The sequence below is a fragment of the Chaetodon auriga genome, chromosome 14 (assembly GCF_051107435.1).
Source record: "Chaetodon auriga isolate fChaAug3 chromosome 14, fChaAug3.hap1, whole genome shotgun sequence".
Classification (NCBI taxonomy): domain Eukaryota; kingdom Metazoa; phylum Chordata; class Actinopteri; order Chaetodontiformes; family Chaetodontidae; genus Chaetodon; species Chaetodon auriga.
In genome coordinates, this window is record NC_135087.1 from 11,978,448 (window position 1) to 12,199,373 (window position 220,926).

At 43.7% G+C, this 220,926-nt stretch overlaps 4 protein-coding genes across 4 annotated transcripts; 2 read left to right on the forward strand and 2 right to left on the reverse strand.

Moving 5' to 3' along the window:
* Positions 1 to 10,990: 10,990 nt before the first annotated feature.
* Positions 10,991 to 15,190, reverse strand: cmpk2 (cytidine monophosphate (UMP-CMP) kinase 2, mitochondrial). Its single transcript, XM_076749587.1, has 5 exons — positions 14,510 to 15,190; positions 14,118 to 14,232; positions 13,520 to 13,721; positions 13,084 to 13,317; positions 10,991 to 11,670 (listed from the first exon to the last, which is right to left on the reverse strand). Exons 1-5 carry the CDS (start codon positions 15,098 to 15,100, stop codon positions 11,550 to 11,552), a joined length of 1,263 nt encoding a protein of 420 aa, XP_076605702.1. The 5' UTR covers positions 15,101 to 15,190; the 3' UTR covers positions 10,991 to 11,549.
* Positions 15,191 to 15,961: 771 nt separating this feature from the next.
* On the forward strand, positions 15,962 to 19,855 carry rsad2 (radical S-adenosyl methionine domain containing 2). Its single transcript, XM_076749589.1, has 6 exons — positions 15,962 to 16,311; positions 16,717 to 16,878; positions 16,990 to 17,219; positions 17,325 to 17,474; positions 18,147 to 18,179; positions 18,306 to 19,855. The coding sequence occupies exons 1-6, from the start codon at positions 16,002 to 16,004 to the stop codon at positions 18,468 to 18,470; spliced, it is 1,050 nt and encodes a 349-aa protein (XP_076605704.1). The 5' UTR covers positions 15,962 to 16,001; the 3' UTR covers positions 18,471 to 19,855.
* A 392-nt stretch (positions 19,856 to 20,247) lies between these two features.
* rnf144aa (ring finger protein 144aa) lies at positions 20,248 to 50,142 on the forward strand. The gene is made up of 8 exons (XM_076749588.1): positions 20,248 to 20,812; positions 36,416 to 36,566; positions 38,246 to 38,350; positions 39,370 to 39,430; positions 41,241 to 41,457; positions 43,440 to 43,587; positions 44,018 to 44,107; positions 46,110 to 50,142. The coding sequence occupies exons 2-8, from the start codon at positions 36,432 to 36,434 to the stop codon at positions 46,239 to 46,241; spliced, it is 888 nt and encodes a 295-aa protein (XP_076605703.1). The 5' UTR covers positions 20,248 to 20,812; positions 36,416 to 36,431; the 3' UTR covers positions 46,242 to 50,142.
* Positions 50,143 to 50,152: 10 nt separating this feature from the next.
* On the reverse strand, positions 50,153 to 145,509 carry LOC143332251 (uncharacterized). Its single transcript, XM_076749590.1, has 4 exons — positions 145,400 to 145,509; positions 104,142 to 104,244; positions 51,908 to 51,982; positions 50,153 to 50,299 (listed from the first exon to the last, which is right to left on the reverse strand). The coding sequence occupies exons 1-4, from the start codon at positions 145,484 to 145,486 to the stop codon at positions 50,223 to 50,225; spliced, it is 342 nt and encodes a 113-aa protein (XP_076605705.1). The 5' UTR covers positions 145,487 to 145,509; the 3' UTR covers positions 50,153 to 50,222.
* Positions 145,510 to 220,926: the final 75,417 nt, after the last annotated feature.

Here is a 220,926-nt window from a genome sequence, read left to right on the forward strand (position 1 = left end):
AAGGAAAGGGGGGGGTGCAGAGGGCATAGTGGATGTATTATATTTGATGCAAAAGAAAACCTCATCCATGTCTAGTGGAAGTTAGAACAACACAGTGAAAGAATCTGACTGAGGAGAGACAAAGAGAGGAAGGGAGACCCAGACAGGGGTCTATTAGTGCGAAATGTGCAGTCTGTTTGCTACAGGTGGGAGTGTGGCTCAGAGGCCGGAGCAGCCTGAGCAGCCTTTTTTCACACGCCGCAGCAGCAGCAACCTGTTTTTATTGCTCTGCCTATTGCTATATGATTGCACAAGCATGAAATAGTGTTGTGAGTGCCCTATTCTAGATTCCAGGAGTGTCTGTTAGCTATGGTTAGCACGTGCTGTACCTTTTGTGGCCCACAGTCAAACCACCGTTGTCACCGTCGCTGACAAAAGCAATAAGCAGGTATGTTAAAGAGAACATTCATATGTTATCTTAAGATACATTTTAGCAGCTATCCATGTCACAACAAGGGCTGTAATAGGAGGAAAAAGCCACTTCATGATTTCTCTCTTGTTTTGGTGTTTAACTGCAGACAGAGCCATGTTCACAGTTCACGTTCCCGGCAGTGTTTGGGATGCAAGCAGTGTATTAAATATATCTCCGTCGTGCGAGAATGGCTGGAGGGTCTAAAATTCCTGTGAGGACTTTGACTGGAGGAAAGCATCATCATCACCTTCCACAAGCTGCAGGGAGCCGAGACAACACAAGGTCTGTTATGCAAAGGAGGCTATTATCAATTCATAGTAATCAAATCAAATCAGTCAGTGTTGTTCAAAATGGAATATGATAAACATGAAACGTGTTCTAATGAACACGCCATTATAAACCTGTGCTGTTCCTCTCCTCAGGTGATGATAAAATATTGTATTCTCTCTATTTTTAGCAGCAGAGTACGACTGAGAAAGTTTAAAGCTTCGCACGCTGAAAATATACATCATTGAGTTCACTTTTTCAAAAGATGCGTTTTTGTTATATTTATTTTTTTTCAGCTATTGAAAAGCAGTTTATCATCCTATTTGTTGCCAGAGAGCCAAAGAGTGCAGTGGAGAGTTTGATGAAGTGGGTGCATTTTAGCCATATTATAAATATAGTGTTAAACACTTCAGCTACAACAGACTAAGATGTGAAACACTAACATCCATAGTATAAAATGCTGTTGTGTGAGTTAGCTCTGTGGGTCATGTTTGTGCTGAGGGTGGAACTTTCCAACTCTACAATAAAGAACACCGATTAAAGTTTGTTAACTAAGAAAGTAACACGATTAAAAAGAGATTGACTCACTCATTTTCTTGATGGTGAAAAGCACTTAGACCACTGAAGTGCTTACAGTGCAAGGAATTTAAAGGTTTGAGTGTGTGTGTGTGTGTGTGTGTGTGTGTGTGTGCGTGTGTGTGTGTGTGTGTGTGTGTGTGTGTGTGTTGTGGTCCACGTGTATTTTGGCACAGTACATCTGTTAGAGTGTGAACATGTGTGACTTTGGTGCCAGGTGTGTATATCGCTGCATTATAAAGTGAACTTTCACTCAGGGAATCTGCATGTGCGCAGGTATATTCACTCATACGCATGTACATGTGCACATGCTTCCTTCTATGTGTGTGTGTGTGTGTGTGTGTGTGTGTATAATAGCGACAGACAGACTGACCCTCTGAGCACTCTGGGCGCACTGAAATACGAGCTGCTGAGATGCTATGAGACTGCTAGCCTCTGGTTGAACCTCCGATGAGGCCCACCTCTGCCTCCACCACCAATTAGATAGCACCCATAATGCAACCTGAAAGATGCACTGAGCCTGGTGGCTTTATAAACATCCTCCCTGTCCACGATGAACGCTCACAGCCTTGTGTTTTCAGCACACAACTTTGTGTGTGGGTGTAGGTTTAAGTGTGTGCGTCAGGCATGACTGTGTATGTGAGTTTGAGTGTTGAGAGTGATAGATCCTCCCTTCCAGGGATGCACTCCCATCCTGACAGTGAGTATTATAGTCATTGCTCTCTCTCTCTCTCTCTCTCTCTCTCTCTCTCTCTCTCTCTCTCTCCTGACTACATTATCTTATCTGATTACTCTCTCAGCCAGGATGCGCAGACATACTGGAGACTGCAGTGTAATATAACATGCCTATATGACTTGTGGTTGCTACATGAGATATGCCACCACACACATCATACCACCGGTAACATCAGACCTGTCTGCTTGCCTCTGAGACCTGACAGCTTCATTGTTATTAACCATACACAAGAACCCAGGCACAGACACCCAGGCATATCAATGCTGCAGCAAAACTCTGTAATTACGCCGTAAATCAAAGCAATCTCCGGCCAAGCTCCGACCAATTTATCTGCAGACCTAGATTTAATGTGCACGGGGAGGTTGTCTTGCCCCGTGACTTGTGTACACCTCAGGATGGAAAAAGGAACCAGCCTGCAAAGCACACTGTACAGCAATGAATGATAACCCCGCCTCACACATTCTCCATCTTTTCAGCTGAAAGATAGCTTTCCCAGCTTTGGATCATAAAGTGGCAGTGAAACTGTAGCCTACCATCAGTATACAGCACTATTAAATAATCCACAGTGTTTTCAGTGGCCTGTGGGGACGGCGCGGAGGATGGTATAAACATTAGAGTCAGGAACAGCCCTCCAGTAAGCCTTTTTATGCCATGTGAACAGGTGTGAACTCTGCCTCCCTGCTTTCAAACAATTGTTAGAAGTAATAAGAGACATCAAGCTTAGGATTCTGCTACAGGCTGCAACAACACATTCTCCTTGAAGTATATCCAAATGATGGTTCTTCTTAAAGCTGTATAATAACAGCTTGTGAGTATCATCCCATAAATACTGTCTGAATTCTAAATAAACTCGACAGCTTCGAGTCTTGGTTACATGCATATAGCTGACACACTTGCATACTGCAAGGCGTGCCGCTTCGTTGCATCAGACGTACTGTAAAGTAGAGGACTTAACTTTAAATGGGCCACCGTGTTGCACCGATCCATCATTCACAGAGCGGTCTGACTAGTTTGAGGTCAGGGGAAAGGATCAGTCGCTTAGGAGGGCAGAAAATTGAGGTCAGAGAAAGAGAGGAAAGGGAGTGTGGGAGGAGAGGAGTGAAAGTGATAGAAAGACGCGTACCTAGCACTCACATAAGCCGTACACACACACCTATGGTGGTCATGGTGGCCATAACTTAGTGACACAGAGAGACAAGAACACCTTCTTTTGTGTAATATAGATTATATTTCTATCTTATTTACCCCCATTTGCTCTCACGTCTCTTCATCTCGGCTCGCCTCTCCCTCCGACAGTGCACTAAATCTATTGCTTTTCAGCCGCTTCTCCCTGTTGATACTTTCATGAGGTCTTGTACAACAAGTCAGGGAAGAAAGAAAGATGAGATGGGCTAAAAGAGACACAGAGAGGGGTTAGAAACAGTGAGAGATGAAAGACAAACATCTGAAGAGTCAGAGGGACCGACAGTGAGGGTTTTTTGGCCAAATAACACGGTGTCAGATTCTCCTGGAGAGTGGTGTGGGTGTCTCTGGGCTGACAGGGCTCTAACAGAAAAATCCAATGGACCAGTGACTTTTCCAATTAAAATGTTGCAATGCGCATATTAATCACACCAAGATAGAGGACTATTACACCCTCAGGGTGTTTCAGTTACTTGCCTATTGGCGGAAGTCCATTAACTACCTCAGTGTAGGAGTGTTGATCTGGAATTGGTTTTGCTTACATATTAAACACAGTTTGATGGCGACTGGTCTTACAGTAGATTATTACTCCTCGTTTATTTTACGCTGTTTTCAGTTTTCGCTCCTCTGCTTCGCAGTGGAATGGTTGTCAGGAGCGTTTCCTCCCCTGTTATGAATGTGTGCATGTGTTTGTGTGCTGTAGGTGTGTCTGTGTGAGTGGAGGGGTAGGGGTGCATGCATCTGTAAGACAGGCCTAACCTTGTAATAGTATCTCTGCCTTTTGTTGCAAGACTTCCTTCAGGGTAACCCAGAGGTCAGTCGTTGTCAGATGGTTTTGAGATTTACCAGTTACCTTTAACGCTTTTGTGAAAGATAGCTCGGTTGCTTTTAAACTAATACTATTGGTTTAGTGCTCTTGTGATGGAGTGCTATACAGTAGCTTCAACTGCTCTGCAAGTTCACGTTAAAGTTGTCTTTAAAACTGTTGCCACTCTGTAGGTATTAAATACAAGCAAAGTTCTAGACCAAACAGAAGTAACTTTCTTGCTAAACAGCAAAACCAAGAGTGCAGTAATTACAGTACAAATGCCTCTGAGACCCCAAAATTTGGAAAAGAAATCCCAACTCTCTCACCTAAACATTTCACTTGTTTCTATATGTGCATACGGAGTAGAATATGCTGAAAAAAATGCATGCAAATACATAAGATTTCTGTCTTCAGGCAAGACCTACACTATTTTAAATTAGCTGACTCCTCCACAGATCCCCTGAAAACATTTCAGAAAATGATTTTTTAAAGACAACAACAAGTCATTAAAATGAAACATCATTTTAAATTCACTGTTTATTCTTCTCCATTGCTTTGCTTTGAGAGCTCTTTAAATTAGGTGGAGCGGTGGATACCTTCAGGGGCGCTGCTGTGTGTGTATGTGCGAGTTCATATGACCGTCTGTCTGTCTGTCTGTCTGTCCCTCACTCAAATTAGTGTTAATGATGCATCAATCAAAACTCCTACACAACATGACAGCATAGTGAATATTTAATAAGGGTATACCATTGTCACTATATAACACCATTAATACTAATGGCTCTATACATTATATAGGCAGGATATGATTAAAACAAATTTAAGTGCATGCACAAACTTAAAACACATTTTTATCCTGTAACTTGAACTTTAGAATAAAATCCATTGCATCTATCACTGGAAGAAGAACTTGACCCGATAATGAGTATATTTTAGGTTTATGTATATCGTTCAGTTTTAGGTGTTTTTTAGGTGAGGATAATATCAGTGTTACCATATGAATGATTTTATTTTTTTTTTGCAGCTAAATCACTTTCACTGCATATGTGTTAAGTTTGAATGTTCTTTCAGGCACTAAGTGACAGTTGTTTCTTCCATTTAGTATTTGTAACAACACAACTGTGTGCAGCAGCACAGTAGCTGCCTCAGTCTGATAAAAACAGTCTACCTTAACTCAAACATGATGGTGCATCCAATAGGCAGGATTAATCATCTCCCTGCTACAGAGCTGTAGTGGGCTGCTCCATCTTGGCCCGGAGGAGACATCAAATGCACTCTCCCTTCCCGCCTGCCTACTGTTTCCCCTGGAGAGACAGAGATGGGTTAGAGAGTGGAGACTGGCCTCTGGTAGTGCAACTCTCTGTGGAGTCCATATTGATTACACCTGCCACTGGCGGCTAGCTGGAGCTGTGTACTCTGACAGCTGGCAGCACAGGGCGAGATGGATAACTGCTCCAGCTAGACTCTGGCCAGCTACATCATCACTTGGCTTTGTAGAGGGTGTTTGGAAGGCAAGATGTTTTTGTTTTGGTTTTTTTTTTGTCACTGGTGCAGTTGTACTTTACCGCTTTACAGCATGGTTTACCTGTGTGGAACTGCTCCTGTCTCAAGTCTTCTTTTGTGAAAGGGAAGTTTCTCAGATTTTCTTTCATGGCACTCAAAGATTTGACTTTATCTTGTATGTTCTCATGGCTGCAAATTATCAAAAACACTCAACACTGAAAGGATCAGATTGTAGCCCCTTTACAATATATCCATTTCCATATCGTATTCTACACATGGCTGACCACGGGCTTGACTATTAAAGTTTCTTATCGGCGATGGACAGCATTGGAAGTGCTTCAAAGTGAGAAAGTCAGAGACTTGTGAAATTATTTCTGCTCTTATGTCAGCCCCTGAGGACTGCTTGCTAAACTCTGTTTAGAAGGCAGGAGGAGTGACTTGTGGGAAGAGTTGGGAGGTAAAGCCAGTGTGAATTCTTTTCCCCTGTTAGCTCGCAGTCCCTCCTCGAGGCTGCTGGGTATATGGTGTTTATTATGGAGATGAGCGGCTATAAACTCAATATTTTCCAAGGTGCAGTGAGAAGACTGTAAAGTAGGCAATGCTGCAGCTCTCACACAGGAGAGCCATAGAGTGAGCAAGCTAAATGGGTGTAGAGGGATTCAGATGGCTTAGTCAGGATAAGGGACTGGGATCTAGTGGTATGTTTCTCTCATTTGTGTCTCTCTGCCTCTCTCCCTCCTTCTCTTGCTCTCTCTATCACTATCTGTTTTCACACCCCAAAGGCCTTATTTACAGTCCTTTACTTCTCACACCGCAGGCTGTGACAACGGCAGCGGGTAACAGAAATTGAAACGTAAGCCACGCCAAATCATCTGGTTTCGGAAAACGCACTTGTGAATTCACGCTATGCACACAACATAAGCAAGCACTGAGTTAATAGCTTTATAATTAAATAATAATTTGATATATGACAGTATGTGGTGCACTTTTTCAGAGTTGTCCCACTGAAGTTGAGCAAACATTTGCTCTGCTTAATGATTCATAGTCCTCAGTATTATTCTCACTTTCTTTGTCAGTCTGTGCATTGTAATGTCTTCTCTCCCTGCGAGCGCAGCTTCCCCCCAGCCGCCATGCATCTGTCTTTGGTAGTGTTCATCAAAGACCAGTGGCTCCCCTGACACCGCAACAAGAATCCAGGATCAAGTTGCTCTACTTTTATTTATGTGTAGTGCTGTGTGTTTAAATATCTTCCTGCAATCTGAGAGATTAGTCTGTTTTGACCCAGCCATTACTTCTGCGGTAGGGACCACAAAGAGGAAAAAAAAAAAAAAAAAAGTGAGAGACCTCTGCGTCTCATGAGAGATTAAAATTAAAGAGTAAGACCAGAGATAAGGAGAGAGAGAGAGAGACAGTCAGTTTATGTATTTTGAGAGTCAGTCAGCTACTCGCCTGTCAAGCAAGTAGCTTCTCAGCTGTCTGCTGATGCCTGATGAAGTAGGAGACATGCCTAAGCATTAATGGAACTGAAACAAAAATAAACCATTTTCAAGTATAAAAAGAGATGCACATACACAGCTGCGTAGAACTTGGCAGTGTTGCCTTTGATTTATTCCTCTGGGGGAAGAAGGACTGTATTTGTGTGTTTGGAAGGGGGGAAAAAAAAAAAAAAACATGGCACACAAGGAACATTCCAAGTTCGCCACAGGAAATCAATTTATTTGAGAGGGCAGCCAGGCTAAAAATAGGGAAGCCCCAAACAATAGAGTTGGAATTAATTGCCCAGATTTTGTGAGAAGGCAAGAAGACTCCAGAGAGCCAAAGTTTGTTCTCTGTCTTGTTTTCATATGTGTGTTATGGAAATATTAGTCTGGTCTAGTTGTCATGTTATTTTGGCATATTTCTGCTTGCTTGCAGCTGTCAAAACAGAACTGAATCTCAATCATTTTCTTCCCCGATATGACGACTTACCACTTGTCAACACTACTGCCAGCTGCCTTATTTGACAGGATATGATGATTTATCACAAGTTCTCCACAGTAAATAGACAATAACTGTTTTGTCACACTCCACTGAGTTCTAACTGGGTTTTCGGGAGTGTGTGAGGGAGTGCTGTAGGGGCCTTATGGGGGCTGATGTGCCGTTTTTAATGAGATCTCACAGCAGTGTTTAAATATTTAACCGTTCCTGGTGAAGCCTCCCCAACAGCCGCCAGGCAAAACTGGCGAGGTTTCATGCAATCATCACAGACTATACAGCACCTATCCCCTGAAAACATCAGAAAATAAGCACAACCTGAATATATAATGGCATCCTGAATACACAGCCTGCTGTGCCTAATGCCCGCACCTATCCACAGAGATGCTGTCTTTGCCCCTGCAAATAAGCATTCAGACACCATGACAAAGGGTGAGCATGATGATGAAAAGCTGCTGAATTATACATCTGTTTTTTGATGGGATATTTTCAAAACTTTTTCCCCTCCCCAACAAAGTAATTCCCCCATCTCTGCCTCGCTCTTTGCCTTTTCCACCTCATTTTGAGCTTTGCTGTATATTTTTGACAAACATTTCACCGCCGATCAGCTCGACTCCTGCACCCTTCATGTTTTTACATCCCGCCGCCCGTCATTCGCTGAGAATGGCAATGGGGTGTCTGCCACCACCTGCTGTGTTCAGGGGGAAGGTGTATGGATGTGGTGAGTTTATGCGTGGAACTATGGAAGTGTAGAGAGATATTGGGCTGGATGAATGAAATTTTGGAAGGAGTTGTGGGTCAAAGAGGCAAGAGAAGGCTCAGAAATTATAGTTATGATCAGTGATTAATTTAGTCTTCTGGGTAACTCAAACAGTGATATAATCTCATTATTTGCCCTCAGTCTTGTTTAAAAGTCTTTAAAATGAGGTTACTTGAGTAGGCTGTTTTAATCTTAGCTTTTAAATACTTTGGAATTTTCTTGTTGCACTCGCTCTGTTTTAATCAGATTTTTCTAATCCACGTTGGTGTAATTGCCTTTACGCAGCAAACCTGGCAGTTGTTCAGGATGTTTAGGAGGTTGAGGATGGAGAATATTTCGGAAAGCATGGTATTGGGCGATGCCACATACAGTATTTGTGGGTGAGGATACTATCTGGGAAATATGCACTACCTGCCAGCTGGAGGGATCTGGTGGGACTTGAGCGCACAGATGACAACATCCGCAGAGTCTCCATTCACTCTCGCCTGCCTCCCCCCATCCACAGCTCCTCTTCCAGTCTTCCCCTCGGCTCTTCTTCCCTCTTTTATCCCCCCTCCCCCATCGCAGAGAGCCCATCCCCGCATGTCTGCCAAACTCCAGCTCAGCTCACCCAAAATCCACCAGCATATCCAGTCACTGCTCCGAGGGCCCACTGATTGAAAGGGGCATTATTAGCTCCTGCTAACCTGCCCATTCACCGTGTATAATGTTGTTTATTTGACAAGGGACATACAGTATATAGACATTGCTGTAGGGTCTTTAGAGGTTGGCAGACACTTGGTGCCAAATCATATGCATGACTCCTCTTGCCATGCCGCTTCATGTGGCTGCCAAGTGAGGCCCACTGGGGTCTTTGCCAGGGGACCCAGACTACTATTCAAACCGCCCCCACCTCCACCCCACCACACTCCTAACACACACATAAAAACACCTTGTGCCTCCCCTATGCCCTCTCTCCCTCCCCCAACCTGTACCAGCCCTATGCCCTCCCATTCGCTCCCACCCCTACCCCCTCAGTCTCCATACCACACTCATTATTAATGATCTGAGGGACAGCTTTCATTTGATCTATTACTTAGGATGGGACGGCGGCTGCTGTGCTGCTGCATCCCTGCTGGATCTTTAATTATTTCATGGAGGGCTTTCCTCCTCTCCGCTGCTCCTTCTCTGTTGTGCAGATGAAATATTGAAGTTGAGGAGTGTAGTGCAAAGTGGCCCCATGCAGGGCGTGTGTGTGTGTGTGTGTGTGTGTGTGTGTGGTGCTCGGATGGTACTTTGTGTAAGCGTACTGTATATTTGTGTGCACGGACATGCGTGTGTGTGAGGCTGAGCTCGTCATGCGGTGCTCAGACGGGATCTTAGTCTTTCCATAAAATGTGGTTTGGACTTTTATCTTGTAACTTCAGTAGTGAGGTCACAGATTGGAAGCAGATTGCATTAGTTATTAACTTTTTCCCTCAAACCACAGTTCAACTTCGAAACACAGGTCCTCAATGTGTGAATGTGAGAGTTGTTGTTATTGTTAAGACCTCTGAGTGTATCCTGGCTACCTGACAAAAACAACAGCACAAATCCCTCATGTTTCAACCAGGAAAAACACTATTAACAAATGTAAAGAGAATTATTTCAGTGTATGTTTAATGTACTGTGATTATGGGCCATTAATGTCATATTAGTTGTGTTGAGGGGCAGTAATGGCATGATATCACTGCTTACTCTTTGTTGCCAAGAATAACAAAAGCATAACAACTGACGTGGAAATATGGCTGACTCCACAGACACACACAACTTTGCATTCAGGTATGATGTATGGCATAATGTCTAATTGCTTTGCTCTGCCCCTCCATAAATTGTGGACTCTCTTGAGACAGAGGCTATAGTGTTAATGGCAATCAAAATTCCACATCGGTCTGAGAATACATTCATTTTGTGTCATACTGCACATCCACGGCGTTACCAGGCAGCTGAGGGCTTATGAGTTCAATAAAATGTCCTGAGATGCCTACCACATGTAGGAATCCATAGGCCATAAACATAATGACACCTTATTTTAGCTTATTTGATTACATGTGGTGGTAGGATTTGCATCCACAGCACCTCTCCACTCAGTAAAACATTGGATTGCCGTAATTGGTAGTAGGAGTAATCCATGCACTTATGTGGGGGAGCACAGGAATGACATTGATATACAGCGCTCCATTAATTGCCATATGAATAGGGTCTGCAGTGGTTGGCGCTCTGCTGATGCATCACAGTAAAAGAGATGGGTCACTCTGTCTTCTCCAGCCCGCAGCTTTGCGAGCTCATAATTACTAAAACCTCCAATTAATCTTCCCATCACATAGGCCAAATATACACTTCCTCCATATATAAATGAGTTACAGTATATGCTCTTAGTAAATGTGCAGGCCTGTGTGTGGTGTGTTTACACAACTAGGTGTGCATGTGCACATTTATGTGTGCTCACTTGTGAGGGCCTGCGACCATGAGGACATCAAGTACAAACAGCACTACATGTTCTCAGTGTGCTCTGCAGCTCCACTGTGAGACACACAGGTTATCAATACAAGCAGCATCAGTTGTGTCAATATCAACAGTCGAACCAAAGGGAACTGCCACCCACGGTGCGCTGCAAAAAGTGTACGTACCAGATGAACTGGTGTATATGGCTTGTATGACAAACTTATTTGGTAGGCTTATGTAAGACAAAATCAGTCACCCAAACAGATATTTACTGTAACTTTCTTTTAATTTGAAACACATTTCTAACAAATGAACAGTATTTCATCTGAATGAAAATTGGATCCTGTCATTTCTTTCAGTGTTTTCATTCCTGTGGGTCAACTGTATAGTTTGAGATTTGGATGTTTGTGTGCTTAAACGAAATCTAAGTGACTGGTGCTTGTATAAGTGTCGGTCCAAATGCGAGTGGCTGTCAATAAGTGCAGCTACACTGTGTCTGAAGGGCTACACTGCGTCTGATTTCTGAGAGGTCACAACAGCAGTTAAATGCACACTTCTTCTTGACAATACTTGTGTGTGTGTGTGTGTGTCAGAATCTGTATGTGCATGTGTGTGTCTACATGAATATGTATATCTGATTGTAGCATGCAGTTCTGGCCCCAAGCCATTCAACCTTTACTCATTCTGAAGAGAATCTCTTCTCTACACTCCAATCTGGCCACCATCCCTGTTACGACTGCATTCACAACACCTTACTGGCACCCAGTGGTGCAACATGGTACTGCGTCCACTTGATGCTTGGCCGACAGTAGGGGAGATGGAGAACTGCTTACAAGTGGCATTTGCCCCTAATTAAAAGCTGCACTTGTTGGAGCACTTGGTCTGCAGAAGGACTAGCATCCACCGTGACGCAAGCTGGGCCGCTGATCCTCCGGTAAGCCTCCTCCACTCTGCAGAGATACACATGAGCAAGTGAGGGAAATAAGCATATAAACACAGCAACTGGCACTTTACATTACAGCGACAGTTTTCAGGGCAACTTTGAGTATTTTGACCTCTCATTGTTTTGGTGAAACTGCATTTAGCAAAAGCAAAATTTAGCAAGAGAAACAACACGGATGGCTCAGAACGCCGCCGTTTCCTGAGACAAATGAAGAATAGTCCTCGTGATAGTGATTGACCAAGTCTCCAGAAGCGCTCACTCTCTCAGCGGCAGACCGTCAACTCACTCCATTTTCTAATTCTGCTGGCCCAACATCTGGCTGTCCCATGTGGAAAGGCCATTATGTGAGGATGGAGGATGAATGAAAGTAGCCATCGACCTGTCTGCGTAGCGACTAACTGGGCCGGCAGTTCCTGCGAGTTTTGACCAGCTTAATGGAGCACAACAGCTCAGCAACTAATCACCTGTTCTTTCTCATCAGCTGCTTCCCCTGTGGGACAGTAATTGATTGTTAAGTGTTTGATGGATCAGACTCAGACTGAGCTGACCTGGCTCAGTGAAACGTGCAGTACAGTTTTTATCCTATTTGTGATTTCATGTCAACTTTTTTTTTTTTCCGTCACAGACTGTAGAACATTTGTGTTTTTTTTTTTCTCCTCTTATTCTGCCATTAGCCACTCTGGGCACCATGCAGGTGTACTGTCATGCTACGCCTCAGTCAGATGAATAGAAGAGTGCATATAAGACAACTATGTTATGAGAATTATATTTATGCCACGATGTACATCTAAGAAAAAAGATGTTCGTCTTATTACTTAGACAGAAAATTACTTAACCATATAAACTGACTGTTTTTGATGAAATTGTTGTTTACAGTGCAAATTCCCTCGTTTCAGGAATAGATAACTCTGGCGGTATGATCAATACAATTTCAGGAATTCCATGAAACTAGTTTATTTGCATCAGAAAAGAACTAAAATAAACTCATCCACTGCCAGTTTTTTCACCTCTTCAGGAAAAATTATCCCAGTATCAATGAGTCAGTCTTCAGAAAATTAAATTCCAGCTATTAACTGTTAAAGACATCAAGTAAAAGTGTTTTCTTCCATCTCAAATCTGAGCATTTATTGCCATTTCTCTGATTACTATGACTGTAAATTGATCTGGGTTTTGTACTGCTGGATAACAGGTAATCTAAAGACATCACCTAGGGTTTCTGGATTGTTGTGGTTATTGGCATGTTGGGCATTTTTCACAATTTTCTCATATATTATAGAGTAATGATAAATAATGTAATTAAAGAAAATGTCAACACATTAATTGCGAATCGAATGAATTAGCCCTTCCCAGTATTTTGGATGCCTGGGTGTAAGCTTGCATCCTACACATATATTATGTACATGTAATCCAAATATCTCACTTGAGTCTGAAAAGCTGGTTGTGGTCCAGCTCTTGCTCCTCTTCAGTCTTTCCTTGACCTCTGTCCCTCAGCCGCCTCTTCCTCTCCTCAGGGTCCAGAGTGAGTAAGACCACCAGGCTGGGCTGGAGCAGGTCACTGGGCCAACGGTAAACCTCTGAACCCTCTGCTGGAAGGTTGCATAGCGGGCCGCTAACTGCTGTGGCGATGGCATAAGCTGCGGTGCTGTGCCAGAACCTGGGGACAGATAATGGATGGTGGATGATGGACAGGTGGGTGGATGGATGATCAGGTAACTGTCCTCGCAGAAGAAGGTGATGCTAAACTTTGCATTGCAGGTCTAGATCCCTGCGGAATCTCTCTGTTGTCCCCTCTATCACAAAACAAGTCACAAAACAGGCAAACTTCACAACACCAGCGACATCTCAGCCGCCTTTACCTGTCAACGATGACAGGTGTCTTCGAGCCCTCCTGGCCTACTTGCTCTGCTGTGATGTAGTTCCCCAGAGCGTAGAAGGCCCTGCGGATGAGAGGCGGCTCCTGATCAAAGCGGGCCCTCAAGGGGGACAGACACTGGGGAGGGGACCGCAGAAGAGTGGCCCCCAGAGTATCCTTCAGTGACTCGGTCAGAGTGGTTTTACCTGCAATGGGAAGAGGAAGGGAAGAAAGAGTTGCCTCACAAAGAAGGAACAGAAAGTCTGGGTGCGTTTTCAGCAAGGAAAACATAGAACTCATCCTGTTTCTTAAATGAAATCAAAGACTGAAGTGACTCTCGCACAGTCGACTGAGCCAAAACTCCCATCCTACCTACATGGTCCAGCTTTCGTGAGGTTTGCAAAGAGTAATAGAAGAGCGAGCTCTTCAATAAACCACTTTCACAGTGATGTAACTTTTCTGAGGTCATGATATGTGATATTCCATTAGGCCAAGCTCGCTGGCAGATAATGGCTTTAGCAGAGAACAACTGGCCATCACTTCAGCGAGGCATCTATACATCAGACTGATCCCATATTTATTAATGAGGTAATGGCATTAACCTGTGGCATCCAGGCCCTCTACGACAATAACAGGGAAGTCTGGCTTCCTTCTGGCCGCCGCTCTGCTGGGCAGCAGCTCCATAACAGACGTCGCCTCTGGGATGATGTCACCGCACTGCAGAACAGACAAAATCAGTTTGCTGCTGTGAGAGGAGGCAGGAGGGAGTCATAGGCTGCGGTGCACATGAACACACACACCACTGTGGGCCCACCTGGCACTGATAGATAAATGGCATAATCATGTGCCTCTTTTGGGCCACTTGGTGCACGCTGCTGTACCTTTCTATACCACATGATGGCGCCATTTCGCCATATCTTGCATATAAAGCAATATACTACTCGTTTTTGTAATTGTAAAACAGGTTTGTGCATCATAATGAGACAGTAAGAACCTTTTTCAGGACTTCATAAGCCTCCTCAAAACTGTAGAAAACATCAGAGTTGACGATGTTGAGCGCAGATGGGTGATAATGTGGCGCTTCTGAGGGCACCACATAGTACTCCTTTGACGTTTCCACCGTTTGGCTGTCTGCATGAGGCCAAAGATGCTGAGTCCACAGCTGGCCGTCCTCACCTCTCAGGTATGAACACACAAGCACCGGATCATGCCTCATTAAATCTCGCAGAAGTCCTTCTGACTGGGACGGACTGTCTGAATTATCTTTTAAAAAGTAGCCCTTGATGAGAGAGCCCCTGACATCGGGCAGAAACGACGACATGGGAGACACATCACACTCCGGAGGCAAGTCTCTGGACAACTTTTCTTTCAGCTCCGCGTAAAACTTGGCTCGTCGGATTCTGTCGCTGCCGCAGATGAGCAGAGAGAAACACCTGTCGCGCTTTTGGATCGTTCTAAACACCCGCGGCACCTCTGCTCCCCGGTGCTTCTCCTCAACGGAGAAGTAGCAGGGTGCCCCATCCTGCTCCACTGAAAACACACGAGAGGACCACTGGGTAAGGAGAGGCATTACGCGCCGTGCCATCTGTTCCCCGACGCGTTTTGATCAGTTTCCAGTCTGCTTCAGCCTTACGGGCCGTTACATAAGCCAGCCGCTGCAGGGAAAACGAAAGCAACTGCGAGCTGTGCAGGCGAAAACGAAACTTACCACTGTCCCATCGGCCGTGCAAGTTGGATCCACCCCCCCACTGCTGATTCCGACGAATGTTTTCATGACTCAAAGTTGTTATGCAGTGTTTTTTGTAGGACAAATACTTTGGTCGTACCGCTGGCATCATGTGGTTGGTGAATCATACTGTGGCATCGAGGAAGCTAGAGCTGATAAACTGGTTGTAGGACTGAAAAAGAATCTAGGGGGGAAAAGAGTCATTATTAGGGAAGCGGGAGTGGAACAAGGGTGGGACGTCTGCAGAAAAAAAACGTCAAAAACAAATTCCTCTGCATGGGTCTGAAAACTGCACTGCTGCGCTGACAGCAATTAATATACTGTTGAGGACGTGCAGAAAACAAGCCGATGATGCACATTAAAACGAGAAACCATCATAAGGATGTCAGCAGGAGCCACTTTACAAACATGTATTTGCTTCTATGCATGTTTTAAAAGTCATTAAAAGACGTGTTGCATAAGCATTGTGCCTATTATATTTAATGGCAGATCAGTAATATCCAGATAATCCCTTATAAATTCCCATAAAGTTCCCAAATCTTCATACTGTCGCATCTGTGTAATGGCTTATCATTTCGCCTGCAGCGTCATATGTGGCCAAGTCATCTGCCAGCCTCTCACACCCACATGGGTTTCGTTTTCGATGTTTGTAAACAGAAACTCAGCTGGTCGGTTGGCGTCTCCCCCCTCCCCCCTTCTATTTAAGATGCATCGGCGTCCACAGTCCGAGCAAAGCAGGTGTGATTCGGTCGATTTGAAGATGCAGATCTCCTCTGTGTTCGCGTCTCCGAAGCTGCTGCTGCAGCTCTGCATCAGCACCCTGCACTGCATTTTGGGGGTCTTTTCAAAGGTTTGTTCCTGGAGACAGGGGACTATCTCACCTGTTTCACCCGCTGACAGCAAACAGGACCAAAGCAAAGCCCAACAAGCGACGACCCCGACAAGCGTCAATTACCATTTTACGCGCAAGTGTAATTACAAATGTGGATTTTGTTTCCACACTGCGAAAACTTCCTTCGTCCTGCCTCTAGACGAAGCCAAGAGGGGGCTCAGACTTCTGCAGGAAGCAGGTAGATGTCTCAGATCAATATATTCTGGTGTTTTGCTGTAGTTTAAGAAGTATTCACATCCTTAACTCCATAAAAAGTACTAATACAGCGCAGTATTCCTACAAGTCCTACATTCAAAACTTTACTAAAGTAAAAGAATGTTAGTATGTTAGTCAACAAAATGTACTTAAAGTAGGTCTGAGTAGTAGATTCTGTCAGTGTTTTATTATATCTGATGTTTTTGGATTAATATGTATGTTGCATTTTGGTTGAGCTAATATTCACTAGTTCATATACTGTTTAAAGTTCTATAAAATGGAAATACTGAAGTAAAGTAAAAATACCTTGAATTTGCACCTAAGTACAGTACTTGAGTAAAAGTACTAACCTCCAGCATGCTGTTAAATTCATCTCTGTGTTCGTTAGGCATGGAAAAGATCAACTTCTCTGGGGGAGAGCCTTTCTTGCACGATAGAGGAGAGTTTCTGGGGAAGTTAGTTCAGTTCTGTAAACAGGACCTCCAGCTCCCAAGCGTCAGCATCGTCAGCAATGGAAGCATGATCAAAGAAAAATGGTTCCAGAAATATGGTAAGACTGCAAATTAATGTCAGGTTTGTAGGACAAATTCATTCTTATTCTTTCATATTTTGAGTGTAAGAAGAGGAAAAACGCCCTCATTTGGCACTCTCTCTCCATCAGGGGACTATCTGGACATCCTGGCCATCTCTTGTGACAGTTTTGATGAAGCAACCAACCAGCTGATTGGCAGAGCTCAGGGACGGAAGAGCCACCTTGACAACCTCTACAAGATTCGGGACTGGTGCCGGCAGTACAAAGTGGCGTTCAAAATCAACTCGGTCATCAACACCTTCAATGTGGACGAAGACATGGCGGACAACATCGTCCAGCTTGACCCTGTCCGCTGGAAGGTAAAGACAGAGAGGAAGAGTGTGTGTGTGTGTGTGTGTGTGTGTGTGTCAGTGAGTGTCTTGAAACACGTGCTCACCTTCTCTGTCTGCGCTTCCTGTGCTCAGGTATTCCAGTGTCTGCTGATTGATGGGGAAAATGCTGGAGAGAAAGCTCTGAGAGAGGCAGAGAGGTTCGTCATCAGTGAGAAACAGTTTCAGGAGTTTCTGGATAGACACAGCAGCGTCTCCTGCCTTGTCCCTGAGTCCAATGAGAAGGTATGATTGTTAACAGTGGCAACAAATAGGACTGTGCTTACATTTTGGTGAAGAATTTACACCTTGGACACCCTGTGCAGCACGGTTAAAGTATGTAACAGACCCACTGACCCACTGTAGGACAGTGTCAGTCATGTTTTGGTGAAGTACCAGCAGGGGGCGATAAGGAGGGCGAACTAGTGTAAAGATCAACAAAGTCATCTTACGGAGGAAGTCTGGATGGATGGATGGGTCATACAAGAGACCGGGGTTCATATCCTGTGTGAAAGCAAAAGTCATTGTTGGCTTTTTTTAAACTTATGCACATAAGTTAACATCATGTAGGCATACTTAAATTATTTAAATAACTGCTATAAAATGAATATCCCTCATGTCATCCATTCCTACATAATATGTCCATTCAACTGCAGCGTCCTGCCCAATCTGAGCACTCTGCCACCTGTCGCTCTGGTTTTATATGGCAGTGTATAAATGGGAAAGGCCCGACTAAAAAGTACCATGGCAGAGACCAATTCATCCTGCAGCTTGTCAATAATAATATTGATTTGTGGGACATTTTCTATCGGGAGTGGAGCAACATCAGCAGTGCTGCATGTTAGCATGTCAACAGCATGACAGTGTTATGAATCAGATGCCAGAACTGAGGCTGGTGGTCTTGGTTTGTCTTCACAGATGAGGAATTCTTACCTGATCCTGGATGAATACGTAAGTACCGGATATTGCTGATATCTGATCTTTTAAATGTGCAGGTTTTCCAGTTATTTGCCTTCTCACCATTCAACACACAGGTGACATGGACGTGTGCAACTGATTTCCTCTTCTTTTTTCCAGATGCGTTTTCTGGACTGTCGAGAGGGACGGAAGGACCCGTCCAAGTCCATCCTTGACGTTGGCGTGAAGGAGGCCATTTGCTTCAGTGGCTTCGACGAGAAGATGTTCCTGAAGAGAGGAGGGAAATATGTGTGGAGCAAAGCCGACATGAAGCTGGAGTGGTGAAAATCTGCAACTCCATTAGTGATAATTTGTCTTTGTTTGTCTGTTACTTTTCTAACTTAATGTACTCCTTATTGTTGTTGGAAAAAAGTATTAAAACATGTTTAACTCAGTTTTTCATAGATCGAAGGATAGAAAGGAAGAAAGAAAGAAAAAAAGAAGCACATTATTGTTTCCTTGCACTGCAGATGCTTGTTTGAGCAAATATATTTTAATAAAAATATTTTTCATTAAAAAAAAAGTTGAGGGCATTTAATTTTACTTTGTTTTTTCCTGCGTGTAACAATCTAAATTCAGATTTCATTTATTTATGTATTTTTTACTATTTCGTTACTGGACAATTTGTTTCCTGAAATTTCATCCCACTGTAGTAATAAATAATATATGATAATAAATGTTATTTATACAGCACTTTTCAATACAAATGCGTAAAAAAAGGTAAAGGTACAAAAAAATGCTAATAATTATAGTTGAATAAAATACCCAACAGTAACATAAGATAAAAACAATAATAGTTATTACAAAGATAAGACATGTTGGAAATAAAACAGCGTGCTAGCATTAATAAAAGCACATGACTTCCTCACAGTAGAATAGAAACTGGCTCGTGTGATTCCAGTAAAATAATCTTAGCAGATGCCATTCATGACTATGACAACTGAAAGGAATTCCCACCATGTCATCCTCACGTTGAGCAGCAGCGACTCTCATGAGCCCATCGCGTGCATTGTTTTCATGCAGCAGGTGCCACGACGCGCCATTATCCTCGCTAAACTGAGGACACAGGACTGTCCTGTTCCTTGTTTGTTTTAGCAACCTGATAAACAGCAGCTGTCGTCTATAAATGGACATTTTTTTATGTTGGTTCAAATCATAAGGGCTGTAGCTGTATTCTGATGGACTGTGAATGCCACTGGAAACTTGTTTTAATTATTAGGACTTTATCGTTTTGTCCCTCACAATGTCTGACAAGTTGATCTGTTGCCTATAAATATATTAGAACATTGACAATAAACCAAAACAACAAATCTTGCTCCAAACATTTTCACGTCAGGCTTTATGTTACATTTAGCAAAGGTTTCACTTCAGCTGAGAGCTTATTTGCATGAAATAGTGAAACTGAAGTGAGCCTCATTTTGCAGGGGACTCCACAGACTCAAGGACCCCTAAATTCACCAAAAAACACCATTTAACTGGGATCTAGCCATCCTTCTCAAGGCAACTCTTTCGTATATGATGTACATTTATTTTAATCTATATCCTTTTTATTGTCTTTTTTGTGTGTGTCTCCTTTTTATTCTTGCTGTCTGTAAGAACTTTATTTCCCAGTGGGATCAATGATATTTTATCTTATTATTTTCTTGATTAAAATTATTATCAAAACAGTTGCCAGTTGCCAATGTTTCAGCTGTGCTTGTATGTATTGTTTTTACACAAGATGACAGATTTTTTTGAAGCTCTGCTTATGTTTTGTGCAAAAATCTAAATCTGTACAGTTGCTTGGAGTAAAAAGTTGAATATTTTCTCTGAGGATTGTAGAGAAGAAGGACGATGTGCCACCAAAGGAAAAGACTCAAACAGAGTACGTCAAATGTGTGCTTTAGTGCAGTACTTCAGTAAATGTACACAGTTTCATTTCACCACTGGAGGGAAGTAAGAAAACACAACTCGACTCTTCCAAAGAAAAGGGCGATTGCGGTGCTCCACCAGCAGGGGGCGCTGTCGTTTGTGACAAGCCGGCGGGCGCTGAGCTCTCCTTAAAGCGGCAGCGCAGCACAGCAGACTGGAAGACTCTCGCGAACAAATGGCGTCTCTCCAGCGCGGAGCAGCTGATTTCCTACCGAGGACGGCAGCAGGGACGGCGGAGAGGTAAACACACCGCCCCCGGATTCCTCCGTAGCGAGACAGCCTCTTGTTCTTCGCGGGATTGGTGAGGCAGGCTGGCGGCTGGACGTTGCGCAGTCGTCCGTAATCCAGGGTAGAGACGCGGTTCCGGTGCACAAACAAACCCCGCTGGGAAGCCAAACAGACAGCAGAGTGTCCGCCGCAGCTCCCCTCGGCTTTGCTTCTTTATCTGCGCCGCTCTCGCCGATGGTTGTTGGTGTTTCAGCAGGGCCTGATCTGAGGCGCTGGAGGCGACAGTAGCAGGTCAAATGTTTCCACCCCGCTGCTGGAGGGACACATAACGAACATGGGCATCACCCCTTCAGAGATCTCCTCCTCCTCCTCTTCCTCCTCCTCCGCCTGACTGGTTGGCCGCCTCTTCGTTAATCCAATTCAGGAGATCATCTTCTCAACCTTTCCTGAGGTTACACCATCAAGACGGCGTTATCTCAGAAAGCCAGGTAAGGTTTCCTGCGTCTTTTTTTGCTTCAATTCGCTGTAACGCAGAAGGAGCTGGAGCAGCGTATGATCTCCAGTCTCACTCAGAAACTGCTGTCGCATTTTATTTTCGCCATTTCCTCGTTTTTACAGCAAGATGTGTTGGTCTCGGCTCACAGTCCGGACTGTCAGTGATGTGTGTGCTGACCCGAGGAGCCTGTTTAGCTCTTATTGTGATGTAAACAGCTGTAGCGAATAGATGACAAAGCACAGGCTGCAGGTAGCTGCTTCAGAATGACATCAGTATGGTTTCCTGTATGTGTGTGTGTGTGTGTGTGTGTGTGTTGCTGACACTTGATCAGACTTGCTCTAATTGTTCACCATGGCCTTGAATCCCATTTGTTTCCCCCATGCAGCAGCTGCAGAGTGTTGCATCTGAACTCGAAGCGCAGCCCGCTCAGAGAGGATGGCTCCACTGAGCTCTGAAAGGTCACTCTGTGCCCTGCTAGTTCCATTTTAAGCAGCAGGTCCCCCTCAGGGTACAGTCAGATTATAGGCATTGCTGTGAAACCAGGCTACCAGACAAACGGAGCATTCCTTGCAGCCGGCGCTGGCGAAGGCTGTGAGGTGTGTCTGTGTGTGATACGTTCATTTCTAATGTGTGTCCTACCTGCACACACTGTTCTCATGTCTCACCCGAGATGCACTGACTGCCAAGACAGCCAGGATACCTTTTAAGACAGCATGTGCATCAAATGTTGGATGACAGTGGCTCACTTCCACATGGTGCGTTTGAGTGCCTGTGTCAGCGCCATGGATTCAACATACAGTGGCGCCTACACGAGGTCCATCCTGTTCTAATCCCTACCTTTTAAGATCCCTCTCATTGTGCGCTATTGATTCTTTCTCGGGTGTCATGCTTCTAGCCATATTGCAGTGTTAATGCACACTCTTTCACACACACACACACACACACGCATAAACACTCCTTTAGGGAGAGTTGTATATTCCACACGGAGTTAAACAGGCGATGTTGTGATGCACTTTTTATGCTGTTATCCTGAGAAAGAGCCCATCGAGCCACTGCAGGTTTGTTCAAAACAAGAGAAAGACGGTGTGTACAAAACAGCTACACATTCCTCAGAGTGAGCGGCAGCAGTCAGCCCGTTCCCAGAGGAGAGCCGAGACGAGTGAGAAGGACTGAGGTCATGAGGCCACACCAGTCACACACATGCACATGAATGCACAGTCCATGGAAACACATACATACACAGACTTGCACCTACGAAGGCAATGAGGGGGCTGTGTTAGCCTCACACAGCTCAGGCCGTCTACCGGTGAAGACTTCATGTTTATCTGAGCCTGTCACGGGTCTGCCTGACCTTGGCTTTGCCGTGCACTGAAAAATATTACTGCTGCACTTTGAAAAGGATCTCTGCTGAATGTGTGATTGAGATGGTGATGATGGGGCGCAAACAGATATTCTGATTGAAGGGAAAGTCTCTCGCTGGGTTTGCTTTACATTGTCTCAGCGATGGGTCGGACCTTGGAGCAGTCTTTAAAACATGGTCTGCAGGCAAGGAGCCTGGCAGATTTGTCTTTCTGTGTCTTGATGGTGGATTTTTCCCTTGATATGTAGGCCGTCGCGTCACACGCTTTGGCTTTCCAGGCCTGAATCAGTCAAATTTCCAGGTCCTCTTAAAAATCCAGGTGAGCTCTACTTAAGATCACACAGCGGCACCTAATGTTAAGGAGATTAGCCGAGCTGAGACGGAGCTGATCTAGAAATGTGACACCCGTTTTGTTTAAATACCCTTCACCAGCCTTTAAAACTCAATTACCCTCAGTTCCTCGTTACTGAACTCTTGTTAGAGGTCTCACTGAGAAGAGGGTGTTGCATGCGAACTGTGGTTAGTTCGCTGCCTTCTCTGGAAACACTTCTCAGTTATACAGAACATTAAGGCAGTGCACCTTTGGTGAATCACTCCTTTATTCTGGTAACGTCCAGAGAAGTGATTTTGCTGTAATGTGACTCCAGGGGATGTACGTAGTCTGCCTTTGCGCATTCAGGTTGCCAAGTATTATGCAACAGCTTAAATACCTTTTCCGTGGGGTGTTGTGAGTGAGTGTTCAGGGTGGTGCCGGTTTCCAGGTGTACTGTCGGTGGGGGTGAGGGGAGGGCCGTGTTCACACCAGACAGTCAACAATGCAATGGCGTGAGTTGTAAACAGCTCCTGAAAATGATGCCTGTTTCTCAGAGAGCTCTCTGTGTGTTATGGCTTGTATCCAGCCCATTAGGATCGCGTCGGAATGAGATGGGGATGGTTATGAGAGCATTAGGGGATGCTCGTGTGTGTGTGTCTGTGCCTTCCAGACGGCAGCTTGGCGTTTTGAACCGTCCTCTCGGGCTCCATTTCCTCAGACAGGTAAAGTGAGACACTGTTACGTAACAGACGCACCACAGATTCTGCTGACCATCTGACTCTCTCCAAGATTTTAGCATTCCAGGAATGTGTCGGTTGCAGCACAAGTAGTGAACTCAAGTCATTTTAGACACAAAGAGGCTTCAGCTGAACATCCTGCAAGCTCGCAGTTACGTGTTCATCAAGCAAAAAGCAATTTCCACTGAAACACGACCTCTGTGTGCATCGTACTGACCCTGCAGTCGCTCTCGAGCTGTGCTGCTTAAGCACCATCCACCCGTACATACATACTCCCAAATGAGGACCACAGCCAGCGTGGTTTTAGAAACAGATGTCACTGCAACTCTGGCGTTTTATTTGGAGGTAGATTGCACTGGCTCCTGCAGAAAATGCCCTCGTTATAAATGATGTAACATCATTATATCCGGTGCAGCTAGTATAATGGAGTTTGAAACCTCTGCAGGTCTGATTTTCAGTGTCTCATTCACACTAGATGGGCTTCTTTCAAAAGGTACTAATTTGGATACAAGTCAGGAAGAAATACGTTGTCAGAGGAGACGGTAGTTTTTTCACCCACTGTGGCCTCAGTAGACTACATTCCAACAACAAATGATGTTTCATGTTCCTTAAAGGGGTACAACTCACACTTCAGCTCGACTGGGAACGAGCCAATCGTTTCCTCTTACTATGTCTGCCTCTACCGCTGATGCTCTCCACCTACACATGAAGCCAGCACAGAACAACACGTTCGGGCCCGTACTCTGCAGTAAGTCATTCTCTGAAAGATTGGAAACCACTGACTGAAGTAGACGTGGGTGAGTCAGGAGGTAGGCCACGATCTGGGAGTGCCAGTGATGAGCCAAAAGCTGGTGCAACCTGGCCTGGCATAAATCACGAGCTGATTCCACGGTGGGAGACAGCAGATGAGCGGCACAGTGTGTTCAGGAGAGAGCTGTTTACTTTATGACTTAGCATGCAGTCATTGTCCTAGAATCCAAACTTATTGTTTGGACTTTGTCTCCCTTTGGAAAGGCCTGACTAATACTTGGAACACATGAATGGTCTGAGCACTGGGGACGCTTCTACTCCCCGGTGAACCTGCAGCCTGCCAAGACTTATTTACTGAAACTAAACAAAAGATTGAAAGTTGTAATCCTTTAGATTTTAGGCCTGCTTGACACCACTGGAGCAGCTCCTGTTCCTGTTTACAGGGCAGCCAAATAAACTCTATTGCCCTAATAAAGAAGTCGGTCAACAATAAGCGCTACTTTGCTTAGATTTGTAGTTGGAACAGCTCTCAGTGATCACTCCATCTTGTTCCATTGGTCCTTTGGAAAATGATCTGGTCTCAAAACTCATTGTTTTGTAGACACATTGTGCTTCTTGTGGCTCCTCCACAATAAAAGCAGTTCCATGATTTGTCAGCTGCAGACCTTTTATTATGAAGCAGCACGCGTAGGAAGCGATCTGTTTGCATTAACTGTAACTTAGCACAGCTCTGCTACGGTGCAAAGAGACTGAACAATGGACAGTCAAGCTGTTATCATTGAAATGCAGTGGTGCTTGATTACATACATCATTTTGAATGGCTCCTGTGTTGGTAGGCAGCCTAAATCCAACAGTCGGGGTTGTAGTTGAAGCAGCAGGTGTTTTGAGAAGGCATGAGGCAGTAAAGTATTTGATGAGTTTGCCTTTATCGCTGCTGGTTGTTTGAGTTTGCAGTGCAGTGTCAGGGCCTCAGAAGGAATTATGAGACTGCAGCTTTGTCAGGTTATCAGAAAATGATAGTTTCATCAGTGGTTCTGATAACAGTTTCCTCCCATGCTTTTTACTGTGCGATGTCGCTGCAGTATAACCCATTACATCCCAGGTGAGCGCCTCATTTGTGGCAGCTCTGCCTGCACTGTGACCAGCTGGCGGTCTACTATAACATGTCTGTGAACGGGCTGCAGAGGTTTTAATATAAGTCCAAGCAACAAGCAAATTAAATGCAGCATAATTTCAACAGTGAAAAAGATGAATAGATGAATGCAAGCGCCGCTCACAGCACTCCCTTTAAATGTGTCGCCATGGTGTTGTAATTTCTCTTCTTCTCACTCTTTTGCTCTGCTAAGTCTCATGGAGACATCTGCCTGTGGAGTGCTTCCTTTTCGTGGGTTTGCATCCTTTGTGTATCTGCACCAAACCCAACAACAGGATGTCGGCGCATTTCCTAATGTAGTTTTTGGCTTCCTCCTCCTCCTCCTCGTTCTCCTGCAGTGGGACTCAGAGACTGGTTTCGCTTTACAAGGCAGCAGCTCACCAGCAGCAGGGATGAGGGCCGGGGGGCAGAGTGAGCCAGTGTGCTGCTGTGGTGAGGTGTGTAAGATGTGAGGAAGCCATCTGGGGTATGATATGTTGGGAGTGTCTCGACCGTCCAGGCGTTGAAGGAACAAGGAGGCAGAAGTGGGAGCACGAGATCCCGGGATGACTCGAAACTTTCAAATTCTTGAGTCTATCCCCTTTTGTTTGGTCTGCATTGCACTAACTCAGCGATTACTCAAATGGCTTGTGAATTGTTTCACTCACTGCTGGTGAGAGCATCACCGCACCCTGCAGATTAGGCTCTGAGTGCCTCTCTGTTGGAGTGGCCCTCTCCTCCTGCGACCGTGAAAACTCTATTGTCCAGTGGAGTAACAGCGGTCCTCTCCGGGCAGCGGTCACGCTCGTTAGTTTAGCGCTGGCAGTGTAGTGCTCTCATTAAAGTCGTTTCAGTGGAAGGATAAAACGGCTGATATGATAGAAGTGTCTCCATCAGCGCTATGCAGTCGCCTTTAAAGTGAGGTGAATTGGCACAAATAGTTTTTTATTCCTTTCCTTGTTATGTGTGAGCTTTATTGCGGACGACCTGCTCGGTTCTCTCTGTCCCCAGGGGTGTGTGAGCGTGATAATGCTGATGTAATCTCAAAGGATCTGTGAGAGTCTGTACATTAAAAGTGAAGATATGGCCTCACACGCTGAATGTTTAACCCCCTCATGGCCTGTTACGGAAGTCAGCTCCGTCCTGTGAGTTTTAACCTACAACACAGTGTAAACCAGAATGGCATCACCTGCACGTTTTGATAGGTTACTACAAAAACCAGAAGGCAGTCCAAATATGAGAACCCTAAACCTAACCCTAACCCTACCACGAGGTCATCAAACACAAACATCACGTGTGGGGCCTCACCTGCGTAATGTATTAGCAACAGCTAATCAGAGGCGACCACATGACCCAGATCATAACAGGTGAAAGAAATGGAGAATAATGAAGCAGTGAAACACGAGATGAGGTGATGCAGAAGAATATACATGCACACAACATGCAAAATATACAGACTGTATATGATACCATGAAAAGCATTTTATGTTTAGCCTTTTTTAAGATTTAGCCACTGCAATTAGGGCTTTTTTATTTCCATGTTTGAAACATTTTTTTATATGTTTGGAGCTCCTGGATTGACTTCTGGCTTTTGCAGGTCTCTTTTTTTCCAGTTTTCCACGAGCAGCAGAGACAATGTTTTATCTATATTGTATTACGTAGGTTAACAGGTTACATACATACATTAGTCATGACCATCAGCATAGCCAGTGATGGAAATGCAGATTACATGAGTTCAAATTCACCTAATACCTCATTTATCCTCTTTTTAATGGCTGTGATAAGAGGTTTTCTGTGGGCAGCCATATATTCTGCTTGACTTTAATCAAATATTCTCAACTGTCAACAGTGTCTCTCTGTAGCTGTTTGGCTTGCAGCCACACGGCGTCTTTTTTTTTTTTTTTGAAACGCTGCCAGAAATGTGCTAAAGTGTCCACCAGTTACGTCACTTTCAGCCAGCCTGCGAATACAGCCCTCATTGTTTGCTTTTCGACTGCTGCCCTCGGTGGGTGTGACCTTGTTTGTTTGCCGTGTTGATGGAGATTGAGATCTCTTTTGGGAGAGAAGATCTGGCCCTTTAGTCAATCTATTCATCCATTATTAATAAACAACCAACTGGGCTTCACTGCAGTATTTTTCTCACATTTGGTTTGGATGGAAATTCACAAGGAATTCTAGTGAGGCTCACTTCAAAGATGAAACCAAAAGTTTAAGAAAAAAAACTGGCACCAAAAAGAAAAAAATAATCGAAATGGAGCCAACGGCATTAACCAACAAAACTGAGTGAGTTTGGAAATAGTGCTTTCTGCCAGTTTATATTTGTGGGATTCTTTTTTGGACATGAACACAAAGGGAATTCTGGATGGGTGGATAGAAATGTCTTTAATGACAAACTGAAAATAACTTCCCATGATAGCACAAAGAAGAGATCGGTTGAGTCCAAACATGTTTGTAGCCAGCTGAGCTGAGCGGTGTGAGGCCGTTAGGAAGTGGGTTTTTTTTTTTTTTTGCCTCTATGTGTGCAGTACAGGTAACGTTCGAGAGCATCAGAACATCCGCAAGAAATGACCCGAGAGCTTCGTCTGACACGTAAACACAACGAGTGAAGCTGCGGAGGACCGAGGAAGAGCAGCTTGCCAGCAAAGTCGACCCTTTGCTCGGGCACTCTGTCAGTCTGTCAGTCGAAACCGGCTCGATGTGGCACGCCTGTCGTCTTCACTCAGCTGTTGATGCACTAATTTGAGCCTCAACGGCTTTTTGGAGGGCACAGCAAGCCTATTGTGGCTGCTTGGGGCCTTGATTTAAGCACTTCTGCAGTTTCTGTGATGCACATGTCTCAGAAAAGGCCGTTCTTCTGGCCTCTTGTTGTTTACGTTCGTCATTATTCTTTGTGCCGTTGAGAACTGTATGCTGTCGCTCTCGTTCAGTAAAGTCTGGCTGCGTCAGCCCGGACAATAAGACGTTGTGCTGCTTCTTGTTTCAGTTGCTGGACTGAATGTTTTGCTCTGTGCATGCTGCTCAGCAACGTGTCATCGAGTCTGATGGGGCTTTCTTTCATGTGAAGTCAGGACAGCAGGGTGTGTCTGATGTGAGCTGTGTGGAACAAAACTCATACAAGTGAAGGGGAACAAAGCGAATCTTACCTCCGACTGGAAGACGACTTAAAAGTCAACGAGTGTCGGCCAACTCGGGGAGTCCTGTTAGGCAAGCATTGACTTTTTCTGCAGTGTAGACTCTTAAAAACGTCAGGGAACCAACACAGAATAACTGTTTACTTCAGAGGCTTAAATTGGTGAGGAACAGTCCTTTTTTTATTACAATTTCACATGATTTCTTGTTTCTTCCATACTTTCTGTTTTATCCCATTTCAGTCTTCCTTCCTTCCGTCCTTCCTTCCTCTTTCTTTTTTTGTCCCAACTCACTGGCCTGTTTTGTTCCGCTTTATTTCTGCCTTTTGTCTCAGGGTGGCCGTATGGTTTCTCTGGCTGGGTGGCGTTAGTGCTGTCAGACTGTTATCTCTGCTGACAGACAGACATTTCTGGTGCATGTGGTCTAGCATCGCTGTGTTCTCAGAGCTCAGTTTCCTCTACCTGCTGGCACTGTTGCAAACATAATTACCATGAAGCCTTCGCAACCTCTGAATTGCAGATTTTTGGTCATTTCTGGCTTTCCAGAGGGAAGCTGCTGCAGCACTAGAAAGCAGCATCATGCATTCACCACACTGTGCACATTAAGTAATCATGTTTATTCCTCTTTCACTTGCTGGCGGAGAGTAGTGGGAATGGTCGTGGAGTGAAGGATGAGAGCAGGTTTTCTAGATCAGAAGAAACAAATTTAGCTTTGCTGAGACAAAAAAAGATTACTTAGCCCTTCTTCAGCTTGTCCAGACCCATCTCAGTCCTTGCAGTAGCTGTGCACTCTGCTTAGAGAGAGGATATTTAGCTTGCTTTGCAGCAGAAAAATGGCAAGAGACCAAGCAGACATGACACTACAGCTTTTTTTTGCCCTACATGCCAAGGCATGACCACTGTCTGGCCCCAACTGTAAAATGGACTTTGACTTGCTTGTTACCACCGCGCACACACACACTCACGATGCCAGAATACATCTGGGTGATTGTGTAACTCCTCAGGGCATGGAAAAAGTAGGCCTATCACCACTCTTAGCTGCCCTCTTAGCACTCCCTCTCCATGTCAAGGACAGACGGAGGCTGTCCCCTGCCGCTGTTCCTCCACAAAGGCACGTCACCTTTCACATTCAGCGATTGAGCCATCCAAAAATAAAGTCCCTGTGCGTGTGCTTTAGGTTATGAATGTGGGTTAGTTTATATTTGATCAGGGGAGTAATGCACTCGGGCATCCTGAGTGTGTGGGTGATGGCTGGACAGTGTTGCTCAACCTATGGCCACCATGCATTCATGACCTACATTCTGCCTGTCATAAAAGCGCTCTAAATAGACGCTGGCACGATTTACAAATGTTATTATTTCATCAGGTGATGTTAGCAGTGACATGTCCCACATTGATTTTATTTATTAGTGCACAGATGTTATAATTCAGTGGGAGGAACGGTGTGTAAATCTGAGGGCTGTAAATGTACTGACGTTATTTAGTGTGGCTTTGAATGGGCTGCTTGCTTTTGCATTTGCCCCACTGTTTGAGAGGAATCATTTATTACCGCATGAATAATGCAGAAGATGTCGATTACTATCCAGGGGAGGGCAGAATTTGCGTATCAAACGCTGCTGTGTGTTTGACCATAGGCGATGGGCTGCCGTGTTAGGGGTGCATGACCTATCGTTTCAGCGTCCACAACGCAGGACATGCGATGTCAAGTGAGGCAAATTAACTCAGGCACGTCATGCTACACCCTTTTGGATGCATGATGCTCAAGGAAAACTTGCACCAATCTCATCTTCAGGACTACAAGAGAAGTCTGTATAAGCATAATTTACCCCGAACAGCGAACTGTTGGTGTGTCTCAGAGTGTTTTTCGGTTGTACTCCAGCTTTACCCTCTGTATCAGATCATGTTGTAAAGTCGGTGTCACTGTAGCCAGCTCACGGTAAAGCATAAGCCTTGTCTGGAGTCTGTCAGGAGGAGGAATAATCCGGTGCATGTTTGTTTTTCCCGGTCGGAGTTTCTCCAGGAGTTGCCGTTCTTGGCGGAGCTGTTTCGTGGGGATCCGCGGTAAAACCCCCGAGCAGAGTTTTGAGTTGTCTTTTCCTCTTGTGGTTGTTATTGGATTGGAACTGAGTGGTTTTGGGGTTGTTGGGAAAACAAAACAGACTCTTTACCAAGTGGATTGAACTCTGGGAGCGTGCGCACACACACACACTAATATGGTTTCCCTTGCTTGATTTAATATTGTAGTATTGAAAACTTCATTGAGTTGTGGTCTGTTTGTTTTTGCAGTGCTGAGTTTCAGTATTGTTTTGTGTGGTTTGATGGAGCTGTTTTAATTCTGAACCGTCGTCATTTAAAGAAGTCAAACCTGCAACAAAAAAGTTGAAGAATGATGAGTTCTTCATGATGATCCACTTTCACCAAAGTCACTGTTATATCCTGTAACTCATCGTTGTTGGACTCAGACACAATGTAAACGATCTCCTTTCGCAGACTGCAGCTTTGCTCTTGACTCCTCACTGCTAGTTTGTGCAGTGCTCTGCAATATTTGCGTTGGCCCTTCATGTAATCGTGTTCACCAACGACATTCGCTCCCACTCCCAGTACAGCAAACTCCTCAGCATAGCAAAACATGTGTGTTTAGTCTAAGCATCACACAGAGCTGGCCGTTGTTCCTCATTCGACTTGTTTAGCAAGTGGGCGACTGGACTTCTCAGCCTGACTAGATAGTTTGTTTGCAATAGCTTGTGCCACATTCATGTGCTCCTTGCTCTTTTAGTGTTTAGCAAATAATGGATGATTGAGGCTGTATAAAATGCATTTGTTTTGTCTGCTGGTAGTGGAAGCAGACGACATGTTGCAACACTTTCCAGTGTACTCATTGTTAGCTTCAAGCCACGGCACTCCCTGGAACCTGGACATCTCTCACAGTAGGTTACTTCATTGAGTGGAATGTGTTGACCAGAAGTTGCTGCATGCTGCACAAAGAGGCGTTGGCTGCTGATATGCATTTGATTTTTGCCATGCATGCGTACCTGTGTGCAAGCAGGTGAACATGCGTACATGCATACATGCATATGCGAGTCCAGTGAGACAGTAATTGTTGTAGTGTACACGACAGAAACGTTGACGAGTAAAGCTTCAGGTTAGATTTGGTGTCGCTGATGAGGCCAGTCAGAGCAAAGTTTGCTCCAGTCAGCTCGTATCGTATCACGCTTCTCCCCACATTAATTCTGCTGCAGCAAATAATGACACAAGTGAACATCTACTGTACTGGCTCGTCCCCAGACTTCAGGTAGAATATCATCAGCGTGGTCCTCGGTCCTCGCTCCAGCCGCGCCTCCGTCTCGAGCCGAACACAGTTCCCGTCCTTCACCGTGCTCTCCCGCCTCGTTTAATTGGTTGACAGCACATTGCTGCGAATCAGCTGAAGGACAGCTTTGTGTGTTGACAGACCGTTCATCAGTGTGTGCCAGAGGAGGCGAAAAAGGTGTGGGCTGCTCCCCACGTCCACATCTGCTCGCAATTGTTCACAGCTTTCTTTCACATCAGCCATAGGTGAGATATATAAATAGAGTCTTATGCAATGCTTTGATGTGACATTATATAATTACGCACAGTAAAAGCTGTCAACTTAGGTGAAAATGGAGAGCTGAAAGATTGTTTCCTGCCTTTTTCCCCCCTTTTTGTCACATTTTTTTCAGCATTCTCTCCTCTATAGGAGCAAATGACAGGGTGGATTGCACACTCCGCTGCACTGAGAGCACTTAGTTTAGTTCCTCATGAATGTAAAGCCTGCATCACTATGCAGTGTGAGGCTTCGTGCTGTCGCGTATGAAAATTGTGCTCTCACTTTCCATCTCTGTCTCGGTCTATTCAGGTGAGAATTTGCATTTTATTGTGTTCTTTATATGCAAGGAAGCAGCAGTTATTTGAATGCAGAGCAGTGCAGGCCGCAGAGCAGCAGCAAAAACTCTACGGATGCTGCGTCAGTCTCATCCGAATTAAATATCATTTTTAAAAGGTAAAGGCTTCAACTCTTTCTATTGTCTGTTCATCTGTTAATTTTCAGAGTAATTCTGTTGTCCTTAAAAGGTGGGAAGGGCCCATTACAGTTTCCCAGAGCCTCACATCTTCAAATTGCTTGTTTGAGCACCAAAAGCCTAAAATTCAATGTACAATGATATTAAAAAAGAAAAAAAAAATAGCAGAACAAAGCAAGTTTTCACAATTGGAAAAACCACTCATTTTTTTTATCAGCCTCTCGATGAATTGGCTAAATATTCTCCATTACAAAAGGTCACAGTCAAGAATTGAACAGAATTTCAAGTCGCTGTGGTAACAAAGCAGGACTTGACAGTTGCTGCCTTACACAATCATTACCATGAAATGAACCTGCGGCATTATGCAATATGTGCACTTAACCCGTCCAAGGCGTGTGTTTACAAGCAGTGTTTTAATTAAAGACCTATTTGGACATTTCATCAGCCCTACCATGGAAATGAGGAAATATTGACATACACACACAATGTAATAAGACAAGTTTAAGACCAGTTTGTTTTTAAAAGTAGAATTAGCTTTGTGCTTATGGCTGCAGCTGTGTGCCTGTGTGTGTGTGTGTGTGGGTGGGTGGCTGACAGTGGTTGGTATAATATCTCTCTGTTTTGTGTGCTGTAAGTGACCTTTACACAACATGCGATGCAGATGTAGAAAAGGCTTTAATGGATGGTATCATGTATACTGCAGCAAGAAATCCCATTTGCTCCGATCTCCCCCGAGATGTTCTCCTCAATCGCTCCTCCGTGGCCATCTCCGCCCAGGTTATGCAACCGATTCTTAGTGCGTGTCTGTGTGTGAGTGTGAGTGTGTGTGCGTGCTTTGTTTCTTGGCTGTGGAGTCATTATCGCATGAGTGCTGCTGTAGCCAGTTAAGCTATGAGCGGAGCCCCGTCAGACGGATGACTGACACACGGCGACCGCTGGATGCTTGACTGACACGACCTTTTCAGACACACGGAGCATGAGAGGCCTGCATGCACCCGCCCATAATATACTGTGTATGTATATACATATATATATGCTTGTGTTTCTCAGTGATAATGGAGCCATGTAGTTAATAATGCAGCAGAGGGATGGCGCTGCACCACCTTTTCTCATGAAAACTCATTTTCTCTTTGTTGCTCTGTCTCTCTCCCTCCCTCTCCTCTCCTCAGGCCATCCTTACAAAACAATTTCATTTGTCCCCATTGACCCAGTGTGTCAGCATTTGCACAGCCAATATAAGTCTGGGAGGAGAGATTCTGATTCAAACGTATTAGAGAGCACTGCTCTGTGCAGTGTGAATTACTTTTTACCATTTTTTTTTTTTTGCCACAGAGTTAATGGAGTTCAGCAGCTTAGACCAGGAGACAGATAAAGAAACAGAGTAATTTCAGTCCTCCTGGAAGTGTCGCCATTCAAGTCGTCAGCTGTGCAGTTTTGAGACTCCACCACAGAGGTGTTGATGTGCTTTTTAATGTTTAGCACCTGTCCTGTGAAGCGTCCTAGAACTGAACTTTAACTTGCCTCTTTGCCTGTGGGGTTTGTCCACGTTGTCAGAGTAATTTTGTTTGAACATGTAACATTAAATCTTTTTCAGTATTTTATGACAGAAGCTGCTGTAACCTGTGTGGTGGAATGTAAGGAAGTACACTTACTCAAGCACCACACTTCAGTATGATTTCTAGGTATTTGTCTTATACCCTTTTATGCTACTTTATAATTTAGTTACAGCTTAAGTTAATTTTTGGATTAGCTGGAAACCACATAAATACATACTAAAACACTGACAATGAGCATTTTCCTGCAGAATGAGTACTTTAACTTTTAACACTTTAAGGTCATTTTACTGATAAACCTCACAAACTTTTAATTCACTAAAAGAATGCAGGACTTTTACTTGTACTGAAGTATGTTGACAGTGTGGTGTTAGTAGTCTTACTGAAGTAAAGGATCTGAATACTTCACACCCGACTCCATAAATAAGGCTGATCCACGCAGCTGGGTTTCCAAGTGTGCTTTCATTTCTTTGGTGGTCAGGCCCCCTTTCTCCTTATTTTGGACCACCAAAGCGCACACCCTCCCACACACTCCCCTGAGGGTCATGTTTGTAAGTCCTTGGCTCCATCCCGATAAGAAATTGCCATTTAAGCTTTTGTGTGTGCGTCCAGCACCTACACGGTGGAGCTCGCTCACGCTCGGCGCTCTCCGGTCAGCGTGATGGATGGTGGATGAACGCCAGGTGATTTGAGTGAGTCAGACATGAGATGGGTCTCATTTTTTCTTATTTGTGCTCTCAGTTTTGTCTCACTTTGCAATTTCCTCCTCGGTCCTCCTACTCACAGTAAGACACGATGAAGAGATGCGGAGGAGGAAGAACTGAGGCAATCAAATGACACATTTTTCCTACTCGAGCATCATTGGAATGGACATCACTTCCTGAGAGCAGGTGCACAGCTGGATCACCTGAGCACGGGCTTGTAGCTGCTCTATGTACTGCTGTCTTGTAATGAAATATTTAGCATATTTTCACTTAAATCCGCACTTTTGACAAGAATTTTCCTTCCTATTAATTTTGCTTGATGGTGTTTCTGCCTGATGTGATAAATTAGTCCACTGTGGCAAGAAATTGTGTTTATAGCTGAAAGAAGCGACCAGGTACAAGTCGGCAGTTAGATCTCAGAGATGTTCTAAATAAAAGCATTTGCCCATGTGGGAGAAAATAAATCAGTGGACTCACTTTATCTCCTTGACTGTGCTAAGATGCACGTTGAAGTTGTGAAAAGAAGACACCATCTGGCTTCAGAAACCCTCACTTAACACATATCCAGTAAATTTGTCTAAATGATGAACAAGGGAAAAACAAAACAAACTGAAGCCTCGTACCGCTGAGCAGCAGCTGAGACATCCTGACTGATGGCTGACCCCGCACTTTTCCGCCTTACGTGGGAACAAAGAATGAGGACACATGAAATACAAGAAAGAAAAGAAATGAGATGGAGACGTGTGTCCTTCTTGACGCATCACCTTGCACTCTCTCCTTGCATCACAACTCCTTGGTTTTGCCTCATTACTGTGACAGATTGGTGCCATTTCTTTTTAGCGCTCTAGCATGTTATCATCTGCCGTCACCTGGCACCCCGATGCAGTCGACCTATGGAGGATCCATGCGCTATCCCTCCTCCTTTAAGACATAAAATGTGTTAAGAGGGCCGGTGTGAAGCGTTATGATATCTCCTAAACCAGAGCACGCCGCCTGTCTCCCTTTCCCTCCGCTCCCCTCTCTGGGTGACACATGTAGACGGCACACGAGTCGGCGATCATGTGAACTCTTCAACCCGCCTCCTCCCACTCGCCGTCCTCTTCTTGGGCGTCTGTGAACAGGCAGCTGCACGCTGAGGAAGGCTGTAGCATGACCGGTGACAGCAAACCGCAATCCCCCCCCCCCCCCCCATCTCCTCTCCCTCCCATCCATGCCCCCCTCCACCTCCAAAATCCTCCTTCAGCTGGTTGCTAAGCAGCGCAGGGAGAGCTTGACAGTGCTGACGTTGTGTGCGCGGGATCACTTCCTGTAAACAGGCGAGTGGGTGCTCTCTGCTCTCAGCTACAGAGGGAAGGAGAGAGCGAGAGACGAGACGGCCTAAAATAACCCTCTCTGACTCTCACAAAAGAGCTGCGATGACGCGCAAGTGAGGAGAAGGGAGGAAAAAAAAAAAGTGTTATTTCATCCCGAGTGAAAATCTCACAAGGAGCTGAGATAGCTGATAGCTACAGGAGTTTCAGGAGCTTTTGAACTGTATTTTTTTTTCTTTCTTACTGCCAGGAAAGATGATGCCTGGAATAAAAATGAACGTGGCTGACAAGGGCCATTTATGCAGAGAGCTGGTGCCATTCTGCATAGAGCAGGCCCGTGTGTGTGTGTGTGTGCACGCGCTCATACTGTCATGGTGATTGTGCCACAACAGATAAAGCACATCCTGTACTGTGCATTTTTTATGTAGACGGACACAAACAAAACCCGGCCGCAGATATTCCCACTTCCAGGGTTACCTTTGCTTAAGAGCGTTTCCGCTTCTGTTGGCTTTATTTCAGGATGCGCCTCATTAACCGTAACACCCCTCTCTTCTCGTCTGTGTTCCAGCTCGGTGGCGGTGAAGATGACCACGGCACGGTACCGGCCCACCTGGGAGCTGGCCGTGGACCCCCTGGTCTCGTGTAAGCTGTGCCTTGGAGAGTTCCCTCTGGAGCAGATGACCACCATCACACAGTGCCAATGTGTCTTCTGTACACTGGTGAGCAGGACACTCAGCAGCAGGTTTCCTGTCGACAGACCAGTAAAAATAACTGATCCATAGACCGAGTTTATAGAATATATGAGCAGCATTCTAAGCTGATACACAGGAAAAAAGTTAAGGTTCATTATCAATACATTTTCAGAAGATCTGTCTCTACATCACAGAAAATTCAGCAGGACTTTCACAGTATTAAAACCAGTAATGACCTCAGGATCCATTACAAGTCTCACATCCCTGCCGTGTAACGCTGGACCTGTGTGAAAAGGCTCGGACAGAGGAGCAGCTACAGCCACTGGTTGTCAGATCATAACCAAAATAGTAGAGAGATTAGGAAACAATACCCAAGAATGAGCACTAAAAATAGAAGCTGCTTCCTATAGCTCGGTCTGGGTGGCGGCAGTAGTTACCAAAGTTCAGTTAGGAGGCTTTATTCCACGGAGATCAGCCACGCAAACACAATACAGAGTGATATCTCACTTAAGCTGTTTTAAAGAAAGAGAAAACAAACAACACAGAAGGGCAAAATAAATGAGCGTGGAAGAGAAGTTAATTACAAACCCCATCTCCAAAAAGTCGGACGCTAATGAAACAGAATGAGAAAATATGCTAATCCTTTTCGACATAAACTCAACCGAAAACAGCACAAAGACAATATTTGGAATGTTTGACCTCATCAGTTTCATTATTATTCTGAATTTATGCAGCAACACGTCTCAAACAAGTTGGGACAGGAGCAACAACAGACTCTAAAAACACCTGTAGTATAACCCATCATACCCCAGGTGAGTGTCCCACTTGTGGCAGCTCTGCCTGCACCTTAAAACACCTGAAGCCCCTGAAAAGAATATAACATTAGCAGCATGAGCAGCACGGTTATTAATGTAAGGCCAAGCAAGAAGCAAATTGAATGCAGTGTAGTTTCATCAGTGAACACAGATGAACAGACGAATGCAAGCGCCGCTCGCAGCGCTCCCTTTAAATGTGTCGCCGTGGTGTTGTAATTTCTCTTCTTCTCACTCTTTCGCTCCGTAAAGTCACACTGAGACATCTGCCTTTGGAGTGCTTCCTTTTTAGTGGTTTGCATCCTTATTAAACCTCATGTGATCTTTTGGCTTTTTTTCAGCTTTGTAAAGGATCAGTCATTGGTTGTGTCATGAATGTAAATGTTGCAGCCAAAGACGTGTCGCCAGCAGTTTCCTCGATGGAAACACAGTGGCTTCCCTGAAAGAGCCACAGTTACAGTATATACTTCAGTATGCAAACATAAAGCAGCACTCAGTCGTACATAAATCATACTCGTATGTAAATAACATGTGTCAGTTCTATAGTTGTGTGCCAACCAAAACAATGAGCTTAAAGAAGCTAAAAGGCTCTGAAGAGCAGAGGTCAGGTGGTGATTGTGGTGGGTTTGTTAGTGCCCGCGAACCCTTTTCTATTACAGTCATTTGATCCATTGTTAGTATGAGCAAATGAATCAGAGCAGCCTTTATTTTTAAGCTTTTCAGCAAATACCGTCACTCCGCAGATGGAGATAGCGATCAAGACCGGCTGATAGAGCAGTGTTTGTTTTCTGTTGCGTGGTCTGTTTGATTCTCTTTTTTCATCTAACTGGCTGACTGATATTTAACAAGGTCAAATGCTGTGTTTGTCTGTCTGTCTGTCTGTTTTCTTCTCAGTGCCTGAAGCAGTATGTGGAACTCCTGATTAAAGAAGGCCTTGAAACTGCAATCAGCTGTCCAGACTCTGCCTGCCCTAAAAGAGGACACTTGCAGGAAAATGAGGTATTGACAAAAGGTCAAAGTCAAGTCAGACTTTTACTTTGATTGTCATTGGATGAATGTGTGCTTTAGGTGGTGACTGGCTGCCAGTATCAGAAACACCCACTGCTGCTCCTCAGGCTCATGGACATTTAAATGGTCTGAGCTCCGACTTGGACAGACTGGACTTTTATCACTGCAGCCAGTTTTTATACCCACACAGTGGTGAACAGAAAATAAGCGACTGTATGTGCCTTTCAAATGTAGCCTGTGCGTCACCAGTTGTAATGCGTTTGTGAGAGCAAAACCACGGAGACAGTTATCTCAAAAGATCCGTCTTTTCGATGTCCTGTCAAGACGTTCTTTTTCCTCCCACGTAAGAAAGGACGAGTTGGTCAAACTAACGTGTTCTGTTAGTTTAACACCTCTACGCCCCCTCAGAGCTCCAGCTTTGCTCAAGATGACCACTGCGCTCCACCTGCCAGCGTGTTTATTCCGCTATAATTAGCATGCGCACGTGCCTGCCTCTGAAACAGAGGTCAGTCTGAGGGCAAATGCTCCTCATCCTCAGGGCAGTTTGGTTGATGGACTCACTCTCTCACTTGGTATGGAGGCCATTAGGCACAACACGGTTCAGCACACTGCAGCCTTATGTTTTTAATCCATCAGTGTCACTGGCCTTTGATAAGACCCCAGCAACTCCTGCCAGTCATGCAGGACATGCCTCATCCCTGTCTGCTCTGACAGCCTTCACCGTGTAATCGACTGCTCTTTTACAAATGCTCATTTCGTTGCCCAATAAATGAGTACGTTTAACTTTGAGTGGGTGTGCGTTTGCACCTTGAATACACCCGTGACATCGGCACGAAAGGCCTTATTGGTAAGCAAGTGGCAAATTCAGATTTTGTAGAAATTAGAATTTGACATTGTTCTGGAAATGATATTCACACACTGAATGCGTAATGGCTCCTCGCTGCTTCTGTCTATAAATATGCACAATGACCTGCTTATTTCTTCTCTTCTCCTCTCCTCTCTCTCTGTAGATTGAGTGCATGGTGGCCACGGAGATGATGCAGAGATACAAGAAGCTCCAGTTTGAGCGGGGTGAGTCAGCGCAGAAGCAGCCGCAGCACATCGGTGTTATTTCTCAGTGGGTGATGTGTGGGCAGTGACTGTGTGTCACAGACACACGTGGACCCTCCTGTCCTCCAGGGGTACTGTGCTTTTTACTGTGACACACAAAAGGACAGTGACAGTCCCGTTGTGCGAGTTTAGCCAAACTGCTTCTCACGCTGTCTGGAATCAATCATTCACCCCCCCTGTCGACATCTCTGCTATTGAATTAAACCATGGGGTATCTGCGGAAAGCTAATGGAAAAGATTTGAGCAATGTGTGCTCAGTAACTTTCATTCTTCAGCACTGACGGCTGTCTGCAGGTTGTCTGTTTTCTGTTGCACTGAGCGGCAGTTATCTTATTCTGAATTAATTGTTTCAGTTTTGACTTCTGACTCCAAATATTCTGGATTCAGCGTCATTCGCGACCTGCAAACAATCATGCACGCAAGGAAGATTCTTGTGACAGGTACTCAGGCCGAACATTTGTCTGATTTGCACTGTAGTATTCTGACTCAACCCTGTCATCCTCATCAAAGTGTAACACCAGCTCCCATCAAATATGCATGAAAGGGAAAGCCTCCCAGACTTTGTTTAAAGAGACTCTAATTGGATTGGTTCGGCTCTAGACTCGTAAACTGTCTGAGTGACTCTGATGGAGGCAGGTCTCTTAGCATAGCAAGATATTTGAGTTAAATCCCTTTTATCTCCGCTTCAGTGTGCAGTCTGCGGTTTACACTGTTTGTAGAATAAATGTTAACCTACTGCTAACAGGCTTGAATATCATTGCTGGAAAGATAATGGCAGGTCTGTGGCGCTTTACTCCCTGCTGTCAGTGCAGACGTACTAATCAGTAATATTAGAGTTTCTCCGCTACCAGGGAAAACAGTAACCAAGCAGTGCAACGACTCTTTGATGGTACTCCCCCTGCAGGTTCTCCTCCTACACAGAGGCAGAGAATACACAGAGCATACAGATCTGATGTGCACAAATACAGAGAAAGACAAACACATGTATGGAAGCGCAGAGGGGGGTCCTGTAAATGAATAAAAATGCGGAGAAGTAGCTCTTGATGCCGCCTGGATAAGGGCAATCAGCCGTCTCATCAATGTCCCAGTCCAGTCAGGCAGAACGGTTGCTGTAACCGTTCCATATTTCTCAGGCTGAGCCAAGAGTGCATGTGGAATGTGTGCTCTGAGTTCTTGGCAGAGAGGCAAGAGGAAGGAAGGAGGGGATACAAGGGCAAGCGCATCACGCCATGGGTTTCAAACAGAACTGGCAAAACACACAAAGAATGGCCGCTCTACCTTCGGAAAAAATAATCCGAACGAGCACATATTCAGAAAGAGTTTGGAGAAGTCGTGAGAATTAGTCAGACAGTCACAGACACCGAGAGACGGAAATTAACGACGACACAAAAGCAAGTTAAGCAGGTGCTAAAAAGAACCTTGAAAATTGAACATTGCATAAAATATGTCTGTGTAGGAAGCTTTTCACCACTTTGCAAGGTTATCCCTTCCTCAGAATGTCTGCTCATACGAACCACAAAGAGATGGATTTTCTCACTCACCCCTGGTGGCATGTAGCCTCGCACATTGTTCCGATTTTACGGGCTGAGATGTGCAGATTTTTCTGAAACATCAGAAGCCCAAAATGTTAAGAATCATCTGAGACATTTGAAAAATTCCGCACCAACATGACAACTACCTTCTACAAAAGCGATTTTCGTTGTGGTTTGGCTTGACTGACCCTCTAAAAGAGCTGCGGGCCACGACACTGACACTCACTTTGTTCCATCAGAGGTGCTGCTGGACCCCTGCCGGACGTGGTGCCCTTCCTCGACCTGCCAGGCCGTGTGCCAACTAAAGGAAGCAGACTCTCCAGCGCTGCCCCAGCTGGTCCAGTGCGCCGTCTGCGCCCTCGAGTTCTGCTCGGCCTGCAAGGCCAACTGGCACCCCGGGCAGGCCTGCCAGGAGAACAACCTGCCCATTACCTCCTTCCTACCAGGAGAAAACAGGTACGGCCTTTCACCCGTTCATCCCTTTATCCCTTTCTACGTACCTTTATCATCGGATTAGCACATTCATACATGCTTCTCGTCTGGTGAATTCAGGCTTTCAGTACCTGCTATGTGTTAGCTAGTAGTCAAACAATAAATCAGTTCATGTGTCAGAAAGCAGAGAAGTAGTCAGCAAGTATTTTGATAATTGACTCTTTAAGATAAAATGCCAAAAATTCTCTGGGGTTGACCTTCTCAAATGTGAATATTTGAATTCTTTCATATTAAACTGAATAACTTTGGGTTTTGAACTTGGTCATATGTCAACCTGTCTTTGAGAAATTCTGATGGGCATTTTATACTTTGTTCTCTAACATTTTATGGCCTCGTATCAGCTACTAGCAGTGGTGGAGGAAGTATTCAGATCCTTGAAATAGGTCAAAGTACTAATATCAGACTGAAGAAATACTCTGTTATAAGTCCTGCATTGAAAATGTTACATAAACTTTGTATAATAATAAGCGCAATCAGGAAAATGAACTTAAAGTATTACAAGTAAAAGTACTTGTATGACTGTTATGTCATTATTACAGTTTGGAAAACACTCAGAAGTGTTATATCATTCATTTATTATTACTCATGCATTCATATAAAAGCAGGATATTACTGTTAAACTGTCTTCTATAGGACTGCAGCTAAAGATCATTATGGATTAATTTGACAGTTATTTTCTCATTAATCGATTGATTTGGTTTGTAAAATGTCTAGAAATACTGAGATATGCCTTCACATTTACCCAGAGCCCACCAGTTTGTTTTTTTAATTTATATCAAAACATGATATGCTCTAAGCTCTTCTTATGTTAACCATGTTAGCCTATTTAAACAGGGTATTTCTTAACCGTTACATAACGTTAATGATAATGATTTAATCAGTTAAACCCAGTCCAGTGATTATCTGATCGTTGTAACCACCTCCTCAACCTCCAAAAAGAGATTTTATCCAGCTTCGACACGCTTTTATGTTGTGACCGTATCGGCTGCTGTGAAGCCTCTACGGAGGAAATCCCTGGAAGTGATGTTCATTTTCTCCGAAGCAGAGTAGCGATCCACACATCATGCTCAGCTCACCTGACTGAACTTCAGAACAACTTGTCAATACACGGCAGGATTCATCCGGTGCCTCCTTAAATACAGACTGACAGCCAGTCTGGCTGGCTGTTTTGCAGCCACTGCTCAGTTGAACATCAGCCAGGGCTCAAGCACAAAGTAATAGACTGCAGTAAAGCAGTCTGGGATGGGCCCATTATTCATTTTAAGGATACTGGATCTTAGAAGAGGGCTGCCCGGAGACATGTGCAGCTGACCCGCTTCTTTGCGATATCCTCTTACTCTGGAAACGTCATTAGCTCTGCAGAGCTTTCCTCTATCTGCACAGGTTCAGGACCAAGCTCAGAGGCCACAGTGGAGGGAGGGAGGGAGGGAGGATTAACAGGTCGACTCTCAGTCCAGAACGAGCCTCGACGTTTGAACTACACTTGTCCACTATGAGGGTGTCTCTAAAAGCTGGAGTCTGATTCTCCTTCATACCCGTTTTCTTATTGCTTTGAGGAGGATGACAGGAGAAACTCTGGCTCTCCTCATTTGAATGCCTCCTCCGGTAGAAATGGCTTGTTAGCCGTCCTAGCACAACGGCCAGAGTGACAGCTACCTGCTCGCCGCCAGATTCCAGGAGTCAGCGCTCGTACAGATAAAGTGACACCAACAGGAGGGAAGAATAAGAGCGCGAGAGGGAGAGAGTTCAGTGCCATTTAGTGACAGGTGGTTCTTAGATATCTGCCATCTCACACAATCCTGCTACGCCAAAGATTGTAAATATTGATTGCTGCATCAAAGCAATCTCGTCCCTGGCATTTCTTGTAAAGGGAATGTTGAGTGATTTTGGATTTATGTCACATTTGGAACAGAAAGAAGACAAACTCTCGTCTCTCTTCTCCCCAGCTCCTTCTATAAGAACGAAGAGGATGACGCACCGATCAAGCGCTGTCCTAAATGTAAAGTTTACATCGAGAGGGACGAGGGCTGCGCACAGATGATGTGCAAGAACTGCAAACATGCCTTCTGCTGGTACTGTCTGGAGTCCCTGGATGTGAGTTTGATTTATTATGATAAATTTATTGCATATGTATATGCATTTCCCCCCCCCAGCTCTGAAAATCTCTGCAGGTTAACATTATAATACTGTGTTTGCACACTGTGATAATCCTGGATGTTGTCATCATTTGTCTCCCTGCGACAGCAATAGCTTTCATTATCCGGAAATTGTAGCTTAACCTTGGTCGCGATAAGAAAGGAGTAAGATGCATTTGTTTTTTGGGTTTTTTTAAGAGCCGCGGCGCCTTATGTAATCTTAATTGTTCGAGCGGAGACGACCGCGCTACACAGTTCATTTAAAAGGCAATTTTCTCAGAGCAGCTAGCAGTGTCTTTCAGGCTGCTAATGGTCAATCTTTATCTGTGTGTGTGTGTGTGTGTGTGTGTGTGTGTGTGTTTGTGTGCGTGTGTGTGTGTGTGAGACAGGATGACTTTCTCCTGATCCACTATGACAAAGGGCCCTGTCGAAACAAACTGGGCCACTCCAGGGCGTCTGTTATCTGGCACAGAACACAGGTGAGAAACCCATCTCCCCCTCTCCTTTCTCCCCCCACCGATTCCTCACACTTACTCAGCCCCCTCCCCCTTTTAACCACACTGCAGCATGTGGACATACACGTGCTCCCTGCCTCTTTCTTTGGCTCTCAGTCAGTGACGGCCTTGTATTATCTTGACAGCATAATAGGAAAAGGACATCTTGATCCACGTGCTTCCACAAATGTTCAGTGTCCTGCTGTCTCAAACTAAGCGTATTATGTACACCTTTCACCTAAAAAAAAAAAAATGGTTTACATAACCAAGGTTCTTCTTTGTCAATAGGTAACCACACGAAATGAGGGATTACATATAAAGGATTGGATATGCAGTGCAATTTCCCACATGTGAAACGGTGGATTACACATGAAGGATTAGATGTGACATGAAATTTCCCATGTGTGACAGCGTGTTTTAAGTCTATGACCCAATCCGACGCTGTTGTTCAGTTCCCAGATTTCTCCTCAGTATTTTAGCCAAATAATCTATGCACGGGGTAGTGCGCCCCTTTGTCCAACATACTTGTTATTCTGTCAAGATTAGCATACACACTGGCATCTGTTGCTCAGTGGGGCAGGCTGAGTCATATGATTACAGTTCAACTGGTGGAAAGCAGCTATAGCTTCACTGCTCTGTGAGTCTTTGTCTCACTATTGCTCTCCTCATTTCACCCCCTTTGTTCCTTCGCGTCTCGAAAGCCTCCTCCCTCATAAATACAAGATGCACCAAGGCAAACCTGTTCCGCGACAAACATCTCCTCTTCCTGTGTGTATCTGACTCCGTGGGGTCTGTGTTTCCACGTGAGTCGTACCGTCAGTTATGAGGAAGGTCATGTCCTAAACATGTAAGCACCACTGGGGTTTGTTAATTAGAGCAAATTGTGCTCATTGCACTGTACTTTCCTCTGCAGCACAGCCTGTAATACCAGCTGGAAGAAGGATAGTAATGTGTTGTTAAATAACAGGCAGAAACCTGCTGGCAAGTGGAATCCAAAACTGTCTCTTTGCCCTCAAAACATGAGGAAAAGCATTGTGCTATTCTAAGTCACTGTTGCATGTGACTGCATGTTATGTATTCCATTTTGCGGCTCTGAATATGCTGGTGTCTGGCGCCCCCGTGTGGTGAACAACTCGCTTGTCGTAATCATAGCAGGAAAGAGAGGATCAGATGGAAACATTATGTTAGTTATCTCTGTTTTTCTTTTTTTAATCTGTGATTAGTTGAGATATGTTACTGGCTGTTCAGACCATCACATAATCAGCAACCGCAGTAGATTTCAAGCTCCAACAGCAAGTAAGCAAACATCAGTAGACACTTGTGAAACTTACTGCAGTGAATCAAGAAAGCCAATTTTTTTTTTCCTTTCTTTGTAGTCCAACATTTTGTTTCGTTTCCTGTGATTTGCTGTCCACTACACTCGATCATGTGGGTTTGTCCACCGCTTGCCATATTTTTGTGTACACCTGAGTTCTCTCTTGCAATGACAGAAAGGTACCTGTCCATCCATGCAGCATGAATGAGTACAGGAGGTAGGAAAAGAAGGCCTAATACGCTGTTAGTATTTATTTCTGTATAAAATTTGCTATGTTCCTGGGAAAACGAAGCTTTTTGAAGCAGCTGTTCTAAAAAGGGTCTGCTTTCTTGTGGCATTGTGCCATCTGGAGGCCAACATGTGGTATTGCAGGTGGATGGAGGAATTCAAGGCTATTTGGTTCGCCCCCGTTAGCTTTGATAGTTTGTTCAGTACAACTTGCACAATAATAGTAATTACAAAATAGGTGAAACGTAGCCTTTTCTTCACTTATATGTGTGACATAACAATGTTTTTTTTGTGCTAACTGACAGTGTTTGGTGCCTGAATTCTATAGGATGATGCTGTCAAGCAGAAACTTTAAGTGCAACATCCCTGCACCGACCCCCACATGTACCTGCTTTTGTGTGTGTAAGAGTGTTGTATTTAATTTTTGCTGGTGTCTCCCTGCAGGTTGTGGGGATCTTCGCTGGCTTTGGCCTGCTCCTGCTGGTTGCCTCCCCCTTCCTCCTTCTGGCCACTCCCATCGTGCTCTGCTGCAAGTGCAAGTGCAGCAAAGGCGATGACGACCCGTTGCCAACCTAAGCACGCCATCAGAGCTGGAGCGGAGAGCCGCTTCAAGGATGGGCCATCTTTTTTTCCTTTTCACCCCTTTACGTTCTCTTCCTCCCACCAGCTTTGAGCGCTTCATATTTTTTGGGCTGAGCCTGCACCAGCCCCAGCCGCTTCGGGATCCATCGCTCTGCATGAGAGAGGCATGGTAGAAAAGCGATCCTACACCTCGGCCTGGAGAGAGGTGCAGGGTCAAAGGTCAGAGGAGGTCAGACTTGTCTATGGGCCGCTGTGTCCGTGTGTGTGAGACGTTGGTGGTTTGGGGACGTGGAGGAGGTCTGGGCCACGTCAAGTGGTCCTCAGTGGCGGGTTACTGTGGTGTGCTATTTTGGCAGGTCATTACAAACAAAGGAAAAAATCCAAGTTAAAGATGCTTTTCTCTTGTGTGGACACTATCATGCGAGAGCCACTTTTAGAAAGAACTTTTACTTTGTCGCTCTGTTTTGTCGATTTGTCGTACGCAACAAAAGCTTTTTCCCCACCACCACCACACTCGATGTAGCTCTACAGAGTCAGTCCGTAGCATTAGAGTCGCACCACGCATGTTTGGTGTTCACTCGATTTGCACACAGGGCGTGATTTCTGCGTCACGCTCGCGACTGAGGTAGAGACGGGAGGCTGTTGTCACTCTCAACTCGATGTACAGCACGTCCTCTTGATGATGTCAATGTTTTATAATCTGTTGCTTTTAAATAGAACTGTGCTCAGAGTAGTGTCTATGTGTTGTACTTTTGAGTGTTTTCCAAGCTGTAAGGTACACTTATTAAAGGGGATTGCCACTCAAATCTAGATTTACACTTATTTTCTAAAGGTGACCAGTTTTTGTTTTTGTTTTTTTCAACTTTCCGCTTATGTTTTAAACCTCCAGACACTGGAGTCATCTATGTGTGAGAGAGAGAGAGAGAGAGGGTGTGTTTCCCGAAGATGCGACAGATTTTTTTATGATCCCAGATCCAAAATGTCCCAAACTGAGTGGTACTCCCCTTTAAGTTCAGCGTTAATGTAAAGTCTATCAGAGGACTTTGTATCCACGTGTTGTGGAACCATTTTAATACTACGCTAAAAGAGATGTCACTCCTGAAATTCTCAGTCCCCAGGTGGTGGTGTAGCCAAAAAGAAATGAATAGCCTTAAATTGAGAATAGCCAAAATCAGGCATTTCCCCCCCCCCCCCGTGCATTAAAAAGAGTTAAAAGTTGAATCCAAATAATCCCAGGGAAAGCATGTTTAACAGCATTTCAAAACATTACAGACAGTCAGTGAAGCCCTTTATATTCAGATGATTCTATGATGTCATCCATATGCCACACTGTTAATAGCCATACTGTTTAAAAAAAAAAAAAAAAAAAAAAAAAAAAGGAAAACAAACTGTCCTAAACTGATGTTTTGTGTGACCTGGGGCGTGTATTTCTTAAGCCTTTCAGAGCAAGAGAGCTGATCAGCATTCACCCAACCATCACAAACGACCTGAAGCTGAACTCGGATCAGATCTCCCACTCTTTGAGACTTAACAGATGCCCGCTGGCCCAAATTGCAAACTTGCATACGTTAGTGTCTTGTTTTGTTTTTGTTGGTAGTTAGACCTCCAACAACAAGCAGCTACTCCTTGCAGGGACGTCAGAAAAGCCTACAGAGTAAATATAAAAGAATGTTCCATATTTTGGGCAAATTATTATGAAGCTGCTCTCTACTATATCACTTTATCTATGCAAGTTTGTACATTCTTAACAGGCTATCGATTGGTCATAATCAACCGTGTGTGGCGAGGAGGCTCGTGTCGTGAAAGCTGCAGAATGTCATCATGCGTGTGCATATCATGGTTTTTTTTATTTAATCAGGGAATTATTCAGAAACTTTCCATTTTATCGTCATCATCTGTGTTGCTCCTGTGTGTTTTTTAGTTATAAAGTTTCAAGGTTTGTGACAACCAGGATGGAATTTGGCCATTTTTTTCATCTCAACTTGTTTGTAGAATCTCAATTTTTTTTTTAATCGTTGAACAGCCTCATAAAAACCGTTTAGTTCATTCATTTCAGCACGTCTACCTGTGTAAAGTCTGTCCAATCATTTTCTGTTGCCATGCTAATGTTTTGAATAAGCCATTTTTTCCTGCTTACTTTCCCCTTCATTCTGGTGGAATTTACCAGTTTTAATGTAGCATTTCATGAGACGTGTGGCTACAGTTACCAAAAAAAAGGTGATCAATCATTTACAACAGTAGCTAATCTAAGCTAAACAGTAGCTAATCATCCGCAACTCCTGTCCTCATAAATTTAGCTCTGATATTCAGTATAATAAACCTTATTATTAGCAGCCTTAAATTTAGTACCTAACCTGTAGCCTGTGTTGCTTTCACTGACCTCATCTCCTGTATGAGCATGATGATTTGATTTCAAAGCCAGACCAATTTCTACCTTTTTGAAGTTTGGTGCTTCCCCCCCCCCCCCAAAAAAAACGTTAAACTCCACAAGCTTTTGTTGTTTTTATGACAATCGTGCCAAGCAGATTTCCTGGAAGGGATGAGGAAACAGAGCTGTCTACTGTATGTGCATTTTGACCATGTATTTGTAATGTATTAACAGTTTTTACAGGGTGGACAATATTTTAATGCTTCTTTATGTAAACGCTGCACTGTATATGGGTTCCATTGTTTTACTTCTTGATATGATCTGTGACGTGTGTTGGTATGGTGCCTGCTGTGTTTAATGGAGGGGTTTTAGCAGCTGAAGTCAGCGTCAACTCGATAGAAAAGTCCATACAGGCGAGAGATTGCAACTACTTTTTAAGGGGTTTCACAATTGAATGCATCAGGGCTCAGACATCACCAAGGTAAAGATGCATTTCTGTCAAAATATTCGTTTAGCAAAGTCTTGAACTGGCACAAACTAACTGAAGCCAAACAAGCTCATGGCCACTTCCGTTCTTTTTCTTTCCTCATGTTTGCTGGCTCCACTGAACAGGTAGATACTGTATTATGCAACAAACATAAAAGGGCCAAACAGCAAACATTACAATCACTGCAGTGTCACATTGCGTAACTGTTTTCTGCCTGTTTAACCACATCAGCAGGTGAATCATCAGCACAGGTGTTGGGATAGGACAGTGAAGGGCTTGCTTCTGAGGTTTGGCCCTTGAACGGGAAGCAAGGCGACGTTTATTTTACAAAAGGCTCGAGATCCACTCTGCAACTATCCTAAGATCAAGTTTGGTTACGAGCAGCAATTTATATTTTGTAACCTGTTGTGTCAAGAGATGAAGCTGCATGATTTTTCTCTGACTTCTACATGTTAAATATTACAATATTGTAGCTTCTAAAGATCTGTGGAATGGTAGCGTTGTCACTCTTATCACCCAGCTGTCTGGTTTAGATTTTTTTTTTTTTTTTTTTTTTTTTTTAACGGTCGTTTTTCTCCCTTTTTTTTAAGAAAATATGTTTTGATGTTCAGCCATATGATATTGAACATTGATCAGCCTTCCTCAGTTCAGCAGGTTGGCTTCATGTGTCTTTTTTTTGTTTATTTAGTTTTCTCTAATACGCCTGTGTTACATCATAGTCTGTTGTATTTACATTATATGTTTCCAGAGTGGAATTCTTTCGGCCTGATTGGTCAATTAAATTCCAATCAATCACCTCAGAAAGTGGATTATTGTCAGAATGCCGTCTGTACACAAGACTCGTGTATGTAGAGATAGTAAACAATGTCTCTAGTTTAGGCAGTAAATGAAAGTTATTTGACTCGGGTGATACAAAAATATCAACATTGTAAAATGGCATATTTGGATCAGTTCTGTACAACTTGGACTCGGCATCTCAGTATATCTACAGTTCCACTAACACTGTGACACCAGGTATTAAAGGTTGTTGTTTTTTGTGATTCGGCTCTCTTCATTCATTCACACCAATCTATGGAAATATTAAATACTTGCATCTCAGTCCTACCATGCAGCAGTCTTGTCACAAGAAGTCTTGTGGCCCATTGGCTCCCTCTGGTGTTGAAAGAGTAAAGTTCTCCTTTCCGTTAACATGGAGCCCTGTAGTTCAAGAACGCAGGCACGCATTGTCTCATCAGGCAAACGGATGGTTAGATGTGAAAAATAATAACTTAACATCTTTCTCCAAGAACAACTAAAAGCCATAATTGCAGTTTTGAGTTATCCATCCTTCATGCTGCAAAGATGACAAATTATTTTCCCTCGCAAGTCTTCATTTTTGCTATTTCATGGGGATTCTAAACAGAGGCGAGTTAAACAATGCACCATCACAAGATTAAAAATGAAAAGCCTTTTGTCACAATCGCAAGAGTATGTTATTTGTAATCATCTTAAAATTGTTCTCACCTTCCTACATCGGCAGATTCCTAGCTTGAGTCATGAAACAACTTTTTCCCAATGCTGTTTTTTTTTTTTTTTTTTTATCCTCAGGAGGCGTATTTATTATTGTATTCTCTTAAAGAGTCCTTGTGAAACATCCTCTTTCTAGCCTTTGTTCTACTTGCGTCAGGCATCTTTTTTTCACATTCACAGCTCTGTCTGTTCTAATGCAGCTCTGTCTGTTCATCAGACATGTGTCAGCCTTTTGTTAAGGTCTGCCAAAGAACAGGTTGTTCTCTCCCTCTCTCTGCCTTTGTGTCTATTTCCTGCCAGATGCTGGATTGGGAGCATTAACAAGACAACCCTGAAAATGAAAGTGCAAACGCTCGGTGATACATCATCCCTCACCAGCTGTTCTCTGTTTAGAAGTCTCTCCACCAATCACTGGGCAGGACCACAGGAAGTTACCATCTGTGGGCATCATGGTGACAGAGTTTGCGGACGGGCGTTGAAGCTGATGTGTTATCTGGAGCAAATGAAGTATGATACAGGGAGAGAGAGGAGGAGGATGAGGAGGGTGGGGGGGGGGGAGGTGTGGGGACGGAAATGGAGAGATGGACAGAGAGACAGGGAGGAGTGTATCACCTGGAGGACAAAGAGCTGAACCTCAGAGAAACAGAGAGCCAAGCTCCCTTGCTGAGAGGGGGAAGGATGAAAAGAGAAGAGACAAGGCCTTTGCACCTGCTCTGTATAGAACACAAGGTTCTGCTATCACACGTGTGCTGGCTGCAGGCCGATCAGGCAGCTCTGCTCTGGCTTTACCTTCCAACACCCTGCTGCCAAGTCCTCCCCCTGCTCCCCATCAGCATCCTCTCCTCTGCCGCGCTGCATTTCCAGACCAGCCGACAAACTCTTAACCTTTTAGCCCTCATGCTATAGCATTACCGCAGGAGAGTACGGAAAGTCAGAATGCATGTTAAAACTACGCCTCGTAGAGCTACGCATGGGATGTTTGTCTAGTCCATGCAGCAGAAAACTTGAAATAGTGGTATATTTAGATGAAAAGTGGCAAAGCAGGAGCTAAGCAAACATACTCTGGATATAATCCAGAGGTTCCCAACACTTTTTTGCTTGTAACCCCTCAATATGAAACAATATCTCTGACTTGCGGCCTCTCATCACAGGTCAGACAGCTGACAGATGTTTTCTTATTCCTTATTCCTTTTTTGTACTTTTTTGAGGCCTGAACAGATAAAACAATTTGGTATTTCACATGATGTCTAAAGCACACACATAGTACTGTGCAGCAGAATTTTAGACACAACTCACCACCCTGTATCTCATGAGTCCTTGTAGGGGCCACAGCACCTATTTTGGGAACCACTGGTTTAGTCCTGGTGAGACCTGAAAGTGACAGTTGATACCTTTAAAAAAAGAGCACGTGGAGTTAAATATACCATTGTTGTCTGCGTCATGAGTGTTGATTAATGGCTCCGTAGGACTCACTAGTATCTACACATTAGAGCTAATATTTCCTGTCCTGCTCAGGCTATGACAGACTCAACTTTTGCCTCATTATCTGCGACATATAGTCTGCTTCATGTTACTGAACAAAGCTTGTTAGAATAGTGATGATCATTACATGACCAGAATCCAGTAGTGAAGACATCTTAGCACCCACAGGAATTCTGAATTCCCATGAGGGCTATGGTAAAGCAGAAGGTCATTAAGCAGTTGTGTTGTAAGTAATATTATGATTTCCTTAATGCCTATGGTGACTCTGCTTGCCAGAAGAGGGAACTAGAGTGCTGTAAAAACAGCACAGTCTGTTTGTCAATAATTACACGCACACACTGACTTCTGATGGATCATATAGAGGTGAAATGTACAAAAACTAAAATGCAGGTCCATTCAGAGCCAGAGAATAGCCTTCAGCGCGGGACAATATAGCAACCATATACTGTTTTCTGATCCACTGAGCACTGATGCCCATTCTCGAGGCTTTTTCCAGTCCTGACATGTCACGCTGACTGGCAGCATTTGCCCCTGCCGGGGAAAGAACCGAGTAAACACACGTTGACATCAAAAGCTATGAGCTCCCTGCCAGCTCTCGATGGGGGTTAAGGGTTAATAATATGCATGTGCATTCGCTCATACTTGCACACACAGTACACAGGACTCTAATTGTGACCAGGGGCCATTGCACATCAGCCAGTGACTGACGTAAGATGACAGGGTCCCGCCTCTGATCTATTCTATCCCAGCATGTAGTTGTACTGCTCATTGTCCCTTCAGCCTATGACACCTATTAGCTCTCATTAGCTTCCTGCGGTTCAGCTCGACGAGGCTCTGGCCTGTCAGATCAACAACAAAGGATGTACACTATTTGTTGATGTTGACATAATAATCAGTTGCTCAGATTGTGAGTTGAAAAGTTCAGTTTCTAGCCAATGGTTTTTAGCTGTGATACAGGAAACATACATGTGTGCTTTGTGTATATTTATTTGAACAGAGACAGTGCACAAACTTTAGCCTTATATAAAACAAGGATAGATATACTGAATTTTAGCAAATTTCTATTTTCGGCCTATACTGTGTAGGCAGGTAAGGAAAATAATAAAATTAATGTATGAATGAGGTGATAAGAGAGTACAAAACTAAGATAGTCGGTATATTTACTCAAAATACATGAGAAATATTTTATCGAATTAAAGGAATAGTTTAACTTTTTGGAAAACATTTGCTTCTTGCTGACAGTTAGATGAGAAGATTGATACCACTAACATCAGCCTGTTAAATATGATGCTACAGCAGGGTGGCGGTTAGCTTAGCTTAGCACAAACTGGAATCAGCAGAAAGCAGCTAGCCTGGCTCAGCTTTTGGTTGGCTAGCTATTTCCCTGTTTCCAGTCTTTTTGCTAAGCTAAGCTAAATGGCATATTAAATGGACAGATATGATCAGCAAGACAGCAAAAATGCATATTTTCCAAAATGTAAAAATGTCTTTCAATTTTCAAAACAAATGGTTATAAATAAATCTAAAATGAAAACATGTGCAGTCACGCTTAATATTAAGGTACACACCAAAACATCACCACTAACTAGTTGCTTATTAGCATGTATAGAAGTTAATTAATATCCATAAGCAGTAATTTAGAAGTTTACAGTTACTAAGTTAATGGCCTAGTAGTTGTAGAATATGGTCATGCAGAATAAGGCAGAAATAAGTGTTTAATAATGACCAATAAAGAGCCATTATGATGCTAAAACTCATGCTAGTAAGAGACTAGTCATATTAGTTGGTGAGTGTGTGCCTTAATATAAAGTGTTACCTCATGCTTACATCAAACTGGCTTTTACAATTAGCACTGTATAAACTGGAGCAGGCCTCATCCAGCCTGTGAAAATGTTAAATAAAACAGTCTCTGTATTGATTTATGCGAGGCTCCTGCATAACAACCTGTCAGTGTCAATGACTGATTGAATTGCATCTTCACTCCTCTCTCTCTCTCAACCCCCTCTTCATGTGTCACCCTCTCCCTTTTACATTCAGTTTTTTCCGACTTACCACACTTAAATAAAACTCATCCCACTTCTTCTACAGCCCCCTGTGTTTGCTCTCCTGCTCCACTTGGCTCCTGTCTCATTCCAAACTCTCCCTCCTTTCTCTGGATTTTATCTGGGAGAAGTTTGCCTGGGGTCATTCACCTGAGCCTCCTCACCTGGCCTCTGACAGGCCTGTTGGGACGGCAGGCCTGCCTGGTGAGGATAACGGTTGTTGAGGGCCGCGGGGAAAGAAATAAACTCTGTTTTCTGTCATGGTGACATACCTGAGAACAGCAAAGACCTTAGGGATTTGGTTTGAGTTGATTACAATATTGCCAGGTGTAAAGAGAACTGCAGGGAAATCATCGAAAGAAATGTTTTCAAATTCTATTTACATTAGTTTCAGCAAGAAACCTTTTCTTTTTATACAGCTAACAAATTGATTTTTTTTTTTTAAATACCTGAGGCTACAGTAGAAAAAAATATTTTCGTCTGTGGATTTAACACGAAGTTTGTGAAATGGAGCTGGATCAATTTCTAGCCCACTGCTCTTTATGTAATGTCAGTCGTGCGTTTTAGTCACTGGCAGTTGATGTGTGTTTGATTAGTGGGACTGGAACCGTCAGCTAGCAGAGATGACGTACTGTACTGAGCCCCTGCTGCACCTACCACCACCACAGCTTCCAGCCATGCACCTGTTCCCTCAGCCTGCTCTCTCTCTCTCAATCTCACACACACACACACACACACACACACACACACACACACACACACATGTCTGTGCCTGTGGTTTCAACTTGGCTTTTTCTCATTAAAGACTCAGTGAAATTTGACAGCTTTTGACAGCGAAGGTTTCCACACAGATACTGCCTTAGTGACAGATATCCGACAGCTTGATGATAACTGCTGCCTTATGGCAGAAACACAGGTGTCCCTCATGGCTGATGACAATAGGCAGCTCTGAGTGATGGACGGGTTTGATGAAAAGTTACAGAGCTGGAACAAGTGTGCATGCTGGGACAAAAACAAGACGAGGATGGTGAACTTGCGTGAGGTCTCTGTGAAACTGACTCAACAACGAGAATACTCACTTCAATCTGCTGCAAATGTTTTAACTTACATCCCACATAGATGCAAGTTTTCAGGATTATTCCGCTTGATATAAGTGTATTAATGAGTGAACCCAACCTCAGCCATTCCTCAATGCCACCCTCCACGTCTTTGCATCAGCTCCTTGCCCCCCGCCTCCTCCTTTGCCTCCTCCTCCACCTCCCGCCTGTAAATCAGCTCCTTAGCGCTGCTTTTGATATTGCTTGAGTGTGCAGTCTTTTTAACGCACTCTGGCGTTCACTCCTCTCGCGTGCCCTCTGTCAACAGTAAACTTTCTGAAAAGCGAGCTTAACAGGCCGTGAAAGGGCGGCACAGATGGCTACATCCTAGGTGGTAATTATCAACCACTTCCTCCCAACACACACACAAAAAAAGAAACAAGCGAAGGTGTTGCCGTCAGGTCAACTGATGCCGCTGACATGTTCGTAAGCTCTCTGGCAGTGAACTCAAACCGACGTACAGGAAGGGCCCTTCTGGAGCCCAGACAGCACGTTGACAGTGTCACAGGTCAAGTACAGCCATAAGAGGATGATTTTTGGCTTCAGTGCACATCAGCCAGACGGAGATCTATATTAAAACACAATTCTAGTTGGCAAGAAAATAACAGTTTTTCTAATATACTGTACTGCAGGCACTGGTTTAGCTTGATGTCACATCTTGTTTAACTGAAGTTCTTGCAGTATTTTAATTGCATTCTAATGGGTTAGCTCTGATGTTGTGTAATGTACAGTAGACAGGCAATAAAAGCCAATTAGTCTGAAAGTGTTTCAGTCGGCACTAGCTGTTGGTAATGCCTGAGCTTATGCACGCTCTCAACAAGCAAGAGGATGTTTTTTGAAGAGCTTAACCATTTATTTTGCTGTAGATCTATTAAAATTGAAGGTGACAGCTAATTTGAATCCTCTTTAATTTGGGGGAAATTTAATACACTACAAGGTGATAGGCGAGGCTCCCCCTACCTCCGTACAAGTCGCCCGCCGCATGCAAAAATATGTAAATGCCGCCCGTATTAGAATCTTTGTCTGGTTGTCATTCTCACATGGGGCACATCAAAGCCATATGACCTGATTTTGCACCTGCTGTTTAATTAAATTTACAAGACAGACACAGTCTCCACTCCCGGTGATATACAAATCTGGCTTTATTACCCGGGCACTGTAATTTACAAGGCAATTTACTGCTGGGCGGTAATGGTGCCTGCCAAAGTGCTCCCTCTGAAAAGATACACAAACATGCACAACAACAAGTTATCCCATTTCCCTTCCTGAAGATGGGCCCAAGAATGCCAAGACCACTCTATAAAATGTAACCACAGGACAGGTGATTGTGTTGTTGAGGCCCACGAGGCATTCACTGTATGTTTGAGGTGCTTGCCTCAATCAGCCCTCACAGGAAAGTCCAATACCAAAAAATCAAACTGAAAAACTGAAAAAGCTGAATGACTGCTGAGGAGTAGCATCTTTTTTCTATATATCTATAGAAATCGCAGTGAAACCAAAAGAGTGAGTCCACCACAAACATGTACATGAGCTGCACTGAATTAAACCAGAAAGTTCTCCATTCCTCATCAAAAAGGACGATTTCTCACAGTGAAAACCTTCAACTCCACACAAGCATACACCAAGCTCAGGGTTTGAGGACGGGCAGTGATAAACTCGCTGAGACTCAGGGTTGGTTTATGCTAAAGAGCTAGTTTGTAAGACGTGTGGAGTGATTGACCTGCTGTGATGAGTGATGATGGTTGGAGATAATGGCGCACATTTTCAGACACTCTCCAGAAGGCGATCACAGGGTTGCACTATAAACACAAAAACTGACACACAAAAGTTGTGAACAAAACAAAAATGCGAGGTTGAAAGAGAAGCTGCTTACTTTCTCACTTCTCACCTTGCCAGTCACCGCATGAAAAGGGCGTGAATGTCAGATTGTCGGCTGCTGAATGTTACAGAAATTGTCATATGCAGTTCCCCATTTCTGACTTCAGAACAGTGTGCAGGGAGGGAAGGGGTTTCGAAAGCGGTTTGACCATCCAGCAAGCACTTCTGATGAATTCTGGTGCCTTCAAAGCCGACAGGTGGATTCTGAGGTGGGAGTCGGGCTTATGAAACTCTACATATATACAGCGAGTAGCTATAATAAGCTCAGCACAGCACAAAACCAGCTGCAAGAGCAAGTGTAAATGAGCAATGCAGCAGCAGCATACAGCTAAGTCAAAGAGTGAGTGGAGCATAGACAGCTTAGATATCTCAAAGGGTGCGCTGGATATACTTGAAATGTCTGCTTTAACCAGCCTGCAGGCTTTACTCCATTTCAGCTAGCCGGCTCACGTACAACAGATGTATCATGTAAATACAGAGCAGGTACAAAGTTGATGTTTGCTGTTTAGGCTCTGACTTCATCACTCACAGCAAGCATGCACCAAGCACAGCACAACAAAACACATTAGATAGCAAGGCTGAGAAACAGCTGGTACATAGAGTCTACTATATGTGGACTGGGCCTGGAGCTGCCATGTGGCCGTCCAGTGGCAGGCACCTTTGCCCGTGAAGTGAATGTTATCTAGTGAGCACTTTCTATGAGAGGGCTGGGCACCAGCCGCTCTGCTGCCATTCCCCAACAAAGCACCTCCAATCACTGTGGAGAATAGAAAATCAAGTGAATGGGCTCAACCAAGCAATCCACTTGATATTCAGCAGGAGACTAAGACGCATCATTTTTATCTAATTATGATGTGAAGAATAGCAAACAGGCCGTCATATAAGTCTGCAGCTTTGAGCTAAAAATGAGCAAAAATCAGACACCGTCAGACGAAATAACTTCGCCCACAAGCAGCATCTGTGGAGGACATTTTAAGTACAGTCTGCTGTTGACATTTCCCTCGTGTCTCTTGTCTCTATAGGATACTGGTCTTTCATGTGTCTTAAGTTCCCACCCACTGTACTGTAGGCTTCATATATCCTCCCATTGGCATGCTGTCATAGCATTAATGTATTTCAGGTTTTATGTTCTTATCTTATCACTATTTTCTTCCCTAACATCTGGCATCAACGCTACTGTTTTATTTTCTTTTTCTTTTGTCTTTTTTTTTTTTGGAAGTGGCTTTTTTTAGAAGAAACAGATAATGGAGAATTTGAACATTTCTGACTTTAGTGACTCCTAGTGGTAGTGAGAAGAAGACGCTTTAGCAATGCAAGCCACATAACAATAATTGTTTTGCTAATAGAAAGCAACTCCGCTTTTGCTCTTGAACCCAAGTTCATAAAGGACTTTAATAGAGAGATCTAACTACAAAAGAAGGAATCTCACTGTGTCTGTCCTCGCATTTTCTTGACAACCATTCGTCCGATGGCCTTCACACTCTGCAGGTGTACTGCTGAGGATCCACGAACGTACACTGTCGAGTGTAGTTTTAATGTTAACTTCTGAATAACCCTGCACAGTGGTTAATTTAATCTTATTAAGCTAACGTTAGCAATTCAATGGTTCAATGAATAATGTCAGCCTACCCTTTGTAATGCCCTGGGAACCAGGTATAGCTTGGAGTAGCTTGGCTTGCTTTAGCATGAATTCATGAATTTTATCAGTATTAATGATACAGTAGTATGGATTTCATGAATTCATTTTTACGTCTGGATGAAAAACTTCTTAGTTATATTTCAGTGGCAGGGCTTTTCGTGAAATGCATATTTGGACAGTTTTAAAATGTAAAACTATTATACATTTTGGTTTTCATGTGCGCAGCGTGTCTTTAGTCACATTCAGTCAGTTAATAGTCATTTAACAAAGAAGCAGAAATAACAATAATTATTGTTATTTTAATTTATTTGGGGTGTGGCTAATGTTTCAGGAAAACCCCCATAAACTGGCTAAAACTTGTATAACTAAGTTGTTAATAAAGAATTCAAAAAAAAAAAAAAAAAAATGCTGGCGCATGTGCTTGTCTAAAACTGTGGGTCTGGAACTGCTGCATCTAGAACTGCGGGGGTGTTCCGGCTCTGCAGGTTGATGATATTGAGAAAGCTGCAGGCAGCAACACCAGAGACCAAACAGCCCGTTCCAAACAGGCACTTTGAGGTGACACCCTGTAACGCATCGTGTGTGTGTGTGTGTGTGTGTGTGTGCGTGTGTGTGTGTGTGTGTGCGTGTGTGTGTGTGTGTGTGTGCGTGTGTGTGTGCGTGTGTGTGTGTGTGTGCGTGTCGATGTAACATTGAAGCTTCAGTTTGGCCTTGTAGGCACTGGTTCAGTAGGGTGCAGTGGTTTGAAATGCTGTGGGTTCTGATTGTAGAGGTGTGTGCGCATATGTGTGTGTGCACGCAGATTTGCAATTGCATGCGAATCTGAGACATGCCCCTGGTTGCAGGAGAGTGTGCATCTCAGGCAATCCATAATAGATGATGAAATTTGGCAAGCCGTCCAGCCTTATGGTCCTTTCCTCCTCCTGCAGCTGCTTGTTTTCCCAGAACTCATCTGTGCTGCTGACCAAGAGTTGTGTGCGTATGTGTGCGTATCTGAGAGAGAGAGAGAGAGAGAGAGAGAGAGAGAGAGAGAGAGAGAGAGAGAGAGAGAGAGAGAGAGAGACTGTGTCCGTATGTCACTGTCTTTGCCCACAAGCACTCCACGAGCATCTTTCCATTCCTCAATATGTCAGACTTGAATATGAAAACGGGCAACTTTTTCATCACTCAACCACCATGTGCACATATGGCCACAAAGCTGATGGTGAATGTCAAAGTTGAGTGGAAAGGCCAAGGAGCAGTCACAAAGCGACAAAGCACCGCGGACTGTAAATCGAAGCCACACTGTGGTAACAGAAGAAGGGTCCAGTCCAGTTTTACGGTTATCAGTCAAGTTTCAAATGTGATCATTTTACAGATGTATTTTTGCCAAAAATCTCCATGGACTACTGAACAAATGAATAATCTTAGAGATCTTTCTGCTTAGAAGGAATTTAATAAGGCAAGACTGACATCATCAATAGTGACCTGCATTTACTGATGAAGTTCAATTCAAGTTAATTGCAGTCTTGGGTTTTAGTTTCAAAGTTTTGTCATCCTCAATTGTACCCTGTCAAAAGTACAGTTCAGTATTTTCGGAAATACGGGAAGATTGATACCACTTTCATGACTGTACAGTAAAAATGTGGCTATCAACAGCAGCTGGCTATCTTAGCTTAGCATTAAGACTGTGAACAGGGGGAAAACAGCTGGCTTTGCTTTACTGTTAAATTAATCATCCCAAAATAAAAAAAAAAGGCACATTCTTGTGTGGTTATGGGCAAAACAATTTCATACCCAGGCACAATAACTTCCTGACCTTCCAGGAAGTTAGAACACATGGAAAGACTTCCAAAATAAGACTAAAGTTGTAATTTACTGGAACTGTCCTTTAAGTGGTATTAATGATGTGACCCGTGGACTCGTGGAGCGGGTAAACCTTTGCCTGCTCCCAAGTGGCAAAGTTTGATCAAGAGTTGTTGAGGATTGTCATTGATGCATTGTTGTAATTTATGAAACACTATCAGCTGGTACTGTGGCCTCAGGCCTTCTGGACAAATTGTTTCAAAGTCATTGACCCACAAAGTTCTAAGTTTCTCCCTGTCTAGCGCACTTGGATGCATACAAACAGTGGTGAGTAGTGTGCCATGATTGATGGGATAGGTTGGGCCGGTAAGGTGGGATGCCTGCACGCAGGCTGTACAGCAGCTGTTTTCTCCAAGCTCGAGGAGAGCGGAGACGGAGAGAGAGTGTGTGAAAGTGAGAGAGAGAAAGAAAAAGAGAGAGGTCGAATAGAAAACGAAGGGAGGGCAGAAGGAGGACGAGGAGAAAAAGCAAGTCTACCTTCCTCTTGCCCTTCAGGCAGACCAGGTGTCTGTAGCTCCACGCTGAGTCGTACTACAGAAGCTGGCACGGCTGCTCTCAAACAGGTCCTCCTCATCGTTCTCCCCTTCCCCAAGGATGGCCACAATTAACACACACGCACACACACACACACACACACACACACACACACACACACACACACACACACACACAGAGTGCATAGTGTTTAGAAAACATGCTGAAAATGACAACGCCCCAAGCCACAGCACATGGAAAGGAAAGAGAGAGAGGGAGGGAGAAAGAGAAAGAAATGAGCGAAACAAAAGGAGAGAGAGGGAGCCAGAGAGGCACACCGGAGAGCTTGTTTTATAAAGGTGCAGGTGCAGGATTTGAGTGACTGCCAGGCTGCACTCTCCTTTTGGTTCCATATTAACGTTGTCAGCTTTTTACCTCCTCACCTGCGCTGCTCCATTCCTCACCATGTTCTGCTGTTCGCTCATTTTCAAGTGCTCCCCTCACACTTGGACTCTACAGGAAACACAGAGTAAAGTTTGGCAGAAACTTTCTGCCTTTCAGCCACATTTTTTCACTCTTAGAAATATTTTTGATGTTCTGGATGGAAACAACAAACAAGGCACCATCATATCAAAGCTAACAACAGCAAACATCTCAGAGCACCTCTGCTGGCAAAGGTCAGAGATGCACAAACTTTTTGACACATGTCAGTCATGGATGTGAGTCGGATGGAGGGGGTGCTCTGACATTGTCAATAATTAGGCCCCTGTGTGATAAAGAAAACTGCAGAGACACCACAGTACATCATGACTTTTACCATGTGGGTTTGAGTCAGATGTTACAAGTCATGGGGATGATATGATCAACAGGACTGTGACTTGATACGATCTGAGTCAACTCCATCATCATAGCAGATATCTTTCTAATCCTGGCAAAATAAAAAATAAAAAGTTTTATACTGCTACGACACACATTTGATTAATGTACAACAAATACAACCAAGTGATTTAAAGGGGACTTGGGGAACTCTCAAGCTGTGAACACAACACTGACATATTTTAAGTTGATACAGTGAAAAATGTTAATATGTTAAGTAAATGCTTGCTTATTCACACATCCGCTGCATACAGCGCAAGATTATCATTCATTTGTAGTCATGTTTCTGGCCATGTGGAGAATTTGATATTCAAAATCAAGGTCAAATTTCTTTATAGAGCACTTTAAAATTAGTTTTGTGCACAAATGTTTTACAAAAAGCATAACTGAGCATAACAGATTATCAAAACAGAGACATTTTCACAAAACATGTGTACTTAAAGTAGAAGCATTATACACAGTATACATATACAGACGCATACATGTATGTGTCTGTATTCCACATTGATGCTGAATGCAGTTCAGGTATTGTTCCAGCAGTAGGCGAGAGAGTGAAAGTGGGTCTTAAAATGTCTTTTAAAGGAGCCAAGAGACTCTGCTATTCTGATATTTTCAGGGAGACTAATCCAGAGTCTCGGTGCAGCTACTGAGAAGCTGTTCATCTGTAGATCTGAGGGGCCAGGCTGTACCGTATGGGGATAGAACCTCTGTAACATAGCTCGGGGCGAGACCATGTAGGGTTTTAAACACAAGAAGAAGAATCTTGTCAGGAATGTGGTACCAAGCAGGGAGCCAGTGCAAAGATGCTAGTGTAGTTGTAACATGCTCCCTTTTATTACATCTGCATTGAGGTCTAGCTGCAGCACTCTGCACCATGGTGAGTACATGCCTGGCTGATACCAAAATAAAGGGAGTTGCAATAATCAAGTCTTGAGGATATTGGAGCATGGATGACTTTTTCTAAATCTTAAGGCAATAAGAATGCCCTGATTTTGGCTATAATTCTCAGATGAATGAAATTAGATTTGACAGCTGTGTTGACTTGCTTATCAAATTTCAGGGTCCTTGAATATAAGTTTTTTTTTTTTTAATTGGGTCTGATGTGATTAGATAACTGGTTGAGGGACTGAGGGGTAACGCTGGAGGAGTCTGGGGCGGCGGAACAGTATGAACTCATTTAATTGGAGAAAATTATTAGCCATCCATCCTTAAATATCATCTACACATTTAGCAAGGGTAGGAGGTCCAGTCTGGTCTGAAAAGAGATATTGTGGTTCTGGATAAATTCTGTGCAGTGGAAGCATATAGATGGAAAATAGGAGCGGACCAAGGACAGAGCCTTGAGGGACTCAACATGAGAGATATACAGAGGTAGAGGATGAATTATTAACAGTGACAGAGAGACAGAGAGAATCCTGTGCTGTGGTGTGCCTGAAAACTTGACTGAAACTTAGATATTATTTGCGTTCAGGAAATGGCAGCTTTGAAATAGGTCTGAAGATATTTGGTGTTGGTGGATTTTTTTTTTTTTTTCCAGAGGGGATTAAACAGCAGCATGTTTTATTCCAAGGTGGGACATTGCTGAATACTAAAGCCAATTTCCCCAAAAACCTCTTTCAGCAACTTAGCTGGAACAATATCAAGGCAGCTGGCAGTGGGCTTCATGCCGGAAATGATTTTATTCAGTTGGGGCAGAGAAATGGGCAGAAAAATATGAAATTCTGGTGGACTCTTGTTCTGAATGACAACAGCAAGAGATATGCAGTCTGATATTTGTCTGAAGAGAATCTTCACAGCTGATTGATGAGGGGGTCAAGGCTAGGTCTAACAGGGGGGTTTATAACAGAATTAAAGGTGCTGACTAAGATTGTTTGGTGATGGCAGCTGTTCTCAATAATCCTAGAAAAGCATTTTGCTCTTGCATCCTTAACAGATAGTTGGTGTTTTGCCAAAAGATGCTTAGAAATATCATAGTAGATCTGAGACCTTTCTGCCACATGTGCTCTGCTCTCCCGAATACACACAAGACAATTCCTTCACAGACTGAGATAGTAGACAACTCTAATGTGAAAAAAGCAGGGTTACCAAGCTAAAAACACAACTGTTTATATTAAAAGATTACGTACACAGCACCTGTTTGCACCTGCACAGAAGAATCACCAGCAGTAAGACACAACTGAACTAGAGCCCTTGAAAATATCCCAGCATTGGCAAAATCACATTGAAAAGGCCTGCGAGTGCCAGTGTGTGTGTTACATCTCCAATCCCCTGATTCTACACCTCTGCACAAGCTGCACAACCTCAGTACTTATCTGCGTAATTAAGCTTTCATGTCATCACTTTATCACGTCATTTATTTATTTTTGTCCCTACAGATGTTTGACTTTATGCTGAAAGTGATTTTTAATCAGGGAGACAGATGTCCTTGTGACAAAAGCAAACTTTTAAATTCACTGAAAGGCGCCCACGCACTGTACATACGCACAGATGCAAACAATTCTCATAACTGTTTTTGTTATTTGGATTATTTCTATGGATGGTATGGTTTGTGATGGTGGATGAATCCTTATCTAGAGTAACTGTTTGTACAAGGTTTGAGAAACAGAGAGTGGAATTTGAGCTGTTGGGATGATTATCACCATCTACTGAGAAAATCAAGCTATGCAGTGTGCAAGTTCATGTGTAAAGAGTTTATGTAGTCAATGTTGCCTTAATATAATTACATAATTCACAATTTCTATTAATTTCATTTACCTTATTCTGAGATAACTAGTTATTGGTATCAAATCTTGTTAAATGCGTCAGATCTCTCCTCAATCGGCACAGATGTAGTGGTAGAAATAGCTTTTTGTCATTGATGTAAAACATTCAGATTTTTCATACTGATGAAAAGTATTCCAGGCTTCCATGAGTTACGAGGCCATGCTTGACAGAAGCCGAGCTTGGAGAGGGGAAAAGTTTCACAAATGGCCAAATGTCACTAATTAGTTTGAACTCTGCATTTTTGATGAAGCCAGTTGGTGTGGTGGGGTGGTGGTGTTGGCAGGGGGCAGCGGCAAGAGGGGGAATTGATGGGCTGTGCCTCAAAATGTAAATTAAACAAAAGGCGGGAGTTCACATGACAGCTTTGGAGGGGCAGGGCTGGAGCCTTCTGATTTTCTGTGTGAGAAGGAGAACAAGTGGAGCACAGTGCACCAAACATTGGCACATGGCAAACAGCTCGGAGGCAGTGGAAGCAAAATAACTTCTGTTCTAGGGAACAACAAAGGAGGAACAAACAGCGTGGCCCACAACTTTTTGGTCCTTATTATTCTGTGATTTCGTAATCAAGAGGATGGGATCTGATCTACAAACCATGGACAGCTGGTTCATTTCCACCGCCGGGCCTTGTGGGAGATGTAGTTTCTTCTCTCAACGACATATGCAAATCCCAACTGTCCCTCCCCTCTCTCTCCATAATTGCCGACTTTTCAGTAACAGAAGGAGGCCCATTTGTGTGTGTATATGTCTGTGTGAGACAGTGTCTGTGTGTGCAGCCTATGCTCTCGTCAGGGTCCAACCTTATTTCAAGGGATAAATAAAAGATGCAGAGTTCTTCTAAAAGAGCCCGGCAGAAGGTAGACACAGACAGGCAGGATACAGAGGGATTCTTCAGAGAATCTGGGCCATACATGGCGTTGCATCGATTCTCCATTCGGATTTCACAAGGTTCAAACACACTGCATTGTGGGCTGCAGATTGTGTTGCCTGGGCGTCCCTCAAGTGACATGTAAAAAGCCGGCCCCCCATCTGCCTGACAGATTTGTGCGGGCAGCCCCTGAAAGCTTTGGCAGAGGGAGACAGGTGGGGATGGACAGACAGACAGACTGAAGGACGAGTGCCACTCATCACCCCTCAGCTGTCACCAGAGAGGAGGAAGTGAAACTAACTTTACTGGTGACGAGCTGCGGCAGACAACAAACAAAAGTTTGCCAAACTAAGGAACAATCTGAACCTGCGCAGAGCTTCACAGAGTGACTGTGGAGCGCTACACCTGTCTATAAGCTCCTGGAAGCTCCATAGGGCAGGAAACAGACCTGCTGATGATACACCCTGACAGCCTGCATCAGGGTAAATTATGGTAATGGAATGCAGTCATCTGCCTGGTGCCATTTGACTCGACAAAAACACTTAAACACTCCATCTATTTCTCTAAGTGGGAAGCAGAGAGGCCATCTTGGATGGGTGGGCCTGTGGGTTTTTTGACAGGAACAGAGCAGAAGAAACCTAGTGACGCTACAGAGACATCCCACAGTCTGTTCAACACTGAGGCAGGCGGACATGCCTCCTCAAAACCTGCCAGGATAGATGGGTGTGTTGCCATATATTTAATACGAGAGCACTGACATGACAGAATGCTCACTTGGAGCATGACTAAAACTGAAAATGTAGGTATTTCAAAAGTAATTTGTAGCATCAGTGCAGATGTTGGATTTTTCTGTCAGTCACATTTTATTTGATATATCTGTTGAAAAAATGTTTTGGTGTGTAAATTTAATTGTTATTGATTCTAAATATTGTTATTATTCGTATTATTATTATTCTAAGTATTGGTCAACAGAGATTGTTAACGAAGCGCTGCCCGTCAAAAATCTCAGTCTACCTGGGTACGAGTATATTAAAGGAATAGTTTAACATTTTGTGAAATTTGCTTTATTAATTGTAAAGCTACATCATGTGCTAATTAATGAGCTTTAGAGGCACTGGTAGACATATTTTTGAAGTATGAACAAAGCCAGACTTTCTGTTTCCCCTTGACTCCAGTATTTATGCTAAGCTAAGCTAACCACCTCGCTGCTCTGATGCCACACTTGATGCAGAGATATGAAAGCAAACTCTCGGCAAGAAAGTGTGTGAGCGTATCTCCCAAAATGTCGACATATACAGTATCTCTAAGCATTTTTCAGTATTCACATTCAAAAAAAACCCTCCCTGGGTAGATAACATTAGGCATGCTCTTAGTCTGATCACATTAGGGTTGTTAAGGGCCACGATGTAATGACTGTTCAATCAAATCAATGCTCCCATTCAAACTTGGAATCAATAGCAATATGTTCTCATTATGAAATGTATCTTCTTGCACTGCAGAGCAGCTGCTCTCCCTCTGGGAGCTTTCTCTTCTCTCTATATTTGTCCTTCCATCTCGTTCTCTCTCTCTCTGCTGAAACTCTAGACAGGGCTATCTGAAATGTCAGACAGACAGAATCGATACAAAACATGTCAGTGGCAGGTCTCTACTCTCTGAGTGTGCTGTCAGACTCTATATAAAGAATCTGATTCAGTGGAATGATGGGCAGAGTCAGACTGCTGTATCTCAAATGCCATACAGTATGCACCACTTGACAATGAAGCACAATGAGAATCATGTTCCAGGACATTTCTCCAGGTTAGTGCCACATAAGAATGCTTAGATTAAACAGAAAATAGTACATATTTGAAAAATAGCCATAAAAAGGACTTCATCAAACACCAATCAAGACTCATATTTAAATGTATTCACGTATGTTATTGGATTTCTGGTGGTCCCATTGCAACAAAAGCAACAAGCTTTATGGGATGTTGTGACTGGTTTGGAACAATCAAATCTTTCCCAGTTGCTGCGGTGAGGTCATGGTGTTGGCAGTTGCCAGATCCCCGAAGAACCTCTGACCATTACCCATTATTGAAAATGAGTCTCATTAACGCTGAATTTTCACACCAAACAACGTAGTGACACACGTGTTCACCACTGCAACAAGGTGGGTTGAGTTACATCACCAGATGTCAGCAAACACTAGATTTTCAGCTACTGTTAAGTAGATCTTCAAACACTATTACCAAAACGAGAAAATAGAACATAAATAAACACTGTTAATTCAGTTTGCATGCTCCAATATATACCTCTATGTGAGCTGGGAATGTTTTACGATGGCATTATGTTAATCACTCACTCATAAATTGCATGAAACTTGATGCAGAAGTTTTTCATTCTGGTGCTGTATGCTAAATCATACTGTATTTACCATCAACAACATCTCCAGGAGACATTTAAATGAAAACTGAGGATGACGGAGGACTTCATTCGTGCGGTGAACTGGGCTGTGTACTGTGTTTCTGTAAAACAGCAGAGCCTCATTTGGTAGCTGACATTTGTTTAGAACAAATGGACTCGTACCATATATTCATTTTAAAAAAGACAGATGGACAGGGCAAATAGCACCAGGCAATCAGAAGCAACATGTGAGAATAACACTGCAGAGAAACCACCTGCCTCTCCTTTCCATATACAGTGCATTTATGCTTTTCCTTCTACATTACCCTGAATACTGAGAGTAGAGCCACTGGGCTTAATTAAAGACACTATCTTTCTTGTGCAGGGTGGCTGGTTGAGGTCTAGAGATGGTATGTGCCGACTATTCACGTGCCCACGCACACACACATGCACAACAGTTAATAAAAAGAAATGAAACTACAAAAAGTCTACAGAAGGTAAATTGAGACAGAATTTGAGTGAGAATGTGCAGGAGAGGGAGGCAGAGAGAGTACATCAGGCCATGACTGGGTCTGAGGCTCAATGTGGAGATAAATGTCACTTCTAACCCTCAGTTGGCCTATACAGCACAAATGGAGCGACCACTCTCCTCTTATCATCAGCTGCACACACACACACACACACACACACACACACACACACACACACACACACACACACACACACACACACACACACACACACACACACACACACACGCAGCTCTCTCTCCCTCTCGCTCTAGAACAATTAGCTTTATGGTGGCTCAGAGCCTGTGAAATGTCATTCTGCCAGGTAAACTAGCTATTATATCACAAAGGCTGCAGCTGAGTCAATTATACAGCATAGGGAAGAGGGGTAAAGAGCAGGAGAGGAAGAGAAGGGCCCGAGAAGCAGGGCAATGAATTCATGAGTTCATCAAAGGAGAGGGCAGAGGGGTCAGCGGGGAGAGAGGCCAGGAGGCAGGGAGGAAACGAGAGAAACAGGGACTGAGATGGAGAGTGGTCCCGTAGGTTGTCAATGGTATGCTAATATGACATTTACATCAGAGGAGACTATATCACCAAATCAAATAAGACACAGATTTGGTTAAAAGGCTCCATTTAAGTGTTTGCTTTTTGATTCATTATCAGTGACTGTTCTGGAAATTAGCTCAGTTGGCTAAAAGTTAAAGTCAATAACATTTTTTTTCTTTTTTTTGGCCTTTGGTTATTTTTCACAGGAGCGCACTGCATAAATATTTTCTCATTATTTTACAGGTAATAAACATGCAAACAAACAGCAGTCATGAAATGTTTTGCATGCAGTTATGCTTCTCTAACTCACTGTCACTTGTCTCATAGGATCCTCCCCTGTTGTTGTTCTTTTCTTTCTGTTTGTCCCCATGAAAGGTTTTGTTTTTGTAGTTCTCGTGAAAATTGCTGTTTTCCAAAACTAAGGGTGTTGCATTGGTACAGACAAATGTGTGATTTTGACTTAAGGCAAAAGAAATGTCCCTTAAGGTCTAGTGTGGAGAATTTAGTGGCATCTAGTTGTGAGGTTGCAGATTACAACCAACTCAACACCCCTGTCTCCCCCTCCCCTGCAGTGGCCATGGAAACGTAAGTAGCCACTGCTGGGTTTGTCCATTCTGAGCCACTGTAGAAATACGTCTGTGCAACATAGCAGACTCTTGAATAGACTGTAAATATACAGAAGCTTATTTAAAGGTAACAAAAACGCAACTGTTTTTATTTTCAGGTGATTTTTATACTAATTAAAGCATAATCATTTGTATTATATTACATTTCGACCAATAGATCCCCCTTACATCCTGCACACTGGTCCTTTAAGTTACATTATGAGGGAGACGTGGGCAGAGAAGACCAAAAACTATGAGGCAACTCTGTTTTCTAAAAGCAGGCTTGTCACAAACACTGTCCTCTTTGCAGTGAGACCAGATGGAGCTTGATGCTTAGGGCACACAAAGGTGGCCCCCGGGGGCCTCCCGTCCTCACCCCCTCACCCCTCCTCACCCCTGAACTGGAGCTCTGACTGGGCAGAGGGACCAGTTCTCTGCCTCTTGCCTGCTGTGGAGGCCATTCCCTCCTCACACACCCCCCTCCCGTCTACCCCTTCCCTCCTGCAGTGGACAGTGCCCAAATGCCAGCACGTCCCACCTGGGCCTAGCCAAGCCTGTCCCTACTGTCGGGGGGCAGGCGTGACACACAGCGTTGAGAGCACTCACCCCTGACGGGAACACAATGGCCCAAGGACTGGCTGGCTGACTGGGCTAGGTACAGATAATACTGTTAATCGTGCAGAGTGGCAAACAGCTTCCCAGAACAATGAGAAACCGGCAGAGCGGTGATTGGAAAATATCTCTTACCACTACCCACACAGACATACAGTACATGAAAACACACACATATAACCACTCACACGGATGTGTGCAAGACCATGCACACGCATGCGTGCACACACACTTTAACATGGAAAATTTCATTTTAAGCTTGTAGCTACCTCTGAGCTTCTATCAGCCCAAGGTGTTCCAGCCTGATAGAGATGAGAAGAAAAGGAGATTCCTACCTTTTTCACACACAGAGGAGTGTAAATCGCCAGAAATCCTCCAGCCTTTTCTTTCTTATAATCTAAGTTGTGGAACAATGAACGCACATTGCTCTGAAATCCTGACTTTGTTTTCTTTGCCTTTTTTTTTCTCTGTCTGGTTGTTGAAAGATATTATACACAAATTTGTTGTAAAAGAAAATAAACTTCTTTAAACATTTCAAACCATAATTAATATGCGATAGGTCCTCCACTGAGGAAATGTAGCACATCCTCTGCTATGCTTAATGTGCTAGACCAGTGAGAATAAACTGTACCACTCTACACAGAGCGGTGATGTACAGAAACTATGTGGTGCCAAAGCTTAAGTAAAATAAATGAAGACAGAAAATTGATAAAATATAATTAAATAAAATTCAAGTGCTTATTAGTACTCTGTTCATTTCTCTTTTCTACCATTTCATGCTGTCTGAACCCATTTGACCAAACTACATGCAACTACAGCAATTTGGGGTTCAGCATCTTGCCCAAGGACACTTTGATTACACAGACTGGAGGAGTCAGGGATCAAACTACCAACCCTCTGATTAGGGGACAACTAGCTGTCCCTCCTGAGCCACAACAACGTATCAGACTGCCTTCCATTTCCCTTTTCTAACTACCGTCAATGTTTTTTTTTAAAGCATGACCACATTCATCCCTGAACCTCAAAGGTATGTTATGCAGGATTCCTAAAAAACAGTGTTTATGCTCATACAAGTGAATCGCTCTCAGTCATCATTTATGACCCACTTTTAGTGGTTTGCGGTAAAGTGCTTATTTTACCACAAACTTCTTTCGCTAAACCTAACCAAGTTGTTTTAGTGCCAAAACCTAACCAGAACTTAACCTCAGCATTGTTCATTTTGGATAAACTTTGCTGCAATGCAGTTATCACTCTTACAGTCCGTGGCTTTGAATAGTATTATGTGTCTTTTTCAAGCAATGTGAGCAAAACAGAAAGTCTTTTGCTTGTCTGTAGCATTCAAACTGACATATCTGCAGAAAATCATGATATTGTGCACTGTGAAGACACAAAGCATGACATTTCTCCTTAATTCTTCCATGACTGATAATGGAAATATGAGGATGACTACTGTCTGTAAATGGTCACTGTGGATTGCATTATATGTTACAGGCCATTCACAAAAAGGATGTGGGGCTGATTATCCTGAGAGTTCCTGATCCCAGACTGACCTGTACTCAAGTAGGTGGTAGTTAATTAGAAGGTTTTCTGCCTCCTAGATTTCTTAATAGTCTGTTGCATTTCAAAAGTACACTCGAGTCCTCTCCTATCCTAAATTCACCCACTTCCAAAAATGCAAAAGTTATGGAGAAGATTAAAATTCAAGTATCCGTAATGTGATTAAACTGAACCGGAGTGATATTCCATTTAGGCAGTTTCACACTCGTGTTACCAACCACACACTCTATGACAAATTTAGCATTTATCTGCAGTAAGTTTTCCATTCAAGTAAACAACACTTGCGTTTGCAGAAACCTGATATACAGTAATTGTCTGCACTGTATATCTAATTTATGTATTTCTAAAGTTTTCTATGCGACGCTACCATACAGTCAGGCTGTTGTAGCCAATTACTGCTGCTAGCTGCTCAGATGTCGTCAAATTGAGTGGCAGCCTCCCCATCTCGCTTACATCTGGGGTGTGAGGGGTACGTGTCGCAAACAGTCACACGTCCCAGAAATCCACTCTGTTTATCACCTGCTGACATTCATATTCATGTCACGATGCCTCACTGGCCTGAGACAGGATTCAGTTAGTTCACTGACCAGCAAGGCTTTATTCTGCCTAAAAGCATCCAACAGCTTTTACCAGAGAGGTTCTTAGAGCGATCTTCGTCTTCAGAGCAGTGCTAATCAAAATGCTTCAAGAGACTTTTGCACTGCAGAGGTATTAACATATCTAACATCAGGGTGGAAGCACATCAGGGACGATGTTTCTTTTCATGAATATAAAAACAAACCAGAATTTTACATCAAAAATAAACAAGTGTTCTTAAAGAAAACAAAACAAAACAGAGAGCCAGTCATGCATTTGACTTAACCTGGAATCTGTGCAATGCAGAGATCACAGGCAGGAAAATGCCTAAAATTATATTATGCACAACATAATTGCTCTGTACTGCATGTAAAAAAAAAAATCTTGGTGATTGTCCTCAAAGTGAGTCTTATTTTTTAATCCATTTTAAATGATATGAAGCTACTTATTGAGTTCCCATTTCCATGCAAGTTAACCTTCGTGATGGGATTTGGCCCACGTCTGTGTGTGTGTTTACTCATGTGTCTGTGTGTTTGGTGTGTGTCTCTCTTCCCTGTTTGGCTCTGATTTTGGCAGCCCTCTGTACTCTGCCATGCATACGGAAACATGCAGGAGTGGGCCTGGAATCAAGGTCAGGCCTGGAAAACAATGTAGGAACACTCCTAAGACTGGACTTTCTGCTGAGTTTGGCATTGTGCTACCTGTCCCCGAAGGCCACAGCCAGGAGTCACCCATCATGCTTATCCAGACCAACCTGTAATGAGCTGCTGGAACACAGTCCTACTTAGGGACACATGCTTGGAGACTCTTGGCATGCTGTAGTTGTTGAAGAGACTACATGGTCTTTTGGCACAAACGTAAGGCCTACCTCAACCTCCCATAGAATAAATGTTACTTAGCAGAAGCTTCATCCTTGAAAGAACTCACGGAAATCCTGCGGATACACGGTAGGACAAAAACCAAACAAGAAATGTTTCCCCTGTGGAAAAGATCCAGAGACATATTATAAGAGTTATTCAATAAAAAGAAAAAAAAAATGACATGAAGTAAAACGCATCAATCACTGCAATGCCACAATCAATCCAGTCCACATTCAAAAACCTCCATTTTACTTCCTCAAAGTGTCAAGAGACAAGAGGGCACAGGCTGAAAGTACAAAGAGAAGGAGATCAGAGAGCCCCCATACCATTTTTGTGCTGACCTTAAAAGGAGCGGCGCACTGTGCAAACATCTGGTCCATCAGCTGGATCCTATGCATCAGCGGGCACAGGGACACACTGGGACAGGTTGGCGGCTGCCTTTGACAGCAACAGTTAATTTCCAACATAATCAATTTATGTGCAGCTCCATAATAACCATCTGTGTTCTGCACGAGGAGGACAGTCCTGAGGAACAGAACAGCGCTGGCTGCTCCTCCTCTCCATGAGCTACGCCAGGAGCAAAAGGGAGGAGAAGGAAGTGGAGAAGGCGGAAGAAAGGGAGATGCCACGTTAAGGAGATGGATGAGGGGGAAAGGGAGGAGGAAGAGGATGAAGATGTGGAGGAGGGATGATGATGGGGAGAAGAGGAGAAGGGCAGCTGTAGTGATGATCCATAGAAGTGAGGACTGAGGGGAGAGGAGGAGAAGTTAAGAAAAGGGAGCCGAAAGTAGTGATGATGAGGAAGAAAAGGAAGGGAGAGGACAGATGATGAAATTAGAAGTCAACAAGGTGCAGGGGATAAGAAAAGAGTTCTCTATTCATTGTATTTTTTTCTTTATATGATGCAAATACACTGAATGAAGTGGGTCTCTTCCACATTTCCCTTCTGTAAATTTGGTTGTCCTACAAGGTTAGCTCCCCTTGGCACTTGAAGCCCACCGCATCCTCATCCACCTCCAATGTCAAAATTTGCCAGGGAAGGTGTCACTCAGGCGATTACTGAATCACCTTAGTGAGCCAATTACACTGTGCGCTGTCAAGGCCAATAGCAAACAGTGCCTCACACACAGACACCCACAGCTTGGCTAGTGTGAAACAAAACATGAAAATGGAATTAAGCTCCAGTGACCCCTCACCCCACTACATGCAATTTTCATAAGAGTAATCAGCATAATGTGCTAGCTTCTGCACATAACTTCTGAGTTGCTTTGACCTTAAAAGCAATGTTTAGTTTTTTTTTTTGCGAGGGGGCAAAACTTCACATTGCATTTGAACAAAAATACTGGTAGACAATGGTAGCATAAAGGCTTATTATTATATTTGTTGTCATCCTGATGTTAAAATGGTCATTTTTGGTATGGAAGTTTGTCATTATTGATGGCTAATTTGCCTCTCTTGTTGGGTTGGATGAGAGTTATTTCTCTGCTGAGTGAAGATCTTTTATCATGCAGTATTCTGCTGCAGACTGAACACTAAACCATGGAAATTGTTTTGGTTCAGGTGAGCATGTAAATGAGGGTAGATTCTGGGGAATTAATGGCTGTCACAACAATTTCACTTCCTTTTTTTCTCAGGCAACCTCCCCGAGCCATGCACTTCTTTCCCTATTTCATTTTGTGTACAGTGGAAGCTTGACTTACAGTATGCAGCATACACTCGCGGAAAAATACATACAAGCACACTCACGCACGTCCTTACACACAACCTGTGCTCAAATATCACAAGCCAACTGACATCAAATTCACCTGCCAGTGAGAACCTCAGGTGTGTGATCCTGTCTGAAATATATTTTTTATGCATCACTACTGCTGGATCCAATCTACTGGTAGACCTCAATACAGTCCATCCAACCTGTCATGCATTATACATGTGCTGTGTGAATGTCCATGTGTCCCTGTACATCCTCTGCCGTCCTAATTGACATGCAGCGGGCCCTAGCAGCTGTGAAGCTTTCTGTGCATGCATTTACGTGCATGTGCGTGCATGTGTGTGTGTGCGTGTGTGTGTGTGTGTGTAGCTCTCAGTAAAGCCCCTGCATCCTCTGGGCCACCTGGACATAATGGCCTTCAGCTGCCACCATTGCCACCAATACAAGCAGCAGCAAGAGCTGAGTTAGAGACACATGCACCCTTTTCTTTTTGTCATGCACAGACCTATTGTTCATATAGTGCTGTGTATAGCAAAAAAGACAATGCATGCAAACACACAATCGCAAAAAGACACATTCTGGGCACACACATAGACACACACGTACACGCACACTATACATAAATATCTTCAGAAACAATGATACTGTGTGTATAAAAAGGCATCGTGACCGCAGAGCTCAATGTGGAACATGCCTCTGTAAGACATACTGTGTAATATCTACAGTAAAGGTTAGCTGTTTGATGTTAACACTGTGTGTGCGTGTGTTGCAGGGTTAGATGTTACTGTGCTTTATAAAGCTGCAGAGACATCATTTTTCTTCAAATTGTGGGTTTCATGTGAAGGCCTCAGTGGCAAAGAGATACAGAAGTTTTCTTTGCAACTTCAGATATGTCCTTTGTTCGCAGAGTATGTGATCTAGTATGTGTGTGTGTGTGTGTGTGTGTGTGTGTGTGTGTGTGTGTGTATGAGGGGGCTTTTTTTTCGATCTTCTCTTTTTCCCTCATCACCAAGTCTTGATTCTATATTTTTTTTCTTCCTTTCCTATATCAGAAGCCTTTGATTCTGTCCTGCTTCTCAATTCTTCATGGAACTCCAGCATTTCAAAGAGTTCTTCTTCTCTCCCCTCCTCCTTCCCAGGCGGAGTGCTGGCCAAGTCTGGGAGAGGGACTGCCCATCAGAGGTTGGCTGCTATCAGCAGGGGGCTGCATGTCTCCAATTCAGGTCAGCCTTGGCTACAGACGGGGACTTTAAAGCAAGCCACAACGCGTCCTGTGATCCCAGTAAGCACGCTTGTTAGTGGAATTGATAACGGACCCATACACCTGGGTCCTCTGAAGTTGGCATGGCATTTTAAAGGGGAAGACAGGGAGCCAGGGCAGCCAGATACCGCATGCAAACGTGTCGAACCGAAGAAGGGAGGGATGAGGGGGGAGAAAGGTCTTTTTGGCATGTGACGAAACAGAATATGTTTGGGGGAGCGACCTAGAACATTGTGGAATTATGTTCAAATACAGGGCATATGGCATGGAATCACTCTGAGAATCTTAAATATGTTTTGGCTCTATCATGTTACCCCCTGTAATTTTTTTTTTTTTTGCACAAACTTTGAGTAACATGTAAATAAATACAAAAAAAACATGCACACACACTTGGTTTCTATATGTTGCATTTTTACATTAACGTGAAGAATCAAACCTGTCTGCCTGTCTGTGTGTGTGTGTGTGTGTTTTTTCGAGGCAGCGGTGCAGATGATACAGTATGTCCCAACATTTCCCTTCCAAACAACACTAACACAAGTGCTGTGCTCAGATGCCACATTTATGATAATCAGAGTATAATTCATTTATTGGGTCTACCTTTGCCATGTGTTGACCCCACGGCCATGTTGCCAGCTCACATCTGGCTGCATGGTGCGGAGCTCAGTCCTGGATGGGATTTGCCCCTGGTGATGGGGCATCTGGGAGGCCAGATGAAGCTGAGGCTTGATGAGTGCTTTGTCTATTATGGATATGGGGCTTTATGGAGACATTGACAGCTGCACATTGACAGTCTCCTGAGCAGGAGGCCTACTTCAGCAGTTGTGCTCTCTCTGTTGTCTCAAACACAGAGAACAAACACAATGCTCTGAATATTAGCTGGATTCTCTGTTAACTGCTGCGGATTTTAAGCAAAACTAGAATTTGAAAGGAAGAAGAATTGTTCTTAAATTGATTCAGCTGAGTCAGAAACCTTTTAACGCACATTATTGGATTGATAAAAAATGTTAAACCAAGCAGCAAGCAGAAGTCTTCAGAGCACATGCATGTTTTTCAGTGATTACAACCAACTTAACATGAGGCAATATGCACATATTTACTGCTGCTCCCCAAAGTCTGCATGGATAAGCTGCAGCCACCAGTATTTTTCTAAGAATTATACCAAAATGATGCTGTAACACTGAATGAACCTATCAGCGCATCTGTCGAATGCCCCCGACTCGTAAGGTTCTGGGTTGGAGCAGTGGATGGAGACAGCTTGACGACGAACGCGAATGAAAGATCATCCACCGACAAGAGACATGTAGCTACAGACCAGGCGAGCCGAGCTGACGTTCTCCAACCTTCCCTCCTGCCCGCCATTTGTGAAGGATTTGGGGATTTCATAATTTCCTGTTCTTTCTGAAAGGGGGATGGCAGCACCTGGTCCACACAGCTGTACTTCATTTAGAGAGCAATTTGAAAAGAGCGAGGGGGAGAGGAGAGGAGCGGAGCAGCCTTGTCATTAAGGGCTCCAGAATGGCCTGCGTTTGTTAGACACATGGCACAGAGTTAATGCTGCTGAATAGGGAATAGGCGCTGTTGATGCTGTCACAAATTTCTCATAAGTGCTACGACATCTGAAAAAGCCACTCCAAGTGCAGGGAGGGGGGAAATTCAAATTTTCCTTATCAAAGAGGGTTTTTTTGTAGGTAATTGACAGCTGCGGCTGGGATGTAAGCGTGTGTTTCTGTCTGTTAAGATTCTATTTGTGTACCATTTCATCTTTTACACACCTTGAAGTTTGTTGTGCATGCAGGTGACGGCGGCGCTGGAGTTTGTATCAATGAGTTGACAATGAGAATAATAACCAGATTGTTGGTAAACTAAGGTGATGCAAAGGTTTGTTGTGCGGATGCGCAGCTGCCTCGCCTCTTCAGAGTTGATCTAATTGATTTTGACGTGCACATGTGCAGGGGAGAAAAAATTGTGAGGCGGGATCAAAGGCAAACGCTTTATTGCCACATCACAGGCCCCTGCTGCATTTTGAATTCTACCAATCTGTCCAAACAGTCAGATAAAATCCTGCGATGAAGAGATGCGCTATGCTCACTCCCTCGCCCCTCCCTTCCTACCTCTCTCTCTCATGCTCTCTACCCCTCCTGCCTCCTTTGCTCTTTCTCTCCTTTAGAGTAACTCTCAAGTGGCAATAAGCGATGCAAGAGCCACGAGGGCAGTATGAAAACACTGATCCACAAAGGTAAAACAACTTCCACAACAACTTGTCAGAGCCTTGACAGATGCTGAAGAGGAGGAGGTAAAATTAAAATTAGCAAGTTACAGAAACTGCCGCAGATACACGGCTTTACTCTGCATTGCCTCTTTTAGTCTTAACATCGAGAGCACTTCTAGGCCTCGAAGACATTTGGGGCATTTGGGTATTTCTTTTATACACAAGCTGTATTTTGATGCTGTTTCAAGCACTCTGGCACCTTATTTATATTAAAAGTACATATATTAATCATTTAAAAACTGAAATTTGCGTCTCAAAAACTGTTCTTTCCAGATTATATTAGTATTTGTTAGTTATTAATATTAGTAGGTTATTCAGTAGAAACAGAATACTTTCCAAATGCTGTCAGTAAACCTTTATTGGCTAACATTAGTTTTTGTAATATTACATTTTCTTTTACTCACACACAGTTTTCAGATAGAGTTCATGCAGTGTGTTCTCCTCTCCGTCATCTGCTGACTGCCGCTGTCTCTGTCTTCTCTCTGTCCCTCCATCATCGGCTAACAGAAAACCAGCTAAATTTCTGTTAATATTAGTTTACTGGATTATTACATGCACACACGCATATACGCTACTGCAAGTTATCCCTTTGTTTGTGTAAAAAGTACGGTCTCTTATTTGTCTTGGCATGTTGCTGTGACGGCTCCTCTGTGTCTAAAGTGTGTTTTGCCAAGCTGCAGATATGAAACACACTGTTTCAACTGATTTCATCATTGACACTATTTTTTTTTTTTTTTTGAAAGACTCAAAAACGAAACAACAAAATTATCATTTTTTTAAGTTCTTAATTACCTGTCCCCTCATGTAAACTTGACAATCTTTGCATAAAAAAAACCCCACTGTGTCGGTTTGTCCCAGTGTGTTGCAGTACCGGCTAGTCGGCTAATGCTACTCTGTGTCCAGAAGCTGCATTGATCATGAAACCTGCCTCGCCTGTTATCACCATTTGAGGGAATACCAGACTGACAAAACCTAAAACTTTGTGACTATCTAACACAAGACTATTTGGTGTCTCTAGTCCAGGGGAAGCCGAAGTAAGTTATCTTTGCTAATGGTTTAGCTTAGTTTAGCTTTTTAACTAATGCTGCACTCATATCATGTTCACATGTCTTGAAAATCATACAGATATTTACACACCTTGTGTTCCTGGCTCAACAAGGAGAGGATGTTTGTGCCACTACTTCCCTTCATTTCATTTGATATTCACTGATTTTGATCATAAAAGCATCTGTTATAAATGCTGGTGTGACTGCACCCTAAACTCGAACAATCAACATAAATCTACATATTTCAGACCTCTTTAAAATAAGGTCACATTTAAGCAGAACATGAATAGCAGAGACAACAGAAACTCTCTTGCTTTCACACCTCACAAACACACAGTAATGCACACAGCTGTCTTTTTCAGTAGTTAGCCATCTTGACTGCTCAGTGAGCAGTGGGCCTGCGCTCTGTGCTCATTGTTAATGGGATGTTAGTGTGTGGCTCTGAGAGTGTGTGCCTATGTCTGTGGGCAGAGTGTAATAACGGAACCACAGTTGGACTAACCATGCTGAGCGCAAAATGAGAGCTACAATGACAAAATGAGGATAACATACACACAGGGATATGAGCGCGCACACACACACAGACATGCACACACACACAGTCACACACCTGCCAGGTGTGTGAGGAGGCTGTGTGATATGGTGCTGGGCTCCCACAACCACCCAGTCTCAGAGAGCTGTGCTTCACAAATGAGTCAGAAGCAAATCCTGGTAACAAGCAGACCAGTGGAGAATATTTCATCTGAGCCCAGCCATCAAATTCAGATTGTATAATACATTTGTTCACTCAGTCTCACCTCATACTGTCTGCCTGTTCCAACATTCACTGACACTGATATAACCATGATGGATTCCTCAGCAAGAACTGGAACTAAGTGGCATCCTTTACAACCAACCAACAACTTGATGAGATCTGTATGGAAACTTGTGAGTGGGCTCTGCTGTTTGTCAAGTGTGCCTTTGGCAGGGCAGTGGTGGTAGTGATGGCGGTGGGTGGTGGTGGGGGTGGAGGGGGTCAGGGGGGCTCTTGGCTGCTCTCCTCCCTCCTGTCAGCCCCCTCTCTCGGCCAGGCAAGCAGGCTGTGTTGGGCAGCCCGGCTCCTCGGTAGCAGATGCGAGCCCTCATGTCAGAGGCAGGCAGTGGCCCGACGGAGTGCCGCTCGTGCTCATACCTCATTGAGCCATCTCCCCTAGCAGATGGCGCGCTGCTGCGGGCGCTCCTCTCCCCGATAATTACCAGGCCTCGCCACAGATGGAAATGTCAGTCAGCCTCACAGGTCCTGGTTCCTGCCACTGCCTCCGTCCGCGGCCCCTCTACCTAGGCCGGGCGCTGCCAACACTCACCATGTGTTCTGTGACTGCTGACTAGGCAGGCAACAAAAGAGAAATCCGCCCACATGAATATTCATGCAGGGATGTTAGGTGGCTAGCTGTAGACCAGACTGGGTACCAGCAAATAGTTGGCCAGGTGCAGGTTGTGACACTGATTTCCAACCTCTCCTCGTCTTCCACTTCTATACTGTGTCACTGTTCACGTGTCATGACACGGTGCAGTGAAGTGTGCCTTGATCAATCTTGTGCTCATTGAAGAAGGAAAGGTGAAAATTATACCTACTGCTTTGTACAGTTGTGGAATGACATATTTAGGAGATTAGGATAACTGTGTTTGCAAAATGGATTAATTCTAGCAGATGCCAGGACTAACCCCCACTTATCTGTGATAAGGTGACCAGATGTCTCAGCTTGGCAAAGGCAACACTCTCCGAGTTTTATTACTCGGCGCCAAAGCATCCCCCGAGAAATTTCTCTGTGCATTCACAGATAATCTACCTTCACAGAGAACAAGGCGACAGGGTTTTGCTTCTTTGTGTATTTGTCCATGTAAGAATTTATGTGGACGTGTTGCCTGGTTGTAGAAAGCTCAAGAAGATTAAACTAAAGTAAATACCTTTGGGCCTAAGTGCCAGCGAGGCAGGGGAAAAAAGATAGCGAACGCAAGTAGCGGCTTATTGGAAATATCACTTTGGCGTGCGTTTGTTACAATGATGTTTCCCAATAGAGAACAGCAAAGAAATCATTTTCAGACATCTGAAATGAGCTCTGGTCCATTTGTTTCTCAATGGGAATCACTGACTCATATTTTGTATGTATGTGAAAGAGTGAGAGACAGCGAGAGTGAGAGAGGTGCACTCCTCACTTATTTAATATCATATCAAGATAAACTGCATCATTGTCAAAAGACAGGAAATGCAGCTCATAATATAGTTCCACTGGGAGTACTTGAAATCCAAAATTGCTGATGACAGGTGATGGCTTTAATAGCACGTCATACTCAAACAGTAACATTTTATTACCCATATGTTTTTTAAGCACTATGATATGTGTCACTCAACAGTGTTGCTGCTGCACCTCATCCTAGGGTGCGCTGTCTCACCACAATGGTGTCACAGAAGCCCACATGACAATAAAAACTGGTAGTGGTTAACTGAAGAGGAGAAATGAGTCATCGTGAGGATGCATATAAGTTGATGCGGGCAGTGATGTCTTGCTATTTGCAGTGCACCACTGCTGACAGTTTGGAGTCTCAGCCACAGAGCCCACTGTGCAGGTGGGGAGGAGGCCATGCTGTTGCAGAGCAATGCATGTAACAGCCTCGAACTTAAAACCCGTCTCCGCTGTGGTTTTTGTTATTGAATACAATACGGGGGTAAAAATAGTGTAAAAGGCAGCTTGGTGGCCAAGAGAGTATCGAGAAAAACACAGTAAATACATATTTGGTCAAAACTTAGTTAAGATGAGAATTTATCTTTCCAAATAAAAACGACTACACTGTTAAAATATGTGACGACGAAACAGAGGTAAAAACCAAACAGCACTGACTGAACTCCAGCTAGCTTTAACTAGCATCTCATCGACATAAATTCAAATGTCTCTATCTGATGCAAAGATAAAGTGCTGATAGTCAGAGTGGTGCAGAAGAATCAGTTTCATCATGGGGATTAATTCCAGCCCAACTGCCAAGTCCTCACTCACTGATCTCTTGTTAGGCAGACTGAGAGATGAAACTTGAAAACATATGATGTAACAACAGCGCAACGCAGTCAGCATACAATAAGCAGAAGAATCCAGCCCTCTGCAGGATTGAAAGCTGGGGGCATCTCATTACATCGTGCTTTGTGTCATACAGTAGCCCGAAAAGTGAAAAAGATACGCTTGTAATTAAAAAACAGTCTAAATCCTATTAGCAGCTAACAAAAGAGAAGGATGTATAGACAGGCGTGTGCGCTTACGTCATCTGCCCGTATGTCGTTTGATTATTCACCATTCAGCAGCTACTTATTAGGCCTTTGTCAAACCATGAGAGTGGCAGTGCTCAATATAACCTCTGATCATAATTAAAAGTGGTCAAATGAGACTCAAGATATCACACCTTTGTGTTGTACAGATGCAGTTGAGCAGAATGGCATCAGTCTGCCTCCCTTTTTTCTTTCTTCTTTTTGTCTTGGACTGACAAAGCTGGCCCCTCATTTCCATTCTGCCCATTATGCAAATGAGGACGGATCACATATTGGTTCAGATGAGTAAAGCAAGTGCAGAGGCCAGGTCTCCTTTAGGACCAAGTGGAAATTTGCACTTAAAAGCTATTTTGTGCGATAAAACAATGGCCCAGGTGCTGTGCCCTTGACCAAGGGCTTTATCGTCTCCTGTGAGGCAGAAAGTTGGTGTCACACCTGTTTCGGGCCCTATCTGTCAGCTCCTGGCCTGGTTCATTCACTACGGCTGACAATTGAGTACAGATGATGCTGTCAAAATGAATTAAGGGTTTCACTGCTTCCTCACCCTTCCACTCCACTGATTGATAGCAAATGTGTTGCTTGTTCGAAGTTACGTACACATATTTGCTGTAATAAGTGTGAAAAATGATTTGCTGTTAAATACATACTTGCTAAATATTCTACATTTTCATTAACTACTTATTGTTGTCAAGGGGGCACTCTGTTTGATAGATTAACAACAGAGGCCATATGTTATTTGTTCCTTGGTAAGATTTTCTCTCATCATACAATTTTGTTGTTAGTCTACGGACAAAGCTAGATCAGAGAGATTAGCACTCATCACCTAATGCATTCAATCAGCAAATTACCTCAAACCCTATCAAACAATACTGATGTCTGGCACCCAACCAAAGAAGAAATCACCCCTCTGAGGATTTCCTCACATAATCTGGTGGGAAGCTGATAGTTTGAGCACAAACAGCAGACCCTCTCTGTCCTGAGTTTTAAAAGCACACTCTCTGAATGTCACATTGTTGTGGCCAATTAGCTTGTTCACAGCTACTTCAGAATATTTTAGCATATAGCTTTCCTTTAAATTCAAAATATCACCACATGGTGGTAATAAAATCTGCAAGCAACTGTGAAATAAAAAGTCCTGCACAGAAATGTTTAACATTTTTGTACTGATTAAACAAATAATATATGTGTTAATTAGTGATGGATTTTTTTTGTTAAATTTAGACAGAGCCATGCTAGCTGCTATCCACTGTTACGCTAAGCTAACGGGTAACTATTCCTTTAATAACCCAAAACCCCCTTTATTTTAGCTGTTTATTATAGCTTTCATGAGACAATTCAGTGTGTCTTATTTCAGTTCCAAGCAAAAATAAAGAAATACAAACTATAATCAAATGAAACATAATTTAAATACATGTTGGTTTCAGACAGTTCAACATGGAGGCTCCTCAGGCACTCTCATAAGGTCTGAGTCTTCAACTAGAAGTTAAGGGATGTCAGTTCTGTGGTGAATACACATACTGCTACAAGTTCCCCTTTGGGCTTTGAGCATAATTATAATTTTGAACTAGTTTGATAAGATAAGGAGGAACAATGGTTGTAAGAAATATTTTTAAAAAAATTGTTCTCAAGTTGCTGGAGCCAATTCTTTCCTTATGATGAAAGTGTCCCTTTATCAACAGGGATCAAACTATGCAATTAACATTGGGCGCAGATAACGAATAAACAGTCTCAACAGTTTGAAAAGAAAAAGCTGCTCTGTGGTGCGATGCGGATTGGCATTGCACTCACATAAAATTCATTTCAGTCCAAATATCACATGCACTCGTTTTCTGCAATCTGCACTGACTAAGGGCCTGCTGCTTTCACAACCTGTCCTGAAGAGAGAGCGAGTGAGAGGAGCCGTCTGCAAAGGAGGGAGTGAGCGAAACAGGAAAAGAAGTGCAGAGTAGTTCAGAGTGGGTGTGCGTGAGTGAGTGAGTGAGAGAAAGTAAGAGTTGGGTGACCTTGTTACCAGTTGGGTTGAGTTGGACAGGCTGGTAGGAGGTTGCTGTCTACGGGGAGGGACAGACAGATGCTCGCTCTTCTCCCTGGGCAAAACATCTCGCCTGGTGCAGGCAGCACACAATCTGGCCCGGGCAGCTGTAACCCTAATGATCACTGGTGGCGCTGCACCTGACCGACCGACCAGCTCCACACTCACTCAGCCCCCCCTCCCCTTCTTTTGCCTCCACTCCCCGGCCCTCAGTCTCCTCTTTGACCTCCAACGCCTCCCAACTCTGAGTCGAAACTACTTGTGTTTGCAAAGCATAGAGAGGGGCTCACACAAGAAGGTGTTTTTTTGGGGGAAGACAGAATAGGTGGAGGATGCACCGAGCAAGACTGACGCATGTGGCAAGCAGAAAAAAAAGTGATCGAGGTGAGCTTGTGTGTATGCATGTAAGGGAAAAAAACATGTGAAATATACGTTAATTCATAAAAGAAATATATCAAGGAGTAGGGGTATAAACACATGTAAAGGGTGAAGGAATGGAGGATACTGAGGAAGGGGGGTTGTAAGGAGCTCCCAAGCTCCCCTCCTGCTACCACTGATCCAGTCTGAGCTGCTTATCGGGTCTCTCCCACACCGCTCTCTGGTGTAAGAGCTCAAACTCCTGGGGCTCTGACTAGCTGCCTGGAAATGTGTCTGGCTGAACGTTCAGTACAGTATGTATCTATGGACGGATGGACAGAGATGAATGACTACATGGATGTATATGTGTATTGTGATGGCGAAACAATGACTGGCATGTTAGAAGCAGCATGTGTGTGGCTGGGAGATTCATCGACTGGGGTCCAGTGCATTCAGCGCAACTGAACAATAAAGTCCTGGATTTATTTCCGTCGTTGTACCCTGTCATCACACAGTTGACCAACTTTTAACAAGACAGACACAGACATTTGAAAACGGGGATAAAGAACTATAAAACTAACTCATATGAACCAATAAAGTCTTTTCAAAACCATCATAAAAGACGATTTGAGATAATTCCAGTCAGCATGTATATCACATAGAGTGCCTGGAGATTTAGGAGAAAAATGGTCGCATTAAACTCCTTAATGAGTTGCAGTTACTTTCCAGATCTGCAGTTTTAATCACATACTACTGCTCGTGGCAACTATAGTAGGCAGCTTTAATACCGACTCCTCTGCATAGTGAGGATTAACTAACAAACTTCTCAGGAAGCTAATTTATACTTTTTATGTGATATTAAGTGATAATCGTCAAAGTCAGGGCCTACTTCAGCTACAAGAAAAAAAAAAAGCCTGAACACATTTAGACAGTAATTATTTTTCTATAGTAGTTTTCCACATTTGAGAGGAATTATGGTTTTACCAAACATGTTTTTGTTCCGTGTGTGAATTATGAGTTGTAAGACTCCTAATCCATATTAATCAAAGCTGAGCTGTTGTTTTCTCTCGCTCACATCCCCATACACACACACACACACACACACACACACACACACACACACACACACACACACATACACAAGTTGTACATAAAAGGTCATCCAAAACAGCCTCCTGTGGTAAACATTTTAATCCCAATTAATCACTAATTCAGCTCATCACTCTATCCGTTCGTTTTCACGGAGACAGTCCAATCTAGGTTTGCAAGGGTGACACAAAGCTCAACTGCTTCCTGAGCCCCAAACATGATAGAGAAGGGGATGACAGAAGAACGTTTTTCTGGTCAAGTGTGCACTTTCAAAAGGGGGTGCTAGTTGTCTTCATTTGGCTCCTCTGCCTGCTCTGCACTGAATGGGTTACAAGCTTGTTAGACTGAATTACAGAGTGTAACAATAGAGAATAGACGGTGCAAATAATTCAGAGCTGATCACCTTTAGATTAAGACTTTGCCTTGTTTTTTTAATAAAAAAACAACATTTTAAAAATAATTACAGAAAACAAATGTTTCTGGGTGATTTTGCAACATCTGGGAGTCCTCAAGCTGAATCTTTCCCCCCTGTTAATCGGTGTATCTTAAAATTTCCGTCTTCGCCGGGCTTTCCAGAAAAACAGCCACGTGAACGTGTGTGTGTTTGTTGACCGAGGCAGAAAGAGCAAGACGGCTGTAGATTGTGCAGAGAAAGAGACAGAGAGCATCTGTGAGTGAGAAAGAGGAAGCGGAGTGAGAGCTTGAAAGTGCGAGGAGGGGGATCGTGTTAGCGAGTGTGTTTGGAGATCGTCCTGGGCCAAGAATGTGTCCGTGACTGCTGCTCTGTGTATCTGCCTTGCCTGGGTGACACCAGTGACACAGACATTTCCCAGCAGCCTCCTCGCAGTCCTGGGCCACTGCTGCTCTTCCGGGAGCCAATCTACACGTGCACACACGCGCACACACACACACGGCCACCGCCACCACACACTATCTCTCTGTCTTTTCCCTCTCTAGGCCAGGCAGCAGGCTCTGTGTTAGCCTAAGCAGACCAGGACTGTCAGAACCATATGACCCCGGCAGGGCTTCTCAAACTGTGCCGCTGCCCTGTAATCATACTCCGTCGGCCAAGACTGCTCATGTTCACAGTATGTTTCCAGCACAACAGTTATCCATCCATCAGCCTGGTTCGGTGATTTGTGGGGCTCTATATGCTTGTTCCTTGCTGAGATGTCAGTCAGCCCCGTGGTCAAATGGAGAGTTAATCTGATGTATGCATCCATGTCGAGAGACCATGGTGCCGTCTCAAATTCCCAAGTCAAAATATCAAAAGCATGAGCAATTCTACTGGTAAAGAAATGTCTGTCATATAATCTATGAATGATTTCAGTTGACAGATGAATGGACGGACAGGCAGGCTCAGGACACTTCAGATCCTCCAGCTAGGATCTGGAGAGAGTTCACATCCTCCTCCAGCAGCCCAGCTGTCTATCTGCCATGTTTTCTTTATCAGCCCCTCGTCATCCGGCAGCCCTGCACATGACCAAATTAGTCCCAGTATCAGCCGTTATCTGGCCGCGGATGGCCTGCCTGCCTGACCAGAATCACTTTCTTCCCAGCCCTCTGCTGCACTGGCTGCTCCGGACTGAGGAAACCCAGGCTACGGATCCTGGGTTTGAGCCTCAACAGACTCCGCAGAGCTCCGGCACAAGGAAAAAGGCCTCGCTTCCTTTTAAGGTGGCTGGCCTTTCTTTGGTTTATAAATATATGAGATATAAATTATATATTTATATTCCAAGTGAGGGTCAGTCTGTTCCCTGAGGTAAAATGAAAAGCAGAAGATGGAGGAAAAATAATAAATGAGATTGTTGGGGTATAGACCTGAGTATATTTGCTTACTTTAGGTTCTGCCGGCAGCAGATGTACACCGACCTTGTAACTTTGAATTTCTGGAATGGCTGTGCTCAGTGGACGCCCTGGCAGAGTGCTCTCTCCTGCATAAGCAGAGCTGAGGGAAGATTAGAATTTGCACTTGGCTGGCATTACTACATGAGTCACTCATGCCCTGCATGTGACGTCTTAAGTAAGTTTCAAGTAGCAAAGTCTCAAAGTAGAAGATTAGCCACTGGCATATGTATTCATCTTAATTCATGTAGTATTTTTCTTCTTGGAACTTTGAGCTTTGCAGTCCCATGACCTTAGGTGCACTGGAGATTAGTTTCAATTTCAAAACCACTTTCTGAAGAAACTTCTCATGTTTAATTAGAAGAGCTAGTCCTTTCTGAAAAAGTAAAGATAAAAGGGTCTATGAAAAATTGATATAAAGCATTGCCACTGCCTGCCTCTTTTATGTGATATTCAGGGTAGAAAAATATCTTAACTGTAGTTCAAAGAACATACAAACAGGAGCACACGGCATACATGCATAGTTCCAGACACTTGCAAATGCATACATACACACTCATACGCAAGATGCTACAGAGGCCCAATAGAGATGGGGAGAGTGTATGTCAGGGGGACAGGAGGGATGCAAAGAGGTGCCAAAGACCACAGCACACTCTCTGTGCCAAGCAGAACTGAGCGCCCGCTGCCATCCAAACATAAATAAAGTGCTTTTGGCTCCCTGCAGCCACCAGTGTGTGCCGTGCATCCGCCAAGCATGTTTTTTTCTAACAAAGTTAAAAACAGGACAAATTTGATGCAATCACTTGCTGGAAATAAATATGTGCCACGTCTTGGACAGATAGGGTGTGAATCAGATGGTCGGTCAGTTATTAAGTTTCGTAACATAACTTCAGGATAGATTTCCTCTTCAGACTTTTAGAGCCTTGGAGGGAAAAAGACTCAAATTGGGCACAGTACACAAGTTTCTCCTTATTTACTTCTTTGCAGCTACTCAGGATGCCAACAGGAGTTGCACATATTGAACCATATGAGCAACATACTGATCCTCTTCATTGGGGAAATTAAATGAAATGTTAATGCATTGAGCTATTATTGCCGGGATCTCCTCTTTAAATTCCCTTCCTCGTAACGAAGAATGATGCTGAAGTTCAGCTAATCGCGCAAGACAAAAAGCACTACGTCTGCTTAATTTTTATCTAATTTGTGCGTGCATTACTCAGTGTGTTTGTAAGGATCTGCGTGTGTGTGTGTGTTTGTGTGTGTGTACTGATGTTCCTGTTCCAAATAGCCCCAGGCTCTATTCCCACTCATCACCCTTGTATCAGTGCTGACTGATTAAGGCCCTGATCTCCACTGCTTCTTGAACAACGCTCACACCACTGATGCTGCCCTGGCCCATGACTCCTGGGTGGGTAAAAAGGCATGCTGCCATATCAACACAGCACTTTCTCTGCCAAGGAGTTGACCTGCTACTCACATGATCAGCCAGATAATCTCTGTCTCCGCTTTGTCTCACTCTCTCTCTCTCTCTCTCTCTCTTTCTTACTCTCACCGTCTCCTCACCTCCATCCATGCTGCCTCTGGTCTCAGATAGCTCCCTGCATGCAGAGTAGGGTATAAAGCCCCATAAGCCCCTGCTCTACTCCACACCCTGTTTGGTTGCTATTGACTTTAATACCTTGAGATCAAAGTTGTGCACAGTGTGTAAATCTGAGAGTGGAGGAATAAGCTGGAGGAATTCATGATGGCAACAGTCACCACTGCTAACACTCAGATGCCACATAGCAATAACACTTGTAAGACATTTGTAAGCCAACGTCATGTTGCTTCACAAAATCAGCCAAAAGTGTACCATATTATATCAGGCACATATTTGCATATCCTTAAAAATGTTAAAATGTGAAATTTATGATAAATTATACAGGATTGCCTGTATTTATAGCTGCAGTTCTACATAGGCTTGTGTTATGTTTGTGAACTCATTGGTATCAAACCCTCTGTGTGAACTAATTTCAACCACCAGGTTCCTTTGAGTGGTTTCAGGTTACACAGACTGCTTTAATGAAATCCATCTCCTCCATCACAGGTCATGGAAGCTGGCTAGCTGGCTGGCTAAGTGAAACCCTTGCCGGCTTGTGATCACTCTGATGTAGGGATTTCTTCCGGCGCTGACCACTCGGCTCCATTCCGGAGCAGTGACTCTAACAGGAAGTAACACATTAACAGAACAATCAGGTTCCTTGTTAGGGAGCTTTACACCGTCAGAGCCTGCCATTAACACCGCTGGGGGATCTGGTCAGCTGATAAGGCCTGACAGAAGAAAGCCACAGTAGGCTTTGTAAGTTGCAAACCTACGTAGATGCTCAAACTGAGGCCGGAGACGGCTGTATTTATTTGCATTTGTTTCATTGAATTTGCCAAAAAGAATCAGTATCTTGAATCAAAAAGGTTACTGTTAAGCAGCCAACACTTAAATGTGATATGTCAGTGCATCTATGCGGGCTCCATCTGGGAGAGTTTTCAAAATGGTCCCTGCTTGCAACTGCACAACCACACAATGCTAATGTGGCTTGGCATGTCTCAAATCCCTGCATGATGAATTTAAAGAACAAATCTGGTGATGTTCTATATCTCTCTTATTGTCAACAAATCCCACAGAAAGATCAGGAACAATGAACTAGTTCTATGAAAAAGTACTGTCTGTTACAGCATGTGCCATAGACCTCCACCGTCACCCAGTACCTGTTTCACTGAGTGATGTGTTCCTTCATTTCCATGAACATGGGCGTTCAGGTTTATTTTAAATCAATCTCGCACACACCTTCTGTCTGCCATGAATACTCACCGCTGCACCAAATCTACAGCTGAAAAACATCCCCAAAAAACGCAATATTTACTCCTGTTTGAGTAACGTAAACTATATACGCTAGTAAAAACTGCAGTTTATAGTATACAGTACACAAAGGGGGGTTGCCAAAGTCAAAAAGTAATGCATTGTTGATTGTGATCTTGTTATGGAGTATGGACAGCCTTATCCTTTAATGACATTATGAAATAAATGGAAACCACCTTCTGACTGACATGCACTGTAGAAAATGATTCTATGAACTTATGATATCATTTGAAAAATGGCTGGCAGTAATTTAAAATATACAAACGTGAACCACTGGAATGACCCGTTAACTCTATTTTCTCTTGACCCATTATTCCTGCACAGTAATATCACCCACAGACAAAGTAAAAGCAGACAGAAAGTCTGCTATTCAGATGTGACTTAATAGGTAAAACTCTACAAATCCAAGTCGTGCAGCCAAATGCTGTAAACATGACACTAGCAGCAGAGCCAACACAAAGTAAGAACAAGACCAATAGCATGTAACCATACTCTGTGGTTTTCATTCACCACTTGTGTCCTTGGGTTACTAAAACCTCCCCATGATGATGTCATTTATTAAATGGGAACTCCGGCATCATGTTAAAACTATACAAATTTTCTGTAGCAAGCTGTTATGGCTAACACCAGCCCCAAACTCCTGAGACTAACATACAATGAGATGCAAATCTTCCCACGTCGCCAACCAAGACTTACACATCAAGGCTGATTCAGTGTTTGGCATAGCTGTAATGGCACTGCTGAGATAATACTGTGATGTTCTTGTCAGATAACATTCATTTTGGCATTCGAAAGACTCCCAGAGCTCCTTTAAATTCTTATCTAATGGGCTATTTGCTTTTCAAATATTTATTGTTGAGGCAGTTATTTAAAATATTCAGTTTGGAATCAGCTGTGAGGGTACTGTATATTCTGTCTTGTAACACACAGAAGGACACAAGATAAAAAAAAAAGGGGTGGGGGGGGATCATGCAAGCTCTTTCTCTCTCCCTTCTCACCCCTCCCCCCTCTCTTCTGACTCCCTTGGAGGGGAGGAGAAACACAGCCGTATGTGTGGCAGGTGGACTTCCTGTCTTTGTAATTAGAACCAAATTAGGTTAAACTGCAGTTCTTCCCCTAGCCCACAGTCCATGGAGAGTCTCTGACCCTGCACCTCCAGGCACACAGAATTAGCCTGGCCACACACTGGGAGCCTAATGGACAACCGTGTACACCATGGCTGCCGCTCACGAGCTAGATAACACCCTGCACCTGCACATATCACACGTCCCGTGCTCTCTCATCATTAAACATTGCATTATATAGCTCCTGAGTGTTTACACAGTAGGGCTGCCGCTGCTGCTGCTGCTGCTGCCGCTGCCGTTGTGGTTGTGCAGGTGGGGTTGGGATGTGAATAAAGCTGGGGTCCTATTGGTCTGAGATGGAGTCTTTATTTTGGGTGTGAGCAGAGCTCTAATTGAAGTCTGATGGATTTACATTAATTTCCTCCTCACACCTGCCTCCTTTATCTGCTCTCAGATAGCACAGGAGCGATGGGTCTGCTGGCAGGACCGCCAGCCTTTCTATTATGAATAATGGGCAGACCAGAGCACATGCCTCTCTTCAACGTACACAACCACACAGAACACCATTATTCAGTGCAGTTGGTAGCACAGTAGCAAATGTACCTGAGAAACTGTGAAATCCAGCGTGTTTGGGCTGCCAATAAAAAAGAACAAAACAGGGAAGAGGACAGGTGCAGCTCCTCTCCTGCTGTTGTCTGTGTATATTCCATACAGCTCTGACTGGTCAACAAAATGAGCAGCTTTTTCGAGCAACAACAACTGAGAACAATAGTAACTGAAATAAGTTTGTGCATATTTGGCAGCTATCCAGCACAAATATGTGACAATGAACCACATATCACCCTGTCAATGCTGGCAGTTTGAAGTTTCAACGTTCAACTGAGCAGAACATTAAACCCATCCCTCATTTGTCTGTTTGGTGTTGGGGAGGGGGGGGGCTGTGGTATCTGACCTAACATGGAGTCTGAAGGCTGGGAGGCCAGGGGCTAATGGTGAAGAGCCCCAAGCTGTCAGATGTGACTGACAGAGCTAAATGCTCCACAGAGGAGGAGAAGAAGAAGCAGGGGAGGACAAAGCAAACTGCTCTGTATGGGAAGTCAGGGAAGGGAGGGTGAGAAAGACATGGAGGAGGAGGAGGAGGAGGAGCAATGGTGGAGGTGGTAGGAAAATGAAATGATGGAAAAAGAGGAGTATAATGTCTCCTCCATTGGTTCGGGGCAGACCCCACCAGCTGGAGAATAATTGCTGAGTTGGGGAAGGGAGAGGAGAACAGGCTCACATGATTGACTTGTCATTGATCATAATCTTAATTGCATGCATCCAAATCCCCTGGGTGTGATTTGTCCACTTGGCATGTGTGTGTGTGTGTGTGTGTGTGTGTGTGTGTGTGTGTATGCATGCATATGTGTGTTTATGTACAGTACATATGTGTGTTTGCATGTGAACGTAATGTCAGCATATGGTGTTGAACTACAATACACCTTCAGACAAAGAGCAGAGGAGTTTGTGTTTGTGTTTGTGAAACAGTTCTCGCAGTAACACATTTTTTGACAATAGACTGAATGTACAACCACATAATGATTAAATATAAAAATATAAATAAATAGGAGTTTGACATTTTATTGCTTCTAACTGAAACCCTTCCTGAAAAAATCTAAATATTTTATTTATGTTATTTACGTCACTTCTGTGCATTCATCTCATTCCAGCTCAGTGTGTGAGTCTTTACTGCATTTTGCTGTCACGCTACTTTCTCTCCTGTGTTTCACCGAGGGCGGGGCTCCTCCACACACCCGCAGCGGAGCAGCAGAGGAGAGACAGGTGAAGTGACGATAAGGTTGCCAGGCGTGGTAGAGAACAGCACACTCACGTGCTGACGGATTCTGTGTTTTTGTGTCTTCAGCTGAGCTTGACCGGAGAATATTCAGCTAAAGCAGATCGATGGTGCTGTTTTGTCCTCATTGTTCACCATGAAGTTTGCTGGAAGTGTTAAATGTGGAGTGAGCACTGCTTCATTAAAAAAATAAAAAAAAAAAAGCCTTTTAAATGCAAATTTAAATGCAAACGCTCATACTGTATCTTAAGAGGCAATTGTGTGTCCTGATTAATCTGGCATGCAGTTAAAACACTATTCATAATTTGGTTTAAATGAAAACTCAGATCCTGGTATCTGCTCCTAATGTCCTTCACCTCTGTTTTAGATGAAGGAAGTAACAGGAGTAACAGGGGAACCAACGTGTTTTCCTTTTTGAATAAGTGTGTGATGGATATAATTTATGCCGATGTGAAGAGCAACTCGTGGATTTTGAAGAGTAACTGATAAATATTTGGAAAAGTAAGAGGTAGATATTTAAGGAAACTTTAGAAACTAAATGTTAAATTTGAGAACAGAATGTGGTTCTGCTTCTGTGTTTGAAATTTTAGTGGTGAACTGAACTGTGCCTTTAAAAGTCTATAAAGAAAAACCTCTGATTTGTTAGAAATAAAACCTCAAGTTACAGTAAAGACACTGTGCTGCAATAGCAATTACATTTTCTTTGCAATACACAATATTTACTTGAACTATAAAGAAACTTTTTTTTTTTCGAGAAGTCCAAATCAGAATAATAATTCACAGATGTTGCACAACACAAACCTTTAGTTACATTACTATTCTTTTAGAGTGGCGTGGTAGAGAAAACAAAGGAAGTGAAGCGTCAGTGGAAATGTCAGGCAATTCTTACATCTAGCTTGATGAGTCAGTGAACCCATTGATTCATCCCTCTTTCCAAATACGGTATGTGTGTTTCTTATTAGTGACTTGACAGAAAATGATCAGAAAAATGATCTCACACACTCAGTCACTCACACGCACAAAAGTGTCAGCTTTCTCCCCATGTGTTTTCTCGTTTTATGGAGGGATTGGTGTGTTGTTAAATAGCAATCCTACAGTGAGAAAGTGACCTTTCTTTAATGCCTTCTTTTAGCATTTGCACAAATGGGATTTTCATGTACAGGCCCTGGTGAGCATTAACACAAAGGCCAACAACTGGAACAGTATTGTCAATGCCAATGGAATTAATGCGTGACTAGCAGGAAAAAATACACACCACCCTGTTCTGTTGTACTCACAGGCAAAAAACCATTGGCAGAAACTGGGGTAACATCTGTAGATCTTGATATGCAGGCTTGTTTGAAGTACTATGTATACGTATGTACTTTTATCAAGTTTGGACAAAAACAGACAAAGTGCTGTCTTGTGGAGGACGTTAGGTGCATGTGTGTATGCATGTGGATGTGTCAGCACATGTGGCGTTTGTTCGTAGCGGGCGATGTTTCTGTGTCTAAGTAACCTCGGGGAACTCAGCTGTGGGACAGCAGGAGGGTCTACAAACTACTGGCCAGCCATGTGACCTTTGACCTTGAACAAACATATGTTGTGCAATACGGGGAAAGGCAGATACTGCAAAAAGATAATGTTTGATAAGATTGAAGATAAAAAAAAAAAGTTTTCACCCTGCGGTGTTTCTAATGACATGATTTTTTTTAAAATGTCATTTTTCAATACTGTAACCAAAAGAAACAAAAAATGTTTTCACCTCCTTTTATTGAGCTGGAGGTTTGGTCAAATTAAAGCAAGACTGATGGGCTTTCTTTCTTGGTTTTTTTTTTTTTTTTTTTGGTAATTTGGGTGAACTGACCCCTTAAACAGATAAGCAGATAGTGAGCTCAATGGAGAGTGCTCCTGTGTGCAGAAATGCGTGCGCACATGTGTGCAGGTTATTGGGGGGAGAGAGAGTCAGAGAGAGCGAGTATATGCGTCAGCTGCCCGCGCAAAGCAGGAAACAGGACAAGGTTAATGTTCTATGACAGACAGAAGCCAGCAACTCTCTTTAATGTTGCTCCCATTAGGGCGCTCCCGGTGCTTGCATCCCACTCTAGCATCCTTTAGAAGACGCCTCTGCCAACAACTGGTGGGAGAGCAGCAGCGTGCCAGCTGCCAAACATGACATTTGCTGGCTAGGCCACTGAACCCCAGCGGGTGACATCTGCAGAGCAGCCTTTCATCCCCTCGTTGGGTACCTGTGTGGCCCCCGGCCCCTGAGAGCCAGGATGAATGCACTCACTCTTCCTCCCAGCTGGGTTCCTCATAGCCACAGGGCCATAGCACTGACACACATGCACACAGACAGATATACAGTATATGCACACACACACAGGCACGCACGCACACACACACACACGACTGTGCAAGTACACGTGTACATACACCCACACACAATCAAACTCATGCTCACACAAAAGCACACCACCTCTACCTCACAAAAACCTCCACACAACAAACAGCTCCCAGCGTCAACATCTGCAGCTCTGGGGGCTGCTTTTGTTTCCCCCTGTCGTTTCATCATCAGGGGCTGGCAGTCAAGTTGTGGTGCTATTGTTGTTATTTCAACCACAGACTCTGCTGCAACTGGCAACCAGCAACGCTATCAAATCCTCACCAGAGTTTGATCAAATATGCAAAAGCTGGGGCCGGAGTGGGTGAACACAGAAAACAAACAAGCTGAGATGCACAACTCGAGAGAGAGCAGGTATGTGAGCTTTAGGGAAACGGTGGAAGGCTGGTGATGGAGGGAGAACAACGGTAATAGTAGCAGCATATCATTCAGATCAGTTGAAAATATGACTCAGACATCTGTCTACAATTGTTTTTATCTTGTGGTTCGTCTTAATGATGTATAAATCTGCTGATTTGCAACTCGCTGATGTTTGAGTTGCGCCTATAAAAAGCTGGTAGTAAAATAACATGTTTGTGGAGACATATCAAAGCATTTCCAAGCTGTGGGTTCATAAAATAAAATGCTAGCATTGTTTCTCACATCCCAATCATGTATCTAATTTCAAAACCCTAATGTCCCACTTCTCCTCTTCCCATTCCTGAATGTTGTGATAATATAGCTGATAGTCAGGTTTCATAACTCCCAGAAGTGTCTACTTCTTCAGTGGCAATGTGTTCCTGTTCCTCTTCTCTATCTCTTTAATCAGGCATGATCTTTGACCACTTGTTGTTATGAGTGGTTCTGTGTAGGGGTTCTGCTCCCGGCTGACATCCCATTAGCCCCACATTAGGAAATTCTAATCACTGTGCCACCGGGACTCTGGGACTCACAGCTCCTATTTCACTTAACCTCCAGCAGGAGAGATCAGACTCTGCGTCTCAATGTTTGTCCCTAATTACCTCCCTACAGTGAGCTGCCACACACAATTTAATCCAATTTTCATCCCCTCTCATCTTTAACATCTCACAAAGCATGTGTGCTATGGTTTATATCTACAATCCTGGTGCTGTAATCACATGTTGGATTTACATAATTCCATCAACACTTGAGTTGACACCTGCCATTTTTGGTTTGTTTTGTTATCAGGTTGCTCACAGTTTTAATGTGATGTTAAAACACCTGAGTTTGCATCGCAACAAGACTCACAGAAGCAACCACCCCTGTTTTCTTTGGATGCTGTAAAAAAGATGGGTAATTAAATATATGCACATGTTGAACAAAGCAAGAGTAAAGTTTTTTGGATCATTTGCGTTTGTGATAAATTTATTGAAATTACTAACAAACATATATTAATTCAATCAAATTGTTTATTCATGGCATAATAATGCTAAATTTAACCTCTAAATGACTACAATCTTTTACTCGCCTTATTGGGGACTCTGCTTAGCAGTTAGCACTGAGAGCATTTACAGTAAAAAAGTTCCAGGTTTGAAAGAGCAAGCTGGTGTTCATCTGTGTAGAATCTGCATGTTCTCCTCATGTTTAATGCAGATTTTTGATCAAAAGACGTTCAGGTTAGTGATGTGGCAATTATAAATTATCTGTAGGTTGTCTTGCTAAATACAGTTCAGCACATACCGCACATAAACCTATGATAAAGTTTCAGCCAGTCCAGGATGTGGACTGACTCCAGCCACCCACAAACCTGCAAAGGATGAGCATAAAAGAAGTTACCTAACCTTGTATGACTTAGGGAAGCAAGATATCATTGTCATTGAACTTGCACTGAATTTGCTAATTTGTGCACACAGATTATTAATTCAAGATTCAGAGCCTGCACGCAGATTATCAAAAGTTCTACCCTCTAAAGCGGGGACTGTAGAAAAGATCTACTTGACAGATGTGCTCTGATCATAGGAATAAATGAACTGTGAACATGTGTCCAAGACAACATGCGCAAAACAAACACACACGATTTTGTTGACCAGTTGCAGGTGTTACAGCCCTGCAGGCACTGAACGAGGCTGTGCAGTCTGCATCTGCACATCCTGTGGCAACTGAAGCTAAACTTGATGCTCTGTTTTGGTCTTGAACTTGCACATGCAGCACAGATTAGATGTGTATTAGACCATGGCAGTATAACTTACTGAGTATCAGATAGGTCTTTCACATGCAGGTGAAATCTGGCAGCAGCAGTGATTAGCTTGGAATCAAATTACTATCCTCAGTTAGAGCATTATTAATGACATCTACCTGACTGTTACCTACTCAAACCAAATCCGCATCAAAACAAAATCCAAGAAAAACAATGTCACAGCACTGGCCATGCTGACTGAATGCCAAATGATCTCCGGCAGTGCAAAGAAAACATGATTCTCAAACATCACCACGAACAAAGAGACATGACAACACAATGTAAAATGACAAATTTTTACCAATGTCTTCTCCTGAACTAGACTGTGAGTTTGTGTGTGTTTGTTCAATCATTTGCATCCCTGCCAGCCTGATTATGAGCAGGCGTGCTTGTGTGCATATGTTTCTATATTTGCATGTTTACATCTTGGTGTGTGTGTGTGTGCGTGTGTGGTTTAAAACCTGTGATGGCGTCCCTACGTGTTATCCTGTGTAACACAGTCTTGGTCCTCATTATCATTTCTCCCTGGGCCTGTTCTGGTGTTCAGAGCCCCACCAGAGGGGCCTTTGGCTCGGTGGGAGAGGTGTTGGAGGCGGCCTGGCCCCGCTGTGCTCCTTCCTTCCCCCTCCGCAGGGTGCCAGGCACAGCGTGTACCAGTGGCAAGCCAAGCCTGACGACGAGGCTGCCTGCACAGCCAACGCCGTGTTTGAACGGGGCAGGGGGTTGCCACGTCATGCCGAACACACACATGCAAGAAAGGCCTACTTGCACACAAGAATACACGCGCGCACACACGTCTCCATAAGGCTGACTCCCGGTGAGTCCGACACATGTTTGGAAGATGCTGCAGAGGTGAATGTGTGGAGCCTAATTCAACTGAGTCTCTGTTGTAGTTCTCAGAATCTGCAGTTCTCAGAGTTGGACTGAGATTGGTGACACTGAGTGCATTTGTGCTGTGCTGTTTGAGTAATGGTACGTTCACAAACAAAATGGGACATGCCGTGCACACATTAATTATGTTATTTATACAGTGAAGGATTAGATCCTTTAGAAAGTTTAAAATAAAAACTGACTGCAGTTCAGTGTTTTACTATCCAACTCTGTCATCCTCTATGCAGTAATTCAGCCTCCTCCTCCCCCTGACTTCAACATTTCAGCATATTGCGTGTTCCACATTAAGTTTTGATTCAGTCATATGTTCAGCTCTCAGGTGTGCCTCCGAACCATGAAATATTAAACCTATGAATTCAAGGAGATGTCACATTCTGTGTTTCATTCATTATGCACACCTACACTACATTGTTGACTCTTTGAATTCTAATAGGTATGGTTAGGAAGAAGCAGAGCAGTCTTCATGTTGGCTTTACAACTTCTTCCCAGCATCTGTTTTGTTTTAGAAAGCCTCAACTTTTTCGCAGTTTCTTTCAGTCGTCTTCTGGATGAAAATGAAAATCTGGTGAATGTTAAAATGTTAAAAGAGCACCAGGAAGGCATCCTAAAAATGCAACTGTGTGAATGCTGGCTTGAAACGTGTTAAAACGTGCGCGTGTGTGTCTATGTGTGAATGTGTTTACGGGACCTCCTCCTTTTTGCTATCTCTATGTGTCACATCTCTTCTCATAGCCATCCGTGGGAGTCAATCCCACTCAGTACCAAATAAAGTATTGCCACTGGTATTGGATATCAAACATTAATGCACACACACACACACACACGCATATGCAGACACACAGGCACTATGAGGACACACACAAATCACTGCAGCCCTCGTGTATCTGATTGAAACAACAGAAAGAGAGCATTGTGTCTGTCTCACTCCACCTCTGTTCTGCAAAAACATCAGCAGCCCTCACACTCTTCCTCCACTCCTAAGCTCTCCCTCGCTCTCACAGGCAGTCAGGGGAGACGGGGAGTTCAGTAGGGGAAGAGATTGGGTTACCATGACATAAATCTCCTCGTCTCCCTTCTCCTGTGTGTGCAGGAGGTGGGCAGCAGGGCGACCAGGCTCTTAGCACCAGTGTCTTTGGGAATGCCGGCATGTTCCCCCAGAGGAGATAGAGAAGATAGGTCTGGCGCCTCCAGAGGAGTCTCTCACCCCCTCTCTCTCTCTTTCTCTCTCACCCTCTCTGCTTATCTCAGGGAAACCACAATAGGGTTTTGTACACTGGAGCAAAGCGAGGAGGCTTCAGATGGCAGCCGAGTATGATATGCAGGAGGACAGAGGGCTCAAGGATCACTCCCTCTGTTCCACACAATGATACGGTACAATGCAACACACCACACATCTGTAATAATGAAGCACAGCTCCATGTTCACACAGCGTACATACACACTGCCTTTGCTGTTTGCACAGGCCAGTCACGGCCAAGATACAGTGCTTGTTGAGTCCATGTCAAATGTTTAAATAAAACCATGAGTGATTCTACTTTTAGTTTAAACTCGAGCTATTTTACAGGCAATGTTTTCAATTTTGAGGCAGTTAATGGTGTCTGGCAGTCTTCAACGGGACTTTGAAATGCTTCCAAATAACTTTTTGCCCACCATGTCTGGTTCAGCCTGTGTACATCACTGGCTCCAGTGCCATGCTATTATTTCAGATAAATGGCTGCTGTTATTGTTAGGTGGATGGTACAAAGGGGACGGGATCCGCCACAGGACCAGGTACTGCTAAGCTGTGGGGAATTAGATCTGGCTCAGTAAAGATCTGTCAACTAATAACAGTGCTTACAAATGGCCTGTTTGCTGCTGCATGGAGGAGCACAGGAGATGAAAGCAGTGATGACACGTAATGACGGGCTGCTGTCAGCAACACGAGCGAGTTTGAGTCAGTATCTGTCACATTAACACGAGGAGTGATGGTTGTCACATTTCTGCAAAGACGGTCCATTTAGCCTGCATGGCACCGCACAACCTCAACCTGCAACATAAATACGTTCAGCATGGTTTCTGAAAGACAATAAAAGCTGAACGTGTCATTTATGTTTCAGGCTTTGTGTCGTAAAGGTCAAACATTATCAATCTACAGAATAGCGTGGGCCAATCACACTGAATTCACCATAAATCTTCTCTGCTAGAAGCTTCACAACCTTGATGATTGTGGAGGCCAAAGGCTGTGCCCTTTCATGTATTTTCTCAGGGCAGGTAAATTGGAGAGCCGGCAGCTGTAATAGGAAAAAGCCTTGGAGACACTTGAGTCTCCCTGACGAAGAGAATAGCAATTATTCTGGAAAATCAATTTTCAACCCAATCTTTCTCCCTTATCGACCAAGAGGCTCCTTGGAGGTAGAGAAGGTGACAGGAAAATTTATAACCCAGATTCTATTAATGGATCTCTATTTGCAACGTGTATTGAAGAGAGCCCCCTTGTTTTCGCCGACATTTTGACTGAGCATAAACACTGAAGCTGGGCACATTCAGCCCCGCTCGGTAGATGAAAATTGATTTTTTTTTTCTTTCTAGAAGCTCAATCATTTTCATTGCTTTCATGCTTATACTGACTCGGTTTTCCATTAGATATTCCAGTTATTGGATAGTTAAGAGTAGAAAAGATTCACGTGAAAATGAACAAGCTATCGCTACCGCTGCTATCTACTGTCCTCCGTCCTCTCCCGAGTACTCTGTATTAAATGAAATCTAAGAAGCTGTAATGTAGGTGCTGTTGTTGCCTCTCCATGTTTATTCTGAGTGTGTGTGTATGTGTCCGTGCACGCACAAACACATGCACCTAGTGTCATACCTCTTCACGAATATTCCCACAGTCTTATCAGTGTTTATTTTCCTACTGTGAAAAGCCTATTGCTCCCGCATTCTTTGCATGTCCTTCTCTGACCAAGATTTATCGTTGTGTTTATCCCATTAATACGTCAAGCCATTATGAAAACTGGCTGCAGAGTATTGCAGTGATCATTTTGACTGCCTCTCCATCACTTTGGCTTGTTTTATGCATCTTTTACTCTTTTGTCTCTGCACATTTGTCTTCCTTGTTGTTCTTACTTTGACCCTCTGCAGTGTTTCTGTCCGACTCACTTATGTTATGTGTGTGCACATTAAGCTGTGTATCTGGATAGGTGCGCATGCATTATGTCTGTGTGTGTGGGTGTGTGTGTGTGTTTTGACATCTCATTGACATAAATCACAAGTGGCAGCGTTTTGATACAGGCTAATAAAACTCTGTGATCTGGAAGCGCTAAAGGCTCCTTCACCATACACCCTGCAATGCAGCCCACTAGCAATCTCTCTCTCTCACACACAGACCCCCACACACACTCACAAACTTGCCCCCAAAACAACTGTGGAGCCATTTTTATGATTAACTTTACCTCCTTAAGAGGAAATTCATAGGGGGGGGTGGCACAAAAACACACACATAAACAGTGTCCTGCCCTCCATGTCTCTGTATCCTGATGCAACAATGAACAAGAGGGATTGGAGAAATTACAGTGCTGATTCTGAGAAGTTGTATTTGCCTTTGGTTACCAGGGACCTCTGCAGGTCTTCTGCACATCCCCCCTGCCCACCTCACCCCTCCACTTTGTCTTCCTTCTCCATCCCCTCCTCCTCCCATCCATCCTCCCATGGAGGATAAAAGTGTCCAGCAGTGTGTGCGTGTGTGCGTGTGTGTGTAAAAGGGGGGTACTTGGTGATATACTGTAGAGTACTGACTGTTGAAACAGATGCCGGTATGCATGTGCCACCTATGTCAACATGGCCGGTCTCCGGACCTGATGCTGCTTGTAGATAGGACCCTGCCCACAGAGCCACAGAGTCTAGACTCCAGATGTGTTCGTACACACACACACACACACACACACACACACACACACGCGCACACACACGCACACACACACACACTAGGACCAATGCCAGTCCAAAGCAATAATTCTACCAGATGACAACCGTTTACTTACACAAAGTTAGGTATGGATAATAATCCTTCACTCCCCATTCTTGGAAGAGATACAACTTACAAAACTGCAGATTTTCTTGTTTATGACCAACAAAGGACATCTTCACTGTACAGTAAGTGGGAGTGGAGTGCAGAAACACCCTATCACAATGACATTTGGATGTAGTTAGGCGGTGAAATACCATCAGCCACCATGCTCACTTTCAAACAAACACTCTGAATCAGTTCTCCGGCATGAATTTTCCAAAAAAAAAAACACGCGCGCACACACAGCACAGCAATGCCAGGTAATGCTTTTGCTGTAAGGAACTTTATAAGATTGTTTGTAACTTTTGCTTAACATTTAAGTGGATATCAAATGTGTTGTTTCATTGTATTGTTCAGTTAAATTACCCACAGCGTCTCTCAAAACTGCACTGAAATAAACAGAAACATATGCTAGCTGCATATGCTCAACACTGCTTTATTTAGACTGTTCTATAGCGACACGACAGCAAGAGTGTTTTTGTGAAAAAGACACATGGGTAAATTGCAACTGTTATACAAAACAAGACTCGGGAAGAGGAAAAGTAAAGAGTGAAAGTGTTCAGAGCACAGATGCACCCGCTCTCTTGCTATCTCCTGTGCTTGTGGGTATACTGCCGATCCAGCTATTCTTGTTGGTTTGTTAATTGTTTGTCACCCACCAGGTGCCATCTGTCTGTAGTCCCACAGTCCCCGAGCCATGTGGGCCGGCCTGCCTGGCGCCTGCCAACGTCACTGACCTGCAGCAACCGTCCACACCTCCGTCACACACCTCCTGATCCGTCTGGGATAAATAGCTTCTCCCTCAACTTCTGTGCCGCCATCACGGCTTCCCAATCTGTCCTGTGTTAGAGGGGGGGAGGTGGAAGAGAGGGGGTGACAGGAAGAGACAAGGAGGGAGGGAGAGAGACAAATGAGAGGAAGGAATGAGTAGATGGATGGATGGATGGAGTGAGAATGAACAAGAGAGGGATGGATGTCTGGAGAGATAAAAGGGTGAGATATACAGTTACAGTCTGTTGTTGCAAAGCAGAGAGGCTCAAACACTGTACAGACTGCTGCAATGACTCAACAACTGTCAGATCTGTGTCTGTGCAAATCCGGCATACTGCAGATGTTAAAGCAACACTTTAATGGTGATTTTAATACCCCTCACACTGACACAAACAGACCTAAATTCAAAACAATAAACCGTTACATCACCAGAAGTTAGGGTCTTTTGGATTTGGCAAAGCATCGTCTACACCTCCCCACTTTAAGAGGCACTCCAACAGGCGAGGGAGGTCACCTTCACATGGGCCTGATGTTGGGGCAGCTGTGTGTTGAAAAATGAGATCAGCTGCTTGCTCACCGGGACGCATGCGGCAGTCTGGAACTATCCAGGGCCCAGTGCACCAGCTAGCATACGGTGGCCCCGGCACAATAAAGACAGAGCGAAACAGCCCCCTCTCTCCCAGCCTGTCTGCCTGCCCGCCATCCTGGGGCATGTTGGGTCACCTTGACGACTGGGCCCAGCGAGGGGAGCCGCACCCCACTTCGGGGCAAAGAAGGAGGCAGTATGGGTAATGAGGCGTTGCCATGCAAGTGGAACAGCTTTTGGATAACCCCATCCGCACACAGATGCACACACACACTCTCTCTCACACACACACACAGTATTCTACAGTACTTGTGTTTACAGAAGGGACAACAGCTTGTTGGAGAAACCTCTCTGGAGTTCAAGAAGGAGGAGATTCATGGGCATCATGGTAGAGGTCTGCAAGTCATGTGGTGAAGTGTTCATGCACAGATAGCTTCAAAAAAAAAAAAAGAAGACGAAGAAGAAATGTGATCTAAGGTTATATCTGAAGCAAAAGGTATGATGTCATACTTCAACAAGTGAGTTTTTCTATTATGTGGCAACATTGACCCGCCTGGTTCCTATTATTCATGTGTGATTCTCAAGTTTTCTGAATAAACTTTCCATTTTTCCATGTCTTGTATGAAATACGTGTAAGGGTTAAAGGTGCTGCTGATCTTTCCAAGACCAAAAACCCAGTGGACATTGATATTTAGAGGAGCCAACACATCTAGCTGTGAAAATAGTGTAAATCAGTCACCCATGAAACCTTCATTTGAAAAGAAGAAGGAGATGAAGAAGAAAAAAAAAAAACGATTTTCCAGTCCAAGCACGCCTAGTTATAATGATTGTCCGAGATGAGGTTTAATCATTCCGCATCTTAGTCTCATAAAGAGAGGGAAGGTACAGTATTTTCTGCGTGTTGACTCAATGTTAAACATTCACTAATGGCCTACGAAACTGTGTGGTATCCCATGAAGCCACTGGAATCCTGGGACTGGTTGAACGAGACCCAATGGGAAAATTCTGCCCACCTCGACTCACACAGGCAAAAAGTTACAAGTAATGTACATTCACAAGAGTGAGACAGAGACGGGCCTTAAACCGGTTCATGAAAAGAGCAACAACTAGAAAAATATCCCCTTAAGTAAAAAATGAAAAACCGAAGGTTGCTGACCACATAGAGACCGAAATGCTCGAGTTTGTTTTTCATTAGCTTGGCTTGTTTGAAAGGAATAAACCTCCACACAGAGTTCTGCCAGGAATCCATGTCTTCTGGTAACATAATCCAAAGTGGCTGCAGTACATAGGCTTCTTTCCAACTTCTGAACACTGCATACGGGTCATCAAACGTGTTTTTATTTATCCAGCAGTGTTCTTCAGTGTATAAGTTTACAGTGCTTAAGTGGCAAATGCATCAAACATGAAACGACTTGTGAACTTTAGTGCCTTATCTCCTGTAGAAAGCCTAAAAGGTTCCACTTCATTATTCAGCTGTTCCCTCTGTTTGCAATTGGAAACAGCCCTTTACAAATATAAATTGCTCAAAATCTTGGAAACCACACTGAAATTCCGCAAAAGCATGCACCATATCAGTATTAAGCCATAAAGCCATATTGTAGAAAAACGGACCGCAGGAAAAGTTCTTTTTTTTATTTTTTGAAGATGATGTATGATTCCAGTACGTGGACTCATTTTTTTATTACTCTTTTTTTTTTTTCTTCACGTCTGTCTTCTCTGAATACTAATAGCTCATCTCCTGCAAGCTTTGCTACAGATGCTGGCAGGTCTAGCCTGAAATGATTATCAGAGCCAGATCCCACTGGCCAGCTTTCCAGTAACACTCCTACATGGAGATGGAACCAGAGCTGGGGCTGAGGCTGAGACTGGGGCTGGAGCTGGCGCTGGGCTGCCAGGGGACGGACGCCAACAGGCCCAAGAAATTAATACCAGCACTGGGGCCTCACCAAGGTCCAACATCCAGCTCCAGCTGGAGCAGGGGAGACGAAATGGATGACTGGCAATGATGTCACAGGACAAGGTGGCTCGAGGGCCCTGCGACACCGCTAGCGATGCCTTACCTGGAGCTAACAGCGAGAAATCATTGGCTCCCCTTGATGATGAAAACCGAGAGATGGAAGTATAACTTTGCTTTGCTGAGAGAGATTGGATTTTAAAAACGTGTTAAAAAAGAAACTTGCATAAAGGATAATCGGTCCATGTCATGTAATTATCAATCAGCCTCTTCTCCTGTTCATCAGATTTCACTCAAACTAAGACTATTACCTTGCCGTGCAGCAGAACAACACTACATCCTCAAGCCACCGCGAAAGAGAAGTATGACAATGATGAAGAGTTTAAGCTGAACCACAGCTTCCAAACCAAACCACAGCTTCCTGACATTTGTTGTACTGATCATATTAAGCTAAAGTTGCCAAACATTTGATTCATTTTGACACAACATATTAATCACCCCCAATGGGACATTACAGTATTATGACTTGTTGGAGAAAACTTGATGAGAAAATTACTTGATAAGATACAGATGACTGTTATTTACATTAGGCTTGTCATGCATTTGATGCGTTTCGTCCTCCGCCATCCAGTCTGAGGACAGAGCTGTTGTGCTTGTACTGTAAAAACAATAAAATCACATCACAGTCACTCTCTGTCATTGCACATTTGCGAAGAGTTAAGTGTTACCATCGTCTGTGTGTTTTGTAATGAGCTCTGGGGACAGTCCAAGCAGTTTATACGCTGAAATCTCGATCCTGTGAGTCTAATCACAGCAATGATGGTTTAAACATCGGGAAATCATTTACATTGCTTTGGCTCATGGGGAGTTTCAAAGTATCTCAGCAAAGTTATGACAACACAAGACTGCTCACACATGCACACACATACACACAAGCCTAACCCATGTCCGTATGATATGACTGAAAATGTGGTTTCTTAATACTATAGAGCCTTGGACTCAATATATTAATGGATTTAGAAAACAAAAGTATTTCATTTCAGAGCTTCTGCAGAAAAAAAAAACAATCAACAGCTTCATTTTAATCTATTGACTTCATAATTCAAAACAACAGAATGTATGCCTGCCTTCTAATTAATTCTGTAACTCCATAATTGACTTGTAATGAATCAGTTCTGAAACATTTTTTCAGTGATAAAAACTTCAAGTGGAAAGAAACAATCAATCAGCTCAGTATTTGTTATAACACTAATAAACCAAGACAGATTCCTCTCAAAGAAACGAAGGCCAACATGTTTCAGTGAGGACGCTTGCTTCTTGTTCCCATAAATATGTTATCCTCAGTTATGCCAAACCTGGAAGGCGTCCAACTCGAGCCATGAGACAACATATTTTGTGTGGGCTAGCTAATAATGTTTGCCCCCACTGCATCTCTCTGTTCCTGCCCTGGAAAAAAAAAAAAAATGAAGAGTAGGTGGAATTCACGTACAGTAGAGGGAAACATTCATTTTGTCATGGAAGAATGGAGTCACGGTGTAAAGTAAAATACGACTACGAAAAGAAAAGACCTTAAGCCGGCCTAGTTTACAGTGGGATAAAGACCGAATTTCGCTCACCCACACTTTTAATGGAAACAGACGTCGAACATTCAGCCGGGGAACAAATACACAAAACAGCAGAGCTTCTGTTTTCTTTTTCCACTCCACTTTGCTTTTTTTTTTTTTTGAACCGTCTAACACTCCCTGATGGCATATATCGTCCTAAAACTGACCAGGCTTGAAATATGACAAGCTTAATACACCCTACATCAGCGTTGAGCATGACTGAGTTACTGGAGCAACAACTGGCCTGTCCCGGCCTGCAGCAGAGCCTGTGGAGCAGCGGTGTGAACATAACCCCTCATCAAAGGGGTTCAAACCAAGAAGGAGACAGAGGTCTGAGGAAAGCGTGAAAATAAAAGAGCAAAGTAAGGAGGCTTCTCGGGTTTGCGCTGGACAGCCATTCAGGGCAGCAACTCTGATGACAGGTAAGGAGAAGAGGACCGGTTGCTTGCTGCTGCAGTTGCAGTGTGGGCGGGTGGGCCACCAGGGGAGCTTGAGAAAGTGGAAGGCGGGCAAGAGGGAGGGCAGGCCTACCGGCGCTGTCACCAGCCCCGGCGTGTTTGGATAAGACCCATGGAACATGTGGGGGAATCAGCATGAGGCATCACACCTGGAGGAAAAGACAACTAAATCCAGCCCCCAGTACGGCGGGCCCCGGCTCCACCAAGTCTAGCCAGCATCTGGAATGGATATCTGGGGATGCAGCTGACTTCACAGCCCCTTCATGGGTGCTTCTCACTCTACCTTTGTTTTAAAAAATGCACAGTGAAAGGTTGCGATAAAAATAAAACCGGAGCCACACTTGTGGATTTGTGTTTGTGAAGGATCTTTTTTTCGAAGTTTTTCTTTTTGCACCGCATCCCATCTGCTTGGCATAATGTTATTGTGCTGTTGATATAATAATACTCTTTTTTTTTCTTATAATTGCTCAACTCCCTTCACCCCAATATGCTTCCGCTTGACTCGTCTTGGCTTTAACAAGTGTACAGATGCCAACAGTTTTTGGTTACAGTAGCTTCAGTCTGGTTTGCCATCTTTCAGCATGTTGCACTTTCAAAAAGGGACGATACTATACATCCGCTCACACAACCCCCGATTCAAAGGAAGTTGGGAAACAAATAAAACAGAATGTGATAATTGCAAATCCAATAATCTAATAAACAGTACAAAGACAATATATTTAATGTTTGACCTCAGCTTCATTGATTTTTGTAAAGATATGCTTATTCTGAGTTTCAAGAAGTTGGGACAGGAGCAACTAAAGACTGGGAAAGATGTGCAACGCTCCAAAAACACCTGTTTGGAACATCCCACAGGTAAACAGGTTCATTGGTAACAGGCGATAGTATCATGTTTGGGTATGAAAGGGGCATCCTGGAAAGGCTCAGTCGTTCACAAGCACGTATGGAGCGAGGTTCACCACTTTGTGAACACATGATTGTATGAAGGACATTACTACATGGGCACTGGAACACTTTGTAAAATTGCTTTTGGTGTAAAGACTGTTCATTTACATTTTACACAGCATCCCAACTTTTCTGGATGGGCTGTAGTCAAAATATGATCTTCATATCCTGCCGTAAATTCCTGATGTTTCAGGTTGAAAAGGGGCTGCCATCCATCTCTTTCCCAAGCTTGAATTTTAAATAGAGATTCTCAGACTATCAATGAGAAATCATGACTGCTATCCCTAAAAGGTGAATAAAACAGCAACCCAAATCCATCAGGACAAACCGGGAGGAGCATGATGCACCACAGTGTGTGCACTCTCCCACATGCTTGTCTGTGTGTGTGCGTATGGCGTTTGTCAGGGGCCAACCAGCCGTGTTGTGACTGGAACAATCCCGGCCACATTGTTTGTTTACACAGAACCGCTCACTCACCCAAATAATCAGAAGCTGTGGGCCTTTCTAATCCCCACACAAAGTCAATGGAGCCAGGTTGAGCTGGCGACAGCCACGATAAGATACTCAAACACAGCCTAGTGATCTGCGAGCCGTGGCCTCTCCTTCCCACACCCTCTGTCCCCTTTGTTTCCTCCATTGCAATTCCCAATGTGACAAAGATTTGAAGTTCACGGGTCGCACTGAGACGCAGACAGCTACATTTTTTGCCTCCCTTTACCTACTTGGTCAGTCAAATTGCATTTTTTCATTCTTTTCCACATTCTTGCAGCTCAGCATACAAGTCAAAGCACGCTGCCGTGGTCTAAAAAAACACCCACTCGCTCGCTAAGGAATGCATATTTGAAATAGTGTATTGTTATGGTTTTGGCTAGGTTGGTACTCGCTCGACAAATCCTGGTGTGCGATTCTGTATGTGCGCGCGTGCACATCCACTGATAGAGCTACGTGGTAAAGCATTCATTAACATTCCATTCATGACCTCAGTATTATGTCCACAGTGAAGGAGAGCATATATTTGCCTTTCACACCTCTCGCAAGGGATGAGGGAAATGATAGAGCATTATGTGTGTCAGTGTGTATGTGTGTGTGAATGAGATAGAGAGACAGAAAGAGGGAGAGAGCGAGCAGGAGAGAGCAGTGGGGAGAGGGATAAAACACAGCTCACTGATACAACATAATCTATCTGGAACCATGTCTCAATATCACAATATTTCACACATTTACGTATCACAAATTTGGCAGTGGCAGCCTTCTCCTCAGATCAGTGGAGTTATTTCTGCCTTGTGTACTGGATGCTGCAGGACCGAGATACAGTTTGCAACGGCACAGATGGGAGAGGCTATAGCTTCTGTACCACAGTATCGCATGCAAAAATGTTTGGTATGTTTTAACACAGATAAAGCTGACATATTCCGAGGCGTTTCACAGACAATACCCATGAAGGAACAATCTCCCATCTGGCAGTGCAGTCTCTCTGAAATCCTCTCTGTCATGCTCAGTGAGAACTGGAGAGACAAAACATTCTCTGTCTGTATATCAGTCCTTATCAAGGCTGTACCTTGGGCACTGCATATCAACAAAACATCACCCCGCAGGCTAGGACTTCTCAAAGAAAAAAAAAAAGCACTTTATGTTATATAGTTTGAATTTATAAACATCTCTTCATGGTTTGATGCTATGCAGAAACATATTATGTATTCATCCTCAGGGTAGAAGTATGGGATTGGTTGGCAGCATAGCGGACAAACTTCTTAGCTCTTGAACCACATGTACAATTTCCTGGTTAGGATCAAATCGATCAGCTTTACACTGTGTCCTCTTCCTTCCCACGTCTCAGTAGAGAAGGATTACTTTCTGAGGCCCGGTTAGCCGGTGCCTTTATGAGAGGAATGTCAATGAAGTCACTGCTGTACTGCTTCTCTCCACAGGATGGTGCAGAGGACAAGTCTCCCCTCTGACGGCATAAAAGATGACATTTACATTTAGATATGCATGTCCACTGCAGACACACATGCTCAAGTGCCGCTGCTTTAGACAGGGGGGTGAAGGAGGGTTTCTGATCATTTTCAGCTGCACCAACAAAGGATCCAACATGTAAAACATACAAACACATATAAAACACTAATTTGCCAATATGACAGTGACATGTACGCAAGTGATTTGGATTTCACAGGAAGTAAACACAACATCCAAATAGCTACTGTTAATTATGTTCGCATTGTTTGCGTTGAACGGATGCATATTTGTATAAAGGCTTACATTGAGTGGGCAACACAGGGTAGAACACATCCGTGTCTTTGCTAGTTTTATTTTTCACTTGATTTTATTAATTCACAGCTGTATGCACATTGTATCCAAACGTGAAAATAACCCCCTGCTGTATGACTTTACTGTCTTTTGGTCGGTGAACAAAGAGCTGTGCCATCCAATATGACACACAATACGTGTCTGTGTGTGTTTGTGTGTCTCCTTTCTGTCTGTATGTAGTCACACCTGTACTCTCTGTCATGATGTTATCAGACCCTAAACACCTGCTCCACACTCTAAGGTCACCAACTACATAAAACTGCCTCCTAGGACAGCCAGACGGGCATCTGAAAACACACTCTGTGTGTGTGTGTGTGCGTGTGTGTGTGTGTGTGTGTGTGTGTGTGTGTGTGTGTGTGTGTAAATAAAAAGGGACATGTTTTTTCCTCTACGGTCATTTATATGCAGCTCATGTCAGCCAGCACATCGCTCACAGGTGTCATACAACCCTGAATATCACCTAAAGGGAAGGAGAGGTGGAAGGAGAGAAAGAGTGGGTCAAGGAGAGAGATGGTGAGAGAGAAGAAAGAGAGCGAGGAATACATGACCGGTAATAGTTCATGGATGTCCATCACACCCAATGCACCCAGGTGATATAAAGCCTCCATCTTCACAATGACAAAAGAAGTTGACATAATGGCAGTATGCATAAATGAAGTAGACATAGGCACTGTGCTGCAAATAATATGTAGTTAATATTAAAATATATCTGAATGTCTTGATGCCTGTGTAATAACAATAAAGGGAAGCACTCACTGGACAGACGGGAAAAAATATCCTTGAATCTAAGCAGCAGGAGAATATGACTGGATTCTGAAAACAAATGAAGGAAAAATATCCCAACAAATGTGACTGAAATCCTAATTTGAATTAATGTGTGCATTTACAGCCCCTTATTCAATTCTGCGTACACTGGTGAAGTGGCACAGTAGAGCTGTAGTCCTATTCTCCTGCATGTTCTCTAGGCCAGTCTGGAGTTGGTGAGGAAAAAGCACGAGATGTCCTGGTGACATGCTGCCATGATTAGATGTCTGAACCACCTCAAGGAAAGGGGGCATTGGTTTCTACTCTAAGGTCATCCCACATATCTGAGATCCTCACCCTATCCATGAAGATGAGCCAAGAAATTCTGCAACAACTTCACCTGCACTTCTATATCAACAATTTTGTTTTTGTTTGCTTTATGGTGTAAATTCACTGACAATTCAAGAGCATTGCCTCTTTCAGAAAAAACCCAGCACAGTCATTGAGTCGATCCACCTGCCAATTTTGTGCCCGACTTTAAGAATCAATGCACGTTTTCAAAAAGGAGAACCATGGTCTCAGATTTGGATGCACTGATCTTTATCTGAACCTCTTAAACCAGCAAACAGTTCACATTCACAGCGGAGGTCGCACCCTGATGAAAGAAGATGATGTCATCTGCAAAAAAAGCAGAGGCCACCAAGCTGGATGCTTTCCATTCCCAGTTTTCAGTCAAAAGCCCATCCGTGAAAACCAGTCATAATAGGTGACAAAGTACAACCTTGGCAGGGTCCAGCACTCACAGAGAAGAAGCTTGACAGACAGTGCAGACACAGCTCAGTCTGATCAGGAATCATTCACTCCAACAACGGCCCTGAGACACTCAAGTCATACAGCAACCCAGCAATGTTTTCATTTTTTACCTACCTTTCTTTAATGAGAAGCAGGCGTACATGAATATTCTGACCAATAATATATTTGAAACTTAAAAAACTGATGCGTTTTGGGGTGTTTTGTGTTTCATTTCAAGAATGTCAGGTTTGCTAAGTCTTTGTGGCGGGAGCTTACTCATTTTGAAGATTACTCCTCTCCAACTAAATACAGGCTACAATCCAGTTCTTCTGAGTCACTTTCTGTGTTTGCTATAGTCCAAGCCGCCTACTTTTGACAAGAACCTTCCCTTATTATGTTTCACTCATTTCAACTACAAATGTCGAATCACCCCACACGACACCACGTACGTATTTACATATTGAAAGCTACTGTTTTGGGCTTAAATGAGGCTTAAATCTAGTTTAACATACAAATCAAATTAGTTTTAAGTACAGATTGCCTTCATATGAATCTCCTCCTAATCTAGTGTTAAACATACTGTACCTACAAATTAAATGAAAGTTGTTTTGTGAACAAACAAAACAGAAACATCACTCCAAACTATCTTCCAACATACCCAATATGGTGCCATCAGCTGTATGGACTTCTCAGATAATTTGTTGGTGAAGCACAGTTGTTAATAAATGAGGCAGGCTACAGAATAATATCCTCCAGGTTGCATAGCAAACTGTATAAAAAAGCTCATATTGTCAAACAGGTTCTCAGCAAAGCTGCAGGACATCACCGTGTTGGTTGGATTACTGTGTGTAGATAGTGTGGAAAAAAAAAATTGCATTACATTGTTGTGCCTGTTGGTGTTTTTGCTCAGAAATACTTCTATTTCCAATCCTTAATGACAAACAAGAAAGCTTTTCTGATTGAAAACAATTCCTGCACTTCAAGCCATAACAAAAATCATGACAAGAGCATTTTCACCAAAAGGAAGACATTTCACGCACTGGGAGCCTTTTGTGATATTTTCTCTCCCTCCCTCTTACCCTCCCTCTCTTGCCCTGTCTCTTTCCTTTGTGTGCGTAAATCATCTCTTCCCTGCGGCCTGTCTGTGATCATGTTGATGGGAAACAAAGAAATCATCTTGAATGGCACATTAATTTCCTCCGTTCTCCCCCTGCCCTCTTCCTAATGAAATCCCCTCTGCCACGGGGCCTGAGGAGCCACACTGGCAAGCCGTCACCAGCCAGTAAATATGTTTACCTTGGAGCACTACGCTAATGGACTGTTTACTAGGGGGAGGCAGCGAGGGGTGTTACAGAGACCAGGCAGCACTGGGTCTGGGGTGTGTGTTCCTCAGACCAAATGACAGCTCCTTTGCTCCCACCGCCCCCTCGCCCCACCAACCACCTGATCTAGAGTGGCTGTCACCAATAAAGATTTCAGATGGAGCACTAAAATGCAAAGAAACATGACTGGATTACTCTGAGGTAAAATAAATCTCCAGCCTGATTTGAGACTGCTGTGTACAGCGGTTGGCAGGGTTGTGTCATGGACGTGAAGACCTTCTCTGCTAAAGGTTCAGGCCCACTTGTCAGCAACAAGTATGGCGTGATTTGTGACTCATTTACTAGATTTAGTTTCACATGTCGTCCAAATCATTTTTTAATGGATGCAGCATTTTAGTTTGCATCCAAGTTGTCTTTTCACTCATTTTTGTTCCAAAATGCCAACTTAGAAATCTAGTTCATTTTAAATCTAGCTTGCAGTCCTGGCTAATACTGTAGACTCTTAATTAACTGACTGCTCTCCAAGTCTCCAAACCTCCACCTCAGCAAGCCTGTCCAGCTTCAGTATTTGTGGCGTGACGCTGCAATTCATTCAGGGGTTAGTAGATAAACCTTCCCTCTGGTGTTTAATCCAAATACACACAGGAAATTGATCATAGGCATCCTCTGGCTGAAGGGGGTCATATATGAGGTACAAACATGGACTGCAACATGTTTCTTTGGCCTGACAAAAGTGTAGCCTGTAATGACTTTTGGCATACTGCAACTACACCAAAGCCACAGTAATATAGTGTGAAAACTCTGACTTTAAATGCATGTTGAGGTTAGGAAGACAAAACTTAAATCCAAAGTTACACAGGCATCATCAATCTATGAGGTGAAAAAGATCAAAAGGTGTAAAAACAAAGACAAGCCTTGTGAATTTGTGTGAAACTTCCATTACTGCAGGACACAATAGAGACTGTGACGTCTGAAGTGCTGAGTTGGTCAGAAACTGTCATCCAAGCATCCAGACACCCTACAAAGACATGCAGGGCCCTTTAACCATCAGTGGACAACTACTGATAGGTAGTTATGTGGAACTTGCTGCCCCGTGTGACAAGGCCACAGAGATGTTGAGGAGATGTTGCAGACAGTGAGGCATCTTCTGCCAAAGTGGCTCCTGTTATGGACTCATCACTACACTCCTGTCTGACTACAGTTCGTAATCTGGTCTTTTATCCATTTTTTTTAAATAGTTTGCACCATAAAGACACTTGAATTGAGCACATATATTAATCAAATATTACAATAACCCTTTATGTTAAGGTTATTAGTCATTAACTAGTTGCTTTTCATGCACATCAGTAGCATTTTGTTTTTTTATTATTCATGATAAAGCAAGTATTAAAGGCTTATACTGTAGCTTTGGGTTATCAAGGGTTTGGGTAAGCTTGTAAACACAATAGTTTATGTGCAACAATGTCCTTCCTATCACTAAGAGGTTATTGAGGGTGAACTCTTAATTAAAGGCATAGTAGTTGTAGAATATGGTCGCGCAGAATAAGGCATTAATAAGTGCTAACAATGACTAATAAAGGGCCAATATGCTACTAATATGCACATTAACAGGCAACTAGCTTATACCCCAACATAAAGGGTTACCTATATTACAAATAATTCAAAATGCATGTTGTGAAATTGTTGTGAAAATCTGTTGAGTTCTTTTTTGGAAAAATAAAGTTTCTGTACAGCGCACAAAATATAACATATAACATGGGTTATAATATGTTAAATATGACTTTTGAATATTTGCACATGTATTTTGGTGGAAAGGTAGAGCAGCAATAACAGTGCAGCACATGAACAATTTATTTTAGAGAAATACTATTTAGTTAAAGTAGGTTTTAAATAAAATTCCTCAATGCGGATTTATTTAAGCTTAACATTCATATTTAAATCGCTGCCTTGACTGCTGCAGTGAACCTTTGGAAATACAATCAACACAGCTAAGCAGTCACTATTCATCCATGAAGGTTTTAGGCCCAGGGTGCATATTACACTCTATAATCTGGCGGATACATTTGTCCCCATCACGCAGACAGACACTTTACAGGTAGAGGAGGAACTGAAGTTCAGCTCTCTCCGTGTGTGTTTGCGTGTGTGTATACAAGTGCATTAAATGCAGGTCAGTGTATGGATGTGCATGCACATGTGGGGTGCTTACCCACATGACTTCCAAGGGCAACAGCAGCAGCAGTCTGCGATAACGCCCCCTGTCTCGTCTATGGGTGTCTGGCGCCTGGCAGCACTATCAGTGACTGTGTGCCTAGATGTGTGCCTGTGTCACACACACACACACACACATACACTATCACACAGAGAGGGCCCTGCAGCTGGTGACAGGCTGCTTCTCTCAGTCCACTGCCAGCCTGTTCAACACACAGCTCTCTATCCAACTCTTATCTTCATTGATTTCCTCCCCTGCCTCCAAACTTAGATATGCACTCTTTAAAAACAGGCCAATTGCAGAGTTTGGGCCCTGAGAAGGAAGGATATCTCACTACTTGGGTGGTGGGTCCAAAGAATTGACACAACTGCATTTAGCCATCCTAAAATTGGTGCGATTAGTTCCGCAGCGTTGGCGATATCTGCAGCAGGATAGGAATAAAGGTTTGATTTTGCTTGTGACTTCCACACTAAACATATGGACTCACAGCGAGTTGAATCAGATTGGATAAAAGCAGCTGTTAAATATGCAGCCGGGGAATTTGCTGTGATGTATGTGTTAGATCTCCGTTATGTCCATAAATTGACACGGTCATGAATTTCCATGTCAAATGTCTCTGCAGGATATTGCTGAAGGCTGTGATTTCTATCCAGCTGAGATGGGAGATTCTACCCCACCCTCTCCCTTGCCTTATTTTTTTTTTTAACCTCTGCAACATTTTATTACTCCTCCAGTCTTCTCCAGAGTCCCTCTTTCCTTTTCCCATGCTTCTTCCCTGTCTTTCTCTCCATCTCTCTTCCTTTCTCTCTTCCTCTTGGGTTGTGCTCCTCCTTCCCACTCCACCCTCTTCTTCTCCTCCTGCCCCTCCCCCCCACCCCTCCCCCACCACACACCCTTTATGCCGGCAGACTCCATCGATTGATTTCCCCTCACTGTGACACATTTGGTGCAGCCGCATGTGGCCTATTAATTATATCCACAGCAGACTCTCGTCATGCTCCCCTTTTCCCAACAATACAACACACACACACACACACACACACACATGCAACAAACACATACAAGCACTACCCTCAGAGCAGGCAACCAGGGGTCTACTAGGCACCATCCATGACCCCGCAGCTCACCCTTTAAGCACTGAATTTGAGAGAGACGCTGAAAGAAAAAGGGGAAGGACTCGAACCTGGAGCGTCTGAGTGGAGGCAAACTGACAGTGGCAGTTGAGGCGAGGTTGGGCCCACATTGCGTGTAATATGGCTAACATCTGTTAGCCATCGTGTGTGTGGCTCCATTTAAAGTCCAGAGTGGACTAAGAGCCCGAGGAGGCTCCCTGCATCCCTGCTCGCAGGCTTTTAGCGGTGCTGCACCAAATGTTTTCCCCTGTGCAGACAGACCGACCGACCGAGAAGGAACAAGAGCGAGGAGAGAGGGCAGCCTAGACGGAGGCTGACACGCACTCGACAGAACACAACAGCACTTAGCGCATCAGACGGCTTTTTCCTCCACTGTGCACACGTCTTCGTGTTTGTGCAATTCCCTGAGTACGTGTGTATGTGTGTGCGCATCTGGCAAACAATACAGTAAGCCTTCGCTGCAGGCCTCTTACAGCCTCAAAATCCCGGGTTTTTATATTTAGCTCGTAATCACTATAATTTCCAAATTAGATACAGGCTGGCCAAGTACACATTCCTTCTGTACAATAGCCCTAAATGGTTGTCCTATCATCTCCGGAGACAATCTCAGGAGAGAGACACTTTAAATATTAGAGTGATATTCAAAGACAATCCATAGTGATGAAAACAAGCGGAGCACGCTAAACAGCTGCTGTTGAGGATATTGCGCGAAGGGAGGGGAGCCACAGATTAAGAGCAGATTACAGAGCCTTTCCCTCTAGGGCCTCCATATTCCAGATTGACAATGTGGTGGGATTGGGAGATCAACCTGGAGATTTTCATATGAAAAGATGTTTTCCATCAGAGATTAACGGCTGTTATTATTCATTAACTTTTTTTTTCCGTGCTCTATAAGCCTTGTTCATCCGGGCTGCCAGCACTGCGAGCAGAGTAGTAGATGACAGGGATGAGACAAACAGGATACAGTATATGTTCCACGAGAGGAAAGGAGGAGGGAAGAGAGGACGGAGACGCACGTTGTATTGACAAGCACTTCTTGGCATGAAAGCAGAATACTCAGGACCATGTATTGCATCGTACCATAAACAAAGGCTGGGGTTCATGCATTATTTATTGGCAATAATACTGAAGAGTGCGTGCATAGGACAAATACATTAATCATATGATCATCTGGAGTTTACACTTGCTTATATTGTATCTGTTGGTTTGTTTGTGTACACTTGCTGATTAAGATGCTTATTCGTTTGATCATTACTGGTGGGGTTGTCTGCACAATTGCATGTGGGAGGATAAAAAAGCAAACATGTTTGCATTTTTTTGTTGTTTCTGTGTGACGCGTCGTGTCATAAACATAATCTTTGTTTTGAACGTTGTAATCTACAAGAATTAGATCAAATATAAAAACGAGGAATTTCTCATCAAAGAAGCAATAACACAACGATCAAAGAGCAGGAATGGAAGTTAGTTTCATGCATAATCCTCATATTTCTTCGGCGAAATTAACTTGATTTAAAAGGCGAGAAATAATGAAATATCACACCAACAGAAGCAACCAGCCCTATGGTGGAGACAAAATTAAAACCCAAACTATTTGTTAATCCTATTGACACTATCTGATTCATTTTGCAAGCAGCCAAAGTAATTATAGCGTCAGAGATATTCTTTATGGGTCCTTGCCCATTGCTGTGTTCTATAATTAGAGAAAACACAACAGCACAGCAGCAACACCCAACAGAGTGGGGGGGGGGGGGGGGGTCCTCCCCCAATGTCAAAAGACGAGACATAAAATAAAGAAAATAAATATACAAGAAAAATGAAAAAAGGTCCCACATTCCCCTCCTGGCTATTGATCTCAGCCCATGGTGGTGCAAATGTGTGTGTTCCATTTTTGTATGTGTTGCATCTGTGTATACATGTGTGAAGGTGTGCATGTGTCCGTTTACATGCCTGTGTCTGTACGCGGGGTTGCGTGTTAGTGTGCTGGTGTGTGTTCACACATGATCCCATGCCAAAGAGGAAAAATCCCACAGGGCGAATCAATAGATAGTGCTGGATAATGGAGGCCTGCTCAGACAGCTGTGTTCTGCCTCTCTCTGTGCCTGCCTGCCTGCCTGCCTGCCTGGCTGGCTGAGTGAGTGGATGACTGGCTGGCTAACAGGCTGGCTGAGGGACTTCAGTTAGCCCACGTAGCATCCCACACCTGCCAAGGCATAGCTTGCTATGTACTGGTCAATGGACAACACCCACACACACAGCTCAATTCACACAATAATCACAAATGCAGACACACACTGGGGCATGCACATGTGCATGAGCAGCGAGAGGATGAACACACTAGCAAACACAAAAAAGCGTGAAGTTGTCATTGTGGTGGTGCTGCTTCATAAACTCACACACATACCTTGTGACATTCAGAAATGCAAACGCTGTTAATAAAGAACATTCCTCTACACACATCCTTTTCTTATTACACACGAGGACCACAATATAAACTAAATGGGGGGGCTAATCAAAGGCCATAAAATATAATTTAAAAAGATGCATGATCAGACAAATTAGTCAGTTCTTCAATCAGCTTTTCTGCCTCCCTCTTTTCTGACGAAGGTAATGCAGAAACAGTCCTCTCTCCCTCCCTCCCTCTGCCAGACTTCATAATCAATACCAATAAAAATAAATCCTTTATCTCATTTCCTTAAGTGCACTCTTTATTGATCTACGCTTTACGACTTAACAAAACAGCCAATAAGTATTAACCAGCGCCCCAGCCCTGATGGAAGTTATCAACAGATTCCAGCCATGTACCAAAACATGAATCATAAATTCTCTCACACTTTCTAGCCCCATTAAAAAGTATCATTTACAAAGATCATCTGACTGAAGCTTTCAATTAAATATCTGCTGAGAGCGTAAAGGCATAAATGATGAGACGGTGCTGCAGTAGCAGCAGCAGCAGCTGTAGATTTTCATGTAAGATTAAAGAAGGAGATAAAACAAAAAATTATTATGTTTCAGATGTATTTGTACATCCACAGTCCGGTCTGCAGTCTCACTGTTTATCTTCCTCCCTACACCCGTCTCTCTCCCCTTGGTTTGGAGGTTTCAGTTCTGGTGCCATAACTGATAAAGAGCTGACACAACATGCAGAAAAATACTCCTTAATTAAAGAGGCATGAAAGAAGACTGAAGGTTTGTGCTGCACATCCAAACACACACATATAAATACAACGCGGACACACATAATGTACCACAGCTACTGCAGGCTTGATGTACTGTGGCTAATGAGAAAGGACAGTGGACCACAGTTAACATGTCTCTTCCTCTCCCGTAAAAATGGGTTCATGGTTTCACATCATTATTCAAATCAAGCCCCTAATACCGGAAATATTTGCATATTCAAAACTGGCTGGCTTTTTTCTTGCCTTAGGCTGACACAAGTCGCAGTGATACAGAGAGAAATGAAAAGCAGTTTGTTATGAACTGCGGTAGACACAATAGTAGAGACCCCAACGCTACCAGTGTTCCTGTAGGAATGTTTGTCACGGGCCACCAGGAAGCTCACCTCTATTAGTTAGAATTCATGACGCATCAGACATTAACTGTCGCCGTTACTCAGCTCACATCTCGCTCAGTCATCAGTGCCGACGCAGCACGGCGAGAATGTGTCACATATACATCAGGTGAATTCATCTTTCCTTCTGCAGAGCGTTAATGGCCACAATTAGTAACACAGACGAGCACAGAAAAAACAGACAACTGGTCCCATGACAAAGAATACGAACACATGTAACACTGAGCAACTAACAAGTATCTTCATTATCTATTCATGTGTTGATTATTGTCCTACAGGATTAACCGTTTAGTCTATAACACATCAGAAAATGGTAACAAATGCCGATTACAATGTCCTACAGCCCAAGATGACATCATCAGATCGCTTTGCATGTGAATCCTTTCGACCCATTCGTCAATTAATCAGCTCATTATCTGAGCAGGGATTCAGTGCCCACTTTTTGGCAACTGGCAGTATGTAAAAGTAGTAATATCACACTATAGAAAGATAAAAGTCATGCTTCTGTGTTCAAAATTTTACTCAAGAAACAACAAAGAAGCAACTCAGAAAGCAACAAAATATACTTAAATGAACACATCTCACAGATTTTCTTTTAAATAAATGTCTGTTAAGTCACTTCTGCTGAACGAGTTAGCACAATGGTGAGTGAACCTACGGCCCACTGATGAAAGATTTAAAATATTTATATATCTGCAGTATTACGTAGTGGTTGTCAGTTTCCTACATTTCCTACTGCTGTAGCTTCGCATTATAACCACTGAACTGGCAAAACATGCCTTGACTTTTATTTTGAAGTTTTTTCGGCATTGTTTGACAGCAGCTCAGTTTGAAATACTGAAGGGAGTAATGGAACAAGAAGGAGCAGCAACACTCAGCTGATAGATGAAAAACTGCAGGCGACAGGCTGCAAACCTCCAACTTCTCAGCGAGGTAAACATCTCCTTTCACTGCGCCCTGCTGTCTGCAGACTCATGCCGTGTGCAGCATAAAATCAGATCATGGTTGCTCACAGAATGATGGAAAAAGCTCAACTACTGCCTGACTTCTTCATTAAACGGACAACAGTTTGTTTTGCTGCCCGCACAATTCTGGAAACTCTACTATTAAACCACATTTGCTGTTGCGACCAGAAACTACAGCCGTCACCAAATCAACCAGGACTGAAATCTCAGGGAATACAACTTTAACGTAAAAGTAAAAGAACTAATTTTGCAGAATGGCCCCTTTCAATTATTAACGCATTAACTAATTCTAGCTAATTTCAACAGCTCCATAAATATTTGATGACTAGATCATATGTTTTGCGTGTAAAATTGTAATGTGACTAAAGCTGTCAAATAAATTTAGTGGAGTATAGCTGCTCAAGTCTGGACGAGGACAGTACGTGAGTAAATGCACTTTCGCCATTAAAAAGTTCACTTTTAAAATCGTGTTTGAATCGGTAGCTTGACCCTGGGTGAGCGGAAGAAAGACATGGGACACCGCGTCTCTGTGAGGCTGCAGATCCACAACCTGATCCTCAGAACGGAGCTGATACTCAACACTGTGTCGCTGCCCAAACAGGTCAACAAAGTGCCGGGAACATATGGGTCACATCAGACCTGCCATGGACGGTGGAAGGCACACCATACAGTGTATTATCCTGAACTGCTCAAGTGTGTGTGCCTACGTGTCCGTGTGTCTATGCGTGTGTGTGTGCGTGGACAGTAAGCGTGCTGTAAATGGAGCGTCACTGAACCATTTCACTGGAGCAATCAATAGACACAGACATCTGGTTAGTGATGGTATGTAAAGTATGCATGTGTGTGTGTGTGTGTGTGTAGGTGAAGGGTATTGTCCAGAGTCCTCTGAGTCATGTAACATTGCACTGCCTTTGTAATAGAAGAAGAGAGTTCCTGTAATGATTTATTCATTGCAACATCAAACATACATTCAACCGCAGGTGTCAAAACTCTCATATTGCACGTCATTTCCACACAAAGTCAATGTTTCGACGTGTGTTCCCGTTCTGAGGAGACCCGCTGCTTCACATTTCTAGCGTTTTTTTCAAAAGTAAGATGCATTACTTTCCTCCGAGCCCAAGCAGTGCACTAAGCGATGATTCACATGTAACAAACAAAAATGAAATAAAACAAGAAAAACAGAGAAGTAGAGTGAGACCGCCCGAGAGACAGACAGACACATACACACGCACAAATACAGAAGCAGAGAGAGAGATGAGTGCTAGTGTGAATAGGAGGGAGAGAGAGTATGCTGAATCCCACTCAGACCACCTGCTCATCAGTTCCTCTGGCACAACAGATACTGTCATTGTCCACACAAACACAAACACGCACACACACACACACATACTAAGCTCAAATATAAAAATCTCCCGGTGCGCTCACAGAAAGCCTTTCCCAGTCCCTCCCACATCAGATGCTGGGCACACAGACTTGATTTAAAACTGTTAGGTGCCATTCAATATGGGCTTGGTTTGGAGCCAAGCCTCGGACATTTCTCAAAGGTTCTGCTCAGTTACCTGCTCAGTTATTTGTTCCAGCACACTTCAGAAAAGTAGCCTGCGGTGTGTTTGTATGAGCGGTGTTGATTTCCTTGGGCCTTGGTTTTTGTTTTTCATTGTTTGGTTGTTGATGAGGAATAACAATTTGTGCTATTTCCGCTTAATTTAAAAAGATTGTCAGCGATCAGGAACAAAGAGGAGATTCTGCTTAGTTAAAGGTTTCGCCAATTAGCAGAAATGTCACGGCTGCAGTACTCTGCAAACAGTTCATACAAAACAAAAAAGAAGGCGAAAATAAGCCAATGTGACATATCAGAGCATCTGGCTAACACTTAAAAATCATCTTTTCATTAGGATAAACAACAAAACAACATGTAAAGCATTAAAACCATTTTCAGTATTTTAATACATTAGGGTCTTAGCCAGAATACAGACCCTAAGGCAACAAAATCACAAAAAATACAACAGTGAGCTGCTGATCTTAAAAGAAAAATGGGGAAATGTTCAAATGAACCGGGGAATACTGAACAATTCTTTGAAAAGGAACAAAATCACCATAATTTTTGCCATGGACCAATATGTTATACAGTGGAAAACATGGTCTGTCTCCAGGATGCCCCAGCCCACTGCCACCTCCCCCCGCCTATTATTTTCCATTGAAGGGATTCCATTGAAGGGACAGGTGCAGCTATGCATACCCCATAGTGAAAAAGACAGTCCACTGTGTACACGCAGTCACACAAGCAGATGTCACACAATATATAACACACACAAGCATACGTACAAGCGCCCTCCACCCCTACTAGCTGTGTATTGTTTGGTCAGTGTGTGGATGGGGGTGGGGGGATACTCAGGTACCCAAGGTAATGGCACCTGGGGTTATTCAGGCCTAAATGGCAGCTCTGGCTACACCACAGCTCACAAAGTGCCTGTATGAGCACCGCAGAGACTAATGCGCCTGTGCACACAATGTCTCACTCAACTACAAAGGACAGGTGTGTGCGTGTCACTAAATTGTCCCCCCGTTGTCTGGGCCTCTCCGAGTGGCAAGCCCTGTCCATTAGCCGCAATTTAACAGGATGATCAGAGTGCTTGAAAAGGGCCACATCAAACAGGTCTGGAGAATCCCAGGTGCCCGACGCAAACACAGGCATGGGCAATAACCAACCCACTTACAGGCCTAATGTATTCTGTGCGTGAAATGAAGATGTTCCTCCTCCATCCAAGGCCCTTTTGTTCTGCAGAGAACAGACAGGGGGGATTGTTTCTAAGTTCATATGGTGTCTGGGTGATGAGAGCAGTGAGGGCAATTATCTTTCTGAGATGCATATTAATATTTCACTAATGGAAGGCTGATGGTCCTGTTATGGTAAAGTAATAATATACTGTAGAGATCGTGGAATACAAAGGGTGATGTTAAGTACAAAGGCAAAGCAAAAGCTCTGATCTGGCACTCAGATATTCGCCTTATGTAGCTCCGTTACTCGCTAATCACTGTGTTTTTTTTTCCTTCAGAGAGCGGAGGACACAATGGTCAGTACAGGGAACGGCTTTAAATTTTAATTTCCGAGCACAGTGGGTGAAGTTGAATAAGATGAACTGTGAAAAATCTAAAATTAGATATACATATACTCTATATATTTGTATGAAGTCTCTCTCTTTCTTCTCCTGCCTCATGTCTGAAGCAGATTTAATCGGTGAAGACAAAAGAGACTCATATCTTTCAGTCCTACTACTTTGTAAAATATGTGCGCTTTAATGCAAGAAACTATCCAACGACTTTACACAAACTGCATTCACAGTAGCTCTACCTTGAAATCAAATGGCTCCCAGCACGAAATTGCATCTCTCTAAGCTTTTGAGGGAGTAACACACTTCAAGCCTTCATTCACGTTGGAACGCTCCATCTCGTATGATATCATTTCTCCTCCTGAATCTAGGGCAAGGCCCAAGCAGGACAGTGGAATTGGGACCAAAAGGACACCACGTCCCAAGTTACCTTGTTGATTTATGACCAGAAGTCTGCCCCTGTGGTAACCTCTATAGGTGTCACCCAGACAGGGACATGGCGCTCAGGTTGAGATGACAAAGCTTCTCTCCGAAGGTCATGCCCTGCCCCGCAGCCACTTTCTCTGAGACCCATCACGAGCCCCGGACACACTTCTCCAACTGCATTAACTTCTTCTGGGAAAAGTGTCTAGCCGCAGGCCGTAGGATTGTGACACTAAAGCAATCATAACCACCTGCTCGTCGATGTGCCCAACTGTGCTGAAGTGCACCGTGCTCCTTTTTCACGTTTACTTCTGAGCCAGTATTTGTCATGCTCCTCACAGTGCTGATGCACACTGGCTCGCTCATTGGGCCGCCCTCATCATTTTTAGCAGTTTTATTGTCATTTAAAGAAGAAACCAATGACAAAAAGTCAACACTACCAACAGCAAAAGGTTTGCGCTTAAAAAGCAAACCTACACACAGGAGCACAAAATCAGAGGAAACTGAATAATAGTGATTTTCTTTGAGGCAGGAACACTCATTACATGTGACTATAGTGTGTGACTGATGAGCTTCAGACACACGAGCATAAAGAGATGAAGAAAGAGGCAGACAGCGAGAGAGAGACTGGGTCCTTTTACACTGACAGGTGTGCAACACTGGCTGGCCCCTTTGAAAAGCATCCATTTCCTTAGCAACTGGACGTCAGCTCAATTCAGCCAGGCGATTTTAGCAGATGGCTTGGTAAATACCTTGCCATGTGTTCCTGAGGAGAAACTATAATGCATCATGGCAAAACGCACTCACGCACATTCGCCCGAGCTCACACACCACACTCACATAATCCACCCCTCTGTACGCCATCCTCCCTCTTCTCCTATTTAAGCCTTGTTTGTATCAAAAGAAAAATTAAATAGCCTCTGCATACACATGTATCAAGGTTTCGCACTTTCTGAATCACTTTTACGGCGGCCATTCCAAAGTTAATGCGGAATGTAATACGCCGTCTCCCTTTGTGACAATCAACTTCAGCCAAAGGTCTCAATTCATTTAATTGTGTAACCATGGCTACCACCATTTTATACATACTGTAGAGGATACAGCCAAAGGTTCTTCTATTGAAAAAAAAAATATTCCAAGGGTAGAGCAAATGCAGTGCCTAACGAAATGCCTTGAACCGTTGGAGGCACACAATAGCTCCTTTCAACCGACACATGTGGAGACACGTAAACAAGTTGGCTGATGAGACGCAGTGTAGAAATGTTGTGGATGGATGTTTGAACAGGGACCTTTAAGCTAAGAGGCCAAGGTCTCCACAGTGTACGGAGAACTATTCTTAATTCCCCGTTATTGTCTCGCTCTGACATTGGCACATTATGGTGACAGTCCTCGACCCTGTCTATTACCTTCCCTCTAATCACAACATCTCAAGCGCCCACTCACTCCGTGCTTTCATTCTTGCGGCATTGTCGTCTTTTGTCACTTTCTCTAATCTAGTACTTTACATTTGTGTTTCCCATATTTATCCGTCTCTTCTAATTCCTCTTCTTTCTTTTCTCGGTCATGCGTTGCAGCTGCGCGGGGCAGCTGGCACAAGCTGTACAGTTCAGTTCAGCCACAGACCCTGTCATTAACATTAAGCCCCCTGTGTGTGAGAGAGTGTGTGTGTGTGTTTTAGTGTGTCACTTATACAACACTCCAGTGGCAAGGACATCTCCAATGGCTTCCATGTATGTTGCTGTGTTGGGTCATGTTATGGTGCTCCTCAGCTTCTTCTGGGTCATGTGATGACCCAAACCGTCTCCCACAAAATGTGTTCAGATACGACTAATTTAATGTGACAGACACTCTTTGGAAGACGCTGCAGTTTACTGCTTCTTACAATGCAAATAATGTAGTTTGTAATGATAATGTGGCTGATTTATGATTCTACATATTTAGTCATTTCTGAAACTACTGTCTTTGAGTTAGAAGAGGGTTAGACAAAAGCAGGCTTATCATTTCTAAGTGGCTTCCATATGTTTTTCAGGCTAAAATGACACATGTCTCTGCTAGCTAGTTAAGCTAAGTTTGATGAAAACAATTTAAGCTTGATGAAAACAATATCTCTGGCTGTTTTTTTCATTCTCACCAGCTTATGATGCATGTTGAAGACACAGAAATAACTTCTTGGTTACAGATAGGAAAAGATACCAGTTTTGGTTAAACGTTAATAAATTCACCTCATCATATATATATGACACTCAGTAGCTACACGTTCAATAACTAACCCTGACCACAACCTTTCCCTATCCTTAAAGTGCTTTGAGATGTCTAAACATGACCATAAAAGCATCAGTGCTTCAGATGCCAGGATCAGATATTGCAGCAAAAAAACTGTAAATACTATGACAGTGAACATTTGGTATTGGCACCTTTAAGGATCCTGACCACAACAGCAGAAGTTTATATGATTTATAGATGATTTATGGTGATGAGGAGAAGAAAACTGGACAGTTTTGATATGCACAAGGCTATTTGACATATTTGTTTGTCAGTTTAATTTCTGCATGGCTATCTGCAGTCATGGAAGGGGTTTGAGCTTCTGATTATGCACATGAAACTCACACACAAAGAAATGCCTTCCCTGAATAAACATGTCCATATGCCTATAAAGTGTAACAGAAATGTTCAATTCTTTATGCTCTTAACAATATAAAACATATCCATTGACATGGATACAGCCAGTGCAGTACCTGTCTGCATTTCTATGGAGAGGATGGAGCTGGCTGACTGCTGGCTGTCTGTGCCTGCCACTGCTACTGTACAGCATGTTAATGCACATGAACAGAGCTTTGTGTCTCACTCCCTGCCCACTGCCTGTTCACCACTCAGCTCCCCATATGCCGCTCCCCTGCGCTCCTCTCATCCAGCCACTGGGAGCTTGATTAAGCCTGACTTGTCACCAAATTACACACACAAAGTTTACATGCATTCCCCGACTCTCCAGCTGTTGCAGATTTGTTACAAAGAATAAATCTTGAAGCAGTTGACTGAGCAGGTCTGGGATGTCTGCTGCCTCATTGATAGGGAGAGATGGGAGAAGGGCGGGGGTAGCGACGGAGAGAAAGAGAGATAGAAAGGGAAAACAAGACAGACAGACAGAGACTGTGAGAGCAGCAAGGTTGATTTAGAAACGGACCTAGCTTTGTTTCTACTTTGATTGGTTTTATGAAGCGCCTATGGGCAGAAAATACAGCCAAATAGACTGATGTTACAGATAAACACTGGAACTGGAGCAGTTTTATTTTAGGTTTCAAATAAGTATTTTTTTTTCCCTTTGTCCATGAAATCAAATACAAAGACTGTTAATGTGCAGAACTGCCTCACAAAGGGAGAGCCTAAAGGGTTTCTGGATACACACATGAGCTGGAGATGCACAAGTGCTTCTGTTTATTTTGCAGTGGATTTCTGCACAGGCTGCATTCACGTGTGTGAAGTCAGTGTGGACCCTTACGGACACGATGACTAAATTCACATCAAATGGTCCCTTGCAGCACTGCAGATGTGGAAAGCATAATTTGCACATAAAGCAATCAAAGGACGACATTCTTAATTCTATTAATGCCTTACTACCTTGTTAGATATGCTGTAATAACTAATGTAAATCTACTCGCTTCTGCTGTGTTTTAGCAAGTAAGTTTTAGGTGGTATTTGTATAGGAGGCATTATCACATCCTGTAAGAAGGTAATCTCAACTGTGTTTGGAAAATCAAGATTTTAGGATCCCAGTGTTCCCCACAGAATTGGATTCTATTTGTGGAAGGTACACCCATGCTTTCTTAAATTATTAAAATAAATAATACTGTATAAGGTGCATCCTAAGTAGCTAGGCTGTTTACATGTTTGCTAATAACTTATTTGAAGAGTCGGGTCTCTAAGACTGATAACTCTTTGTTAAGAAGATACTTCAGATAGACTAACGTCACAGAGCTGACTTGAATGCATCAGTTTTGGACAGATTTGTGCAGAGGTGTTCATGATACGAAGCACACATGAACTCTGGGTTGATTCTACTGTTTTTCATGAATTCAGCCAGCTGTCCGTTATGCGAGGAAAAGCCAACAACAATCTTTCCCTCCCCCGTATGATCGTGTTTTGAGTCAGAGTGCACACGGAGAGGAGGGGCTATTCACAAACAGGTCTGTCGTCAATGTGCTTGAGAGAGGGTGGGGCAAGGAGGGGCTGGGATGATCAATGCACACAGCTCTAGAGTGAAATTATATTTCACCATTTTAGATACAAAAAATAGAAAATCAATATATGGTGGTCACTGCTGATATTGTGGCAGGCTGCCACAAATAAATCAATGCCTGGGACTATGGGACTATTCAACTATGAGAGACTGATGGAAGTTAATGCAGATTTTTCTGAAGGCGTTACACTTCAACTCTTGACATGTTTTCCCTCAATAAGCAATTTTTTTTCCCCTCTGCTAAAAATGACGCACGATTCTTTTCTCTCCTGTTTCTCCTCCATCTTTTTATGATTATGAGTCCTCTCTTAGATCATCTAAATGGCTGTGGCAGTAATTGTTGTGTGGGCATCATTACCCAAGAAAGCATGAATAAGACACAGTAATGAGCAAAAGCCCCGGAGCTCGCTAGACCGTTGATCAATACCATTAAACAATGTGCACTTTGAGCGGAGCTGCGTTCGAGAGCTCCAACACTCAAATGGATATTCCTCATAGCACTAATGGCTTTGAACTAGGCCTCCATTACCATGTATAAAACGCTCCTTATTAACATAATCAAATCTCTCTCTGTTTTTTTTTGCGTCAGAGATAATATGAAAAGACAGGAGGTTGCTAATGTAATTAAGCGTATGCTATAATTACTATCCCCTGATCACATGACCTCTTCTTCTAACAAAGCTGAATAAATAGTCCCATTACCCTGACTACTCCTGACTACTGTGTTGTGATTTGGTGCATTGCTGGTTCACATGTTGTCTGATGTTCGAATGTAAACAAGATGGCTCCAGCATGCCCTGCCAGCCCTGCGCTCGGACTGCAGCGCTATCATAGCAGAAACTTAAACAAACAGAGAAAAAGACACACTTCAAGAATAAAAGCAGCATTTATGTCTTAAATTTTCAAAATTCTGAGACTAAAATCCATTTCTGTTGCAGCCAGAACCAGCAGGACTGCAGCAAGAAAGCCATTATGATCAGTGGGTTTAATTACAAACATTTTAATTTGCATCTCGGGGCTCTATTCATCACATCCATCTCGGCTAGCAGCCCCGTTCTCCCTCCATATGCCCAATAAATAAATAAGAAGCTAAAAGAGATTCTGGGGCTCAAGAAATAATTACTATTTCACTAACAATTACCAGGATGCTAATGGCCATTGTATTGATTGCTCTGCCCTTTGAGATCAAGGTCATATGAAAATGTAATCAAAAAGGCTTTGATAATTCCTGCTGAGCCATGAAATGAGAAAATGCAAAAGTGAAGCTCGGCTGAAATGTCTTAACTCCATTAAACTTGACTGGAAGATGTCACGCGACACAGAGAAAACATCATTTCCTCACTATTGTAAGCTTTGTGTCAAGATGTTTTGGATGTAAATAAACAAAATATCTTTCGAATTACAGAGCTTACACGGGGACGCGGATAGACTTCTCAGCACATTTGTCAAGTGTGCGCACATCTGTGTGTGCCATAGACAATACCGCCAGCTAGTGTATGTTGAATCATCATTAGCACGCATCTTTTGTGTTGCTCGCTCACTTTAATATGGTGTTAATGTGACGCTGAGAGCTAATAGAATGATTGATGAGGTCGTGAAACTGATCAGTGAAACTGTGTCAGCTAACAGTCACCAAAAGTACAATGAATGGCTGAACGATAACGACGTGTCCTCATGACTGCAGATGGTTCTACTGTATGGTGGAATTAAACAATGGCCTCATAAATAACCATTTAACCCTGGAAGCATTTGCTGTCATTCACATTTTGAAGTCATTTCCACAACTCAAATGTGAAATTCACTCATTAATTCACGAACGCAGGCGCTCAACCTCAGTATATCAGTTCTGTCAACTCATTAAAAGCACATTCTTTAATAGAGGGTTGTTCTAGAAATGAGATGTAGTTTGCCAGTATTAAGATTTATGCTCTTTGCAGTGCAACTACCAGTGCTCGCTGTGTTTATGTATTGAAGATAATTGTTGGGGTATCACTGTAAACAACCTGCAGTAGGTAATGTTTAAAAATAAATGACAAAAATAATTCCCAGGCACATAAGGGGAAAAAATGCATCCAGGTTTTGATGCAGAGCATCACTCCACTGCAACATTAAGGAATTCATACACTAAGTAGACGCCAGCCCCGGCCCTGTGCATGCCTATACCCTCCAGACATCCTCCCCCATATCCCAGAAACCTCGGTGTGTTTAGGAATCAGGCTCCACCATGACTCTGCGTAGTGCCTGGGAAGATATCGCCACACGTCCAAAAATTTCCATCAATGGCGGCTCAACTCCTCCGCAGCAACTCTCTGATAGGTTAATCCCTGTATCACACTTCAGCACCAGTTCACTAAGCGGCTTAAAAGGACACATTAGAACGATGACAATGACCCGCTAATGGTGTTACATTTCTCTGAAGCATTATGAGCTATCTTTGTCACGTTTATCTTATAATGAGATCTGTCAATTGGGGGGAAGAAGATCCCATGCAGCAGCCAAGGACGTTGATATTTCACATAATAAATAATGACCTAGAAAAGGGAGAAAACAAACCTTGATCCCTCTCCCCTGATCTGTTTTCTTTGCAGGCGACGGAGCGGGCAGCCCCACGGAGGCCTTGGAGCTCGGTGTCACCATTTAGATTACTGGCTGCTGTGCAGACCCAAGTCCTCAGGGCCACCACAACACCCCCAACCACACCATGTGTGATTGATGACTGCCGGTTCCCATGGGCATTTTATAACATTTCCTCAAGCAATGTCCCCGCAAGAAAATGTGCCATAATTCATCATGCTATTACTGTACCAAGTCCAAACAGTAATTTTGTTCCCTCTAATTTCATTATGGTGTGCATTTTCATCCTCCTGTATGCTTTTATAATGGAGGGGAGCACATTTTATGTTTAAACAAAACAAACACGTTCCAGTCTGGATTGGAATACGTGCACCTTTCTTTGGTCCAAAAAACATGTTTTGGTCGCTATCAAATATCCTATTATGGGAAAGGGTATTTTAAACATCCAAGTAAAGACTCTCATCTAGATATATTTTCTGAACAATGGCTAAATTGACTGTGTCCAGTAGAAGCTGCTAATAGCTGTTTTTGCTCAGTCAAGTGTTCACAAGTGCATATTTGAGATACAAATCAGCTGAATCATAATGTTCCGTGTACCTATTTCCACTTCCAAGCACAGAATGACCTTTTGGTCTAACATTTTCCTTTATATTCCCCCATTTTGTTTATTCAAAGTAATTCGTTTTAAATTACAATTGGTTTTTCTTTCCAATAACTTCTGCCCAGAAAAGTTTGACATCTAAATCCAGAGTGGAGCAGACCAACCTTTGATTTTCAGCTTTTGACCGTGCACATTGTCATACAACATTTTTCTCTATAAACCACATTAATGCCAAAGAATACTGTAGATGGAGACACAAAGGATTTCTTTACAATTTTAACACCTCAATAAAATTACATGGCATCGCCCTCTTTCTGCTGAGTGTAGCAACATATTTATGTTGACATATGATGAAAAATTGATATATTTAAAATCTTCTTATTCCTTCAGTTTGTTGCTCAGCTAGTCCATTAGCCTCGCTATAGTAACTGAGATGATAATGATAGATATATTAGCAAGATAGAGACATTCTAATTATTTTTTTTAGTGCATTGGTTCATTGCTTTTCTGTGCCGTAACTCAAATTTTAACCAAGTTTGTTCATATGTTTGTTGATATGACTCAAATGAATCCTAATCCTTCAGCAGTGACTGTGTATGGTCTACTCTTTGAAAATCAGTGTAAAGGTAGCTGACAAATCACATAACAGCAGCTTCTACTGAGTGTCTTCTGAGATTAAAATGGACACCAAAAACATATATGATGCGAAAGACCATTAATGTGTTGATTTACTCTACACACATCTTGGAATCGCTTTTTTTTAAAATGCTCAAGATAACAAATAAAACAACTACTCCAAGACAGAAAACAAAAAGCAGAGAGTTATTTATAAGCTTGTTGTGGGAGGAGAGATTGATGGGTGAAATGACCGCACAAAACCATGTCAATTATGCATCGTGTTGTACATGTCGTCTCTATATTAATTATTCCATCTTTGTTATGCATTTTACGTGGGTTACTGCACAGTCGCAATTAACTTTGCCCAAGCAACCATTTGGGTGATTGAAGAACAGACTTAATGGGATGAGAGGACTTTGTTGTCTTGTTCTCTTTCAAACATAGACACACACACACACACACACACACACACACACACACACACACACACACACACACACAAGGTTAGGACAAGACACATTATCATTAGTTCTCAACATCATGTATCACATGTCAGTATATCTTGTGAACATTCAGTTGAAAAGTAACACATACGCAGACTATATGTCCACACATATGGACGCACATACAGTCTGACACACACACACACACACACACACAAACAGGAATGATAAATAAACACACTTACCCAGAGAGCAGTATCACTGTCTAGGACACTAATCCAAAAACGCTAAGCTCTATTACTTTTAATTATTCCTGACAGCCTCTTGCTTTAATCTACACAAAGCACGTGCAAACGAGCTGTTACACTCTGCCTCCAAGAAAGGGGGACAGGAGAGGACGGCAGGCTGCCTGCCTGCCTGCTGAGAAGGCCTTCTCTGTGCATGACATGGACATGGGCTTCGGTGACCCGGCTGGCGCTCGCCTACGTCTCCTTGCCGGCTGAAGGCTCTGAGGCCGCCATGTGGCATCTGCTGCCATGGGGCTGGGCATGAGTCTGGGGCTGAGACTGGCCCTCTGTTCACCAGGCCTGTCTATAGAGCTGGAGCACATTTCGGGGGCCTGGCGCTGTGTTACCAACCAAACCAATTCTGCAGAGGAAGTGGCAAGGTCACCCCTCGCTCTGCCTGAAAGACCTCCACCTGCCACATTCTGCTCGGCTGTCATGCTACATAGAGAGGGGTGGGGGTTGGAGTGGGGGCACTTTGTTCAAAATTCAAAAGGTAATCCATTGTGCACACTGTTTCCATACACAATATTTTCCACTGCAGTAATACATCTAATAAATAAAACTGTGTGCAAATTATACAAAAGGCATTAGAGAGGAGAGAATGAAGTACAACCTGACACATTAATCTTAAAACACAAAATCTAGTCTCCATGCTGGTGCCCACCAGCTGACGATCTATCATGATCTGTGTGACATCTACAGTCTGATCCAGTATAGTGAAGTTGGTGACAGAACGCATTCATAATGGCAGCTATTCCCTGGTGAGTAAAGGGGGCGTGTTTATCCCTGAAGGTTACTTCTTGTAAATCCTTGCATAGTTTATTCAAATAGTGCCCTAACCATGGTCTCCAGGATTTTCCCCTTACAGCAAGCAAAGCATGACCTTTACATTTGACGCTTGACAGTTCTTCAGATTCGCCCAACCAGAACAGATTAATGCATATTTATGTGTTTGTTACTGAGCAGTGGATGCTCTTTATCTCTTGGAGAACAAAAGACAGAGAGCTCTTTGCAGACACACATGTGCAGGGTATGCATCCATGCACACTCGCATAAATGCAAGTAGACACCATTAACTGCATACTGAAGGGTTTTTTGACCTGGCAGAAACAAGCAACACTGAGATTTAACATTGTTTAAAATGTAGGATATGCTTATAGCACCAATATTGTTGGTTGTCAGTTTAAAAAAGGGGTTTATCGGACTGCAGTTATAAGATTAGACGATATACTACTGAGTCCAGTTTTCATTGCTCCGTCTGTGTTCACGTTGCCATGAATACAGCAGGTGACTGTACGTTTTTTTTTTACATAGTTGGTCCATTTTACACATGGGCACCTGGTCGGGGGAGGATGCAGCCAAGATAATCTATTTAGATTGGCCAGGTTGAAGGCTGTCATTTATCATGAGTGTATAGCCCCTCCTCAGATGGCAGTCTGACTGTTCCAGCCAACCAGAGTCAAAGTCCAACGGCCTTTACGTCTGTCACAGCGTATGGACGACTGTGAATCTCCCCAGTCTGGTGAGAGGAATAAAATTTCACAGCATGAAGAAGGGTCTGGCAGACATGTAGATTTCACTAAGTCAACATCAGCTTTCTTTTTCTCACTCAGTGCCACTCCTTAAAAAGCCCATTCCCCAGAGGTTGAAAGCATCTGTATTTAAAAATATTTTGCTGGAAAATATTTCGCTGTCACACTCTGTTATAAAGAGAGTCCTATTTAAACACAGAAAGGAAATTAAGGGATAGATGAAAATAGGCATACAGCATGTGAGGTTCTGCACTCAAAAGATTTCTTTCTCTGAACACAGCAGAAAATAGCCGAGATATTAGCCCTCTTATTTCAACCTACGCTTGTTCTATTTGTGCAAGAGTAAATAATTTCTTTCCATGCTCATGTTCATACGACCTCTTCATGCTGTGTGCATGTTTGTGTATGTTTAACTGTGTGTAAGAGAGAGAGAGAGAGAGACAGAGAGAGCATGCATGTCAATGTGTTCACTGGTTTACGCTCATCATCATGTTGACTCAAGGTCAGCTGGGTAAGGTCCAAGGAGACAAGGTGCAGCCGACTAAACATAGGCAGCCTTTCCCCTCCATCTTATCAAGGTCTGAGATGAGAGGCAGGACAGAATTAGAAAGTTAACCTCACCCCTTCCAGATTGAAAGCACCAGGGAGCCAGTACAGAGCTAGCATGCAGCAGCAGCAGCCCTGTCGCTCTTACACACAACAGCTATAGCATATTCCAGCAGTAAAGAGTATCCTTTATGTCAATTTTAAACAGGTACTAGAAAAATGACACTGTTTTATATGAAATTGATGCTGAAAGAACACTACTAATAAATGTCTTCCAGCATTCTGCAGAACAATCCTGCATCATTACCGAGCCACCCACTATCTCAGTTATTTGGTCGTACTAACCTCCACGCCTCAGCAACCAGAGTTCTCTGGCGCAGCGAAAATCTAAGCGGCCACATGTGTGGGAGCGCAGAAATAGTGCACCATTAAAAGGTCCTGACTCACCTTGTTTTAAGTGCAAGGTCTAATTGCCAGCCTCTTTTCCAGAGGGCCAGAGCAGCAGCTGGCAGCAGGCTGTATCTACAGGGATAGCCATTAACGACGGTGTAGCTAGCAAAAGAAATAAGGCCTGCAGACCCTGGCTCCCTCACAGACAGTCACTCTATTCTGAGACAGGCAAACACCACAGGAGACAAATACACCCAGAATGCCCTCTGTGACTTCTCACCATACGTTTGACTCATAAATGGCGCTATTATTCTAGCTCCAGTTGGGTCAATCTTAAGTGTCTCATATAAAAGGAGTCATTATTCAGAATGTGGTACCCAGTTGCTTAGTAATTTAAATTAGCAACACTTTAGCCCTGTCCAATCCACCAGAGACTCGTTTTTGCAAGATATTAAAAGTAATGATAAAGATGTTGTGTGTTCTCTCTTCTTCAGGTGATACATCGTTTGCTATTAAAGGTTAACAGCTGTAATGGGGCTTATTTTAGACAAACCAAACAAGACCCATTTGTATTCACTGTGGAGTACGGCATGTTCTCTGAGAGATGTCTCACTTGCTTTTTCTTCCCGCTTTCTCGCCGGGTGTGTTGGAGGTGTTTGAAGGTTAGATGCAGTCGCATACAGACGAACAATGAAATGATGCATCTATGACAGATTGCTCGATATAGACTGGAGTAGGCAGAGACATGGACAAAGACAAGGAAAACCACAGACAGATACAAACATACAGCGGACGGGAGTTCAGGTTTTCAGTGGAAGCACAAATTATTTGCATGTACAGTATTTTGTGTTTACAGCATAGATGGGAGAATGTGCAGGGTTTACATACACTCCAGAGCCTCTGGGATTTTAGCCCACAATTCAGAGTGAACACCTCTTTAGGACACAGCTGACCACATGCACGTCAGGAGCAGGAGGCCGTCCCACACAGAGCAAATACAGCACACTGTTGCCTTTCTTTCTCTGCTGGCCTCTCATGGCAAAAACACCCGCAACGGAGGTGTAACTGTCTCCCACACTGGCTTGCTTACTGTCTCACCTGCATGCACCTTCACTCAGTTACTCTCATTCCTAAAACAGCAAACCTGCATTGAGGTTCTCAAGATGGATTTCTGTTTCAGCAACAGTATAAATGACCCCAGCTTAGAGATATGTTACTCCAGTTACTTAATCTAACTTCTGCCACATTGCAGGTGGGCTGAGAAAAACTCTCCACCTGGAAAAAAAAAAACAAAAAAAACAGCACAAACCTGTGTATGTGGTTTAACAGTAGAAGTGCTGAGACTCTGTCCAGCTGGCCTTGTAAAAGTCACAAGCACCAGTGAGGGCTAGGACAACGCCATTTGTCATAACGTCAGCAAATTCAATAATTAATGGGCCGTATCCTATCACAGCTCTCCAGTTTACCCCCCCTCGTCGGTCTCAGTTCTCTGTCCCCCCGTGTTCAGGAGCATATTGTAGTCTCTCTCAGTGGTCTACCGTGAACGTTTAATTCCTCATCATTAAGAGATGTCCAGTCGCACCCAGACAGTTATTTGCGTGCAATGACAAATGTACACACTCGTTCACATTCACATGGGCTTCTCATGAAGCATCCATCCCAGTGGGAACCAGCATGTGAAATGCACTTATTGTGCACTTTGACGCAGAGGATAGAAATCTTCATTTTTCTATGTGTTAGTTTGCTCTGTTTGATTCCTGTGACGCGTTCGTGAATTTATTTTAGTTCTGATGAATAAATTATGAGACAGGCATCCTCAAATAAGGAAAAGGAAAAAGAAGTGTGCATTTCTTTCTCTCTGACGATGTAAATTTGCATGCATAGAAGAGAAAATGTGGATGCATGTGTTTGCGGAGGTCTCTGTATGTGTGCATGCATCTGTGCTTATGAGTCTGAGCGTATGTGGCCCTGGATTTGATCAGCTGTAGCAGGCTCGGTGTTTACAGGGCCGAAGGAACAATGACAGTGTGTGATTAGGGGCAGGCAGGCCAACAAGGCCTGTCCCAAACACAGCTGGCACCAGGGGAGTGCGAGGTGAGCTGAGAACCACCACATCCCTTTTGATTAATGTGAGAGTGAGCGTGGGAGACTGGGAGGATGGCGGCACTGTGCCCCGCTCTGCTCTGCTCCTGCCAAGGAGATGCATGTAGGTGAGGAAGGTCCACCATTGGCCCAAATGTCTCACTGTTCAGTGTGTGTGTTTGTGTGTGTGTGTGTGTGTGTGTGTGTGTGTGTGTGTGTGTGAGTTCTGATGCAGTTGACAACAGAAGGGAGTTAAACACGTTTAATTAAACCTTCAGTCCCTTGACCTTTCATTTCTGACAGAGGCCATTTTGATCCTACGGTGGAGACCAGGGATGAAGACAAGCATGTATGGACAGAGAATCAAACAAATGTTCCCCACAGATAAATGTAGGACGCGAATAAGCCCCAAGAATCTGCACAAATAAAGATTTGGTCCATACCAGCTACAGCAAGCTAGCTAGGCTTAGCTAACTAACTGGTAATTAAGCTAAAAATCCAGAAGCTAAAACAGACTGTCATTTGCTCTGATAACTTGTTAGCCTTCCTGAATTCTAACCTTACAGTACTGCGTGTGCTGAAGCTAGTTTCAGTGTAATTGTATGTCATTCAGTGGGATAGCATGCAGTCTTGAGTGGGGCAAAACGGCTACCGTATGATTAAAATGTTTCAAATGATATGAGACATGAAGACATGAAGAAACAAATACTTTTGTCGCCACTAAAAGCACAGAAAACATCCGGTTTTCTATTTATAAGAATGCAGCACTTTGATTGCACACAAGCCCTTTAGAAATACAGCTACTTGTGAAAAATCAGAGGCTGAGCACAGCGTACGGCACCTCCTCTTCATCCATGTCCTCTCCTTATACTTGTGACCACACAATTCAACAGAGCACGCTTCTGGGGGGAGAATCTACGGGCAGAATCACCCGGGAAAAATGTCAGCCTCCCCTGCCTTGCTTTCTTTGTTGATGTTGACATTTAGCCTGATACCAGAGGGGGGGGTCTCTATAGTACATCACATGAAAGACAACATTCAATGCCATTATATATGGGGTGTGAAAGGTGTTGAATCATCTGATACAGACCCAGTTTCATACTTCGTATTGTCACAAACCTTTTCAATGCAGTAAGAAGAAGCCAGGCACCCTCTCTCCTTCAGCATAGCATCAATGTGCTGCTGCAGCCTCCATTACTGCTACACTGGATGCTGTCTCTAAGAGACCACATTCCCTTCTTTGCATCTTCTCCACCTCTCCACCCCCTTTCCCCTTTCTCTATCCCTCTTCATCACCCCCTCCTCATCCACCCATCGCCCTCTCCCCCAGGTGGCCGTGGGGCCGGCCTGTCTGAAATGTGATAGGCATAATCCCATTTAGCCTAATTGCATCTGCGGGAGAGCAGCCCTATGTGTCCCATCGCGTGCCTACCGAACCCCATAGAACACATTATACACACATATCACATAGAAACCTCCTCAAAGCGGAGTCGAACATGTGCGCACACACGCATACAGGCACAGCGCATGTACTGCTCTGCAAGGTCCCTGTGCAGTTCTTTGTTTGTTTTTCCTCATCGATAAATGCTCCAAAACTGATCTCTTTCTCTCCCTCAAACTCGTGCTGGCGGGGGTCTGCTCCCAGTCCGCATTAGTGCAGACGAGACAGAGGAGTCAGACAACCATGTTAAGAGGAGCGTGCTACAGCGGCCTAATGGAAAGACTCGGGGTTTAATATGTGCATGGGTGTGCATGCACATGCACGTATGCTTGTGTGCATTTGCCTTAGGGGGCTGTGGTCCAATGGGTGAAGGGAGATGATGCTGCTATAGGGAGGATATGGGGAGTAGTCCACTGCAATGGGAGCCATAATGAGACTCTGCGTTCTCCCAGGCAACGGCTCACATATTATTCACACTAGAGTGGAGAGGGCAGAGGCATTTGGGCCAGTGGCATAGCTGCACATTAATGATTATGTTGGAGTCCAAATGGAGATCCAGGGGCATCTATGAAATCATCATTAGAGTGTTCCATGATGTAGGTCATTTTAGAATATGTTTAAGTATGTGTTAGTCTGCTGAAATGCGTTTTGAGATGAATGTTTCTCATGATATTTGATCCACTCTACAGCTTTTCTACCCTACTCTGTTCCATTCTCGTGCATGTTCATGCATCTGTTTTTTATTGTGGCCCTTTTGCAGGGAGGCTGTGACATATTGAGCTCTAACAGGCCACAGATCAATCTGCCACACAATGGAAATCAATGCCCCGGAACTGAGTTACTCCGATGGGTTGAGTGCAGATCATTAGATTTTCAGTTGAATGAAGGACCATTACCATAAAACCAAGTCTGCTGTGGTGGAATTTAGTTGTATCCAATGAATATAATAGTTATGCTCAAGACACAGATCATCACAAACATTGTTACTGGCAGTGGATAATAATCAAAATAATGACTACTTCAGTTACTGTCCTGAATTTTCTATTAAATAGCATCACTGAAACCAAGCCTGTGGAAAAAAAAAAAATCTGTGTGAGTCATAATCTGTGAAATGAAACTATTATCTTGAAAATAATAAATAGGCCCACTCTGCATAATGTGATATCACACATATAGAGTGCCATTCGGTACATCATATTCAAATAAATCCCATATGGTCACATTGTTTTGGAGATAGGGACGAGAGAATGCTCAATCACCTGTTATTCTTAAGTACGGATAAAACCGCAACGCCGGTTTTCAAATGAGACAGCTTGAGTGTACCTCTCCTATATAAGAATAGCCACTACATTACAGAATCTCCAGCTGTTCCTTTATCCCCTACTCAATCCAGTCATTAAAACTTTCACATCTTTTCAAACATTTGCTGAGAAAGCTGCCAAACCATGCTCCATGATGTCGAAGCCGTAAACACAATTCACAAGCTGAAAGAAAGAAGAAAAAAAAAAAGCGGGACGGGAAAATATGTAAGACGTAAGAGGTACTGGTGGAGGCAGAGAGCTTGAAAATAGCATCCACCTCAAGTTTCCATATTGCAGTCGTGTTCATTTCTTCAGGTTGTTTTAGAAGGCTTCCTCTCCGTGTTTGATAAGAATGCGGTGCGTGTGGATTTGTGTATTTTTATGTACTATACATGTATATCCACATGCATGTCTGACCTCCAGGTCCTCGAGTCAAGGTGTGTGTGGGTGCAAATTCGATTACACTCAAGTTAAAGCAATTTCCTGTGGAATTCAATTCTTGTCCTCTGTTGCAGGTGAGCTCCCCGCGGACGTCTGTGTCTTCTCAAAGAAATAAAGCACCTATAAACAGCAGCCTTAAAGGAGGGAAGTAGAGCCAAAATGCAATTAATATGCAAATTCAGGGGTAGACTTAATGGGGAGCCTTAACAAACATTCGTGTGTTGGGAGATAAGGCTGTTTTCAGGTTGTTTTCCTCTAACCTCTGCCTGTCCAAAGTCAAAGCCTTGGGGAGCTGAAACTCTTGAAAAGGCGTGGATGTTGCTGGTAATGGATTATTGCACTGGGAGAAGTAGGGCAGTCTAGGGCTATGTTTTAGAGCGCTCGCTGTTTGTCATGTCACACAGTCATGCAAAATGGCAGTCAGCTAACTGAAACAATTCACTTTCTCCCTTTTATGTTACTCTGTGGCTTTTTCCAGGGGTGAGCAATTTGCTTAGAATCCCATCAGAGTTTGCCATGGGTGTTGGGGGAGTAGAGGAAGAGGAGGACAGAGGGGAGGAGAGGTAGAATGAGTAGCCGGAGGCGAGAAATGGAGGGCGGCGGAGAGAGGAGAGGGTGAGAGTGTGCATTCAGATTGGGAATTCATTCGCCATTCTCAGGCCCAGTCATACTTCAAGAGGCTTACTAGAGACATGGAGAAGGGAGAGATGAGGCCTCTGATGTGGAATGACATGCCTGATGATAGAGGCAGAGGGAAAAGAGAGAGAGCACTGAATGAATCACAGTGATGGAGGAACAGCGAGACCAACAGTTTGCAAAAGAGAGAGAGAGAGATGGGAATGAAAGATGGACGGGTTTGGGCTGCATCCTACGGGTCGATGCTGCAGCCGGGGCCACAGCAGTGCCGTCTGATGGATCTAAGTCCCTGGGGACTGTACCCTCTCTTTTCCATCTCCCCATCCTCACCCTGCCCCCCACCCTAATGATTCATCCCCTCCTTCCAAGGATCCACCATGATTCACACCCACTCCCCGAGCTAAATTATCGCTGCGGTCCCTCGGAGAGCTCCATCACTCTCCCTCCATCTTCGGTTATCATCAAACAAGTATATGAGCTGAGACCGGCGCCTGATTGCATTGAAGAGCCCAGCTCAGCAGTTTTTACGAGACTATGTGCGTCTGATCACACTCTCGAACTCACACACCGCTGGCTTTGATGGCACTTTTTGCAGGAAGAGTTTTCCATCTTAAAATGCTTGAGTGTTTACAAGTGATGACGCGGAATCGCTTTAGTGGAGGGCAGTGTAATTCCACAGGCAGGACACTATAAATGTTGATTAGATGAAGGTTGAGTGGAATATCTAATCACCAGGGACCTATTGGTATTCTTTTCATACAACTGTGAAATCATGTGGCCTCAGCGGTAGAGAGCACGGCGGCAGCTCTAGCTCCCATTCTGTACCATCAGGAAGTTCATAAACAGTGACGTGAGGGGAGACTTGATTATTCGATCAAAGGTTGCAATGTGTCAGGAGAGTTTAAGTCCCAGCTTGATAATAATCACTGTAAACAAGTAGGAACAATGTAGGACAAAGGACTTTACTAGCACAGCACTGTGAGATTCCAGTGAATCACAAAGGATTGGTTCAACCAAAAAAAGAGAAGCATATTTCCTCACTCACTATTTTCTCATCTACCTCTAATGACATCCAGCAATTCATGTAACTTGATTTTATGTGTCCAGATTTTGAGTAAATGTGACTTCATGAAATGACATTAATGAAAAAATGACTGGCAACACTTCTTTCCTGAATAAGACTCCCTTTTAACCTTGATAACACAGAGCACACTCTTGCTACACTTTTCTTTTAGCAGAAAGTAGTCACAAGAAAAATGCTAAAAAAAAAAGTAAAGCACATGGGTATCCAGATTTGTGAAAAGACACACTGCTGCTGTTGGTAGGTCAATCTGTCAAACAGTCCACAAATTTGGATCTGTTGGATGCATTGCCGTGAACTTTGGTTCACACATTAATGTTCCCCTCAAGATGGATTCAAATAACCTTGCTGATCACCTGACTTCATCAAAATATTAATTTACTTTGGTTTAAGATTAAATACCTGCAAAACTAAGTATATTCCCATCGACCTCGGCTGTACTTTGTGTTTAACGTTAATCAGCAAATGTTAGCATGCTAACGAGATGGCGAACATGCTAAACATTATACCTGCAAAACATGGCGTTGCTAACGTTAGCATTTACCTCAAGGCAGCATTTACCTCCTGTTCAAATGTAACTTCCCAGTGTTTTGAGAGTCACAAATTCACTCACACACACACACACACACACACACACACACACACACACACATCATAAATCCTCCATTGTATTGGTGTCCAAAAAATCTCAGACAGACATCTTAAATCCAATCAAATAAAATCCAAACTAGCTGCATGGCTATAGCAGGGCGAGTGAGTGGAAAAGTATGTTTATTTGTACCATGGGTGAACCACACAGACCACCCTCCCTCTCTCTGCCACCACACAGTCACACACCGATACGGAGGGGATGATCTGGCATGTACTGGCCTCATGATTAAAGTGTATTGCGCTCACCTGCCCAAGTCCAATCAGGGCCTGTGCTGATTGCAGCAGCTTGCTGGAGACAAGAGACGGGGTACTGAGGGGGGCCGGGGGCTCCATCACCGCTGAAGTGACACTGTGCGGTGCCATGGCCGGGCGGCAGGAAGCTGCAGCCCCGGGGAGGATCCAGCTCCGCTCTCCTCTCCACTCCTCTCTGGCCAGACGGGGTGAATCAATCATCTCCAAAGATGTCAGCATCTGCCCAAGCAATTTCAGATTGGAATAAATGGCAGATGGGGATGTTGTTCCCTCTGTTTAATCAGTTCCACCAAATGTGGTTTTATCTCTTATAAAATGAAACCATCTGTAGCACGTAGGTGTAAGGATCAAGTGAGGGAGGACGGAGGGAGAGGGTGACAGAGGGAGAGAGGAGAGATGTGTGTGTTTGGTGTGTGTGTGTGCATGCATATTTGCATGCGTACGTGCATGTGTGCGCTTTTTTATGCCTGTGTGTGTGTTTTGTGTGTGTGTGTGGTGACGGAGGGCAGAGAGAGAGATGGAACACTGTGAAACAGAAGCAGAATAGTGGGAGTGAAACAGGAAAAAAAAAAAGAGAAGCACTTATCCATTAAAAAGAGGGAAAATGTAATCTTACTGCGAGCTCACACCTCCACTCTAATCTCCTCTTTCTCCCTCACAGGAGTACCACCCAGGGGCCATCACCATTATATCTGGACCCATCTATTTCCTTCTCCGCCTCCAACTAGACACTGGGGGTGTAATTTGGTCCCCCTAGCCCCAGTCGAGGCAGAGACATCCCTGATAAATCCCCTTGTTTTTAACCAGGGATGATAGTGTGTAAGCATTATAGCTCTCAAAGCTCTTGCTTTGGGGATCGTCTTGCTAACATTTTGCTATAGGGTGGCCTTACTCCAATGTGCAGTAAACTATGGAAAAGTCTGAGTAGAGTACACAATAAAACTGTGTTTCACTGAAAATCCTTTGATTACTTTAAATGTAAAATGTAAGGCAGCAACAATGTCAGAGCTTCATCTGCACGCTGACACTGTGATGTTACACCCTCGTAGGCACATTATGCACAAGATAGACTTCCATTGAGCGCAATAAAAATAAAGTGTTACAACGGTTTTATACAAGGTGGAGAGAGGCGGATGGATGGAGGGGAAAGGGAGGGAAGGAAGGTGGAGGGAGGAGAGACAGATACTGTAAGTTGTGTTCTGCTATGTGTGTTCGGCCTTGTAGCTTTCATTAATGGACGTCTGACAGGGTAATTCACTGGAGACTCTCCTCCGGCGAGACGTCGTCACTCTTATATCATTCATATCCGTAAAGACGAGACTGCATATGTGGAACCATTTCGCCAGCAGAAACCGTCTCTGAATTGCATATATTTCAAAATGCAATGCTGATATTAAGCAGTTTAAAAAATTTAAATGCATAAACACAGATGACAATTTTGAGAGGAACAATTTGAAATCAAATACAAAATCACACATCTAAAAAAATTCCCAGAGTGTCGACTGGAAGGCAGTCGACTCTTTCCAGACTGCCAACATTAGGATTAGACCCATAGCCAACAACAAGTGATGGGCAAACTGTTCTTTGATAATTTTCTCAGCCAATCATCAAGCCTTATTTTTCCACTTGGCAAAAGACTCGTCTTAATCTTAATTGTTTTAGATTCATGACAATTATGATAATCAAAGTAAAACTGATAAATGCACACAGTATGTCAGTAATATTATATACTACAATACTAATGTTATGTGAAAAAAGATAAATAAATACATGAAAAATAAAAAAAAGGTCCAGAGCTGCTTCTTTCAGTCACCACTTTTTGCCTCATACTCACATGTGCGCTTGGAGCTTTATTCCAAATTAAGAAAATTAATTCAAACAAGAATAGGAATAGAGAATTTATGACATTTAATTCAACAGTAACATACCATTTTCCTCGAATTGTGACCACTTTGGTTATTGTAATTCTAATTCAAATCATCTAATTATAAGCCTTAAATGAATACAAATTAAATACAATGTGTGCTGTCATTAATCCCTTTATGTGAATGGATGATTTCAAATTATGCTCGATGTATGATGTTTCCATATTCAACGTCTTTGCCCATTATTGGTTTATGCGGACACTTTCATTCAGAGCTGTTGAATCAATCAACCAAATTCGATCTAAATAAACATATAAAATACTTGTGAAACGTTTCCTCCTCAAGGCGTCATCATCCTAAAGAAGGCTTCATTCTTCAACACAGAACGTACAGAATGTTCTGGACAAGAACTAAAAGACATTTAATGAGCGCAGATGTTCCTTCATCATCTGGTGATTAAAAAGGAATTTCTACGTCCAAACATTTAGGAATAGCAGTGTGTGATGTGGAGAAACTTAGACAGTGGATAGTGGAAAACGCTGTTGGTTAATCACAATGAATTTGTTTAATACTTTTCAAGAGCCAAATCTAAAGAGCAAACTTTCACTGGAATTGTTTGCCGCTGGATTCCAGCACACAGCAGTAATAGTATGGCAGTAAATACTGTCAGCAATGTGAATAAAAACCTAGCTTCCTATTTTTTTGTTATAGTTTTATTTGCTGAGGCTAAGGATCTTAAGTTGTTTCATCCACACGCAGCCTTTTCATCCATTACAGAGAAGGCAGCATAAAACTGTCCATCGTAACAGAAGGGGGACATAAAGCAGGTATTTTGCTTTTACTATATCTTGTGGTTTATTGCTCAACACACTAATGATAGTGCAATTATGACGGTATTGATATAGCGCTGATTATTTTGATATTTACACTGACATTGTTTTTGGTAAATATAGGTGACCAGAGAATGGCTCATTTATCTGTATTTCTGTGTTGAAGCAGTAGAGAGAAAAGACCAGAAAATACATATTTGTTCGGTGAATGATGGAGATGTACTGAATAACCTCATAACAAAAGAGTTCTAATTAAATTTTCTGCTTGGTTTCAAAAGGCTGTCGACTGACTCTTCCTCTGTCCTACAGAGACCCTGTCGCTGTTGCGCACCCTAATGTGACGGGATGTATTGTGATACAAGGGCTCACTATTTGTTCCAGGAGATGACTTAGACTCATGGTGAGTGCTAAATGGATACGATGAGAGCCCGCTATATCTGGATAGCACAGTTCACATCCACTTTATTTTCTAGCCTTATTAATTTTTAATATTAACGCAGGCCAAAACGGCTCCCAGTGTTAGAAAGACAAAGAGACCCTCCACCAATAGCGTTTTAAATTGATGTCAAGTGAGGTTCGGCCATTCCTCAAAAATTATTTTTAACCTGTGAATCAACACGGGGCAGCGCACAATGGATGCACGAGGGAAAAGAGTCATGGAAGATGACGAAGAAGGATAGCAAAGATCATGCAGTGAATCAGTGGCCCTCTCTTTTACTCTTTCTGTCTTCTCTATTCTGTGAGCAAAGTGGGATAACAGCGCTTCAGAGATGATTTGTTAATTAGACTGTCTAGACGTTGTTCAACTGCGCCCAGTGCAGCTGGCCAATTGGAGATTGTGGCGAATAAGTGTATGTGACCATTAAAAGGATATCAGGCCAATCCCATCGTGAGTGACAAATCACACCCTGTTGTATTGGAGAGTGAAGAGGGGATGAGAAAGAGAGGGGGGGGGGGGGGGTAAGAAAAAAGAGACCACGTGAGCTGCAACCAATAAACTGATAAACTATATTCACCTCAGAGGGCTGGGATAATTGCTGCAGTAAAAAGCGTTTCTATTCCTCGTTTGTAGTACAGTCTGCAGTGTCAGGAGGTTTAACGGGTCTGTTTGACAGGACAGCATGGTAATCAGTCATGTACTGATAACCCATTCCAACTGGTCTCAGAGTTAAAGGACAGGAACCCGTTTGTGTTCCTCAGGCTGCAAATGGAGTCCATTAGCCGCTGCTAGACATCCACACGCATGGTCTGAATAATCACCTTGTAAAACCAGCCCAGCTTGTCCTTTGTGTCGGCCATGTCCGCTATTCTATTTCTATCTTTGCGGGACGAGGAACCAATTTGGGCTCCAGCAGGCCTTGAGACAGTCAGGTAGGCAAGGCAGGGAGGCAGGAGCTGAGCAGGACGGAACAGCCAGCCATACATATGGATCAGGTCGACAGGCTGAGCATTAATGGCCTCCCTCTGGAATCTAAAACACCGGCACAGGCCAGAGAGGAGCTCCTGAGGGAAATCAGAATACCAGCAGCCATTCAGGTCAGCTTGTACGTGTTCGCTGCATGTTACAGCTCCATTTTCCTCCCCCAGCCCTCGCAGCCAGAGAGACAGAAAGCCTTCTCCGAGGTGATTTATACGCTTGTATTATGTATTGAGTGGAGAGCATTGTTGACCGCCTTCTGGAATACAACTGGGTTTCTGTTGAGAGTGATGCGTACAAGGCGGTCTGGGTGAGGGGATTGATTATGCGTGAAGGCGAAGTGCTGTTGTGAGTTGTTTCACATCATTTTTGTGGCGGTATAGTATCTCTGCTTTCTTGGAAGTGAACTGGACAAAGGTAGGAGCAATACAGAGGGCAAGGAAGCTGTGCTAAAAAAAAAAACCAACAACAATTTCTGTAACTGAGAAACAATATCAAACGTGATGGTTTTCTTGCTTTTCTGTTATTTAGACTTTATTTTTGTAAGTGATTTTCTGACAATCCAGCACAAGCAGAAGACACTCTCACTCTCACTCTCACCTACGGTTCTTCAAATACTTATATTCTTGAAACTTTAAGATCATCAACTCTCGATCATCAGAGGCTGAGAGTTCAGATTTTTTCTTAACTAATTTTAAGTTTTTATTTCCCATTAGTTTTTTATTTATATATATATATAAAAAAGCCCTCCATATGAGCCTAAATTTGTTTTCATATATATTCAGACATCTGTCATAACAAAGCAAATAAATCAAGAACTTACACAAAACAAAAAGAACATGATGGCATCGCTATTCCAGCATCAACAACCCGCGTGTGTGCGTGCGTGTGTGTGTGTGCGTGTGCTGTGGGGGGAGTGGGTGGAGAATTATGTGGACAATTTTGTGGAAAATCAAACAACCAATCACGCATGTGTTTGCACTATATTTCCAGTAAGTTACAGCACAAATGACTTTGATAGCAGAAAAAATAAATCAGGGAAACAAGGACATACGATGTGTCTACCAACAGTAACCTCAATATTGCATACTGCAAGCGAGACAAGTTGCACTTTAAGTAAGGGACTTTATTGTTGTTTCTCTGTTACTCATTCTTGTTCTACTCTTTCCAGCTATCTCTCCATCAACCAGCAGCACGGTAGCAACTCATTCAGGCTTGTTCTCGGGGGCATTTCTGAAAGTCATTCAAAGACGTGCAGGAGCTGACTGAATCAGGTAAATCAAAACAAAAACTCGTGACATAACTCGTGAAACGCTTTAAATATCCCCCCCTGATGACACTATATATCACAGAGCATCAGAGGGTGGAACTTTCCCCTAAGAGTGATGGATACTGGTTTCATTCAGCCTCGCTCTAATGAGTAACAGATTCCCTGTTCGTCATACGAAGAATCTTCCCAGAGACTGCTTTTCTCACACCCTCAACAACGTTGCTCCACTGCTGTGCGTACGTCGGAGCTGACAGAAATTGAACCCATTTCGTACCTCATCAAAACTGGTGGGTGTTTTGCGGAGAACAAAGGGCTTTATCCACACCAGTTAAAGAATGCTGACAATGTGACTGTCACAAACAGGACTTGTGACCTTGCTGAAGTGCCATTCCCTCCCACGCACCCATCATATCAATACTGCCTATGTCCTCAGCACTCAAACTCTGGTAAGCTATGGCTTGTGACTAAGGCAAGGCATTGGTAGCTATACAGTAATGCTGTCTTATCCACCAGAGAAATGATTGCATAAGTATGACTGCATTGTTGCAGTGAAAGGAACCAGAATACTTTGAATAAATTAATGAAAATGATATTTTACACTATATAAAAATGCCTCTAGGAGCCTAGAAATGCATTTTGTCTGCACTAAGAGAGCTCACAAGAAGAAGTATCCTGTCTATAATGGCATTAGGGGACAATTTCCAGAGTTGCTCAGTTTACAAAGGACACAAGACAGATAGAGATCACTCTGCTGCTTCAAGTACATCTGGGTTCTACCAGTAGAAATGACGAAAATGTGGATGTTAATTTTGATGAAAAAGCTCAAAGCAATATTGCCCAAGTCTGGAAAGGAATTGCTCTCTGACAGCTTCTCAGATTGGAGTCTGTTTTTTTTCTCCAAACTTTAGAAGACAGCGGGTCACATGCACAAACACTGTTTGAATTACAACAATGGAGAAACATGGATTCTGTGTCAGAGTAGATTCTCCCTGCTCTGCACCAATAGCTGTGTGTGTGTGCACATGCACGCACATGAGCACATCCACCACCTCTTTGACTCAATACATCTCATCATAGACTCCGAGCAGCCACCCCTCTCCTCACTCTCCATCCAGCCATCCGTTCCCATCATCATGCTTCTTTGCTCTGTCTTTATTGCTGTCCACTGTGTGTGTGTTTAGATGTGTGTGTGTGTGTGTGTGCGTGTGTTTGGATGTGTGTGCCTGCTGTAGATGAGGCAGGGATGGTTATGTCTTGACGCGGCAGCGGCGGCAGCAGCAGCAGTAGCAGCAGCCTGTGGAAACAAAGGCAGGGTGATTTATAGCCCCGTACTGAGAGCATAAATCACACCTGCAGCGCCGCGCCTTTAAACGCCCTGCGTCCTGACAGCATTTACCTTTTATAAATGATTGGGCTGAACCTCCCATGGAGCCTGAGACCACAAAGCTCACTCACTCCCCATCTAACTCTTCCTTTGTTTCACCTCTCTCTCTCCCTCCCTCTGTCTCATTTCAATTTTTTCTCCCTATCTATCTCGCACGTCATTCTGTCTCTTTCTCCCGCATCTCTCTACTTCTGCCTTCCTCTGTCTCTGTCTAAATATCGCCCTCCTCCTTCTCCCCTCCATCCTCCTATCTGTCCCCACCATGGCCTCCCCTTTCTCTGTTTGCAGGGGATGATGGGATGCTCCCAGTGGCGCCTCGCTCTGTGCTCACCCAGCGCCTACGTCTGTAGGGGATATATAGCTAAAGCTGCTTAAAAGGCGGCACCACATCTGCAGCCGTTAAGGAAATGAATGTGTCAGTCTCTGCCCTATCTGCCTTCCTCATGACCACTTTTGTGTGTGGCAAATACACAAGGGGTGGGGGGGGGATACACACACATAATGCCACACCTGTGTATCATGAGGGAGTGTGAGGCCGGGAATACACAGCCCCAGCTGCAGGAGTGTAGCTATAGATAAAGGTGACGTCTTGAGGCCATTACTTATCCTGCACAGCGGCAAAGGTTTGCAGATATTATACCTGCTGTCTGCACATAATAGCTCTGGGTTGGGAGCCACACACACACATTTGGATACACACACAACAGGGTGCACATACACACAAAAACAAAACAAGCACAAACAACACGGTTCACAGACGGGCCCACACAAATTCAGCAAATTTATACACATACTCTCACTGCTAAATCACCAACACGCACACAGGCGCGCAGACACACTCTGCGCGATACCTCGCCTCACTGAGTTAAAACAGATGAAAGAGCTGGTAAATGAAATCTGACTCAACAGTTTAAAATGCAGCACTGCAGCACTGCGAGCATCAGTAGAACAAAACGACAATATTTCTCAAAGCTGCCACAGTAACAGCCAGCAGGAGCATCCAAATAAGGGTTTGTTTTAAGATCTCGCTTTTCTCGTGAACGCTGCATGTAGCCTGGTACGGATGTGTGAGAGGGAGTGTTTTCTGTGTAGCTTAAAAACTGATGTAAGTGTAAAACATACGCTGTAATTGTCCCTATTTTAGAAATAATGGCAGCACATTAGGCACTCATTATAAGTCACAGCACTGTAAAAACACTGAGGCAACATGTGAAGTGTCTTCACAAGCATGCTATTCAAATTTGTTTTGCAACAGTTGCATTCAGCAGACTGCAAAAGCATATCCAAAGTGCACTAAGTGAAATGTCATTTCTCTGTAATTCCTCGATTAATAAAGTATTAAATGAAACAGGTGCTCGGTGATACATTCCCCTAGTAGTTGCACATGAGAAGTTAGTTAACCCGTATATCCTGTAAACTTGTATTAGTTCTCAGCACCTGCATGGCTGTAAATACTTTCACTGTTCAACCCAATCCTTAGAGTGGGAAAGTCGACTAAATTCCATAATTCGTCACTGTTTTTCCATCCTAATAATCTGCGAATTATTATGTGAAAAAAGTGGAAATCACAGATATTATTTAAGCACACATTAACATATTTTTAAACACACATTCTACAACTTCAAGTGGAAATTAAATCAACTAACTTCCACCTTGAACAGAAACTCATCTCATCATGTCCCTGCTAAAAAATGCACAGTGGATTCATACCATCCATGCATTAGCGCTTCATTTAGTCCCAATTCCATCTGTTAAATCCTTACACACTTGATCTTCTCCCTCTTGCGCGGGGTTCTCATACAGTTCCAACTTTTCATGGCAGCGAATAAAAAAGAGAGACCCGGACAGACAAGATGAATCGAAACCCAGCCAGTCATTTCAGCTCCAGTTTGAATGTGACAGTTGTTCTTTGTATTTGCGTTGGACGGTCTACAGTGGAAACGAGAGATGCCCTGCAAATGTGAGCTCTTCTGCTGCCAGGATGCCGGTTGTTCTACTGTAACTGAGCAGGAGCCTGTGTGTGTGTGTGTGTGCGTGCAGAAAATAAATACCAGCACCCTCGCAGCGAATAAAGCTTTGCAGATATCCTCAAGGTCTAAAGAGATTTTTTTCAATTTGTAACAGACAATCGTAGTATATGTTTATTGAAAGCGACTGTAAATGGCAATGCTTTATGAATTAGCAAGAACATGGTAAGGGCTTTACGTTGTTGGCCGAAAGAGCCGTTTAGAGACGGTTACGTTATTATACTGATCACCAGGGAGGGAGATGAAGGGCAACAGCATGTCATGGGAGTCAGCTGAAGATTGACAGTTGTGACTTTTTTTCCCTTTGTGGAACATATGAACCGAAATGACTCACTGGGTAAGTGAGACTAATAATTATGTTCAGTAACAAAGAGGAAAAACAAACTCAGACGTTCCTTTCCTCTGAGAACAAGCCAAACCCTCTGCGGAGGCTAAGAGGCTAATGTTTGGCTGCTATTAGCATGCCCTCTGTTAGTCTTACAGAGAGGCCTTGCATGTAGCAGACCTGACCTCCTTGTTGAAAACTACACCTCGACACGGAGCAGGGCGTCCAATCCCCTGAACCTAACCTTGCTCTGTCTGAGGTAAGGGATCAGTAGAAGCAATGGTCCACCGTGTTACTAAGCTGCACACACACCCCACCTCCACTGCTTTCTGCCCTGGGTTAATTGGTTTGATTGTTGCCCTAGGCTATGGCTGATTCTGTAGGGCACTTCAAGCCTTGCAGTCACCAGGGCATATAAAGCATTCAGATGGTATTAATTAACTATTCATAGGAGTGTAGCCCCTGCCTGAGGTATGTGTTTACCTCATCTTCATCACCCCCAGAAATATCTCCTTTTATAGTTACTGAGGGCTACACCTCTCCACCTTCATGACTAAAGGTTTAACTATCTCAGCTATGCTGTCAAATTAATGTCAACCTTGCCCAGTCCGCTACAAGCATTTACACAAACGGCAGTTTTTTGGCCACGTAAAAAGAAAACATGCTGATTTGACAGGTCTGTCAGAAGGAAAGTGGGACAATTTCACTTTGCCAAATCCTCATAAAACAATGGAAGAAAAAAAAACAGGCAGCGCAAAACATGAAGAATTGCTAAATGTAGCTTGAAAGGCATGAAAACATAAACCCTTGCTGGTTTGACCCCGATACTCCAGCTATCATTTAATGAGGCGGTTTGCCTTGAAATTAAAAAATGAAACTTAAAATTAACACTGTCTGACCCGCTTCGGCATGCTGATTAGGTAGAAAAACCTCTTCTATCGGGGAGTGACTCTTCTTAAATCGCTATTTCTCTAGGGAGTTTCTGGCCTATCAGGCAGCTGCTTACTCCTGCATGAGTAAGCCAAGATTTTCTGGGGAATGACTAAGGTGAAGCCGCACACGGTGAACACTCCACCGTGCCATGCGGTGCTGAATTTTAGGGCGCAGTAACAGTGAAGTGTGCCCTGTCAGGTCATCTTAACCTCAACCTGTGCCATGTCAGGCTGAGATCTCGCAGCTCAGCGACAAGAGGCTCCCCACACGAGCCTGCAAAACTTAGCTCAAAAGCAGCAGGAGAAAGTCAAGAATTAGTCAAGGCAAATGACTGTAACTAAACCTCGCTATGAGCACACTGACACCTATATATACAATCATGCTCACTCTTACACACACAGGATTGCAGCGCGATATTTGTTGGATAATGTTGGCTGTTTACAATGAGTTTAGTCTCTCCTCCTCCTCCTCCTCCTCCTCCTCCTCCTCCTCTTCTCAAGCTGCACCTGCTGAAGTCTCCAGCCCTCCGCTATAGCTGGTATACATTATGTGGCTCAACATCACAGGTAAAGAAATATATAAATAAATATAAACACTGGCTCTGGAACATGTTTTCTCCCTCCCTCCCTCCCATCCCTCCTCTCCCCTACACTGAGAAGTAATGAGGGGCTACCTGTAATTACAAGCAGCTGCTGTCTTCCCTGACGAACGCTAATTGCCAATAATGATTTTGGAGAGCTGTAAAAATTCACCGGCTGACGCTCTCTCCCTCTCGCCTCTCTCTCTCTCTCTCTCTCTCTCTCTCTCTCTCTCTCTCTCTGTCTGTGGTATGTAGATGCAGAGAAGGAGAGAGAGAGGGAGGAAGACAGAATTAAAGGAAAGGAGAGAGAGAGAGAGAGAGGGGGAAGTTGGTGGGTTTATCCTCTCCCTGCCTGTGTCACAGTCGGGAGTGCAGTTTCCTAATTTCTGTTGCTGACATATCAGAACCCTCAGTCGCCTGTTTGTCATCTCTCTCCCTCTCTTTCTTTCTCACCTGTTTGCCATCTCCTTCACGGGCTGATAACAGCTTTATTAGTGCTATAATGTGCAGGTGGAAGTTTAAAGGTCCCGTATGAGCACAGCAAGGAAACAGAGGGGAGTGTAGACAGGAAGGCTTGGGTGAATGGGTGAGGCGCCTAATAAGCCACATGCATAATTAAAAGACAACGATGCCACTAATTAATGAATGCTTGTGTTTGGCTGCGCGTTGTAATGGAGATGGCGTCAGCGTGTGAGAGTCTGTCTGAGGGAAATTGAATTAGCCCCAAAATAAGGGAGGCTGGCGGAGGTGGAGGACTGATGCATCTCACCACAGCATCCAGCCTCCAGCATGATCCGAGCTGGTGTAACAACTCTTCTTTTGGTAACTTTTCTAATTTTATTCAGAGCAAATCACAAAGTCCAACTGCTCTTGCCTCACTTTGAAGGTTTTTATGCAACACAAAAGCCTGCAAATGTGTCTTAATGACTTTTGAATTTACTTGGAAGTGTCTCACTCTTGATGGTTGAGCTACGGACTGCTCAACGGTCTTGCCAAATACCCATGATGCACGCGTCCATGAGAGTGGAGCGCGGTGTTATTAAGAGTCGGACCACGCAACATTCGTCCTCTCCTTCCTAGCCATCTCTATCTATCCTTCAATCCGCTGACACTCAAAATAGGAGGCTCTCACTTTGACACAGAAAGCAGAAAATTGCAAAGTCCATCCCTGCTTTTCATCTTCATCTGCTCTGGTGTTGAGTGTCATCTTGTCACAATGGTTAACTGTCCAATAACCAGGCAAACAAACAGGTTGATAGGGCCGTATCAATGCATAAAGTCCACACATGAAAGAGTTTCCCGGTCAGTTTTACAGCAGTCAAACCCGCCGACCTCTGAGCTGTTATCAAAGAGATTATAAAGCTGACAAAGAAATCAAGAGTTCCCACCGTCCATGAAACACTTACAGGCTGTCCTCTCACAGCGATTGGCACAGAATATGCAATGAGTGAATCCCTTTTATCTCATTACCTTAACTTTTATTGCTGTTTTTGAATGATCTAGGAAACCACTAGACAATTACAGGAATTGACAACTGATGAGCTGCTGCTTTTTTGTGTTTTATTACATTGTAAAAGGAATATTTTAGTGTTTCATACTGTTTGGTTGGACAAAACTGGACATTCACAGGCAGGACATTGGACTCTGGGATGGATATTTTTCACTATTTTATAACATTTTATAAAAGAGAAGAATATAATATAATAATAAACTGTATTTATGAGGCAATTTTCTCAACAAGTTTACGAAAACAGCAGATAAACGCAAAGTCGAATAAAAGCAGCACAGGGATTATATCATCATTAAGAAGGTAATCGGCAGATCAGTCAGTCATGAAACAGGTAGTTGCAGCCCGAACTGTATGTAAACTAACTTTTCTGTCATGACACAAGCAAACCATGCTTCCTTTTAAAAAGGTCCATCAGAGAGGTTTTTCAATGAGTTTTCAGATTAGAAATATTAAAGTGAGATGCAGCTGACAACATGACTTTTAAGAGTTCTCTCTTACTTCATAACCACATTCAGCTCAGATCACGTCTGATCTCTGTGCACGATCCCATTCTGCCACATTTTCCAGACAGTATGATTCTGCACCTCTTTACATCATAATAATAGTAGAACTGAATTTATCCCAATTATAGTTACATGTAAAACTGATAAACCCATTTAAACCCAGTCTAAAGTAATTCCTTTTTAGATAAAACCGAGGTGTTTGAACATTTTGCTAAATTTCCTACAGAACAAATGTGAAGTAAACACACTCTTTAACATTAACATCTAAACCTTCAAATAAATTAAACACACAAAATGTTTTTCTATTTATGTCATGACCACTCTAGAAAAAGAAGCGCACTGCAGTTATTTTTTTTATTTGTAACTGCTGCACATTGTTTGATTTATTTTCACATTTCAAATGTATTCCTCAAATCTTTTAAATCGAGAGCAAAGTTGCATTAGTCAACAAGGCTAAATACAAAAGATGTTTTGTATGTGACCAGCGAGAAACTGCAAGATGTAAATTAAATCTGAATTCTGATCTTATTTTTTCTGTGTGGGCTGAATTGAAAATGAAAGGGGCTGCCTTCTGTTAACAAACCTAATCACTGGTAGCTCATCTCTGACACATTCACTCGCTCTCTGCTTTGATCAAGAACTGCTGCTTTTTATGGACATCTGTGGTTGTGCAAGAGACCTTTGAACACCCTGAACTGTGAGAACCTCTTGCAATAAAAAGGTGCTAAACGCTATCTTATCTCAGCTGCCTTGAATAGTTTGCATGTTTATTGTTGCGGGGTCCATTGCTCTGTAATTATTATATGACTTTGAGTTTCTTCTCTGTGGGAAAATTGTCACGGACTCATATTGATGCCGTAATCCGCAGAGAGATTTTTATGTCATTTTCAAAAGCAGAATATTACTTTGAGCTTTTGGGAGGCAATAAAACAATATGATATCACACTGTTTGATTGTCTCATTGTTGTCTTTGTAACCTTGCACAATACCCAGCGGCTGTATCCAACTTCTTACCTCCTTATTCTCTCTCTTTAATAGGTAGGCAACGTGGAAAAGCTGCTTGTGATGATTTCATTGTTTGGAGAGCTCAGGCAAGTTCTCTCCTTTGAATCAATTGATGTCATGACAATTCAGAACACATTCCTTAAAAAAGTGGTAAAAGGCACTATCAAATTAAGTATTTGGATGTAGTCTCTTATTTCACACCGCTGCATACGTTCCCCGACTGCAAACTGCTTTTATCCTCCCAGAGTGGCTGCTCTGACTCACATTCTGTGCACAGAGAGATGATTTAACAAATTAACAAATACGTCAGAATTGCTGAAAAATACATAAATGCATTCAACTTTGTAACATTCAAGGCACATCTTGTGCAGTGTGTGGACTTCATTTATCTGTGTAGGCTGGTGCAAAACTCTTAACAGGCTGAACCAGTTTAGGCATATTCCCCACAGGCAGCTACTTTGGATTTGAATATGGTGCCTGATATTTGGTATGTAATAAGGGGCCTGCAGCCTTTCCCTCTCAGTGAGCAGTAAGGGCCTGTCTCCCTGATAATACCATGCATGGATAACTGAGTGAGACGCCATCAGATACTGGAAGCAGTGGGCTTAAGGGAAATGAAATTTATTTGGAGGCAAGAGAGTGAGGGCGGCAAGGAAAACGGCGAGGATAATTGAAACGGGGAGCGTTCAGTTGGGGAGAGAAATTGAGATGTTGTCACCAAGTCCTCCTTATCATCATCAGGGCCACTGTGCAAAAGCAATTAAAGAGTCAAAAAGAATATCTGGAGTTATGCAGAATCCAAGGGAGCAGAACGCAAGTCAACAAGGTGCCCTGTGCACACAAAACCGTCCACACACACGCACACACACGCACGCACACAGACACACACAGACACACACACGCACGCACACAGACACACACAGACACACACACACAGACACAGAAGCCGACTGGAATGACAGATTGTAGTTATTTGTTTCTCCTGATATGTGTCTCCAATTTGACACGACAATGTAAGCAAGAGCTTGTTACAGACCCACCAGTTGTTCATTAGAGTCGGACTGAAACGAGGCTTTGACGATCATTATTCTTGTCCACAGCACGTCTCAAACATGTGTGTGCAATACATTTAAAAATAATACATGGGGGGGGGGGGTTTGCATGTTTTCATGACAGATATTTGCATTCCTTACATGCACAGCCCACAATGTGATTTCACTTTCACAGTTAAAAATAACAATTGGCTGAATTGAAATAAGTACCACATTATGTACAATGACGGCATAAGCCGATGCCAAGTTGCTCTCACTGTGGTACCATATGAGAGACTGCGGGTGCAATTTGTTTTTCTTTTTTTTTTTTTTTTCCTCTTTTGTTTCGTTCTGGACAGGACTTATGGTATAGAAATAATGCAGCTAAAAAAAATCCCTCCTACTATACAGCAAACTGTTTTGACTTTTCTACGATAGGAGACGTCGTTCTACGTCCGTCCACCTACAGCGATAGTTCCCAGAGTCAGAGGTGGAGGCTCATGATTCACCTTGGCTAAATAAATAATGAAAAATTCAAACGATAACAAGTACAGAGAATATTCTGGGCTGGTTTTTTTTTTTTTTTTTTTTTTTTTTTTTGCACGGTAACAAAGGGGAGCGGTGATGAGCCTTTTACAATCTCACATATTCCCATGTCTGATTTTCATGGATGTTCTGGCATACCTCAATAAGCTAAATCTTGTCATTTCCTTTCTCCAAATTGAATTTCTAAGGGGATTTAAATGGGCCAACTATGAATGATGCCATGGGCGAGAATGCTCAAATTACCAACAATGTGGAGAAAAATGGGTCTGAAAGCAGACAAGAGGCAGCAGGGGGTTTGAAGATGTGGGTAGACTGATGCACTTTCACAGACAATTCATCAAAAGCCTCTTCTTCTCCCCCTCCACGTAAGCCGACCACTTCTTTCTCCTTCGCACTGGTTAAAACAACCTGTCTGACGATTCCCTCCTGTTACAGCAAGACCATCTTTCCACTAGCCGCGCACATTTTTAACTTCAACTAACAGCCTCATTGGGAAGAGACAGTGAGAAAGGAGATAACGCCGCACCGCTGAGTAAAATAAAAAAAAAAAAAAGCAAAATATAAAACGAGAGAGGGAGAGATTGGGCAAAAAAAAAAAAAAAAAAAAAACGGCAGGATAACAAAGAGAGAACTGGAACGAGTAGCGACAGACAGAGAGAGAACAAGAACAAGGGAGCGGGTGAGAGGAGAAGAGCAGAGTGGTGGTGGCTCGGTGGGGGGGCCCATAGTAATGAACAGGTGGTGGGGGGAAGAGAAGGTTAAGCCTGTTTCTGTGGGTGTCGCTGGAACCCACCCCGTGCTGTGTGGACAGATGTGTGGACGGGCCGCTAGCTAGCTCTCCCTGTCTCTCCCTCCCCTCCTGCCTGGCCGGTGCTGCCAAAGCCCACTAGCCTGTGCTCAAAAACTCACTCATTTATCCGCCTTTGTTCTTTGTTATTTTTGGACTCGGACGCGGCAGCGAAAAATTGTCTCTCTCCAAGGAGAATCACGTTCCTGTCTCCCCATCTCGTTAGCTTCTGTCCGCGTACGATACACAATAATGTGACATTTGGGAACGCTGTGATGTTTGGTTTTGTTGTTTCGACGCGGATTTGGATCTTGTCTGCCTGTGGCATATAGAAAGAAAGATTAGGAGTGTTAGTTGCTTCTGTTTGAAAAGCCAGGTGGCTAAGGGAGTCCCAGACAGGTACTATTCTAATGAACACACACGCTTATACTGTTGTTGCTTCAGGCCTGTTGACAACCAGAGAGGAACAGGATGTTGTCACTCCGACCTTCCACTGGGTGTGTGTATGTTTCTCACGAGTGAGTCGTTTGACTGAGGGCTGTGTGTGACAGGTGTTTCCTTGTTTATCTATCAGACTGGTTTTACATCGTCAGCTCAAAGGCAATGATTTATAATTGATCAATGAGGGGCCCAGTGGAGAGAGTGGAAGTTCAAACTCTCCAGATAATCTAAGCAATCAAACTGTCATTTAGGTCTGAAGGCGTTCTCTGTTTCTGACTGGAAAAAAGTAAGAAAAACTGCGGAAAGTGGAAAGGATGTGTGTTTGTGTGTGCCTTTCTGGGTGGAAATCACCTGTGTTGGCACAGCAGAGTCTGTATTTTGTCAGTGCATAGAGATCTGGTCTGCACCTGTTGTCAGACACACACATACACACACACAAACACACACACCAGATGAAAATCAGTTGACAGCATGGCCAGCTTCATCAGATGTGCCCACTCCTGTTCCGTTCATTAACGTCCAACCGAAGGCGGCTGGCCTGGGGCCTACTGCTAGTCCCACTCGGCTAAACAGCACCCCCACAAAGCAAACACAGAGAGACAGACAGAGAGAGAGAGAGAGAGAAAGAGAGAGAGAGAGAGAGAGAGAGAGAGAGACAGGCGAGCAGAGAGAAATACGTTCAAACAAAAGTAGAGCACAAGACGTACACAAATGAGATTATTTAAGAGAATGTTTGAATGCAGCTGGCAAATCAAGAGCACGACAGCTCAGAAAGATGCACACAGACAAACCGAAACTAGCGTTTGCCGAAGATTGGCGAACACAGCCATAGCCTTGGTTTGGAGGTCAGCTGGGAATTTCGGGTTGGCGTCGCCTGCGTGACGCCCACGCGCTCTGCCCGTTCTCCCTGGGATGCCAGCGCCACCTGCTTACATTGTGGATGGCAGCTTTGGTGCCCAGCAGGAGGGCTGGACGGACGGACTCACAGACAACATGTTTCAGCTAGTTTGTTTGGAAACCTGCGGCCGCCCAGCCAGAGAGAGGAAAACTTTGGGAGAGAAGGGTGAGAGAAACAGAACCACAGAGAAGGATTTTCAGGAGTTTGCCACATCTCGCTCGGTCTCACTGTCTGACTGGTAAGACGTGCGACAAACAGTGACCTGAAATGATTGGCACGTCAGTTATAGACTGATAAAAATCCAAGCGCTGAGATTTTTCCGTGGCTCATTTTTTCAGGCATGGCAATGACGGTGGCATTTAGCCATTTTGACGGGCAGGTTTATCATATAATCATACACAGCCAGCAATAGCTATCTCAAACCAGCATTATCACACCATATGAAACCATCTGACCGTTACGGGAAAGCTGCTACTGCTTTGGCCAATATACACACGAACAGTTCAAACCTGTGGGAACGACAGAAAGAGGTGATTTCCCGAAGCCTCCCACTGAACATGAACTCTTCCTCCACCATCAGCGTACAGAGTCAGCACCCTGGCATGACTCATAACAACTGATACAACCCTAGACGAAATAAACATGACATAATCATCACCGGCATCATCGCCGGCACCCGGCTTTTCTGTTCTCACATCTACCTACGTCTACCTTCTGAGATGAGTGAGCAAAGAGGAAGGGGTGGGGATGGGTGGGGGTGGGGTGCTATAAATGCACACATTGTATGCCCTATTTTTATGAGTTATTGGAAAACTATTTGAGGGCAGTAGCGTAGCATGTGTGTGTGTGTGTGTTTTTTCCTGAGGCAGGGGTGAAGAAGGTGTGGACAAGAGTAAGCGAGAGGAGAGAGCGGAGGGACTGGAGGGGAAACCACCTGCGGAGGAGAGGAGAGGAGAGCGCTGGGGCCGTAGAAGATGAAAGAGCGAGGTTTTGATAACTTCCTTCAAAGCCTCTCCAAAAAGGTAAAAGTATCCCGGAAGACACACACACACACACAACCACACACTCGCTATATCTAGAAGTAAGCATCCGGTGTCAGAGGAGTTTCTGAGAAGGCACATCTGATTCTTTTTTTTTTTTTTTTTTTTTTACTCTGCTTCACTCTTCTCTTCAACAGAACGAGATGTTTCTTTTGTTCTTGAAACAACTCCCAGACAGGAAGCCAGGGCACCAGATGAAGATAAACTAGTTTCCATCTTCAGTGAAGAAAAAAGGCATCTTTCTAAGATGTCGAGGTTTTAGTGCTCCTACGCAATATCGCAGCAGCCCTCGACTAGGTATGTTTAGGACTCATGAGGGAAGATGTTGATGTTGTTGGTGAACTGACAAGCGATTTAAACAAATGAAATGCTTTTGAGTTTGAGGCTTGACCTTCTCGGTCATTTACTTCATTTGCCCCTTTCTCCTGCGCAGTATCAGTAATGGTCATTAAAAAGGAATCTGGGCAGTTTTAATTAAGGGGAGAAGAGAGGAGTCATCCTACGACGTGCCCTTCGAAGTACAAACGTACCCTTGATATTCATGCACAGCCACGACAGGCCTAATCAATCATTAATATTCAACTGGTTATATCCTCCTCAAACTCACGCATGCAGACACACACACACACACACACACACACACACACATTCAAACAGAGCAGAAAGGTCAAAACAATCTCTCATCCGAAGGCCTCAATTAAATATGGAAAATGATGCTTTAGAATCTCTATGACGCCCTCTCTCAAATTCAAATACGCTTCATTCATATGAATGGCTATGAGTCATATACTGTATAAACACTGACACAGCTCATGAGAAATGCATGATTATTAATAAATACATGCAGAACAAATAGATTTTCAACAACAGTAATAGGTCAAATGGAAATATAGGATGCTTCCATACAAGTATATTTCAGATAAATACATGCCTTTCATGGAATAACTCCCTCTGATTGGTCTATATTTTGATCAGGAAAGTAAAACACAATGTGTCTGCGTCCTAACTGCACGCTCATTTTCCTGTGGCAGCTTATGTCTGTGTTCTCCGAGTTTGCACACATTCCTTTTAAATGCTCAGTGGCAGTGATACACTTGGATAGCTCTCTAGCTGGATTACAAATTCCGTACGACTATTTCTAGTTTTGTTTTAATCTCACGTTGCCAGTACTTATCCTAATACTGCTTCTTAGCGGGGGGAAAAAAAAATCTCTCCCTCGTTGCACTTCTTCTGTTTTATTGGCTTTACTTTAATGAAGTACAGTGAAGCCAGAGCAGGTCGAACAAGCTTAAAAATGCACCGAGTATAATAATCTAGACTCTAATAGAAAAAGGCAATGGTTGACACATTACTGCACAGAATAGCAGAATGACAGGAAAACAAACCAATCATTAGAAAAATAAAACCAAAATGATAAGTTTTAGTTTGATAACTGAATGTAATGGTAACGTGAGAACGTTCCTTCTCTCTTTCCCTCACTCATATCTTGTTAACTCTCTGCCAATGGCAAATGTCTGTGGTTTCTGTCTGTCATGAATCCAAGCTGCTGTCGACGGTCTCTGGGTGTCGTTTTAACTTTCTAATCTTCCCTCTCCGTCCCAAAGGCACAAAGTCGAATCACGAGAAATAAAATAAGGGAGCGAGAAAAAAAAAAAAACGAATGAACTGAACTGATGAGTGAGACTGAGAGAGTGGTCACACAGCAGGAAGTCTTCCTCCAGTCAATCATAACCGTCAGCCTACTCAGCTTCCTGCGCAGCAAATCTCATTTGCTGCCTCTGCTCCCTCGCTGGTGTGACTATAAAGGGGGATGTGGGGATAATGTGCATTATTACTTTTATCCAATGTAAGTGAAGCAGGCCAATAATTGCGCAATGTTGGAGTTTTATTGTTCCCAGCTGCTGCGATCATTACTAAACGTCAAGGAGATGCAACATTTCCTGTCAACTTAACGACAGTAATCACTTCCCTCTCCCTGTGCTCCCTCTCCCCTCACTCCATTGAAAACTCTGCCACCCGGCCCAGCCCTGCGAGCTGCAGCGATGAGGCTTCTTCATCATCTTTATTGGATTCCTCTTCCAAACCGAATCATGGTAAACACACACTGCATCATTTTCTCATATTTTCTCATATAGACTGACTGCCTGACTGCAGCTGCTGGAATTATTGGCTAATAATAAACTTCTCCGTCCGTTCTTAGAAATATTCCTGAGTGAGTTACTGAACCCGCTGCACTCCGGTGCTTAACTTTCGATGCAAAACCAAAAAATCTGTCACGATCAATGTCGAGGAGCTCGGTAACAAGTTGCCTCTCTCGCTCTCTCTTTCTTTCTTTCTCCCCTCCCTTTCCCTGAGTGTCTGTCAGGCAGGTGAATGCCCTGCAGACAACACACCAACAGGCTGACTTTATTTTCTGAAGGTGTTTCTGGGTTGGCGGAAGCTTCACAGGAATCACAGCTGAAGTGAGAGAGAGAGAAAAAGATCTGAGGGAGACGGTGAGGTTGTGGTGGGTGGCACGTAAGGTTGCGCAGTGAACTGTTTTGATGAAAATTGCCTGGGTTCTTTTACCATTAGGGAATGATTTCTTTTTTGTGAGCCGCTGAGAACTGAAAAGACTTTTTTGGCTGTTTGGTGGAATAAAAATGTAGGAAGCCTTCTTTTTCAGTATTGTTAGTATTAAAGGTCACATATTATGCAAAGAATCCTTTTGTGTGCGTGTGTGCGTGTAGAAAGCCCGAAATATGAGCAAAGACCATGTGCAGTCAGATTTGCCATCACACCATAAATCTTAGCACCACGTCCAGATAGGTGACCATCCGGCCACCGAATACCGAGTGAATCTACCTCACAGTCGCCATTGTTATTTCCTCGCTAATGCCAGCTCCAGCGACATGATTAATTTTATTTTTTAATGAAAGTATAACAGATATGTCCCCACAATGACTGGAAACTGCTGTGTGTGTGTGTGTGTGTGTGTGTGTGTGTGTGTGTGTGTGTGTGTGTGTGTGTGTATTTTACCAACTGCTTTGTAAATGAGCACTGGTGTTGATACCGGCTGTCCGTGGCCCAACTTCGATCTTGGAAGTGGTAAGTTTTATTATGTTTAATGTTGTTTTATGGTTTATTTTGTAGGGAAGCCTGTTGAACTTGGCATTAGCATGTGGCTGCTCCCACAGAGATGTTGGACTAATGTTGTACTATCGAGGGGCAGTCAAGAGAAACTGGGTGAACATTACGCCTCATTTGAAGTCAACTTAATAACAAGAGCAGTAGGTCGGATACCGGCTTTATACTGCAGCACAAGCTTTGCTACTGTTAGCTTTGTTGTTATGCAGAAGCTAATTCTGCATAACAGCCATCCTTGATCCTCACCGGTATACGTCTGTGTGTGTGTGTGTTGCTGCTTTATGTAAATTTACTTGATAGCCCTGAAGGTAATGATATAGCTACGTGTGAAAAAGAAACGCTCAAACTGCAGGAATTTGTTTGCTTGTCAACCTTGTGCAACTTTGATTAGCGCCCAGCAGCTAGCTTGATCAGGCGGTAAAGCTGTCGTGTTAGAGGCCCGCTGGGCAGTGAGGCCATGGCTAACGTGGTTCACATTCCAGCACACATGCAGTGGGGTTTTTTGGTTTAGACTCAGTTATTGTGGTGATATTCACGGTAGAAGAGTGAAAGACAGAGAAGCTAAACTCGGAAGCTAAAAACAGCAGCCTGCAATATCATCAACCTGCAGAGTCACAGCACCCGCGCAGTTCTAGACACAGCAGTTTTAAACATACTCATGAACCACATTTTTTTTCTTCCTTTTTTAAATTTTATGCCACCAGTTTTAGACAGTTTATTGAGGTCACACCTAAAGAAATAATCATTATTATTATTTCTGCTTTTTTTGACATTTAATTGACTGAATGCAGACCAAAGACACTCTACACACATGAAAAGTTATTGTTTTTTTATTTTGTGTATGAAAAAATGTTAAAATAGCAATGAAAAATCTTGTTTAGATACCAAAAATAAAAGTATGAACCTGAAAATGAGTGTGTCCTCTTATTATGGTCAACTGTTCGACTATGACGACTTTACAAAAAGTTATTATGGAGGACTACAGTGTGCGTGTGTGGGTGAGTTTGTGCACAACATGGTCACAAAAAAAAAAAAAAAATCAACACTATTAAGAAGTAAGGCGCTTTAAATTGTGTTTGGCTCATCCCACATAAGGCCCACTCGTGCAGAAATCTAAATTACAGTATGCTGTAGACCAGGTGTGTCCAGAAGTGTTGAAAATTCTCCATGTGTGGCCCCCACCTACTCCTCTAACTCTTTCATCTGGTGCCATCTCCAATGCATCTGGGCTGATCTTTCACCACCAGCACAGCGTATTTTACCATACGTTGGGAACAACGGTGAGCCATTTATACAGATGTCAACTTGGAGGGTAAACACACTCACACTCAACTCACTCTTCCTCACACAAACATTCCCGCCTCACCCCTCCACTCGATGTGTGTTCATTCTAAACTTCGTCTGGCTTTAGATCTGAGCAGCAGGATGGTACTCCTGCCTGCTGCCCTGCTCCCAACACCCACATATGGGGTTTAAAGAGAATTATTCATTGTTTTCACCACACAACAAAAGTGTTTGAGCTCAAAGAGCAGCTGCCTTCACATAGTTAATTTAACATTGCCGGGGCTACAAGCTGCACTGATGATTGGAGGTGTCCTGTTCATTGCTATTCCATTATGGTGGAGTTCTTATTAAAAATAGATGGTGGTGAAATAAGCCAAAAGCATGGGAATTCAGATAAAAACAAGGCTGCACATTGTGGCTGTTCCTAAACAATGCATTCAAAGAAGACATATATTCACTCATTGGATGGAGATAGAAAGTCAAATATACAATTGTTTCAATTTTTATAATATCCTTTGAGGGCTATACTAAATGATTGCAGACATACAGTATATCACAGTGACCTCGACAATGCAATGGGTGGAACTGCTTCACTTTGATGTCAGATGGTAGTGATGATGATGCTCCAGGAGAGTCAGTTCTCTTTTTTTTTTTTTTTTTTAAAGAACTGCTCACAGCCGTAGACCTTTGCTTTGCAGCTCAATGATTTCATGCTGTAGGTTGTCAGGTACATCAGCTGGTTCCACATTAAACAGTGTAGCAAATACGTTCAGTTCCTTTTGTTTACTTTTCATGTCTTGAAGTAGGGAAATGCTCAGTTTTTCCTCTTTCCAGTTGCATTTGCTACAGTTTTAATTTTGCTTTAAATGAGTTCATATTTGAAAGCAGAGACCTGAGAAGCTGGCTGCAGCTTTGAGGTTCAGGTCTGAGAGCTACTTGATAATGTTCACCACAGTTTCACAACAGGTTTTCCCTTCATCTCTGTTAGTTCTTTGAGGCAAACTGACACTTTGGAACAATTTTACTTTGTCCAGTGTTAGCAGCTCCACAGCAGCAACAAGGCATTCCTTCATAAATTCTCCTTCTAAATGAGGTTTCAGTCAGAAAACGGCCTTGTGAAAGCTGCTTGTTGGGCACCAAAACTCAGCCACAAGCCTTAAGTGGTCACCAAGATGCATGACATGACATCATCGCTGTAAATACAGCATCATCTTAAAAACTCATAAATGAGTGCTGTATGTACAATCTCTGCATTTTCACTATAATCAGCACCAGGTTACATTGTCCTTTCCACAAAACTTCATTGGAAATTGTTTGGACATTACAGGACTCAAATACAACACATGAGTATATTCCTGCACCGTGTAACAAACATACAGAAAGCAGTGCCTCTCTTCTCTGGGGTAAAGAGAACACAGAATAGTGCTAATTGAGACAGGACAGATAGTAGCTGGTGCTAGTGCTCATCACTGCAGTTCACTGCTGTGGAGAGGAGAGGCAGCCGAAAGCCTGTGCCAGATCTCCTCATGCACTACTGATTGCAACTACTTGGCCTGATTTTTGCCTGGACTAGCCCTCCACCATTGTGTCCCAACTCACCGCCCAGTGCCTAGTGCCTGCTGCCACTAGCCCATTACTCGGTGCCCGGTGCCCAGTGCCCAGCGGTGGGCTGACCTGGAGTCCCACAGGCTTTCACCCAGCACAGAGGAAAGGTTTGTGCCAACAGTTAAAGATGTGCAGTGGTGTGCACCATCAGCTGCCTGAAGTGATCACCAACTTCACAATAACAAACAGTGATACCCACAGCACAGGGAGCCAGTAGTGACTGCCAATCTGGTTTCCAACGAAGACAGAAAATCTAAACTGGGTTATATTCTAGACAGACAGTTTCCCGTCATTAAACATACCTCATCCTAAATAAGGAGTCACAGGATTTAAAGTGAAAATACTATAAGACATGCTTGTTGTCATTTTGTCACATTGTCAGAATAACACAATACTTTTCAATATATGATAATTGTGCATACTGTCAGCTGGAACAGCAACCCAGCCGTGACTTCAGTCCATCACAGAGAACCAGTCAGTTGCTCAAGCTGTCAGAAAGTTTGCTGGTACACAATCCCAGCGAGGAAGCATCTTGTAACTTCACTTCTTATTCTGTTCCTGTGCCAAACTCCTTCCCGAGCCAAACTAGAAAATGAGACTCTCTCTGAACCTGGTAGACTGAACAGAATGTGAGAATTGACAGGTATGGCAGCGCCTGCCAAACTGCGAGGCTTCCTGTTTCTGCCATCCCATCGCACTCAGGATCAATCTCCATGACTCACTGAGCTCATACCCACATGCCATTTCCTATCAGCTGGGAAGTTAATGTACAGGTTAATTATCCAGGCAACTCTGTTTGGAGAAAACAGAGTCCCAGCCAAGTGTGGTTTGTTAGGCCAGCATTGTTGTTGTCATCTGTGATATTCTCAACTTACCACTCCTCTCAGCTCGTGATAAATCAGTCAATAAAGAAATGCCAGAAAGCAAGTATCATTTGCAAGGCTGGTGACTTGATGGCCTGGACAAATGAAGGCAGATGTTGTAAAATCACTCAGCTGCTGCTTATAAGTCTACAGTAAACACTATCAAATCTGCGGCCAAATATTGCTTGTGTAGAGAATGTAATTTGTCATCTTCATCCTAAAGAAGCCACTGCACTCAAAGACTCCTGAGAAATTACATTTCATGATTCCCAAATCAATTTTCACACACACTGTGAGGCCTCTATTGTCTTCATCCATCTCCATCCTACGCTACATGACACATAACCATCAAGTATTGTAAGATCACCAAGAGAGGATACAGACACTTCCATCTTAATTTCTGTCAAAACTACACGACAAACAGCACCGTTTTTAAGTTCCCCTCATTACAACTCCCTTTCCTTCCCTCTCATTCCGTCTCTGTTTTGCCCCCTTTGACCTGCTCGGCTCCACCAGTTCCACCAGCGCTAGGCCTGATCACAGCTCAGCGCTTCACAAAGCATTAGCTTGCAGATGAAAGGGGGTCTACAGTAGGATTAGGGAACTGTTGTACATGCCCCAATGATTGAGGAATGCTCTCCTGCCCCACTCAAGGACAGGCTCAAACACTTCAGACTGCAGGCTCCAGTCTGGAGCAAAAAAAAGACAGCACTCTCAGATTTGGAAAGCAGCGAGAGGTTCTTACAGTAAGTAAGCCTCATGTGAAAATGTTCACGTGCATGTGCTTTGCGGCAGTCACATACTGTATGCTACAGAGACTGACCATGAAAGAAAGAACTTTTGAAAATGAAATTCACACAAACGAGTGAAACATTTTACTTCACCATCGCCTCCCAGGGCCCTAAACATCCCCTGTATCGCAAGACAAAAGCACAGCGCAATGGGCTTTTCTTCATCACTGTGAAAGAACTTTGATGATGCCACATTGTCTGCATCAACATCAACAGCTATCCTCATCTCACCTTTAACACTAAGATCAGTAAGAATGGGTGTAGCTCTGAGTATAACCAAACCTTAGCGGCCCAACCCTTGTTAAGATGCACAGACAGGAGTATGCTAATTTTACCCTACATCCTAGAGAAGTAAAAAGACAACAAAAAGGGGCTTCATTAAAAAGACCATGCATTATTCAGAGAGCAGCAGGCCAGAGGAATGGCTTAAGGCCAATTAACCACTGCTGGAATCTTCCCATGGCTGCTCAGCTCTGCGCTCTCTCCCTCTCTCTTTTCTTTTATATTTATATGTATATATATGTATATATATTTTTTGTTTGTTTGTTTTTTACGGTCACAGTGTTATATCATAGTGTTACAAAACTAAAAGGTATACTCCTACACTCAAAACAGGATTCCACCCCGTTTCATTCTTAAATCTTAAAAATCTTAAGATTTTTATTTAAAAAAAGTCAAGCAAAAATGGATGTATTTATTGGCTCTAAATTGGAAACTGGAAATGTGTTTTGGAAAGAGTAACCTGCCACATAATGTAGATTAATTAGTAAATGTGATGCAATTCATTCTCAGAGTTAGACGAGGGCTAGGCTTAGGCATCTCAACAACATTTATTTGTCAGAAAACCCACAGAAACTGGCGTGCTCCGCTCATAATGTCATGCTCCACATCTTTGTGTCACCAGAGTCGGCATTATAGCGAGGAAAAGACCAGTTAGATGATGAAACTCAAGTTCTATGAGTATGTGCATAGCTTTCTACCTGTATGTTATCACAGCCACAGTGAAGCACATTATTTTAACATGCTAAAACATTAGTGATGGTAATGTGACGCCGGTGGCAGCAACAAAACCGGTAAGCTGCCCATAGAACGAGAATGTAAATAATCTAAGGTGGTGGTTAAGCAGGGTCACATGGCAGCCTGAAGGCCTAATGAGTGACCTATTTCTAGTAACAGCAAGACTCCTCATATCAGTTTACTCAGACCAGGGTGCGCACACACACACACACACACACACACACACACACACACACACACACACACACACACACACAGTAAAGAGCCGCAGAACAATGATGTGGGCACATACTGTACATACACCTCTGTTGCTGTTACAGGACTAGTTTTTGTATGTAACACGCAGGGTGCTGCTGTTTTTTCTTTAATTTGGGGGTGTTTACAAGCCCCTCACACTTTGTAGGAGGTCAATATCCTTTGAAACAGGTAAGTGTGCATATACAGGATGAGTGCAAGATATTTGAATATTCAAGAAGAGGGAAAGAAACAAGCACTTTCACAAACAGTGACAACTGTCAGCACTCCAACATGATATTCACTCATTCCCTCCATGAAGCTTTCATTAGTAAGTGGTGGGGATCCATCCATCCACAGAATGGGCAGGTTCAGATGGACAGGAAGTGGGAGAGAAACAGGAAGGAGGAGAGTCTGTGGCTACTGGACGTCATTGCCAGATCAGATCACACAGCAGACGGAGGCTGCAGTCAGAGAACACAGCTGCTGGTACACAATTTATTAACACTGGAACATAGGGAAGTGTGTGTGTGTGTGTGTGTGTGTGTGTGTGTGTGTGTGTGTGTGTGTGTGTGTGTGTGCGTGCGTGTGTGTGTGTGTGCGTGTGTGTCGAGAGAGAGGAAGTCATGTGGCCACAGTCTGTCCTTCTGTCAGTCATCCTGTCACAAGACTTGCACAGTGTGTCCCATTGTGGTTGTGTGGTAGTGTAGTCATGTGTGTGTGTGTGTGTGTGTGTGTGTGTGTGTGTGTGTGTCTGTGTGTGTGTGTGTGTGTGTGTGTGTGGGGTATGGGGGCTTATATGAATCTGGCTGTACTGTGAAGGTAATTCAACATACATCAATTCAAAGCTGTTTTCCAGCCGTCTCCTTCACTTTAGGCAGATTCTTCCAGTGTTTCCATTTGCATTTAATTGTCCCAGCAAGACCATATGTGTGCGTGTGTGTTTGTGAGTGTGTGTGTGTATATGTGTGTGTCGAGCCTGGGCCTGCTCCTGGGCCTGCTCAGTAATGAGAGAAGACAGTGCATCAGCAACAGAACCCCAGACCTGTCTGCTGCATTGGAGATATATGGGGTGACCGGGCATCTGAACCCTGCTTGACACACACACACACACACACACACACACACACACACACACACACACACACACACACACACACACACACACGAGTGCATATGCATGCATGTTAGCTCGTACACACACACACAAGAACACCCCAGGGACAGCAAGGGAAGGGCAGATGAGGACATCTATCTCACACTTACCAGAGGTTACACTACTCACCGCCGGCACAAACAAACACAGCCCTTCTGCCCGTCTCTCTAAGTATGTTTCCATCCACCTGTTTTTATGCACATTTTGACTTGAATCTGAGGAGAAATGCCAAAGACATCTTGACATTGCAATAATCTTAGGCTGAGATTTAAATATTGTTCATAAAAATGTGATAAATGGTGATATTTAAATAGATCATGATGTTTTCATGGTACTACATAGGAAAGGGGTGAGTGCACACACACACTGAAGTGAATATTGGTGATTAGGTTAAAACCTCGCCTACACTCTTGGTTGCAGGTGCTATTTTTTATGTATATCTTAAGTATACAATCTTGCGATAGCTCCTTCTTCTTCTGACTTTGAAAATTCCTTTCAAAATTGAGCAGGATTTCAAGAGGAACATACCTTCTGTCTCTCTCTCACACAGGCACACACAAATGGGGCCGTGTACCAACTAGCACAGTCGTCCTAATTGACTGGGCAGGGGGGTCCAGAGCGTGAGCTTCTGCCAAATACATGTAGACTCAGAGGCAAGCAAACGTCAGCAGTGTCCCCGCCACTACCTCCAAAAGACTCAATACACACAAGAACCCTAGTTACACTTGGCAGCATGACTTTTGCACACACACACACGCACATTTGTGCAGGTTGAAACTAAGTTCATGTGAGTTTATGCATACACTCAAATACTGTATCTGAACATGTTAGAAAGATGTAATGCAAGCTGCCACGAAAAAGCCAGGTTAACTAAAATGCGCCCCCACCTCCGGGCTGCTGTAACTTCAATTAGTCCTCTGAGATCCCCAGCATCCTGGATTCACAGATAAAACTGAGAGGAAGAGAGAACTCCCGCTCCTGTCCTCCCTTCCAGGCAATTTTCAGCCAAAATCTGGACTGACGATTAAGTAGGATTATGTGCTCTATAGTGAGGTTTTGCGACAACCATGTCCTGTGCTCAAACCCTGTGAGAGGGTGTGAGTGCGCACGTGTACGGATGCATGATCGAGTGAGAGAGAGACACCAAGAGAAAGAGAGAGCAGAGGAGAGCGAGCTTTTGTTCCAACTGAGCCCCTAATTAGCCAGGCTAATTGAGCTGTTAATTGATCTGTTGTCTTAATTAAACATCTCCTGACGCTTCTTTGCTCCTTGTAGTTGGGAATCTGAGGGATGTGTGTGTGTGTGTGTGTGTGTGTGTGTGTGTGTGTGTGTGTGTGTGTGTGTGTGTGTGTGTGCAGGAGCATGGAACACAGAGGTAGCTAGCCCAAACAGATGATGATAATCTGAGTGGGCTGATGACTCCATTAGACACTTTGGCTTGTTTTAGTTTAGGGCTAAAGCCGTCATTATGGATTTGTTTTGGGGTTATCGTGGCAGTGAAATGCATTTAAAGTAGAATCTGATTACATTAATCTATGCGAGATGTACTCTGATAAAGCTGCCAATTTCAACGAAATCTGTTGACTGACAGGCGAGGACTTTAATCACTTGCTCGATCAAAACTGATCCTTTGGTTCGGAAAACAGACCCACCGGTTTTCTTTGTTAGGCGTTAGCGCTGAATTTTAACTCACCTTCATCATTACCATCTGAAAGCAAGTTAAGACAGAGCCGAGAGAAATTTCCCTACATTTAAATCATGCAGCGACAGAATTAAAACGTCACACTATCTTGATAGAGGAACCGAGCGGCGGAAAAGATGTGTTCAGTGAACCACTGTCAGTTTCATTTAATTTCTTTCAAGCTCTAATTGCTCCTGAAATCAAGGAAAGTTTATGTGAAACTGCAATAAAAAAAAAGAAGTTTCAGTCATAGAGTGGATAGTCACCTGGATAGTCATCTCCATCGAAGGCTAAATATTGTCTTCAATGTTCCATATAAAGAACACATGGCTGCTAATTACAGCTACTAAAGCTCGAAACAGACTAGAGACCTAAATTACAGTTTTTCTTTTTCTTCTTAGGTGACTCTTAACCCTTTCATCCTCTTTTAATTTGCCATCGTCCTCCCTCCTCCATCACCCTCTTGTTGACCTGACCCCTCTTCCTCTCATTCTACACCATGTTTTCTGCGTCCACCTCTGGGGAGAACAGGAGTTGGGGGGCTCTCAGGTGGTCACCTCCTCTCTCGGTACCCACACAGATTTACCTGGGACGTGCGTGTGTGTTGTATGTGTTTGTGTAGGTGTGTCTCCATGTGTTTGTCCGTATCCAGGGGGACGCAAAGCGGGGATGCTAACTTTATCATCTGTTTGGAGGGGCGGTGGCAGATGGCGCTTCGGGGAGCTTGCAACACCGGTGCTTCCGAGCCGGCTGGGGAGCACATGAAAGGCAGGCTTTGTCACCATGTGGCCAACGGGTGTCAACAAGGATGTGATGAAGTAAGACCAGTGGCATGAGGAAAAGGGGAAGGAGGAGGAGAGGAGGAGGAGACGGGCATCATGAAATTCTCATATAGGCTCAGAGAATGATTAATTGGGTATGGTAATGGTTAACCAGCATGGAGTGATTTTGTCTTCCTGGGAAAGTCGCACAGATTAACTGAAGCGCTTAACTGAGCTGACCCTTGTGCTCAGTGGGAGGAACGCAAACTTGGGTGGAGATATCGTATATGAAGAAAAACAACCTCACATTAATTTGGGATATGTTGAGAAACACTTTTGACAAGCTTTTGATTCTGCATATCTCTAAAACCTCAACTAAAGGTTCAACCACTGACAGTTTGACAGCAGGGTGTTGATAATAAAGAAAAAACAAATAAAATAAAATAAAAAAATAAAATCGGACATGTCTGTGGGAACCAGGAGCTACAGTCATTTGCTTGTGAGAGGAACATTTTTGGTTTTAATCAATGTGCCTTTGCCTTTGCCTTTCAATAATCAAACAAGCCAAGCACACCGTGGCAGATGTTACATCCATACTCTGTGGACTATTAAAGAGGTTACCTTGGCAGCACGGGGTGGTCAGACACTGTCAAGTCTATTGTAGCTGTAACCACTGTATGCCATGTCGAAGACACTTTATCCATTTAGACGTGCGAACCTTGTGAAGAAAATACAAAACATGAACCCGTCGAAGGATACACAAACTAGATTATTTGTATGGATTCTGCAAAGACCACAAAGTGTTGCTATGGATCTCTAAGTCTCCATTATAATGTAAACACACATTCACACCCTTATATGAGGACCAGAAACCTCCCTCCTCTGAGGCTGCAGTGGTTTTTACTTTTAAGGACCTCTTGCTCCCCAGAGATCTAACTTTTAACTCCTCGCTAACCTCTAACATTATGTTTACGAGCTGGACTTAGTGACAGACACCAGAGAAAAACTCCATGTCAGCTCAAATTCTTGCGTCCGTGACTGGCTCAGATAGTTAAATGCAGAGAAGTTGTCCTCGCCCTGCAACGATCCACATACAGCGTCTCAACTGACAGCACTATAATGCATCTTTGTCACGTCATAAAAAAAAAACCATAGATCTCGCTGTATGATTTAGAACTTCCCTCTGCGTTGTGCCCCAACTTATCAGAGAGCGCTAGCCAATAGGAACTACCACCAGAGAGAGAGGTGCAACATATCAACTTCCACATCAGCACAGAGGAAGACTGCATGGCAGCGTGCGACTGCAACGTTGCACGTCTGCACGCGGAGCTGTTATGTTTTATCGACAGCGATGCTTACACTGCACTGTTTATGATAGATATGACCACAACTGTAACTCTCTGCCTTCTGGTTTTCATCTTAGGTGTTAAAGATAGCAGAATGTCAAAGTGTCAGTAGTGTTTCTCCATGTCAGTTTATGGACAGTTACCGTCCGAGCTTATAATTCACTCTGCTACACTGTGTGAAAAACAGCAACAGGCCAAGTGTTATAGCTCGATATCAGCTGTCCCCTCGCATTAGGGCAAGGGGGGGTTCATGCTCAGGCATTCTTCACACTTAATGTAAACAGATTGGCTCGACAGAGGATTCAAGTGTACTCCTCTGGAACACATTATGTATGTCAAAATAAGACTTGCTAAAAGGTTTTCCAGGGTTTTTTTTTTTTTTTTCTGCTCTTTGCTCATGTGTGATAGTGTGGATGTGCCTACGGGAGTCGGAGAGAGGAAACAAAGATTAGATTAGAAGGAGGCGGGGGCGGTGTTAATGGAACACTGATTGATCAATACATTAAAATGTGAGGTCACTGGAAGTTCAAGCTCACCTACAAGTATCTGGGGTGTCACCTATGGCGAATGAGAAGCACATCAGCTGATGTGAGCGAGTGTGGGACTGATCAGGTTTAGGGCAAGACTTGATGATGTGTGGCTTGAGGGTGTATTTTGGTATTTTGGGGTGTTTAGTCTGCCATAGGTTTATGTCCAGTGCCGGTTCAGAAGTGATGGAGTTGATCCATGCAGGAGCACATGGCCAGCTGTAACCGGTGAGTGGGTGGGAGAAGGCGGAGTAAACAGGAAGTCATTATTGCACTTCCTGCAGCTGCTTTACACCTACTGACCACATGGACTGACTGCAAGAAATTCAGTAATAAACTCAGTATTAACAGGTGTTCCTCTCCACAAGCACAAGCACTTCTTCTTTACCACATGCCTCAATTAGTTTTGGTTTGGTTTTTTTGGGGTTTTTTTTTTTGGTTTTTAGAGTACTATTTCTGAGTTTGCAATAAGAGGAAATATCCCAAATTACACCCGTTCACTCAGATGAGCCACTGAACTAAGAATGGGAAAGTCCATTAGTCTCCAGAACAGAAGGACACAAGTCCAAAACAAGTGTGCATACGTGGGTGGTGTGTGACTGTGTATGTATATGCGTTCGTGGCGGGCTGCCTGCATGCGTCTGCTTGCGATTGAGTCAGGGTGCATATCTGTTTGAGGGAAACTTTGACAGCCTGGCGTCTTTGTTCTAAAGTTCAGACAGGGAAGCAGATGGCTCTTCTCAGTGTGACGTAGCAAGCTTGTTACGTAGCTGTGGAGTGCAACTTCACCATCTCTGGTGGTGCCACTGATGCTGTTGCATAGACGGCAACAACTGAGCTATAGGCTGAGCCTGTCAGCCCCAGCCAGCCACCCATTTATGCTGACTGAAGAAGTCAACATTATGCAACTCAAAGAAGGTATACAATCCTCTCTTCCATGTGTCTGCCTGTTTAATCTGTTATGTCGATATATAATGCCTGAGAAATGTCCTTTCATGCAGTGTATTTTCACCAAACTAAAGGTCTTTAAACAGCATTTTGTTTCTAATATTTTATAGCAGTAATAGCAGTAGGAGTCTGTGACAAAATGATGGTGCTGTATTATGGAAATTATCTATAGTAGAGCTACTGCTAAGCTGTTAGTCAACATCCTGCAAACATAACCAGCACGTGTCCCATAAGACAACAGAGGTCACAATGATGATGCAGATTCCAGCACACCTCTATTTTCCATCAGTTTCACTGCAAGCAGCTACTCTATGTGAGAAACATATTGGCATGTTACAGACTTTATTAAATCACTAACATTTCCAGTGCCAGATTTATTGGGTCACATTTATTGGCTTGCTGTTAACTCTAGAGATGCTGCGTCGTCGACATCCTCAAAGGCGAACTGAACAAACCACTTCAGCAGAAATCTCTCCTGCTCGTAAAAGCGCTCTCTTTAAAACAAAGCTTGCTCGAGGTTGTTCTCTTTTGATGACTGTTTCTCCTGTAAACCACATGACTCTGATCAGCTGATTAACACCCCCTACAGAGACATTGTTTCCAAATAAAAGACTCCCACCACCCAAGCCCAGACCTCAAATTCCACTCCTTATTTGAAAAACCCCAAACTTAATCTACAGTGGCAATATTCTCCCTCTTCCTCTCTCGCTCTGTTTCTCCCCCTTCACAAGACGTTTGGTCTTTAATGTATTTCAGAGAACATCTGCTAACTATCACCGAACCTCGTGGGATTTCCATTTAGCCCAGTTAATTACTCTATCAAGCCAGGTTCATTATCATATTCCTCCTCTTAAAAAATGCACCCGACACTGTGCCACTGTTAGTGCGTGCATGTGTGTGTGTGTGTGTTAGCGTAGGTGTAGGTATAGGGGTAAGTGTGTACACCACGAGCACACACTGGTGTAAGTGTGTGTGCTCTGTCTTAAACACATTCCTAATTGCAAGTGGTTCAGCCATAATACCGGTGTTAATGAACCAGAGCCGTCTATAGGAACCGGCTCTAGAAGTCAAGTAGGGAATCTGTTAGTTTGCCTCTCCAGGGAGGACAGTGAGCTGGTATTAATCTTGATGAACAACAGCCTTGTGACTTCTGCTTGTCGGCATCATTCCCTACAGAGGTGAGTCCAGGTGACTGATGGCGCAGCCTCTCTGTCTCATAGGAGTATGTGAAGAGCTTCATTTGGAAATGAGGCACCCACTGTTTAAAAAATGTGACACTTGCTCTTAAAAATTGTTCTTGGCTTGATGGTTAAATGCATTCATTTTTTAAGAGATTAATGTGCCAACAGGGGGGCCAATGCCAGCAGGCAAGACAAGCCATGGACAGGCCTCGAGTCCACTGCAGCACTCCTGACCGATCTTACCTTAAAATACGATTAATGTTCCCTACTAAACCGTTCTCCCCTAAAGGATAGTGTTTCAGAAAGCACAAGACCAGCAGGGTGTGTAGTTTAACAAATGAGGAGACATTTTTCACCCTGAAGGTCAAATTTCTCCTTCATGGATCAAAAGACAAACAAACAAACAAACAAAATATAAAGGGGAAAAACAAGGAAAACCATCATGGATACCAAGTGCTTCAAAATGACACCCTTATAACGAGTTTACTGTCGCATCATTTATAAAGTGCTTTCAAGTGAGTGACTATTGTTTTGTTTCTAGAGGTCACAGGATTTAAAGCATCGCCAGCTGTTCCACTAAACAACCATCAAAGGAAAAACAATCACAGATCCATCTTCTATAATGTATGAGCTGGAAGCTTGGCAGGATCAGTGAAGCCATTGAAAACTAAAAGGTTACTGGTTCAAAAACAAGCTTTTTGACCTCAAGGCTCAACAAATACTGAGAATTAGTATTAGTATTACATTAGTGTTCGTATTATATTAGAGTTGACCTCAAATGCCTCAATACAGCAAAAGAAGTGCCAGAAGAAAAGAAAGCACTATGTGTAGCCCAGGCAATACCGTAGTCATCCTAATTAAGTAATAATAATTAAGTTTACAGACAAAACAAATCATTTCTTAGGGAAATCGGCATCAAAAGCTCACAGCAGTCTCCGGTTAGCGTCTAATGACAACTAGATGTTTAACTAGAAAATGTTCTCAGACCTTTGCCAAGGAGGCAGTTAGCAAAACACAACTCAATGCAAAACCCAAAGGTTAACTAATGAACGAGTCCTTATCTCAACAAAAAAAAAAAAAATACTCCTCTTCAGGATCTCAGGAAGCAAGCAAAACTAGTCAGTTTGAGTCTCAATTCAACTCCTGGCCAACAAAAATACACCCAAGTGACGTCTTTCGCGTTTAACAACTCCAGAGTTTCCTCCCGAAGTCCGGCCGCTGCGCAGTGTCAGCTCCAGTGAATGGCCTGCTGATGGTTTGGTGGGTGGAGTTGAACAATAATCTCCAATGAAGAGTGAGTGAAATATGAATTACTGACTTCTTGACTCGTGGCCAGGGGCTGGCAAGCTAATCAGTGATCACTGTTAGGATGGACTGGACCTCTTCCACTGGTGAGTAAAGTTAGATGCGCACATTTTCTGAATTCATCAATATACACGGGGTGGACGTGGCCTGCGGGCCGCCAGTTAATGATCACTCAGTTATGTGGTAGATGAAGACTGACTTGACGTTCGGTCTGGATGCAGACCAAGGTCCGACTTTGAGTAGCCCTGACCTGTAGTATCAATCAATCCTCTTTCCATTTTGATTGGAATCAGCACCCACACTGAGAGGATTCCCAGTATATGCACACCGGCTTGCTGTATGTGAGGGTCTATATGGCAGTGGATGTTCACCGAGTGCAGAGCAGTGAAATCTCCCCTTTGATGAGATTAGCTGAGTGGTGTACTTGAAATAACCTTTCATGCGCTGCCATTATTGTATTAATCTATTCTAAAACAATTTGGTTGAATTAATTAGGCCCTACATATTTCAGCAATGCTCACAGGCTGCCTGGAAACAGATGGCTCTGAGGGCGAGCCACTCTCCAACGGATGTGTATGGCTGAGGAGTAAAAGGGAGAGAAGAGAAATAGGAATGACGAGGAAAAGGGAGGGAGAGGAAGAAAATGGTGGTGCGAGAGGAAGGAAGAAAGAAAGAAAGAAAGAAAGAAAGAAAGAAAGAAAGAAAGAAAGATGTGTCATCAACACCTCTGTACTGTGCACCTGAGAAGCTGACAAGAGAGAAAATGAGTCGAAAAATTGTGCAAAGGGAAAGAGAGCAAGGAAGTTGCTCGGGGTGTCAGGTCCTAATGCCTATCAGTTCCTCTGCAGCTGACAGGAGATTGGTAGCTTAACAACAGTTGGGCGAAGAAGGCTATTATCTCAATCCTACAGTGTTCTGGATGGGTTCAACCTTGAACAGCTTGTAGATGATGAGCCTATCCATATGGTGTTTAAATCGCTCAGCGTTTCCTAAGCCATTAACCTTCAGGACACCTTGCACTCGTCCTCCACTTTGACTGACAGCTCTGTGTAGATTCTAGAAACCATTCTAACTATTAAGTCAAATTTCATTATGTGTGCAGTGCAGTTCACCACATTATGTCTGTATTCTCAGCCTTTTTGGATTGTTACCGCACAAATGAAGGAAAATCAAAGGACCCGGATTTTCACAAGAAAAAGTCCAATTTAAGGTCAGAAAAAATAAACAGATGTTTGCGCAATGGGCACTGATATAAACAATTTCTTACTGGTTGACGTAATGTTTATTTTGGTCAAATTTCCGTCACGTTTTGTGAGGCGTGATGATGTGCAAATACCCACGCTGACTCACAGGCTGCGTTTCGCTTTCAAAGCAATCTGCAATAGTGCAAAGTGGTGAGGACAGTCAAGATGTTTTACAGACTGTGGCGTGCAGATTTAAGAGCAGAGGAGCTTGAGTGCTGAAGTGCCGACGCATTTACAAGCCACTGCCACATCATGAAGGATAAGTTAATGGGTAGCAGAGAGGAGGTGGATCATAATGCACTTTGTGGCCCGGGTCCAGTTGAGTCTTGACTTTTTAACAGGAGTCTCAACCTTGTCGACGAGGATGCCCTCAGAAAAGAAGGCCAACAAAGGAGGGAAAGTGAGAGCGAAGAGGGAGGGAGGAAGCAATGAAGAGGCGGAGAGACAGTGAGAAAGATGATACAGAGGTTCTCGGGTTAGCTAATGTTGCCACAGAGTCTTTAGCTCAATCCAAGTCCACGTCAACTCTTGTTTCAAGGGTTGGGTAATGGACATCAAACCTCTGGCACCGTCTCCAGAGGAAGGGAAATTAAAGTTTTCCAACTCCTGACTTGGCAGGAGCTGTGGCAAATGATACCTTTCACCTGAGAAGGGAGGGAGGGAGGGAGGGAGACGCTGCAGTGAGAGTGATGTCACCCTCTCAAGCCATTTCAGAAGCAGCTTGAGCAGGAAACACAACACAGGAAACAAAGGACAGAGGGTGTGTTGAGCCAGCATCAATCTATTGTACATTATATTATTATGACACAAAATGATCAACTACAAATGACCATCTCAGATTACCCTAACTGCTCTCTCCTCCACTGGCTGTGTGGTAGGCTGTGGCTCATGCCAGTGTCTCCCCTCTGCCCACATCACTGCCGTTTAAACTAACAAGGACGACCCGCTGCCCAACACGAGTCGGGCAGAGTGATCCCTTGTGCCTGCTTTTATTACCTTGTTGACACCAGCTGCTAGTTTTAAGCACTTTTAAATGCTGAGTCTGAGTGGTGGCTCAAATCACAGAATTAATGCCGTTATTCCTGCCCAGCTTTCTTTTTGGCAGTGCTTTTAAGCCCCAGACTTAACAACAAGCCTGGGTTTTATGCATTCAGACAGCTGGTGGGAATAAGGCAGTTGCCAGTGGTATAAAACACTCTGTGTGTATGTGTGTGTGTGTGTGTGTGTGTGTGTGTGTGTGTGTGTGTGTGTTTATAAATGTGGTCGCGTGTGCCTTCGCGTGTGGGAGGGCATCTGAATATTAAAAACTGTCTTTTAAAAGTTGCTTGTCCGCAGTCCAAATATTAAAATTGCACATTTGTCATATTGGTCAGTCTTTGTAAACAAGGATTTATCTCTCATGCTCAGTATTTGGCATTAATAAAGGTGATTAAAATGCGGTGGAAATGTGACATACTGGAAACCAAATGTTGCAGATTCCTCCTTCCTCTTCACCAGTTTGACACTCAACTTCCACTCTCTCCACACTGGCACGCTTCATTACTACTACGCCTGTGTGAAGTCACTCGCCTCCTCTTGCACACAAACATACACACACCACCACACTGATGAAAGTGTGCATTCCCGTGTGCCCCCCCCCCGACACACACACTCTTTCCATCACTTCACACACACAAACTAAGCAATGCTATCTAGCAGCTGTACCTCTCCTTATGTGCAGAGAGTGTTGATCCCAGTTCTTCTCTCACACACAGCGAACATATGTCAGTCAGAAACAAGGCAGACTCTGTATTCCGTCTTCTGAATAAAAAGTTTGCTGCTTTTTATGCAGCACTCCCAAAGTCTTGTCAGACTTATGTAGAAAGACCCTAAGTGATACGTGGAGGTGACCTTGTTGTGTCTGTGTGCGTGCATGTGTTCAAATGTGCAAGCGTGCATGTGCGTGCGATTACAAAGGGAAGATCTGAGATGCCTTAGGTAAAACAAATACAGACTCTGATAGATGCCAGCAGCACCTGTCTGATTTACATTTCCTAATTGCAAATGAATTACCAAAGAAACATCTCACCAGCACCAACAGGCGACACGAAACAGAGGCGAGTTCTACCTGAAGGAGAAAGTGTTTTCACAGAAATATTTATCGGAGGCTCAGAAAACTTCTGCACAAGCCAACAGTCCCCTGAAGTCTCTCTGAATGCGTATAGGAATGCAAATGTACGTGTACATACATTAGCAACTACGGAGTTTATGTGCAAGCTTTGGCTCTGCAATGACGGAGAAACAACTCTGTGTTCTATCAACACAGAGCTCCTTCTAACAGTTAATGTTGCAATGCAGATACTTCCTGAGACTCATGATACTCATGTCCCTCCACTATAATGTGATCTTCTGCTCTCTCTTCAGTTTCTAATTCAAATACCAAATCTTGGCCTATACTGCAGCTGGGTTTCCACCCAAATGTATCACAAAATTTTAACCGAATTTCAAGAAAATTGTCAAAAGAAAATAAGAAAGGATGCTTTTTTTTTCATCCACTAGCGACTGTCTGCCATTAAGTGAATTAACTCTTTATCGAAAAAGGCAAAAACCACCTCAAGCAAGTGTCCAAACTTTCTTGGGACAATGAAGACGTTTTTACAAATCTGGCAGCCTTTGCCAATATGACACTTCAAAATGTACATGAAAATACATTGTGGATATATAAGGGATATAAATCGTGATTATTTTTCTTATCAATTATCTTGCTGATCATTTTCATGATTAATCAGTCTGTTAATCTGAAAATCTCACAAAGCCCAAGATGAAGTCATCAAATTGCTCCTATTGTCCAACCAACAGTCTTAAACCCAAAGATATCACAGTTGGCACAGTAACGTTTGGCATTTTTGCTTAAAAAAACAAGCAAAAAGTGCAGATTTTCATAACAAAATCTTCCCTTTGTTATGTGTTCATTTAGAGGGAAGAGTTCATGAACATTTAAAGCAAAAAAAACAAAAACAAACCAAACCAAAGTAGCTCCTGTAGTAATATGTAAAAACTGACTGCAATTTTTAAACATTAAAAAGAAAAAAAGGAGCAAAACAAAGGTGGGAATTTCTGTTGTGTAGCTACTGTATGATGACTCACCCTAAATTCTTTATTCATCATGTTTCAATCTCTGAGAGGAGAAGTCGTCCTGAGGGTCCAAAACTGGTCCGACAGGCTAAGGCTGATAGTCAATCAACCTCGAGGCCCCCTCGCCTGCACTTAAGGACAACAGCAAATAACACCTGTCCTGATGATGTCATGCTCTCAAGGGTATCCCATGCACGCCTTAAGACATGTTCAGTTCATAACCCCTTCTTGCTCACCTCTCTCTGGCCTCATTGAAACCGTACACATCCTCTTCCCGTTAGTCACCACTTCGAGCATCGACTCTCTTAAATAAAATCGAAATTAACTAAACACCCCGCTGACCCTAAAAGTCACATCATTGTCTTTTGTTGTCTTTATCTTTGAGCTGCAGAGGCCCGGACTACCGACAAATGACCAAAGAACCACAAGATTTTTGTCATTCTGTTAAAGATAGAGCAGGAAAGGACAAAATACCGAGATAAAACATGAAGGAGAAGCAAAAGAGGAATGCAGGTCAGAAGGCTCAGGTGACACAGCTGGACGTGGATACAGTAACTACATGTGTACTCATCCACAGTATGTCGTGCACGCACCCACACTGTTATATGTAAAGAAAAGAGGGGAATCAAAGTAGAATATAAACCCACGTGTATTCCTTTTATCCAAACTTTTCTTGTTTCTGCTATCAGAGGTGTGTTGCGGTAGCCAGCCGGTCGTCTTTGATTTGGGAGCATGGCGCTGTCACCACAGAGCACAATGACACCACACACCATCGCGCTCACACACACACACACACACAGACACACACAACCCAAGCAGCAGGAAACAAGAGAGGAGCAGCTGTGAGTTGCACTCATCAGTTCAGATTGAGGGAGACACAGGCAGGCTGGTAAACAGACACAGATGTACGGAGCTGAGCAGAACAGAGAGTGGGAGAAAGAGGAAGGTCACCCTTTCACAATGGGAAGGTAGCGACAAAGTCAACAACACTTGCTGCGTGACTAAAGCTACTGTATAAAAAAAAAAAAAAAAAAAAAAAACAGGCTGGTCAAAGCGGCAAATGTCTATTATTTTGTCATCATCAAGTGAGAGCATGCTCTATTATTTTGGTGGAAACACTATTTTCGAGTGAATGGGGAATAATTAAAGCTCCTCAAATATTATTTTCTTTCCGTTTGCTTTTTCATCTGACTTACACAATATTTCTGCAACAATGGCCACAGCTTGAATCGCTGGGATGCTTCAACACATCAAATTGTCATCATCCCGGGCCTACACTGGCCTCTAATGAGCAATAACCAAATAATCTTCATTCATGAAGACAGAACCTGCCAAGACCTTCTCATCTGACGCACACGCATTCACAGCTTTGTCAGCAACTGTTGCCTCCCCTGAGGGTGACACCCCACCTGGGAGCTCAATCCTGTCAATGCTCGCTATCTCAGTTTCCCTTTCGGTCTACTATGTTCTATCTAGTTACATTCATTCCCAGAGTTTTCTACCCCCGCTCGCCCAGGGTCAGTGCTGACCCCAGTCACAGATCCTTAAGAAGAGAGCAGCGAGGTGGTGTAATGAGGGCAAGGTGCGTAAAGAGGGGACACAAAATGACACCTAGCTGTTGTCACCTAGATTTTGGCAGAGGAAGGATGATTTAAGGCTTTTGTTGCCACCCATGGAGACATTAAACTGTTCTTACAGTATGTACCATCACTGCAGGACAGACTGGAGCTCCATGCCCTGCAGAATTGTTGGTTGAGCAGCTGGTTCGTGCAGGTTTGACAGGATCTTATGCATCAGAATAAAGCACAGTAGTTAAGCGGACTATGTTTCCTTGACTTTCGCTCCCACTCCCCGCATTCCTCCCCTGTGAGAAAAAAAACACACTGTCATGTTTTTGTAGAAACTAAGATGCTCTGGAGTGAACTCCATGAACCGCCTACCACTCTCCGCTTTCATGTTTTCTCTAAATCACTCTTTTAGAGCAAAGTATGCGGTGAACTATCATGTAACCGGTTACTGTGACCAAAAAAGAAAAAAAAAAAAAAACTGTAGTAGTTTCCTAGACTTTTACTCATTCTCTGAACACAAAAACAAAATTTCCACATGTCCCTGCTTTACATTTACCTTCAACACCTCAACTCTTGCTTTTTTATGTTTGCACTTTTTCCAGATCTTAAAAAAACAAGATAGTTATTAACATGTGGAGGCTTAATGATTCTAGCCTGCAGGCTCCAGCAATGTCTAACCAGTCTGAGGTAAACATTTACCTGCAGAGCTGATCAGGCATTAATGACTGATCACCACCTGGAGCTAAACAATTCTCCAGTTCCTGACTTAACATGCTAATAAGTTGTCCAGGTGTGTGTTCATGTGAGCACACACACACAAGCCGGGATGTTTGTAGCCTGCAGGAGGTAGAAGTGAAAGACCACCAACTGAACAACGAACCAGGTGGTGAAATCAAAGAGAAGACAAGTCGGTCCAGCAACTGTTATCCTGAAACAGCCAAACTTCAGGGGGTTGGATCTGTAGTCTTTGCAGCTGCTGCTAAACACATCTGAGGTTCTTAGGGAGAAACATGTTGCAGCCAAGCCATAACAACATTATTTTTGCAATTGATTAATTTTGAATTAAATTAATTAATTCTTTCTCCAGTCTACAGCTAGCTAATGTTAACTCGTACAAACGAAAAGGCAAACATCCATTCATTCCTGTTACATTTAGCTCGCCTGTCCTGCAACGTCTCCTCAGAATGGGTGTTTCCAATGTGGCTTCATTCATAGACAATTTTGGCTGACTGCCACCGCGTAATATTCTCAAGATCATGTGGTCACATATAGTTGATTAATGTATGCAAACTTGACACTGTAGCAACAGCTTTCTCTCTAAATCACTCAAGATTGATCTCTCACTGTCTAATGTCCCAATACTTTACACTGAGGAGGTAACAACACCATTACCTAGAAGGTTAGGGAAAGATCATACAGATAAAAGAAAAGTCAACATTACTTGTTTGACTGTAACAAATTGTAAGTTTGGTGCTCTGCAGACCCGTCTGACAACCCAACCGCCACAATCTTAGTCTCTGAGTCGCTAAAGGCACGCTGCTTCCTGCATTGGCATCGGCACTGCATAATGGTCCATTAAGGTTGTAATTCCAAAAGATACTGGACCGGGACCACATCACTAAATTCCCCGTCTGTGAGAAACACTTTTTATTTTTTTTCTGTTGTCAAGTGTGAACAAGTTAGGTAAGTCAGCTGAGAGATACAACTTTTCCTTCTTTACCCCTACCATCACCTTGAAAGCGAAACAAGCGTTGAGACTCTGGTGGACCCACGACATATTCTCATTTAGCAGCTCCACTGTTGTGGGATGTCATGGCTATTAATTCTATCTGAGCTTCATTAATCCACATTTTCCCATCCAGCCCCCCTGTCCTTAATCATCATTTCAGCCTTTGCCAGGATGGCCTCTGGTGGCCAAATACAACTAGGGTCACAATGTGCTCCCTCAGCACTCTGGGAGTATATGCACACATGCACATACATACAAAACGCAGATAATAAAACAGGTCATCCATCTCAATCACACAGTATTGGACCCATGTCATTACATTGCTCTCACTGGGGTGAAGCGGTGAAAGCATACACACAAACGTTCACTGCTTCAGCGCAAAGAGAACTATTACAGGCAGGAAGTTGCCAGGTTGTGACATCCACTAGACCAAATTCATATTGTATGGCACTCCTGAGTGATATCTGATTTGTGAAGAAGCTGAAGGTCAATCAGCAGTGAGGGGAGAGGGAGGTACAGCCAGAATCAGAAGGGAGGCTTTAGAAACGCTAGCTGTCAGGGGGAGAAAAAAGAAACATACCCCAGGCAGTTGAGTGGTGGTGAAAGAACTGACGACTATCAAAAACGTCTTAGCACAGCTCAATCCAGGTGGGCTATTGGTTGGAACCCGCTTATTGTTCCAGCAGATCTGAGCTGTTGCCGTTATCTGAATACCAAATGGTTCCAATTTGCAGTGTGAGGGGGGGAGAAATACCACGGAGGGGGCCAACACACACAATGGAAACTGGAGAGGGTAATCTGATGGAAATCTCTGAATGTTCCTCTCCCTGCTTGCTAAAGGTTAGCTTGCTTAACAGCCTGTCTGCTGGGTGGTTGCTTGTTATTCATTCAGAGGCAGACTGACAGAAAGGCACGAGAGAATGGGTGTATGGCTAAGAGCGAATCAAGATGGTGGGTGGTAGATCTGTACGTTTTAAATGGGAAACAGAATATCTTTGTCTTCTGATATTCAAAGGTTTCCCCTAAGATGATGTTTGACTTCTCATCAGCTGACCTTTGACCTCTGGAAACTTCAGCAGCGCCAGTCAGCAAAGTCCACAACTCGGCCTATCTCTCCAATCAGATTCTACGCTTCTCTCACTCACACACCAGCACAAGCAAACCATCCTAACATACTGCTCTCACTCATATAAAAGCCATTTCATCTCTCTAATGCAGATAGCACATACAGAGAGAGCAGGGGATAAAGGGGGGGGGGGGGGGGCTGTCTGTCTGCATCACAGGACTGTAAGCACATAGAATAACTGTCGCAGAGCACAGCCAAAAGCCCTTAGCATTGTGACAGAGCAGATGTTAAGAGTAATGACAGTGGAGATTACCCAATAATTGTAGCAGAGTAAATCATTTCGGGGGGAGAGAAGGGGAGAAGAGGAGGAGGGATGGAACAAAGGAGGATGAACCACGGCTGAAGCAAAGAACACCTTATTGTCGGTATGTAAATGTGGAAGAGGACAATTTATATTCTGTGCTATTTCATTTTTCTAAATGTTTATAGGCAGACAGCTCATCTGTAGTTGCATAAAAGAGGGTGGAAGCTTCCAGAAATGAGTCCCTGCCATGTTTTGTGGTGATGGTGGTGGTGGGGATAATGGCGATTACAACAATGTGGCTGCTAGTGTTATTGTCTGTGTTTGGGAGCTAATCGCTGTGATGCAAGCTGCTGCCTGAGGCCAAGGATGGAGGATAGAGGGGCCTCTCCAACTAAGAGTGTGATGACACATTTCTCCCTAACATCCCTTAACAACATCGTCCTCCCTCGACCTCCAGCATCACGCCCTCACCACCAGCATCCTGCCTCCCACTGCCACAGTTCAGCAAAGCCCACATGGGTCAACAGATCAGGGGCCCTGACACCTGCTACCGCAAGGAGGTCCCGTGTGGGTGTGTGTGTGTTTGCATGTAAGTGTAAGCGTGCATGTGTCCCTCTCACTCTGTTGTCGCCTTGATTGTGTAATAAACTTTATTCAGTTAACCGTGAATTATTGTTAATTGAACTAAAAAGTAATTTTCTTAATTGAAACAGAGGGGGGAGGGGCGGACCAGATTAACGATGTAAAGGAGTGCGTCTCTCTCCCTCTCTCTCCCTCTCCCAACATCTTGAGACTTTTATCTTGTCTAATTCTTTTTCCCCATTACATTTTTCACCATAATTTTTTCCCATACTGCAGTAAAAAGCCTGTAATCTACTTAGCCTCGTCCTCATCTTCAAATCGAGACGGGGGCTATGCAGAAACATTTCTGAGGAACGGTGCTGCTGCTCTGCCTTCTTGTGCTCTAAACTGCTCGATTGCCAGAAGCCTATAGCTCTTTTCACACGTATTTTCACTGGCATTAAACAAATAAATTGTTGTTATTAACACAAGTAACAGATCTTTTTTTTTTTTTTTTTTTTTTAAACAAATTGAGACCTTTCAAACACAACCGCCATCACCACTGAAGTCCTCTGTTGACAGAATTTGGGATCGTTACACATCAGAGCATCCTAGTGCTGTGCATGTTCTAATGTTAACACCTTTGTTTACACAGCACACAATTATGGATCTATTTTCCAACTGTGTTCAAACAGAGAAATATGTTACATTATTCTAAGTGATGGTGCATTTCATTTGGTAGCCTGGCAGTGGCTTCACATCACATTTACCCCCCCTTGTTGCTATAACTTTCAGGGAAACACAGGAAACACCGGGTGGGACTCCTCGCGGTAGAAATGACATATTGTGGGTTTAAAGCAGCTGTACATTATGCAAACTTAGCCCAAAAGCAATAATACATGCACCCCTACAACCCTGCTAACACTGTTGGGTACATGCAAAGCTGCATAAGATGACTGCTGGAGCATCGTCTTTCTCATATCCCTTTTAAAATCTCTGTAAGAAGTGACAGTGTTAGAGTAAGACCCACTGCAGACACTGCACTTGCAAGCAAAATTCGTCTTTTTGCAAGAAATACAAACCTGACACTGAAGCACATCTTGTTTTCTCACGAACATAAACCAGACAAATTGCATTAAATGTTCTGCCAGTCAACACCCTTGACATTATTTAACAAAACGTGGCAGAATTTCACACACAACCACCAACCCTTAACCCTATAACCCCTCCACATCTTCCATGAGGTTCAAAATGAATCGCAAATGTTTTTACCAAATTGAAAATCATCATCTCCTATCCTCCGTAAAACCTCATCCGTAATCCCCTACAAAATCTATGTGGGAGAGTGAACTATGCCGCAAAGCAATGTTTTGGAATTCAACCCACATACCAGAGCTACTGCAGAGCTTCAGGAAACAGTCACATTCCTGTAAACACATGTGGAATTACCAGGGCAAGAGCTCCTGGTCACGGGCCTAGCCAAATATTATCTCATACAGTACAATATCAACCCCCTACATGGCAGCTATTGGCTGAGAGGGAGGAAGTGATGTATATTGACTTTTCATTTGTGTCTTGCTGACTCTGCTGACAAAAAGGACCAAACCACTTCCAGCTGCTAAACCTAGAGAAAACAACCACATTCTGCTGAACATGATTCAGCTGCGTTTTGTCTCTGAAATTATTATATATTCATCAAGCGCTTCTGTTGCGCGACAGCCACAATTGTGAGTCATCCAGTGGTTAAAGTAGCTAAATGACACTCACACTATTATCACAGTAATATTCCCCTCAAATGATTAGTACATTACATGTAATATAACCAAATGAGGCCTACAAATGGCGTAGCTGCTGACATTAATGAGATCCATGTACACAATGAAATAAACATTATCCATCTATTGCTGCCCATCTCCCTGCATTAACACATGACCTTTGTAACATGAACATTCTTGTCTAACAATACCGACCGTCCTACGCTATTTGTCTATCTATAGAGTGTGTCTGAGCCATCTAGCACCTTGTCAGTCATAAAAGCAATGGGAGAGGGGGAAGGGAGGGGAAGGGAGGGGAGGAGGACGAGGAGGAGGAGCAGACGGAGGAGGGGATAAGAAGAGTGCCATTAACAGTGTTCTGGACCCTTGTCTTCCCAGGGTGAATAATTACGTCTGACATGTCGTGAATAGGGAGGGACATTATCGCAGTGATCCTCTGTACCCCCTCTGTGCGTACCCTTGCGCACACACGCGCATGCACACACACACACACACAAACACGCACACACATTAGGGCCCCTCTGAATGATTTAGGGGGTCTGTTAATAATGCAGGGGCTCCTAGAGCTAATTAGGTAAGTAGCAGAGGGCGCCGGCTGTGACGCCTCGGCTCACTGATACGAGCTGTAAAGGAATGGGGCATCAACTGCACACACATACTCACACACAGAGTTTGGGTTTATGTTTCACCGCTCACACACCCCCGCCGCCTAACCCTCAATACGAGCCCTGATTATTTTCAAAAGGGATAGATAAAATTTGCGCTTACGATTAAGTTTCATTATTGATCACGGCGCAAAAATGAAGGCCTGCAGCAGCTTCACTCATTCACATACATTGTCAATTATTAAGTGGGATCAGGAAAGGCAATAGGTAACAGTTCTGTATGAAAGGTAACAGGGATCCGTGTTCTCCAAGAAAATCAATAGAAAGTGATTATCTTGAGAGGGAACAAGTGGAGAGCCAAGGTGGGCCTTGTCACGTGTACCGTCTCTCTCTCTCTCCCTCTCTCTGGCGCCATAGCTGTCAGCCCTGTAAGTGCAGTGTCAGTGTGATTAGAGAGCAGTGCAGCCCAGACAGAGCGCAGCCAGCCTGCAGACAAGCCCTCCAGAGACGAAGCGCCACAACAAGCCTCAGCCCAGGGTCAAGCCTACTTTGTCAGCCTCCCCGCTTGCAAGATGGGCCCCTTCAGTGCACAATCAGGAACCATCTTGTCTAAGAGATTGCAAGGTCAATGATATGTAGCTGCTTTATGGTACCTTCAGGCTACGAGCTAAAAGTGTTGATTCACCCGAATTGAAAAAAATGATGGGCATATTTTTTAAAAAACTGGAGAGAGATAGGCCATCTTCCTCCTCATACTCACTGTCTTCATGCTAGATTAATCACATCCGGTATTCAGCTCCACACTTAACACATAAAGACTGTAGTATTGATTAGAAAAACAATTAAACAGTCCAGTAATGTTGAACTATTACCACCCTGCAGTCTATATTTTAAAAAAGCATACAAAATGTTCTGTAACAGGGATGTCATTCTGTCGTTTTTCTGTTGTGGAGGTTGGTGCATGCGTGGCTGGGAGGAGGATTCATACAAGGATTTCCGACATATAATCTACATTTTTTCCATTTTTTTTTCCCCGTACCCTGTAACACACACTTGTTGACAGATTGCTCATTATGGTGACACAAACTTTCAGCACCGTCTGCAGTTTCTGGAGTTCAACAGTTCTCTCTCCCGTCCCACAGCATAAGGGAAAGCTATAGCTCGACTGTGCTCTACCTGTATGTGATAGCTATGGCCTGAGGGTTGACAGTATCTAATCACAGCCTCAACAGGTGAGGAGAGGCGACGGTGCAGACAGCATGGCACCACATGGAATTCTTACACTATCATAATGTAGATCAAACCACACACGCAGCATCCAGGATTTATGGTAAATATATACTGCTCTCTACTGTGATACTAAATACACTAAGTAATGCACAGTAAATATTCTAGCACACATGGTATTATAACACATCATACTATGTTACGTTACTGCGTGGAGGCATTTTCTGTCTGTGTCTTACTAACACAGTCAAATCCACAAGGACTTATAACAAACTGAAGACAAAAACCGCAGTGTTCAGGCATTCGTTCAAGTGTACACAAACATTATTGCATTAATCTTTATTCATTTACAGCGTGGTGTTCCTCAGCACCGCGTTTGAAGTCGCTTGACCTCGTACTCACCTCGACAGCACAGAACTTCGTCAGACATAAAAGCCGTCGGAGGGGCCAGAAGAAGCCAAACCTCCCCAGGGGAAGGAAAAGCAGAGGAGTAGGAGGAGACAGAGGAGGAGAAGGAGGAGGATGGGTGTCACTATCTCTACAAAAGCCCTCTTATCCTCTAGATATCAAAGCTCTGTACTCCCTGCATAAAATGCTGTTAGAATGATATGACTCACCACAGGGGGAGCCTGTCCAATGCCAAAGTAAAAACAGAAAGAAAGAAAGAAAGAAAGAAAGAAAGAAAGAAAGAAAGAAAGAAAGAAAGAAAGAAGAGTCATTCTAAAAAGGAGGAGGGGGGGGTTTAATGTGGTTTTGGGCGCACAACAGTGATCTTAAAAGATGTTTTTGAAACCATACAAAGAAAGTATTATGTGAGACGTCCTCCGTCACTGAGGTGAACTCAGTTTCAGAAATGAGAGACATGAGACAAAACAACTCAGCCGCTGTCTCTTCTCACACAGTCGGCGTCACTCTCAGATGACTGACACGGCAACGAATAGTGGTAAATACGACACAGGTTTAGAGATGTAACTGAGAACAATGGGAACTTACTTGTGACCTGTTTCTAAGGAACCGAGTGTTAGCCCTCTTCTCCTTTTTTATTGGCTTCCTAAAGAGGAAGTATTTAGGATGTAGGCCAGATGGGTACACAGCGCTATTGTATGGTTGACAGAGAGATGACCTTGTTGCGCCTGTGTGTGTGTGTGTGTGTGTGTGTGTGTGTGTGTGTGTGTGTGTGTGTTTAATCAGACAGAGAGGGGGGGATTAGAGACCAGGCACCTGGCAGGTGGAAACAGTCTGTACTCATCTGATGCCCTCCTGTCCTTCTATGCTCTCTCTCTCTCTCTCTCTCTCTCACACACACACACACACACACACACACACACACACACACACACACACACACACACACCATGTAACTTGGTTATAAGCATACTGTCATATTACATACAGCATACAACCACCTGAATCACATCTTTGTTTCAGACTGAGGCCTTGCAGTGAGGAAGCCCCCCCCGTCAGACAGAGAGTCAGAGTGAAATTACATTTGACTTGAAATACATTACAGCGACCTGAAATATTTCAGAAGAGACATTCTACTGCGGCCTGGGAGTTTCTGAATTTTAGAGGGAAGGACAAGATAGGAAGAAACACTCTGGGTCTTTATAGCATAGTTCAGCGGTTGCTCACCTTGGGCTCAGCACCAACACAACAGGTTGCAAGATGAATCTGTGAGGGTATGCGATGATTACCAAAATATGTTTCTGCTACGCAAAGTTACGCATATTTTCATTTTGAAGTACTGGATAAAACTGGTAAAGATATGCCACCAGGGACGAGGAGTCGCATGAGGACATTGCTTAGTTTCAATGTGCCGCAAGCCAAAATGAACAACTTGTGCTCTCATACAAGTACATAAATACAGGCATGATTTTAATAAGTCCTTCCTAAAACTGATCAGGATCAGGATGAACAAGAGTCAAATGTTAACGCAGAAAATAAAGCAGGGAATTGTGGCCCAGCAGACATGTGACAAGTGACAGTTTCAGGTGATGTTATGTGTTGTATTAGAGCGCAGTGAATTAAGCTTAACGAGTTAGTGAGAATGTGACACTTCATTTTGGCCACAATCCAGCCATTTTTCCAGTGCAAACATAACTATTTCTGTTTCATTTTTAGGATATTACTGTCGCCTTAAGAGGCTTCGCCTCCTCTGCAGAAAGGTTTAGGAAGAATTCCTGCTAACCAGTTTTGCAAGGTAAATTAATCTGACAAACATCAAGCTCAAAAATCATGCCGCTCCATCCTGACTCCTGTCAGCCTTCCCAAAAGAGTACTAAGCACCCCATCTGTTATGCCCTGCTCAAAGATAGTAGCTCTCATCAGTGTTAAGTTAAAACAAACACAGTAATTACCCTAATTAAGATCTGGCAGATTACTTTAGATTAATAGTAGCTTGTAGTAGATACAAGAGAGTTGATATTAGAGGAGAGAAAAGAGGATTAGAGAAGGTCAAGAACAGGAGTAGAAAGGTGGGGAGAGACAAATAAATGGAAATATTTTTTTAAAAATTACTGAAAAATTGGTTGTCGATTAAGAAACAAAGGGGGGGTGGGCTGTTAAATGGAAAGGAAATAAGTTATGATGAAGAGATGAGGAAGGGGAGGGGAGAGAGGAGGGTCTGCGTCTGCAGCGCCGGTGAAAGCCAGTGATGGAGGAGGGCTTTTTTCGGCTGCATCAGGAGTAAATGGCTCTGCGGGCGCCTGTCACTCTGAGGGCCAGCATGGGACGATCAGCTATGATGACGGGGGCACGGACCTTTGTCAAGATGCTGAACCCAGCTGTCAATCAAGCAACTCTGCCCTATGGGATGACAAGGATGGGCCTTAATCTTGCTGAAGAGAGAAAGAGAGAGAGGAGGAAGGACAAGGAGGAGCACTGGAAAGGCAGGGAAGTGAAATCTGTAGAGAAATGAGAAGAGATCAGAGAGAGACGCAGAGAGAGAGAGGAGGAAAGCAGCAAGGAAGCTGTTTGCAAGGTGATTATTTATTTAAGAAATGTGCTGACGTTGACTTAATGCATTGTTTAAAACTAAACCCAACAGGTGATTGTGTAACCTTATGAAGTTTGCACCGTTCTGTAACAGGCGGTGAAAATTGCAGCTATTCACTTTTCAATTTGGGCTTCACCACGGAGCCATCTGTCTTGGGAAATGAAATATTTGATGTCCCTGTCCTTAGTAGGCAATATGACACTGTGTGAACTTGCTATTTGACGGCCAGAAAGGCCCGTATGCGTCATCCTCCAGCTATCTAGGACCGTAACCCCTCAGGTCTCTTGGGAACACAGAGGACTGACCAGGGAACCAGTACATTAGAACACAATAGAAAAAGAGACTCTATCCCACAGTCAGTATTCACTGGAGCTCCAGCAAGCTGTTTTCAATTAGCGCTCGCTGATTCTCAGTGTTGGTCTACCACATCATTTCAAGTAAATGCAACCATAACTTAAAGCCACAATGTTTGGTTTGGCCATGAGGAAATCTGTGCTTCTCTCCTTTCTCTTGTCAGTGGTAGCCACTGCAGGAGTCCTCCAACATGCATTTGTGTTGTTTCTATCCTGCGATAGCACTGCAGGTCTTTCTTATTTGTTTTATAGCGATGTAACATAATACAAAACTCACCCAGTCATCTGCAGCAACCACCAGTTCGTACAGAACGCCAGCGCCTGGACATAGAAGACAAAATATGTCAATATTAAAACCAGAATAAACTCATAAGAAAATGAAAATACACTTCTTGAAAGATGTTCTCTTGGGAATTGGGCAAGTTTATTTTTACATCCTAATATCACATGAAATGTCTCAGTGGGCTTTATAGGTTCCCAAAAGCTATGGTGCTAGAAGGAAAAACTCCATAAGACCTCAATACATTAGGAGAGCAATGGAAGAAAACAGGAAATTCAGACAGCTGGGGGTGCGATGGGAGAAAAATGCATCAACAAAACCAATATAATTAACAGGAAGCTGTAAAAATTACAAGGAATACAAAATACATCAATTGCATTAGCATCATTTATATCAGTCCCTTTTTAAGATAGCAAACTTCATCTATATACCACTCCAAACAATAGGTACAAAGTCTTCCCAGAAGACAGGAAGGAGACAGACAAGAAAATAGTGCACATAAAAACAATGGCACAAAATATCCAGGCCACAGAATATGAAGTTATAACATCTGGAGAGAACCATGTAATAGCCCCTCCACAGCTTGACTCCGAGCCTGCTGCTTCACTACAGCTGCACTTATTGCCAATTTTAGCACATATTGTATCCATGGACAGATTTACTCTTTTTAAACTCTTTGTGACACCTCGTGTAAACATGTCTGTCTGCCTCAAGTCATGAATTATAGTGTTTTTAATCAACATAGGGTAAAGATGACAGTTTAGATGAATCCTTCTAGCATATTCGTCTCAGTGAGGTGCGTTTTGCAGCAATAATCACACACAGTGTATTCTCCCTCTGCTCTGAGGTGACCAGCAAAGGAACTGCTGCTGGGGCCTGGCTGCATGCACAGAGAGATGGGGTCAAAGATGCCAAAGATGCACATATTATATGTACACATAAGATTTCATTGCCAGGGCTTCATCCAATTTTCCTTTCAACCACAGTGTTGCACCAGTGAGTGTTTATATTCACGCATCCCTCGGCTTTACCAGTCTGGGTCACAATCCAAGAGGGTACACTGGCCAAAACCTTTGATCTCGAGATCAGAGTCTGTTACTTGTTCTTTATGCCAGAAATATTTGTATTTGTACTAAGTGTGTACATGTGTGTACGTGTGGCTGCATGTGGGCATGACGGAGGGAGACAGACACAGCAGCAGAGAGACAGTTATAGACTGTTTCCACGGGACACTGTGAACCAAGAGAAAAAGCCAATGATCTTTCAGGCCCCAGATGTACAGTGTCCCCGAGGTGATCAGAGCTGTGACCTGACACTCCAACGTCCCAGCATGCTCGGCAGATGTGGGTCAACTGACATCTGTTTCTCACTACAGCCCGGGCTCAGCTCAGCTCGGCCCGACCCAACCCTGCTGTCATATTCATCCTAATAACCACTCCCATAATCACCAGGGATTATTCTAATATTAGTGAGCGTGCGCACACACATACACACACACACACAGTGACTGCTCTGATTAAGGTATAGTACTCCATATGGTTTTTCGGAGGGTTTTTGGGGGGGATTTGTATGTTTTTAGCCCTTCGGTGAAAAGCCTTGAAAAAGCCAGCTTAGAGAGGACTAAAGAGAGCCCCTGCATAAATAATATTGGAAAATAGCCTGGGCAAGGGGGTGGGGGGGGTCATGCTGTGTTGAGTTGTGGACTGCCAGCAGAGGTGCTCTGACAATGAGAACGCATCGTGAGGCTGCCGCGCTGATATCTGGCCTTGAAGTTAGGCGTTGAAGTGAGACAGCAGTGCGCTATTCTGCCTCCATAAAGGACGGATTATGAACCACTGACAGGATGTGTGAATCAAGATGGCACACTCACCACACAACAGGGCTAGAAAGAGACACTGCAGGGGGCTGTCAAGACAGACCCAGAGTGAGCTGGGAGGATTACCATATAATGATGAAAGATGATGAAGACTGATGAATAGATTGTTGGCGCTTCAGCTATGGGGGAGGGAGGACGACGTGCTTCTGTGAAGAACTTGACATTTCAGGCGCGGATGCCAGAGCTTAGGATTTCCACTGCAAAGAAATGTGCTGATTTTTCAGCTTTATTTGTACAATTGATTGCTTGTTTGGCCATTTTTCTATAATGTAAGCTAGTTTTTTTTTTTTTTTTTTCCGCCTTGTACAATTGTAAACTCATTACGTTCCAAGCATTCTTGTGCTACACATCATCTTTCATCTTTTCCCCCTCCAGCTCTCTTTTTTTTTTTCCTAAGAGGTCTATTTGTGGAAGTCATGGCCTGCTGGTGTTTACGATTCTCACTGGGGCCCTACTGCTGGTGTTTTTCTCCCGCATGCGCACATACACACACACACACACGAACACACAAACACACACACACACACACAGTGGGTCCTTACTGCTGACACTCAACTTCATTCTTTGCTGCAGCTGCATCTGTTGTCACCATGGAGACCTTGTTTATTACTTAACCCCCCCTGCTCACAAACACATACACACACACTATGACAGAGAAATAGGCAGGCTGCGTCTCCCTCTGTGTTTGATTTGGTGTTATAGGACCCATCGGATCACAGCCCCAAGCAAGCCCTGGCCCATATGCACAAACACACACACACAGCAGTTGGCCCTCACTAAACACAGAGCCATAAGCAGCAGAGTACCTAATCACCTCCAGGCTGGTCTGGATAATGACATTTGTTAAGGCTTTGACTCAACCTGCGTGAGTGAGGAGGCCAGTCTGGCTGTCTTCCCTCTCACTGGTATAAATAGAGAAACTAATAGCAATTGATGCAGAACAATGCAGCAGAAGCATCTCGGTGGTGGGGCTTAACGATGAATTTGTTAGTGCCGAGTGTGTTCATGCATAGTACGCGTCCGTGTGTGAGTATGGAGGGCGTTAGTGAAAGGCCATCCTGCTTAGCGGGCGGCAGCATGCAGGCAGGTTTTTCACGAGACGGGGAATCTGTTATGCAACATGTGAGAGCCCGCTAATCTTGCCGAACAGCCGGCTCCTCCTGGCCACCTCTCGGCCCCCGTACACGCACACACTCACACACCTCCTGGCCATCTTTCCAGCCATGCATGGCTGCACACCCAGGTGGCCTTAATGGGTTTAAGAGCAGTCGGAGATCCTCCTGCGCTGCTGTCCAGACCTGAGCTCTCCTGTCTCCTGTCTCTGCATGTGACTGCACAGGACGATGCGTGAGGAGGTCAAGGAGCCAAGAAGTCATCAAAACACACGATAGCTGTGTCCTCTTTAGAGCTATTGTAAGTGAAATGTAATGCAGCTTGAAATAAATTGCCATTTTTTAAATTTGTTGTGACTTGCTGATGGTCAAAGAGAGTGTACAATGGCCAGCAGGGACACAAACAAAGGCATTTAAATGTTATTGTATCAGAACGTTTTGGCAGCGTGGCTGACCCTTATTGATTGATCTGGCATTTGGCACTTGGCAGCTGGTAATGTTGGACCTTGTGTCTGCAGCTCCACATCTGAAGTAAAGGTCATTAGGTGACCTATTGGGGTCAGGCAGCTCGACTCACTAAGCTAACTCTCAGCAGCATTACTCAGCTTGTTGGCATATCCTGTCAGGCTCCCAGCTGAGTGGCTCAGCCTGTAACAGATGCACACATGCACATGTACACCCACACACCTGTACATAGCCAGAGGTCCAGTCCAAGATGACCCCGGGGATAGACATCCTGCAGTCTGCTCTTGTCTGTAATTCCCTGATCTCATGTGCTATGGACACACGGCTGCTCTATCGGGGCTCAAGCAGCGCAGGGCTCGAGTTTGTTACTATTCATTTAGATTGACAGACAAACAATTCCAAGTTCATCTTGTTAATCAGCTTATCATTATTCTGCGATGCCAAGATTCTTCCCAATTAGTTCACCCTTTGCAAATGTGAATGGAAGTCTGAGAAATCAGCAAAGCGAGCGTGAGAATATGAACCAGTGGCCCAAACTTGCAAAGCACAATCACTTCAACGCTGAGAGAGCCTTTAAAAGTGGCTTCTTATCGGTAACAGTTTGGGCTTATTTCATTTGTGCCCGCAGCATTTCTTGCCATTTGGCCCCCGCTCCATATTTGTGACAGCTTTGATGTGCTGTGAGGCTTCAGGCCCTCTCTGCATCCACAACTGCAGCACAGCGGCACAACAAATACTTTGATAACAGCACAATCTGTAACTCGGGCAAAAACAAATAACACAGCGGTCCTTACAAGAGTTCTTTTGTCAGGGTTTGGTTCTGGATGTGTGAACCGAACAAAACAATTGGTTCCAGATTGAGGCGGGCTTCTGTTCTCCCCAGGGGGATGGTTTAAATATATCAGAGGAGAGAGAAGCAGGAATAACTGTGGAAATGGTGAGAAAGAAATTGAGGGAGGAGGAATGAGCGAAACGGAAAATAATTCAACCATGGGTAGTGTGGGAACGTAGAAAGGGATGGGTGATAGATAAAGTGTATACAATAAAGCAAAACTTACAATTAAAATGGAGAAAAAAAAATCTTTGAACCTTTGAAGGAGAAGACACTATCAGCACTTATAAGCTCAAATAAGTCTTTTGAGTACACTGAGTAAACGTTCTGTAACATTAGCAGCCGAGCTAACGGTTAGCAAGCTTGTTAGCGTGTTGAGCTTTTTTTTCTATCTTCAGTAATTCTTTACTGTGTGTGATGATGCACACCAATAAACACTTGGAGCAAAATGCAAGGAGGGGGTAAACAGAAAAATAAGAAGAAGCCGAGTCAGCTAATGTGACTGACTAGCACTAGCATGTTCCTGGCTGCTCTGAAGCATTAGCCATTAGCTCACCAGCTCCAGCAGTACACCAACTAGCCCTATGAGCGATCCCTACTTCACCAAGGCTAATCAATTTCACTGTGCCACTTGCTGGTGTGACTGGATTTTAATGTAATTAAAAGTTAAACTGGAATAATTGTGTAGGTTACAGAGGGGGATTCCTCCTCCGTCAGAGAAAGAGCCCCTGCCTGCAGACTGTGCTGACCTCCGACTGTACACAGCTTTCTATGACTGCACAACGCTGTCCCTTGTCCTACTTTTGGACAGCTCCATGTGTACGTAGACAGCAAGCTAACTGGATGTTGGAGGATGAGGGGTGAATGTGGGTGAGTTATCAGGGTCACGCAGGGGGCATTTTCCACCCCAGACGTGGGGTTTGAATCGGGCCTGCTCGATTCTACACCCACTCACATTTAACACAGCTTACTTTCCGTGGCGTAGTAGATTTGACGGACCTGGTGGCACATTGTGCTGCCTGACATCAAAATTGGTCTGTTTTGTTTCTTGTTTGACGCTCAGAGGGAGGGAAGAGATGGACATTTTCTTGATGTTAATTATAAGACTCTCAATGCTCTCTTTCTCTTACACACATACACACACACACACTCACTCTCAAGTGCGTGCTTCATTCTTGAGAGGATGTACCAAAAAGGACCTGGCAAGAGTTTGGCGAAAGTCCAGCTGCCTTCACACACACACACCAACACACACACACACACACACAGGGCACACTTAGCCCCCATCTTGGGTGATTACATAGCCTTTCAAACTCATTTACACACACAAGCAGTCAAGCTGAAAACTAATTTGTCCCAACATACACAAATACAAGGGTACACCCAGGCACTGACACACACGTACACACACACACTTTCTCACACCCACTAACATAAACACAACATCACCGCAGCGAAGATAAGTGAGGTTGAACAATGTATGAACGGAAACAAACAACACACACGCACAACACACATATAAGCCATAGCCATGTCCAATCCCAATCCCAAACAGTGATAAGTGACGGTAATTTGACATGACAGCCGCGAACTGCAGTATCAAACAATGTGAAGCTGATGTCACAAAAGGACATCACGCCTGTGGTGGATGTCAGGCATCAATCAACCAATCGCTTTATGGTTGCTTAAGTCAAACTCAAATACTATTGGAGGATGAAGCTTTCTCCTCCTGCCCTCTCTTCCTCAGCCCCCTCAATAGTGCACCTTCAGCCATTAGGTGACACATTACCTGTTTGGTCAGCTTTTTAACTCAATAAAGAGATTCAGCAGGCATCTATGTGTGTGTGTGTGTGTGTGTGTGTGTGTGTGTGTGTGTGTGTGTGTGTGTGTGTGTGTGTGTGCCAGCAGATGAAAACACACTCAAGCACACACTCAGCAGGAAGGAGGATGCTGTTGACTGAGCATCCATGCAGGGCGCTGGGGGAATGAAGACAAACTGCTGCTGTGACGTATAGATGACAGTTTGTGCGTGTGTGTGAGAGTGTGTGTGTGTGTGTGTGTGTGTGTGTGTGTGTGTGTGTGTGTGTCGCAGACAGACAGACAGCTCTCCAGTTGTTGTGTCCCAGAGATGGGTCCCCTGGCCATCTGACACCTCTTCCTGTTTGGACATCAGGCCCCCGAGGACACACACAGCTGGGGACAGGACAAAGCTTGCTCCCTCTCTCTGCATCCACACACACACACACACACAGCGTTGCCTATAAGGTCCCATATATCAACCTTGTTGGTGACACATTCTCCTTTTCATGTGTGACACAGCCCATGGTCACAAGAAGGATCTAACAGCAGCTGTGAGGAACACACAGAGGAGCATCTGTATCTCCGCATGGATGTGTGAATATGTATGTGTGTATGTGTGCATGTTCTTGTCAGTTTAGTCTGAGCCAAACAAGTTTCTTCTGACATCACCTTGTCATCTCTGTGAAAATACAGTATCCAGAAAATGACTGCGACAGAAGAAAATAGCAACAAATCAGTGTAAAACCACAGCTGCATCTCTGAGCACCTCTGAGTCAACTGTCACGAAGTATAGAGACAAAAAAAAAGACAAAGCAAGGTCTCACACCTGCTTTGTTTGGAGCAGTTGTATCAAAATGTGATATTTTTTCTTGTATCATGTAGAAAATCAAATCAAAATTATAGCTGAAATGAGTCTGTTGGAAATAGCAAAGTGCAACCTGCACTAAACAACAGGCAGAACGAATCACACAATAAACTACGTTACTGACAGTGTTCAACATGTCATGTACTGTAAACTTTATGCTAAAAGTAAAAATCCTTGTCCACATACTTCAGTGTACTTTTACTTTGTACAGTGTCCTTTGTGGCTACAGTTTGGGGAAGGCCTTGTTTCATCATGAAAATCCATGCAAGGTCCATAACTGGGGGCCAGGCAACCAGTGAAGACTCCAGGAAGTAACCATCCCCAACCAAGACATAGTTTGGCATACATTCCCATGTAAAATGGCGAATTGTTGGTGCCCTATATGAGCAGGTTGAATGCTGATTAAACACATTCTTTATTACATCCTTTCAGCACGACAGATCTGTAGTTCTTATTGTGCAGCTCTGGCCTTATGTTAGCACAGGGAGCATGTGTGGGTGTAGCATGCTAACCTGCTAACAAAACTCATTTCTGGTCATTTCAGTATGAATACTGTCACTCACTCAATTCATTTATACATACATTAAACTATAATCAACTGATTGGTTACATTCAGCTTCAGTTTAACAAATGTTTGTTGTACGAGTCTCCATCCACATTACCTGCTGGTCAAGGATCCAAATCAGCAAACAGGAAGTCAAAGCATCCAATGGGCTTTGTAGTAGAAGGACTGTACCATCTGAGTGGAGTACAGAGGGAATCTTTTTACAGTGTCCTAAACAAAATATATTGTTAATATTTAGATGTATTTATTGTTATTATTGTGTACAGTATTGTTTTTAGATAGACATTTTATTCAAATGCTTTAGTTGATTATGCACTTACTTTAGTTTGTCTGTCAGCGGAACTTCCTGTTTAAAAGCAAGTGGTAGCAGCCCCTCAGGAGGGTCCACTGTTGAAGCTGGAAGTTGTTTCAGTTCAGGTGCCGACCAGCTGGATGCTTGCTAGCTACCCAATAGCCACAAGCCTAGCCTGGGTTTTCTATTTGCTTTGGAATAAGATGTCTAACCATCAAATATGGGTGTAATGTTTCAGTGTCCACATACTTTTGGCCATGTGCTGTATTAATTTGTTTGGATTAAGATTTTCTGTGCACTCGACTAATAAAAGTTTGTCAATTCTTACCTGCTAAGAAAATCATTCCCACTGCTGCAGTCATAATAATAAGCTTTACTCACAGTGGACTTCTGCATGAAGGCTTCAATAACCATAAATCAAGTATGCTGGTTTCATTCACAGTGCACTCCTCGGGCCTAATTAGCTTCCTTTCAAAGATCCATTTATTTGTTGTGCGCCCAACTTTCTCGCTGCGGTTGTGTCCATGATGGCAACATCAAAATAATCACTGTAGGAAACAGGGTTAGAATCAGCTTCAGGGAAGGGGAATATGGGTGCCCTTTGTGAATTACCCTGATCTGACTGGAGTACTTTCACATAAAAATCTTGCCTAGTGTAGCTTTAAGAATATGTGACCCTTAAGATGCCTGTCTTGATTTACAACAGGATTTCACCCATGTTCTTGTGTCAGCAAGCTTTGGTGCAGTTGTAGCCTCGGGCACTTTAACATTTAGCAAGGCGTAGCATTTTATCCCAGCCACACAAGGTCTGATAAGAGAGAAGACATGTGGTGCATTAGTGTAGCATCTTAGCCAGCCATGCTAGTAATTCCTGCTTTGATATGAGCGAACCTGAGGAGGACGAGAGAAATATCTTAGCCAGCCATGCCAGTTAAGCTGGCCTTGATATGGGACTAGACGTGTGTGGGAGATAGAGGAAGAAGCAGAGACTCTTCTCCTCATCTCTGGGCAGCAGGATTAGAATGTTTACCCGCTAATGTCTTTAGCTACGCCGAAGCAAGAAACACACACAAAAATACAAACACACTCCGATACGCATAATGTAGATACTGTACATGCAAACATAGATGAAAAAAACAGACGTGTTGCATATGCATAATTTCACATACTGTATATACATAAATACACACACACACTCATATAGATCCAGTACATTCAGCTGGCCTGGTCTTGCTTTGTGTGTTTGTGGGTGCTGAGGTCTGCACCCATCTGCTCCTTGTGTGTCTGTAATCTGCCTCAGACAGGCTACAGCGCTTAAAGGGGCCAGACTGCAAACACTGCACTGGGATGAGACACCTGCCACAGGGCTAAGACCAGAGCCCTGACGCACAAACACACACAGATGGAGAGGCTACAGTTACCATGGACAAAGCAGCCACTCGATTACTGCCCAAGCAGTGTGACATTCAGGTGTTTTTGTACCGCTTAAAACCATATTGTCATTTAGACCTGTGTATTTCCTGCGGTGTGTGGATTTTCTGTCTCCATGTTGCAACCATCAGTCCTAATTGGTTGGTATTAATTGTCCATGGAGGAGGCACATTTGACAGTTCTATCTAACTACAGTGTTCATAATGCTCCTGGTGAGGAGGGAAAATCTCTACTTATCCTCGTCTTGAAGTCTAGCTTTGAGCATCTGCTGTCAGAGTGTCACGTCTGAATTTAGCAAATGCCCAGGCACGAGGTGGCTGCGTTCTAAATGCCCAATGCTCAAAGGAGTGTCTGTCGTGCCGCGGCTCGGCGTGCCAAATCAGAGCTGGCTAGGAGCTCCCTATAGGCGAACAGATGGCCATTACTATCATTTATAACTTATTAGGGCCTATAATCCTACCTGCGTCAAACACGCCCCGACGCTTAGGGCTGGCTCTCTCTTTTTTCTTTTTTTTTTTCCGCCTCATTTAAAACAGTTCCATGTGCCAGGAAAGTCCTAATCACGATTTTCTCTGTCTCTGTGTCTCTGTATTTTTAATCTGCAAACTGCGTGGTTGACACATATGTGCAGGGATAATATGATATAGGGTTATCTTTCCTTTAAATCAACAGTCAACAGATTGCCCCACGATGGTGCAGAGCTGGAAGCTGACAGTACTGGATGGAAATGCAGGCGCAACATGCGGCGCACGGTCATTTTCACCAACTGTAAAGGAGAGTCATACATAATAATATTTATTTTCATAACATCGCACTGTTTTCGCCTATATGCTGCAATCATAGCAACAATAAACAACTCTTCATTTGAAATCATATGTTGCTGCGTTGGTGACAACATTTTCCAAACATATTTGTGTTTAACAAAGTGCTGATGGCGTGCCACAGTGGTAATTCACATTCTACTTGATATCCGCGTCCTAACAAAGTCCTTCCTCCTACTTTGTCAGTCTCTCAGTTTGGCTCCACAGAGGCAATCGTCAGCGATGCCTCACATTCACCACCCAAGCAGGTGTGGGCATTGACGTTTCTGCTGTGAACAGGCTGCATCTGTCATGTGGCAAAGCAGAAATAGCTCCAATCAATGTCCCCCTTGGACACACACACACACACACACACACACACACACACACACACATGCTACGCTCATGCGCACCCGCGGCACCGCTGTTCTCCAGCAAACCAGGATCTGTGAAACAATCATTGTGAACCACCGCAGCCGGCAGCGAGTGCGATCGATCAGCTCATCTCGTACGGAGGCGCCGCGGCTGTTGCATCCTCCTCGAACTTCACTCGGACTTCAAAACAGTCACAACCTGGATTAGGCCGGAGAGAGATCCCGAAACCTTTGACTCCGTGTCACACCTCCCATCTGTCGCCATTTTGCAGCAGCTACTTTGTTGCAGCCATTTTGTGTCCCTGCCATTTAGCACTCTATTGAGCTTCAGCTGGGGATGCCAAATGGCACGTGTGAAACCCCCACCCACCCACCCCACCCCATCATTTGTGACCGTTTGGATGACAGACAAATAGATGGGCAGACACGCAGGCAGACAGAGAGACAGAAGGAAGGCAGATGACTGGCTTTGATGAGCTTTATGGGGATGTGTGCGGAAAGACAGACAGACAAATGTGTGTCGGCAAACAGACAGACAGATAGACAGACAGAAGGTACGTATACATGTGTGTTTGTGCGTGCATGTGTACGTGCGTATGTGTGCGTGTGTGTGAGCGGATGTCAGACCAGGTTGTGTGTTCCTGCAGTGGCAGAGATGAGAGGGAGAGAACAGGAAGCTGCTCTCCTGGAGACAGATGGACTGCCATGCTGTGGACACACACACACACAGAGAGAGAGAGAAAGAGAGAGAGAGAGAGAGAGAGAGAGAGAGTGACACACAACAGTACAGCCAGCAAGAGAACATATCAGAGCACGACTGCTCAAAACAGAAAAACACATCAACATGCTAGCCTAAACAGGCGTCACAGACACACGTGCAGCACATTCGAGGAGAAACGGATGAAATACGCGAACAAAACTACACACGCCAAAGTTCACTTCACAGGACATCATGAGCAGCGTCCACCGTCTCTGGGCTCCACAGAGAACTTCTTCCTGTGGTTTACTCAAGAAACTGAGCCGTAATTGACAGATTAATTACAAGTCTCCTTGCATAAACCCTCAGCTAAACACCTAAAATGTAAAATCCACAATGAATACAGTGAGATGCTCATTGACGAAACACAGGCGACACACACGCGCTCAGAACAGGTGTTAATCCTGCCAGCCTCAGGTATGTGGTGACAACCTTCTCACACCCAACTTGAGAGCTCTGGCGGATCTAGGCTACGCCAGGTTGTCACACAAGATGTGTGTCTCACACACATACACACACACACACACACACGTTGTGCTTCTTCTCTTCACTTTTCTCTGTCTTCCTTTTGAACGGAGACACACAGGAAAAGGAAGGAACAGGAGAGTGAGGGAGCAAAGACGCGAGTCTGCACAGACATCGACTCCAGCAGCGACAACAGCAGTATCACACCGTGTGTTTGGGTGTTTCTGCGAGTGTCTGCGAACGCGTGTGTGTGCCTGGGCGCGTGTGTTAGGTGTGTTTCACAGGATTGCCAACACATCTCCTCGCAGCGAGAGCCCTATAGGAACAGAGACATCTGTGGAGTGAAAGGACGCCAGCTTGCATGGCCGTCTCTGGAGAAAGAAGAGGATGGGAGGAGGAGAGGAGAGAAGAGGAGTAGGAAGAGGAAGAGGAACGGGCAGGAGGATAGAGGAGAGTCGGCAGGAGCTCCAAACCTTGACTGTCAGCCGATAATTAGAGGAGGAGTCCTGTTTAGTTTAGACAGAGATGAAAATGTTTCATCTGAACAAGTTGCTCCATCGAGTCCTGAAGAAAAACAAGTGAAACGTGGCAGTCAACTTCAAATCTTTCCCTCCTCAGCTCCCAGATTTTTCAGGGAAAAAGTCCAAATCAAGTAGTCATATTTCACAGCACATATTCTTGTATTTCAAGACTCCGCTGAAGAGGAAAGGATGTTATCAAATATTAATAATGATTAATTGGTAATCAAAAAAAACATTCAATTACTTTTCAAGATCAACATTCGTTGCTTAATTCGTTGCCAGTGTTGCTGGATGTCACACTCCTCTTGGCCCGCCATATTTGATAATGAGTGAGGTGAGCAATAATTGCATATGTTTTCATTGTGACTAGGGTTGGAAGATTGAACTAATATATGTTTTGGGGGGTGATTTGTGTCTAATTTAATGGTCTGTCTCTGAAGAACGCTCAGCAACAGACACACCTGTACGAATATACCAGCGAGCTGTTGGGCTGACAGTCGCTGGTTGGAAAATTTTAACATATCACCCAACCCTAAACCATACTATAAAGTACTGTGATGTCTGTCTGAGTGATGCACTCATTTAAATAAGAGCTGCCGTACAGAATAAAATGCACCTCAGCGGAAAAAATAGTTCACAAGTGCTTTCAGAGAATATCGGCAGATCGGCGAATGGATATTGGAGATGTTGGCCTTCTTCAACAATTCATCCATAACCCTGCTGCCAGGGACATCCACCGCAAATGGAGTTGATGACAATACAAGCAAATGTCCTCCTTGTGTGTACAAGCAAGTGCACTCAAGCAGATGTGCACTGCAGACCTTGGGAGTATAAGCCAGGCAACAGGACACAGGTGCACCAGCTCTCTGCTCTCGATGAAAGGTCAGCCAAATTCAGAGAGGGATGCAACCTTCCAGTGTTTGTGTGTAAGTGTTTGAGAGCCAGTAAAAACAAGCTGAATGTGTGAGAGAGTGAGACAAGAACTATTACGGTAAAACCATATTTTCAGTATGAACAGGAGATATCTATTAAGCATTTCAGAATTACTGCTGCACCTCTTCTTTTCTATAGCTGTCAGGTCGTCTGGCTTTGGTGGCCACGGTCGTCACCTTAGGAGGCTGAAATTTGGCATGGAGGTCAAGTGTGTGTGTGTGTGTGTGTGTGTGTGTGTGTGTGTGTGTGTGTGTGTGTGTGTGTGTGAAGGTGTGTGTTTGTGTAATTGCCAACTGGCGAAAAGGTGGCATGGTAATGAGAGAGGCCTATTGCAAAAAGGCGCATAACTTCCAAATGGATTCACAGATTTGCACAAGATTTTGTGGAAAGGTTGGTCATGAGCCAAAGAACAGCTGATTAACTGTTCGTGCCATGTGAGGTCGTGTGTGTGAATGCATGAATGCGTGGATGCATGCACGTAGGTGGTCACAGCTGTTGCGAATTTGCGCGTGTTTTATAAGTATCTTCACCACATACTTTTTTCTAAATAGCCATCATTGCCACACGTGGCTCCGTGTCGGTTGCCAAAGTGCATTTCCAGCGATCTGAGCAGGTATACAGGAGAAAACATGTGCAGCCGGACCAGTGCCAGAAGAGACAGAAGGTCCGCAATGATGTTTCACTACATAGATTATGCAGATACCGCGGTCAGAACGAGGAACAGACAGAGAGAGGCAAACGGGGAGAGGGAGAAAGAGAACACGAGAAACAGACAGAGAGACGGAGAGCAGGCGACAAACAAAAGCAGACAGAAAGAGAGGGGAGAGATGGGAGCGAGCACAGAGAAACGGAGCAAGTGTAAGCATGAGAGAGAGAACATGAGAGACAGAGAGAGGGAAGTGAAGCAGGGAGGGGTGTGTGCAGGCTACAGCTGGCAGAGGGATTCCCAGAGCCAACTGCCAGTGTAGTGGAGCTCCTTAACAACTTCACAGGACTCTCAGAAAGGAGCTTTAAAGTGGCCACATGGCCTGGCCAGCACAGCAGAGCAGAGCAGCAGGGTTTACTGGGCTCTGCATACACACACACACACACACACACACACACACACACACACACACACACACACATGCACACATTCATGCACAAGCATTCATACACACACAAGCTCAAACAAGACTCAGCCCACCAGCTGCTGACAGGGACAAGAGTGTCCAGAGCGATAAATCTGTGAGCGTGTGTGTGTGTGTGTGTGTGTGTGTGTGTGTGTGTGTGTGTGTGTGTGTGTGTGTGTGTGTGAGGGAGTGGGGTTAGGAAAGAAATAGCAAAAGAGCAAAAAGCCTCTTCTGGCTTTACATGCTACACAGGAGTCACCGTATAGCATAACAGCCACAGATTTGCATGAAAACACGAAGTTGGCCTGATATGCTTTGTCAAAGCTGCTTCACGCATATTTGCCTCATTCGTACCTGCAAACCCTTTCATCTGCTTATAAGCTGCGTCTCTGCACAAAACAGAAATAAAAACTCCTACAACTGCTATCCTCCTCCTCCTCCTCCTCCTCTGTACCTGCAGTACGCCTCCAGGAGCGAGAACATGTGCTACATGCTGCTCAAGCAAAGCCGCTTTGCTTTTCGCCGTTTGATTCCTCCGATAACAGCGAGCAGCGGCTGATCATCAAATGTTTTCAACCAGTTAAGCCTCCTAATTTCAAAATCGCCGTCTGATCCTTGAAATGCCAGTGCTCAGTGCGAAGCAGAAATTGGTTCTTCTTCTTTTTTTTTTTCCTTTTTCTTTTTTGCTCCATTCATATGCTCCATAATCATTATCCCTCTTTTGAGCTGAACTTTGAGGAAGGGATGGAGGGGGGGGGGGGGGGTTGAGAGATAGGGGAGGAGGCCAGTGGATCACATGCCATCACACACCCTAACTCTGTGTGCGGTGGCACAAACATCGCCCTCTCTTGCTTTCTCAAACCTCGACTAGACGCTTGTCTGTCTGGATCAGCAAAGTATATTTTCCAGGGGTTGTTCAGCCACAAAGGTTTTCAGTCAGGATCGCGGTCTTTCCTTTTTTTCCCACCATCACTATGCTAGACCACCACTATACTAATGGTGGGGCATTAGCATTTCAAGGAGCCTCCATTAAGGAGGGCAAGAAAAGCTGCTCTCAGCGGGGGGAAATCCATTTTGTCCCAGGCTCCAACATCTGCTGCAGCCGTCCCAGCCAGAAGGACGCTCGGATAAAGCCGAAGAGCCCTCTGATTTACTGTAATGACAGACAGACAGATAGACAGGCAGAACGGATGACCATATGCGGAAGCGAGAGAGAAAAAGGAAAAGACAAAAACAACTTCTGTCTCACTGTCTGTCATTTTCTGGTGCTTTCTATGTGCATGTGTCAGTGGTGGTGAGTGGTGGTGGGGGTGGGGGTGGGGGTGGGGGGGGTCATGGGAAAGGCAGGTTGCCAGATTAAGCTCTTCTGGGTAAAATCCTTTACACACAAAGTAGTGCGCAAAATAAAAACAAATATCTTAGAAATGGAATGTCATAATAGAGACAGTAGAAGAAGAACGGTTTAAAAGCAGTGCTGAGAAGACATATGGGTTCATAATGAGAGAGACTCACAGGCTGGGTGTCATCTGGTCCCACATAATGGCTAAAAGACCCAAACCAGAAAGAGAAGACAAGTCAAAAAGAGTGGCAAAGAGGCAGGAGGACACAGGGACACAGGGCCTTGATCCCTGCCCCATCTGTCCTGCTCCTGCAGCTCTCCTTCATCCCTCCCTCTTCGGTGGTCTCCTGTTTGCCGTGGTCTAAACCTACTAAGTCCCTCACGATCCTAAAGCCTGAGCAGCATGGAGGTGAGCTGAATCCCGCCCTAGCCAGCTGGGAGTTGAAGCTTTTAGCAGACGGACAGACAGACAGACAGACACACACAGACAGACATTTCCAAACCAGGAAAACACCAGCAGAAAGTTGAGGTCAAAGCGAGAGAAGAATGTGTTTTTTTTTTAATCTTCGTACTAACTCATGTGATATAATGACACTCTGCCCTTGTAATGACAGAGTATATGGCAATTACATGACCTTTTCTCCACCCAAATAGAGCGTTTGTGATGTCATGGCGCCACCGCGCAGATATTTTTATGCTCATCTGCGTAGAGCACGCCTGATAATAGCACATTCCCCGAGAGGAACACCGCAGCAATGGTAGCAGACAACCTCTGGGCTGCTGTGACACAACACAACACCGCTGTGATGGATAAGGACTGCTGAGAAACACCAAAACAAAAAGCTCACTCCAGCTGATAAACACTGTATTTTTTGATTTTCGGAGCAGCATATCTGACTGTTGGGGCGGATAACTCGCACAAATTCATCTGTCTCTGCTCTATTCCATCTTCTAGGAGTAAAGACACAGATACAAGGTGTCTGCTGGAGTTTAAACAGATGGAGGGCCTCTTCTGGGAAGGGTTTTTAAGGAGTTTTCTCCTCCATCCCCAAAAAACAGCAAAATATGTCTGTCTTAACAAGCCATTTATTCTCATATTCAATCTTAAAATCTTGGATTCATTTAGCGATAGAACAATACCTGCTGTTAAGAAGAGGTAATTGTTTCCAAAGTAGTTTCAAAATAGGTGAAAATATGTTCAAGATATGACTTGACCTCAGGAAAATCTTGAAACAATTTGATACATTTTGGAAACAACTGAAATTATCTGCTAATTAGCTTTTGGAAGAGCATTTGCATCAGTTCTGGGAAAAATAGAATTTTAATGTTCTCAATACTCGATTTCATGACTTAATTACTATATTTTTCACTGCACACACACACACACACACACACACACACACACACACACGCAAGCTGCTTGGTCGGCCCAACCAAGTCTGTCAAGGAGGAGGGCGATGATGTCATCAAGCCGAGCCGGTGCATCACATCAGCGGCTGACCCGGTGATGTCGCCTGCGGTGAGCACCTGGCTGCTTTCACCACAAGAGAATCATTACATGTTGCAAAGGTGTTTAGAACACACAGTCATCACACACACACACACACACACACACACACACACACACACACACACAAACACACACACACACACACACACAGAGCCAGCCCAGCAGCTGGTATGTAACTCCAACTGGACAAAACAATAAAACTTGGAACATGACAATGCATTGGATGGTACAGAAACCTGGTCAATTTGGAAAGAGCTCTCTCTCACACACACACTGTCTGTCTGTCTGTCTGTCTGTCTGTCTGTCTGTCTGTCTGTCTCTTTCTCTTTTACCACCCAGCCTCAGTTGCGATGCCACAGCTTTAATGCAGCACCAGCCTGATTGATGCCTTTTACTCTGTGTGGTCCAGACGTAAGTCATCCAGGCCACTTACTTCACTCTGTTTACTAGTGGGTTACCTCTCGCTCTCTCTCTCTCTCTCTCACACACACACACACACACACACACACGTCATCTCTGTCTCCGCAGGTCTGGTTCTGAGCTCCATCACTCCTAACAATTATCTTTGGCGTTAGCTCACAGATCGGGCACCTCGGAGTCTGGGGCTGTTACAGACACGCTGGCCTCGAGATGTGTTTACAAGAACTGGGGGTAAATGTGTGTGCGTGTGTGTGTGTGTGTGTGCATGTGTGTGAGAAAGAAAATGTATGAGAAGTAAGAGCAGAAGGCTAGCTTATAGTGTGCTACAGTCAGCAACACTTTAAAAGGAAGGCTTGAAGTGCTCTTCCCGCTACCGGATCATGTCCAGTGTCTACACACAAAGACACACTACAAACATGCACACACACAAACACACGCACACATACACAGAGCCAGATGGACAGCAGTGCTAAGGCTTAGTTTAATGACAAAAGGACCCTCAATCTGGACACGGATTTATCACTCACTTTAAAGTCCATCTGCGAGAAGTTTGGACTGAAAACGCAACTGCTCAGTCTCTCCGCCGTCCTCGGCTTGTGTTTGAGCAACTTAGCAACTCCCTATCTCCCTCTCTGCAGACCACAGTCACACACTTTCCCACACACACCAAGTCCCACACCTCTCCTGCATCTCTAACAAATCTGAATGATAAATGTTTGAAAACAAGGGCAGGGGGTTAGGGGGCTTCATAAAAGGAAAAAAAAAAAAAAAAAAAGACAGGACGCCCGGTGGCGATATCATACAGGCATGCAACCACAGGCTTTTATTTCCTGGGTTTAGTGGTGTCCAGAGGCCTGGCAGCATGTGGGGTGGGGTGAGGGTGGGGTGAGGGGAAGCTGGGAGGCAGATAGACAAGAAGAGTGACAGCACGGAGATAGACTAGCTACCTATTTATAGCCCGGGCCATCTGCAGAGCTCCCTCTTGTCTTTGGTCATCCTGTTCACAAAGGCTTGGAGGCAGATTCCAGCAGCCCAGCGCCCAGCCGCTCCATTCACTATTCATTCCAGAGCCGGCAGCACCATATGGATCCGGCCCCACTGCTGGGCCCTGGCCGGCCTGTTTCTCCCTCTCTATCTCTCTCTCTTCAGATTGACGTGGTAATGAAGCCTGGGTGGCTTGCAAAGCGCTCTCCTTTCTTTTTTCCCACTTTCTCCCTGTGTCTTTCCCCTCTTCTATCTCAAAGACGCCGGGCTTGAGCATGACCGGACACCCCCTCCTCCTGCTTCCCTCCTGTTCTCTTCCTATTACTCTCCCTCCTCCTCCTCCTCCTCCTCCTCCTCCTCCTCTCTCCTTCTGTCTTTCTTTATACGCAGCCCAGACACTCTCCTCTCCTCCCTTTACCCACTCTCAGACATTCAAATGATCTCATTTCATTCGCTGACACCTGCAAAGAGCTAATGTGACCTTAAGTGGCCAAGATGTTCTGTTGCCAGTCTTACTATGCATCTGCATCCCCATCAGCACTGGTGCATTACATTTATACATTGACACAGCAATGTGTAAAAATGACATTTGATTAATCACCAGTGTCACATGCCAGCACTAAGATTGGATACTCCCAGACCACATCCTCTTTTTTCAGCTCACATCCCCTTTCCAGCTTGACCATCTCCCTTCAATGAGGCCAAACTGGCAATAAAGCGGAAATGGAATCAGAGAAGGGGATTCCACACAAGGAAACTGTTAATGATGCTACAAAGCGCAGCCCCTTGGGGGAAGTAAGAGGACTGTGAAACTAAACCCAAACAGAGCTTCCGTCAGCCTCCCTTTGTCCACACTCAGTCCTCTGTGGACAAAAAAAGCCTTTTTAACATTCCTCTTAGTTACAGGACTCTAAACTGGTGCACCCCAGTCAGTGTAGCTCTGTGAAATGTGTTGCTCAAGAGCTGCCTGGGCCAAAGGATAAAAAAAACTGACTGACGATTTAAAGGACGAGGTGATATTTTATATTTGTCTTATTGCCAACCAATCGGATGAAAAGGCCAGAACCATAAAGTTTTCTCTGTGTAGCTGATCAAGCTTATTATTACAGCTTTTATTGGCTTTTAGCTTATTCCTCTGTGCCGCTGACCTCCTGTGTGGTCCAAAATCCCATCAATAAAGCACATTATTGCACTGGGTGACGTCTTCCTTCCTTATTTATTTTGAGCTAAAGCCACATACATTGTCCCTGCTGCGATAAATATTCTCTACAGCAGCAAATCCCAACTGAAAAAAGCCCTAACAAATGCACTATTTGTTCAAATGAAATGACCAAAGCAATCACTGAGACCTCACGATGAGCAACATGTCTAGAAACAGATCCTGGGGGTTAACAAACACAAGTTGTAGACAAACAGGGCAGCTTCCTGTTTGACCTTAACTCATGCACATTTATGATTTTCCTGTGCATTGAGAGATTTTTAGCAACATCATGGGTGTCTTCACCTGTTTCACCTAAAAAACTGCTAATCTGCTAAACTGTTGTCTTACAATCTGTCTGATCTCCTCTCCACTCCTGTTTCTTGCCCCGTTGGACCCTTTTTTGGCAATGTTGCTCCACTCCAAGATCTGATCTCACTCATGTGAGTTTAACTGATAGAACAGGTGGCTAGAGCTCCAAAAAGAAGCCCAATTTATCATAAATTGTAGTTTTCATTTAAGACAAGTCTTTGACTTTTGCTCCCTAATCAACACACTTTTCTACTAATCAGGAAGTACATCAAAATCCTAACGTTAACATCTGAGTAGTCTATTCAGTTTCATGCAACTATAACAAAACTTGGCTTTTGTTTAAATCCCACCTCCCGCCATATTTATCAAACTTTGCCAGCACCAAGAGCTTTACCTGCAGAGCGAGAGGAAAAATAACTGGCTCCATGTGTTTGTTGCGGTCATATTTTTAGAAGTTAGATAACGTTAATAGTACATCGGTAGTCGTAGGTATCATTCCTCCGCTGTAGTGCGGCATTCACCTTGGGATCTGTGGAGCCTGAGGCCTAAGGCCAGCCTAGTTAACCATGCATGCTGTGCTGGGCCTAACCTAATTAGGTGCCATCCCAATGTCAACACTGCTGTGTTCAGTGCCTGACAAAAGACAAGCCTTTTCTTCCTCTGCTCACACTGTGAAAGGGCTACAAAGAGCCGGGTTAGAGAGACCCTGCCATCTGCAAGCTCCGTGTGTGTATTTGCATGTGTGTGCGTGATTGTGTGTGATGCATGCATGCTGTCATTTTGCTTTCAACTTTCAAACGTTTGCTGTGAAATGCGGGAAATGAAGCATCTGCAGGTTCTGCGACCAGCGTCTTTACAGGCAACTGGCAGCGATGAACATTTAAACCAAATTTATAGCCACTTCTGTAAATAGAAAGCATCGTACAACCAGACATAATCACTCCCGTCTTACAGCATCGAACGCACTTCACGCACGCATGTACATACAGCTGTATTTCTTTAAGTCTGTTTGCGCTCTAATTTCACATCAATGAGTTTCATTGATCTTTTTTTTTTTTTCATTTTACCTCACATCCTCAGCATCATTAAATGCAAAGAAACATTTTGCTCAGAAATCCCAATTAGAGTTGATCAAATATGGCTCCTCAGGCACGGAGACACGCGCATGCACTCTCGGTGTTGCCTTTTTAATGTGTCGTCAAACCATCCACTAATTCCATTTATACGGATAAAACACTCTCACAAATAGATTACCTGCTACATACGATCCCCTCTTTCACTGTGAAATCGTGGCACAGAGCCACATCCTCCCACTGCTTCGTAGTCCATTAAAATACAGATGAGAGCGTTTTACAGCCCGGGCCAACAGCAACGCCTCCCAGATAATCCACCAACAAACACAAACATCAGATGAATTATCTGTAATGGAGAGGACTCTGTTCTGGCACTGCTGACGGAGAAATGAAACAAAACATGAGTTTATTTTGGTAAATATTTGGATTTCATTTTGATTCTGCTTTTCATGTACGTAATTAGCTGGCAAATATAGATCTGTATAGAAATCCTCGCTTTTTTCATCAAGAGGGTGTTGGTGTCTTTGGGTGTGCTTCCAGCAGTTCTTTTCAGAACTGCTTCATGCATAAAACTAGATGGGAGAGGAAAGTTTCTTTGCTTGCAGCATTTGAAGAGTTTGTCAACCTCAGCATCTGAAAACGCACTTTCAGAAGAGAAAGCCGCTCTCTGAATCCTCCATCCATCCATCTATCCGTGGCCACTAGTACACTTGACAGTTTCACTGGCTCAGGAGCCAAGCAAACAATGCTGCTCTGACAAGCGAATCTCTCCCGTGTCGGAATCTCATCTACTTAAAGCACTATTTATTCAGCACACATCCTTTTAATGCTGAATCTTGGCAACGGCGCATGAAATCCAGCACCTTAATTCCATTAGCTTGTTACTCCAATAAGTCCCAATAATCTAAAGCTAACTGCAGCACATACGCAGGCAGTGGAAATACACGAGCCATAGCTGCTCCCTCTGGGGTATTTTTAATAACACTAATAGCCTTTAAAGGTTGATTCATTCTGCTGATATCAAAGTAAATGACCGCATTAACCTGCGCTGGCTGGGACTAACTGTAGGCTTGTCCTAGTGAGGAAGTAAAAACCGGTGGCAATATGAAACACAGCAGGTTTGGAGGATTTAATGTAATTACATCACAAAGATGTAAAGATGCCACAGCTGAAGAAAGTTGTTATTCAAACGCTTTAGCCCCTCCCGTCGCCGCTTTAGTTTCCCACCATCCTGAACGAACCGCCTCGTGCTTGATCATGGTCCACACACAGGGCTGAAACTATTGTTGATAAGAGACTGAAGCTTCTCTTCAAATGGGGCTTAGCAAGTGCCGTTCAAAGACTCTGCTCTTCATTTCAAAAGTGACTCAGCTTTTGTTAGTCAAAGGGTGAAGAGGGCCCTTGAACACTCAGATGCCCTTGGTGAGAAAGAGCAGAAAAACTGGTA

Coding starts and splice junctions, on each gene's coding strand:
- rsad2 (XM_076749589.1), top strand. CDS start 16,002: ATGCAGATCTCCTCTGTGTTCGCGTCTCCGAAGCTGCTGCTGCAGCTC. Junction 16,312..16,716: donor CAGACTTCTGCAGGAAGCAG/GTAGATGTCTCA, acceptor TGTGTTCGTTAG/GCATGGAAAAGATCAACTTC. Junction 16,879..16,989: donor AAAATGGTTCCAGAAATATG/GTAAGACTGCAA, acceptor TCTCTCCATCAG/GGGACTATCTGGACATCCTG.
- cmpk2 (XM_076749587.1), bottom strand. CDS start 15,100: ATGGCACGGCGCGTAATGCCTCTCCTTACCCAGTGGTCCTCTCGTGTG. Junction 13,722..14,117: donor AGAGGGCCTGGATGCCACAG/GTTAATGCCATT, acceptor TTCCCATTGCAG/GTAAAACCACTCTGACCGAG. Junction 13,318..13,519: donor ACACCTGTCATCGTTGACAG/GTAAAGGCGGCT, acceptor ATCTGTCCCCAG/GTTCTGGCACAGCACCGCAG.
- rnf144aa (XM_076749588.1), top strand. CDS start 36,432: ATGACCACGGCACGGTACCGGCCCACCTGGGAGCTGGCCGTGGACCCC. Junction 39,431..41,240: donor GAAGCTCCAGTTTGAGCGGG/GTGAGTCAGCGC, acceptor TTGTTCCATCAG/AGGTGCTGCTGGACCCCTGC. Junction 44,108..46,109: donor TTATCTGGCACAGAACACAG/GTGAGAAACCCA, acceptor GTCTCCCTGCAG/GTTGTGGGGATCTTCGCTGG.
- LOC143332251 (XM_076749590.1), bottom strand. CDS start 145,486: ATGGAGCCCCCGGCCCCCCTCAGTACCCCGTCTCTTGTCTCCAGCAAG. Junction 104,245..145,399: donor CCCTGATTGGACTTGGGCAG/GTGAGCGCAATA, acceptor CCTCTAACACAG/GACAGATTGGGAAGCCGTGA. Junction 51,983..104,141: donor GGTGTGGACGGTTGCTGCAG/GTCAGTGACGTT, acceptor TGTCACTTTCAG/GTCTCACCAGGACTAAACCA.